The sequence below is a fragment of the Myodes glareolus genome, chromosome 10 (genome assembly GCF_982192425.1).
Source record: "Myodes glareolus chromosome 10, mMyoGla1.1, whole genome shotgun sequence".
Lineage (NCBI taxonomy): Eukaryota > Metazoa > Chordata > Mammalia > Rodentia > Cricetidae > Myodes > Myodes glareolus.
This window is the reverse complement of record NC_142035.1, coordinates 38,381,688-38,670,045: the sequence shown is the minus strand read 5'-3', so window position 1 is coordinate 38,670,045 and position 288,358 is coordinate 38,381,688. Positions and strand designations below refer to the sequence as shown.

General features: G+C 39.3%; 1 protein-coding gene and 2 pseudogenes across 5 annotated transcripts; 1 reads left to right on the top strand and 2 right to left on the bottom strand.

Moving 5' to 3' along the window:
- Positions 1 to 25,105: 25,105 nt before the first annotated feature.
- Positions 25,106 to 26,515, top strand: LOC125413870 (citrate synthase, mitochondrial pseudogene; annotated as a pseudogene).
- An 18,605-nt stretch (positions 26,516 to 45,120) lies between these two features.
- Tasp1 (taspase 1) lies at positions 45,121 to 279,700 on the bottom strand. Of its 5 annotated transcripts, XM_048455440.3 has the most exons (15): positions 279,644 to 279,700; positions 267,062 to 267,278; positions 260,556 to 260,623; positions 257,406 to 257,474; positions 233,120 to 233,240; positions 227,904 to 227,988; positions 209,541 to 209,620; positions 202,359 to 202,439; positions 201,653 to 201,759; positions 168,574 to 168,693; positions 161,794 to 161,872; positions 112,795 to 112,905; positions 81,900 to 82,010; positions 71,298 to 71,371; positions 45,121 to 46,080 (listed from the first exon to the last, which is right to left on the bottom strand). In XM_048455440.3, exons 2-15 carry the CDS (start codon positions 267,204 to 267,206, stop codon positions 45,988 to 45,990), a joined length of 1,344 nt encoding a protein of 447 aa, XP_048311397.3. In that variant the 5' UTR covers positions 267,207 to 267,278; positions 279,644 to 279,700; the 3' UTR covers positions 45,121 to 45,987. The 5 variants fall into 5 exon arrangements, 4 of the variants coding, with proteins under 4 accessions (XP_048311397.3, XP_048311398.3, XP_048311399.1 ...); XM_048455441.3 differs by lacking the exon at positions 202,359 to 202,439; XR_007236041.3 differs by lacking the exon at positions 45,121 to 46,080 and having other exon boundaries at positions 161,807 to 161,872.
- LOC148120613 (60S ribosome subunit biogenesis protein NIP7 homolog pseudogene) lies at positions 152,107 to 152,906 on the bottom strand (annotated as a pseudogene).
- Positions 279,701 to 288,358: the final 8,658 nt, after the last annotated feature.

The window sequence follows — 288,358 nt, the reverse complement described above, 5'->3', positions numbered from 1 at the left end:
TCCATGGGATCCATGGGATCTAGTGCCACCTTCTGGCCTCTGCAGGCATCTGTACACACATGGTGCACACACAGACAAGTAGACACTTACAAACAGGCATTAGAAAAATCTCATAAAGATAAAGACTAACAATCTAAAAACCCATCTGTACAGGATATTGCGGAAGTTCCTCTTGATTGACAAATTGATGGAGTTTAGAATCACCTAGGAGATTTGGACATGCCTACAGGTGTTTCAATAGAAGCTTAACCGAGGAGGGAAGATCATCATCCACAGGGGTCCTATGCTGAATAAAAAGGAGAAAGTGAGGGGCTGGAGAGATGGAGAGGTTAAGAGCATTGCCTGCTCTTCCAAAGGTACTGAGTTCAATTTCCAGCAACCACATGGTGGCTCACAACCATCTGTAATGGGGTCTAGTGCCCTCTTCTGGCCTGCAGGCATACAGACAAAATATTGTATACTAAATAAATAAATATCTTTTTTAAAAAAAGGAGAAAGTGAGATGAGCATTCATGTCTCTGTTTCCCGACTCAATGTGCAGGTACTACTGCATGGCAGTACTGGCATCACACTTTTGAATGCCATGACTCCCTCTCCCCCACAGGCTGCAAACCATGTGCCAAATTAAACTCTCCCCTCCTTCAGCTGCTTTTATCAATTATTATGTCATGGCATAAGAAAAATAATTTCTACAGGTATAACACAGAAAAAAAATCCATGGAGATATGGCCCTCGGTCCCTCTCCCCATAAAAAGATCACGGGCTGCAGTCTTCCATGGATGTTGACCATCAGACATCTTCTTGGTTTTGGGGGTGCAAGAAAAAGCTATAGGCAGCTATTGCACACTGTTGGTCGGTTCCCAGACCCTGCTCAACACCGAAGGAAGACTGGAATCCTTTACTTGACTCCTTTAAATGTTATAGCTCTTGGTGTCAGATTTCTTAATGGCAGCTCACCAAGGCCAGCTGGACTGGGACTGATGGAGCATGTGATCAAACCGGACTCTCTGAATGTGACTGTCAGTGAGGGCTGACTGGGAAGCCAAGGACAATGGCACTGGGTTTTGATTCTTCTGCACGGTCTGACTTTGTGGGAGCCTGGTTTGTTTGGATGCGCACCTTTCTAGACCTGGATAGAGGGGGGATGACCTTGGACTTTCCACGGGGCAAGGAACCCTGACTGCTTTTAGGAGTGGAAAGGGAGGGGAGGGGAAAATGGGAGGGAAATGGGAGGTGAGAAGGAGGTGGAAATTTTTAATAAATAAATAAATAAAAGAAAGAAACAAAAAAAAGTCTGTGACCAAAAAAATGTCAGGAACCATAAACAAGAGAAAAGAAAAAACTTAAAAGATTTAAAGTTTTTCTATAAAGAACTCTGTTGGTTCGGTCAACACAGTCCCAAATATTTTCTCATTTAGCTCTTTGTGCTAAGGAGTCAGTCTGCAAAAGGCTCATACTCTTATCAGTTAGGTGGTCAGGACACATTTCTAACCAACATAACCTAAACAAAGGAGGAAAAAATATCTGAGCATGTTCTAGGTTCTACCATTTCCCTTTCCTGGCAAGAACGACAACAATCTTGAGACCATGGGGCACTATGCAAGAGGACAAAAGCCAATACGATGAGAGTATAGGGTGGGAAGGAGTAGTTAGGTCTAGTGTGTTACCGCACAGCTAGACCCAGGCCAGCACCTGTTACTTCCAAGTGGAGGAAGAAATGCCAGGCTACATCACACAGGGCTAACTGGGTTTTTTCTGTCATGTTCGGTATTGTCAAGTAATAGCTCCAATAACCCACAAACATTTCTGTGACACTGGTAAGCCTTGTTCCAGAAGCTTTGGCTCTTGAACCAAGACAAACACACCTCCTTGTTTAATGCAACGCCTCCTCAAATTCAATAGTGGTTCTGCCCTTGCAATAATAACAACAACTGATATTCCTATGGTGGTTCAATTTTTATTATCTCATTAATCCCTATTCTGAAAATAAGAAAACAGAAGTACTCAGAGCTCAGGCGTTGCACAGCAGGACATTAAGACTGCAATTCAAATACTGTGATTATAACGACTTCTCTCATTCGGCCATTATGGAGCTGAGACTTCTCCCACAAGAGATACACATCTATGCAAGCCTACAGGTTGGTGAATGCAAAAAACAGCTCTCCAATCTCCAAGCCAAGGCTGTTGCTGAAGCAGATCAGCCTGAATCGGGCAGCCCCACTGCTCATAACTACTGTCAATAGTACTTACTTTCCATATTATCTCCACAGCAGAGAGTAAAGTCGCGAGCTATTCCTGGTCTTTCTACAAACAAGATGTGTTCATCTTTCTTTCTGCATTATCATTCAGTGAGCAGGCCTCAAACGTAGCCTTTAAATATATGAATCAAAGTTTTAAACGCCAATAATTAAAGATGTGGCCTTTAGCTTTCTGTAGAGGTAGCTATGCAATAATTAGTATGAATCCTGGTCAGATGACTCTTGGATTTCATACAGCCTCATACAGGAGTGGCATTCTCAGAACATTGAAAATGGGTTTTTCGAACTAAATGAGATAACGGGAGCTTAGGGAGTGAAGTTTTTGTCACATGACTTGCTCTTAAAGATCTCTGTGGTCTCTTCCAATTCCATAACTCTATGCAGGAACCATATAGCATTCTGTGCAGGTTTACAAGGTTGCACCATCTTAGATGAGCCTCAGAGAGCCTTAAGGGGCTGAGATATGATCCCTAAACTTAGTGGCTATAAACAACCACCATTCATTTCTCTTCACCATCCCGGCACGTGTTTAATGTAGCCACACTCCAGCAGCTAAAGCAAGTCACGGGACAGCCCAGGTCTATTGCGTGAGGAAACAGGTTTATCTCTTGACAAGAGGAGCTGCAAAGTCGCATTCTGGGAGAAGAAAGCCGTGTGGTCATTTTAGCAATAGATGGCAGCATGCAGACAATTTTCCAGAGCCACACACGTGGGCTGGCCTTTGCAAATAATCTTTGCCCCAAAACCAGACAAAGTTTATTTTTCTATCAAGGCAGACACTGCAGGTCTGCAAGGATGGTTTGTTTTGCTGTTTGTTTTTATTTTTGTCTATTTCCCATGTATGTCTTTCTTTCGGGGAGGGGAAAAAATAGCCCAGAGCTGTCTGCCATGCGTATGAAGACAAGCTGGGGAGAAGGGCCTTGTCAGAGACCTTGAAACCTGCTGGGGACAATCAGCAGAGACTGTGATGGGCATTTGAGGCACTGGAAGGTTATCTTTCCTTCTTAGGTGGGAACCCATCAACTGCCAAGATTGTACAAGGCGCAATGGTCCATATTGTCTACGTGGTTTGGGGTGACAAAATGATTTCACCTTACCAACTAGCAGCAGAGAATGCTGGGCTGGGAAAAGGGGAACTCCTGGCCCACAGATGACAAGATTTGGCTCACACTTACATGTTTGAAGGTTTGACACAAGTTGTGAAAGATAGTCAAGGGGCTTGGAATGTCTGGTGTTTCGAGCCATATGCTGTCCCCTCAGGCCGGCAATAAGGAGGAGCCACATGTCCCAATGGGGTGCTTCCTTAGGATGAGAGAGTTGGAAGCAGAGTACAGGAACAGGTTATTGTCAGTTCTAAGCACTACTGCCCTTTACAAGAAGTCGCATGGGATCAGGACAAAGAGAAACTAGGGGATACAGCTGCCAGGGATGCAAGAAGAAATGTCTCAAAAGGAACAAAACTGGCCCTCGCGTGCTTTGCTGGCAGAGCCTCTGGGAACAGAGCCTTCTCTTGAGGAGATATTGCAATATGACTGTGCTGCCAAAGGGTCAGGAAAGGGTCCTGGCCAGCTGTGGCAAGTGTTCCTTCACTGGCCCTTGCCTCAGACATAGCCCCAGCAGCAGCATTCCTGTGTGAGTGGGCAACTGAGCAAGTCCTTATCCAATAGTCCCGCCCACACAAAGGTATTAAATAAAGTCCGGCAGGAGGCCAGTATCTGATATGCCTAGAGGCCCCCATGGGGGTGCCAGATCCTTCTCCAAAACAAGCCATAGCCAGCTCGCCCACCATTCTCCAAGACAGCAGACTCAGCAAAGCCTCAGGGGAGCACAGTCTGGCTCATAGAAAAGGGTCCTACTGGGCCTCGTTCCCCAAATTCTTGTTTTTGGCTCTAGAGACAATGCTGAGTTGAGTTCCTTGTGAAGTTTCCAGATTTAAAAGCCAAGGAGACTCCCCAAACCATACCTGGACCAGAAAACAAGCAAAAGAAATGCACACACGTTCCAACTCTGCACTTTTCACTGAAGGCTCAGTTCTTAGGTCGGGAGCAACTGGATGGGACCGAGCACTGTGGCTCCCACTTCACTTGCAGGAAAGTTCTCCTCATTTAAAGGTGGCTCACACAGTTCCTGGGATGTGAGGCTCAGCCTCGGGTCTCTGAGAACTGCACTCTACCTCCTTATTGCTGTTGGCAAAGCATCTGCCCTGGGTATACCAGCAGATGAGTGTGTCCAGCCCTTTACAACCCCACCCAGCAGAGTTCGGTCCTGCAGAATCCAGTATCTGGCTACATTCCCAAGTCTAACCCGCAGTGCCATTTCCAAGCCCCGTATGTTAATTAATTACCTTTTCAGTCTCTATGGCACAACACCTGACAAAAACAACCAAAGGAAGTTTTATTTCAGTTCATGATTTGAGAAGATACAGAGTCCACCATGGTGGGAGAGCAAGGTAGCAGGCAGGTGAGCAGGATGGTCACATGATGTCCACACTCAGGAAGCTGAAAGAGTTGAACGCTGATGCTCAGTTCTCGTCACTGTGTTGATCTTAGGAGCCGGCTGTAGGATGATGCCACATACATTCAGGATGGGTCTTCCTTCCTTAAGCACACCGGACATGTGTGGACATACACTCCCAGAGGTATGTCTCCTAGGTGATCCTAAAATACTGTCCTGTTGACAATAAACATTAGCCCGCATACCCCTCCATGGGTCCTTCCTTCCTGTCTTACTCGGCAACTCCCATGCAGAGACTCCACCAAGAACTGTTCTCACTGGTAACACCATCACTTGTAGATACCAAAAGGTCTCTGCTTTTCTTGACAACTCCATCCTAAATGAAGTTCATATTTTTTTGCTTTTTATTGCAGCTGGATTTGGTTGTTTGATTGTTTTTAGAATATTCCTTTCTCTGGTGTTCAATTGGCTTTTCGGTGGCGCCACACCCACAGGACAGTCATCCTAGGCTGAGGAGAAGTGTGACTTACAGAAGCCAGGAGGACCCTAGGCTCTGGGAGTCAGATAGTCGGATGGTTTCAAGAATATGGGGTGTCTGTAATAATCAAAAGTGCACATACATACATACAGACAGACACACACACACACACACCTGCCCAGACTGAATTTTCCTGCCCCTGAATTTCTTCAACACACTATATAGGATAAAACTTCCAAGGTAAAACAGAGAAACTGCTTTAAGTAGATGGAGGTAAAGGGAACTGGTGAGTTTATTATGGGATGAGGAGTTGGGAGGGAAGAAACAGTGAAGTCTTTCTAGACCTAAAATTATTGATTCTTCAACTCTATCTGAGAGATCGGCCTGTAGAGGCAGCCATCTCTGGAGGAGTTTTTTTTTTTTTTTTTTTTTTTTGGAATGGTCTGAATATACTCCCAAAGATTTCCGCCTCCACTGAGTAAAATCCAACTTCTTGAAGAGAAAATATGACATTAGTCGATGGTGCTGGTGCCAAGTGAAAGAGAGACGGCTCCTGAGGTCACGTTCTCCAGCACGTGTTGCATCCTCCCGTTCCCCAGGGCCTCTATGCCCTACATAGCTCTGCGACCAGGCCTTTCTCCTAGCCCTTCTCTATCTGCGAACCCCATGTTTTCACTCTGCAGTGAGCTCACTCAGATGTGGCGAGTCGCTGTAGCGGACCCTGTAGGATTCAAGTTTTCTTTGTCTTTAGACAAAATAGAGGTCCTGCCCTCCAAGGTTCTTTTATACTAAACTTCATGTAAGTAAATAAGCTTCACACAGGTAAACTAGGCACCTATAGCCATTAACTGCCCTATCCCCTGTTTCACATCTGAGAATTGAGGAAATCTTCAGTTACTTCTTCTCCTAATTCTTTTTTTTTCCAGTAGTAGGGATCAAGCTCAAAACCCGACTTTTCTGATGGTAGGCAAGTGCTCTAGCACAGAGCTACATCCCCAGCCACACCTACTCCCACAAAGCCACGCCTCCTAATAGTGCCACTCCCTATTAGATTATGGGGGCCAATTACATTCAGACTATCACAGCCTGTCACACACACTTCTGAAGATGAGTGATATCACCCTGGCTTTCACGTTCACCAGTGTCTCTGGAAGACGGAACCCAGGTTAAGAGCATGTAGGCTAGAACACTGTGGGCTTGAGAGCTGAGCCTATCCCAGCTACCCAACCATTTCCTCGAGCCCAGTGCACTTTCCCCAACTCAGCCTTCGAGGGAAGAAATAGTTGAAGATGTTGAGAAGAACCCAGACACCGACCCCTGACACCCACGCTATTACAGTTTTTTCACATCTTGATCATTTCTCTACCCTAAGTCACCAAAAGCAAGTGAGCAACAGGATTGTTTGGCCAGCACAGTGGCCCAGAGATCTTGGAGGCAACTCAGGGCTACTGCCTTTCTGATGGAAGCTTTGCTCCAAACATAAATATTAGCCTTGGCAACCTGGCTGTCTCCTTCTTCACGACTTAAGCAGAGCTTTTAGGGGTCATGTTTAAGCTAAAGTAGTGGAAGAAAGAGATGAAGAAGAGAAAGATAAAATGTTCCCTGCAACGAAGTGAGGTTTAATTCTTTTTGGTCTTTAACTTTTACTGCTTCTTAAAGCCTGCTTTTCTATACGTGACTCAAATCCTAGCAGCTCCTGGATTCTCATTCTGGAAACATAAAATTAAAAATGTCAGTGTCTGGATTTCGGGTAAAGACAGAAAGACACCTGCGTGGACCACTAACCCCACAATCTCAAGATTGGAAGCTCTGAGGGTAAGGCACAAAGCTGGAAGACCTTTTGGCATCGTGGCCTCCTCCAAGGTGAAACCATAGCCAAGAAGCACAGACGGCCTGTGCACTACACCGCACCAAGAAGCACAGACGGTTGTGCACTACACCGCGGCCATGGCAGTGTACCTGTGTGGAGCCAGGAATGCGATGCTCTGAGGACGGAAGAACAAAGTCTTTTCAGAACCTCAGACTTGTCTGTCGCTGCAGGCAGCAATCTTACAGGAACAATGCAGCTTTTTGAAACTGGGAGCCGCTGACCTCAATCGCCACCTGAGCTTCAGTAAAGCCAGGAAAAGCACACACCACTGTTGTCGTGTCAGCCATGGTTAACTGAACTTCCTATGCTACAGAGTTTGCGGTGGGGCATTCCAGTAGGCATTTCACACATCATTTAACCCAATATTTCCACTGTTCTTGTCGGATCTACCATTTAGAAACAGGGTTTCAATATGTGGACCAGACTGGTCTTGAGCTTTCAATAGTTCTGCCTCAGTTTCTCACATGCTGTGATTACAAACATGAGATGCCATGCCCACTCTAGGATTACAGGAGCCTTCCACTATGCCTGTATTAGGATGATGGTCACCAAACTTGTCAACCACCTCAGTTCACTCTTGCCAGTAGGACTACCCTGCAGTCTGAACCACTGAAAAATGCACGTGTGCTTACAAACGTAGGAAATGAAATGGTATACACACACATGCACACACACAAGCAAAATGCAGCAAAGCAAAGTTAAGTCTTATAGATCTTTTTTGTATCAACTTAATATTTTTAAGTTCACGTAGGACTATCATAGACAATGTTTTTTTCCCTACTCACTCAGATGTGACTTTTTTGGCTCCTGAGACCTGGAAGGAGTGGAGTGCATGCCAAGAAATTCTAGGTCTGCTCTGTAGGTGCATTACGGCTGCTCAGTCCTAACTAAAAGACTCTCTTTGTGTCCTCAGAATTTCCTGACATGGCACCAGGGCTTTATTTTTGGCTCTGAGTATCTTTGTTGTTTCCTGTTTTCTAGCCAGTTTAATGGCACCTAGCACGTGAGTTAGGATAGCCCAGAGGAATTATAGCCTCGCCCACCTTCTTATTCTCTAGGACAACTCTGGAGCCAAGACAGATTAAGTGTATCATATGAGAGCCAGCAACTCTGGCGTGCAAAACACCCGAGCCCCACCACCTCCTGTATGTTGGTATTTTTGACAGTCCTCAATTAGAGAAACAGCGTTAACTTCAGCCTGTCATTTGTGTGGGCTCAGCTGTTTGAAAACCCCATGAGGGAGCAGTCAGTGGTGGAAGGGTGGTTTCCCATAAACAGATGATGGAACCTCAGTGTCTGGAAGATACCAGCTGTGGTTTGGTTCCTGAAGCCTCGAGGGGCACAGAATCAGCCCCCTTCTTCCTTGGCTCCACAGTTGTCTCTCTGCTGGGGCGGATGTTCTTGCTGCCATCAGGTGCCCTGCGGGGCCTCTGGTTCTAGGCCCATCTCATCATTACAACTGCTAAAGCAGCAATATTTGCCCCCAAGCACATGGAGTAAGTGATTCAAGGGCTTGCTGACTAGGACATTCTAACTTTCTATTTTGAAGATCTGGCACATTGCTTTTAATTTCAGTACAGTTATTATTTTACAAGGGGTTGTTAAGACCATCTTGTGAGGTGACATTTCATCAGGACATGACTTATGGACAGTGACATAGGACAGAAAGCATGAAGATGGAAATGAAAAAGGGAAAGATAACAGACGTCGTACCTTTGTTCCACATAACTGAACTCTAATATCTCAGTAGACTGTCACCAAAATTCAAACACTGGAAGGAAGACTCTGCACATACAATATGGTAGTCAATGTAAAATATGCTAGAAGTCTTCAAAATACCTCTAGAAATAACAGGTGTATATCAATTAGGTTACACATCACATGATTCCACTTCTACAGCATTTTTGGAAAATTTAAAAGGACCGTCTCTATTGAATTTGAGGGGAGAGCAAGAACTTATGGGATTGTGTTTGTGCCATGACTATCATGGCATCTATTTTCATCTATTTTTGTGTTACAATTCAATTATATATGCGTGAAAAAGTCAATTTTGGTGTACTTAAATGTTTAGGGTTTTTTTTTTTTCAATTCAAAGTAGGCTTTGTAACCAAAGCTGGCTTTATGTGCTGTTTTGTTACCAATGAAACTTTTGGTGATAATATGTCCTACATTTTTGTCTCTAGCACTGTAGCTAGTAGCAACATGTGATTCACAAGCACTTGAGATATAAACACAAAACCGAATATCTTGTTTAATTATAATGAATTTCATCTCAAATAGTCCTTATACATAGTAGCTCCTACAGTGGGCAGAGCAACCACAGGGTACCAGCCTGTCTATATTGTGTCTCAAAGCTTACCTGAAATGTGCTGACACACATGCTAGAGTACCTAAAATGAGAGGAAAATTAAAATCTATTATGTGTGTGCTCACTGAGAATGCAGTAATTTAAAAGTTATAGCAGATTTATAGACTCAATGAGGATTTTCTGAGATTTTTCCAGACTGGGAAGATGGTTCCACTGATAAAATTCCTACCACACAAGCATGAGGACCTAAGCTTGGATCACCAGCAACCAAGTAAAAGTCAAGAATCCAGTAAGTTTCTGTAACCCCAGTACTGGTGAGGAGGGTGGCAGGAACAGGTGAGTCCATGGAGCTCGGTGGTCAGCCCGTCTAGCTTGTTAGTGGACTCCCAATTCAGTAAGAGATCAAAAGTACCCACCAAAACAATTTAAAGGATGAAGAATTTATCTTGTCTTGTGATTTCATCCAGCTCTGTTGCCTACCAGCCTGTGTAGAGTGAGGCAGAACATCATGAGAAGAGCATTTGGTGAAGCAAAATGACCCACTTCCCTGTGAACAGGAGACAGAGTGTGGGAGGACAAATCGGAAGGAAACAAGATGTTTATCTTTCCAGCACACTACCAGTGACCTGCTTACCTTTTCCAGTTAGGTTTCACCTCCTACTTTCCTCCCCAAATAGCACCTCTTGCTAGAGACCAAACCTTTAGCACATGAACCTGTGAGAGATCCTTCATAATGAGACCCTCACACCTTAATGTGTTTTTACTTAACTCACCTCATTCGTGTAGCTTGTATTCAGCAATACTATCCATGACATTGTAGGTTTGATGTATTAGTTATATTTTGTTAACACATTAAATAAGTATTTCTATATAAATTACCAAAAAACAAATACAACAAAGAAAAAGTGAACAATGAAATACTATGAAAATACTAGCTTAGATGCAAGAACTTATATTCATTAAAATTTTGTATAGTTATCCATTTCAAATGTAGGAGTCACAACCAGATGCAAGCCTTGTGCCCTCTGAGGTTAGAAAATGGTTTCAGATCATCTAGAACAAGTGTCACATACGGCTGTAGCTACCGTGTAGGTGCTAGGAACTGAACCCAGATCCCCTGAAAGAACAAGTATTCTTAACTGTTGAGAAATCTCTCCAGCCCCTATACATTTTATTTTATTTATTTTTTTACTTTTAAAGATACAAAGAACTCAAGAAATTGGTCATCAAAAGAACAAATAATCTAATAAAAAATGGAGTACAGACCTAAACAGAGAACTCTCAACAGAGGAATCTAAAATGGCTGGAAGACACTTAAGGAAATGTTCAACATTTTTAGTCATCAGAGAAATGCAAATCAAAACAACTCTGAGATTCCATCTTACACCTGCAAGAATGGCCAAGAATCAAAACACTGATGACAACTTATGCTAGAGAGGATGTGGGGAAAAGGGAACACTTCTGCATTGCTGGTGGGAATGCAAGCTGGTACATCACCTTTGGATATCAGTGTGGCGAATTCTCAGAAAATTAGAAAGCAACGTTCTCAGAAAATTAGAAAGCAACGTTCCTCAAGACCCAGTAATACCACTTTTGGGTTTATATCCAAAGGATGCTCAACCGTGCCACAAGGACATATGCTCAACTATGTTCACAGCAGCATTGTTTGTCATAGCCAGAACCTGGAAACAACCTAAATGTCCTTCGGACGAAGAATAGATAAGGAAAATGTGGTACATTTACAGTATGGCATACTACACAGCAAAAAAAAAAAAAAATAATGACACCTTGAATTTTGTAAGCAAAAGGATGGAGCTAGAAAACATCATTTTGAGTGAGGTAACCCAGACCCAGAAAGACGATTATCACATGTACTCACTCATAGGTGGTTTTAAACATAAAGCAAAGAAAACCAGCCCACAAATCACAATCCCAGAGAACCTAGACAACAATGAGGACCCTAAGAGAGACTTACATAGATCTAATGTACATGGGAAGTAGAAAAAGACAAGATCTCCTGAGTAAATTGGGAGCATGGGGACCTTGGGAGAAGGTTGAAGGGGAGGGAGGAGGCAGGGAGAAGAGCAGAGAAAAATGTAAATAAAAATCAATTTAAAAAAAGAGACTTATTTATTTTACAAATGTTTTGCCTGTGTGTATGTATGTGTGCCACATGCATGCCTGGCGCCTACAGAGGACGGAAAGAAGCATTGAATTCCCCGGGACTGGAATTATGGGTGGTTGTAAAGTACCATGTGGGTGCTGAGGACTGGACCCAGCTCTTCTACAAGGGCAACAAGTGCTCTTAACCATGAGAGACCTCTACCCTCCCTTTCTACAATTTTAAAGGAAGGCCAATTTTAAAGCATCCGTAGTTTGGGGGAAAAAATAGATGAAATCTCAGAGTTTAAAAAAAAACTAATGGATAAAATATTCTCAAAAGAGAAATTAGGGCCTTAGATAGTAGCAGTAATTCAAGATCTAAATGATAGTTATTTCCAATAGTTACAGAAGAGAGAGGGAAAGAAGTCATCAAAGAAACAATAGAAGAACATTTCTGTAGTTGACAAGCATGCCAAGATCCAAAAGGTCTACCGAGTAACTAGCATTTTGATGCTCGCTGAAATAAAGAGGATACTATAAATCATCCAAAAGGAAAGAGGTAACGTGGTCAGAAAAAGTTAGACCAGTCACAACACAATATGCTGAGAGGTGAGCTGCTGAATGTCAGTCAGGAGTCTATACATGGCCAGAGTATAAATATGGAAACATGTTTATTCCTTAAATTGAAAGGTAATGCTTCCCATGTATTCTTTCTCATGGAAACTCTGAGTACATAATCCTTCAGCAGGTGAGAATAAAAGAAAAATAGAAGACAGCATTCAAAGAAAGGGAAATTCACAGGAGATGAGGGAGGGACAGTCACACAACAGTCTTCAAAACGACAAGAAAGCAGGAAGGTGGAGGGCCCTGGCAGGGAGGCCCACATCGAAGAGAGTGGAAAGATTAAATTACATGATATATTAGATGTTTTGGCAGATTTGGTGGGGAAAACTAAGGTAAGCACACAAAACTGCAACTGAAAAGCAAAGCGAGGCAATGCACAAGGAAGAAAACCAGCGTCCTTATGTGATTCTGTGGGTTGCAATTCAGATGAGAGCTGTGATGGATTTGTGGTACATATCAGAACAGGGAGAAAGGGAAACAGAAGGAGGCCTACAGAGGTGTGACATCCTTACATAAGATGGTGGAGGGTTGGCACACAGGATTTAAAATGGATACATCCAAGAAGAATGCAAGCAAATGAATGTAAAGACCAGAAGCAAAGGTTTGAAGAGATCAAAGTGGGCCATGCGCAGTAAGGGTTGAGGGGAGAAAGAGGTAAGTCCCCTGTGTTTGGGAGGTTTATTTAATTTAAGTATTATGGCCAAATATTTTATGAACAGAAAAGGAAACATTTTAGAGGGAAAAGAGAAACCATGCTTGCTGGGCTGTACGTCGTACGGCAAAGATTTAGTTGGTGCGGGAAGCCATAAATTGTGGCACAACCATCTTTCTCAAGGCTTCTTTCCACACATACTACCCCCAGATGATACGACGATATTATGCAAGGGAAGAGAAGAAAATCCTTGCCAAGCCCCACCCTCCCTTTTGGGAAATTCTTGGCTCTGTTCACAATACTCGGTCTTTGTTCCATGGTGTTCGCCGGAGTGTAGCCATTTGGAGGTGAGGTGTTTATTTTCCGTGATTAGAATGTTTCCTATGTCCCTACTCACCATACGAGTGCTGTCAGAAATTGCACAAGCCTCGGCACACTTCCTTCAACACTGGTGTGGCAAGTCTTGACTGCCAGTCATGCATAGCGTGCAGGCAATGAAGGCTTTGGAATGCTTTATGGACTGGTTCCGTGTTCTGTCAGCCAGGTGAATGTGACTAGGCATCCAGCAGGTGGGGAAACAAGTCTATTTTGTTACATAACTGTCTCTGTGTAACTCTTTCTACCTTTATTTGTCTCAAGACCCCAGTCCTGTTTAACTTAGAATATGATGTCCCCCAAGTCCAGGAAATCCTGTGAAGATCTCATCTGTCTTTACACTGGCAACAAAAGAGCTATGCTGACCCCTTGTACAACCTTAATTGCGATGAATCCACTGCATCTAACAGAATAAATTAGAGACTTCTGTTGTCATGGTTGCACACTATTCGTATGTCCTTACATTTCTGTTCCTAGCAGATTTTGGGGTAGAGAGGTAAAGTTTTGTCTTTAGTCGAAGATTTTTAAGAAGCTGAAGCCAAAGAAAGGGTAGAAACCCCCAATTGCACATCTTGCCAGATGAGGTGTCTGTCATGTGGCTGAAGTCTCCAAGCACTTGGGAGCAGGGAAGCAGAAGGAAGGTAAATTCCAGGAGACCTTATGCTGCATAGTAAGATATTTTCTTCAAAAGTCACTTTTTTTCTTCTCAATACAGGGTTTCTCTGTATAACACTGGTTGTTCTGAAACTCACTGTTTAGACCAGGCTGGCCTTGAACCCACAGAGATCCACCAAGCTCTGTGTTCCAACTGATGGGATTAATCACCATCATGCATGCAACACCACCGCTTGGCAAGATATTTTCTTAAAAACCAAAAATATCTACAAAGTATGGCGGTACATGCTTTTGATTCCAGCTTTTGGGAAGCATAGGCAGGTGGATCTTTGTGAATTTGAGGCTAAATTGGTTTATATAGTATGGTAGTTGAATAAATATGGTCCCCATAGACTCGTGTTTGAATGTTTTTCCTACAGAGAATGACACTATTAGGAGGTGTGGCCTTGTTGGAGGAAGTGCGTCACTATGGAGGTGGGCTTTGAGATCTCAGATGCTCAAGCTATGCCCAGTGTGGGACACAGTTCACTTTCTGTTGCTTGAGGATCAAGCAGTAGAACTCTCAGCTACCTCTCCAGCACCATGTCTGCACGCATGTTGCCATGCCTCCTGCCATGATGATAATGAGCCGCACCTCTAAATTGTAAGGCAGCCCTAATTAAACGTTCTCCTTTGTAAGAGTTACCATGGTGTCTCTTCCTAGCAATAGAAATCCTAATTTTGACATTTAGTGAGTTCTAGATCAACTGGGGGTAGTGTGAAAGCGTATCTCAAAAAAACAAGCAAAAACCCAACAAATTCGATATCTTGATTCTTGAATGCACCCCTGAGATGTTATTATTTTCCTTTATGAGAATATGGGGGTACAACAGTTGGTCGTGCCATTGTGTCTGCAGGCTTCTCCGATTTAAAAATGAATATCAGCAATTACGCAGTTTGGGGGAGCTGGGTTTGGATACTGATGAACTGTCTTAAGTCTGACAGCTAAAGAACTAAGTGTTTATCAATATGGCTTACAGTTTTAAGAAATTTTATTCAGAAAATAACTTGTGTATTTTCTTCAGAAACTCCTTGGACACTCAGTAGGGTGTTCTTTCCCCCAAATAATGGAGCATTAAACTAGCTCCCTTCCTCAGGTCAACAGATGGTTCTCTAAGACAGATTTTATCAAAATAGGACTTGGTCTAGAAGCCACTAGAGGTCTAGAGATGCAATGAGTGTGTCTCATCTAAGCCATTAGCTCATGAATTTTGCCATTTGACTCTCCACATTGAAAGGTCAGCTTTAAGCCCAAAACCAGATCTGAATCTCTAGTCCTATCCACCCTTGGCCCTTTCCTTCTAAGAGCCGAAGAGTCTTCCAAAGTGGTGCTTTCTTTACAATAATAAGTTAATGATCTCAGCTTTGTTGATTCAGTCAGCCTGCCTGCCCTGCTCCTTTGGAGGAGATGGCAAATGACAAACAGATGCAGGTTTTTTACTTCACTCTTAGAACCTCAACTGTTGGCTTGGCAATCCTGTTCTCCAGTTATTCATTTGCATATTCATGCAAATGTCTTCGAGTTCTACTGTGAGGCCCCGGATAAAAAAGTCTTGGTTCCTCGTGTGTAGAAAGGGAGATACTTACCAACTAATCATCAAAATATAGATGGCTATAAACAACCCAGTGCCAAAAGGAAAGGGGAGTGGAGGAAACAGAATAATTGTTGGCCCTACTTTGAGAAGTCGACAAAGGATTGGGCCATTAAGGCTGAGCTAGGATGAATCCAAATCTCTGAGTAAAGGAATAAACAGAAGGACTTCTTCAGTGGAAAAAACTCATCCATTAGCCTAGAAAGTCACTAACATATTCTTCTCTTCCTCTTGCTTCAGGATCAGATAACTATTTTGTTTCTCCCAGATATTCGTCTCTCTCAGAAAGGAAAAAGAAAGCCAAATGTGTTTCAAATAAGAAGAGCACCAAAGAGAAAAACAAAGTTAGGTCTCCCATTGTTAAGCCCTTTCTTTTTCTCTGAGCTCTTTTAAGCGCATGGCAAGAAACAGTTGTGCTGAAATGAAAGAGGCAAAAGCACTGCAGGACAGCTGCGCACATTCTTCTAGAGCTCTGAGACAGCAGCAGGCCCAAAATTTTCAGTCCTCAGTACTTATTCAAGAGAAAGGATATCCATAATAAGACAGTATATATACGAGTATCTACAGCAGCGCTGTCTCTCCTTGGTCAAGTAGAAATCAACATAGGGTTTATCAACAGTAGAATAGATAAATAAGTGTGATAAATTTAACCAATTGAAAACTCAACAACTAAGAAAATTAGTGGTCTATTACAATGGCTCTCAGGCGTCCCAGTGGTGTGACCCTTTAATACAATTCCTCCTGGTGTGGTGAGCCCCAACCATAAACTATAACTGTAATTTTGCTACTGTTATGAATCATGATGTAAATATCTGTGTTTTCTGGTGGTCTTAGGCGACCCCTGTGATAGGGTTGATCAACCCCCAAAGGTGTCTTGACCCACAGGTTGAGAACCACTGGTGTGTGTGTGTGTGTGTGTGTGTGTGTGTGTATGTGCACACACATGCATGTGTGTATTCACAGATCTTACAAACACAATAATCTAAACATAATAGATACATATTATATGATTCCATCCATATGAGATTCTAGAAAAAGACGAAATTAATCTGTCATGAAAATAAAAAGATCAGTGATTGCTAGAGTTTGAGTAGAACAGGGCTGACTGCAATGGGTGAAGTGAAAATGGTAAGAAATCTGTGTGTTAGTCTGTGCCTCTGGTTCCTGTCCCAGAGTTCCTAAAGCCCTTGCAACTTCCTGGAGACTGAGGCAGAACATCTTTCCCTCGAATTGTTGCCCTTTGACCTTGATTCCTAAGTTAAAACTTCTAAAACCTTAATAATTTCCTGAGAGATGGGAATGCTCAAATCCGTAGTTTTCTGTTTGGCAGGGACACATGTTTTCTAATGAGGTGACTCTAGGTGAGACTGGATGGAGCAGTTCCCCAGAAATGAGCTACAATCAAAAGCCTCGAGTCTTCACCCCTGTCCCCTACGCACAACACACACACACACAAACACACACACACACACACACACACACACACACACACACACACACACACACACCTTCCAGAAAGAGGAAAAGCTGTAACTTGAGTTAGTAATCAGTCATGCTGTGTCATGAAGTCTCTGTGGAAAAAACAAAACAAAACAAACAAACAAACAAAAAAAACCCCAAACATTCCTGATCCATGGATTCTGAATTGGGAAACATGTCCCCTGCCAGGAAAGTGGTGGGCACACCCCAAACTCTGTGGAGATAAAAACTCCTAGTCTCAGAAGCCCTTCAGCCCTGCCGTGTGGATCTCCTCATGTGGTTGCTCATCTGCATCCCATTGTGTCTCTTATTAAGAAGCCACTCTAGAAAATAATCCACCAGGAAGAGGAGGTCATGGAGACCCTGAACCACAGCCAGCCAGCCAGATGCATTGGTGACAACATATGACTTCCAATAAGATCTGAATGAAGAAAAGGGGTTGAACCTTCAACTCATGGGATCTGACACTGTCTCTAGGTAGACATGTCACAGTTAAGTTCAATTACAGAACACCCAGTTGGTTTGGTGTGTGTGGAGGGGGCGTCCCTATACATCCGGTATTAGAAGAATTGCAATGAACGGCATTTAAGAGTGGCATGTCGTGTCTTCATTACTCTTCTATTTCTGGTCTAAAACACCATGACCGAAGCAGCCTATAAAAGAAAACATTGAATTTGGGTTTTAGAGGGTTAGATTGAGGCCAGCCTGGGGTATACAAAAAGATTCTGCCTTAAAACATGACAAATATAAAATTCAGGGTGATGATTTGGTATGATTGAATGTGAAATGTTCTCCACAGGCTCATGAACACTTGGCACCTGCTAAAGGTGGCCCTTAAGGTGGTACTAGCTGGAAGAAGCTGGCTGCCAGGGGCAGGCCATGAGATTAGAGAGCAGAGGTCCGAGGACCGGGAGGGGATGGAAGCATTGGGAAGTGTGCACTAGGAGCCTTGGAGTGCTGTAAATTGAGTCTTATCATGGTGTGGAAACTGAGAGGAGAATAAAAATGCTAGCAGGAATGGGGCTGGAAACCACTTACGTCACGTTCTAGCAGAGAATCTAGCAGCGTTCTGTCCATGACCTGTGAATTTGAGGCTGGATTAAAAAGTGAACAGATCCGATTGTTGAGCAGTGAAATGTCAACAGCGGCGAGCACTGAGGCTGTTGTCATAGTTACTGCTTACTACTGCTCTTCCCCAAGTCCAGAGTGAGAGAGATTTACAAGTGTAACTGAGAGAAACAAGATTTTGCGGTGAAAGGAGGGAGCTTTACACTGCAGAGAAGGTGGCTACAAAGGAGTTGCACTTGTTAATGAGATTAGCATCGTTCATAGGGCTGAAAAGATGGCTCATTCAGTAAAGAACTAGGCATAGAAGCATGAGGATCTGAGTTTGTGCCCCCAGTACCCAGTCAAGTGTAGGGGCACACATCTACAAACACAGTGCTGTTGGGTAGAGGCAGATGAGTCCCGAAGGCTCACTGGCAAGGCAGTCTAGCTAAGTCAGTAAAAAAAATCCTTCCTTCAAAAACTAAGGTGGGGACCAATGAAATATGTCAGCAGAGAAAGGTGCTCACATGTAAAGTTCAGCGGTTCTGAGTTTAATACTCAGAACCTGTGTAAAAGTAAAAGGAAAGAACTATTTCACAAAGTTGTCCTCTGCCATCCACATGTGTTCTGTGGTATACATAATGCATATGCACACACACATACTTACACATACAGATAAAAAAGACACAGCACCAATAAAGAAAAACATTGTATTCAGCATTGGGCTAACAGGAAAAGTACGCTGAGGGCATGAAGCACACGTCAAGGAGTCCATATCAGAAAGACAAAAATTTATTTGAAAGAGAGAACAGAAGAAACTGAGAATGTCACAGCAGGGAACCTTTGTTTGAAAACAACCATGGAAATGGTGGTGGTGCACGCCTTTAATCCAGTGCTCAGGAGGCAGAGGCAGGCAGAGTTCAAGGCCAACTCACTACAAAGTGAGTTAAAGGACATTCAAGCAAAGAAACCCTGTCTCAAAAAACCAAAGGGTAAAAGAAAGAAGGAAAGAAAGAGAGAGAGAGAGAGAGAGAGAGAGAGAGAGAGAGAGAGAGGGAGGGAGGGAGGGAGGGAAGGAGGGAGGGAGGGAGGGAGGAAAGGAAGAAAGAAAGGAAGGAAGGAAGGAAGGAAGGAAGGAAGGAAGGAAGGAAGGAAGGAAGGAAAGAACCATCGAGGCAATCCAAGGGGCCTGGCCACATATCACTCTGGCAGCAGAACTTGCCAGCATCACCCACAAGTGAGAGTTTCTCTGCCGGTGTCAGACAGAAAAATGGACCACAAAGAGGACAGAATAAAAACTCGGTTGACTTCTTCAACCTGGATCAAACCTTCTAGAGAGTCTGGTGCCAGGCATCTATTCCCAGAACATTTAAAAACGTGTAATTTGGGGGAAAAAATTTCCTGATATAAAACAATCAATCCCAGGTGCACACAGAAGCATAATTACATTGAAGTTCAAGTCAAGGTGCATGTCACTTCTTCCAAGAAGATGGGTTCTAGAGATGTGCTGTGTGCATTAGCTTCATGGCCTAGGCAAGGACATAGCCTGCTCTCTGTCATATAGTGAAGAGGTCATTTGCTCTATTAGCCACCTCTGGTCCTGGTGTTGGAACTTGGAGGAGTCCCTGGCTATACAGGTCATTTAGATTACTGTCCACCTCGGTCTTGGTTGTAAGAGCTTGATACAGCCTGGCACAATAGATGACAGAGATCACCAAGTAATTAATCACCTCCAATTCCTAGATTTTAGGATAGAGGAACAGGTTTTATGTCAATTCCTTTGACAATCCTGTGTGCTAAATATTCCTGATACTTCTGGAGATCTGTGAACACAAGGGCCTTCATGCTGTGCTCCTAACACACAAGATCCTAGGATGTGGGATTTCCCTCTGTATGCTGTGATTACCAATGATTAACAAAGAAAACTGCTTTGGGCCTATAGCAGGGAAGAACTTAGTTAGGCATGGAAAGCTAGGCTGAATGCTGGGAGAAAGAAGGGCAGAGTCAGAGAGAAGCCCTGCCAGAGACAGATGCTGAAAGTTTACCTGGTAAACCACAGCCACGTGGTGATACACAGATCAAATAGAAATGGGGTAAATTAATATGTAAGAGTTAGCCAATAAGAAGCTAGAGCTAATGGGCCAAGCAGTGATTTAATTAACACAGTTTCTGTGTGATTATTTTGGGGGTCTGGGTGGCCGGGAAATGAACAAGCGGCCAAGCAGCCTCCTTCAACAGTCCTGGCTTTGCAAACACAAAAGAGGCAAGATCAAGACAGTCATTGAGTTTGTGCCACAGTTCCAGAGAGCCACTGAGACTAGGTAAAATATGGCAGTATTGGAGTTACTGAGAGGCTATTTTTGATGCAGTAAAGTCAACATTTCAGTGGAGACCAGAAGATGTTGGAGATGCAGAGATCATGGAATATCCACTAAGAAACACTGCTGTCACAGACTGGAGCCGGCCCCAAAGAGAGGCTATGTGTTCTGAAGGTTACAGAGCTGGAGACTGAGCTACCCATGCTCTTTGGAGCCCAGACTATTCCACCGTGAGCTCTTTATGCATGCATGGAGCTCCAAGACCTGGTACTTGTTCTGCTGAATTCTGGCATTGTTTTAAACCAATCTTTCCTGGCTAGGTCTCCATTCTTCCTGCTGGGAATGGATAGTTTGCCTAATGATATTGTGCTGACTAGTTTTTATGTCAACTTGACACAAGCAAGAATCATCTGGGAAAAAGAAATTTTAATTGAGAATTCTTCCATTGTACTGGCTTGTAGGCAAGTCTGTAGGGCATCCTTTTCATTGATGATTGATGTGAGAGGGCCCAGCTTCGGATGCCACCTCTAGGCAGGTGATCCTGGATGGTGTGAGGAAGCAGGCCCAGAAAACCATGAGCAGACTAGTAAGCAACACTCCTCAATGGCCTCTGCTCCTGTTCCTGCCTCCAGGTTCCTGCCCTGACTTTTGTTCAGTGATGGACTATTACTTAGACATGTAAGATGAAATAAACACTTTCCTCCCCAAGTTTCTTTTAGTCATGGCATTCATCACAGCAATAGAAAAATAACTAACAGAAAAGCTAACTTAACCATTATAAACTGGAATCTTGATTTCTGATTTTAAAGGGACTCATGACTAAAAGGTGGTCTTAAGTTTCAGAAGAAACTTCATACCTTGAAATGGTGTTGATGTTACTAAACATGATGGCAATTTTGAAGCTGAACTGAAAGCATGCCGCCTTATGAGACAGCCATGAGCCCAGGGGTGTCAGGGGCATAACGTTGGGGTTTAAACGTGAAATGTCTCCAATAGGCTCAAGTGATTGAATATTTGGTGCCAGCGTGAGATGGGTCTTGGTTTGATAGTCCATTTCTATTTTCTGTACCTTCCTGAATGTACTTGAAATGTCCCATAGTTCTGCCTCAATGTCTTCCCAATAAATTTTTCCCTAAGTTGTTCTCTGTCAGGGATTTGATATCAGTGATGTGAAACACAAAAAAACAACCACAACAACAACAATGAATGCTGGGACACTGCCCTCTGGGCATGCCCTGGCTCTTTCCCTTCTTGAAATCAGAGCAACTGTGATTACCACAGGAGATCCTCCCAAGATAGAGCCAGTTATAGTTTTTCATAGGAGGGGATGGAGAGGGTCATTAAATCTTCACCTGAGATTCCCACCACTCATTGGCTCAGCCTGTATGTGATTCTGATCCAGTCATGTGCAGTCTAAGGTGGTGCTGGATTACATGGGAAGTAGAAGGTTCACTGAGGGGAAAATCCAAGTTCACTCACTTTCTGGAAGCTGTCTATAATGCACTATGTATCTCTGCTGGGTGGGACTTTCGGTGATTCTGCTGTTTGAGGGTCACCCATAGTCTTCTAAGTAACCCTTCTCACCCAAACTTCTTTAAGTAGGACTAATTTTTTTTTAAACCAAACTAGGCTAGAATGAAATTATTTCTTTGTTCTCTCACCAATGCCTTCTCAGTATTCAAATAGACATTGCTCATGTCTCCCCAGGCAAAGTCATATAACAGTAATGTGATGCTGGTTTATAATACTGTTTTAAGTAGGTCATTAGTAAGGCCTCTAGTATAAGCCTATGATAAGGCAAAGAGTTGTGCAAGGCCAACTATCTGTTCTTAGACAGATCCGAGTTAAATTACACTCATGAAGAAATGGTTCAACTTCTTGCCCTCAGTTTAATGTTAGTAAATAATAACAACAACCAGTCTATGGTAGTTCCTAAGTATAATTAGGGCTCCTCATGTAGGCAAAGTGAGAAATAAAAATATTAATGAGAGCTGAGGAGATGGCTCCGTGGTTAAAGTGTTTTCTGTGCAAGCACGAGGACCAGAGTTCTAATCCCCAGAACCCACAATAAATTGCTAATCCTAACCCCAAGCTTAGTTGCACAACTTTTGTATTAGTGTTTATGATTCTTTGTGTTTGTCACTTGGTCCTTCTGTTTCATATAGAGATTGGCTGGGATAATTTGATAGCTGGAAGGTCCAGCACGAACTTATCAGCAGGGGTATCAGTTGGTGTTGGTTGCTGCCAAGTAGCCTGACTAAGGCTGCCTTCCCGTAGCTGCTCCTGTTTCTTCCCATCAGGCAAAGGGGTCTGGAGAAGGAATGTTCCAAGAGGAAAGAAACAAAAACTTCCAACGCTCTTCAGGCCTCGGTTCAGAAGTCCCAGGTGTGCAGCAACCTATGAGCTGCGAGAGATGAGCCAACCCTGCGGGTGTGAGAGCAGCAGAGCTGACCCTCCCCTCCATGTCGTGGCATGGGCAAGAGAAAAATGCCCTCCCCCTCTCATCCACTGTCACCTGCAGCAGTGTTACAGAAGTGGGAGAGCTAGCCCTGACCTTCAGTAGCTGCAGCACACAAAAGAACAGGCTGTGCACTCCGTATGGGCGGCACACAAGAGCTGACCCTGGGACGCAGGTGAGTTGGTCCTGAGGGCATGAGAGCAGTTACAACTTCCAGGACAAGATTATCTCTCTCATTCTCTCTCTCTCTCTCTCTCTCTCTCTCTCTCTCTCTCTCTCTCTGTGTGTGTGTGTGTGTGTGTGTGTGTGTTGTTTGTTTGTTTTTATTTTTGTTTGGCTTGGTTTTTGTTTTTACTTTTCAATTTGGTTTTGATATTGGGGATGGCAAGGGCAGAGGGCAATTTGAGGGGACAGAGAGATAAGTGGGATCGGAATGCATGATATAATCCACAAAGAATCAATAAAAATTTTTAAAAAGCTGAGAAGATCGATGTGATTTAAAACAGGGGAAATTGAAGTCATATGTGCTGACAGTCACAGTGGGGGATGGATTGAGTATGGCCATCTATATACACTACCTACTGCATAGGTACTCAGTGGACATGTGTAGCATGAAAGGATGGATGGCATATCTGGTGTTGACAGCCACTCAGAAAGAGAATGAAGACAGGACAAGAATGCAGATGTCTTGGCCTTCACCTGGGTTAGTGAGATGAGCCAGTCGAAGGTTCTGTACACATCACTCAACCAGCTTAGGCTCAAACTGTTGCTCTGCCGCCAACTATTTCATTTTAAGAAAGCCATGGAATCTTTAGGCACCTGTTCTTACAGTTGAAAAGCAAAGAGAGAGATAAGGCCTACATCGTCGGGTTGCTGTGAGATTAAACAGTCTGCGACATACTGAGAAGCATGTGTTAGGCTTCTCAGTCTGCCAATTTGGTTACCCTGCTTCTGCCAACGCAGTGACCGATCATAAGCTCCTATGTTGACTTCCCAGTGGACATTCAGATGTGTCTCTGGAATAAAATTACAATATAACCCCATGCTGGTTCTCAGGGAATGTAATTCCTTTATCAATCTCAGTAAACATTCCCCAAGCCTTCTCCAATTTAGTAGAGGCCTCTCCCATTCAAAGGGCATCTAGATTTCTAAGAAAAATAATTTAGAGCATACTTAGCATTAAAAATATCCTGAATATAAAAAGTATTGACTCATCTTTTTAACTTGAAAAAAAAAACCAACTTTTTTGGATAAAATTGTGAGCACATGTCAAATTTATGAGTTTTGATGTGGGGAAAGAGCTACAGCAGATCCACTCCAAGGATTTACATAGATGGATTTTGCTTTGGGCCACCAGACCACAAAAAAAAAAAAGACAGAGACTTTTAATTATGAAAGCCTATAGCTTAGGCTTATCCCACTAGCTCTTATAACTTAAATTAACCCATTTATATTAATCTTTGTTTTGTCTCATGGCTTTTTACCTGTCTTCCATCTTGCTTCTCCTGCTTCTTCTCCAAGGTCTTTGGTATATATATCCACCCCCAACATTCCACACCTAGATTCATCTCCCCTTATGTTCTCTGAGCTTGGAAGGCCCACCTAACTTCTTCCTGCCTTAGTGAAGACGTTTTGTGGAGAAAGTAAATGGTCACACAATATTCCCCCCCCCCCTTTTTTAATCAGGAGAAGAAAAGTCCAGCTACAGATCTGTACATTCTTTACTGACCCACATCTAGGGGATCAGTGACCAGTGGTCTCCATCTCATCTAGACCATCAGAAAATGGTTCATGCAACTTCTTAGAAATGATAACCTCTTCTTTGGAGGAATTCTGAGCATAACACAAAAATGTATCAATCACAAAAGATTTGGGCTATGTTTTTCACCACAAATGTATGCATTAAAAAGATATTTTCTTAAGTAAAAAAAATATTGGTACAAGGGTACATAATTATAATCTCAGCCCTTGAGAAGCTGAGACAAGAGAATCCCAAGGCCTAGGTCAACCTGGCCATACACTAGTATTCTGTCAAACAAACAAAAACTAAAAAACCAAAAGACAAATAAACACACTACAGAACAAAAGAAAAAGAGAGAGGGGAATGATTTAAATGTTATTTGCTGTGCTTATTTCTCAGTGATAAGGTTATGAAGAAATTTTATTTTCTTCTTGTTTAAATGTTCTTATATATCACTTTATCCTTTTTATAACTCCAGAAATAAAAAAATATTTTATATTTTTTATTTTCATTTAAGCAAAGAACTTTGTTTTGCAATTCAAAACTATTAATTATAAAAAAACAAAGAACTTTCAACCTTATCCATGACTGGTTGACACAGTCTTTATTATAGAGGGGAGCCTCTTCTTTTTGCTTTCTAGATGCAGCTCTCCCGCTCCGTTCTCTTCCTGCCAGGTCCGGGAGTTCACCCACCATGGCTCTATTCACTGAGGGAGCCTCACTTTTGGGCTCCAAGAATGAATGCATCCTGCCTTGTCCTTATTGCCTGGCACACCAGTGCTTCTTCAGTGCTGATGTTTAAGGAGCAGGCCAGAATGAAAGCCTCAGACAGCAACATTGAAGACAGTGGTGGGTCAGATCACCGAGGTCATGATGTAAGGTAATATGAGAGCCTTGGAAGGACTTGTATGGGAAACATCAGTTCTTGATCCCGAGGGCATCCGTTTCTGAGGCCTTAGTATCCCTTAACGCCAGAAACTGCTGCCCCAGGCTAAGGGTGGGGAAGAACCCCTACATGAGGGCTTATTTTGACTGCTGGTAACTAGATAGATGTGAAGAGTGGGAACAGATATCTTGGCTCTTACAAGAACGGGCAAAAATGGAAGCTCTGCCTGCTCCTTGGTCACCATGCTATACAACTATCCTACTAATCTGGACTCCACATCTCAGCTCAGTGCAGCCATCACAGCCCTCAACAGTGAAAGTGACTTTGCCTGGACATAGGCAGTGCGAATCAGCGGAACTAAGTTGGGAGTTGATTTATGAAGACTGTATAGACCTGCCTGCAAAGCTACCTTGTGTTGCAGCAAAGGCCAACTGGAATCTTTACCATGAAGGCAGCAGCACTGGGGCCAATGACTCTAAACCGGACTGGTTTTACATTCTTACCAGCATGTGAGGCTATACTGATGCTCAGTCCACTGAACTTAAGCGTTTCTTCCTCAGTGTGCACAGTGACCGTGAGGGTGTTAACGTAAGTGTAGCCAGTGCCCTCTCAGACCCTTACTTTCCTTTGCAGCATCCACGAATGGGCAGCCAGGGCCTCTGCATAGACTAGCAAATCAGGAAGTGCTTGTCTGGCTAACACAGCTACAGAAAGAAGTTGGCAAAGATGCGTCGAAGAGAAGTTATGATACTGCATCTGGCCTACATCAACTAAGGACAAGTTGTCCCAGGATATGATCATACAGTACTAAGGAAGACTGATCCATGATATTCCTGCCAGACAGAGGTTGCTCTGAAACATCTGCCTAATGACCCCATGCTAAAGCTGCTTGTTCAACTGTACAAGATTGTGCCCAATATCCTCTTAGAGCAAGGGGAGGCCAAGAATCCTTGGCCCAGCATAGATGTTCACAGTGGGGTGCTGCTCCTGTACTATGGCGTGATAGAGATGAATTATTACAGAGTCCTGTTCAGAGGGCCAAGGGTACTGGGTGTGCTGGTACAACGCAATCCAGAGCAGAGTCCTACGTTCCCTCTAGAAAGGCCCAAGTCCATGAGCACAGATGGTTTGATGAAGTCTGTGGACTCTAAAGTCGGGGTTAAATGGGAAGTTGAGAGAAACTATAAGAAAATGAGGACACTTAAAAATAAGGGATAATTCTGTTTCGGGAGCCTTTAAGATTTAACATTAAATTGTATCTGAGGCACTGAAAGTACATTTGAAATAAAATATAAATGAGGAGATAATAGATGAAAAGCGACCCCTTCTTCCGTCACCAGCTCACGTTCCCTAGCTGGTGTGAGTTGCCCACCAACCACAGGATGAGGACTAAAGCATGTGGTTAGGGTTAGACCTGGCCACCCACCATCGCTGGAGTGAGAGTCTGGCTCCTCTTCTTTAGGTCAAAGCGGGTTACAGGAAACCTGCCGCCAGTCCGTGAAGCTTCTGCTTCTACTCACTCCATCAGCATCTAAAACAGGTCAGGGCCAGGCCCCTTTTGCTCATGTTGGATGTCAGCTGTGTCAAAGGGCCTTTTCCAGTGTGCACAAGCACATCCTGGAAAGATCTAATGTTTAGCTGGGAACACCGTGGCAACTTTTGATGCTGTCGGCTGACCATAAGTGGCATGGTATTTATTGTGACCAGTACCCAGCATTTGGTTCTATTTCTCTGTTTAAATTATGCCGTTAAATGAAGGTCTGAGAGTGTCCGTTTCCTTGCAGACTTCCTATACCCGCTGTGCCTCAGCTGCAGAGGCTCTGGGTCTCCCTGCTCTAGCCTCTGCTGGGGTCCTCTTAGCAGGACTGTGGTCTGTGATCCTCCCAGCCATTTGGCTTTATCAGTACTTCATGTCAACCAGGCCCTTTACCTCCATGGAATGCAAACCGCTCTCTTCTGACCTTAGTTTCTCCTGTTTACACGCTCTGGCACACAGAACGAGGGCTCAGGAATGACCAGTCTCTTCATGATCTCTTCCCAGAGATTCTACCCGGCCTTTTTGAACAGAAAAATGATTTGTGATTGGACATAGTTCCCTTTGAGTATCAACTGGATCTAGGGCTGGAGGCATTCATAAAAGTAAGCCTTCTTCTCCCCACTGCACCAGGACATGTCCCTTTACTTACCCATGTCTTTCTGTTGCTCTTTCCTTAAGCAAGAGCTCACAGCATGGTGCTTATTTTAGCGGCCCCATTTGCACACATTCAGTGGCTCAGAATGTTCTACTGTCTTTTCTTTGACAAAGGGTTGAGAAATACTCCTGTTTTGCCTCCTCCTCACTGCCCCAAACTGCTGCCTGTCTTTGTGTGGAAGCCAAACCCCAGCACCACACTGTTGAAATGGACACCCTGTAACCCCCCAGGGAACTGTTAAGTCATGATGCAGACTTCAGAGATGTTCGGTATAAAATAACAAATAATAAATGTTGATGCTAACAACAACAGCAAAAACCAAAGCAGTGAAACAGATCTGGGAGCGAGTAAAGGGCAGGGCCATGCTGTAAGCCATACACTGAGGTAAGGCGCGAACAGGGTCCCTTGGGGGAGAAGCTGCGCTCAGGTACCACAGCCATTAGCAGAGGGCAGAGGCTGATGGGGTCTCATCAGAGTTCCCCACAGGATCGGTGCCTGCAGCAGCCCAAGACGGACAACACAGGTTCAGCCTCTGGGCTATATCAAGTTTACTCTTGCCAGTGAACCCAGGTTATCCTAGAACACAAGGACCCTAGATTTTAAAGCCTGTAACCGGTTTGAGAGGAGCCAACCAGAAACATTTGTGCCCATTGAAAGAAAGTTTGAAGTGCCCTACTTGGCTGTTCATTAATCCTTCACCTATGGCATTTCCCAAGACCAAATAAGAACAAGACAATTCCTTTTTTCCTGTAATTTTTTTTATTTGTTGACAATTTCTTATGTGTATATAATGTGTTTAGGCCATTTTTTCATTCCCCATTCTTCTCTTGCCCTCTTCGCCTGCTGAACCTCTTCTTTTTTCTTCTTCGTCTTTCTTTTCTTTTTCTTTATTTCTTCCTTCCCTCCTTCCTTCCTTCCTTCCTTTCTTTTTTCCTTTTTTGAGACAGGGTTTCTCTGTAGCTTAGAAGCCCATCTTGAAACACACTCTGTAGACCAGGCTGGCTTTGAACTCACAGATATCTGCCTGCCTCTGCCTTCCGAGTGCTGGGATTAAAGGCATGTGCCACCACCCCTTGGCAAATACCTTCTTCTTTTCAACAAGGTCCACTCCTATTTTTAATGTCCTCTTATTTGTATGTGTGAGAGAGAAGAAAGAGCAACTTGCCAGCGGCTACATTACTAAAGAAAAGAACACTCCTTTGCTGGCAGCCCCTAACTACAACAGCTCCTCTGGGAGGAAAGGGGACTAAGGAACCCTACCCATCACAGAATGTTGAGAGATTTTTGCCAGACTTGTGCAAGCAACCACAGTTACTGTGTGTGCAGAGCCATGTCATGTCCCAAAGAGCAGTTTACAGCACTCCTGGTCTATCGGCTCTTACGCTCTTTCCACCCTTCTCTTCTGCAACGCTGTGATGTCTTGTCTAGTGCTGAACACTCACTTCCACACGGCGACCAGCTATGAGCCTCTGCACTAACTAACTTCAGTGCAAACAGAAGCTTGTGGGCCCAAGGCTCAGCACACGAGTCCAGGTGTGTAGACACACACATGCCAAAGACAGTTTGACACGATGTCCATTTAGCAGAACAAGTAAGTTCTCTCTGAGGGCGTGTAGCCTTCCCAGCCATGGGCTTTTGACCAGGTTTAGAGTACGAGGAATCAGTTCCCTCCTGTGGAGCAGGCCTCACATGCATTAAGAAAGAACAAAATGGCTCTTTCTAAGTCAGCATGATCCTCATGTGTCTGCCACATAGCACCGTATTGTGCATGTGGACAGTAGTCCTGTTTTATCCGTAGGGGCATCTCAAAAATCCAGTGGATATCTCAAGGTCTAGATAACACTGAACATGACATAGTTTATTCCTATACATACATGCCCATGATGAAATTTAATTTATACATTACATACAATAAAATATTGACACAATAATTATTAAATAGAACAATTTCTAATGTACCATTCTAATATCTACTTTCATTGTCCCCTTGAGCTGGAGAGAGCCTTAGTAACAGGAAGGGGTGTTTCTGTCAGGAATCACGGAGCGACTGTTGCATACACAAAGCAGTACTCTCTTCTTTATTGTGTTGTTTGTTTTCTTTGCTAAACTAAATTAAAATCCCGAGTTTTAAAATCTTATCCAAGTGAGCAAGTAAAAAGATGTATGTTGACGGACACTTCTCTGACCCATCCGATCAATCTGATTTGATTAAACATAAGTAGTGGTAGAAAATGCAGCTTTATCAAATAAAAGCTTTACTCTTCCTCGCTTTTGTATTATTTTCTGCTACGGGCTTCTCCCTGGTCTAGCTCCATAAGCCTAGAGTCATCTCAATGCCAAATCTTCAGAATTTTTCCAGGTATTCTAGTGAGATCTTACACTTACCTATCTTTATTCAATAAATAAATATTTACCTCATCCCTATTCTGTGCCAAACATTCTAGACAGGATGAGAAACAAGGGTAGGCTCTAGCTTCATCAAATTTATAATGTAAAGGACAGAAAATGGGCAGGCTAATAACAAACATCAAAAAGCTGTAGGTGCAATGTTAAAAACAAATTAAACAGGGTAATGAAACAGAGGAAGCACATGTGTGGGACCCAGTTTAGGTCACTGCGTTCTGAAGGCTGTTCAGCGTGGGGACGGGTAAGCAAAGGCCTGAGTGGTTGAAAAGAGACGGGAACGTCAGTCTAAGCAGATGGAATGACCAGTGAAAACAGCCCTAAACCGTCCATAAGCGGAGTGTGTGGAGGGAACAGGCAAGGCCATGTACCAGAATAGACAAAATGAGAAGGGGGAGGGGGAGATGTCTTTCACAAGATGTGAGATACCAAGATATGGAGAACCCTGTAAGTCACAGTGAGAACATTTTTCATGGCAAGATGTTAATTAGGACAGAGATGTGATGATTTTCGTGTCTTACAAGATCTTTGTGCCTGGGGTTAGAGATGAGAAGGACATGGAGACCAGGTAGAGGGAACGTCTGGGTAGCATGGCGGGAGAGCACATTCTATTAAAATAGCGCGGGTGAATGCACTGATAAAGTATAAGATTTTGAAAGTAAGTTCATAAGGTGAAGGACTCAAAGACAACTTTTAGATAAGAAGTTAAATGAAAACATAAATTTAAATGGGAAATTCTGAATTAAGAGGAGCACAGGGATAGGAGATGAAGAGAAATTCAGTATTCTACTTTGGACACAGAGAAATTCATCTTATTCAAATTATTCTACTTTGGACACAGTGACTTGAGGAGGATTTATGGAGTGTCATGGTGACACATCGTGAAGTAACCTGGAGTTCAGGTGCACATTCCAGCCAGCCTGGAGATTTAGGAGGCATAAGATTTAACTATCAGGCTCAAAGAGATCATATCTAAGATGAAAGGGCTGAGAACCATGCCCAGAGACTCCCAAGGTTCGGAAGTAAGGAACAGAAAACACATTGTCAAAGGACACTGACCAGGAAGCCAAGGAGGTGTGAGGAAACCAGAAGCAGGAGGAGTCCAAGAATCGAAGTGAATTAAGTCAGAGGTTCCACGTCTTATCATTTACTATTAGCACACCTACTTCTCATCCATAAACAAGCATTTAAACACAGGGGCACCACCTTACCTCAACAAAGTTTCACTCCAAAAGACCTGAAAAGATATTTACTATATCTTTGGACTATCTTCCAGAAACCTGTGGAGTTGACACCCCCTCCCAAATTGTCCAGGGAAAGGTGGACAAAACCAAATCTTACTTATATAAAGGATTTATTTTTCTGACTTTTCCAAAATAAATGCTTTCACTGTCTCAATCACCCAGCACTGATTTCCCTGTACTAAGAACAGTGGATGTTTAATGGACATGTGCTCCCGGAAGGAAGGTGGACTACAGAGAGTGGGTTTCTAGGTGTGTACTGAACAGCATTCCCCGCTTTTCTTGCAAACGTTGCCTTGCTCTTAAAACCAAGAGGGGTTTGGCTTCTTGGCTACACACTCAAATGTAACTCAGATCAGCTATTGAAAACACTGAGCAACCAAAAAACTGACTGTAGAAATAGGAGCACTACATGTTACCACCTTCCAGCTCTTGCTAAGCCTTGAGAGTTGTAGCTAATCAGTTAGTAACACTGAAAGACTCCTTTTATGGAGGCTTCCCCACAATCAATGAACTCATTTTATGTAAATATTTAGCCAGGCAATAAACTGGACAGCCTATATTACTCAACAGCAGCCTCAAAAGGCCCTCCCGGTTTATATACACAGCATTTTGGTAGAGTAATACATTTTACATGCATGACATGGTCAGCAATAAATATACTAGGGTAGGTCAAACGCTATTTGGTTCTTTGCTTTTAACTGTCTTGGGCTTTGTGTGTTTCTTTAATCAGCTGGATGATTTAGATAAACAACATGTATTAGTCTCTGGAAGTATAACATGCCTTGAACTTTCTCCAGATATTCATTCCCATTCATCATCATAATAGTTGCTCTCCCTGGGCTATCATTAAGATTAGAAATGTCGCTGAACCATTTAATGATATTCCAAAAGACTGGACAGACTTTTCATGCCTTGATAAATTGAGATCATTCAGCTTAGACCAACGAAATTGGATATCCTTTAATGTGGCTGATGGCTGCAAGGAGTTTGGGAAAAACACTGCAGCCTCAAAATGGCTTCAGAGAAGATCCATTGGGGGAAGATGTGTGACTTAGGCAAAAATTGATTAATGAGTTGGTATCGAATCTGATAGCTAATTGCAAGGGGTATTATTTCTTCAACCATACTGCTAAATATGGCTCTGTCCAGTAATTAAGTAACTCATTAGAATCCTTATGAAATTATTTTTTTTTAGCTCAATTTAGATGTCAAAGAATGAGATTTCCCCCCAAGTTGACTTTGAGATGTCCACACCAGCTGATGGAGAGGAAACCATTTTAAAAGCCATGATTAGCTTGCATTCCAGCCACCTGAGAGTAAAGAAAAACCTATTGCTTCTCCCTGTATCTCAAGTGACTACAAAAAGAATGAAGACTCTCTCATGTCTGTAGCACAAATAAATGCCTATGACATTTGGTCTCACAAATATCTTGACTTCACAGACTGAAACTATTACCATTGCTCTGCTTTAGAGGTAACCGATGACATTAGCAGCACACTTAAATACTCTTTAGGGCAAGCATATAGCTCAGTAGTAGAGTACTTACATAGAATGGATGTAGTCCTGGGTTCACCTCAAAATCTTAAAAAAGTAAAATATACACGTCTTTTAAAATATATTTTAAATTGGTGCCTTTGTGTGTCTGCGCAGACAAATGCAGGTGCCTGTAAAGACTAAAAAAGGTCACTGGCTCTCCTGGAGCTGGAGATACAGGTGGTTTGTATGCAGGTCAAGCTGCTTGACCTGGGTGCCAGGAACTAAACTCAGACCTTCTGGAAGAGCAATAAATGTTCTTAAGTGCAGCCCTATAAATGGAATTTTTAAGCTCATCTACAAATAATACCGAGACAACAAGATCAGCAAAAGAAATTGGAGAGAGAGAGAGAGAGAGAGAGAGAGAGAGCACGCACACTCACGATGTTTACAGTCCAAGAACTACTTTAAATTTCTGACTATACCACTAGCAGTTTTAGCAAGTTTCTTTCAGAAATATCCATTTCTCCATTTATTTGTCAAATATTTATTTGGCATGTATAATGTGTCAAGTGATATTCTTGGGATATATGTGAAGGGGAAAAAAGCAGGTGCAGGGATTTATTTCATTGCGGGTCTTATTTAATATGACATCCCTCCTTCGAACCAGCTAGATGTGCCAACTGAGAGACAATTCCTGGGAGCCATGAATTGAGGGTCTCATAGAATATCACTCCTGGCCTGCCAGAGGCAGAGCAGTCCCCTGAGGAAGACCTGGGTAGACTCCTCAGGCAGAGATACAGATAAACATCCTTGGAAATATCGACTACAGGGCTCTGGAAGTAGTGAGGACCAAGGGCCCTGGAGGAATGCTAGTGAAACAGAGCAAAGGAAAAGCCCACAACTATCACCTCTACTCCACCAGCCTTTGCGACCCCACGTCGCCCAGTGTTTACCAGCAGTACACTGGTAACTCTTCTCATTAAGCGGCTTGAATATAACCCTGAGTTTTCTCAACTCCAATTCGTGCATATTCTTGAGTGTCTGTAGGTGTAGCTTCCACATCTCATAAATTAGGTGAAAATTACACACATCTGAAAAATAGTGAGTTCACAGTTCAAGTAGAACAAGTCCCTAGGCGTGAAGGAATCCTTCATTGGACTGCCTTCACACTCAACTCTCCTGAGTCTCAAGATCTTGACTAAGAAAGGTGTAACTTCTGCTATAGTTATGTATGTTGCCTAACTTTTGTTTTATATGTACACTTTGTTCTCTCTTCTTTACTGCTTTATTTCTTCATTTCCAACCTACAGTTTGTTGAGCTTGAATAGAGTCTTTTGCTGCAGCAAATCTGAGCAACTTTTAGTTGCTATTTGTTCTTTTCAGCTCCTTCTTGACAGCTCCTTCTTGCAATAACTTCCATTCTTCACGAGAGGACACTAAATGCTCCATGTTTCCATGAGGCTTTCTTCCTCATTTTGTTGCTCCCACTTCCTTGGCATGTATAAATATTAGCATGCCAATCTGTACAGTCCATGTGCTTCCCTTGATGCTCTTGGCATAAATTTCTCCTTCTCTTCTTGGAATCTGAGGTTAATACCAGCAGCCTGTCTCTACTGGTGAGACACAATAGGGGCGATATGGTATTTCTTGGCCATTTTTTTCTTCTTTTGAAAACTATCTGTTCAGATCCATAGCCCATTGTTTCAAGTGGGTCATTTGGTTTTTTTGATTCTGCTTTTTGTCGTCTTCTTTGTATATTCTGGATATTAATCCCCTGTCAAATGTATAGTTGGCAAATATTCTCTCCCATTCTGTGGGCTTCCACTACACGTGGGTGATAGTTTCTTTAGCTGTGCAGAAACTTCTGAGTTTTATGAAGTCCCACTTGCCAATTGTTGGCCTTAATTCTTGGGCAAATAGAGTCTATTCGGAAAGTCCTTTCCTACACCACTATCATTTATGGTACTGCATATGTCTTCTAGCAGTTTCATGGTTTCATATTTAGTTCTTTGATCCACTTAGAGTTAGGTTTTGTGCAAGGTAACAGATGCGGGTCTGATTTCATTCTTTTGCATGTGGACATCCAGTTTTCCCAGCACCAACTGTTGAAAGCACTTTCTTTTCTCTGGAGTATATTCTTCCCATCTTCATCAAACATTAAATGGCTGAAATTATGTATACATATGTGTGGCCTTTAATTTTGTTCCATTGGTTACATGTCTGTTTCTGTACCAGTGCCATATTGTTTTTATTTCTATGGCTCTGTAATATATCTTATGATCTGGAATGGCAATTCCTCCAGCATTATTATTTGTCCTCAAGATTGCTTTTGTCTTCCTAGGATCTTTCATGGTTCTGTATAAATTTTAGGACAGTTTATTTTCTTCTATTTCTGTGAAAAAAATGAGATAGAAATTCTGATTGGTATTGCAAGGTATCTGCAAATAGCTTAGGGTACAATGTTATTTCTACCATTTCTACTACTTTGAATAGTGGCATACTTCAGTGGTTTTAAAAGAAAAATGGCCGGCTCACAGTATTGGTAGTCTGGACTTTATAGACATTTGCACATCTATGAATTTGTTTGCTATCAAACAAATTCAAAATCAGAATGTTACCCTTTAGATCGTCATTCCTTCCTATCTTGAATTTTCAAATTTATGATGTTAAAATTAGCACAAAGGAAAATGTGATAATTTTTACATAATAATAAAATGGTATTAATTCTACCAACACATGAGTGTGAGAGATATTTCAATTTTCTAGTGTCTTTTCTCTCTCTTTCTTCAGGGGTTTAAAGTATTCATTTTAAAGGTCCTTCATCTCCTTGGTTAAGTTTATTCCTAAATATTTTATTTTCTTTGAGGCTATTATGAATTAAGTGTGCATTTATCTTCATGTATGCTTGTTATTGGTATATAGAACAGCTATTAATTTGTATAAGTTGATTCTGTATCCTTTCTCCTTGCTGCATTTTTTTATCATTTCCATAATTTTTCCAGTAGAACTTTGGGGATCTCTAGTGTATAGCATGTCATCTGCAAGGAGGAATAGTTCGAACTTCTTCTTTTCCTATTTGTATTATTTTACTCCTCTTCTCCTACCTCACTGTTCTAGCCAGTGCTTGGAGCATAATATTGAAAAAGAGTGGGGACAACTTTGTCTCCTTCCTGACTTCAATGGGATTGCTTCATTGTCCCTGGAAACTACATAAGTGCAAATCAAAATAACTGAAATTTCATGTTACCCCAGTCACAATGGCAAAGACAACAAATGCTGGAGGGAGTGTGGGAAAAGGGCAGCCCTCATTCACTGTTGGTGGGATTGCAGACTATTATCGTCATGATGGAAATCACAGTAGACTTCTCAAAATGCTAAAAGCACCATATGACCCGGCTGTACCATTCTTTGGAATAAGCCCAAAGTACTTAGCATCCTACTCCACAGATGCATGATCACCTGCTTTATTCACAATAGTTAGGAAACAGAAACAATCGGAATGTCCTTCAAGTGATGAATGGATAATGAAAATGTGGTACATATACACTGTGTAATTCAGCTGTAAAAAAAAAAAAAACAACACGAACTTTGCAGGTAAATGGATGGAGCTAGAAAAGATCATATTTAGTAAGGTTACCCAGACCCAGAAAGACAAATGTCACATGCTCTATCTCATCGGAGATTCTACTTCCAAATCTTCAGATGTGAGTCTATATCCTGGAGTAAATTTAGAAACCAGGGCATCAAAAAGGAATCATTGCCAAGGTAGAGGTGCCAGAAAGCACTAGAAGGGGATTAGCGGAGTATAAGTTACCTGATGGGGAAATAGGGGAACCTAGTTAGGGATGGGAGAGAGATGAACACAGAAGGAGAAAGGAGGGTAAGATAACAATATGGATGTCTGAAAAAAGTCATAAAGAACCATTCTATTAAAAAACAGCTAAATTACCTATAATGAGTATAAGTTGGTGTATAATATATGTACTTTAAACATCTAGACTGACAATGTTTCCTTCTAACAACCGCTCTCCACCAAATGCCTTATAGGATAACAAGGGAAGAGGTAGCCCTGTTTCCTCGGTGCCACAGATATCTGGATACAGAGTAAATCTTCTATCATGGAAATTGGTGAAGAGAGTGCCACAGACTCTCACTGTTCTGAGCCAGTTCTGGTAGATGTTCTTGAATACTGTTTCCTCATTTCCCATTACTTGTGTTCATAGTGTGAGGTATAGCTCACATGTTTCCCATTTGCACAGCTAATTGCCTCAGAAGCACTTACTACAAAGACCCTTCCTCCCTCTACTGCTTTGCTATGCTGTATTTGTTGAAAGTCAATTGATCATATACTTGCAGTTCTGTTTCTGGGCCCTGTGTTCTTTTCAATTGTTCCTTTTTCTTAATGTTTGTGTCAATACCAAGACACGGTCCTGATGAGTATGCTTTATATTAAGTGTTGACATCTTGTAGTGCCTCTCACAATTGTTCTGGTCATGGAGGTCTTGGCTACTACCAGTCTTTATATCTCCGTATACATTTCAGAATAATGTGTCAGCTTTCACAGACACTCACATCTGGTAAGGATTCTGTTTTGGCAACTATTCAGAGGATGAGAAAAAAAGACTATAGGAGCAAGAGGCCTTCCTGAGAAAAGAGCAGATAATCAACCCCATTGGTGAGTCTCTGTCCCTAGTCCTTCTTCACTCCCGTCCACATCCCCAAGAATCTGTAACATCTCTTAAATATATGTATTTCTTTTTCCAGTTCTAAAGATCAAACCAGGGGCCTTGAACACACTAAGCAGGTGCCTGTGAACACGCTAAGCAGGTGCCCTGCCCAGCCACTGAGCTACATCCTCCAGTTCCACCATTCTTCCTATGGCCTTCTGGATTATAAAAAGAATTTTCAAATGCAGTCTTCATACTGACTCTTACCTTGAAGACTGCATGATGTGCACACTAGTCTTTAATTTTTTTGCATTTAATACATTCTGAAGTTATTCCCATAAAAACATAAAGAGAAACACACCTTTCATTTTAACACCACATACTATTCTGATACAGATAAAGCAGTTAATAATTCCATAACCCTGTAGCATTGATTTCCTTCAGTAATCTATCATGGATATTCCACATCACTTTTGTACGTGGTGAACGCAGCTGGAAGATTCCTGTAGCTGTGTTGCCGAGTTACAGAGGAAACTGCTATCATCTGGGTAAATACTGACCTGCTCTGTCTTCACAGATAAGAGATAGCGAGTATGAGAGAAAAGGGAGGATGGGGTGAGGCACTCTGGGACTCTTACATTTTAGCAGAAACATTTGAGAGTTGATTTCAACACAGTGATCAGAATTTTTAGAAAATACAGGGCATCTAAGAGTAAGTTATATGAGGTATGAAGAAAGCCAGAATGATAGCATTCTTCTGGCAGCTTCTGTTGTACTGTGGCCTAGCACTTGCTGACACGCATGTGTAAAGGAAGTCTACCTTGGTCCTAAGAATCTCAATTTAACCCTGTGCCCTTAGTCTGACAAATGTGGAAGGTGTGGCCCCAAGAAAATAAGAGGTGTGTTTCAGTCCACACAGAGGCATGAGGCAGACCCAGGGCCAGCCCTTGATACATTATTCCCTTCAGTTCGTTGACCGACCACTTGATGTGGAAGGCAGTGGACCAAATTTGTTCATACAAGTGAAAGGCCTTTGCAGGTGTAGATGACAGATCTGGTGGGAGGGAAGTTCTCCTGGTTGATCTCTGTGGGCCCTTAGGACTGGAAAACACTTCCCAGCTGTCATTAGAAGAGATGCCTGGCAAAGATGAGACTAAGCATCCGAAGCACTAGAGGGGTTCCATCCAGTTGGGGACATTTTTGAAGATGGTCAGTACTTAGTGAATGTGGGTGAAGGCTGAAAGCAACCCTTAGCCAACAGACATCTTAGTTAGAATTCCATACATCAGAATTCTTCCACCGGTATGAATTCACTGGAAACGAACCATCGCTAGTTCTTCCTAAAAGGAGTGCAGGTCTGTCACTTTTGAACTTGGGAGTTGTAAGCAATGACACCATCTAGGGGGACCGAACTTCTTATTTGCTGAATTATAGGAAAAAAAAATGATGTTCTTAGCAGCTGGATCTGTAGCAACTTGTTATTGCTGCAAAAGGCAATTAATATACATCTCCACCCTGTTTCCTCCGTGTCACCGTGAGGAACCTTCATGCATACAAGCAATTACTGAGGATCTACTCAGTGTTGGGCACTTGGAACAAACAGGCATCACAGAAGCAGCATATTCGACAAAGAAATCTGTTTTCAGGGGAGGCACACAAACCGCCATGTGTGTTACTATGTGATGGTAGGTTAGAAAAAAGTGGTGCAGATTGCTGGATGGAGGGCAGTAAGCAAGATGATCAGGGATGACCTACGGTGAAGGCAATTGTGATAGTGAATCTTCACTGTCCATGTGATCAGATTTAGAATCACCATGGAAACAGATCTCTGGGTTTAACTGAGAAGAGCCATTCCAAATGTGGGGCCCTGGACTATGGAGAAAGCAATTCTGAGTTGTTAACTTCCAAAAATTTTTGGGGGGGATGGGGGGGGCAGGAGCCAGGGTTTTTCTGAGTAACAGCTCTGGCTGTCCTGAAACTCACTTTGTAGACCAGGCTGGGCTTCAACTCACAAAGATACTTCCCGAGTCCTAATGGGCTCCTTTCAGAACTTTCCAAGTCATAACAAATTTCCCTCCAATATGAAATATTTCAATTTAGAGGTAATTACTAAACAACACAGTGATAAAAATGCCTGGACAAACACAACTTAAGTGGCAAAGAGATTATTTTGGCTTACAGATGTCATGGTAGCAGAATCTCCAGGGTACTGGCCACACTGCCTTCAGTCAGGAAGTAGAAGCTGTTAATGGTTAATGCTCACCTCACTTTATCCTTTTTATTCAGTCCAGGACCCCTAGCCAAGGAATGGTGAGGCTCTTAGTTATGATGAATCTTCCTACCTCAGGTAGCCTAACCTAGGTAGATGCTCACAGATCTGCCCAGACAATAACCTAAGATGGATAACCTCAGAAGCATGGGTAGAGGCTTATGTCCTAGCTGATAACAGACCCTTCCAAGTTGACAATCAATATTAAGTATCATACCCTACTCCCTTAAGTTGCTTCTTCTCATGTATTTTGTCACAGCATAAGAAAAGTAACAAATACAGTGATAGTCAACAAAGAATTGAAGGAAATGGAGAATCAACCCATGCCGGAAGCAAAGACCTGTATTTTGAGATCTGCATTTTGTTTACAGCTGTCTTAAGTTCACAAGTAAGATATTCAGCTTTGCAGGCAAGTTCCAGACCTAGAATATTAGCCTAGTGAGACCTGCAGGCACCATGCTTTTAGAAAACAGCATTTTCCTTTGTTAGTCAACAATCACAGACCCTCAGTATTTACCTATCAGCTAGGGATGTGTCCAGACCTGAATTCCAGCAGACCTGACACCCCTTCCCTCCCCCTTGCCCGGTTGCTATATAACAGCTTCTGAGGAAATAATAAATGGGGCGGCTTGATCAGAAATCCTGTCTTGCCATCATTTCTCGTGTCTCTTGGCCTTTCATTCCTCTCCCCTAGGTTTATCAGGGACCCTCGTTCGTACCCCGCAGGCCGGGATAAGCCCACATGGATTCATCTGTCAACTCTGCATACTGGGAGCTAGGGCAAAGGATCACACCTTTGGGACCAGGCTGGGCAACTATAGAAAGACCCTGACTCAGAAATGTGTGATGCTTCTGACATGCTGCAAGAACAGCAAGAAGGCCAGGGTAGGTAGAGCAGTAACTAAAGGAACAGAAGGAAACAGGTTATAGAACACGAGAAAGCTAATCTCAGGATTCTGAAGGACTAAAAAGCAAAGTACAATGAAAATTCTGAATAACGGTATACTTACTATTTTGGGTTCCAGTGAACAACTGACTGTTGGAGAAAGAATGGAAGCAGAGAGGTCAGTGAGGATCCTATTGTAATTATGCAGGCAAACAGATGATCTGGATGGTATCAGTAGAGATGGTAGCTGGACTCAGCATGCACTTTAAAGCAGACAATGAGGCTCACTGCTAAACTGATTGTGGAATAGGAAAGAAGGGAAAAATTCAGGGATGTCAAGTGGCCCCCTGTGAACTTGGCTTCTGGTACTCATGCCCTTCTCTAGTTCCTTTCCTTTGAACATGGGCTGTCCCAGGCAACTTGATGCAAATCACAAAAGTGATGCTGGGCCAATCTGTACCCAAACCTTAGTCTTAAGTGATGTCTGCTTTTGTGCTCTTGAAACTCTTGAGATCTTTCAAGTAGGTGGCATGGACAGAGGAATCCTGAGCATGTAGGAAGAATGAAACATGGATGTGTTATATGCATCCTGCCTCTAGGTCACCCTCCAACTGAGCATGGCTCACCAGGGACTACCAGCAAGAATAGCAGGGAATTCATAGAGGGAAGCTAAGCCCAGGTCCAGAACTGAGAACAAATTCTTTAAAGCTACTAAAGTCTAGGGTGACTTATTCAGCCTTGGGACTATCAAATAGATGACCCAAGAGTTGCAGCCAGAGCACCCAGAGGATGAAGTCAGCATTAACTAGAGGGAAGGGCGTGGCTAACAAGTTTGGGAACAAAATTAAAATCTTATCACTTCTACATGAGGCAGGTGGACACCAAGTTTTAATACATCTGCTCTCTTAAATACTGATGGCTCTTCCAAGATTTCAAGAGGATCCTCTAAGAGTGCTACGGAACAGCAGAAGTTAGAAGAGGGGTTATTTCAGTTCTCCTTTTTCAGATTCTGAAGCTTCAGAATCTGAAAGGTCAGAGAAACCCTTCTAGTCACACATGGCAGGGTCTCTCGCCTGTCCCTGGTTTTGCCTGTTGTGGTTTTAGGGCTTTGGTAACAGCATCTTGCAAAGGAGAATCCACTGAGCTCACGTTCCCTCCACACTTGCCACAACTAGTCATGGTAAACCACCTAGGGCTTGGCTGATGGGCTTCTGGAGGCTGAGTGGGCTCCTTGGAGAGATGCCCTGGCCAATGTTAGATTTAATCCTTCCTTTGGACAGAAGCTTGTGGGAAAAGAAAAACTGCCCGGGCAGTCTGGTCAGTCTCTCTGATCATGGACATCTGGGCTAATACCTTGCAGAACCTGAACCCAAACTGTTGAGGAAAGGAATTCTTAATGTCCCAGAACAAATGTGAATGTAAAAGGAATAATTTTACACTGCCAATCCGCCATTCACTCTCACTAATAGCCCATGACATTCACCCAATCATACGTTTTTCCTCTTAAAAGGATCCTATAAAAGGCTTATAATATACACAAGGGTTTCCTTCTTCTGCACTGTCTTCTCTTGTGGCAGTGTTCCTAGGAATGAAGAGCAGCTATTATTTAGATTGCCTTTGAGGTCTTCTATCCAAGAATTAAACACAACAACTTCTTGAAAAAGCCCCTGGCCAGTTGTCTCCCTCTGCAGCTTTGGCTGAGCTTAAACTCATGATCCTCCTGCCTTCGCCTCTCACATGCTAAGCTATGAGAATGTGCTACCACACCAGCTTGAAAGACGCCGCCTTGAAAGGAGTTTCATGTGAGGTTGTTACTGCATGATCATCATGGAGATGTGCTCGTGGCACAGGACTCTGCAGCCGGCCTGGGCTCTAAGGTCCCTTAAAGAAATACATGCCTTTGTGTAACCTTTCCACCAACATCTGTCAATACAGGTCTAGATCTGTTCTAAGATGCACACCATGCCTCGTGGAAGTCCTGGATAAGTTGTTCTTCAGAGTCCATACATCCACCATCTCCTTAAAAATGTTCACATGTCAGCAGTACAGGGCCTGCCCACTGACTCAGATGCAGATTTTTCTCAACTTTGATGGCACATCTGGAGTTGTTTTGGAGAAGTGCTAATTTTCTGACAGCTATGGCAGGCTGTGTATAGAGACCGGGAAAGTTTCCATGCATCCCAGAGATGTATCCTCTGGCACAGAGGTGCAGATATTCACCTTTAGTTGTTTGAGGCACACTGAAAAAGTACAGTCTAAAGACAATGGTCTTCTGAGATGCCCCATTTAGGACTGAGAATACTGAGTCTCTTATAGGTTAGAGGCATCTAGGCCAGTTGTGGGTCTCTTTGATGATTACCATATCCTGCAAACAGAAGCGTCTCTGATGAGGGCTGGGTTGTACTAAACTGTGAGGATAAAACAGTGAGTCATCAGGAGTCTCTTTAATATTATGTCCATTTAGCTTTCATGCATTTTTAAAATATACATTTCTAGGATTAAAAAAAAGCTAGCAGAAAAATTCAAAAACACATCAAAAATTTTATCCACCGCGATGATGTCCAATTTATTCCAAAGATGCAGGGATGATTCAACATTTGCAGACTGAATACGGTATTCAGGTTAAACAAACCTGAAATTGTTTATTCAGGTTCAGGTACCGAATGAATAAACAGCCCACTGTATAATTAGACTAAAGAACAGAACACACAAGACCATCTCATCAGCTGCTGAAAAGGTCTTCAACAAAATTCGGCTTCATTCAATAACAAACATTCTGAGAAAACAGAAATACAGGGAACATATCTCAACATAATATAAGGAATATACAGGAAGCCCATAGCCAACATCATCCTAAATGGAGAAAAATTCAAATAATTTTCACTAAAATCAGGAACAAGACAGGATGTCCTTTTCCCTTCATCCACTGTGTCAAAAGAACAATTATGTTATGGGGATTGTAAACAGTTCAAGGAGATGACCTCATATCTGTAAATCAAAATTAATTACTTTTGCTCCTAAAAAAAAACACTGGAAATTAACATTTGGAACTTATTTATGCATATTGCAAATACAATTCCAACAGGCATATAAGCAGATATCCCAATTCATGTTGACATTTAGAAGAAGAGATCAAAATATAAGGGGACTGCTACAGACAGACCCATGACGGAGACAAGCAAGGATGACAAAGTCACATGGTCACCACTGTTCTGGAGAGCGCAGTGCACCACCTGTGTGAGGAGTGTTCACAGACTGGCTCTCACCAAGTCCTGGAAATGTTCCACTTTCAAACTCAGAGCAGGGTTACAGTGATGTGCTTAAGGAATCCAGACCAAGTTTTATTGTAGTAAAAGATTAAAGCATCTAATTCTTGGCTCCTAAAAAGATTGAATATAGGCATAACAGTCAAGGTCATCGACACTAAAAGCAGGCTTCTTGAAATACAGTTTGAGAGCCTGGGTAACGTCTATGAACTGGAGAATAAATTTATTTAATTATTTGCTTCTACCTTTTCTACTTTTGTGTGAAGCCGATTTTACATCTGTTGATAACTTTTCGGTTCAGTATCTGAAACTGAACATGACTGTCTAATGAAAGAATTTATAAACACACTTCATTTTTGCCCCCCCCCCCCACACTCCACAATATCTCTTACAAAGACGTATTTAGAATACTGGAGAAAAGTCTTGATAGACTGTTCTTAGAGGGGTAGTAGCCTATTGTGCTGACCAGTTTTTAAACTCTTCATAAAAGGGACCTTAAACAAACTCAGACTTTTAAATATGAATAGAGTTAAGTCAGAGGAGATGAAAGAACTGGCATTCCTAGTGAAATCGGTCAGAGGACTTTCAGACTCCACATGTCCTGATAGTTTTATGTGATCCAGTCCAGCTCCTTTAAAAAAAAAAATCCTGCCAACAGGTAACAGGTCTTTGAAAGCATTTGAAACCAAAGGCTCCCCACCAGCCAGTCCATCTCTTCCTAAATTCTTGGCCTCATTAAGAATGAGAAACAGATACTATGGCACCAACCTGTCTACGAGAACACAGCGAGACAAATGTAATTGCCCGTACAAGGAATATAAATCAGCAGCTTTCAAATCATTCATATTTACACCCTCTTCATTTTGGTTGTCTTTCCTTTATAATTTGGCCATACGTCCATGTCAAGTATATAATTTCATCTGAGGCTTTATCAGGTACCGCCCAGAGCCATGATTATATGTTGCAAGGAAACTTCCTCCCCCTGAGCAAGTCTATCTTTAGTATCTTCTTGATAACCACTTCTTACATAAAAAAAAGAAATAAATAAAAGGAAAGTCTGGGTTTTCTTATGTGGCTCCAGAGTCTCTAAATATAACATTTAGGAGCAATTTATCAACCGCCACCATTGAGCTTCCAGCTGCCGTTCCAACTGTTCAAAGCAAAGTGTTTCTGCTTATTCCCTTTGTTATTTTTATCAAGTTGCAATGGAAATTGTAGGTGTTTCTATACTGAGACTTCAATCACCTTAAGTTTGACTTCCTTCTTGCTAGGGTTGACTGCCGTTTTATGGAGCTTGGCCAGTAAGATGGGCAATAATATAATTCTGGAAGAAGTAATTTGTTTTTGCAAAGAAAATAAGACACAAGTCACCAGTCTAGGATTCAGAAGATGAGTCTGCAACAGTGGCCACACGCTGTCCCCAGTAATATGCTTTTATTTTTGTACCTTTATCTTAAAAATATATTTAAACAAGAAACAAAGATATTGAATTTTCCCATAAACTTTGCTTTCTTATTTACAGTGTTACATTGTAAATAACATTCCATTATACACAAATTAAGACTGTGCATTACTGAACATTCTCTTTACATATCCTTTCATAATACAGTACACACGGCGCAAAGCTATGCAATACTTAAGCTTCAAATAGCTCGGGAAAGAAGCACAAACTTTATCAATAAGACTATTACTTTAAAAGGTTCTGACCTTAATTCTCCACTAGACTGTTTCACTGAAACCATTCTTTGTTCAAGGAAAAATGCCCTGTATGAGGGATGAGAACACAGTTTAAGTTACCACACCAACCACTTAAACTGACACTGTATTATTGATTACTCTTATTAAATGGACCACAATGAAGGTCAAGTCATTTAAACAAGGAGATTCACTCTTCAGTTCAGACACATTGTATCAACCACAGTTGGTACCTTTTTATGAAATTAAAGTTTTCTACAACTTTAGGTTTTACTTGTAAACAGTTAAAGCACACATTTTGTAAAGATTTGATCATTCTCAGTCATAGGTTACACTTGGGGAGATCCTGTCCCATCAGGGAGAAGCAAGCACACAAACTGCACACAGATACACACCCACACATGCTCCCGTTCACCCATCAAAGACCCGAGTGTCAACCAGCACTAAGTATAGCAGCACTTGTGTCCCAAGCAGTGCCCGAGGTTGCAATAGGAATTACAAAACAAGGAAGATAAAACACCCAAGTTCAATTAAATAGTCCAAAGCTCAGGTTTTGAAATGCCTCTCAGACACTTCACATTCAGCCCGGAGTCAGTTCACTGGGCTCTCCAGGCGGCACACTCCACCTTCGATGGCAACCGACTGTCCGGCCACAGCACCAGGAGGGAGTCTTGAAATGTGAGTCTGCGGAGAAAGAGACAGGGAGCGTCAGCAGTGCCAGCACAAGCCCTGCAGCTGCCAAAGGTGATGCCAGCTCAGGAACATCGTGTCTTCACTTCGCCTCTTAGTGTCCACTGGAAGTATGGTGGGAACATTTAGGAGGGGCAAGCCCTCTTGGTTTAAACTGCTCAGGGATGTTCACTGGGCATCAGATACAGTCAAGCACAGCACCAGTTCATAGGGCTGCAGAGGTAATGGAGAGGCCAACACCTCAACAGCACAACACAGTCTGGATTCCCACGAGCGGTTCTGAAGGCAACTAAATAGAGTACATTCCAGCCATCTAAAAACAGGGCAACTGTGTACAATTTGTCCTCTAAATTCTGAGAGAGAAAGAATATAAAGCATGTTTTTCAGGTGTAATTCATTCTTTCACCAACTAAAGTAGCTTATAAAAAATCAACAGTAAATAAGAAATTAACATAACAGTAAAAATTTAGTGAGGGAAAAACACAAAATCGAGGCTAAGGAGGTCTGTCTCGGAGTCTGACTGAGGCTGTGCTGCACGGCTTCCTTGTGGTTTATGTGGTGGACGGGATCACAGCCTGTCAACTGCTCAGGTGAGAACATCTATTCTCGGCACTGTAGCTAGGTGGCATTTCTCCTGGGGACTGTCATAAACAGGTCACTGACTAAAGAGGCGAAGAGACAACATCTGTGTGCCACACAGTAAGGATTCGTATGGGCTGAGCATTGCAACACCACTTAAAGGAATCCGGTATGCAAGAAAGAAAGTAAATGCTGATTCGAAGCATTTTACACAATCTGGCTGAATCAAGAGGACAAACAAACGTCAGGATTTTTAACCAAGAAGGGGGAAGGGTGCATACTACTCTAATTCTTTCTCTCAATAAACTTTGCCTAAGGACTGAACCTAAGTGAGTTCAAGGCCATAGATGAAGTTGCTAGTTGAAGCTGGTAAATTGGCCAAGGGCAGGTCTGACATGCTTTCGTGAAACAAAAACAAAGTAAACGTGTTTTAGACTGAACAGTAAGCTTGTTGGTTCACAGTCTGAGGGTGGACATACTACTTTGACTAAGTCCAACAAGAAGAGTAGATATAAAATAACCTGGGAAGGTCTAGAGAATAGAAAATGTTCTTTGAGTACTTAGCTTTTGTGTGTTCAAGTCTGGAAGCAAGTCTGTTCAGGGGTGAGGCAGGTTGACTCTGGAGTGTGATGCTGTGTGAGGCAGGTCCCTTACACACAGTAATCCCAGACTAAGGCCCCTGGGAGCCATGTTGAAGAATCTGGTCTTATTATTATACCTGGGAGCCAAGTGTTGTCTTAATACATGAATATAACATTCCTGAGACAAGCTTTTTATGAAGCTTCTTCAGTCCCTAAAGAGTAGTTACTAGGAGAGGGAGAGTTTGTCCTTGCTACTCGTGACCTATATAACACTATGCACAAAAAGCTCAACTCTCACAGTTCCCAACATTCGGCATTGATAAGAACACTGATCATCAGGAGGTGGAAATGTTCCCCATTGGTGTCACCCATCATCTTAAGGTCTTCTTAAACAAAAAGGATCCCAAGATGGTAAAAGTCCAATGGGTTTCATTCCTACTCCATCTACCTGTCATCAACACAGGCATGCAGCCACAAGAGCTACGCAGAAAGCAGAAACACTGTGGAAGAATGTGGTAGGTTTCTAAAACCTTAAAGACAGAATGATATAACAGTCCCACTACCGGGATTGTTATAAACTCCCCTCACAAAATAAAGGTGGTAACTCAGACAGTGTGGATAAACCAATGTTCAGTCTTCATAGCAGCGCTGTCCACAACAGGCACAAGGTGGAGGAAGTAGGATAAACGGCTATCACCGGATGCACAGACAGAGTGTGGAATGTGCACAGGATAGAACATTATGAGTCCTTAAAAAGGCAGGGATGTGAGGAACATGAATGAACCTCGGAGACATTATCTTATGTAAAATAGGCCACATAACAGACATCAAAGAACTGAGATAGTAGGTTCTACTAATATGTGGCACCTAACAAATTCATAAACATTAAAAGTTAGAATAGCAGCTTCCTGAGGCTGAGAGAAGGGAATGGGGTGGGGTGGGGTGGTTGTAATGGGTATAGATTTGCAGATTGGGAAGAAAAAAAGTTCTGGAGATGGATGTGGTCACAGCTCCTAACAATGTGAATTATTCAGTGCTTGATAAGGGATTCACATGATAAATTCTATGTATGTATAAGCCGCAATAATCTCAATCTCTCTCTCTCTCTCTCTCTCTCTCTCTCTCTCACACACACACACACACACACACACACACAGAGAGAGAGAGAGAGAGAGAGAGAGAGAGAGAGAGAGAGAAAAGAATGATTCATCTGAAAGGAGGAACCTCAATTAAGAATGCCTCCACACAGCGCCACTGCCCACCCTTCCCGTTGCGGGACCAGGCTGTGCCAGGACACAGCATGGCTATGGTGACAGCAGAGGCCTCCAGAAACTATCCAATCACCTGAACCTCAGTTTCAGTCCTGCCTACCTCAGTCTTGCCTGCCTGGAGAGGACCAACCATCTGAACTTTGGGCCCATCTACACCTGGAGGAGTGATTGGAGGCTCAGCCCAGAGCTACACCAATTGAAGGAAGAGGGATCCACTGCAGCACGGGCTCTATCCATACCGACTGGAGGAAGAGATGGGCAGACAAAACGGTAAGAATGCAGTAAACAATGCAAAGAGCAACACAGCACCACCAGAAACAAACAGTTCTAGAGCAAGAAGACATGAATGTCCCAACACAGATAAATCATAAAATACCAACATTAAAAATAACTTCATGAGCATGATTGAAGCCCTTAAAGAGGAAATGAAAAAATCCCTTAAAGAAAAGAGGCAAACAAAAAAATTGTTGGAAGAGATCAATAAATCCCTTAAAGCAAAGCAAAAAGCCTTAATAAGATCCAGCTGTAAGGCATTTTCTTAATTAGTGATTGGTGGGAGAGGCCCCAGACCATTGCGGGTGGTGTCATCCCTGGGCTGGTGGTCTTGGGTTCTATAAGAAAGCAGGTTGAGCAAGCCATGATGAGCAAGCCAGTAAGCAGAACCTCAACCTGGGCTCCCCATTAGCTCCTGCTTTCAGGTTCCTGCTCTGCTTAAGTTCCTGCTCTAACTTCCTTTGATGATAAACTGTGATGCGGAAGTGTAAGCCAGATAAATCTTTCCCCTCTGAAACGTGCTTTTGGTCATGGTGTTTCAATGGAGCAACCCTAACTAAGACAGGGATTAACAAGGAATTAACCTATGATGGAGATCTTTATGTCTACTCATAAATAGATTGGAATGTTTTTCACAGGTTAGTTTAAAAAGAGAGAGGCTTACAGGAAAATCTGTCCTCAGACTTCCTAGAGAATTATACAAAATCCACTGGGACATCAGGCTTCACAGACTAAAAAGAATAAGTTAACTGATGTCATTAAAGAAAGACAATATAGCCAAACAGCCTACAAATTGAATTGGGGATGTTAAGTCTTAAAGGAACAGATTTCCTGTTGTCCAAGAGAAAGATCCTAAACTGGAAGGAGTAAAATCCTTTATTGTGGGCACTGTGGGACTTGATGTGCTTCAAACAGCATGCATGGCCAGTCTAGGGCCCTGGCAATGATACCACTCCAACACAAAGTTTATGACATCAGAACACATAAAAAAGCTGAGTCAGCCACTAAGTTTCAAGGAAAGTTAGGAAGGTTAGAAGGGGTAGGAGTAGAAAGCTCTGGAGTAACAGTACATGAGCACAATGCTACAAAGACACAACTAGGCTCCTCTAAGTTCAGCTACTTGTACACAAAAGAAATAGTCAACTAGATAAAGCACTTAAACTAAATAAGTTAGATTTAAAAAATTGTTAGCTCTTCACACTCCTTTCACCAAATCACCACTTAGTACAGGTGGATTTGCAATTCCAAGAATTATTTTCAGCCAGGTGGTGGCGGCACATGCCTTTAATCCCAGTACTTAGAAGGCAGAGACAGGTGGATCTCTGCGAGGACAACCAGGGCTGTTAAACAGAGACAACCTGTCAAAAAAAAAAAAAGCCAACCAACCAACCAAACTAAAACAACAAAAAAGAATTATTTTTGAGTGAGACTGATATTGTGGGTAGCAAAATAGCTAACTATATTAATGACAATACTTTGCCAGTTCCACCCATCAGCATGATCTCAGACAAAAAGTGATTTCATCCTGAGTTTGTCTATACACACTCAAAGCTTTAAATGTTTCCATGGATGTCAAATCCTAGAGACAGTAGCAGCTGCTACATGTGCTATCGGTTGTTACATGAGAGCTAATTTCCAAGTTTCTCCTACAGCAGTGTGTCTGAACCTCCAGGCTCTGAATAGTCCATTTTCTACAATGAACATGGCACCTCCCACCTTCACTGTAGTGGTACATAACTGTAATCCTAGGATTTGGAGGTTGAAGCAAGGAAAGTATGTTAAATGCCAGCCTTGGTTACAAAAAGACAAGCATACATATGTGTAAAACTTTAGGTTCGGTCTATAGCAACTAGAAATATAAAGACTAACCAAATATCAACAGGATCTGTGTGTGCATGTGTAGAGCCCACAGCACGACACCAAGTGTCCTCCAACTCTCAAGCACCTTATTTTTTTGAAGCACAGATATTCACTGAGCCTGGAACTAACAGACTGGGCAGACTACCTGGCCAACAGGCCCCAAGCATCCTCTTCCCCACCTCCCCAGAGCTGGGAGTAAGCTGTCACACCCAGATTTTCATAGTGCTGGGAATTCAAACTCAGTCTCTTGTTTGTGTGGCAAGCACTTGAACGATTAAACCATTTCCCAGCCCCCAACAGAAAATTTTAAATTGAGTATCTTTAGGGACTATGCAAACTTGTGTATTTTTACAAGCAAAGGCAATTTCGCAAGGTAGATTCCAGCTATTTAAATAATGCAATTTTACTGTACTTTAGAACTAGTGAGAATGGAGCAGGCATATTCATTGGGGTGGTTTCTCATTGTATAGTGATTGCTCTCTAGTACATCCTGACTCTGCCAAGGAAAAGCTTCCCCTCGTTACCACCTTAACCAAGCAGCTTCCCCACTTCTGTGCCAGCCATCTCAGCATTTCTCATCCAGTAACTCTTGATTTTGATTTATTTTCAGTCTTACGGCTGTCTAATTGAAAGTCAGTTGGAGACAGAAGTTGCCTTATGTGTACCTCAGCATTCCCTATGCCTGACAAAAAAACACGCTCCGAGACACTCACTGGGCAGCGACTTCAACACACCTTCCAGGGTTGTTAATGTACACAGAGGATCCTGGGGTGGGACTCACCGGGTTAGTTAAAAAGTCAATCAAGTTATTTCCCTGCAGTAACAATTCTTTTTAGATTTTCATTTTTAAAAGCACGGACTAAATTTTTCCTATTGGGGAAACAGAAAATTACTGAAATCTGACTAGAGACAGAACTTGGGCTTTCCCAAGCTGCTCCTTGGTAGTGGAGTCTCGCGCCTGGACAGCTGTGTGGTTCTTGCCAATATCTTGAGCAGCAGAGACAGCCTTGCTGTTAAGGAGTCTGAAGAACTACGACTTGTAGATAAGCTGACTGACTGCTCAAAGCCAATGTGGTCAGGGTGGAAGCTCCTTAAAATTCCAAATACATTCCGCATCAGAATTCTAAAGTGATATTTTAAAGAAAAACTTTAATTACTTGATCTAATCAAAAAATAACCTGATTACTTCCTATTGCTCATACATTTTAAAATCTTTTAAGAACACTTCAGTGCCTGCTCTTTTGAAGTTTCTAGGAAAACTACAAACAGGATTTAATTTTAAACACATAGTTTCATTTTAAAAGTAACAAAGCCTTTATTTAGTCACTATATTTTGATCCTCTGCCTTTTCACACACAACTGTGTTTCCACTTTTAGACTTGTAGATCCTCTGTGAAAGTCAAAGGATGATCATGAAGTCATTACCCTACTTTGGTGGAGTTAGGAAAACATATCTAGGCAGACACAATAAAAAATGAGCTCTCAGAAATATTTTGTTCACTGTTTTTGCAATTCTGGAGCTTAATCCTCCTTTTCTTTATAATGTAGAAAACTTGAGTTAGACACCACAGTCAAAGTGAGGCAGACATTTAGAAACAGAAAAAAGAACACATGGAACACACTTAGCAGTGGAGAAACTAGATTTTCAAAAGACAAAGTAGAATAGCTTGTCACTCACTAACAAATACACGAATTTCATAGAAATCTGCACAGATATCATAATGGCTATGTACAGACTAAGAATGCCTTGGCTTCCTGGATAGATCTTTTTCTTCTGGGTAAAACAGACTCCTCTGCAGTTGGGTATGGTTATGTGACAGAAAGGTCAGGAGACTGTAGTGAAATGCATCATCACAAGGCTAGCAAAGATTTTCATGTGCCCCAGCTTTGAATGATCGTGATGACTGTGAAGACAGGAGTCTGGGACTTCCACATCACCACTAGGAGAGGGGCTTGCTAAACAGAAACCTCAATTTTTCATCGTCTATAAATGAGAAATATACTTCCACTATGTTTAAGTAATTATGTACTTTCTAGATTTGCTTGTTACAGCAGCTTCTGTATCTCAACTAAGGCAAGCCAGGCATTTCCACCTACTATGTGAACTCTGTTGGTTACTTAACTTCTTGGACTTCCATATTCATGAATATGAATGTAACACTCATCATAAAGCTGGTAAGAACTATATGAGATAGTGAATGCAAAGAATCCTGTATCAATAAACGTTAAATATTACTGTTCAAACAAACACGCAGCCTAACACAAAATATGCAGGACAATTTAAAGACTATCAGCTAAACCATATTTTGGAAATTTCATTTGAAAACTGTGCTAAACAATCAACTCATCAGAGCTAGGGGCCACAGAGGAAACGTGGGAGAATGCTCACCGATCACCTTCTTACAGCATGGAACATTGTTGGAAAAACAGGATAGACTATTAAAGTGACCAACAAATACAAATTCTGGGGGGAGAGAATTCAGACCGTAATCTATAGAGACTTCTAAATGACAGGGTTAAAGCCAGCAATGCTTCATAGGCTTCAGTCTCCACCATCTTTCGGCTCAAATGCCCCCTGCACTCCCCTCTACCCATCCACCCGCCTTCTTGCTGGTCCTCAACCACACAGCACACATTTGCAGCAGGACCATGGGTTGCGGTCACTGCTAAGTTTTTCTTCTAGCATTGGTGTTATCTCTTGCTCATTTCTGCCAGGCAATTGCTCAAAAGCTACCTTCTCTAAAAAGTTCACCCAGGCCCCCATCTGGGCTTCACCCACCAGCCTTTCTGCGGCAGCAGTTTATGGAGTCTCACCATCACCCAGCCAATCTGGGACGGCTTACTCATTCATCACGTGTGTCTTCTGGAACCGAAGTTCCATGAGGACAGGCAGCTTTGCCTACCTGTGTACTCTTTTCTCATTGGCACCTGAAGTGGCCTGCACATGATGGGAACTTAATATCTATGTTAAGTGAAATGATGAATGTTTCTAAAATGCGGGGGCACGGGGCATGGAAGGCAAGATTGGCTGACAATTGATAACTGCAAATTTGACATTTAAAACTTACTAATTTCTTATATTTTAGTGTTTTTATTAGACTAATAAGGGTGCTTTATTTTGAATATGTTTATATAAGTCAAATAATCATGATATTGAAGTTGTGTACTCTGAATAAAAATGCAAGTCTATATATTTCCCCGATCCTGACATAAAATATAGAAATGGTATCATCTGACGTCACCCATTCATTTATTGTGCAGTTGTCTTCTCTTGGACCTGTGTGTTCCAGAGAGCACTAGAGACGTCAGCAACCAGAGTCATGGTCAAGTAGAGACTGTATGCCTTGCTTATTTGTTGAGTTGTTACTTTTGTGAAATTTTGATGAATTCAACAGCAGGAGAAATTTGGAAAGCACTAGGACAAACTTGTTTGCATGTGTCTCTTCCTTCTGGAAAGCAGGCCTCTGCTTTGATAAGATGTGGGCAGCTAACAAGCACACTCGTTCATTACCATACCCTTATGTAGAGAAGACAGCTCCTACCCGCTACCATTTTATCATGTCCTGTTAAATACGCTCTATTTTTACACTGTTAAGTCCCAGAACTTCTATTTTTTCATATAATGATAGTGCCACATGAACTTTCAAAATATAACCTGGAACAATATGCATGTTTATAGAGTAACAACTTATTTAAATCTAAGTTAAACTTGTCTTCTGCATTTTCCACTCTGCTACTTGGGCAACATGAATTTGGTTAATTGAGACTGCAATACAGGCTGAACACACTTTACATCCTTAACAAGTTTAGGTCAGCTTAAAACAAAAGTACTGTTGGTGGGGGAGGGCAAACCATAGCACACATATACAGGTCAGAGGGCAACTTCTGTACTCAGCCTCGCTTTCCACCTTCACATGGGCCCTGGGCACTGAATTTAGACCATCAGTCTTGTGTGTCAAGTGCCTTTACCTGCTGAATCGTGTCTCCAGGCCCGACATAGTCACTTCATACTTGACCCAATAACAGTCATTCTCAGTATTCTTTTGCTGGCATAAACATGATAAACATTTAAAAAAAACCACTGCAGAGAGAAGCTGTGTCTCGGTGAAGCTGTTCTGATTAGCTTTTGTTAGCATACTTCTATTGTGGGCTTTCTTTTCTCTTCTGTCTCTTAATGACTTGAATCAAGAGACACTATTACCTCCATCGGTTTCCCAGAAGTTTCTGCCCATCTCTTTCAAGAGCTGTCTTTCAGGGAGACATGACTTGTGAATAAGAATATTCTAAGCATTCTTTGTATGCAGCATTAAACCTCAGAATGTAGTTAACTAAAAATAGTTTGGACCTCAGATCTCATTATGAAAGCAGATGTACTCAAGTAGCTGACAACTGCATATGTCCTTTCTTAACACAGTCTAAGACGGTGTGTATACCTTATAGAATAAGAACTCATTACTATTCTTACATTTTTATTATCATTTTTTGCCTACATGTATGTCTATGTACTGCATGCATACCTGTTGCTGTGGAAGCAATAAGAGGGCATCAGATCCCCTAGCACTGGAGTTTTAGATGGTTGTGAACTGACTTGTGGGTGCTTGAAAGTGAACCCAGGTCCTCCAGAAGAACAACCGGTGTTCTTAACCGATGAGCCATCTCTCTAGACCCAGTGCCGAGGGTTTTAACACCTTAAGACACTAACTTCATCTAGCTTTTATTTATCCTGTTACTGAATAAAAAAAATTCCACCAATATCTTAAATTAAAACTGAAAAATAGGCCAGAGCAATCCCAAGACATTATTCTTACGCTTAGCCTAACAAATCAGAAATACCAACGAAATGAGGAATTAATGACATATGTTATTATTTTGCTCTAAGTCCTCCCCACCTCATTTTCTATGCAAAATATACATGACATAAAGAATGCACTGGCAAATGTAGACAAAACACAAAGACAGTATTATGGTAAATTTTATTGTTAATACTGAAAGCTACGGAACGGGTAATACATTCTATTGTTCTCACATATAAAAATCATGTCCACAGAATCTTAGAATAAGATGAAATGCTGCCTGATGAGAACAGCATGCCCCAGCCCCAGAGCTGCTCTGGGGTCTTCTCTTACTATGCCTGCTGACACCACACTTCCATTAGGGGCAACATCACACAAGAACTCCCTCCCAGTTTTCCCTTGAAAGCCCTGTGAGGCAGCCCACAAAATGTGGCAAACGCTATAGTAAACCACTACCCTGCTGCTCACATGGAGATTTATTCTGAATATTCCCTTTGTTAAAGGTGATAAAAAGCTCTCCAACATTTAGCAAACATTTACTCTGCACTCTTAACAGGGGACAGGGGGATAAAGCACACATGGATTTTGCTCTAGGACAATATATCTTTATAGGATGTAAAAACCAGTCCCTTGTGAAACCTGACTAGAAATACGAGATCCCTATAATTATGTAATGTTGCAGAGTCCATACTGCTTCTGAATCAATGAAATCTCAAAATACCACTACTGGTAGACAGACGTATGCTACACCTATTTTTTTTTTCAAGGAAAAAATAGAGAAATGAGCAGGATAGAATGGTACTGTGGTTTGCTTATGGTTAGAGAGGAAGTGGAAAAATTGAATCATGAATGAATGTGTCTGGACTCCAAATTTAGGGCTTTCTACTCCCACAGTGCCCTAGCCCAAAGGATTCTAAATCTAACTCGTTGGAGACACACCTTTACTGCAGTGGCATATGCCCAAAAGTTTTTCAGAGTAAAATATGGCTTTCTTAGAAAAGCTACTGCACTGCCACAAATTTTAATTGTTTAGAATGATTCTGCAACTCAGAGAACAGGTTATGAGCTACTGCTGACAGGTTAGATAATCTCTAGTCACTAGTTCTCTGGGATTCAACATTCTTATAAGTTAAAAGAATTGTGTTTAAACTGACTCAACAATATTGAGTTGAGTCTGATTCTGACATGCATTAAAATGTTCCTGTAAATGTAATTTAAAATAATTTTTAAATACCATATATCTAAAACTACATGTTTTCATCAAAGAAATTTCTTTGAATCCATGTTATAGATTTTCTCAGTAGCCCTTCTAGTGAGAATTAAAATCACAATCGGTTCTAGACATTCTTTCCTCCTTTCCTTGGGTAAAACCTCAGCTTTGGAAGTAATGCTCTTAGAATATTCTCAAGACCTATCAACATCCAAAGCAGGAGACTGGCCTTTTCAGTCTACACTGGGACATGGACTCATATGGCCACAAAGGACCCTGCCTCTGACACAGCAGACAGGAAATGGTCAGCAAGTATATACTCTACAGGCTATGAGCAGATACACACCTGATGTCACCTAAATGGTAAGTCCTGAGATCTTGAGACCTTTTATAATCTTTACTCTGACTAATATTTTTATTATAGAGTAGAAGGGGAGAGGGGAGGAAAAAAGGGGAGCAGAAAAACGTATAGTTCTGCTGTAGGAAGGCTTGCAGCTTGTGGTTACCCGCCTACTGGGGCGTGGCCTCTTATACTGTATACACAGGTGCAGAGCTGGTGTCTGCCCGTTTTTGCTTCTTCCTTTTCGCCAGCTGCTTGTTTGGATTGTTGAATTGCGGGATTCGATCTCTGTCCACCATCCAAGCAGAGAATTCTGATTTGTGAGTTTACCCCTAAATAAATAACTACCTATTTTTCATTTCTGAGCTAGTGTGGGATTTCTTTCAAGCATCTGTTTATCACTTGGTTCATTCATCATAGCTCAATAATAACAATTGAAAAATTCGTATTACATTTATTTAGTGTGTCTCTCTGTGTGTACGCATGTGGGTGAGTGCTCATGCATACATACACACATGCCGTGACATGAATGTGTAGGTCACGGGACAATGAGCTGGTGCTCTCACACCACCATGTGGGTCTTGGGAATCAAACTCAGGTGATAAAGCTGGGTGCCAAGTGCTGAGCCATCTCACTGGTCCTTTGTTCTGATTTTTAAAATACTTTTCATTCTTTTCTCTAAAAATCTGAAGAGGAACAGATTTTAAATGAAATATTAAATTTTAAAAATCAGTATATATTCCATACATTCTACACAATTACAACTAGGCAGAAATAAATCACAGTTCGATGTGCTAAGAATACTAAATGTTAAGTAGCAGAGTAGCTCTCTGAAATTACAAAACTCACTCAAGATCAGGACTGGACATCCTCTTGTTATTTTCTTAATTACGTAGCAAGGTGATTTAATGTTGAATATGGCAATAAAAATAATAATTAACTAGCAAAGTATAGGTCATCAAGGATGTGACAGAAATATCCCCGTAATACTGAGTAGAGTTGAATTCTCTTCTCTCTGAACCTGGCTGCATCTCAGAGTCCTTTGCTAGCCCTTCTTCATTCCCAATGTGTAAATGTGAAAGTTCGGGACTAGTGTCTTTTCCTTTCTGTTTGTAATCACTCTCTTGCTGATCTTACCCAATTTTTCTTCTCTATAAAGCATTTTAAAGCTGAAATTCACAAACACACACCTATAGTAACTGTTCTAGCTAGTCTTATGTCAACTTGACACACAAACTAGATTATTTGAAAGGAATGAACTTCAAATGAAAAAATGTCTCCATAAAATTCAGCTGTGAGGCATTTTCTTAATTGTCGATTACTGGGGTGAGGCTCAGCCCATTGTGGGGGATGCCATCCCTGGGCTGGTAGTCCTGGATTCTTTAAGAAAGAAGGCTGAGCAAGCCATGAGAGCAAGCCGGTAAGCAGCACCCCTCCGTGGCTGGTAGTGTAAGGGACTTGATATCTCAGACACATCTCCACTGGGGAACAGGAGGTACTATGCTAAGAGGAAAGCCCAGTGTGGTAGTTTGAATGTGTTGGCCCCCATAAGCTCAGAGAGAGTGGCACTATAAAGAGATGGAGTATATGTATAACTGTGGAGGTGGGCTTTGAGGTCTCATATATACACAAATATCAGTCCCCAGAGTTACAATCCTGTTGTCTTCTGATCAAGATGCAGTCAGCACCATGTTAGCCTGCACAGTGCTATGCCCACTGCCTTGATGGTAATGGACTGAATGTCTGAACTGTAAGCTGCCACCTTAATTAACTGGTTTCCTTTATAAGAGAAGCCATGGTCCTCATGTCTCTTCACAGTAATAGAAACTCTAACTAAGGTAACTACCCTACAGATTAAGGTACAATTAACCTCAACCCTTGCATAGATATTGCAAGTTCCTCTTGGGTTTATAAGGAGAAGACTCTGGCTCATCTTTTCCATAGTAAAGGCAGCAGTCAATCATCCTTTTTCAATAACTTTTGTGGGATGCCTTGATATCCTGGGCATTTCTAGTAGGTGAAAATCCAAAACATCAGTTATGGTCTCCTGTGTGGTAAAGCTGACTTTTGCTGGACCCCAACTCTGGAAAAGGGAGCATGGCAAATGTCAGGGAAATCCTTCTTGCTACTCTGCTTCTCTCTGTTCTTCTTAGCAGAAGTCTCAAAAGCAAAACAATTAAAGGTTCCTTGTAGTCTCTCAATGCTAAGGACTGCAATAAGTCCCTGATAGTCTATATTAGCTATCTGATTTGAAGGGGAAAATGCATTCTTGTCATCCTTGATGAAAATGTTGCACATGATACTTTGCCCCCAAACATGGAAACTTAGCTAAAGTGTGAGTTGTTAAATCTAGGAACTCACACATCAGGAGTCCTCACCACACAGAGGTATCACACTGCTAGACCACGAGCTTGTGTAAAGCTGTAGAAATCTGTCATGTGTCATTCAGAGTCTAGGGTTTACTCCAAATTGACTATAAAAAAATAGTCTTGCCAATGTCTTTCTTTTTGTATCACAAACATTTTATCAAAAATATTTTAAAGGAATAGTGTGGTGAGCATGGTCTAACTGTTCAAATTTAATATTCAAAAGAACTACCAGTGAAAGAAACTAGAGAACTACTATATTCTGTTTTTAAAAGACCGTTTAAAACATCACCTTCTAGCAATACTATGCTCAAGTTAAATAAAAGCTGTTTCAAAGTTCTCTGAGTATCTCCTAGCAGCAAAAAAATGAAATGCAATCTTCATTCTAAATTAAGTTTCTTTTACCGCTTCACCACTGCAGCAGACAGTACAGTGCAAACACACAGCATCGCGGTGACAGCTCGAGAACATAGAGTGAATCGTCAGTACCGACCACTACTGCAGCCAGTAATATTTGAAAGGAATGTAAATAGAGAGACAAGCTCAATCATGGCCACATGTATCAATTAATCAATACGAAATTGTTCACTCTTCACCGATTTATAGTATTGCCTTACAAGTGGCACATAAGAGTATTAAGGTGTCATAAAGGAATTTTAATCCCTAGAATTAAGCAGAAAAGACACTCTTAGTGAGATTTCTAAAGCAGAAAGAAACTATGTTCTCTTATAGCTCCACTAAAATTTTACATGATGCAGAGCTCCTTATATTAGGACATTGGCACGTGCACATGGCGACTCTACAAGCACAACAACTATTCACTGGCAGAGTGTGTCTCATATTCTTCATGCTATCAGTTGCTTCCTTTTTAGGAGTCCCTTTTTAATGGTATGCATTCATTGCTTGGTTTCTTAAAGACTCCTTCTTTCAAATATACCATGCACTCTGGCTGTACCCACTCCACTCCAGTTTCCTCCCCTTGGTCCCCTTTTAGTCGCCTTCCTTCATTCAGTCACAGACTGTATTTTCAAATGAGTACTAGAATTAAAATGTGTTCTCGTCCACTCCTCTGTCTATCAGTTACCCCATCCACCAGACAGCACCAGAACCATATGGAGCCCACCCAGAACCTAGAGCTGCTTGCCTATCAGACAACGCATCCTACACTTTGACCAGGAACAGTCTTTTGGAGTGTGACTGGAACTGCATCACCAGCTGCATGACTCAGAACCTAGGCCCTGCTACCCAAGGGCCAGCAACAGAGCCTGGAAAACCCTCTGCAGACTTCACATCAGCAGATAGAATCTTCTAAGCCTTCATAGCAGATTAATTTTTAGGCTCAAAAGTTGCACCTCTCCCTAGAAGAGCTGATACCACTGCTGGCACCCCATTCACATACCAACAGAGTAGTTTCAAGACTGAAAACCAAGCACCATTCAGCTAGGTTACAACCTGACAAGTTGGGATAAGAACAAATAAGTATCCAAACAATCACTCAACAGAACAAAACCAGATAACAAATCAAAAATTATTCTCAATCACCTAACTCCAGATACCAATGTCCTATCACAAAACCACAAACGACATGAATCATCAAGACAATATTAACTCCTATAGAAATTATCACCCCACCCCATTGTATTGTTACCTGAGAAATGCAACACAGCTACTGCAGAAGATAATGGTTCTAAAATATAATTATAACATGCTCAGGGAAGTCAAAGAGGATATAAACAAATCCCCAAATGAGGATTGTGAAAATAAAAACAGTTCAATGAATTAATGAAAACAATTCAAGATATGAAAGTAGAATTAAGTAATGAAATATAATCTCTGAAGAAAAGAAAAAATGAAACAAAACTAAAATAAAAAAAACTTAGGGAAAAGAAAAACAACTAAGAGTAAAGTCTCATGAATAATACATATAGAAGAAAAAAAAGAAAAAAAGTCAAGGCACAGAAAATATTTTCATTAACATCATAAAGAAAAATATCCAAAGCTAAGGAAAGTGGGACCTATTAAAGACCAAGAGGCATACAGAACACCAAGGAGACAAACCAAAAAGAAACTCCCCACATCACAGAATAACAAAAACACTAAATGTCCAGAAGAAAGAAAGAAGACTGAAAGAAGTGAAACAGAAAGAACAAGTCACATGTAAAGAGACACCCACCAAAACAATTAGCTGATTTCTCAAAGGAAATGCCGAAAGCCAGAGGGCCTGCACTGGTGTTCTACTGGTTGTAGAAGACTGCAGGTGCCAAGCTGCTATATTCACAAAACTAACAGCTATCCAAAGGAGAGAGAAGCACTTCCCGTGGTAAAAAAAAAAAAAAAAAAAAAAAAAACAGAAAAGTTGAAGTTAGGTGAGTAGAAGGCAAAGGGGGAGGATGGATATGGAAGAAGTAGGGGTGAATATAATAAAAATATATCACATAAAATTATCAAGGGATTAATGAAAATTGTGATTAAAATGTATTCTACCTATATTTAATTTGAGGCTCAAAATCTACAACCACTCTTAAATGTCTGTGAAACAGGCCTGGTATAAGACTAGCAAAATGTGATGGTTCTAAGTGATTTTCTACAACCGCTACTGTCTCTATCACTATCACCACTACAACCCACCACACGTGACGTCACATCTACCACATACATTACACTTACACTTTTACCTACTTCTCGGTATGCTATCAAAGCACCAGAAGTATCTATCCCTCTTTAAGATGAGGAATTGTGAAGCAGAGCCTGGTAGCTGTGATGTCCCTTATATTAGTGAAAACTGTCATGTCTGCTTACGACCACCGAGAAGTTGACTCTGAAAACAAGTTGTGTTCTCTCACTTCGTTCCCAAGCTTATTTATGTCACGAGTCTTCTCAAATCCCTGTCCTGAGTCCGGCTGGTCTCCTGCCTCTGAACCAGGGAGAAGGAAGACAACAAACAGCTAAGGATATAAAAACACTGTCCCCTTGAGAAGAGTCAGAAGGTGAACGAGTCCAACAGTGCTTACAACTGCTCATTCCACGATGCAAAATTGCACACAGTAGGAAGGGAAATGCAGAAGCTCATGCAGAAGTTTGTTTTGTCCTGACTGGATTCCACGTGGAAACGCCTCAGTTGATTTCGGCTATATATTTGTTAACTGTCTAATTTGATGATGCAGTCTACCTAATTTGATCTTTTATTTGGAGCCTTGCCAAAGGGATGTTGTGTTCCATATGGGACCTCCAGCTGACCAGCCTAACTGTGCTAGATGTTTGAATGACCTGGACCTGACAATGCTACCGTTTGACACTTTGTTCGCTCACTCAATCGGGCCACCTCTGTCACCCCTCTGGGTATTTAGAGTGTCTGATTTGATGCAGGCTTGCAATCTGTTTGTCACTTCTATCAGCTACTTGCTATTTATACTTTTATTTTGTTCACTCATTCAAAATCAAAACACGGCTCTCAATTCTACAGAATGTACAGAACAGTGGCAGACACCGACTAAGGAGACTGAGACAGGAGGATCATGAGATCTAGGCCAACCTCAGCTTCCCAAGGAAGCTCAGCCTAAACAAACAAACAAACAAACAAATAAATAAATAAATAAATAAATAAATAAATAGAAATTGGGAATCAGACTGGGAACCTGTCACAGGTTATAAACAGGGGCTCATATAGAAACTCAAGTCTAATTCTAGTGTCATTCTTCGCATAGTATTCCTATTTATTATGGTTTTCAAAACATAGCGGTATAATTTGCATTCCATAAAATGCATCTAAGTAAGTCCTTTACTTAGCATCATCATCTGGATGATTTCTAATAGTTTATTCACAAAACCAAAACATAAATAGAAAACTTTATGCATGGAATATTCCTACTATTACCCTCAAATTCCCTCAGGCCCTACTTTAAAAAAAAATTTTAGATTTCTAGAACTGTTTTAACTTTGTCAGTACTGCACATAAACGGAAAAATTCACCAAGTAACCTTTCTGCGCCGAGCTTGGTTATTCAGCATAATGCTCTCCCCATTTTTAAGATGTAGAAGAGAATTTATTTAGCTTTCTGAGGCTTTATCCTTGGCACAAGAAAGACCTTACTCAAGGTTTGTAACTATTTAGGACAATTTTATGAGGCCAGAGAAAATTAATGGCATCCAAGCTTTGTGAGACTGGGTACAGCTTGGTGGTAGCATGCTTGCCTAACATGTCTGAGGCTTTGGATCCCAGCCCATACAATATAGGGAAAAATATTTATAGATGTATTACTATCGATATTATGAATTAAGTAAAAAAAACAACAACAAAAAGCAAAAGACAAAGTACCACCAAAGAGAATAGATCCATTTTAACTTGGTTTCATATTCTATATTCTTTTTAATCTTTAAAGACATTTTCTGAGTGTAAGTTCTCTTTTTTTTTCTTATTTTGTCTCAATAGAAAGTCATTTACTGTATGTTTAGTCTTCAACAGGAGGAAACAGTCATTGAGTAAATTGTATACTAAATAATCTTATAAATGTTTTTAAAAGGTCAGAGAATTAAGAATAGATAAGATTATTATCTCATTGATTCTCATCCAATTTCAGAAAAATCATTTTCATAAATCAAAAATTTTGTCTGAGAAATTCTTCCCATTCCTAAACCATGAAAAAAAACCCATGAAAACAGGAAATCTGTTAGTTTACTACAAAATTGTTTTTAGTAGTTTACTAATAAGTGAACAATACCATTTCCAGAAAACAAATATTATTGAATAAAAAACACAGTGCAAGGCATCAGATACCGCCCTACAGCTATAAATCAGGAAGGCCCCAGAGGGCTCGGAGAGAGCACAGGCAACTGTCACCTACTGCTGTGCACCACAGCTATGGAGTAAGCTGCTGCTGAAGATATCACACACTCCGGGCAGAGGACAGAGAGGTCAGTATCAAGCTCTCTGACAAGTTCCTCCACACAGCCTAGCTTTCACAGTGCCCAAAGGTGCTGTGCAGACTGGCTGGGAGAGAAGAGCAACGGCCTTAAAAATGGACCCTGCATGCTGCAATACCAGATTGCCAGGCAAACGCTAACAGAGGCACTATTGTTATGGGGTAGTGCTTTCAGACTGGATGTGGGACCTGCTCCACAAGAGGGAACTTAGTGCAGGAACAGTAATCTCAGTCAAAAGCCCTTGGCGAGGAGATCTTAGGCCCTAGAGTAGAATCCACTATTGCCATTTTGCTCCATTGTCATGTCGTTAAATTATCTTCTAAATATTTGGTTTTAAAAGTATATACATGGGCTGCTCTCAACCTTGGCTAGACAGGCCTTTTTTTGCAGTGGGCAGCACTCAATGCAGAGATGCATAGACGTCCTGAATACGAAGAGTAAGAGACTGAGTGTTCAGCTTTAAACGGGAATTTTTTATCAACATGCTTCTCCCCCAACCACAGCTCAGAACACCATAGAAAAAGGAGGCAGAACCAACTTCAGGGGTGAAAGGAAATGCCATTTTCTAGACATGACATGGCCACTATACTCATAAACTCAAAAGAATTGTGGTTCCCGGCACAGACCTGCATAAGGTAAAGACAGCAGTATCCCAGCACAAGTGGGAGGTGCCCCCAGGCCTCACCCTTTACTGAGGAGCAACAGAGTTAAGAGCTGCTCAGGGAGAGAGAGCACCCTTTTTTTTTCAGATGACTACTGCTAATCCCCACAATCGAGTGGATGGCCCTATACACCTATGTATACTTACGGGCAGCACAAACTGAGTTTAATGGATTATCAGAAACAGAAAAGAAGCATGGCCTGTTGGCTCAGGTCTACAATCCAGCTACTAAGGAGATTCTGAGTTCAAGGAGATTCTGAGTTCAAGGACAATTCAAAACAGCACTCTCCAAACACAAGAGGGCAATTGTACATAAGGGTTCACAGCAACTGTGACTGCATGCACAAGGCCAAGCCAGACAAAATTCCAACATAGATGGGGAAGGAAGCTGTGAAGACATACATACACACACACACACACACACACACACACGCGCGCGCGCACCTGAGGGCCACTACCAGTTGCCAAAAAAAAAGTTTGGGCTTGTGGTTTACTGAAATGTTCATGTAAGAGCAAATGAAAATCCTAATAAAATTTACATAAAATTAAACTGATTTCTTTCTAATATAAAATTGCTGTTAATTCTTTGAGAATTTCATATATGCATAGAGTGTACTTTGATCACACTCACCCCTTCTTTTTCATATCTGGCTCCCAAATTCATATCACTTTTTTTTATTACCCACTGAGTCCAATGTGAGCATATTGGACACCACGGGGGTGGAGCTTCCAGACCAAATTTTAAACTACTTTATCAATTTCTTAATTAAAAAAAACAATGTTGGATTTTTGGTTTAGCTTGCAGATAAATTTGGGGAAAAATGGTTGGCAAGTACTTTATTTTCAATTCAAGAATAAGACATATTTCTCCATGCAGATTCATCTGAGCAAGGCTTTGTAGTTTTAAGAGGATAGTTCCAAAAAATTTCTTATTCATTCCTGACCACGTGAAAGTACAGGTTTTAAGAAGTCCTTCCCAGCCCGTGTCTCTGGCTTCGTTTTTCTGCTTCACTGCACTAGCTGAGATTTCTAGGAAATACCATGCAGGGTGATGAGAGTAACAAGAGCAGACCTGCTTTTTCTGCATCCCTAGAACCAAAAGTCCTCCAGGTTTCAATGACTACTATGATTTTTAGCTATAAATTTTTTTTGGTAGTTTTGTTGTTGGTGTTGTTGTTTTACTTTAAAAAATATAACTAAGGAAGTTCTTCCAATATCTGGTATTTTGAGGGGTTTATAATGAATAGAAGCTGAAAAGATAGTGTGGTATCAAAATAAATCAAAATAAGCATATATTTCTTCTACTTTATTTTGATAATGCAGTAATTACACTTGTTATTTTTACAGTTTTAAGGAAAAACACATCTATCATAAAATCCACCGTTTTAAATAAATGTCCAATCCAGTGGTTTGTCAAGTGTTTGTAAAGTTGGACAAATTTCTAATTTCAGAACATTTTCATATCCTTGAAAGCAAACTCGGTTTCCATACTCCCCTCTTCAGCACTCACAACCACTAATCTCTTACATTTGTTTCTATGAGTTTTTCAATTCTAGACACTTAATGCAATGAAATCATGAAATGTCTGGTCTTTTTCACCTGGCTTCTTGTACTTAGCATCATGTTTTCAAGAACTCTGGAACTATCCTGTTGTAGAACTTCATTTCTTTTTGTGATTACAAAAAAAAATTCACTGCATGAATACAACACATTTGTTTATTCATTCATCAACTGATGGACATTAAGTTGCTCCTACTTCTTAACAACTATGATCAACCCTGGTATAAACAAACATCTTAATTTTCTTTAGTATATACCAAGGAGCAGACCTGCTGGGTAATGTGGAAATTTTGTTAAAAACCTCTGAGAAACTATTATGCTGTTTTTCAGAAAGGGAAACACCTTTTCCATATTCTCACCAGCAGTCTATGAAGGTTCTATTTTTTTCCCTAATGAACTTATTCTTCTTTCCTATAGACATCATGTTGGATGAGAAGTAGAATCAAACTATGGTTTTGATTTGCAGTTCCCCAATGAATATTGACAGTAAGAGTATTTCCATATACTTACTTGCTGCTTGTATACCTAAACTAGAGAAATGTTTATTTGCATCTTCTTGTTGAGTTACAGGAATATTAAGTTTATTCTGAACTGATGGCAAATACCTCACCAATGGCATTATTAACAAACTCCTATTCTAGGAGCTGTCTTTCAGTTCCTAGACCTTTGCAGCAAAGGTTTTAATACTGATAATAATTTATTCTCCCTTTTGCTGCATATTTTTTACGTATCATATTTTTAAAAACCACTGCCTAATCCAAGGGAAATAATGACAAGGGCAACATCTGCAAAATATGAACACAGCTTGATACACAGACCAGAGGATATTACAAGTAAATATTTCCTAAGTAGCTAAAATATTTAAAGCCAAAGACTGGTTAATATTCCAGAAGACACCTTAATGTGAGGCATGTTGATAGTGACAAAGTCTCACCTCTCAGTTTTAGCCAGAGAACAAACCAGACAGTGGTTTAGAGGAGTGTAGTCACCCATTCAATTCAGAACAGGTTATAAAGCAAGACTAATACTTTTGAACTGTATAACTTAACTGCAAGGCTCACAAAATGATCAGATCTGACTTACATGCAAGTGATATATTTTGAAGCATTTTAACTTAAAATAACAAAAACATTATGAATAGTTTAAGTATCATGTAATACTTACCAACACTTTACCTGCTGTCAGCATTTTGCTCCACTTACTTGGTAATTTACTATCCACATTTTTATTTACATACTACTTTTTTGAAACATCAAGATTACAAGCACAAGTCCCCACTTGCTAGATACTTCAGGGCATGCTGCCTAAAATTATGGATATGTCCCAATAAATCATAACAGATATCAATTTTAGTGAATTTATAAACATTGCAACTCTTTTTGCTAGCCATATTTCAAATTTCAAAGTCTTATTTTGCAAATTGACCTAAAATGTAGTATTCAACCTGGAACACTTTCTCTGTCCTTATTTTTTCTGGCATTTAACAGTTTTTTTATACCATCGCCCCCTTTTATTTTCTTCCCGGCAAGCTCTTCATTCCTGACTTGTCTATCTGTCTGTCTGTCTGCCATCTCTAAGTTCATGTTATGCACTTCCAAGTGGTAAACGACACAAATGACACCGTCCTTCTCAGGCTGTCACACCCAGAGGCACGTACACTGTAAGCCGGTTCCTCAACAGTGACCCTAATTCTGAACACACAGTCTCAGTGTTGCTTATTTCTCCATTATGCAATTACTATTTTTCCCCAGAACTAATAATAAATCTCTAGAGAGATATTCAAAGTATAAAATAGCCCATTCCTCTTCAAGGATAAATTTTATAACAGTATTTATACTGTTGTTATAAAAAAGTAACCTCTATATATAAAAGAAACCTAATTCATTTAGGGTGAGAGTTATGTGCCTGAATCAATTCCATGCCAGTTTAAATATGTTTTATTGCACTAGACTATGTGCACTGAGTATTTATGAAAACTGCTCATTAACTGCCCAGTCACTATAGAAAATGGGCAGTACAATTTTTAGACCTAACTAGTGTCAATGCGCTCATGTTTGTTCCATAAAAATAAGTCTATTTATTTTATGCCAGAGAAGGGGGTTATAAATTAAATGACACAAATTTTTTTCGCTTTATCTTTTAGAAAATATTATTTTAAAAATGTACAGAGAAACCACCTTCATTCAGATTATCTACGATTCTGATCACAACCCCCAGTTACTCCTTACCTTTTCTGAGCTGTGTGACTTTGAGGAGAGTGTTAATTCAAGGCTTTAACATGAATTAATCATAGCTTTATGTAAAACGTTCAAGTGCTTTTAGGGTCCGTGTTTGGTAACAAGGAAAAAGAGGGTGATTTGGGGGAAATAGAACATTTTTTCTTGAAAGAAAGGTTTTAAATAAAAAGAACAGTCTCTAAAGCTGCTTCCTGTCAATCTTAATACTAACTCTCTGCACTGTGGAGAGAACATTTTCATGATAAACAACGAAGGCCCTATACAACAGTGAGGTAGGCAAAAGCCGCCGCTCTTTCTGGAACACATACTTTGCTAAAGTCCTTTTGTTTGTGAACCCATAGTCTCATCTATATTCTCTGTCACAGTTTCAACACCATAATATCCCCGCATTTCTGACAAAAGAACAAATTTGTTGGTTTTTGTGTGTGTTGCCGTTGTTTCAAACAATAGAATTGAGCAATGTCTTATTGCTTTATTTTATTTTCCTGGAAAGCGTTTACAGTTATAGTTCAAACAATAAAGAAAGAAAGAACGATTAACTCTCTGAAAAGAAAATGGTTAAAAACATAATTTACAAATAAGGCAAGTGGAGAAGCTGGCCCAATTCATACGACCTCCACATTCCCAGCCGGGGAACTTAACAGATGACACTAAAATCACACCTCTCATATGTCAAGCAGCACAACTGAAGGCCAGATCGCTCTAGATCCAACTTAAGTTTCTGGGCTTTCTTTACTATCTGTACTTTATGTTAAACGGCAAGTGTCTTCCAGAGATGACCAGCAGGGAAAGCAGACACTTCCACTCAAGGGACTTGGTTCACCTCCCTGTCTTTCCCAGCCCCTACCTCCGCAAACTGGCCTCAGAGTTGAAGCCTACCTTCTTCATCATGATCCTTTGTTTAAATAAGATCTTAGCTCAAGAACAATATTCAGAGTGGAAGAGAAAGTTTAAATGGCTACAAGAAACTCTTACGGCTTATTATGTTTGCTTCCTGTTTGGAAAGTGCTGTTGGACGTGTTTTGGAACTATCTGAATAACCACTTTCCACTCGTTCATTACGCTGCTTGATATAGTAGCTACTAGCCACACGTGACTAGTAAAAAATTAAGTGTAGTTTAAAATTCGGTTCTTTAGTTCTAGTAGCCACATTTCAAATGCTCAATAATTTCACCTCATGGCTCTGGCTGCTCTACTTGATGACGCAGACATCAATGCTTCAACTACTGTGACAAAGCTGGTAGGTTTTGCTCCAGGCATGCCAATCAGCTTTAAAGGACACAATTACAATTTTATTTCAGAAAGATTATGAAACAAAAAAATCTATAAATTATCTTATGCAATAGGTCTCCTGAAGCAAAATGCAAGGTTTATCAGGTGAAGCTGAGACAATGGGAGGGGAGAGAGAGCTCAGCAATATTTCACAAATATCAATCTCTTGCTGTGACAATGCTCCTATATGCTACATTCACAGACATTTGGTGACCCCACTGATTTACTAGGTAATATACTTGTGGAGGAGAAGTGTATAAAAAATGAACAATCAACTACAGTCATGTGTTATCTAACTGAAAATTTGTCAGTTAGCTATTTTATCACTGAGTGAGCATCATATGTATGACATCACTTGGCAACGTAATCTTTGGTGTCCACTGTCACACACATGGTTTATTGCTATTCAAAATATCAATATGCTGTATTACTATACTCTTTAGTTGACTTTCTCTATTTCTTTTTAAAAAATTACTCAATGTGTAATAGACGACATATATCAGAAGTTTCTTTATTTGCTATTTCCAAATATGTAAATATGCTATTTTTCAAAAAAGAGGCTGCCTAACTTCTGCAGCTGAGGTGCTTTAATGCCAAATAAATGTCATAAAGCACAGCTGTTCCTAAAACTTTCATGAACAGAAATGTGGGGCATATATAAAAATATAAAAATAAATCCACAAATTATGGGATTTTTTTTACTCCCAAGATCAAGAATTTTAAGTTCACGGAGAACCAGCGACTCAATAACTGCTGCTGGATGAGTATATGACTGCGGTGACTCATGGCAGGTCATGTGGCACAGAGAGGCAAAGTCTGGGTAGACACATAACAGGGCACAGCAGACAACAAGAGAGCGTAAGTGAGATCCACAAGTCCGCCAGCCATTTCTGTTACGAAAGATGAAGATACACCCCCGAGCTACTCTTACATGGCCTCAGTGTCCTTTATCCTTATCAACCTTCCTTGAGGAATCAGACATCTTGGTCAGTTTGTCAGCATTGCTCTCATTTTCTCTCACAAATCCTGAGTTTCCTCTTCGCAAGTATCCACAGTGGAGAAAAAGGAACAAAATGAAAGAAGAAAGAGGGTTTCTCACTCATCTTGTTCCATCATGAGAAGAACTTGTAAAATCTACTGATTTTTCTTTGGAACTGTGAACTGTGCTGTAGACGAAGCTCATTGGCTTCTACTCAAGAGGTGGAAAAGTCATCTGTTTCAACAAGCTGGTTTGAAGCACATGCACTGGCTACAAGGTTTTCAGATTATGGTCCAGTTTTCCCGCTTACCTTGGCTTTTCCATCCTGGGCTGACATATATCCTACGCACATGCTCTCTGTAGTGTGGCTCCACAGAAATTCCACTGTGTGAACAAGAACACAAATAGGCACATTCATGTTCACAGATGGAAAATAAATCTTCGCCTTTTTAATAGAACAGTTAAAGATAGCTTTATATTTAACACTCATTCCCTACTTTCCATTTGCTCCTTCATAAATGTCAAGATGATTTAGTGCTCAAAACTGTAATGCCATTTACTGTGAAATGAAAAATGTATTTCTTTCTTGTCAAAACTTATGATTATTACATGTAAAATAAATGCACTTGTGTTTGAACTTAGAACATTAAACACTTATACATTCATAATACTGTATCTAGTGATTTAGTAAATGCAATATTCCACAGTACAGCTTCTTTCAACATACACATGTGCACACGTGCACACAGCCTTAGTCTCTACCTAAGGCATAAAGCCGAGACCCATGACATAGCAATGGATCTGAACTAGCTTGGTACAGAGAGTAAGGAAATGCTACAAGAATGAGAAGGACTTATAGAAAAGCCTCAGGGGTTAGCCTGAAGGTCTCTTACTAGCCAAATCTCCCCACAAAGTGACAATGATGGATTATAACCACTGAGCAAATTGAGAACCAAAGAAGCAATGCTGATGGAAACGAGTGAAGAAATAAGAGAGGAGATAAGCTCTTCTTACTTTGTAGCACAGTCAATGAATAAATAGAGAAGATGCCTATTGAGTGCTTTTCACTCAAGCTGAAAGAAATGAGTTCAAAACCTGAAATTGAACAGTAGAAGGAGCAAAGTGATTCCCCCAAAATGGTCAACTTACCAGAATATGAGCTCTGTGACACTTGTATGTCCCCCACATTGTGTACACACAGAGTAACAATACATAATATTTTAAAATTGCATTCCTAAACAAGACATTGTAGCATCCTTCTGAGGCTCAGAGCATAGAGTGGAAGAAGAAGCAGAAAGAATGGAAGAGAGGGAGAAAAACTGCAAAGTGCCATCTGCAAACAAGATATAATAATTACAATCATGATTGGTGCCTTATTCAATCATCACCTGAAAGGCTTCCTCCTGCAGCAGACAGAAAAAATACAGAAACCCACAAGCAGACATTATACAAATAAAGATATGTTGGAACACACAGCTCCAAACAAGATTAATCCCTTACCGTGGGAATCAGGGAACCCTGTAGTAGAAGAGACTGAAGAAGTCAGGCAGACAGGAAGGGACAAAAGACACCAGGAAAATAAGGCTCTCTAAAACAGCTGAGCATACCTCATATGAACTCACAGAGACTGAAGCAGCAATCACAGGGCCTACCCAGATCTGCACTATATATATACACACACTATCCGCTGCATATATGCTATAGCTCTCAGTTTAGTACTTTCAGTTTAGTACTTTTACGGGACTCCTGAATCTGTAAACAAGTGAGACTGATTCCTGTATGTGAGCCATTGGCCAAACAGTGTTGTAATTAATATAGTTTTTGTGTGATTATTTGGGTCTGGGTGGCCAGAAAACAAAAGAGCAGTCTCCTTCAACAAAATGGTGCCCATATGTTTGGGGCTAACCTGTGTGACCAGTCACACATTTTGGATCTGGGTACTTGTATGTCCGCTTGGGGGTTAGGAGGAAAGTAGCTAAGAGCATGCCTGCCACTCAATACCCACACCTGGGCAAGCAGCTGGATAGAGCCTGCTAGGCATGCACAATCTGGAGAGCATGGTAGATTCCTGCTGACATACACGAAGACATTTCCAGGCTGCACAGCACGCTGCATGACAGATTTAGCTTTTACTCAGACAAAAAGGGTTCATGTGCTGCACGCTCCTTCCCAGAGTTGAGGTGGTGAGTGTGACTCCTAACCAGCCCATCCCAGAGCTGGCAGTAAAGGAACCTCTGACATACTAAAAGGTTGAAAGAGGCGGAGGCAGCATCCAGGACCACCGAGACCACACCTTTTACCACTTTAAAATGTTCCTTGTCAGAAAAGAATTTCAGATACACAATAGGACAGATTCAGACATAAAGACCTCTAAACGAGACACGGTGTGTTCAAAACATGTACACAGGCTTGGAAGAGAGTAGAAAAAGAGTATAGACAGTTATAGAAAGAAATAGTTTAAAAAATAAAACAAAGCCTTTAAAGAGACAGTAAAAGTAATATAAAAGAGTACAGACAGACATAGATTAAAGGAGTAAAAAAAGTCACGTAAAGATAGAAAATATACAGAGAGTCTAAATTATGAAAATTATTGTGTTTTCATTAAATTTTTTGACTGCAGAGAGACATTTGATTCTGGGGGCTGCTAAGCTAAACTAACATATATATTCTAAAGGTATCTTGACTTCAAAATTTGAATTTAAGGATATGTTGCTTTGGAAAAGAGGTTCTGCTTTTATTTCCATAGGAAATGAGAGTCTGTTGATTCTTCCAAGCTAATATGGTTTGATAGAACAAGACCCTCCGAAAGTTCTCTGTGAACTCTAAAAGTACTTTTCCCAACAGAAAGCAGAAAGCAGTTGGAGAAAATGATGCCCAAATTCTCAAAATGATTGCCTATAAATGTTTGTTTTCATTTAAAGGGGAATATGATATAGAAATGAATGTTTTGCACTGGTATAGATCTTGATCTATTGATACAAATTCAAGGTCAATTTTGTTACACTGTGTATATATATTTCTGCTCCTGTTTAAAGTATTATGCTTATATATTTCATTAAAAATGTATATTAAAAATTACAGATTAATAAGTAGTCATTTATAATAGTCAAACTTGTAGTCATGTTAGTTATGTTTTCTAAATGTACGGAGATAAATTTCAAATGGACAGGTATTCTTCAACCTTTTCAAAGACTTACAGAATATGGCATTTAAATGTTTTAACAACTTAGACTTTTATGACAATGAGACACATCTGCTCCTGGAAGCACCAATTACTTCTAGGGGATGATGGACATCAAAGAGGCTCCTTATGGAATTGGATAGCCATTTGGGCAAGAAATTGCTCTTGTCTGGACTGCTTCATGGTATGTTGTATAAACTGGAGGACCCACAGAAAAATGACTGCTAAACTTGCCTAAAGAATGCAAGACAGTCCTTCAGGGTTCCTGCTTCGTGAAAGTCTGCCAGACACAAAAGAAAGTGACTGACAAACTACAAATATGGGCAAAACAGTCTTTCAAATTTCTTGCTACATGGAAAAGTCTGCCAGATATTATGGACCTGTAGGCTGAAGGCAGGTGCCCCCAGTCTCACAGATGAACTTTGGGTGACTGTCCAGGCAGGCAGGGAGAGGTCTCTATCAACTTTGAGTTTTAAAAGCTGCTTACAATGCACTTCCTGTTTACTTAGGTAATATATCCTTCTGGGGGGTCTTTGATGGCATTGAAGGCTAAACAGTTATAGTTTTCCTTAGTTATGATAAAAGATAAATTAGATATAAAGCTTTAGACTCACAAAGATAGGATAGATGATAGAGTACTTTCCTTAATCTGCCAAATGTAAATGGACTAAATATTGTAACTATAATTCTTGTTTGATAACTGTTTTGTTATATATAATTTTACTGTGTTAAAATTAAAACATTTCTTTTTAATTAGACAGAAAAGAGGAGATGATACAGGAAGTCTTTAAGATGTTGCTCTTATTGGTTAACGAATAAAGCTATTTTGACCTATAGTAGGGCAGAATATAGCCAGGCTGTAAGAGATATATAGAGAGAGTAGGTGCAGTCAAAGAGACACCATGTAGCTGCCAAAAAAGACAGACACCACTGGAACCTTTTCAGTAAGTCATAGCCTCATGGCAATGCACAGATTAATAGAAATGGGTTAATTTCTATAATGGGTTAATTCTTATAAAGATATAAGAGTTAGCTTGAAATATGCCTGAATTATTGGTTGAACAGTTTGTAATTAATAGAGTTTCTGCGTGATTACTCAGGTCTAGGAGGCTGGGAAACAAAAGAGAAGTTTCTGACTATAGATTCACTCTTTAGTAGTGTGCTCAGGAAGGCTCTACTTCCGTCTTGGTGGTTTCTGCTATATGAACCAATCTGAAGGCGCACCGCAAAGTTTGGCTTTCCTGTGTCATTTAAGTCACCACCTTCCCTAGTTATTATTAGAGCCACAAGTTACCCATTGAGTGAGGTTTCTCCCAGGACACCTCGTTCTCCATCATCCATGTACCATTCCAATTAAAGTACATTTTATAAAACAAAGTGTTCTTACCAAGCTGTGAACAAGGTATTTTCATCCAAATGAATTTTCCTTCTAAACAGACGAAAAAGCACTTGGCCATCCCACTAAAAATACATACACATATACGCAAACACATGGACACAGGCACATACAGGCTCACATAAGTATACACACAGAGAAACATACACAGACTGACATACCCACACACCCACACACATACATTCTTCCCACTGTTGTTAACAATCCCCAGCTGCACTGGCTCCTGAAACCTTTAAGACCTCTCCACTTTGCTTTCCATCCCAGAGTTCCTTGGAGGAATACAGAACTCTAAAATCAGAAGAGTCTTGGCTGGGCAGTTGCCAAGTCAGCTGCTGCTCCTTAGCCTTCCTTGGGTGGAACAGCATAGTAGAAGATGTCTTGCACACCATATAAGTAACTACTTGATAAAAAAAGAAAAAATTCATTTTCAAATGGGAAAAGCGAGAAACTATAAATACAACAGCTTTCTCTTATCTGCTCCTGGCTGTTAAGAACTTAACCCAATAGGTGGCTCATGTTTGTAAAAAATAATATACAAAAATGCTTCTTGTTCTGACACAATCTGTATAAATCATACAAGGCATGTCTCATTATGCCCATGAGGTAGCTGAGTTGGCACGTTTCCTTGTCAAACTTTCACTGGTAAACTGTCTGAGAGCAATGGAGGCTGAGATGCATAGACTGACACTTACACACACTAAATTGAAGAGATAACCATTCCCTCTTTCCAGTGCTCATGCTTCTTTGGTAAGGACTAAAAAGAAAAATGCTACTTCACAAGAGAGCAAGGGAATTGTGTCAAACAGAAATACAAGCCCTAAAGACATTTCAATTCTCTTCCTATTTTATCCTCTTATTGCATGAGACACTGCTCAAAGTAGGGGCCACTGGCTGAGATCTGGGTGATCTAAACAGAAAACCATTCAGTAAAGCTACGTTAATTGCGACATTATTTTATTCATTCACAATTCCTTTTTCTTCCAGCATTTATCTCACGCTCCAGTGACACCTACTATCCTTTAAACACACCAAAGTTGTCTATAAAATCGGCCAAAATTGCTTCCTGAGTTTTAGAAGATCCACCACAAGAAATACATAGCTGCCAGAATTCAGCTCAGAAATCTTCATATTTTTAGATGAAAAACTAAACAAAACAATAAAAAATCTTCTGGCTAGATAATAGCAAGAACTATATTTCCTCACAAAAGAGAAGAAAATTATAGCCAAAAAAGGCCTATTCCTAGTTATAAAAGAATGTGTTAGTGGCATTTAAAAAATTTAAAAATATAAAGAAGTGTTCTGTTATAAACAGAGTAGATCAAAAATATTTTCAGAAATAAAAATCACAGAGCACCACCCCTATTTGCTAATGTTACTCTCAGCTGATAAAATGCTTAAATATTATAACTGCTTATTTCTTTAACAACAACTCTGGTACTTTATCAGCCTCTTGACCTTAAAGAAATACTAAAATGTCAATCCATCTTTCCAGACATCAGTGGAGATGGAAAACCTCCCCAGAACTTCTGAGGCACAAAAGAAATGAGCTTCCCACTGTGGGAGATCACAGAGATCCTCACGGAAAGAAAGCTTTAATTCCGCTTTGCAGGTCATTCAGCAACGTCAGACAAATATCCACATGGCCATTTTCTCTCCCCTGTCCTAGGAGGGAATTTGCTTTCTCTTTGCCGGTTAGCTTCATGACCATGGGGACCTCCCAGAGGGCCCTGTCATAGGTGCTCGCAGAAGCTAACGCCACGTGATGAAAAGAAGCAGCGCTGTTGGTGCCCCAGGGAGAAGCTCCTTTGAACACACACATTAATAGGCTTGCCAAATTTCTGATGCCAGTAAAACCAAAAGTCTGGAGGAATTTTTAAGTTACAGTAAGATGACTTTTTATGCTCTGAATTTTTCAGGAAGCATCAAATCAATGTAACATTAAAAACAAAACAAAAACTCTACAGCATGTTCTGGAAATAGGAAAAACAAGACTACAACAAAAAGTACTCCACAAAGAACTCTGTTCTGGTAGTGGAGTGGCAGAGCGAGGCATCACAGTGAAGTTTTAATTGGCAACTGCAGAACAGTTTGATTCGATAGAGTTAAGTAGAAAATGATAAAGGAACTCGTTATCCTTTCAGTTAGCTATGAAAAGGACCAAAGAAATTCTCATAAAAGTTCAAAATCAAGCACTACCCAACAACATACCTTTCAGATACATAGAAATATGAAAGGGGTTTAAGGAAAACTCAAAGGCAACCATGAAATAAAAGCTCAGGAAAAGAAGGCTGTAAGATCAGAGAGGCCCACATGGGGTTTCAAAGATACGGGTAATGGGTAATGTCTTGGGCTGGGCGTCAGGCCCACAGGTGTTCCTTTTATTATTACCCTTTATAACTCACAAATTTATTATGTCCTTCTTTAAAACATATATGAAACATTGCACAGTAAAAGATGAAAAACACAAGGGGTGGGTAAAGGGATAACTATAGAAATGGAAGCGTATCATACTCAAAATTTAATTAGCAGCAACATAAACACATTTCCAGATAGAAAGAATCAGAGTTATTCTCTAAGTAAAGTGGGATTAACTTAATGGCAAAGTAACAACCACCATGTGCGCTGATGAGATGATCAGACTCTAGGTAACTGTGAGTCTGAAATCCTGTCTAATATGAAAGACTGCAACAGAGCCCTGAACCAAAGGTGACTGCCAAATATACACATCTATTTTGTGCTTAAGATGGCTTAAGATTTTCCTCAAATACATGGAGCCGATTTCACACTGACCAGTCACACCTACTGACCAATTAAGGGAGAAAATCTATAACTTTATAGGCTCCAATCAAGACACGGGGTAGAGAATACGAAGAAGGAAATGTTCCCCGTAGCAGATTGGTTGCTTATGGAAAATATCTGCATATGTTCTAATTACCTCTCCATCACAAGCTTAAATTAGCAACACACTCACTGTTCTCACTGGAGGGCCTAATGAGACTTTGATTGCACATTTTAAAATATTATTTTATTTTAACATGTATGTGTATTTTGCCTACAAGTATCTATGCCACCATGTGCATGTCTGGTGCTCAGGGAGGCCAGAATACTGAATAACCATGTGGGTCCTGGCTATGAAACCCAAGATCTCTAGTAAACCAGTCAGTGCTTTTGACTGTTGAGCTATCTTGCTAGCCTGTTTGTACATTTTTAACCATACTATGTCCATCAGCCTCAGAAAACATGTCTATAAGGCCTGACAAACATGCAATTGTATTTTATTAGGTAAAAATACATTGTATTGGCTTTTTACCTCCCTCTAAAAGCATAGAAAAGTAATTCTTTTCAGCTGTCTCATCCAGAGACAAAATTTTCTGTGTGTTAAATGTACATTTTGTATGCTGGGGTTTGTCAGCATCTCTTGATCTGAGAAGTGGGACATGGCAGACAAGTGTTGCAAACAGTCTGTGGCCACACTGTCCCTATACAAGGCTGGATACAGAAGCTATCTTCTGGGAGTCATTTCAACTGTCTCTCTAAATCACATTACTGGACACTCATTAGCCAAATTTTAAACCTATGGCATTTGTTTTTTAGAACATATGAGGATATTTTATGTGACATTTCATTTTACTTGAAAGAGTAGTGAATTCACAAAAGTTGGTTCTGGGGCTAGAGAAATGGCTCAGTGGGCAAATGCTGGCTGCTGCGTTTCCATCCCCAGAATTCACATAACAGCTAGATAGAGTCATTCCCCAATGGGAGATGGAAAGACGACACACGAGAAATCATGAGCTGCTCATGGGCCAGCTAGCCTGGAGTATGAAGCAATATGATGAACAAGGCAAGCCCTGTCAGATGAGGAGGAGGAAGGCGAGAACACCAGACACTCTTTTCTAATCTTCACATATGCACACCTATAATCATATCCATGGTCACATGGGGGAACTGCTAAGATAATACAGGAACTATATTTGACATTTAAATTCACATATTTAAGAATTACTGGAAGCCTACTACAGAGATGAGCAGAAATTTCAGTGACACAGCACCTGGCCCCTACTTGCTTCCAGTGTGCGAGACGCTTGACAGAGGGAAGAATGCACTAATCCAGAGAAAGGTTACCAAATTCCTACCCCCTCTCTGATTCTCGGTGACCTGTGATTTCTCCAGTTATTTACATAACTGGAGGGAAAAGCACCCAGTCTAGTAAGAGAGGAAAGCACTTTAGGATCTGACTGGAGTTCCCTGATAAGTGTCGCAAAGACGTAAACCACATGGTACTAGCAGAGCATAAGGAAGGAGCAAACACGCAGGAGGAAACTCTTCCAGACGCCCACATTTGAACAAGGCCTTAAAAGTGGGTTACTAGGACAGTGCATTTCCAAGAAAAATGCAATAGTGAGGGCAAGTGACTGGGGCCGGGGTGGGTGGAGATAGCCCCTTGGAAATGCTATCCGAAAGACAAGGACTTGGGACATTGGTAATGAGTCTAGGTAATAAAGAATGAGTTGAAAATGATACTTGAGCATGCTGTTTAAGCTGTTAGAGGGGAAGTGGGAACTCTTCCAATTAGGTTAGGTAACTGGCATCCATCTTGCAGATCCGAAAGTAACCCAGAGGGGTTTGTGTGTGTGTATGTGTGTGTGTGTGTTTCCTCAATAAAAGTGTAAAAGTAGTGAGCATAACATATACAGAATCTGAAAAGGCTGATTCCATAGAAACTGAGAGTGGCTCAAATGCTTCCTAAGTCCGGGGAAAGAAGCAAGGTTGGCACTTAGGGACATGTACTGTACTGCAGGCAGATGGCAGGAATAAGAATAAGTTCTATTGCCCACCAAAGTGAATACAGCTACCCAGGATTTACTGTATATTTCAAAGTAGCTGCAAGGGAGTATTTTAGATATTCTATGGACAAAGAAATAATAAACTCAAGTGACAGATGTACTAATTGGTCAGATTTGATCTGTATACAATGCATAGATATGAAATGAAACACACATTGTACACTATTCATGTGTATAACTATATGTCAATCAAAAGTAAAAGTCAGACATAGTGGAATACACGTGTAATTCCAGCAATGGAGAGGCTGAGATGCAAGGATAGGTAATTTGAATCTAGCCTGAGCAAGAAAAAACTAATGATAAAATAGTAGAGAACATAAAAATAAAGTTAACAGATACATATTCTGGTCTTATTTCAGCACATTTTAGAAAGATACACACCTTTCAATTTAAATATGTACAAATTATTCACAAAAATTTACTCTTATTTAGGCTAGTCTGATCCTGGGGTTGGTGTTGTTCTTCTGGTCATATTTTCACCTTTGTCCTTTTTTGCTTTGGGCCAATGTCTTCTTTCCCAATTGCCCTTGGCTTAGGTCCATGGTTGGGTTATCAACCCAGCTGCAGGTGTGTTACAGAGAAAACTCTGCTAGTAGACAGCAGGTGTGAACTGTCTATGAGAGGACAGAAAAGGGAAGCCTGAGCTGGGAAGGCTGGGGGTGGGGTGGAAAAGGGGAAAACAGGTTAAAGCCCACAGGTCACAAAGCACACGTCTTTAATTCCAGCACTCAGAAGGCAGAGGTAGGTGGATCTCTGAGTTTGTGGTCAGCCTGGTGTACAGAGAGTTGAGTTCTAAGACAGCCTGAGCTACACAGAAAAACCCTGTCTTGAAAAATAGACAAACAAACAAAACCCTGAAAGGAAAAAAAGAAGACCACAATTCAAATACTGATGAGAATTGTCCTAGGGAGGAAGGATGGCTTCACCCTGCAGGTATGAAGCTAGACTTTCCTGACCAGACACAAGACTAGATCCAGATGCACATCTGCAGTCTACAGAAACACTCACTGGCCAACCCTTCCTGCAAACAGTTTCATGAGGAAAGTGTGACAAGCACCCTATTATTTCCAGATGAGGAAGTGGCAAAGGACAGTCAAGTGCTGCGTGACAGGAGCAAAGCTAATAAGCCAGGCACCAGGAATAAAGTCCAGGCCAGTAGTTCTGCACACAGTCCTTTACAGGAAGGGCAACAGGAAGAATCCTGTTTCCATGTTATTATATGTACTCTCAAGGGTCATCTCTAATGTTCCAAGGAATAAGATATGAGAGTGAGACAAGCTATAAGATTCCAATGAATCTCATTTAAAAATACACTTTAAGCACAGTCTTTAAAAAAGTGTTTTGTAAATTTATTTATAGAAAGACAACAGTGCAAGCAAAGGGATAATGACAGACATCAGAAGTATAAATTGCTGACTTAAGGACATAAGCTTTTCCATGTCTTAAAAAAAGAAAAAGAGTAACTTCACACTAGATGGGCATTCCCCTTACCTAGAAGCGTCTGCTTATTTGGGGAGGAGTCAGACTCTGAAGAGCATCTGCACGACCGGAGAACGATCACTCCACCAAGCACGCCATCCTCACTGGCAAGGAAGGGTGAACCTGGGCAGAAGAGACTTCAGTCACTTTCATTTTTTCATTTTCAATTCCCATTTGATCACTAGAACAAAAATGTGGCACGAATAAGAACTTGAAGGATACCCAGTTTCTGACAATCATTGTTCATACCTCATACACACTTGATGGTTAAGGCAGTTTTATGCCTGAACAGGAGCCATTTGGCAAGGGCAGTGCCAGATACTGCCAAGTTGACCTGAACTGGGGAGAGTAAGTGCAATTCTGTATTTGGAATAGAAGTGGAAAATATATCATTGGATTAAAGGATCAAAACAATCACACACACACACACACACACACACACACACACACACATTTCGGCATTACCCTTGGATCAACTCTTGGGAAACCTACACAAGGCTCTCCCCACTGCCAGAGGCACACCACCAAACGCTTTGATTTACTACCTTAAATTCAACTTTAAACAATAAGCCATAAAGTTTATTACAAACATTTAAAAATGCTCCTGATGGATTACACAAATAAGGGTGAAGCCGGATTTCTATGATGTGAATCTGGTGGTTAGAAAGAACCCAGCCTCCTTGAGATCTCACACACCGAACCACTGTGAACATTTTAAGAACACTGCATTTTAAAGCCCCTCATTTTTCCCCCAAGGACATCTTCTTGGACATCTGGCATAACAAGTGAGCACGTGGAGAACAAATGCAAAATTAACCCAACAACTATCAAAGAAAGTAGTAAAAATAAAACCAACGAAATTGGATTTGGGGGAAACTTCTGGTTAAATTTAGTAGATTAAATACATGCATTTATCTCCACTCCCTCCTCAAATCCCAGTGAATGTTGGATGGAAAAGGAAGGAGGGCATAAAAATGAGAGGGAAAAAAGATATTTGGGGAAGGAGAGATGGAGAAGCAGATATTTCACTTGCAGACCCAGTGTGCCAGTTACTTTTTATATGTCAAGTTAACACAAACTAGGGCCATCTAGGAAGAAGGAATCTTAATTAAAAAAATAAAAGTGCATCTACAGGATTGGCTTGGAGGCAGGTCTGTTGGGTATTTTCTTGATTGATGATTGATGTGGGAGGTAGCCCAGATCACCGTGGGTGGTGGTCCTGTGTAGTATAAGAAAGCAGGCTGAGCAAGCCATGAGGGGCAAGTCAAAAAGCAGCACCCCTCCATGACCTCACCTTCAGGCTCCTTCAGTGATGGGCTGTGATGTGGGACTATAGCTGGTAAAAGACCTTTTTTCCCCAAGTAGCTTTCAGTCCTGGTGCTTTACCACAGCAGTAGATAGATGACCTAAGACACCTATGAAAGCTAAATCTCAAGTTTTCAGGGAGTAGGGAATTTGAAGTGGAAGGAACCTTCAAAAAACCATCTAATTAAGGCTGCAAAACCGAAAAGGATCAATTATAGGAGGCTTCAATCTCCTCTGAATGCAAACGTACAGAGAAGAGATGAGATGGAAGTCGCTGGCTTAATATCTAAAAGAATCCTCCAGAACACTGGTCAGCAAACTATAACCCGCTAAGAATTGAAAATAAACAAACAAAAAATTTTAATGGCTGGTTTTTAAAAGTTAAGAAACATAGGAGAGGAGGAAAAAAGAAGGGGAGGGGCAGACAAGTAGGTAGCAGAAACCAATGAGGCTTGTGAAGCCAGTGACCTTTATTTTTGCAGAAAGCTTGCTGTCCTAGTCAGGATTACAGCTGTTGTGATGAAAAACATGACCAAACCTACGTGGGGAGGAAAATTATTATCTGGCTATGCTTCTACATTATGGTTCATCATCAAGAGAAGTCAAGACACAAACTCAAACAGAGCAGAAACCTGTAGGTACAAGCTGATGTAGAGGCCATGAAGGGGTACTGCTTAGTGGCTTGCTCTCCATGGCTTGCTCACCCTGCTTTCTTATAGAACCCATGAACAGTGGTACAGGGGTGGTCCCACCCACAGACTGGGCCTTCCCCCATGGACCATTAATTAAGAAAACACACTTTAGGCTACTCTGTTGACAGTATAATCTTCTACATGCATTTTCTTAATTGAGGTTCCTTTCTATCAGATGACTCCGGTTGTATCAAGTTGATATAGCCAGCACACTCGCCAATCCCTGATCTAGGACCGAATTCATACTAGAGATGAGATGTATCCCTAAACCTTCAGAGACTGGATAATAGCCTTTCTGCAAGCCAACAGGCACAAGAGGAGAAACTTATTTGAAGGAAGCTAAAAAAATAACTTGTCCTTGCTTTATGTCAAGGGAGAAGGTAAAGAGGGGCAGAGAGCCAATGAAGAGGGGGATATGGAAAATGACCCTCCCTCCTCATCTCTGCATTGACCACTTGTCTTCTAGCAGTGACAAGGTCAACGCTACTTAAGGAAGAGGGCTTACTTCAGCTGAGAGCTCAACCTTCTTGCCATATTTCTATCGGGGCAATAAAACATAATCTCAAGTAAAAATTTGCTTTTAGCCGACTCCTAGGTTTTTTTTTTCCTCCTAATTTTCTACACTCTATAACAAGCTAGTAGGTCTTTGACCAAGTGTGATGCAAATATCTTCCCTAATTTATTAACAACTCTGATTTTACTTCTGATTCTTCATTTTTGGCTTACTTGTTTCTGATGCTTGGGGAGCTGGTATGTCAGCCTTTTTCCTTTAAGGTTTCTGTGTTGCATGTTTTACAGGAAAAGCCTTCGCTAGTGGGAAATTATGAAAATATTTTGCCCATGCCCATGTTTTCTACTAGCACTTTTACAATTACAGACTTTAATTTTAAGACTTCAAACTTCTGGAATTAATTTTGGGATAAAGATTGCTGTGGAAAACTTGTGGTAGACTTATTCCCCCTGAATAGTCAGCCAAATGCATAATAACACTTTGGTGAAAAATTTATTCCTTGTCTACTGACTTAAAAATGTCCTTTTTCTACTGACTTACAATGTATTTTTATCATATATTAATTCTCAGATGTATTTAAACCCATACATTTTTAAATGGCAAAAGCTACTCTCATATAAATAGTGTTTGAATCTACTTACAGTCTTGCAGCATATTATTCTTCATTGGACCAGTTTCTCCTCATTATTTATTATATGAAATAATATTTTTTCTGCTTTCACATGTTTTTTAAAATAGCATTCCTTAACAGTTTTGCCTTATATTCTTATTAAAAAATTTGAGGACATACTTTAAATAAATTGTGATTTTTGCCTATGAGTCAAATATATTGATAAAATTTCCTTTGGTATATATTAAATACTTCTACTCCTAAGTTTAAATCAAATTGCAACTGTAGAATGTACTCTGGTATATAAACTTCCTACAATTTTTTTCTCAGTTCTTAGCCTTTCAATCTATCCTATCTCATTTACCACTGTTCATATTTCTAATGCAAACAAACAAAAATCATGCTACGTGATCTTCAGTTTGGTCTCACAAAACAGAACAAAACTCAAACACAACAAAATAAAAGTCTGCATGTTTCCAAGAGAGGCTGGATGTCACATGGTCTATGATTGAGGTTAAAACATTCTGAATTGGAAAAGGTTTAATTTAACTACTCAAAAGTACATGAAAGACTTCTCTGATTCAGTATTTCAAAAATATAAAGTGTTTTAAAACAATTCTGAAGGAACAGAGGCTTTGCTTATTACAGCCAAGATCCCATGTGTGTGCTGAACCTTGCACCCCTTTCTAAAATACAGTTCAGGATGTCTCTCAGAACTGCGTTTATGAGCAGTGTCTATTTCTACAGGACCCAGTTGATATGCTTTGTTTTATCATGGGCTTGGCAAATAAAGTTCAAATGTTCAAATAATGCAGATAAACACTGGAAAAAGTCTATACCAATCTCTGCACAAAGATATTAAATGGCATTAGGTTATCAAGACCACCGCACACCTTCCAATGCTGTTGCTGCATGTTTTCCCCAGAGTACAAACTCTTCTCACTTTCACTTTGTAAAACTACATAAAACACTATGTGTTTATTGCACATAAGCCCATAACACTGAATAATCATTACTACTGCTCATTCTGTTGGGAGTTGAAGAAGCCTTTAAAAAGTCACATGGAAGAGTACCCAGTGGTCAGAATATTATAGGTTCTCAATATCTGCTATAGGATTCCAAAGAATTATTGAAAGGTAGATCAACCACAGGCATGGAAGCACCATATGTCTGCCACAGCACTAAGAGGCAACTAGTTCAGGGCACAGACAAGAATACTGTCATATCAACAAGTTCAGAACTAGTCCACAAAAAAAGAAGAAAAGGGGGGGGGGGGAGGAAGAGAAGGAGGAGGAGTCAGGTATAGAGAACAAGGGAACAATGATGCTGAATGCACCCAGCACTATGAAGGAAGATGAACAGATGAACACACACACACACTCACACACACCCCAACTGACCAAACTGAAAAGGTCAAAGAGGAATAGTTAGGGACTGGTAGGGCAGAATACTTTGCTGAAATCTGATAGGTAATAAACAAACATAAATCTGTGTTATAAGAGAAGCTTTGAAAGACTGGCAGTTCAGAGGGCCAAGAGGATGATAACACTTGCCAAGAACTTTTGCTTGGCAAGCTGAGAACACAGTAAGCAAAAGGGGCATCCTTGTCTAATGGAATTTGAACCACATCTTTCATTGTTTCAAAAACACATCAAGTGCTGCTGGACACAGTTCCCACAATGAGGAGCTCTACACTATGAGTGTTCCCTTCCCACTGGAAGTATTGCATATGTTAACTGTTCTTTTGTCTTAATCCTATATGATAAAAGAGAAGGGATCACCGCAAAGAGTATATGGATAGCACTATTACTTCTCCTTCGTTTATTCTTAAGGCATTATTGAGTATTATTAGTTATTTACCCTACCTGGGCATGACTTACCCTACCCTGCGTTGTATAGATCATCAACAACAAAACACACACATACACACACACACACAAAATCCTGGGTGCCTGGTTACAAGCTTGTGCTCCAGACATCCAAGCAAGCAAAGGTAAACAACATGGAGCTACTTAAAACAGCTCCATGGAAAATCAAATCAGGGGCTAAGATGGAGACTGAAGCTGAAGAATCCACTGCTAATGGTAATTTCTGAAAGGTGTTTGAAATTTCAATAAAAGACAAAGAAGGAACAAGATAAAGGTTAGAAAGGAGGACACGACAAGCTAAAAAGGACATACCAAGGTCCTGAAGAGTCATAGACCTGGAAATTTAGAAAAACAAAACTAAGTTGGAAAGGGCAACATAACAAACAAGACGTGGAATGAGGCTGCGAGTCACGCAGTAATGGTATCTCATGGAGCACAGAGTACTTGCCTACATTTGCATCTTCTCATAGGGAAGGGCAAAGGGCTGGGACTATTTAGAGAGGAAACTCAAGCAGGTTGTTCTGAGGAGAACAGGCTTAGGAGAAGGGATAGGGAGACTGACAAACAGGCTTCTGTGGAGGTCTAGGTGAGTTTCTTAGGGAGTGTTAAGACACCTCCACGTTCCCTGGTCAGCCACCCTTCATTAGATCTAATACAACCCGGCAGGGTGGCCGAAGGCACACTGTTCCTCCCATAGGGCTAAATTTTGTGGCAGTGGATACAGCTTAAGGTAAAAGTGAGGCAAGATCTTCGAATGGGCTCAGCCAAGTGGACACTGAGAACAGCGAGTTCGGCTTCTCAGTAGGAGGCCCGTGTGTGACTTGGAATGAGGGCAGATGGTTACTGACTTCAGTCTCCCATTTAAATCAGGTCATTTATATGTACTCTTATCGTGACACAATGTCAAAGCAGTGCCTGAGGATGGATGTCAGAATTCTGGACATCATGAAGCTGAGTGCTGTGAAATTCCTTCTCTGATCTAAGGCTTTGAATTCCTTCCCTCCTCTTACCAGTCCCCCAGGCCCTGTTTATCTCTGGAATTCTCTCTATGTCCTAATTTAGCAAAGCTTGAATTTGTTAACCTTAGAACACTGGCTAGGATATATTTTTTGGCATCTCCTTTTTTTTTTTTTTAAACTAAATAAAGTCCTGAACTTTTTTCTCCACCTTGGTTATGGATTTTTTGTGGCTCTGCTTGATTTAAAGGCTTATTTTGGACATTTCGTACATGCCTAGAAGCCTTAGGCAGTGGGAAACCTTTTACTATGTCTAATAATATAAAGTCATATATAATAGGATAGCTTTATGAACTCCTAAACTAATAATCATTGAAAATTCTTTAAAAGCTGATGAAGAGTAGAACGGGACTAAAAGTTACCCAGTGACTACCACTTGAAACGTAGTTATTTTCTGTCTTCTGACAAAGACTGAACTCATATGCTAAACAAACAACAGCTATCTGCTTTTATTACATTTTGCTATATTTATATGGATTATTTGCATAGTCAAAAATGTAGGGAAAAACTCAATTCAAGGGGTTAGAATTAAAGGTACAGCAAGCAGGCTACTTGACACAAAGCAAATACAGGGGAATCAAGATCTTATTGTGATGCAAAACAAATGATCCTTTTCCTTCCTTAGATATCTAGCCATTCTGGGTCTGACCTAGTGTCAGATAGATGGCTGATTTCACAGTGAGAAGAACCCCTCAGTTAATTCAAATTCATGCAACCTAAGCAAAAAGAAATATGCTTGCTCTACAACATCTAGGAAAAGAGCCACAGGAAGAATGCTGGCTGGCTCCATGTGGGTAGCCCGCTCATTCCTGATCTAGTTGGCAAGGTAAGGCTGCTCTGCTGAGTGACTAAGTCAACCCTGCCCAAATGAGAATCTGCTCACCTCTTCTCAGTTAAAAGATTCGGAATAATGATTACATATTGCCTGAGGGTGTGAGACATACTCTGTCTCTCCCTCTCTCTCTTTGCATATTGTTGGAAGTAAAGATATTCATTATGGATACATCTTCCTTTACTAAACTAGAAAGGGGATACTACGCTGGCTGAGTATTCCTCCATTTGAGGATTAAAAAAATGAGTGGAAAGTGTAAATGTAAAAAGCTTTGAGAAATATGGGGTACTTTATAATAATTGTATAGCATTACTACAATATGTGAAAAACTTTTTCTCAGCGTATTATTTTTTATTACTTTATAAATAATACCAATCAAAATTTCCACTTCCTCCCCTCCTCTCACTTCCCTCCTGCTCCCCCACGCACACTCACCCTCCAGTCCTAAGAGAGGGCAAGGTACCCTGCCCTGTGGGAAGTCCAAGACCCTCCCCCCTCCATCCAGGCTTAGGAAGCTATGCAACCAAATAGAATAGGATCCCAAAAAGCCAGTACATGCAGTAGAGACAAATCCCAGTGCCGTTATCATTGGCTTCTCAGTCTGCCCCAATTGTCAGCCACATTCAGAGAGTCCAGTTTGATCCCAGGCTCGTTCAGTCCCAGTCCAGCTGGAGTTGGTGAGCTCCCATTAGATCAGGCACACTGTCTCACTGGGTGGACCAACCCCTCATGGTCCTGAATTCCTTGCTCATATTTTCCCTCCTTCTGCTCTTCAACTAGAACTTGGGAGTTCAGTTCAGTGCTCTGTTGTAGGTCTCTGTCTCTATCTCCATCCGCAGCTGGATGAAGGTTCTATGGTATTATTCAAGATAGTCATCAGTCTGACTACGAGACAAGACCAGTTCAGACATCCTCTCCTCCACTACCTAAGTTCCTAGCTGGGGACATCCTTGTAGACACCTGGGAACCCCTCTAGAGTCAAGCTTCTTGCCAACCCCAAAATGGCTCCCTTAATTTAGATATCTTCTTCCCTGCTCCCATATCCGTCCTTCCTACATATCAACCATCCCACTCCCCCAAGCTCTCCCCAACCCACCCCTTCTTCCTTCTCTCTCTCCCTCTCCCCACCCTACCCCTACCCCCATGCTCCCAACTTTTGCCTGGCAATTTTGTCTGCTTCCAATTTCCAGGAGGATCTCTATATGTTTTTCTTTGGGTTCATCTTATTAGTTAGCTTCTCTCGGATCACAAACTATAGGCTCAATGTCCTTTGTTTGCGGCAAGAATCCACTAAAGAGTGAGCACATACCATATTCATATTTTGGGGTCTGGGTTATCTCACTGAGGATTTGACATGTTTTACCTGGCTAGCAATACAGAAAACAATACTTTCTCAAGATGCTGGGTTCACCACAACTCAGTCAGACACATGATCATCACTGTAAACCATCAATACGCTACAGTATTCATAGTTGTGAATCTAGGATAGCTGCTAGCTTAAGTCTCTATAGTGCATTGTCAAGTGACGATATTTTCCACTGTGATGACTTTCTTGGGGACAACCGTATCACAAGTCAAGTAACATCTGTAGAAAGAGGTTAATGAGAGAACAGATATTCAATGTACCCTTCCATCCACACGAGGAACCATTTTATAATGCACTTAGCAACAACAGAAAATCAGGCCTACTGTGATTTAAATAAATTGTAATTTACTTTTTCCTTCAAACAAGTGCTCTGGTCCTAAGTTGCCTTTGTATTTACAGTAATAGGTTCAGTGTCAAGTCCATAATTATTGTGTCTGGCTTATCTACTCCATCATGATTGCACCTGGTTTCTGTTATTCCAGGAGTCACATTCACATTGCAAATGTGGAAATGGTGAAGGCCTTTTGATGAAAGCAAAGGCTTCCCAGAAATACTCAGGCAAACTCTATCTCAGTAGCCTGAACCACACTGAAGTGCTGCCACGTTTTAGGCGTGACTGTGGACTTTCCACAGCTGCTAGAATGGAGGAATACGGAAGAAGGAGAAAAGGTTGCAGGACATGAGCGTTTATCAGCTGGCCGCTTGTCTTGCATATTCGTACAAAAGGCCTAGGCTTAATTACAAGTATGCTTTCAAAACATTTTTAAGAACCAGAAAACAGAAAACTAAACAAGACAGCCCACAGTGTGTCACAAATACTGTGATAAGCTATTTTCTAAGTTGTCCTCAGAAACAACCATTAAGACATCATACTGCTGGCCAGGAGTGGCGGGACATGCCTGGAATGCCAGCACTAGGAGGCAGAAGCTACACAGCAATTTCAAGGTTAGCCTGGGCTGTGAAAGACGGTGTTAAAAAAAAAAACAACACAGCAAAATGGTACCCTACTACTATTGTGTGGACAATGATTATCTCATAAGGAATACAACTGACAGTTCACATATGTAGCAAGTTTTCTTATTTTCATATGTTTAATTTTACTTTCCCAGTGGTAGCTTCATAAAGTAAGTAAATCAGCTTAAAGGTGGAGCACTTGACTAGTATCCTAAAGGCTTGGGAAGCAGGGATAGACTCAATTCTTACCACTATTAAGTAATGATGATAGAACTAAACACCATCAAAGTGACTTCAGAGAAAGAAAAAAAAGAAGCTAAAATATACTCAAGAATCACTACTACGACCATTATGAATTTCCTTGGCTATGTAAAACTTTAAATAATCCTGAAAACTGAAATAATATATAAAGAAAATCTATATGCCTTTGCTAGGATTCTCATATTAACGGCTTACTGTGTTTGTTTTTGCTCGGTTAAAGAGATAGAAATGTACACACATTATTCTGAAATGTTTGAAAAGATTTTTTTAAACTTCATAGTCCTTGATCCTAAAAAACTGTAAATATACCACACATGAAGAAGGCTATTCCTCCACCTACACCACAATGCTATCATGCTGAGACTATGCCTAGAAATTCTCTAGAGTAAACAGACATTTGTGCACACCTCTGAAGAAATACAGCCACATTAACACTTGGTACAAACTTACTCTGGCAACTTGTGTTGATATATACACACACACAAATATATGCTATAAAACAGTGTTTCTAAAGGTCTCAATGAACACATGCATTTTGACCAGTAAGAATTCTCCCTCCCAATAAATGCAACCACAGAATTCTGTGTCACAAATTCAAATAATGAATCCTATTATTTCATTTAAGTGTTTTAAATAAATATACGACTTAGTATTCAAGACACACAGATATTTTGAACTTATCTAATTTGAAACTGGATAAATTATACTATGAGATGAGATAAAATACCAGATAATCAGCAGCATATTTAAGCCTCTGCAGCACTTGGTATGAGTTTCCCACTACTAGTTCTAACCATTAGTCAGGGCTTAATAGCATTTACAAAGGTTAAGAAAAATGTTTATATAAACTCTAGCTCACATAAAAGTGTGGTTTTCAAAGAGTCAAACAATTGTAGCTGTTTTCAAATATCTAATGTCCTTAAATTTTTGATTTATAATGAAGGAACAACATAAATATAAAAATAATTCTAACTCTGAGTTTGAAGAGGATCCATGAGGGAATGAATCAACATATAACTATTACAATAATGACCACAATGTATAATTCAGCTCTAAGTGTTACATGACTCAATTCTCCTTTCCTTCTTGCAGCATTATAATTATGTGATTTGTGCTTGTTGTAGCTAATATTAGTGAAATTTCCACCTGCTCACAAACTAAAGGAACAGGGTACAAAAGCTTTTTGGTTACCTAAAAAGTATCCCTAGCAGAAAAACTAACAGCTAAAACAGAAACAGAGTTGGGTTTTTTTGTTGTTGCTTTGGTTTAACTTTCCTACATGGGATGAAACAAATTCCTTACACGGTTTTTGATACAACCAAATATTTCATCTTTGAACAGAAAATCGTAATGCAATACTTATTGTGACTAGTTCATCAGCTTTCAAATTGTTGGACAGAATCAATTTTTTATAATCAAGTTCATGGTCCTCAAACACAGACATATTTGAAATAACACCTATCAGCAACAAAAACGAGTACTTTTAAAAAGTAACATGAGACTGTGTATACTTTTGTCTGCTCTAGATTGGTTTTTGTCAATGCTATGTTGTTACTTATCAAAAAAATAATATTACCAAATTATTTCCATTTACCAAAGTTCAGTCCTTATTATAAATGACTTCTTTGGTTATCAAATGTCTGGGAGAAGAACAGACAACAGAGATGCTATTGATACAGTCAGTCTCTTCTATGTAAAAACACGCAGTGTCCAAAAGAAATGGAACCCCAGGCTTTGGGAGGCTACAGTTGTAGTGCAAATAGCAACTCAACCACAGACAGTAAAGCAGCTTCTGTTTTGAAAGCACAGTGGCATTGTCCTCCTGCTGCTGGCTGCCTGTGTCTATTAACTGACGTAGTCTACACTGTCAGTCTGCTGCTGGTCAGCTCTGTTAGCAATTTAATGCATTAAAAACTGTTTTGTTTTGTTTGTTTTTCTTATTTGGAAGGGAGGGCAAGAAAAACCAGATTAACTGCTCAGAACATACTGACAGTTTTATCCTAAAATAAAAATATGTCAATCATATGAAGGAAATTTCTAGGCTCCTTGGAAAGTATAGCAATTGCTTCTATTCCAAAGGAACCGACATTTCAAATGCGGCAATTGCGAAGTAGATCCAATACAACTTTCACATGAAATCTGCTTGAGTGAACAAATTTCATTATTTACTTGAGTTTAAACTTTTATTTCATTTTCACTATGTGTACTTGTTGGTGTGGATGTGTACATATATGTCTGTGGGTACGGGTACACACACACTTGTCTGTGCATGTGTCTATAGGCCAGAGATGTACAATTGGGTGTCTTATCTCTCTAATTTTGACAGTCGTGAACCTGAAGATAGATGATTTGAGTAGACTGTCCTGAGAGTGACATTCAGGGACCTGCCTCACCCTGTGCCATGTTCATCCCAGTGCCGTGGTTACAGGCAGGTGTTTTTTATGCTGGCTTTTACATAGGTTCTGAGGACCTACATGTCATGCATGACGACATCAGCAGCGGCTACTTTCCATCTGCTCAGCCTAATAAATATGATTTTTCCCAGTCATTCAAGCCAAAGGGAAGAAGTTCTCAACTTTTATGGCATTCAACTATTTTACCAAGTAATATCTATCTAAAATCACTCTATTTTTTAACCTTCAGATTTTCCACAAAAGCTCCCGGTATTTCTTATGCCTCCCTTTAAAAATAACAATGAAACAGGTCACCCAAAGAAACACATCAGAGCCAAGTACTAGTGGCACATATCTTTAATCCAAGCACCCAGGAGGCAGATCTCTGGGTCAAAGGCCAGACTGGTCTACACAGTGAGTTCCAGGACAGCCAAAGCTACAGAGAAACCCCTGTCTGTAAAAACAAACAAAGAAACAAACAAGCAAAGCACATCAGAGCTCATCAAAATTCTACATAAAGGAACAAACAAAAGGGAGGGAAAAAACAAACAAAAAGGGAGATCAAGGGAACAGGAGGAAACAAGAGAAAGCAGTGGTAGGAATAAAAAACAAACAAACAAAAAAACAAGATAGAATGTGCATGTATGAGGATGTCATAAAAAACCCACTGTTGTGCACAATTAATATATACTAATAATCTCTTTAGAATAGGCATTCAATTCTGCAATGAGCTTCCTATAAAGTGTTCACTTCTAAAGTGACTGACTTGTAGAAACCTTGTAGAAAGTTTCCACCTAAGTTTTTCCCTTTTGTATCAATTCCTCACTTAAATTCATTCTGAGTTATAAAGCGTCTATATAACTGAAAAGATTCTGGAAGACCAGCAAGACCTCAAGGACAGCTCTTTGAGGAACTGAAATGAGATCTGAGCTCCCAGCTGGATCATTCCAAGGAGTATGCCAGAGACCTTGGTACCAACTCCCAAATCTAATCCACCACAAACTCTAGTCCCATATACACAATTATCTGTCACAAACACCTGTGCACTGATATATAACGCACCAATCTCAATCTCACTACATATTCAATGTGTTAAGCATGATACTGTCACTGTTTAATGGAACACGATTCCACACCCTTCTAGAAAACTCTATTTGATACTACTTTTCCATACACTTGTCCTATCCAATAGGGAATCAAGCCCCAGAGAGGATGTATTTGAGTCTTTACGACACAATTCTCCTTCCTCCTCAGTCTAGCTCTGCTCAGACCATCACACGCTGGGAAATACCTTCTCAGTCTCCAAAGGCGCTTTCCTCCACCACACCCCACACCCTAGCATACAAATTTACTGCCAAAACTTACAGAAAAGAAATGCATATAACAAAACATTTTAAAAGAATAGACATCAACTAATTCACAAAAGAAGTTGAAAGTTAAAAGCCAACCACACTAGAAAAGAATCCTAAGTCTTCTTTTCTACAGTTCACTACTCCAGACTTCTTCAAAACCACCTGCTTTCTTTTATAATTCTACTCTACCTGAATGTATATTTAAACACTCTTTGATTTTATAAGGTAATATTAATGAGTTTGCAAACTACACTTTAAAGATTTTTTTCACTTTATAAGCATTTATTGATTTTACAAAATAGAGTTTCATTATTCTATGATACACTATGACCATCTTCAGTCCCACCATCACATCCCGCTCTACCCTCCACGGTCTCACTTCTCCACCTCCAAGCTCCTCTGGTTTCATGCAGAATCACTACTGCTTTCTTTTTAATTACTATTCTTATATGTACACAAACATAAACATATAAACACAACCTGCTGAGTCCACTTAGTGTTGCTCTTATATGTTTGTTTTTAGGGCTGACTACTGACCACTTGGTACTGAAATCTCCACCTCTCAGCACTCATTAATTGCCTATAGCTCTTCATCTAGGGGTGGGGCCTTAAGAGATTTTCTTCATCAATAAAAAATGCCAACTGGGGCAAACTGCAGTATTTTAAATGCAATGTTATGATTTGAAGACACCCTCACATTAACGTGTGTAGCTGTAATGCCTTATTTTCAGTCTCACATCCTAGTCCTGTGGATCGATGTCACAGCCGTTCCAACTCTGTCAGGAGAAAGGAAGTGCTATGAACATTCTTGCACACACCACCTGATATACACAAGTATAGCTAGGGATAGAATTTCTAAGTACACATTCAACTTATGATATTTTCTACAAAACTGATTCTACCTATTAAAAAATATCAGTGTCTAAAACCTATGTATCATTTTTTTAACTAGCATCTATAATATGCAAAGTTATTCATAGTCTGGTTAAATTTCTGTTGACATATTTGTTGTCTCTTACAGTGACTTTTTTCTTTATTTTGGATTTGTATATGAGGGATTGTTTAAGGTTTGAGTTTACAGTAGAGGCTACTATGGATGATAATGCAAAGAATAAGTAACCTTGGGATGACTATCCTGAATTGGTGAATATACAACATAACACCTACACTTAAGTCTCAGGAAAAATCTAGGAGGAGGAAGCAGAAAGGTTTTAAGAGTCAGCAGATCAGGACACGTAGAGCAAAATCGTATCTATGAGATATAGTAGGAAGCTTCACCTATGAACACTCACTAATATGGTTGCCTAAACAAGATCTGCATAATAAAATATAGGAGACACGCCACTATGGAGAGGGGAAATTTTTCAAGGTCCTTCCAGGAGATGAAGGGCAACAGTTATCTTGAATAACTACCAAGAGAGGGAGAATCAGTTTTCTCTAGGGACAAGCTCCCTGGGAAGTTATCCAATCCCAAATAGTCAGCCCTAAATGCATGTACAAACGTGAATGATAATAATTAAAGGAAAGGTTCATAAATTTAAGGACAGGAATGAGAGAAACTGAGGAGGGGAAAGGGGGTAGAAATGATTATAAAACCTTCAAAAAAATAAAAATTTGAACAGATAGACCTTAACTAAATTTTAGTCAAGAGTCAGAGGCACCAAACCTTGACAGAGGATTTTTTTTTAAATACACTGATGCTCAGAACTGTGCCAAGAATCTTTCTTTTAAAGAAATTTTATTACTATCACAAGGTGCAGACCATTTCAAGGAAAATCATCAAATGCAACAAAAAAAATGTGGGCAGAAAGTATGAACAGATAATTCCAAGAAACATAAAAAAAGTAATAAGCTATACGTAAAAAGTTTCTCAAGCTGACTTATAAGAAAAAGATAACACTGCAATGCATAGCAGACACTCCTTTAATCCCAATGCTTGGGAGGCAGAAGCAGGCAGATCTGCAAATTCAAGGCCAGGCTAGTTTACACAGAACAACTACCCACAGCAATACAGTAAGACCCTTGTTCCAAAAATCCACATGGATGGGTGGATGGATAGACAGACAAATAAATAGATAGGTGATAGAAAAAAAATAAAAAGCCAAGAGTGGAGGGAATACAAATAAGAAGGGAAGACTCAAAATATCCTTATTTGCAGACAGTCAGATATTATTACACAAAGAGTCTAAAAACTCCACCGGGGAACTCCTACAGCTGGTTAACACTTTCAGCAAAATTGCAGGATACAAAATGAGCACATAAAAGGGAGAGCTTTCCTATATGTAAATGATAAACATGCTGAGGAAAAAAAAAAGGAAAAAACCATTCACAAAAGACTCAAAAAAAATCTTGGAATAACTCTAACAAAACAAGTAAAAGATTGGTATAATAAAAACCTGAAGAAGTCAAAGAAAGAAACTGAAGAAGACAACAGAAAATGGGAAGCACTACCATGCTCATAGACTGGTAAGATTAATACTGTGAAAACCGTCACCCTATCAAAAGCAATCTACAGATTTACTGCAATCCCTACCAAAATTCCAACACAATTCTTCACACAAATTGAAAAAATAACCCTAAACTTCAAACAGAAATACACACCTGAAGGTGTAAGTCACAAACAATCCCACACCAGTTTGGAATTATGATTAATAGAATGGTTATTTATTCAAAGGGGAAAATACTTACAGATTACCGTCCCAGACAACAGCCCCTCTGCGCGATCAGGAAAGGAGTCTAGGAGCAGGAAGCAGAGCCAGAAGCAAGAGAGAGAATGGAGGACAGCCGCTGCTTTTTTAAAGAGAGAGAGACCATGCCCCAATGGGCTAGTATCTCAGTGGCTATTGGCTGAAGGAGCGGAAGGAGCTCCCGCAGCATCTCCCCCTATGTTTAAATAAGAGAGTTCTAAGACTACTACAAAATTATATACAATAAATACAAACCTATGAAATTATATACAATAAGTACAAATATCCTATTCTAACTAGCTTAAGTTTTGTATAATAAATAAATTGGCCAAGGCATGAGAGGAAAGTAACTGTATTTATATAATCTTCAACCCCATCGAAGATCTGAGAAGGGAAATAAGTTTACCTGAGTAATTAGAAAGTGCAACCAAACAAGTTCCAGAACATGTAACAAATCACAGAGACAACTGGCTACCTGGGCAAACACCCAAAGTCACGTTTGCAGCGTTGAAGCAACCAGCTTTGGCTAAGGCTTAACGTAACTGACATACCATTTTCAAAGGCAAGAAACTTTTCAAAACTATCTTACCCTGTCTTGGCAGGATATGACAGTCCTGTTTTATCCATTTACGGATACTCTGTAACTCTGTCAGCAGTTGAGGTATGGGCATTTCTTTACCCAAAGACCAGTTCTGCCAAGAAGAAAGGCTCCAGGTGGAGTGTCTTTGGTGCTCAACATTCTCTCGGGAATAGATCAGTGTTGCCAGGAGCGATTGTGTCTCACTACCACAGAACTCTGAGTTAGATTAAAGGCCATTTTCTACAGCTCTTTGAAGAGGTTGAAGATTATCTATCTATACTGAATATAATCTCTATGTATCTAAAGAATCTGATTAGTCTAATTATAAATGACAAACTTAGATGACTATTGATCTGTATAACTCTCAATACCTATCTAACTTAAAGACTGAGACAATAAACAATTGTGCAATAAATGAGGACAATATGACCTCCAAATATAAAAAATGTATAAGTATACATTGCAATATGGTAAATATATATATCAGTACATAAACAATATATAAGTATCTTAATCAGAGGTAGAAATGTACAATGCAATATGGTAAATATACATATATTGATACACTATATATATCAATACATAAAAAATTTTTTAAACAGAGGTAGAAGCATGCATGCATACAATAGTCAGCATAATTTAACTTTGTATCAATATACAAGAATCGATACCAATATATTTGTCTAAAAACAATAACTCACAAGCACAAATCTATTATCCCACCATCCAATTATCCTGGTGGCTGGCTCCATGGCATCTGCCTCATTGCTCTCTTCCCAGCATTCTGTTCTGTCTACTCCGTATATCTAATTTTCTGTCCTATCAGAGGGCCAAGGCAGTCTCTTTATTAACCAATGAAAATAACACATAGACAGAAAGCTCACCTACATCAGGACCGGATGTCTGTTAGGTAGATTGGACAAAGCCTGTTCCTAATTATGCCCTATACCTGGATAAACAAAGAAGTCAACTCTGTGTCATCTGGTATGAATTCAGCGATTTCAATAGGCAAGATAACTCTTTCTGAATATTGTGAATCTGTAACTATATTAAGAGGTTCTTTAAAATCCCTTAGCACCATAAGAATGGCATATAATTCTGCCTTCTGGACAGAATTATAAGGGCTTTGTTCCACCTTACTCAATTCTTCCGATTTATAACCCGCTTTCCCTGATTTATTTGCATCGGTATAAAATGTCCGGGCTCCAGTTATTGGAGTATTACGTACAATTCTAGGAAGAATCCAAGAAGTTCTCTTTATGAGGTTAAGTCTATCACTTTTGGGATAGTTGCTGTTAATTTCTCCCAAAAAATTAGCACAAGCTCTTTGCCATGGTTCATTATCTTCCCATAACTTTCTTATTTCCTCAGTAGTAAAAGGCAGTATAATTTCTGCTGGGTCTATACTTGCTAGTTGACGAAGTCTCAGTTTTCCTTTTATAATTAATTTGGAGACTTTTTCCACATAAGTTTTTAATTTTTTACTTGGTTTATGAGGTATAAATATCCACTCTAAAATAATATCTTCCCTCTGCATTAAAATCCCTGTAGGAGAAATTCCGGAAGGCAGTATGACTAGGATGTAACTAAGAGTCCGGTTCACCCTGTCCACATGTGCCTCCTGTAATTTTTCCTCAATCATTGTCAGTTCCTTTTCTGCTTCAGCTGTCAATTTTCTGGGACTATTCAAATCTTTATCACCATCTAAGGTTTTGTTTAAATGAACTATTAGATCAGGTGTTATCCCAACAGCTGGTCGTAGACTGGAATTGTCTCCTAACAATCTTTGGAAGTCATTAAGAGTCCGTAACCAGTCTCTCCTAATTTGTGCCTTTTGTGTTCGAATTTTCTCTAACCCTATTCTGTAACCTAGGTAATTAATAGAATCTCCTCTTTGAATCTTTTCAGGGGCAATTTGTAATCCCCACCTAGGCAAGACTTTCTTTAGTTCTTTAAACATACTTTCCAAAGTATCTTTATTTGAATCAGATAATAAAATGTCATCCATGTAATGATAAATTATGGACTTGGGAAATTGCTTACGAATTATTTCCAATGGCTTATTAACAAAATATTGGCACAATGTGGGACTATTGAGCATCCCCTGTGGGAGAACAGTCCATTGATATCTCTTAGTAGGCTGAGAATTATTATAAGTAGGCACTGTGAAGGCAAATTTTTCTCTATCCTTTTCTTGCAAAGGTATAGTGAAAAAACAATCTTTCAAATCAATAACTATAAGAGGCCATCCTCTTGGTAATAGAGAAGGCAAAGGAATCCCAGATTGTAGCGGACCCATAGGTTGAATTACCTTGTTGACAGCTCTTAAATCTGTCATCATTCTCTATTTACCAGATTTCTTTTTTACAAACACAGGAGAATTCCAAGGGCTGGTTGATTCTTCAATATGGTTAGCATCTAGTTGCTCTTGGACCAGCTGTTCCAAAGCCTGTAATTAATCTTCAGCTAGAGGCCACTGCTTGATCCATATTGGCTTCTCAGTTAGCCATTTTAAAGGTAGGGCTCTTGGTACCTCTAAAGGTTTGCTATTTGCTGTATGTTCTTGTACAGCCTGAATGGCTGGTGACTTTTTTCCATAATACCTCATTATATCCTTCCCAGAATTGTGAGTTCCTGGAACTACAGGAATGTTAATCTGGGTATTCCATTGCTGTAGCAGGTCCCGGCCCCATAAATTTATTGCAATATTGGCTATATATGGCCTTCGTCTTCCTATCTGCCCTTCAGGCCCTATGCATTCCACCCATCTTGTGCTCTGTTTTACATGAGATAGGGTTCCAATTCCCAGGAACTGAACATCTACCTCTTGAAGAGGCTAATTCGGACGCCAAGATTCTGGAGTAATGATACTTACATCCTCACCTGTGTCTAATAAGCCTTCAATAAAAATGCCATTTATATAGACTCTTAGCTTTGGTCTTTAGTCGTTAATAGAAAGAAGTCTGCCGAAATATACATTTACTCTGTTCTACTGGATTTTTTGATTCATTCTCCACATGTAATTCATCATTTAGACCAGTATTACTTTTTACGGCAGACAATGGAGTTTTCAATTTTCTTGGTGAGACACATTTTAAACGGTAACTGGGAATGACTGGGCCACTTTTGGCTTGGGGGCTTGTGAGAAGCCCCTCAAGGGGTTTTCTGACAGTATCGGGTTGCCTTGTCTGTCTGTTGTTGACCTGAATTCGTTGGACCAACTTCGGCCTTTACCGCATCTCCTACATATACCTGAAGGCTGAGGTCTCCTACTTTTGTCATTCCCAGAGGAGACATTATTCCTAGAATTTCTTTGTCTGCAATCCCTTTTCAGATGTCCTAATTTACCACAATTAAAACATCTTGTAGTTTGATGTCTCCTCATAGCTTTGGAAATCGCTTCTCCTACCCAAGATTCATCATTATAGCTAAACATCCCAACATTCATCGTATGCTGAATCCATTCTTCCATAGGTGCTGATCTAGACCTTAAAGGCCCAATTATCTTTTTGCATTCTGTATTTGCATTTTCAAAAGCTAGAGATTCGAGAAGTATTCGTCTAGCTTCTGGGTCTGTTACCCCTATGTCCAGAACCTTAATTAATCTTTGCACAAAGTCAGTAAAGGGTTCTCTCTGTCCCTGCCTAACCCTGGTATATGATTAGACCCTTTTTGTTAGATCTTGTATTCTATTCAAAGCATTCAAGGCTGCTTTGTGACACAATGACAATACTTCTTCGTCATAAAGAGCTTGGACTTGTGGATCAGCATATGCTCCTACACCAAGAATTTGAGCTTGGGAAACCTCCACACCTTTTGTTCTTCCTTGCTGTTCCATATGTTTGGATTCTTCTCTGAAATAAATTCCAAACATCAAGGAAGGTCCATCATCTAAAACTGCAGACACTAACTGAGAGAAATCATGGGGGGTAGCTCTGACATTAGAAGCCCAAGTCCTTATCATTTCCTTAACAAATGCAGAGTGCAAGTCATAATTAATGACAGCATGCTTAATTTCTTTTAAATCATTCATTGCTATTGGCATCCATCTAGCTTCTTTAACTCCCTTTGAGCCTTTAGAAGTTGACGCTTTTTCAGAATAAATTACAGGATATGTCGTTAGAACCCTGGGTAAGTCAGTTCTAACAGCTGGTGGTGGCATTGTATCCTGTCCTTGTGCCTTCTTACTCTGTTCACCAGCTCCAATAATTTCTTCAATCCTTTCTAATCTTTTTATCATTGTCTCTCTTAAATTCTGAATCTCTTGACCTACATGTGTTTCTAGGGATTTCACTAAGGTATCAGGTTTTTTGGTTCCCATTCTGGAGGTACATTCTATCTGTTACCTTATCAAAACTTTGTGGTAATGTCTGAACGTCAAATACAACAGACTGAACCCTTTCAGGTAACTTCCTAGTACCCTTGGACATGGAGTCAATTTTGTCTATCACAGTATCCACTTGTTCAGATAACCCCTGATTTTCAATAATTTTAATCCTTTCAATTAGTTGTTCATTATTAGTCTGTAAAAATCGTATCTTCCTTAATGATAGAATATTGAAAAGAAAACTGAAACCTGGTAACAAGTAAATTAATGTATCCCCATAGTCATATAAACCTTTCATGACATAATTCATTGTATTAATAAGGAAAACAGTAAAATTGGCATTGGAAACAAAAACTGCCATATTACCTATTATCTAGTAGGCAGCGCTGTTGCCAAGTCGTGACTAGAACCACTGCAAAGGTGACGGAAACAGGGTCCTGTTTCAGTGTCCGCCTTAGTATGTGTTAAAAACTAGGAAATATAAGTTGCTCAACAAAGAAAATGTAATTAAATCAATTCCATACACGGAACCAGAAACCCAGATTCCAGGGGTAGAGAAGAACAACCCGGAAGCCGAGTATGCCTCCATGTGACCGAGTCATCCCGAAGGATTGCAGCTTTTGGCAACTGCTTGTGTTCAGATTCACGCCACTCAAGCACCGCACTTGCAAGAAAAATTTAAAAACAAATCATAAAAGAGCAAACCAGGCAGGCAGAAACTGTCCCGAGCCTGTGGAGCTCGAGAGGTGTGGAGTTTAAATCCACGTGGAAGCTTGAAGCCAATCTGAGGTGTGTAATCAGAAAATATAAAGAATTGCAGCAAGAAAAGCCACTGCGTGATAGTTTATGTTGAACTGCTGGATCTACACATAGGGCACAGGCCACAGCTGAGGGAGGGCTTATGCCTAGCCGAGCTGGTGGCAGGCAGCTGAGCTGGGGGGACAGGGCGGGGGGAGTGTTCTACAACCAAATGTTGGGCGCCAGATGAAGGTGTAAGTCACAAACAATCCCACACCAGTTTGGAATTATGATTAATAAAATGGTTATTTATTCAAAGGGGAAAAAACTTACAAATTACCGTCCCAGACAACAGCCTCTCTGCACGATCAAGAAAGAAGTCTAAGAGCCAGAAGCAGAGCCAGAAACCAGAGAGAGAATGGAGGACAGCTGCTGCTTTTTTAAAGAGAGAGAGAGACCACACCCCAAAGGGCTGGTATCTCAGCGGCTATTGGCTGAAGGAGCAGAAGGAGCTCCCGCAGCACACACCCACACACAGATCCACACCACACATATCCTCCCAGAAGAACATAGAACAGGACAGCTAGCACAATCCTGAACAATAAAGGAACTGCTGGAAATACCATCATTCTGATTGGCCATTATACTAAAGAGCTATAGTAATAAAAACAGATACTTTGATCAACAGAAAGGAGTTGAAGAGCAAAGCATTAAGTCCACACACTTACAGACACATGGATTTTTGACAATTCAAAAATAAAAATGGGGGGCTCCCTGGAGGGAGGGGGGAGGAACTTGAACTTCCCACAGGGCAGGAAACCCTGACTGCCCTTAGGGACAAAGAGGAAGGTGGAGAGGGAGGAGGGGGAGTGAGAGGGTGTTGGAAAGAGGGGCGTAAATGAAAACTTTTATAATTTAATAAAATTACTTTAAAAAAAAGAAAAAAAAGAAAAAAAATGGAGAAAAGATAGTGATATAGGACAATGGTCTGTATTCTGTCAATTATATTTTAAATAAACACTGGTTGGCCAGTAGCCAGGCAGGAAGTATAGGTGGGACAGCCAGACAGGAAGTAGAGGCAGGTCAAGGAGAACAGGAGAATTTTGAGAAGAAGGAAGCTCACTCCTCTGCAGTCCTGGCCCAGCCACAGAGAAAGCCAGATGTGACTGCCTTGCTGAAAAAGGTACTGAGCCATGTGGCTAGCATAGACAAGAATAATAGGCTAATATAAGTTATAAGAGTTAATAAGAAGCCTGAGCTAATGGGCCAATCAGTTTGTAACTAATGTAGACCTCTGTGTGATTACTTTGGGACTTAAAGATTGTGGGAACTGGGCAGGACAAAACCCCGACAACAAGATAGCATCTTCAATATATGATAAAACTGGATGGCTGCATGTAAAAGAATAAAAATAAATATTTTCAGCCTGATATCCTGAATCTGATAGCAGATAAAGTAGGAAATAGACTTAAATCAATGGAAAGGACCTTTTAAACAGGTCTCTAAGAGCGCAGACATTCAGATCAACTACTGATAAATGGGGTCCCATAAAACTAAAAGGTTTCTGTATAACAAATGGCAGCATAATCCAAGTGAAGAAGCAGTCTACAGATGGCAAAAAAAAAAACCTTAATTATACATCAGACAAAGTTAGTGTCTAGAATACACAAAGAACTAAAAACAGAAACAACAACAACAACAAAACCAATCCACTTTATAAATGGGGATAGAGTTAAAAAGAATTTTTTTTATTATTAATTTATAAAAATTTCCACTTCTTCCCCTCCTCCCAATACCCTCCTACTCCTCCCTCTCCAGTCCTAAGAGCAGTCAGGGTTTTCTGCCCTGTGGGAAGTTCAAGTTCCTCCCCCCTCCCTCCAGGTCTAGGAAGGTGAGCATCCAAACAGAATAGGATCCCAAAAAGCCAGTACATACAGAGGAAACAAGTCCCAGTGCCATTATCAATAACTTCTCAGTCAGCCCCCATGTCAGCCACATTCAGAGAATCCGGTTTGATCACAAGCTCGTTCAGTCCCAGTACAGCTGGCCTTGGTGAGCTCTCATTTTCTTAAATGATAAAATGTTTCATTCAGCATCCTTAGCCATCAGGGAAATGCAAAGATAAAGCTGCTTTGAGATTTCATCTTGTGAAATCTCAATCAGAATGGCCAAGATTAATAAGATAAATGCCTGACAAAACCCCAGTTTGGAGGAGGAAAATGAGCACTAAATCCTACCCCAAGCAAAGAAGTTATCCAGAACTGACATGTTCTGGAGAGTTTTCCACAGTGACATGACAATGAGTAAATTAACCACCAAGGCAGGCTCCACCCATGCTGAGAAGCAGTGGGCTACCATAACTTTACTCCATGTTTTTGGCTTTGGTTTGTAAGAGAATGGGGAATCAGAAATGGAGAAATATTTGGGAAGACTTTTGAGAAGGAAAATAAATTGTATAATATTCTCAAGTAAATAAAAGCATTAATCTTTAAAAAAACAAAACTACAGTGGTTATTTTAAGAAGTTGATCATTATTGAAATAAGAGTATGAAGACAGAAGTCTAGCACCGAAGGAGCGTGGAAGCTGCCACTGTGTCTTAACAACTAGGAAAAGTTGAATGTATTAGTTACTTCCACACTGTTGGGATGAGATACCCATCAAGAGCAACTTAAGGAAGCGCATGTTTGTTTTGTCTAACAGTGTGGAGATCCTGGGTAAGAAAGTCACAGAAACAGGAGTCTGAGGCAGTGGACTGCCGAGTGGACCCAGGCAGGAGCAGAGAAGAATGCTACTACTCAGCTAATTCACTCATTTCCATTCAGTCAGCTCAAGACTCCAGCTCATGGAATGGCGATGACACTCACAATTAAAGTGGGTCTCCCCACCTCAATTACCTAACGTAGATAATATCCCAAAGGCATGAGCAGAGTTTTGTGTCCTACATCGCTATGGATCCTGCCAGGAAAACAATCGATGTCAACAATCACACTGAACAAAATGAAAATATAAAAATTCATCCATGGGATTCATGAGAGAAATGATACCAAGAATTGCTTGTCTTAAACAGAGCAGAATCCACTAATGGAACCAGTGCCAGAGTAGGAAAACTTAAATGAGGGTGACCAGTGAATTCCAGTTGTTGGAGACTCAGTGTAAGACCAGTCTGATGAAAGTTAAACTCCAGTCACAGGAGGACACCTACATATCCATGGGCTCTAACCCCAGAAATCAGACCAGGCGCTCACATTGCTATCTCAGTAATAATAGACACTGTATTTAAAAAACAGTAATGGGGACTGAACCAACATTCTTGCAAATGCTGGCCAGGCACTCTACTAATGAGCAGCATCCACACCTTTTTGTTTAATTTGAGACAAGGTATCACTAATTCACTCAAGCTGTGTTTTAGCTGTGAACATCGTGCCTTGTTCTCCCAAGGAGCAGCAAACAATGACGCCTGCACCAGTGGGCCTCAAAGGATACCTGATTTTTAAAAAGAACAATAGACCTAAGATAAATTTCAAAATAAAGACACACACAGTCAAACAGTATGTGAAAATTTGATCAATATCAATGTCAGTCAAGTACCAGGCAAAATAAATTACAGTAAGAAAAAGCTATGTATTCACCTCAATAAAAGCAGCCTGCTTCTTAATCGGCCTCACCACTGGAGAAACTCTTTTACCAGAACCTAATTTTGTGGGGTTTTATCAAAGCTTAAACAACTGAGCGGAAGAAGAAAACCCAACCGTAGGTCTCATTAACTACCATATCTATCCTAAACAAGGGGCTATAAAACACATGTCCTAGTTTGAACTACTATATAATAAAGGCATATTTACATGGTTCCTTTTACACAGCATGTTGACCAACCATACTCCAGGTATGTCTCTTGTGGAGACAGTAACAGGTATGGCAGAAGTTGGGGAAGAAGATAAATATGATCAAAATACATTATAGGAAAGTCTCAAAGAATTATTAAAATATAGTTTAAAAATAATAACTATGTTACTTAGCAAATAGACAACTTAAAAGAATATAAAGAGGTAAAAATCCATCCATGATAAAATGATACAGATAATTTAAATCCCTGCCAGTAAAGGTATGAATACCTAGGATTTACCTAGGATTATGGAATAACTCACCTCTTAGTTTAACTATATACAGACATAAAAAGAGCATCAAGATTTGTTAAGTGGCCAGGTGTGGTGGCACACTATAATCTAGTAGTTGAAAAGTTAAGAAAGAGGATTAGAAATTCAAGGTCATGGTTGGCTATAGGAAACTCTATATTTAAAAAACAAAACAAAAAAACACAAGAGAAGAGACAGAAAGGAAGAAGGGCCATTATGAAAGTGAAAATTATGCTGCTATCTTGTCTACATACTTATTTAAAGTGCTCATAAAATAGATAGCTAACTGAGAGAAGACTATGAAAACATAACCCTTTTAGCAATGATTCTTTCTGACAAAAAAAAACAAGATTCAGATGAACATGGAGTTCTTTGATTTGATTATTATATAAAACTTTTCTATCAGTATTATGATGATAGTCTTTAAATTGGTTTTTACAAGTTTTGTAAAGAAATTGTAAAAAGTAAAAATGGAGGAATTTCATATTTCCACAAGATGATGAAAGTAGTCATTAACTTATTTCAATCACTTCCTGAGAAGATTTCAACAATGTTACTACACACAGGAATCACTAATTCAAAGTCTAAATACAGAATTTTAATAGATGTGTCATTTGGTGCATAACTCTTCAAGTAGTTTAGATGAACCCATGAACTAAATTCAAGGATTGAGTAAGGTGTTGGAACTTGGGGGAGTTTTTGGAACCATGGAGATTTGCCTCCTCATTCTACAATGAAGAAAGAGAACAAAGAGACCTGTCTTTTTTAGATAGACAGCTAACTATCAGTGCACTAAAAGAAAAAAGAACTTAGCCTTCTTGCTTTTAGTCCAGGTCTCCACTAAATTCAATTTATCTCATTCCAAGTACTTTGTAATGATCACATGTACTTCTTGAATTTTTTTTATTTCCTAATCCCATTTCCAAATCATCTGATTAAAAAGAATATCAGATTTATGGAGTGACTCCAACATAGAGCCAAGAAAATTTAGTATGGCCAAAGAATTTTTAAATTTCCTCTTACCTAATGTTCTTGATCTTAAAAGAGAGAAAGTCATTTAAGTAACTTGCTACAGCCAAGGGATGAGCCACAAAACTACAGAGGACCAGCTGTCCTGAGTCTTGGGACATTCTTCTATATTTTATACGAATTTACAGAATAAATCAGTACTCACTGGCTAACAAGATGGCTATGAGGGCAATTCCCTGGATTCTTCTAAACTAACTTAACTATTAAATAAGCAGGACCAATGAGCTGAGCTCCATAAAGTCCCCTGCTCCTTTCTAAAGCAAGGTGTTTGTAAGATGGGCCTCAACAGGCACTAAATAATAGGTTCCCAGAGGTAAAACTGCTCCATGTCACAACCAATTTTTGAAAGTTACAGAAAGGAAGAGCAAAGCACCAGAAAGAAGTAACATTTAGGGAGTCTCGAGACCCAAATTGGAGTTGAATTAACAGTGGCTCTGTCGTTTTGGATTCAGCAGTGTCCTTCAGGTCATTCTCAACAGACACGTGCACCTAATTATACACCTGCCACAGGATTTCCTCTTTTTGTAGAAGATAGGGGTGGCTGAAAGTAGGGTATCTCTATGCAACAATCCTGGCTATCCTGGAACTTGCTTTGTAGACCAGCTGGCCTCAAACTCACAGAGATCTACCTGCCTCTGCCTCCTGAGTGCTGGGATTAAAGGTGTGAACCACAACACCTGGCTTGCCAAAGGACTTCTAAGAAGTTAGATTTTATGAACCTCTATTTTTCAATTCTTAATATCTCCTCTCATTGTTGTCCTGAGACTACATCCACCATACGCACACAATGACAGCAAATCATATATAAATTATATGCTATTATGCCAATAATCACTTTTCTTTAAAAACAGCATTCAACACTATTAACAAAATAATAGTCTAACTGATAGATCTCAACAAGAGTGCAACCAGTCTTTCTGAAATTCATTATTGATAGACTTCAAGCCCTGTTCTTAGTTTATTCCTCAGTTTGTATGTCAACATCAAGTAGCACTTACCATACACACACACACACACACACACACACACACACACACACACACACACACACATTTGGCTCTCTTCACAGTCTTCATAACCTTAGTACAGGCAATGTAAGAAAGCAGGACCTTGGACTTCCCACAGGGCAGGGAACCCTGACTGCTCCTAGGACTAGAGAGGGAGCGGAAAGGAAAAGGGAGGCGGGAATTTCTAATAAAATAAATAAATAAATAAATAAATAAGAAATTGACTGTAACCATTAATCATTTATAATTAACCTCCTTTAAATGAAAATAAAGTTATAAACAAAACAAAAGAAAGCAAACTGAAAAGATGGCTCAGCATCTAAGAACACTTGATGCTCTTCCAAAAGACCTGGGCTCAATTTCTAGAACCCACACAGTAGCTTACCATCTGCAACTCCAGTTCTGAAGGATCCAAGGAATTCTCCTGGTCTTCGTATGCACTAGGCACACATGAGGTACACAGCCATATATACAGGCAACACACCCACAATAAAAACGTAAGAATATACCTGTTCAAAATTCTTTCCTTATGAAATAAATTTTCCTTTGGTCAGCCATTCTATTTTCCCATAAATAAATATAATTTTCTAAGATAATCTGTTATTTTCTCTGAGTGTGGCTGAAACCACCTTTCAAACAGAGCATGCTGCTTTTAAAAGATCAAGGTGACAATTTAGGATTTTGACGAGGTCATTCAGAGTTTAGTTCCTCAGTAGGATCCATTCATTTTCTCATCAGTGAATCTGATTGAATTTGATTTCACCCTTTGGGCTTCTTTGTGGGCTTTTCTAAATTGTGACAACTTCAGAGGGCAAAAAACTTGGAGTAGGTAAAGCCTAGATTATTGAAAACGCAGTAGTTTGGAGAAATACTTCCTTAGCCTGGTTCCCATAAGAATCTTTACAATAGAGCTAGGAATTGATGTGTGACTTATGGGAAAACTAAAGAAGGCTAGTCGCTAGTAAGACTCTGTTCCTCTTCCCGGGTCTACAGTAAAAAGAAGGAGAAAAAGGAGACAACAAAACTGTCCCAGCGATATTTGGAGAAATCAATAAGGAGAAGAGACCCGTGCCCTTTCCCAGCCAGATGTGAAAAGAAAGAAACTGGTCGTGAAGCTCCCCACTCCAGACACACACAGAATAACAAATTGCTCTACAGGTAAGGCAGGAGAGTCTGACCTGACCACCCCTTAAAGTATCCCAGAGGTTCTGGGATCCCTGTCTGAACTACCAGGGCTCACTGAAAAGGCTCAGAGTAAACATGTAGCTGAGAAGGTGAGCTGTCTGTCACTTGAGTGTCTGTGGTCAGTGGTTGCTGTGTGGGCTACAGAAGACAAAAGCTACAGCTACCACAATGAATTCAATGGTGACAAAGGCTTATTGCCTACAAACAAGTAGAGGGCAAGTCATACATTGGCAGAAGACAAGAGCTGAGGAAATGTATTGCAGAATCAGAGTGTCCCTCCACATAAGACCCCAGAACACAGATGCTCCCTGAATTCCAGGTACCACCAAAAACAACAATAAAATATAATAGTACAAAATAGTGTGTACGTATGCATATATATATATATGTATATATGTAATATAAAAATAATGAGTTTATTTAACTAGCAGAAAGGTAAGTAAACAGTTAAAGTTAGAGAAGATGAGCAGCTACAATATGGACCCCTCTTATAAATTCCAGCACAGACTGGAGAGAGTGGTGGGCTTGAGAGTTTGGGTACAAGGCCACCTAACAGGGTCTGCCTGAGCTAATGGTCCAAAAAGTGTTCATCTAAAGCCATGCAGCCGAGCCCAGTGATAACTCTTCTACAGTCCTCAACACAGAAGCTAGGCTCAATAGAGTGAACGCAATTGTCATCAATGACTCTCTCAACAAGCTCCTGCATCCCAGAGGGTCATCTGTGAAGCAGTCCCTTCTGTACGTTCTCTGTACCTACATGTTCTAAAAACCTCACCCTCCCTGACACAGGGCACCCACTGTACACAAGTTACCCAGAGCTCAGCATCTGTGGTCTTTCTGAATTCTGGAGCATGACCTGTTTCATTTAATTCCAGACCCATTTTATCTTAAACCAACCAGCAGAGTTCAGCTGTCTGATAGTCAATCTGGATCTCTGATGCGATGGGATTTAAAATCTCTCCAAGTGTGTTCTTCTGGGGAAACTTTCATCCCAGGGTACCTGTCTATTGTCCCCAGGGTTTCTGTTGCTATGATGAACACCATGACCAAAAGCAATTTGGGGAGAAAAGGTATGGTTGGTTAGTTTCTCAGCTTACAACTCTCCAGTCGTGCTCCGTTACTGAGGGGCGTCAAGGCAGGAACTCAAATAAGAACCTGGAGGCAGGAGCTAAGGCAGAGGCAATGAAGGGGCACTGCTGACTGGCTTGCTAAGCTTGCTTTCTGATACAACTTAGGAACTACCTACCCAAGGGTAACGTTGTCCACAGTGGGCTATCCTTTTCACATCAACTATCAAATGAGAAAATGAACCACAGAATTGCCTAGAGCCAGTCTAAGGGAAATATTTTCTCAGTTGAGGTTTCCTTTACTCAGGTGACCCTCAGATACAGTCAAATTCACATAAACACTACCCAGCACAGTAGCGAATACTCTCTAGTTGTTTTATAGCTACTGTTTAACTTAGTCAAAAAGTCTTCTTTTTAGACTTCACCAATTTAATCTATCATATGGCTTCTATCCTGGTTAGACAGGAGTGTCATATCTACTTTGTCTCAAAACCTAAATAGACCACTTTTTCCACTGATTCTTTCTTCAACTCAAAAAAGCAAACAAGGAAATTTCTGTCCTCCATCCTCAGATTATTCCCCAACACATCAACACATACATATATGAACATCTAGTAAGAGGACTGGGCAAATGTAGGATTCAATCTTGACCCTGTGCAGTGCACAGGCCAATAACATGAGAAGGATACAATGCTCCAACTGCATTTCAAACATGCTATAGCACATTGCCCCTTGAATTTCTTTTATAGATTTCCATTTTAGTACTTGTAACTTTAATGCTAGATAATGTCTCAGAATCTAGACACTAAATTAGTTAAATAGCTGATCTCATGCTGTAGCAGCTACTGTAATAGAGTTTTCTGAAGGTCTGACTTCATGTTAGGCAGTGGAGAAAAGTCCAGAGGTTTATGTGGGAAAACCGATTCCAAATGTATACAGCTCAAGGAAATTCTCTATAAGGAGACGGTGTCCTTTTCCCAAAATTCCACTTACTGATGAACTTGTTTTGCATAGTCTCCAACAGAGCTTGGTGAGCATCTTCAGCTTGTAAAGCGTGTGAACATTCTCTAGCCAGTATGGTGCGCACAAGATGCTCTCCACATCCTACAAGTCCAAGAAAAACAACAGATGAGGAAAACGATACTGACTGCGTTGCTTGTCTCAATAATATAAAACACCCTTGTACAAAACTTACAAGTAGCTATGTAACAGAACAGCCCAGGGAGGGAAAGAAATGACCTCTATGAACAGTTTGGTAATTTTAGTAACGATATTCGATAGAATATAAACAAACCTGAAGCTACTTAATCTCAAAAGAAAATAGTCAAAAATAAAAAAAAACCGTCTTTCAGATGGACAATTTATATAACGTGGGAATGTAGATTCTGCACCTAGGATTCTCTCTCAATCCCACTAGTGAGTAACTACAAACCATCCTGTTGGGTGGTCTCAGCCTCACATTTAATAAATGGTTCCACAGCTGTCAAACATTCATTTTCTTTTTGACATTGCACTTGCCTGGGTGGCTGGAGAGAAATGAGGACATCCAGGGGCAACCTAAATCTCTATCTTTGCTTGAGAAAGTCATACACCAGCAGTGTGAGGGGCAGGATAAAACAGCAGCTTTCTTACACTCCTCAATACTCACATACTTTTAGGAGCTTTAAAAAACTACTTTTCCATAGTATTAAAGAAAAAGTGTACTTTGGGGCTAAAGAGATGATTCACCAGCTTGTTCTTACAGAGGACCTAGGGTCAGTTCCCAGCACCCACAACTGTCTGAGATTCCAGACTGGACACATGCCGCACATATGTTCACACAGGCAAAATACTCATACACATAAAACAAAAAGAGGAAGGTAGTCATGAGGGAGAAAGGGGGGGGAAGAGAAAGGGAAGGAAAGGGAGGGAGGTAAGGATTTGAATATGAGAAAAACTTGAACCACTTGAACTAATTAAGAGTAATGAATAGAAGTTCTACAGTAGTGGCTACTGCAAAAACAGAGTCAAAGAAGCTTAATTTAAGGATTGGTGAGTTTTAATAGAACATTTCTTGGAAAGGAGCAGCTTCCTTTCTAAAAGAAAAATTTGTAAACTTTTAAACCTTGTATCATGATCTAAGCCTCTGGGAACCTAAAAGAAAAGCATATTTCAGCTCCCTGAAGAAGAAGCTCCACAAAAGAGTGTCTAGGATCCACTCAGGGTCCAAGCAGAACCAGGCACAACTCAATGCTTCTGCACTTTGCATACATGCACATGAACACCACGACACACACATATACATGGGGGAAGAAACAAGGAGACAAAAGGGCATCTCAACAATTATAATGAAGCTTGGACTAAAACAGCTAACTTAAGCAACTACTTCTAATTTTCTGCTTATTTAAAAGTTATTCACTTTTATTTTAAATACGTACATAAATGTCTGTGCGCCGTGTGCATGTGTGGTGCGAGAGGCCAGAAGAGGCTGTTAGATTCCTTGAAACTGGAGTTGCTGAACTGCCTGGGAGTACTGGGAATCAAACTCATGTCTTCTCGAACAGAAGTGCTCTTAGCAACTGAGCCAGCTCTCCAGTCAGAAACCACTTCTATAATGGCAACAACATTATATACAATAACCATTAAGCCATGTTGTTGCCTTTCATGTCAGAAATCTCCTCTTCATATATGCACATCTCCTCCTCTGTCACACCTCTCCAATTATAACTTTCCTTAAATGTATAGGCAGATAAGCACATATATACATGTTATATGTACAATGTTCACTCATGCCAAGATACGAAAAGTACATGTAAGAGTAAACACAACTTTCAAACTGCTTGATATCTTATGAAAATGTCAATTTACAAGATCTCTTTGGAAAAATCTAAACCTAGACAAAACTCGCTGTGGAATTTAATATAAAGGATTATTTTGCTCACTAATGTTTGTTTTATAAGCAGAAAGAAAACAAATAATTAAAAAACATGTTTGAAACTTACTGTGTAAGGGCATTGTGCTAAGGTCACAAAACCTCATAAATTTTAATTCCCTTTGTGCATATATCTGATGCTGAATAAAGAAATGTTATGCTTTGGGGTAATTGTGACAATTAGAAAATGAGCATATTATAAACTAAATGATGCTCAAAAAGTTATGTACATATGCCTCAAGTAAAACAGCTAAAACACATGAAGTTATGATATTACATCGAAAATTTAGATGTGTCAGAAAGGCATTTCCCTCTTATTAAATTTAGGAGACTAAAAAGGGTTTACCAGTGCTTGAGTTTTATTAAGAAACTATTAAAATTCTGATTTATATTCTGGCATATTATTACCTTTAACATAGGGATTAGGACATCAAAACTTTTTCTACCATGTATTCCAATGAAAGAAAATTGGAGTTTTTATCTACTAAATACCAAAGTTTCTAGAACATACTGCAATAGAATTGAAGCTTGACTCAAATGTTATTTAACTTTGAGATTCATTCTTTACTCATACACATGAGAAATACATTTTTCACTACATCTTCTTTTATTTATATTTATTTATGCTGTGGAATTAATCTTCTGTACGCTATGTAAATTTGGCTGTGATTGGTTTAATAAAGAAGCCGACCAGTCAATAGAAGGACAGGATAAGGTTAGGCAGGAAAACCAAACTGAGGACACTGGGAAGAAGAAGGGTGAAGTCAGAGGAGTCACCAGGCACATGCAGAGGAAGCAGGACATGTACAAAATGAGGTAACAAGCCATGAGCCACAGGGCAGCAAGAAAATGAATGGAAATGGGTTAATTTAAAAATGTAAGAGTTAGCTAAGGCCAGTGGTTTTGTGTGCTGTGGGGTGAGCGCTGCTCCAGAGAGCTGAGCTGAGAGCACAGGTGAGCTGGGAAACCAGGACGCACTTTCCTTTTAAAAAGCTTATTTGAGACAGATTGCAACTGCATAGAGTGGACCAGAGGTGAATGCCAGTCTCTCAGCTGGACAGCCCAGTCTCTAGGCCCTAGTCTCTGTTCCAAACCCCGTCCCCTCCCCCCACAAGCCTCAGGGACTAAGGCAAGCCTCCTGCAGGCAGGCAGCCCCAGCACCCTCCCCTCCATCCAGCCATGGAACCTGCAATCTACAAGACCCACTCTGCCCCCAAATGCACCTATTGTCCCTAGCCCCAGCAACCTCGGTGGCTACTGGAGACACAGACTGTAACTGGATACAGAGGACCAAGAGAAGAATAACCAGCATATCAGATGGACAGCCCTGTCTCTAGGCGCTAGGTCCCTAGGCAAAACCCCCTCCCCGCCCCTGCCCACCTCAGCTGCAAGGGCAAGCCTCCAGCACACACACACACACACACACACACACACACACACCCATATCGGAGCCTGCAATCTAAAAGTCCCACTCCCAAACCCACCCATCTCCCCAGACTTCAGTGGCTTCCTGAGAGATACACAGTGACTGCACAGAGTGCATCAAGAGCACCATGAGATAGACAGTGAATGCACCACTCAGTCCAAGAGAGGTTCCCTGAGACACAGACACCAACAGCAATGATGGGATGAAGAGGGAAAGACACTGCCTACACCAACTGGAGTAACAGATGGGTAGTTGCCAAAGCAAGGATACATTCACCAACCTAAAAGGCAATATGACACTACCAAAACCTCACAGTCCTACAACAAGAAGACCTGAACACTGTAACCCAGAAGCAGAAGAAAATGACCTTAAAAATAACTTCATGAAGATGACAGAGACCCTTAAAGAGGAAATGAAAAATTCCTTTAAAGAAATGGAGAAAAAGAAGAAAAAAATGGAAAGAAATCAATAAATCTCTGAAAGAAAGCCAAAAAAAAAAAAAAAAAGCAATCAAACAGGTAAAGGAACACTTGAAAACTGAAATAGAGCCAATAAAGAAAACATAAGCCAAGGAAATCCCGGAAATGGAAAACCTAGGTAAATGAACATGAACTACAGATACAAACATAACCAAAAGAATACAAGAGTTGGAAGAGAGAATCTTAGCTGTTGAAGACATGATAGAGGAAAAAGATACATCGGTCAAAAAAAAAAAACATTAAAGCCATAAAACATCTAGGAAATCTGGACACCATGAAAATATGAAACCTAAGAGTAATAGAGAGAGAAGGAGAATACCAGCTTAAAGGCACAGAAAATATATTCAACAAAATCATAGAAGAAAACTTTCCCAACCTAAAGAAGCAAATACCTATGAAGATACAAGTTACCTATGAAGATACAAGTAGCTTACAGAACACCAAACCCCCCTCACCAAATCCCTGTAGCATGAATAATAAAAACCCAGAGCCAGATATTGTAGTTCAACCTGAAGATCAGAAAAGCAAAGTAGCCAAGCCACTAGAGAGATCTTGCCTGTACCAAGGTTCAGACAAACAAAGGGATGATCCTGCAATGCTCTCCACCAACCTCAGACTTCACACTCCACTGAGCTCCTGTCTCTTCCCCTTTATATTCCTCTTTCAGCCCAGCCATATCATCACTCCTATGTCTACCTTCCTAGTGATGGGATTAAAGGTGTGGAAACCAAAGTGCTGGGATCACCTCTGTGTGAGCTCTCTTTCTCTTTTAGACATACTCAATCTTGTGTAGCCCCATGTGGCCTTGAACTCAGAGGTCCCTCTGCCTCCTTCTCCCAGTCCTGGATTAAAGGTGTATGCCACCACTCTCTGGTCTGTACGGCTGACTAGTATGGCTGCTTTGCCCTCTGATTTTCAGGCAAGCATTATTTATTAAAACATAAAAAATACAGCACTATAAGTCCCCTTACCACATAATAATTAAAATACAAAATATACAGAATAGAAAGAATATTAAGAGCTGCAAAGGAAAAAGGTCAAGTAACATATAAAGGTAGACCCGTTTGAATAACAACCAACTTCTAAATGGAGACACTAAAAGCTTAGAAGGCCCTGGACAGATATTATGCAGACACTAAGAAAGCATAGAGGCCAACCCAGACTACCATACCCAACAAAATTTTCAATTACCATACATGGAGAAAAAATATATTCCATGGATATACCATGACAAAACCAGATTTACAATACCTATCCGCAAATCTAGTCCTACAGAAAGCGCTAGGAGGAAAACTCCAATTCAAGGAAGTTAGTTGTACCTACAAAATCACAGGCAATAAATAATTCCAAAGCAGCAAATCCTAAAGAAGGGAAACACAAACACACTACCACCAAAAAGTAAAAGGAATTAACAATCACTGGTTACTAATATCCCTTAATGTTAATAAACTCAATTTATCTATTAAAAAAACTAACAGAATGAATACAAAAACAGGATTCATCCTTCTATATAGCAGAAACGGACCTCAACTTCAAAGAAAGACATTTTCTCAGAGTAAAGGGTTGGGAAAGGACTTTCCAATCAAATGGACCTAAGAAGCAAGTTGGTGTAGCTATCCTAATATCTAACAAAATAGACTTCAAACTAAAGGTAACAAAAAGAGATCAGGAAGGACATTTCATATTCATCACTTGAAGAATCCATCAAAATGAAATCTCAATTCTGAACATCTATGTCCCAAATACAAGGGCACGCTCATATGTGAAAGAAACACTACTGAAGTTTAAATCACACATCCAACCCCACACACTAACTAATGGACAGGTCTGCCAGACAGAAACGTAACAGAGAAATAAGGGAATTAACAGATATTATGACTCAAAGGAACTTAACAGACATCTATACATCATTCCAAACACAAAAGGGTAGACTTTCTTCTCAGCATCTCATGAAACCTTCTCTAAAAGTAACCACAAAACAAATCTCAACAGATAACAAATGCCCTGTATCTTATCAGATCACCATGGCTTACAGTTAGAATTCAACAACACTAATTGCAGAAAGCTCACAAACTCATGGAACCTGAATAATGCTCAACTACATCACCACTGCGTCAAGTAAGAAATAAAGACATTAAAAACTTCCTAGAATTCAAATAAGAGTACAACATACCCAAACTTATGTGACACCATGAAAGCAGTACTAAAAGGAAAATTCATAGCACTAAATTCTTACATAAAGAAGTTGGAGAAATCCCACACTGTTGAATTAACAGAACACCAGAAAGCTCTAGAACAAAAACAAGCAAACTCACCCAGGAGGAATGGATGCCAGGAAATTATCAAATTGAGGGTTAAAAATCAATAAAATAGAAACAAAGAGAACAATACAAAGAATCATTGAAACAAAGAATTAGTTTTTCAAGAAAATCAACAAGATATTGAGGGGCACCTAGGTTGTTTCCAGGTTCTGACTATAACAAATAGTGCTGCTATGAACATAGTTGAACAAATGCTTTTGTAGTATGATAGGGCATCTCTTGGGAATAATCCCAAGAGTGGAATTGCTGGGTCCTGAGGGAGGTTGACTCCCAGTTTCCCGAGAAACCGCCACACTGATTTCCACAGTGCCTGCACAAGTTTGCATTCCCACCAACAATGGATGAGTGCTCCCCTCACTCCACATCCTCTCCAGCATAGGCTATCATTGGTGTTTTTGAGTTTAGCTATTCTGACAGGTGTAAGATGGTATCTCAAAGTGGTTTTGATTTGCATTTCCCTGGTCGCTAAGGAGGTTGAGCATGACCTTAAGTGTCTTTTGGCCATTCGAAGTTCTTCTGTTGAGAATTCTCTGTTCAGTTCAGTACCCCATTTTTTTTAATTGGGTTAATTAGAGTTTTAGTGTCTAGTTTCTTGAGTTCTTTGTATATTTTGGAGATCAGACCTTTGTCTGATGAGGGGTTGTAGGAAGTCAGGACCGCGAGGGAAGCGTTAACCCACTGATACAAGGGGACTGATCTAAGGAGAGCTCACCAAGGCCAGCTGGACTTGTGATCAAACCGGATTCTATGAATGTGGTTGACATGGGGGCTGACTGAGAAGTTATTGATAATGGCACTGGGACTTGTTTCGTCTGCATGTACTGGCTTTTTGGGATCCTAGTCTGTTTGGATGCTCACCTTCCTAGACCTGGAGGGAGGGGGGAGGAACTTGAACTTCCCACAGGGCAGGAAACCGTGACTGCTCTTAGGACTGGAGAGGGAGGAGGAGAAGGAGTGGGTGGAGTGGGAGGGTATTGGGAGGAGGGGAAGAAGTGGAAATTTTTATAAAATAAAAGTGTGAGATTCATCTTGGTAGGATGCAAAAAAAAATATCAACAAGATAGACAAATCCTTATCCAAGCTAACCAACAGAAGAGAGAAGGGAACTACAGACCCTTTATGAACATTAATACAAAAATACTCAATAAAATATGGACAAAACGAATAAAGAACACATCAAAAAGTCACTTGCCATGATCAAGTAGCCTTCATCCCTCAGGAAACTTACAAAACTGGCAATGCGCCTCCCAGAATTATATAATCAGTATCAATTGCTGAGGAGAGAAGAATCTCTCTTACTCATGCAGCTGTCTGCAAGTCACTCAGCTCCAGGAACACAGCTTTTGTGAATGGGTACCCATGGTGAAACAGACATTTCAGTGATCCTGCTTATTCTGAGTCATTAACGTTCCTGTAAGTAACTTCCTCATCAGTGTTCATGTAAACAATCCCATTACAATCATACTGCACTTTGATCTGTCATTGGTTCCCTATCTGGTATGAATAGATATTTTTTCTTCATGTAGAAAAAGTCATACAGTGGCTGTTTCAACAACAGATGAGCTAGGAATAGGAAAGAGTGCCAACATGCGCCCTGCGATGAGAGTTGAAACACATTCAACACGCATGTCCAGCTGATCCATGTGAGGATAGTGCATTACAGGGTAATCCTTTTCACATGTGGGATGATGTAATTCTTTGCTCTGGTAGTGGTTGAACGCTTCCTGAGAAAGGTAATATCAAAGCTGAGTTGTCTCCTAGAGAGCCTGACTACCAAGGTTCAGCTACTAAAGTATTAAAGTCCAGCAATCAGCACAATGCCTTCAAAGCTCATCCATAGAGCATGTATCCATATTTCCTTCCATATGCTCTATATCTATTTGTCAGTAAGTGTCTTGGTTTGGGTTTCTATTGCTGTAAAAGAATACCATGATGACTGCAACTTTTATAAAGAAAACATTTAATTGTGGTTGATCTCTAACTGTTTTGGAGGGTCAGTCCCTTATCACCATGACGGGGAGAACGGTGCATGCAGACAGATGTGATGCTGGCTACATCCTAACTAGAAGGCAGCAAGAAGTTGACTGTCACACTAAGGAAAGCTTGAGCAAAAGATACCTCAAAACCTGCCCCACAGTAAAATACTTCCTCCAACAAGGCCATACCTCCTAATAGTGCCACTCCCGTTGAGAGTGATCTATAATTGTGGTCGGAGACTAGGCTTCAAAGCAAAGTAAACTGTCTCACAGACTATGAACGACCACTTGAATAAAATTCCCATTATCAAAATTTCCATTATTAAAATAAAACTAATAATATGATAAAGAATTTTCTTAGTCTGACATAAAACATTTCTGTAGTTGTTCAGGGAATATATATTATAATAGGTATTGTTTGATGTTTATTTGTGTTGCAATTTTCCTCAGCTTCTATGGAGACTGCTTATTCATTTCCCAGCTGCCCCAACACCCGAAATAATCACACAGAAATCCACATTAATTGCAATACTGTTTGGCCAATAGCTAACGCTTATATCTTAAATTAACCCATTTCTATTAATCTGTGTATTGCCATGTGGCTGTGGCTTACTGCCAAGGTTCTGGTGTGTCTGTCACCTGTGGGCGGCTACATGGCTTCTCTCTGACTCCGCCTACTCTATGTGTATATCTCTTTCATCCTGGCTTTACTCTGTTAAGCCATTGGCCAAAAGCAACTTCTTTATTAACCAATGGCAGTAAAACACACAGCATACATCACCTCCCACATCAACATTTATTTCCAGTGAGCTTACTAAACAACTTTAGTTACATTCTTCTTATAATATATTTTAATTAATATAAAGTATTAGATATTAGGGCATCTTAAAAAAAGTATATGTTAACAGATTCTCCTTCACACTCATCCCCCACCAGATAACCCATACAAACATGGTTCCTTATACTCTTTGATGTTCCATGTGTCTAGAATGAATCTGAAAAAATATAATATTAATCAAGAAGATCCAAACTCAGAAAGACAAAAGCTGTATGAGCTCTATTAAATGGTAAAGTGCTGATTGAACAATCATGAGGACCTGAGTTCAGATCCCCAGAATCCACATAAAATCTAATAAAGGCTATGTATATGATAAACCTATGACCAACATTAAATGCGGGAAAACTCAAAGCATTAAATAAAACATAAAAATCAGGGTCAAGAAAAAGGTGTAAAACTTTTTCTGTTCCCATTCATTAAAGTACTAGAAATCTTAGCCAGAACAATAAGACAAGAGAAGCAGGTAACAGGGTCATGAATAAGAAATGTCAATGTCAAGTTATCTATCTGCAGATGATATGATCATACAAATGATACCCTAAAAAACTGTCTCAGATAACTCTCAGAACTGAGAGTTTCTTCAAAGTAGTAGAATACAAATTTAACATTAAAAAAAACATCAGTAGCCCTCCTGTATACTAATGAAAATATCTTGAGAAATAAATTAGGGAAACAACCTCATTCACAATACCCTTAAACCAATCAAGCAAGCAAGCAAACAAGAAAAGACCACCTTAGAATAAACATAACAAAAGATGTAAAGATTTATACAATGAAAACTTTAAAAACACTAGAAGATGGAAGCACCTTCCATGCTCAAGGATCAAATAATTAAAAAGATTAAAATAGCTATCCTACCAAAACCAATCTACAGATTCAATGTAATCACAAAGTTCTAGTAAAATTCTAAATAACTAGTAAAATTATAAAAAGAGAAAGAACAATACTTAAGATTCATATGGAAACACACACACCACCACCACCACCACCACCAACAACAACAACAACAACAACAAAAACCCACCCAGATACCATAAACAATCTCCACTCTCCACTATAAGAGTACTTACTGGAGGTATCATCAAAACTGATTTCAAGTTATACTACAGAACCAAGGTACAAAAACCAGCATAGTACCACCACATAAACAAAAACAATATAGAAGCCATATAAATGGTCATTCACTGTGGCCACTTGATTTTTTACCAACGTGTCAAAAATAAACATTGGAGAAGACAATATCTTCAACAAATGGTGTTCAGCCCTAAATAGGGCATTTACATTAGGATCCCTCTAAGTTCAGGCACATCACAGAGAATGGGGAAGAAAGATTATATGAGCTGGAAGTCGAGGAGAAGGGCTGTGAGACGCTAGAGAAGGGCTGTGAGACGCTATTTTCTAGACAAGGCAAGTCAGGAATTCACAGCAGTTATGGCACCTGGAAAGTTCCTGCACAAGACCAAGACAATCAACATTCTAATAAGGGTGACAGAGGTCTCATAAGCTGCACCCCTACCTCAAAAGCTATTTGCAATTGATGTCTTCTGAGGAACCAAGAGCCACTTTTCTTTCTGGATAAGAGCCGGTATATAATATAACCCTTCCATAGAGCCAGCCTAAATGAGATTAGCATTTTTAAATACAGCTCATTATCTCACAATTTCGTCTAACCTCACTTCTGAAATCAAGAATCCCCGGAGGGGCAGAAATAAAAGATGCATACATAAGAGAGACAGTATTCTACATTCCTGGGCAGCCAAAACACAGGAACACAGGATCAGCTGTAACAAAAGCCCATATTCAGTAGGTAGCACTGGCATACCACACATGATTTTGAAGTACATATGTCATCATATAAATGCTGCCATTCACGCTCACTGAAAGTATTGGACATTTGAAAAGACCTTTCAACACAGGCCTGTGATAAGTCCACAGGGACAGATAAGTAATAAGCAAAGGCCTTTCCAAATTTAAAAGGAAACATTCGGTACTTCACTTTCCAGTCTTGCGACATCTCTTTTTCAACAAAGGAATTTATTACACAGTGCGTCACCTTTTCCCTGTCAGAGGATTTACTGCCAGTTTTGGAGTTGGGTTCCTTCTGCTTTTCAAGCCCATCTTGTGAAATTACAGAGTGGGCTGCCTTAAAAGTGAGAGAACACACATGAGTTCAGTCTTCACATGCTGCCTTGGCTATCAAACCTGGAATCTATTATATAAAAGAGGAAAACATAAGGAGTTTTATAGAGAGATGGAGTAAGTGGTGACTATGTCTAAAACAGTCAAGTTCAAAGGCTAGCTCACCAATACACACAGTGTTTCTCAACACAGTGTATTTAGTTCTATTACATAATTGTCATCATACTTTGGAATATTTATAGCAATAAGATTAAAAACAACTCAGGCTTTTTCATGTAATCTTTGCTTAACAGTAAGTAACCAAAGGGAAAAAAATTGTTATTATAATGCAAAAGTACTATCTTTTAAAAAGATTGGGGTGTGATTAATACATGCTTTAAATTCCATACTTATTCTAAAAAGAAAAATATATCCAATAGTTCTAATTCAACACGGGGAAACATCTGATCTTATATAGACATATAATACCTATCTAATGTTTATCACTAGTAGCAGTTTTACTGAAAAGATATAGCCACACTACAAAAGTTTTAACTGTCTAAATATTAGTTAGCTATATAAACAGGGAAATTTTTGGATTTGTGAATGTGATACTGCCATAAATTAGAACATACCTAAAGAGACTTAAACATAAGTAAAAGACTTTCCACTAAAGAAAGCAGTGTCACAGCAGAATGTCTATGGCTCACACACTGTCCTCCTCCCCAATCTCTATCAACTGCCCCTCTTTGTTCAAAAGGCATCTCAGTGTTCACTCTGTTAATTACTTAAAAATAGTTACTTAAATCACAACACTGAAATTAGAGAGTCATGGACAAATGGATAAGGAGAGATCATGTTTTCAAATGAGAAGCAACCACCTGCAGCAGAAGTATGGTTGTAATCGTTATTGTGCCTAAGCATAGACCAGTATTTTTGGTACTCAAGTGAGAAACACATTACTTGTAAAAGCATTAGGTTTATCTATACCTGAGAACTCTATTAGGGCAATGACCATTTAAAAAGTAACACCATGGTGCTCAGTTCATATTCTTTGCCAATCTAGATTTCTATTCTGTTTGAAAGAGAACCACAGACAGGGGCAGCTCCAGATGTCAAACTAAAGTGAATCACTTGTGATCTCCATGCCTTGGCTTCCTCATTTGAAAATTCCAAAGGCTTCATGTAAATGACATCCAAGTCCCAACAAGACAAAACTATTTATACCTGCAAATACTTTTAGAACTTGAATAAATCTATGCCTAAAATCTAGTTTTAAACAAGGTGTCAAAGCTCAAGTCTACAATCTCAACCGTAGGAAGGCTAAGGCATGAGGTTTATTAAGAGTAAGGCAGTCTGGACTAAATAGTGCATTCCAGACCAGACTGGGATGCAAAGTAAATCTTGTCTCAATAGTAATCATAAAAGTTAATTATTATTGTTATCATTATTTTTAATATTAATACTTCAGTTAATGTGCTTACAGTGGAGAGACCACTTATGATGAATAGTTGATTAACAATAAGCACATTTAGATTAACTTCAATTATAGAGAATCTTAACAATTGGAAGGGAAAAGGTCACTGACTCACTGATTTACCATTAAATGACCAATTATTGTCTATCTAGGCTTTGCAAACATTCCTTGGGTGTTTATAACTGACTTAGAGAAGGCGTATCATCACTGACAAAGAAGAAGGGAATTGATTTCACTAAAATGCTAAGACCTAAATCTTATCGTTACTGTTTCAACACATGAAAAAAAAGAAAGACAGAAAAAAAAATCCTCAAAGCCTTGAAAACCCTGAGACTTGAAGCTGCAGCAATAGCTCAGCAATTAAAAGCAATTGCTGCTCTTCTAAAGGACCCACGTTTGGATCCTTGTACCCTTACCTGTTGGCTCATAACCACCTATAACTCTAGTTTCAAGAAACCCAATGCCCTGGCCTCTGCAGGCACTTGCACACACATAGCATTTGCTCACACAGACATAAACACACATTCACATAAAATAAGAATAAATCTCTTAAAAACTAAAAATCTGAGTAACAGTCAAAATCAAAGAATAGTAATCTGAAAACAAGAAGCTTAACAGGCATTTCTGACATCGAGGCATAAGATGGCAGAGGGCAAGGCACTGGAAACCGTAAGTCCCTAAGGTGAATACCAAATAAAAAATGGAGACTTTATTTTGCCACAAAGCCATAGTATACATTTCATTAGCCAAAAAGGTCAAGAGACAGTAATAAACATCTAATGTGTAGATGTAATGTAAAATACATGTGTATGTTAGATGTGTGGAGTAAGGCCCACAATCAAACAAAAATGCAAGCAACATCCTTATGCAGTACCATAAATTTAAGTTGTAACTACCAATGTAACTTATATGTTACATACTTATAAAATAGAATCATCAATACCTGGATTAATGAAACCAAACTCAGATGTGATTTATAAGGTTTTTTTCGATTTCCAGGCCTCTTAAAAACTAAAAAGAGAAAGTTGCGCTGATATTATTTCCCAATAATTCCTCTTACAATAGAAAGACAACATAAATCATTCCATCAGCTTTTAAATTGCACTCAAAGCTTAAAACATTCAGTATTTAGAAGTAACATAAAGTAAAGTCAGGTTGTGGTAGTGCATGGGAGGCAGAGGCAGGCAGATCTCTGTAAATTCAAGACTATCCTGGTCTACAAGAGCTAGCTCCAAAGCTTCAGACAATCCCTATCTCAAAAAACAAACAAACAAACAAAAAAGTACAACAGAAAAGTCTTAAATCTGCTGGCAGCCACTGTCTACCACTTTCTCTATTCAGCACCCTCACTGGGGTGGTTTGAGAGCAGAGAAGGAAACAAATATGCTGATGAGTGGGAGACATGAGCATCACATTAAATTATCTGGATCCAACTTAAATTTGAGGAATACTAGAATAGAAATTACCCAAAAGTTATCTTATGTAGCTGCTGAAGAAGACAGATGCCCAGAATCTTACCAATAAGCCACAGTCTCCTGGCATTACACAGATTAATAAAAATGGGTTAATTTAAGATGTAAGAGTTAGTTAATGAGAAGCCTGAGCTAATAGGCCAAACAGTTTTACAATTAATATAGTTCCTGTGTGGTTATTCAGGTCTGGGAAGTTGGGAAACTAAAGTGCATCTTTAGTTACAAAAGATTCTGTAAGTTTCAGGAAATGCACAGAATACTCCATGAAAATCTGTTTATCAACTCCATGGTGCTCACAGACCTCAATTAAGAACTAACACAGCTACAATTTTATTAAAAAAATACATACAACTATATAGTTTTAAACCTATAAGTACTGTTCATTTTGATTTGCAGTAAAAATACTGGTGGGGTCATAAACTCTATGTGCCAAAGCAATAGTGCGATCATCATCAGCTACAGAGTGTAAATTCAATTAAATTATTATGTTAGAATCAGCTTTCCTGATGATGAAACAACCCCTAGGAAAGGCCATGTTTGGGGGGCGGGGCAGAAGAAAAATCACCTAAGAGGAATCTAAAACATTCTTGTTCTTCTTACAAATAAAGAAACAAAGACCACAAATGTCACTGACAAAAGAGAGATTCCAATCGCAGAACATGCAGTGCAGGTCTTCACAACTCATAGAGATTTCTGCTTGGCTATTTTGCTTGCTGTGTTAGGATAGGAGCAAAACAGGCCACAAAGCCAGTTTGAAGAGTTGTAAATGAAATGAAGAAGGATTTTCTCTCTATGAATACAATTCCCACAAGGGAAAAGATCCTGCTAACAAGAAAGTGGCCTCTGACTCCTTTTATTCCTGAGGAAACAGCAAGGAAAGAAAAATGCCATTGAAGAAGACAAGGAAAAACAAGTTGAACAATAACAACTTTGAGTGACAGAGCACATTTGAGCAGCATGAATTAGAATAAAGAGAAACCCCACATCCCGGGTAAAGCTGAACCCACCCACATTCTTTCCTGCATATTTTCAATGGCATGGAGTGCAGCGGAAGTCAAAGACCTGAACACTCTCAGGCATGTCAGAGCTAATCTAAGTGAAGAGCAGCAGTAGGATGGAGACTGGAAACAAAACCGGAACTGAAACAAAGAGTCCTAACAGTCAATGCTGAGGTGGACAGTCTTCACCTGGTACCAGGAAGCAGCCACCAAACAGCTGGGAGAGAGAGGCTGCGAGAAAAGCATCGAAGAACAGTGGGTATGTTGCCAGCTCTCCGTTAGGACTGATCTAACACCTGACAAGAGCAGTTTACAGAAGAATTAACTTTGGATCCTGGTAGCTGCACGTGGCTAGCACTCCCTACGTTTATATCAGTGGAGTGGAAGAACTGAAAACGGGGCTGGGCTATAAACTTCAAGGCCTGCCTCTAGTTACTCTCTTCTCCCAGTTAGGTCCAACTTCCCAAACATTTTACAACTTCTAAAACTTTATTGCTTATTGTGACTAATTATTCAGATATATGACTTGTGAGAAATATTTCACATTAAACTGTAAGACTAACTGGGTTTTCTCCAAGTACACTGCAATAGTACCTCACCCTTAGTGCATAGAAAGGCAAAAAACAAGGGCCAAAACCAGGAAGATTGCATAGTTTAAAAACCTCCCCCAGAGAAACCCAATTAGCTAGCAGCTAGGATGTAAAAGACAAAAAGAAACAAATAAGACAAGCCTCCACTGGTTGAAACAGGTGATGTCTCAGATCTCAATAAAAAGGATTCTTGTTGCCAGAGGTTTCTGTCCTTCCCAGTTTCGCAATAAACACACAGAAACTATATTATTTGCAATATTGTTTGGCCAATAGATTAAGAATATTACTAGCTTGTTCTTACATCCTTAACTAACCCATCTTCATTAATCTGTGCATCACCATGAAGTTGTGGCCTACCCACAAAGTTTTGGTGGGCTCCAGCAGAGGTGTCTGTCCCCGGCAGTGGCTACCTGGCTTCTCCCTTACGCTGCCTTCTTGCTCTGAGCATTCAGTTTAGTTTTCACATCTAGCTCCATTCTGCTAAACTACTGGCTGAAACAGCTTTATTCATTAACCAATAAAAGCAAAACATAGACAGAAGGAGCCACATCAAAGCCTAGTGTTTTGCTTGTGGTCAGACTCCAAACTGTTACATGGTTATGTGTTGTTATACAGTTGGATGTTGATATGTTGATAGCAGTTGCAGGTTGGGGTGGGGAGGTTGTGGACAGAGAGGCAGAATAAGAAGGAATGTACATACAGTGAGGTAAACTCAGGCTATCAAGCTGGGCAGTGAAGCAATTACTTATACTGTTCTATTATTAAATAAAATTTGAGAATGAGGGCCTGGAAAGACAGCTCAGTGGTTGAGAGCACTGGCTGCTCTTCCAGAAGACCCAGATTCAATTCCCAGCACCCACATGGCAGCTCACAACAGTCTGTAACTCCTGTTCCAGAGTATCTGACACCCTTACAGAGACACACACGCAGGCAAAACAGCAATACACATAAAATAATTTAAAATCTGATTGATCAGAAGAGCGGCCAGTGACCTTCTCTTTCTCCCCCCTCCCTCCCTCCCTCCCCTCTCTTGGAGAAACTATCTCCAAGCTCGAACCAAAAGAGCAGCAAATCTTTCAAAGTCCCTCCCTACTGCTTTCTCTGTCTCTCTATATGTCATGGGTCCTCCAAAACCTCTATGGCTAATTCTGGTTAGCTAGTAGCTAGCTCCATACTCCATTCAAGGCAAACTTTATTGGCAGTCTGAGGAGTGTCAGACAGAGTATGATCAAAATATCCCACAACAGAACAACAAGTGACTTTTTGGACTCAGCCATCTCATAAAACCAAAATGGTTAAGTACTGACATTATCGACAAAACAGCTGCACCCACTGTTGAAAGGATAGAGTAGCAACTCACCTACAGATGAGATTGACACAATGTTTCATTATTATATTTAAACATATAATCAATAATTGAAAAAAAGTCTTATGGAAAACTAAAAAGATAACCAGAAATTTAGGGAAGGAAAAGTCAGTAGAAGTGAACTAAGAGCCCAGAAGTTGGTATTATAAGATTTTAAAAATAAAAATAATGATCTATATAAATTACTCTTATTCATGAAGTCATAAAAATTTCAAAATAAAAAAAACTATAAATCAAATCAGATGGCTGGGAATACAAAAATAAAACATGACCAATAGACTTAATAGGAAGAAAGAGACAAGAAACAAAAGGACCCAAGAATCTGATAGAGGACGGGAAAATATCTAATGAAATGAGAGATAAAGTGGCAAGGGAGTCCCTGTCTCCCCACGATGTTCTCCCAGGCCCTAACAAAAGTCTCAGACAGAACAGTTAGAGAATTTGACAGTTTTCCAAAATTGACACCAATTGACAAAGAAGCTCAGCAAAACTTGAGAAGGAAAAATACAAACTATGATACCAAACTGCATTACTGACAAATGCTAGAAAGTCAAAAGGAAAATACTAAAAACAGAAAAAGAAAGACATACTACATAAAAAAAGACAACTCCAAAACTGCCTAACAGAAACAATGGACACAAAAAGCTAACAGAAAATATTTGATAAGACTGAGGGCAGGGAGACAAAGAGTGAGAGGAAGAAAATACCATTTAAAAGTAAAGGGGTTGAAAGACACTTCAGACAAACGAAATTTAGGAGATCCAGCAGCAGCAGATTTGGACACTAAGAACATTAGTGAGCATAAAGCCTGAACTTTCATTTTAGTTTTGCAAGAAAAAATAACTAGGGGTGTGTGTATGTGTGTGCACCTTTTAAAAAAACAACGGCTTAACACAAAAAATGATACACTGTAGAGTTTACAACACAATATAAATATTAGATAATGTTTATTTATATTCATTATAGTCACAAGTGTTCAAAAGAGCAGAAGGAAATAATGGATTATACTATCAAAAAGTTCTGTGTCTGGGAGCAAGCGTTTGATGGGCATCCTTTATCTCTGTCATGTCTTTATTTATGAGTTCATTAAAGCAATTTCATTTTCAAAATTTTTAAATACATAAGATAAACAAATAAACATCTGGTGGAATTTCCACTATTTTGAAAACTGATTTAAAAATTTAAATATCTGAACATATTTCCTATCTTTCCTATATGAACTATACATTAAAGGGAGCCAAACATATACTCAAAGTCTTTCTTTTCAGAGAAATCAGTAGACAATAAATGAAGGAGAAAGTAACGTTAGTGCATTATAGTGACAGACAACTATAAAAACAAATTCTACGGAAATATGTCTCATTTTAAAAAACCACCAACAATGGATGAGTGTTCCCCTCATTCCACATCCTCTCCAGCATAGGCTATTGTTGGTGTTTTTGAGTTTGGCTATTCTGACAGGTGTAAGATGATATCGCAAAGTTGTTTTGATTTGCATTTCCCTGATCGCTAAGGAGGTTGAGCATGACCTTAAGTGCCTTTTGGCCATTCGAAATTCATCTGTTGTGAATTCTCTGTTCAGATCAGTACCCCATTTTTTAATTGGGTTAATTAGGATTTTAGTGTCTAGTTTCTTGAGTTCTTTGTATATTTTGGAGATCAGACCTTTGTCTGATGAGGGGTTTGTGAAGATCTTCTCCCAGTCGGAAGGTAGCCTTTTTGTCTTACTGACAGTGTCCTTTGCTTTACAGAAGCTTCTCAGTTTCAGGAGGTCCCATTTATTCATTGTTTCTCTTATTGTCTGCACTCCTGGGGTTCTGCTTAGGAAGTGGTCTCCTGTGCCTATATCTTGTAGACTACTTCCCACTTTCTCTTCTATCAGGTTCAAAGTGGACGGATTAATGTTGATGTCTTTAATCCATTTGGACCTGAGTTTTGTGCATGGTGATAGATATGGATCTATTTTCATTTTTCTACAGGTTGACATCCAGTTATGCCAGCACCATTTGTTAAAGATGCTATCCTTCTTCCATTGTATACCTTTAGCTCCCTTGTCAAAAATCAGGTGTTCATAAGTTTGTGGGTTAATATCCGGGTCTTCTATTCGATTCCATAGGTCGACTTCTCTGTTGTTATGCCAATACCAAGCTGTTTTCAACACTGTTGCTCTGTAATAGAGTTTGAAGTCAGGGATGGTAATACCTCCAGAAGTTCCTTTATTGTATAAGATTGTTTTGGCTACCAGCAAGATACAGGCGACATACGCTATATGATACCACACTCCCAAAGGTCAATAGAAAAGAAAAAACAATGAATCAGCATATTGTTTGGAGATACATATTCAATTAAACTTTTTTTTTTAAATTGGGGTAATGGCGCACAATTTTCCGAAGAGCAAAGGGAAAAGAAAGTAGGGGTTTGTGAGGAAACGGAAGATACAACATCCTGGTCATCAGAGTGGTGTACGCACAGCAGGACTGGGAGTTTACTCATGTCATCTCCATACAGAGGCAACAGCTTTGACGGGTACTTATATTTAGTGACAACTGGGGATTCAGAAATCTGGTAGTTGAAGAGGGATGTTCACAAATACAGCATGAACCACAAAGTCCAATAAATGCCTTGAAGAGAGTAAGTAAAAACCATTTACTTTGCCCATCAAGTTCTGTGCCAAGAGAAATGTCCTACACCCTATGGCTCCCACGATACAGAGTGAAGTCAGAGTCAAGAAGCCGTGGGCTCCTCAGATGGGTGGGATGCAGTCCAAGACGCTGATTTATTCCATGGCCCTCTAATAGCATGAAGTACCTGGAGTGGTTAATATTCAGAAGAAGTTGATGAAGGTAAGAGGTTTTACAGAGGTTTCACAAACTACAATTTGACTATATCCTATCTCAAAGGGGGAGGAGGTGAAACAACACATGCTACTGACGATGAACTCTCATCTGATATTTAATCACTAGGAAAGCTGGAAACACTGGCTGTAAGGTGGGAAACAAGACAAAGTAGGAACAAGACAAGAATATCCATGCTCCTCACTCGAAATCCCAGCTGTGCAAAGAAGTGATTTTTCTCTGTTCACAGAAGAAAGTATTTTTCAGAGAGAAAAATCACAAAGATTTACCAAGAAAATGTTAGAACTAATAAACTCAAAAAGGTTATGGAGTATAAAAAATAGTTCCACAAACTAACGATAAACTGCTGGGAATAGAAATTCCAAAAACAAAAACACAAGTAAATTTAGCCACTGTGACCCAAATACTAAACACTAACACACATTGATTAAATAAAATACAGACAAAAGCACATGTAAAAATATTTATGTTCATAAACTGGAGAAAATAAATGTTGTAACAACATCCATAACTACCCAAATCAAACTACAGAGAATGTACTCCCTATTGAAATTCCAACGATGTTTTTCACAGAAATTTTCTAATCAAAATTACTTAATTAGCTAAACAGTCTCGAGCAAAAACAGAACTACTACCTAACTTCAAATAATATAAGATATAATAATTACAACAGTACAGAGCTGGCAGATATACAGAGGAGTAGAACACAAACCCACATACAAGTGGCCACTCATATTTATTTCTGCAACCCAGTCTTATTGTTTTCGGGCTGGTCTCTAAACATTCAGTTCCAGGGCTCTCTTGCCTCAGTCTCTCCAATAGCAGGGACTCCAGTAGGCACCATCAAAACTGCAGAATCACTAAAATGTTACAAGGAGAAGGAACAAAGTTGGGAAAACTAGACATGCTACTTTTTAAATGTAATTTGTTCTTGGTATCATTTCCCCAAATTCACTTCAAAGGCTTAGGTTGCAGGACTCCTAAAGGAAAATAGAGGGGTAAAGTTCTAAGTCACTGGTCTTAAAACTGTTTTTGTATGACAGTAAAATTGTAGATAACAACAGCAAAGTAAGGAAGACCATACTCCATTAAGACACTGCCGCATAAAAAGGGGAGAACAAACTACGTCACATATAAGGGTTACTATCCAAAACGAACACATATAAAACTCATACAACTCTATAGCAAAAAAAAAAAAAAAACTTCAGATTTTAAAATGACCCAAAAGGATTTGCATAAGGCATTCTCTCAAAGAGAACACCCAACAGACATACCAAAATGTACTCAATATCACTAAATATCAGAAAAATGTGAATTAAAACCATAATGAGATATCAGCTAATACATTTCAGGGTTGTAGTATTGAAAAATAATCAACAATAAATGTTTGGGAGGATGTCGGAAAGGGAAGCACTTTTACATTTTGATGAGAATGTAAACTGATTCAGTCATCATGCAAAATGTAGCAGTGATTCCCCCAGAAAATTAAAAACTGAATTACCACATGATTCAATATACTTTTGGCATACACACAAAGCTTGATATCTATATATTTATGTCCACTGTAGCATTACTCATAAGAGTTATAATATGGAAGTATCCTAAATATCAATAAATGAAGGAATAATCAAAATGCCATTATACATACAGAATGGAATATTATTAAACTTTAAAAACAAGGAAAGCCAACCATCTATGACAATATGGATGACCTGGAAGGACATTACGCTAAGTAGGATAACCAGACACAGAGAAGAAATAACACAAGAGCTCAGTTACCCGTGTGACCCTAACAAATCAGGCTTACAGAACAGAAGCATGCTTAGCAGGGCTAAAACAGAGAACTGGAAATGGTTTTTGTCGAATGGTATATATCTGTGATAAAAGATGAAAATGGACTGGGACATAGCTCAGTGGTGGAGCACTTGCTAAGCAGATGTGAGGTTCTATGGTTCAATCCCTAGTACTGCTAAAGAAAAAAGAAACATGGTAAAAAATAGTAAGTCCTGGAGATCCACTGTATACATGATGATCAATGATTATTACTAATAATGTATTACAGATCTGATATTTGCTAAAATAGTGTCTCTTAATATTATTCTCACTACAAAAAGGTGACCCTATGATGTATATGTTAATCTACATCATATGTATATCTAAAGTATAGGCAAGTTTTGTGAATTAAATCTTAATAAAGCCGGAAAATAGTATTAAAATTTCCATGTTACGCTGACAGTATTTGGAAAAAAAACCTGATTTTTTTATTCTTCACAACTTACATATATAATTTAATGTTTTTATATGAATCCACTGGTGCATTTTTAGAAACTGTCAAAAATGTTTCCTTGACTTGCTTTTCTGCAGTCACAAAACATAGGCACATCAACCAATATGTCTATGACATGACTAAACAATAGATCCTCAGAGGATAGCCACTACATACATAGTTATCATTGACAGAAACATCATTATAGAGTACAATAATGTGCACGATTCATATTCAAGAACAAAAGGGTAGTCAACCCCAAAGGCCCCCTACCCCTCAAAGAAATGTAAAACTTCTAGTAGAAAACATGGAGAAATTAGTTGACAGGAACCTAAACTCTTAAAAACATGAAGGGCCTTTTGACTTAAAGGGCACATTTCCATGTTTTAGATAAAAAAAAAAAAAAAGGTGTGTGTGTGTATGCATGCGTGTGTGCATGCATGTGTGTGCTTGTTACACAAGAGGCTCTGAATTCTGATACCTAGATCACATATCAAAAAACCTCAAATGGACAAATATGTCTATAGTCCTGTTACTGGCGAGGCGAAGACAGGAAGATCTTTAAGGCCTGTTTGACATCCAGTCTAGCCAAATTGGTGAGTTCCCAGTCCACTGAAAGGCTCAGCCTTTAAGGAGGAAAAAAAAAACGAGGTGGATGGTCCCACACCCATGTACATTATGAGCAGCATTAATTGGTCTTAATGGGGGTGGGGGACACAGCAGGAAGCAGAGGCCTTTACTCCCAGTACTTAGAAGGCAGAAACCAAGGATATTTTGCAAAGTTTGAGGCCAGCCTGCAATGCAAAGAGGGTCCCAGGCCAGTGAGAGCTACATAATAAAAACATCTCAAGAAAAATCCTGGCCTGGTGGCAAATCCCTTTAATCCCAGCACTAAGGAGGCAGAGACAGTTTGGATCTTTGTGAGTGCAAGACCAGTCTGGTCTTGCTATCAAGTTCTAGGCCAGCCAGGGGACCCTGCCTCAAACAAAATAAAACAAAAATCAAGAAGTTGGGAAGAACAGCGGAGACCTTGTAAGGGAATATGGTTAAGTGTTGGAGGAAGAAAGAAATAGCAGTAGATATGATCATATTTCAATGAATGCATGCATAAAATTGTGAAAATGAAAGAAATATAACTTTAAGAGAGCATGAAGATACTTCATGTCTATCTCTAGCATCTACACATACATGCATATCTACAAACACACACACACATAAGAACTAGTACAGATATGTACAACCCACAAAGGATGACAAATATCTAAAAAATAAAAATTATGCTATTGGAACAGCAAGCTATTAAGAACAGTAACAACAAAATGAAAACATAAAAATTATATTAAGGTATTTTATGGTGTTACAACATAGAATTTTATATAGCTGCACTGAAAATTTTCTTAAATCACCAACTATGGTAATTAGTTTGTTTGGGTTTGTTGTTAAGACGTGGTCACTTTACAAAGTCCTGGCTGTCCTAAGCTCACTGTGTAGACCAGGCTGGCCATAGCACACAGAGGTCACCTACTTCTGCCACCCAAGTGCTATAATGAAAGGCATGCACCACTATACCTGGCTATGTAAATATTTTTAACTGACTTGACGAGAAGGGTCTCCATAAGGAACTGTCTAGAACAGGGTGGCCTGTGGCGTGTCTGTGGGGGTTATCTCACCATGCTAATTGACCAGAGAGGACTCAGCCCACAGGAAGTGGCTGCAGTCTTTGGGCTTGGGGTCCTGGCCAGTACAAGAGTAAAGAAAGCAAACCAAGCACTAGAGCAGCTTTGTCTTTCTCCCCTTTCTTCATGAGGGTGAATACGATTAAAGGCTTCAAGTTCCTGCAGTCAACTTCCCTACAACAAACAAAATCTTTTCTCTCCGAAATTGCTTTCATTGAGATGTTTTATCCACAGAAACAGAAAATGACACTGCCTTGGGGTTTGCTTAATTTATGAATTAAACAAGGACTACCTCAGATAATCCCTAAAAATCCTACCCGAGTTGGGGACTGCTTGTGCAGGTACTCAAGGAAGTGTACGTGCATTCACATTCCTAGGAAAAGAACACAAAATTTCCAGAGTTTCAAAGAGGCTATGGTTACAAAACAAACAAACAAAAAACCTGTTAGTTACTGTCAATAGTGTTTATGTTCTGGTGTGATCCTCTTAATAAATGCAATGTTCAGTCTGAGGACTAAATTCCTCAGAGGCCTAATGGCTTTCACTTTTTACTGATGAAGAACCCTGAACTCCCACATTGGAACTCCAGCAAGTGTGCTACAGAGGCCACATCAAGGATAAATAATCCCTGAGGCTCCATGGGAAGAAGGCCAGGATAAGTTTCTCCTCATATCACCTGAATTCAGTCTCCTAAGAGTGAACTATCATACACCTGTAGCTAGACGGCACTGAACTTCAGTAACAGCAAAAAAACTGTCTACATGAAAACACACATCAGGAGAAATAAGAAAATGGCCACTGTGCAAGCCATAGACATCTGACAGCACTCAAGACACTGAGGCGAGATGATCACTACTTTAAGACCTGTCTAGGCAACATACTGAAATCCTATCTACAAAACCAAACAAAACCAAACCAAACTCAGTCACTTAGATTTTATGTATTTCATTTACATACACTGTTTGTATTACAAAGAGGTGAAATACAGATCAAACATATTATTTATGTCCTTATATTAACAGAAATGAAACAAGAGTCAGGCATTTAAATGACCCTTCATTTTAAATATTAGTGGTTAGTTATGGCTAATACCTTCTTCCTCCTCAGTCTTTTAAAAAAAGTAGACTGAAGCTAAGTTGATAAACACAGTTGAAAGATATTTACAGTGTTGATGAAATAACATCGCATTATATCATATTAGCACACTTATAACGCTTACTGAATAGGACTATTTTTATTGATTTTCAAAATAATCTTGCAAATGATACTTGAGTGGAATATAAAGCCTCACAGAACTGGGAACCCTGCCGCAGAACCAAGAAACCAAGCAGAACATAAACAATATGAGAAAAGCCAGACCTCATTTGATCCATTCAACTTAAGTGAAACAAAGATATAAACAAACTTTGTGGTGGCATTGTTTTCATCTACTGTATTTGATTTTTCAAAACAAAAACATCCATTTTCCACAGTCAATTCTCTGCTAAGCAAAAATAATGGTAAAAGAAATGGCTTTGTTAAGAATAAACTTGTATGAAAAGTATATTTTTAACTGTCTAAACATATAGCCTATAATATCTATAAATCTTTTTAAAAATTTAACTTAAACTTAGCAATTTTTTTCAACGTTCTCACATTTCTGTACCACCTTCAAGTAAAGAGTCCTTACATTCTTCAGGTAACTATGCAATACCTACCCTATCTGAACTTCAGGTTTTCTCACCTGGCAACGAGAAGGGCTTGGCAACTACAGCTCCACAACAGACGATGATTAGAGCACTTTCATTAGTGACCAGGAAAGGATGGCAAGCCTCAAGTGCAGGGTGCTCTGTTCTTTCCTAATACAATCCCAGTTTGCTTTGGCTTTCGACTCCCCTCGTGGATGACAATGTACACAAGCTACAAACAAGCCCCAAGACCACCATTTGTTCTTGGGTAATACTATGCCTTTTGGTCAGCGATTGGATCATAAAAAAACACGGGGATCGGGAATGAAAATGTTCACCATTTACTTGAATAAATTAAATAGTAATTATAAAAAAACCCTACAGGTGGGTAAGGTGGCACATACCTATAATCCCAACATTCAGGAGGCTGAGAAAGGTTCAGAATTAGAGGTCAGCCAGAAAAAAAAGAAAAAAAAACAGACCTATAAACAATTTTCTTTCTGGTAATTCAGAATTCTAATGTAATCCCAAGATAGAAACAAACAAGGAAGACAACAGAACAGGGAAGAAAAGGAAAAGTAGGCACTTGTGCTCACGGAGGAGATTCAGAGATACAGATTCAGTCAGTCACCTGCAGCCAGTTGACTTCTGAACTATTTCTTACATGACATCGTTTATATCTTTATCATTGAAACCAAGTTGTCAGTTTGCTACAAGGAACTCAAAGAATGTTGTTAGAGATGTTCTTCAAATTAATGGAGTTACAGCTAAATAAATTCATTCTACAGTGAAGACAACATGAGTCAAAAAAGATATGAACATTCCTAACCCCTGAGCAACAGAGCTCAGCAACACCGTCTACTGTGGAGCACCAACAGTTGGTTCCCATGAGCACACTGCTGAAAGGAGCTGGACCAGCATCCCAGCAGTCATACCACACCTCACTAACTCGGGCAATTATCAAAACATCAAGATTTGTACAACAATTTCTACTGAATTAGTTAACACACTCCAAATACTGTAAAATGAAAAACTCTATGTCACACCATCTTAACTCAGGAATCAGTGAGGGAAGAGTTTGAAGAGAATAGTATATTTTATGAAAATTAAACCAATTTTAAACAATTCTCTACATAAAAGGAAAGCCTGTGTGTAAATATCAAAATGCATGAAACAAATAGAGCGCTAACTCTGGTTTTTTAGTGTGAAGCAAGTCATTCATTTGTCAATCAGAATCTGTGTTTGACAGTTCTCCAAAATATACAAAGAATTACTGAATACAATTCAGCAAATATTTACTTAGAAGCATCTATACTTTCAACCCACCATCCCCTTCCTCAAGACTCTCTGAGGTCTTGTGGCAAAGAACAGGACAAAAATTGTGTATGTGCAACACCATGGCACCACCAACCTTAAGCAGAATAAATTATGGAACTGAGCAGAGTAAGACAGACTGGGCTGAAGAAAAGAGAGTGATAGAGGGGTGAAGAGAGGAAAACAGAAAAGGAGAAATAAAGAAGAAAACAGAAAAAGCTACATAAATTACCTATTTTCTAATCTCTTGACATTTTAACCAGACTTTAACAGTGGATAAAAGGTGGAGAGATTCTCAAATGGAGCAGGAAGAGAAGCTGTGCGCAGCTGAGCACTGTCTCAGGACGAGGGCAGATTTAAGTCTGGAAAGGTTGTACTGTGCCAAGCCCAGCACCTTATTCCTTATATTTACTCCAGATTGAAATTGATTATAATTCTGACACAAAAAAAGCTACAACAAAGAAACTGATCCTAAAATGTAAAATAAAGTCAAAGTAGATTTAAAAAAAAAAAAACTTAGGCAAGTAAAAATATGTAAAACAAAAAAGGGCTTTATGGAGAGGGGAGTCAGGTAATGGGGTTGAAAAATAACAATATATTATGTACATGGATGGGAAGGAGAAAAAGACAAGATCTCCTGAGTAAATTGGGAGTACAGGGACCATGGGGAAGGGAGAAGAAGTAAGGAGAGCAGAGAAAAATACATAGTTCAATAAAAACAATAAGCTTGCGGGTAGTGGCGCATGCCTTTAGTTCCAGCACTCGGGAGGCAGAGGCAGGCGGATCTCTGTGAGTTCGAGGCCAGGCTGGTCCACAAGAGCTAACTCCAGGTCAGGCTCCAAATTTACAGAGAAACCCTGTCTCGAAAAACCAAATAAATAAATAAATAAATAAATAAATCCACTCCTTACATTATGATTGAAACTCAAGTCTCACTGCGAATCTGCGGTGACTTAGCACAATATGCTCCCCAAACAGTCATACTCAAAGTAGAACACACAGAGCTAAAAACTGCCAGGGGTTTTGTAAGTAAATATTTACGCTTTCTACTAGCCAGCACTTACTGCAGACATTTTAATATATAGAAACCAGTACAAAGTGCGAATAAATGGACTTACCAGATATGAACAAATTCTGAAAGGACAAGGAAACTTTTGGTCATGGCTTGCTGTATAGTAGGCTAGATCACAATATTATTCACTAATGAAAACTAGGACACATATCAATATAAAGGTGATAAAAATGCCAGCTCTCCTGACATTTTACATTTACATGGACCCAATTTTTCTCCAGTTCACTAGTGAATCTTTTCATTCAGTTAACAGCCATCCTATAAAGAGGTGGTTTATTTAAAAGACATTTGAATTATCATTCTGTCTTTCTAACTCATCTCATAGGACCTCATAGAACCCAGTTTGTTTTATCCAGTTTCATTTACAAGGGCCTTGTTAATGTACAAGGCATAATGTGCAAGACTTGATAAACATAACCATATTACTACTTTAGCACAATCAGCCTCTTTCAGGAGTTTATGCTACTCTACATTAAATTGTAGGCTGTTAAAGTATTTATCTAATGCTGCCAGGAATACCCTACGATCACATCTTACTTTCACCACCATTAAACACAATGAGGAAACAGATGGAGTGGTAAGTTGTATATGATGGATACTGTAGAAAAGACACAGTTGGGAGGACCACTCTGCCACTGAAACGTCACTAGAGTCATCTGAAAGCTTAGGAAATGAGACAAATCCCAAAACTCATCCCAGACTTGTCAGATCATATTCTGTGTCTTAAATAAGACCTCCAGGTGACTCATACATATTTAAGTTTGAGAAGCCATAATGTTAAAGTTAAAAATAATGAAGAAACTGCTAGGAGAACATATAATTAAGACTATCATCCCTGAGATGGCTCAGCAGCTAAAAGAACTTGCATCACATGCCTAACAACACGAGTTTAATCCCTATAGTCCATGGCAGTAAGAAATAACTGACTCCAGAACACACCCACACTCACACACATCATATATGTGTGTCACATGACAATAATAAATAAGCCCAGAGAGATGGCTCAGTGAGGTAGAGGAAGCTGCCACCAATACTGACAAGATGAGTGTGTTCTCCAGGACCCACTAACTAGGAGAGAACCAGCTCCTACAGGTGTCCTCTGCCCTCCATACACATGCTGTAATGTGTGTCCCTCACAAAAGATAAATGAATAATATAACACATTTTCAACACTTTAATATTTTGTTCCAAGGCAGGCTATTATGGCACAATGCAATGCCAGCATTAGGAGAGTGAGGCAGGAGGACCCCAAGTTCAAAGCCAACATGTACTACATAGTGGAATTTGTCTCAAAAAATAAAATCAAAACAAAACAAAAAGATGGCTACCCCAAAGAACTTAAAAACAGGAAAATAAAATCTGAAGACCCATACACTAGGCATCTGAAAACTACAGACATTGACTTCTTATAACATATTGCCAACATCAGAAAGAGAGGTACCTTCAAAAACTGATGAGTTATACCATGTACAGATTTCATGGCAACAAATTATCAATTTACAAAACTCAAAGTCAACACATTGTGCCTCACAGTCATTTAAACTGGCAAGAGTACAAAGTACAGAGAAGTCTAAAGTAACATACTGGAAATATTTGACTTATGTTAAACACCACTATGGAATTCAAACATGCTCAGCCAAGCCCAAGTCCTGGCCAATCAGCTCACTGACTAGCTTACAAATACAGCAGTTCAACATATAGCGCTGGCTAAATTTAGTATTTAAAATTTTTGAAGATTTTTTGGGGAATTTTTTTTAAGTGCAACTTATTTTAAGCAAATTCCTGAACTAAAAAGATCTTGCACCACCACAAAAGAACAATACCAAAAATGGCCCTGTGCTATAAAAGGCACTGGTTGTACTGAATGAAATTCTGTCTCTAACAAGAACCTTGTAGAGACGAACCACGAAGGCTAAGCCACCACGTCCACCAGTCCAGTAAGGGCCACGAAGCAGCGTGTCAGAAAGAAATTGTTTTTCTGCTCCTTTTGATGGGCTGTGCTTTCAAGTCAGGAAATTAGAACCAGGTGTGCCAGAGGGCACACACAGCCTCGCTCCACACTGAAGAACACACGTTTTCAATTTTCAAACATGAAAGGGACTCCTGTTGAATGAAAGAAGAAATGAAAACCCAGTTCTGTTTCTGCTAACCATATGAAGGGAGCTTAGAAGGTCTTTGACAAGTTGCTCAACTTAGTCCCTCTCCAACTGACAGCAGGTAGTACTTGACAATAGGAAGGAAGAAGTATTCTTTCAAGTGAGTACAATCAAAGGGAGAATACATTAAGGATCACAGCCCCGGCATTTTAACCCATCACTTGATCTATTTCATTCCTCTGCTTTTACCATTTCTTCGCCTCACGTTTTAAAATTAGATGTCTGTTCGTTCACAAAATAACAACAAAGCAAAACAACAAAGCAGTGCAAACTAAGTATCAAGCTAGGAGGAAACAGGAGAAATTATAAACATCAAAAGAACATCTTGGAGCCCACTTGATCCACTGTAATCCAGGTCTACAATCTCAAAAACGACTTCCTCATGAAGTCCCGAGTTCTCGTGGAGCTCAAGGTAACACTGCAATAGTGTAAATGCAATGTGCAGCTCTGGGCTATGAGGCAGGGGTCTAGACGGGAATAGGGAAGGAACAGAACACACTAATGGCTGCAGCAACAGGTACAATCCACATTTCCACGTACACTAAAAATGCCCCCAAGTACTGCAATGTACATTCCCAGATAAACAAATACAGCAGAGTCTCGTTATTTTGGCATATTTCCAGACTGACAAGAAACTTTCTTTCATTACCAAGTAATGCCAGAGCTTTTATCCCCTGAAAGACACTGCTTCTCTATCTTACACAGACCAGAGCACGAGCTAAGTGCCTCTAAAACAACTATTGCCTAATTACATGAGAGAAATTACAAGTCTTCCTGCCAAAGAATAAGATACCTGAGCTCATACACACACACAAATTAGGTTTACGTTAAAAATTTTCTTTGGAAGAATATTTTAAATGTTCATTACCCAATAACAAATAACAAAGTACACTTTACACTAAACAATATTATCCCTTTTATTGCTTGCCAAAAATTATCCATCAAAAAATTCTATCACAAGATGGTAAAGTTATTTGTTTTATTTTTCAAATTATTTCTTATTAGCATACATTATTTCACAACTAGAAAAATATCAATTCATTCAATATCTTTATAATACATACAACAAAAGTTATCATGCCATGTTTGCTTGATATCCCTGGGAGACCTGCTCTTTTCTGGAGGGAAATGGAGGAGAGGGGAGACAGAGGAGAGGAAGGTGTAATCTGAAAGATGTAATATATGAGAGAATACATAGTAATAATAATAATTAATAATAATATAGCTGTCACTTTTAGCCAGTATCTTAGAAAATAATGCAGTATAATTAAGGATTCTACTTTATCTCAATCTATCAGTGACTTAGTTATTTAAACAGCAGAAAATAACATGTTAATAGTTCATCAGATACAAAGTGATCCAGTTAGAATACACAAGACTCTGAATAGAATTCCTAAGCCATATCATTGTTTTGGTGTCTGGAAGTGTGCTGGGGCTTTAAACACTCTGCTATATATCTGTGAATGAGAGGATTCCTCCAGCTCAATAACCAAACTGTCCAAATGTTTGGTCTTGTTTATTGTTTTGTTGTTGTTGTTTTTCAAGCAGGATTCCTCTGTAGGAATCCTGACTGTCCTGGAACTCCCTTTGTAGACCAGGCTGGCCTTGAACTCACAGAGATCCACCTGCCTCTGCCTCCTAAGTGCTGGGATTAAAGGTGTGCGCCCTCACACCTGTCTCAAATCAAGGGTTTTAAAACAGTGACATTTACAATCGTTAAGACTCTAGCTACATCTACAGCCAGAAGTCACAATTCATAAAATATTGTCATGTGGCATTAATCCCACATTCTACATCATTCCTCAAAGTATTTCAGCTTAAATGGTTGCTCTTTATATTGAGCAATCTAAAAATCTTACTAAGTATGACAATCTTATTAAATTGCTCCATTAGAACAAGACACTTCTGAGGATCCAGAGTCAGCCATGCAATGAGAAACAGTACTGGCTAATCAAGCAGGTTAAAGACCAGTGTGGGTGAGAACACTGGGCCCAGCAGCAGGATCAACAGCTATGCATGTCATTTTCTAAGTGTCTGCATCAATGCTCCCCTCCCCAGAAACAACATCAGAGATGAAAAAAAAAAAATCTGTCTTCATGCAACTTCCAAAAGTATGAGCATCTCCCTGCTCAAAAGGAACTCTTGCTTCATTGGAAAGAAAATGTACTTTCTCGCAGCTTTCTAGAGATCACAACGTAGCACTTCAAATTACGTTCAAGGTGCCTTACCTCACCCATCTTCCTCAGCCATCCTCTACTGTCAACAGAATAAATAACTCCTAATCAATATTTACCTTTGTCTTGGTCCTTACTGGGAGTGACCTCCATCATTCTGCCTACTGTCTTGATTTGCCATTCATATTCATTCATTCATTCATTCAACAATCATCAGAAGTTCTATGATGTATACCACCCGTATAGCAGTGAACTAACCTTTATAGTGCTTAGGGAAGCCAGAAAGAAAAAAAAAAGACATGATAATTAAGATAATAAAACATTAAATGATTCATATTGAACAAATAAAATATGAATTAGAATAGCAAGAATTTCCTAGTTGTATAGTTCAGTCAAGAGATCTTAGTGAGAAGGAACACCATATAAATAAGGTGATGGTGAGGGGCGGGGACTTGAATCCTAAAAGTGGAGAGCAAAAAGGCAACTCAAGAGCAGGCCCTCTGAGGATTCCTGGAGGATGGTGACAGTCAAGGTACCTGAGACTGGGCAGTCAAGGGGAGACAGGCAGGAGCTGTCTGGGAGAAAACTAGAAAGTTTTCATCTTTTTTTTTTTAAGATGAAAAGTAAACAAAAAGTCAAAGGTGGAGGGTAAGAAAGGAAAGGAGAGTAACGGAGAAAGAGGGGGTATTAAGTTAGCTTGAAATGACAGCTTCAGTGCTGAGAACTGACTAAAGGGAGAAAGAGCAAAACCAAGAGACAAGCTAGAAAGCTTTTCCCATAAACTGGATTAGAAGTGATGGCATCTGGGGTAGCCTGGCAGTACTAACGGGCTGGTAAAGGGTCGCATTTAAGTGCATTTACAGAAGAGAACAAAGATGAGATTTAGGCTGCACAGGAAAGGATGAAGGAGCGCGTGCCAATTTTGGCCTGAGCGCCTGGGAAGATGAACTTGCAATCTGCTATGTAGAAAAGGTTTCAAGAAAACATGGTGTGAGTTGGGGGCAAAATTGAGAGTCATATTTGGACATGCTAAGTTTGAGATGCCCATATAAATGTAAGCAGGGATGTTTAACAAGCCTGTGGGTTATACATGAGTTCTACAACGGACCTGACATTGAGACAGACGTGTACAAGACATCAGGATAAATGATGTTTTGCCATCAGACTAGACAGGACAGAAGGAATGGGTGTCCAAAGAAGGTGAGAAGAAGCTAAAGGCCTAGACCTTTGATGTTCATATGCTGAGAAGTGAGAAAGACAAGAGGTATCAATACAGCAAACAGAGAAGCTACAGTTCATGAGGTAAGAGGGACAACAGCAGAGTGAGCCCCTAAGTACCTGTCAAGAGCAGGAGTTCCAGAAGGAACAACCCCTTCAAACAGCTGTGTCAATGCAGCTCACAAGATTAATCACCTAGACTAAAGTTGCAAACCATATTAACAAGAGAGGATAGTGGAGCAGCAGAAAGGAAGGCTTGTGGGAAATATATTCAAGAGTAAATAGCCCTAGCAGCACTTAGGAGGCACAGACAGGAGGATGTCTTTGGTTTTGAGGCAAGCCTGGTCTATATAGTGAGCTCCAGGACTACAGAAAGAGACCATAACTGATAATTAAATAAAATAGAGCAACTAAGTGAAACAACTAAAAAAATGAACAACTCTCAACAATTCCTTGACATTTTGCTTTGCAGGACTGCTATGAATGGAAAAAGAACTAGAAAGATTAAATCCCAATTGACTTGCACAAAACATTTTGACGACAACTGGAGTTTTGTTGCCAAAAGTGCCTGAGACACAGAAGAGAAAAGATAAAGAATGATGGCTGCTAGAAAGGAAGATGAAGCATGGTTTCCTGCCAGCCTTCCCACACCCCTGAAAGAGCGGCTGTGGCACTGGAAGACACATCCGCATCAGTCCACCACTGGTCCTGATGTGGGTCCACTTGTCCACGCCTGACAATAATGCCATGAGTAGTTTCTGAGCACAGTCCCTCAAACATTCCTTGTGTGGGTAGGGGAGAGGGCAGGGATGGTTGAGAAATCTGGAAAAAGTAGTGAACTTTCCCTCTAAGTGCTTAAGGAAGAGACACCAGTCAGTGGCTCAAGTTAAAGCATACAATGTTTTCAGTGGATGCAGTTTTAAAATCCCATCTGCCTTTGTACTCCGGGCAAATCACAGTCACAACTCTCCCAGCCCTCAGTTCCTAGGACTGCAATAAAAGCAAAGAACCCAGACAATCAGAAAGCATTGGGCTTGAGAGCAGAAACCAGGCAGCAGTTTTTCTTCACCCCCAAAACTCCTTAGAAACGTGAAACGCTCCTCCAACCTCCCTTCCCACTCTTTCCATTACCCCACTCCCAGCTTCAGAAAGCAATCCCTAGAAACCTGACAGCCAACCCTGCCGGAAAAGCAAGCAAGCCAGGAAAGCAGTTAGGCTAGTGTCAGATCTCCACGTTCCCTCCTCTCCTCAAATTCAATCTCCAGTCTCATCCCCAACTCTGCAGCAGGTTACGGGTTGCCTCACTCTCTACCCCATTCCCAGGGGACTGAGCAGATCCTGGGGGAAGACCCTGCTTCTCTCCCTCCTGTGGTCCTTCTCAACCCTGCCTCCTATCCCATCCCCATTTCTAAATGTAAGTTGCCAATACCTAGAAGCACATTCTACACAGAAACCCCAGTGGCCACACCTATCAGAAACCCCAAAGCATTCTCTACCAGACAACACACAGCTACCCCTCTCAAAGAACCAAAGAAGGCAACAAAAACCAAGAAACAAAACACTTAACTAACAAGAACAAGATATCAGCACCTAGAATTACAATCACCACAAACCCAGATGCCTAGACACCAGCATAGAAACACAACCAATAGCACTCAGGACAGTATGTCTCTACAAGAGCCCAGAAACCTACCACAGAAAGTCCTAAGAAATGAACATGGCTGAAACAAGACAAAGACCTTAAAACAGTCTTTACAAAAATGGTAGAGATCCTTGTTCTAACTTGAAACAAACCGGAAACCCTGACTGAAAAACGCCTCCATATGATTGAGCTGTGGGCCAGCCTGTAGAGAATTTTCTTAATTAGTGATTAGTTGGGTGTGGGGGTGATGGCCTCAGACCATTGTGGGTGATGCCACTCCAGGGCTCATGGTCCTGTGTTCTATGAGAAAGCAAGCTGACCAAGCCATGTGAAGGTAGCCATAAGCAAAACCCCTTCAAAGTCTCTGCACCAGCCCCTGTCTCCAGATTGCTGCCCTGTTTGAGCCCTGACAACCTTCATGATGAACAGTGCTGTGTGGAGGTGTATGCCAATTAAACCCTATCCTCCCAAAATTGCTTTTTGGTTAGTAGTGTTTCATTGAAGCAATCGGAACTTTAAGACAGTCCTTAAAGAATATGTGAATAAATCCCTTAAATCTACGAAAACACAGAGGAAGGATAAATAACAAAGAAAGAAACAAAGGAAACAACACCTTTCACAATAACCTCAAATAATTAAAATATCTTGGGGTAATTATAACCAAGAAAGTAAAAAATTTGTATGGAAAAAACTTCAAGGTACTAGGAAAGAAACTGAAGAAGTTATCAGAAGATAGAGCTCCCTCACTCACAATCAGTAAGATGAATACAGTCTGTTCCAAGAGGCCGTTTGTTGGTTCCTGGCTGCTCAGCCCCGAAATAATCACACAGAAACTACTGATTAAATCACTGCTTGGCCCATTAGCTCTAGTTTCTTCTTGGCTAGCTCCTACATACTAATTTAACCCATTTCTATTAATCTGTGTATCGCCACATGGCTGTGGCTTATGGGGTAAAGTTCCAGCATCTGTCTCTAGAGAGGTTACATGGCTTCTTCTTGACTCCACCTCCTTTCTCCAGGCATTCAGTTTAGCTTTCCATGCCTATCTACCCTATCAGGCCAAACCAGTTTCCTTAAACCAATGGTACTCACAGCAATACAGAGGGGAATCCCACTTCAACAGTCAAAATGGCTCTCCTACCAAAACACAATCTACAGATTCAACGCAATCATCATCAAAATTCCAAACAATTTTTCACAAATCTTAGAAAGTACAATTTTCAGCTTCAAATGAAATCACACACACACACACACACACACACACACACACACACACACACACACACACACAAGGATAGCTAAAATAATCCTAAATAATTGATGGAGATATCACAATATTCAAACTCAAATTGTACTACAAAGCTATAATATTGGCATAAAAATAGTATTTTTTTCAATGGAATCAAATTGAAGACTGAGATATAAAGCCATGTACTCATTAACACCTGATTTTTTTGATAAAGAAGCCAAAAATACACAGTGGACTAAAGACAGTATCTTTACAAAATGGTGCTGGTCAAACTGAATGGCTGCATGTCAAAGAGTTCAAATAGGTCCATACTTATCACTCTACACACACACACACAAAACAACCTCAAATAGATCAGAGATCTCAACATAAAACCAGATACATTGAACCTGACAGAAGAGCAAGTTGAGCATAGTCTTGAACTCACTGGCACAGAAAAAGTTTTTGAACAGATACTGTTAGCACAGGCACTAAGAAGATCCACAATTAATAAATGGGACCTCATGAAACTGAGAAGCTTCTGCATTGCAAAGGACACCATCTTCGACAAAGCAGCAGCCTATAGAACAGGAAAAGCTTTTTACCAGCTACATATCTGATAGAGGGCTAATATATACAATGTGTACAGAACACACAAACACACACGATATAAAGGAAAAAAAGAACCCAAATACATGTTAAAAATTGGGTCTCCATAAAGATGTGTGGATTTACTTCTGGGTCTTAAGACTCAATTCCATTGATCAACCTGTCTGTTTTTATGCCAATACCATGCAGTTTTTATTACTATTGCTCTACAGTATAGTTTGAATTCAAGGATGGTGATACCTCCAGAAGTTCTTTTATGTATGAGATTATTTTAGCTGTCCTAGTTTTTTGTTTTTCCATTGAACTTGAGTATTGTTCTTTCAAGGTCTGTAAAGAATTGTGTTGGAATTTTGATGGGGAATGCATTGAATCTGCAGATTTCTTTTGGTAAGATGACCATTTTTATTATATTAATCCTGCCCATCCATGACAATGGGAGATCTATCTTCTGATATCTTCTCCAATTTCTTTCTTCAAAGACTTTAAGTTCTTGTCATATGGATCTTTCACTTGCTTGGTTAGAATTACAAGATATTTTACATTATTGGTGGCTATTGTGAAAGGTGTTTTTCCCCTAATTTCTTTTTCAGATAATTTATCATTTGTGTATATAAGGGCTACTGATTATTTTGGGTTAATTTTTTTATCCATCCACTTCACTGAAGGTGTTTATCAGGTGTAGGAGTACTCTGGTAGAATTTTTGGGGTCACTTATGTAATCAATCATCTACAAATAGTGATAGTCTGAGTTTTTCCTTTCCAATTTGTATCCCCTTGATCTCATTTGATTGTCTTACTGCTCTAGCTAGAACTTCAAGTACTATATTGAATAGATGTGGAGACAGTGGACAACCTTGTCTTCTTTCTAATTTTAATTGTTTTGAGTTCCTATCCATTTAATTTGATGTTAAATATAGGTTTCCTGTAAATTAACTTTACATATGTCCCTTATATCCCTGATCTCTCCAAGAATTTTAATTATGAAAGGGTGTTTGATTTTGTCAAAGGCTTTTTTACTGTCTAATAGGATGATCACATGACGTTTTTTTTTTCCTTTCAGTTTGTTTATATAGTGAATTACATGGACAGATTTTCACATGTTGAATCATACCTGCACATTGGAATTAAGCCTACTTGATCATGGTAGATGAACTTTTTGATGTGCTTTGGGGATACAGTTTGAACTTTATTAGGTATATTTGTTTCTGTGTTCATGAGTGAAATGGATCTGTAAGTCTTTGTTGAGTCTTTGTGTGGTTTGGGTATCAGAGTAACTATGGCCTCATAAAATGTATTTGGCAATGTTCCTTCTATTTCTATTTTGTAGAATAATGTGGCAAGTATTGACATTAGATCTTCTTTGAACATTTGGTAGAATTCTGCACTAAAATCATCTGGCCCTGGGCTCTTTTTGGTTGGGAGAATTCTATTTTTCTTTCAGAAGAGAAACACTCTATTTACTCACAAACACTTGATTTGGTTTGTTTGTTTTAGATTTTGAGACAGAGTCTTGCTGTGGGACAATGGTCTGTACCCTGTCACTTGTATTTTAAATAAATGCTGATTGGCCAATAGCCAGGCAAGAAGTAGAGGCAGAGCAATGAGAATTCTGGGAAGAGGGAAGTTTCAGTCTGCAGCCATCACCCAGATGCAGAGGAAGTAAGATGTGACTGCCTCGGTGAAAAAGGTACCAAGCCACGTGGCTAACACAGACAAGAATTATGGGCTAATTTAAGTTATAAGAGTTAATAAGAAGCCTGAGATACTAGGCCAATCAGTTTATAATTAAAGTAGACCTCTGTGTGATTTCTTTGGGACTTAACGACTGCAATAACCGAGCAGGACAAAAACCTCAGTCAGCTGAATCTCACTATGTAGCCCAGGCTAGCTTTGAACTTGCCAAGAAGCTCCAGCAGATCTTAAACATATGATCCACTTGCCTTTGCCTCTAGAGGGCCTGAAATCCTACTTGTGAGTCATTTCCACTGATTAAGAAACCAAGTTGCATATATCCATGTCATTAAAATTTAACACGATGTATTCTGCACATAATTATGGCCAATATGGGTATACCTGCACAAATAAAAACAGATAATGGTTCAGCTTATGTATCTAGGAAAATGAAACGGTTTTTTGCTTATTATAATATTAAGCATGTTACAGGTATACCATACAATCCTACAGGTCAAGCAGTCATAGAAAGATCAAATCAAACTATAAAGGATATGTTAAATAAACAGAAAGGGGTGGAAAATGCCCCCAGAAATAGATTACATAATGCCTTATTAACCTTGAATTTTCTTAACGCTAATGAGAAGGGAACAACAGCGGCAGAAAGACATTGGATAATGGAAAAGTCTGCTGAACTAAATCAACCGATTTATATCAAGGATGTGCTGACCTCTCAGTGGAAGCCAGGTCCTCTCACATAGCAAAAATGTCTTAGGACAAGTACCCTAAGTCAATGTTTCTTCATGCAGTACATACTCCCCAATGTCTACTTGGTGAAGCACCACAACTGTCATAGAGTCAACTTTATTGCAATTTTGAGTAGATAGAAACCCAAAGGAATGTCTGCATGGAATAAAGGATTGCTCCCTGGTACTGAGAGTATTTTCAGTGATTTGACCCAGACCAGACTTCAACACATGGTTCCCACACAAGAAGGGCTGCTTTACTCCAGGATTTGTCCACACTTTACACTTGGCAAGATATTTGAGAGCTCTAACATGCAACCAGAATTTGTGGGTCTTGGTAAACTTTTCAAAACACATTGCCAATGACAATAGCTTATCTGCAGAGATGTTGGCAGCCAATTCAGGATCATCTCACTCAGATAGTACACTCGGTCATTGTGCAGCTAGAAATAGGTGCCACTGGGCCTGTCCACCAGGAGCTATAGATTCTCCCTGATGTATTTTGAAATTTTCTCAAACATTACTCAGGTCTCTTCTTCAGTCAAGAGTGGCATTATCGAGCTAGCTTAGCTCCCAGACTCCTAATGACTTGTTGGGATACTTTTAATGAATGCTTCTATTTCCTTGGGGGTTATAGGCTTATTTAGACTATTTATCTGACTTGATTTAACTTTGATCAGTTGAATCTATTGAGAAAATAGTCCATTTCTTTTAGATTTCCCAATTTGGGGAAGTAGGGGTTTTTAATGTACGACCTAATGATTCTTTGAATTTCCTCAGATTCTGTTGTTAGAGCCCCTTTTCCCTTTCTGAGTTTGTTAATTTAGATATTCTCTCTCTTCCCCTCACTTAGTTTGGATAAGGGTTTGTCTACCATGTTGATTTCTCAACAAAAAAGACTCTGTTTCAATGATTATTTGTATTATTCTCTTTATTTCTACTTATTTTTTATTTCAGAACTCAGTTTGATTATTTCTGCCATCTACTCCTCTTGGGTGTATTTGCTTCCTTTTGTTCCAGAGCTTTCAGGTGTGCTGTCAGGTCAATAGTATGATAACACTAATTGCTTTATGAAAGTACACAGTGCTATGAACCTTCCTCTTAGCATCACGTTGATTATGTCCCAAAAGTTTGGATATGTTGTATATTCATTTTCATTGACTTCTAGGAAGTCTTTAATTTCTTTCTATATTTCTTCCTTGATCCAGTGGCAATCTCAGTAATACAACTGAGAAATGTTGTTTCTATGCGTTTATATAGGCTTTCCTTTGTTACTGTTGTCATTGAAATATAGCTTTAATGCATGGTGGTCTGATAAGACACGGGGGGTTATTCCAATTTTCTTGTATCTGTTGAGATTTGCTTTGTGCCTGAGCATATGGTCAATTTAGAGAAGGTTCTATGAAGTGCTGAAAAGAAGATATATTCTTTTGTGTTTGGGTGAAATATTCTGTAGATATGTGTTAGGTCCATTTACATCATAATGGCTGTTAGTACTATTATTTCTCTGTTTAGTTTCTGTCTGGTCAACCTGTTCAATGGTAAAAGTTGCATTTGATATGTGATTTTCGCCTTTCGTAATTGTTTCTTAACAAACATGGATGCCCTTGCATTTGGGGTATTGATGTACAGAACTAGGATGTCATCCTGGTACATTTTTCCCTTTAATGAGTATGAGATATCTCTCTCTATATATTTTGATTAATTTTGGTTTGCTAGGTACTAGAATAGCTACATCAGTTTGCTTCTTTGGTATGTTTGCTTGGAAAATCTTTTCCCAGCCCATTACTGTGAGGTAATGTCTATCTTTGGTATTGAGGTTTGTTTCTTCTTCGTAGCAGAAAGATGGATCATCTTTTTGTACCCATTCTGTTAATCTGTGTCTTTTTATTGGTATGTTGAATTCATTGACATTGAGAGATATTAATGACCATTGATTGCTAATTCCTGTTATTTTGTTGGTGGTGATAGCAGTGTGTATGTTTTGTGTGGGTGTATGTATTTCCTATCTTTGGATTTTGCTTGCTTGTTTGATATTATATTTTGCCTGCATTTTCCTGGGGACAGTTTAATTTCCTTGGGTTGGGGTTTTCTTTATAGTACCTTTTATAGAAATGGATTTGTGGATAGATACTGTCTAAATTTGATTCTGTCATGAAATACCTTAGTTCTTCACCTATGGTGACTAAAATTTTTGCAGGTTATAGTAGTCTGGACTGGCATTCGTGGTTTATCAGTGTGTGTAAGACATCTGTCCAGAATCTTCTGGTTTTTAGAGTCTCTGCTAAGAAGATAAGTATAATTCTTACAGAGTTGCTGTGGAATAATCCTTCTGTACACAGTGCTGCTATCATTGTTAATAAAAAGCTGATTGGCTGACAGCTAGTCAGGATTTTCGGGGCAGAGCGAATGCTAGGATGAAGAAGGGAGAATCAAAGGAGTCACCAGGCAGACAGGTACCAGGAAACGCAGAGGGAGCAACATATGCTGGAGAACAGGTAAAGCTTTGAGTCACATGGCAATACACAGATTAATAGAAATGGGTTAAGTTCTAAGAACTAGTCAGTAAAAAGCCTGAGTTATCGTCTGAGAATTTATAATTTATATTAAGTCTCTATGTCAGTTATTTGGGAACTGGCAGGTGGTAAAGAAAAATCTGCCTTCAACAGCTCTGCTTTATATGTTTCTTGACATTTTTCTCTTACAGCTTTTAATATTCTTTCCCTGTTCTGTTGTTTAGCATTTTGATTATTATGTGGCATGGGGACTTTCTTTTCTGATCAATGTATTTGGTAGTCTGTAAGCTTCTTGTACCTTTATTGGCATGTCCTTCTTTAGATTAGGAAATTTTCTTAAACATATTTTCTGGGTTTTTGAACTATGTGTTTTCTTCTTCTATTCCTATTATTCTTAGGTTTGGTTTTTTTCATAGTGTCCCAGATTTCCTGGATGTTTTGTGTTAGCAGTTTTTAGATTTAATGCTTTCTTTGACTAATGAATCTATTCCTTCTACATATCTTCAACGCCTAAGATTCTCTCTTCCATCTCTTGTATTCTGTTGGTGATGTTTGTGTCTGTAACTCATTTTCACAGACCCTGATTTTCAATTTCCATAATTCCCTCAGTTTGTTTGGTTTTTCAAGACAGGGTTTCTCTGAAGCTTTGGAACTAGCTTCTGTAGACCAGGCTGACCTTGAACTCACAGAGATCTGCCTGCCTCTGCCTCCTGAGTGCTGGGATTAAAGGCGTGTGCCACCACTGCCCAGCTAGTTCATGCTTTCATTATTGCTTCTGTTTCAGTTTTCATGTCTTGAATAATTTCCTTGACCTGTTTGTTCTTTTTTGGCTTTCTTGGCATTTTTTAAGAGATTCGTTGATTCCTTCCAATTTGTCTTTTCCTTGATTTCTTTGAGAACCTTTTTCATTTCCTCTTTGAGGACCTCTATGATCTTCATAAAGCTGTTTTTAAGGTCTTTTTCTGGTGCTTCAGCTGTGTTGGAATATTCAGGCCTGCCTGCTGTTGATTGTCTTTTCATACTGGCATTTAGGCATATGGGTTTGGGGTGATTAAGGTCTAGTCCTTATTTCTGGGTTCCTTTTTTGCTGGATGGTGTTTTTGTTCCTTGGTTTCTGTTTCCACTTCAGTTTTCTAGTCCTTGTGGCCTGGATTTCTGGAAGCTGTCATGTCCTCTGATCTAGGAGGGAAGGGAGTCTCTGTCCAAGTTGAGAGTGGCATTCTAGAAGTATGCTTGGACTTTGGTGCAGCAGAGGATCTGTTTTCCCGATTGGTGTAGTCTACACATGAGCAACTAAAGTCTGTTCTGATTGCTGTGGTCTGCACCCGGGTGGCAGAAGTCAACTGGGGTTGGGGTCAAAGCCAGGCAAAAGTTCAGAAATGAGCTGGGATGTTGGGTTATGGGATGGATCTTTGAGAACACAATCTAGGAAGTGAGGCAATTCAACTGGCAGGGGGGTCACTTACCTGACTGGTGTTGCCTGTCTTATTTCTTTTTTAATCTGTTTTTACCCTACAGGTTCTTTGTGTCTATATTATGGCTTCCAGTTTGGTGCTTTTATTGGGCTTCCTGAATATGTTAATGAGTCAGTCTCTGAATCTGTATCTGTTTCCTATACTCATTTCTTTCTGTTTTCTTGTTTTATTTTGTTCTATTCTGATAATATAAAGTCTTAATAGATAGGTACATAGATAGATAAATTAATGGACAGACAGATAGATATTATCCCTTAGAAGCCTGTTTATGTTATAATGAGATAAGAAACAGGAAGGGGGTAGATCTGCATAGACAGGGAGGTGGGGAGGAATTGGGAGTAGGGGGAAGGGAAATCATAATCAGAATATATCATGAGAAAAAATCCATTTTCAATAAAAGGGAAATAAAGAAGAGGAAGAAGAATGAGAGGAGGAGAAAGAGAAAGAGGAGGAGAGAAAGGAAGGAGAACTGACAAATAACCAAAGACATAAGGTGAACCAGAGCACAACTTCAATCTTCAGCTTTTTCTTCCTCTGATCTTCTAATTCTTCACGTGTTCTTCCTTTCTATGGCAAGAGACCAGTAAAGAAGTATGCTATAGTATATATGTCACCTGCTACTAAAAAATTATGTGCAGAGCCAAATTTGGCAAATAATTAAACCATATTTAAGAATGCTATTTATGAAAACTCCATGATGAACAATCTTTAGAAAAAGTAAGCATCCTTCTAAAAGGGGTTGGAGCCATATGCTCATTTCTTTCTTTATTGTTAGTTTCTCACCATGTATACAGCTGCATGGCAGGCAATCAAGAGATGTCAATATACCCTCAGCCTTCCTTTCCTCATAAGCCTGCCCTGCTACTTCAAAGTTACAAGTTGCTTATTTTCACTTTTAAAAATGACAATAATAAAAACTTTTAATAATTCACCAATTCTAAAATATTCCTTTTACATATTTAAAAAATTCTTACATGCATGCAAAGATTTCTATAAGCAAAATTGTCAAATCAACATGTATGAAGTGGCAGTACAGAGGGTTCACTGCATTATTATTGGAAATGAGACTCTGAAAATAAGTTGAATGTCCACAGGAAGGAACCATGCTATGAAACACTATGTACTATTAAAAAGGATAAAAGAGGTTCAAAGTTAAAAAAAAAAAGAATTTTGATTAGACACAAGAGCTCACATCTGTGATCTTTAGCACTCAAGAGTAGAGGCAGCAGATCAACATTTAAAACCAGCTTTGGGCACCAATACTTGGTCTCAAAAGAAGGGGGCAGCAGAAATGAGAGGAATGTTAGACAGTAGCTACCCTATCACACTGTCCTATAACCTATGGTAGTGAGAGAGCTCTCATTGGTTCTCAATGCAAGCTGTTCTCATTTGATGTCTGTGTGTTATGAGCCACATGAAACCTAGGTGTGTTCATTTTGCTTGCTGTTTACATTGTGTTCAAAGGATAAAGATATAAGAATGAAATTTAAAATGATTGTAAATGTTAGGCACAGCATGGCAAGTGGGTTTATTACCAATGAAGCAAACACATATGACTGAAGTAACATCCCCAGTTCCTTACTTTCTCATAAAGTAACAGTCATGTGTTAAGTGAAGTGAAAATGTTTTATCATTCTTCTATTGACAATATTTGTGTTTCCATTAATAGTATCAAATATTGTGCATTTTATAAAAGATGTGATATATAGTCATTGGAACATAAGTAGTGAAAGATGAAGACCTCCCTATGGCAACTGACTCCACACTTACAGCAATGGCCGGTTATCCCTGCTATGTTATCTACAACTACCAAGTTTGAACATAAGCAAGGTTACTGCTCTGTTCCTTCCCTAGTGCTGCAAGGTCCCATGGTTCCAGAACATGTGTCAGAGTTTGCAAGAGCAGTTCCTCTCACATACACACCCCTACTCATTCCGCCCCACCCAATGATGAGAACAAGAAGCTGAAGTTTAGTCCTCAGGCTAATGACCAAACTGCCTATCTGGCCTTGGGAGAGCGTATCCTGACCATAACTGTCTTTTCTCTCCTTTTCCAGTATCACCTTCCACATTATATACACCAAATCATGGCCAGGTCTCTGGATTTTCTACAACAGCCCAAGGCACAAGTCCTTTTTTTTTGTTACAAACAATTGCAAAATGCTGTGTTCCACCTTTCCTATGACTTGAACACCCCAACGCTACCATGTGTTTCCACCACCAACCTCACAACAACAGTCCCAGGAAAAACAAGAAGGAAGTAAACCCAATCCTACAGAAATGAGGAACAGAGGATCTGCTCTATCATTCTCCAGCTCTGGCATTTGACCTTTTCACTATACAACATGACATGCCTCATATCCACATTCAAATGCAATTCTGGGTACCATGAACTAGAAACAACTGGTACAGGAGAGACAAAGCAATGAATACAGAAGAAATGGGAGCTTGTAAAGACCTTAACAGTGCAATTCTAGCTTTACTTGCCATTACATTCTACTTAAAAAAGATCAAATTAATAAAGTATTTTCTTATTCTAATTTCCAAACCATCAGTTTTTTAAAAACTGAGTTTTGTTGGTGAATAGGCAATCCCAAAGGGATTGAATCTCTTTCACAAAGTGACACAGTTAGGCAGACTCTCAGGGGATAACACCAAACAATTAACTAACTCAATGAAGACATTTGCTAAAACCAAAGCAAACACAATATATGATATTGACAGTTATGTGGGAAAATACAAATGAAGCATTTTTTCATACTTTCATTGTTCACATAATTTTCTAAAGACTCAGGACTACACATATTAGCTATTTTTTAACACTGTACGGCAAAACTTTTATGTGTCATCAAGATTAAATTAAAAATGAATGCATTACTATTTTTGTTTATCCATTCAAAATTAAATACAAAAAGTATTTTTACAATTATATTGGGATGCTTTTGATTCATTATTGATTTGTATATCAAAATAGTCTCATGACTCACAATTATATTTTTCTTCTGATACAAAGAAAGGAGATAGGTCAGATGGAGGCCACATATGGCAGGTTAGAACACAAAAGTCTGAAAAAACAGACAGGTCAGTAAAACTGATAAGAAGCCACAAATATTAGAATAGTGCCAATATTTATTATCTAAAAGAAGAGGGTAGTGAAGGCAAGAAAACAGCTGACAGGGTCAGTGAGATGACTCAGCAGGTGAAGACACTGGTGGCTAAGCCTGTAAAACAGAGTGTGATCCCTAGGACCCTATAGTGGGATGAGAAAACTGACTTCTATAGGTTGCCCTGTGATCTCCACACATGTACTGTGGCACACAGATATAGTCCCAATCCACACAATAATATTAATGTAATTTTGAAACATTTTTAAGAAGAAAACCATTGGAGAAAGGTTGTCATAAGAAAAATTACGTACATAAAACTCACAGGGGACTACTCAACAGGAAAATAGAAAGAATGTATGTGAACTTTCAGAGAAAGCCCAGAGCTGGCTCAGGTATAAAAGTTAACTGGCAAAGAGAAAACAGTTAAAACCCGGAAGATAGCAAAGACAGGAGATCAGCAAGAAAAAGCATACAGAGAAATGAAGAGAACCCAACCCCATAACTATTTTCAAAAGGAAGAAAATCCTATGAAGGTAACTGAGATGAAGCACGTCAGAGAAGAGAAAAAAAAAAAAACACGAGGGAGCACCAGGCTCTATGCTACAATGGGCAGTGTCTGTATTATAAACAACGAGGGAGCACCAGGCTCTATGCTACAATGGGCAGTGTCTGTATTATAGACAACGAGGGAGCACCAGGCTCTACGCTACAATGGGCAGTGTCTGTATTATAGACAACGAGGGAGCACCAGGCTCTACGCTACAATGGGCAGTGTCTGTATTATAGACAACAAGGGAGCACCAGGCTCTACGCTACAATGGGCAGTGTCTGTATTACAGACGCTTTGCACAGAAAATGTTCATGTTTTCTGTTTTGAAGAACTGAGATTGTTAACTGTGCTGCAAACATGAAAGACAAAAACAAAACACAAAAACAAAACAAACAAACCGGAAGATGATGACAAGCAGCAGAAAGACGGTGGAGCACCTGACCAGGCAGCTGGGCATCCAGCAGAAACCGACTGGGGAAAGTGGGGGAAGCCGTAACAGTCAGTGGGCAGTGTTGCGGAATATTCTTTTACGCTGTGTGAAGATGTGTCTGTCACTGTGACCGTTTTAATAATGAGATGAATGGTCAACAGCTAGGCAGGAAGAGGCTGGGCAGGACTTCTCAGGACAGAGAGGACTAGAAGAGGAAGGAAGGCAGAGTCGCCAGCCAGGTGAAGAGGAAGCAGGATGTGGAGTTCAGAGCCAAGGCAACCAAGCCACATTAAAAAAAAAAAAATAGTTAAAAGATACAGGTTAATTTAAGTTATAAGAACTATTTAGGAACAAGCCTAAGCTAAGGCCAAGTTTTCACAATTAATAATAAGTCTCCATGTCGTTTTTTTGTGAGCTGGAGACCAAAGACAAATCGGTCTACATGGCAGGTGTCAGCTGGAGCATGTGTGGGTGAAGATCTCAGGCAGAGCACCTCCTGGGTCTTCAACAACATAGGCTAAGCTGGAGTTGATCTCTTATTTTGAGAATGTACTTGTTCAAGGACACGGGCTTTTATTTTTACTCTAACAATTTACTGTTTGTCTTCTCAGTATCTTACTTTCAGGCTGTTTTACCATTCTCACGGGTCTAGGAGACCAGCCTATTCCAGGTCAAGGGATCTTGGAGGACACTCTAAGGTAAACACACTTGCATCTGAAGTGGGGAAAAGCTCAGCCCAACCGACAGAAACAGCATGTCAGTGAGTTCAAACAGCATGTGACAATTAACTAATGCACTGTGCATTACAGTAGACACAGGATGAGGAAACAGAAGCATAGGAAAGCTACTGTACTAGACAACAAAAAACAACTGAAGAAGTGAAGAAAGGAAAGAAAAACATCTGTGCTGCACAGATGTGTAAATCCTGGGACTGTTTGGAAACAGAACAGAACTGTAGCTTGAGGGAAGGAGTGAACCAGCACTGACCTTGTCCACCAGTAGCATCACCACATAAAGAGAAAAGGCTTCAAGTATATGTGGTATCGATATTATAAAACTCTAGAAACAGAGTATTACTTCACCCATTAAATTCCCCCCCCCTTATTTCCCATCCCTACGGCACAAGGACACATTGACACACATACATGTGCATGCTCAAGCTCTTGCTCTCACACATACCACATTGCACATGTTCATTCAATTTCAATCATTACTAAATCATACACTTTCTTATTATACACACGAAAAAGGTTCTGTATTTTATTAAAAGGATAGTTTGAGGAAATGTAGGCTATACATTTTGAAGTACATTATGTGAGTTTCACGTCAATATTTTACTCAAGAGACTACATGATAATTTTTTAAATTCCTCACTGTTTTGATATCACTCGAGATGTTGTGACTGTAACTATCATGGGTCACTAGATAATAAAATAGAATTAAAATTATAGTTAATATAAGAGTTTTACAGTTAAAGTTTGCAAAGCTCTTATAATAGGAAACTAAACAATCTTTAAAACCACCCAAATATTAATGATGTATTTCATGCATCAACACTCTTATAAATGTTTTCCTTAAATATTGATTTTAGTTATTAAATGACTGACAGGATTGTAGCTATGAAAAATGGCCATAAAAGCAGCAAATACCTGAGGTACTCACAGCTGTGGAGTAGGGGTTATGAGCTCCAGTATTTTCAGCCCAGCAGCCACATCCATAAAGAGCAGCCTAGGAAAACAGAAAATAGACTCATATAATACTTACTGAATATTATACATAATTTTCAGTTTTCAACATGAAAGTCATATCTATCAAATAAAACTCATTAAAAATAAACAAAATAAACAAAGCAAATCAAGAATAAAGTATCATAATGAAATCTATTACTCTGTATGCTAATTAAAAATGAAGAGGTGGGGATACCTCAACAAAACAGGGTAGACTGAAAACAAGGGGAGGACTGAAGATCCCAACCAGGAGTTGTTTTCTTGAGCACAAACATGCACACAAAGATAAAACACTAAAAAATAGTTCATAACAGCATAAATTTATAAGATTTTGCATAAGAGCTATACAAACAATGGTTTTCAAACTCTCAAGGCTGTATCTATTTCTAGATATGCAATGTATTACTGTTACCTATACTCTCAGTCTGCTATGACAAGGACACCAGAACTTATTCTTCCTACCTAACTCTATCTTTTATTAATTTTTCCCTCTCCCCTTCATTATGCTTCCCCCAGTAGCTAATAACATTAATAAATCAGCATGTACATAAATCAGTATTTTGTCTCAAAAATATGTGTAGATATTATATGTCATTAAAAAAATCAGTAGGGCCTGAGACATGGCTCGATGTGTAAAGCTGTCATGTAACCAAAAGGACCAGAATATGGATCACCAAACCTACACAGAAAGTCAGGCAGGCATGACAGTCACCTGTAATACCAGAATTAGAGAGGCAGAAAAATGGGATCCCTGGGGCAAGCTGGCCAACTTGACCAGCCAGAATCAGGAAGCTCCAAGTTCAAGGAGAGACTATGCCTCAGTAAATAAAGTGGAGAACAGTTAAGGAAAGCATTCAACATCAATTTCCGTCTAGACCCACACGTGCATGCTTATACATATATCCGCAAATGTAGACTTGCATGTACACATGTAACACACATACAAATGCAGAATACTAGCAAATGTGCTCTACTGCTCTAACAATGTAGAAGTTCTTGGAGAACAGCACGAGAAAGTTGTATTAGTGCCCTCAGTAATGCTTCCTACTCCTAAAACCCTTTCCTTCCACAGTTTGCCGGCCAGTCGCTCTGTTGGCTCTTGAAACCAACATGGCACCTTAAAATAAGGATTGTCAACTCGGTTCTAAATCGGGTAGCCACATCACACCCCTTCCCCTTGAAGCTCAGGGAACCTTGCAGAAGAGAAGGCAGAAAACAGTGTAGGACTCAGAGGGGATGGAGGACACCAGGAGAACAAGGCCCTCTAAAACAGCATCATCAAGGCTCACACAAACTCGCAGAGACTAAAACAGCAGACACAGGGCCTGCACAGGTCTGCACCAGGTCCCCTGCATCTATAAAATAGCTTTTAGTTTAGTGTTTTATATGATTCCTAGATGTGTGAACACGTGTTTCTTTTACCTTCTCGTGGTCTCTCTTGCTTCTGTTTTGTTCAATTTCAGTGCATACGTTTTTGTTTTATTTTATTTTCCCTTAGAAGCCTATTTGTTTTCTAATGAGAGAGAGAAAGGGGAAGGAAGGTGAGGAGACACTGGAAGGAGTAGGGGGAGAACCACAATCAGGATATATTATGTGAGAAAAAAATCTATTTTCAATAAAATAGGGAAAAGTTTTAAAAATAAGTGTTCTTAAACTAGAGAAATGCTGAATTTCTGAGGAATTTATGGGCAAAAAACTCAGGTTTCTGGAGCACCTGACGCAGCATCTGATTAAGCCCTGGGGGTGGGCACCACTGCCCAGGCCTTAGAGCTGTTCCCAGCCTCTGGATGCTTCTGTTGCAGGCAATCTCACTGCCTCCCTCGGGGCTCAGCAGCAACTGCAAAGACCTTTGCACCAAAGGGACCAGCACACCTCTAGATGAAAGCAGGACACCGCTAGATGAAAGACATGTTAAGTTCGCCACTTCACTAGGGAGTGAAGCAGATTTCTATTTCCAAAACCAACAACAACGTGATAAACCACTGTGATCTTACAAAAGGTTATGACAATCATTCCTATCTTCTTTCCAATAATCCTATCCTGAATGTCTACATTTATCTGTCTTAGTTAAGGTTTCTATCGCTGAGAAGAGACATTAGGACCATGGCAACTCTTACAAAGGAAAACATTTCATTGTGGTGGCTCGCTTAGTTTCAGAGGTCCAATTCAGTATCATTTCATGCTGTGACATGGTGGCATGCAGGCAGACACGGTGCTGGCTACACCTTGATCAGAGTCAACAGGAAGTAGACTCCGTTTTATACTGAGGGAAGTTTGGGCAAAAAAGTCCTCAAAGTCTGCCCCTACAGTGACACTTTCTCCAAGACCTTACCTACTTCAACTAGGCCACATCTCCTAATAAATCCACTCCCTTTGTGTCGTTATGGGGCAATTAAATTCAAATTACCAAAGTTCCTAGCATCTATAATGACATTTCTGCCTTTGAGAGGAGAATCATAACTAATAACTTTTCTTGTCCTTTACAGAAGCAGAATTTAAAAACTCTTATTATTGTAGGGAAGTATGAGGCATGCTACTGAGTAAGTTCATTATAATAGCACCGCTGTGGGGGACTAGTTGGTGTTCTCCACCAATGGAGGTGGACCTTGGTTCAGAAGGCGGAGTTCAGCTGGCTAGAATGGACCATAGTGTTTTCTGGCCAACTCAGAGGAAGATAGAGAGACATGGAGAAGAGAAGAAGGGACTCGGAAAAGATTCTCGAGCTTTTGGATCTGGGAAACATTGATTGAGACTAGGGTCAGTCAATCTTTCCTTCACTGTTCTTTGAATTTATCAAGTGTTCATCTCAATTTCTGACTCCTGGGTGTTTATTAATATTAGGGCAAATAAGGTAAATGCTTTATACCACTATTAATAATGAAAAACTGGTACAGGTGATTGTCAGTTAGTAACCAATATAAGCTTTGGTAGAGTGATCCAAAGAAATCATACCAAAGGCTAACAATAAAAGGATTAAATTTTTAAAAAACGTAATACAACTAGGTGTGGAAGCTAATGCCTTTAAGCCCAGAACTCAAAAGGCAGAGGCAGGGAGAGCTCAGGTCCAACCCAGTCTCACACACAAAGTTCCAGAAAGGGATAAATAGCCCTGTCTCAAACAAACAAAAAAAAAATGAAAACAATACAAAAAGATTTAATAACCTTGTTGATTTCTAGAACTTATAACACATGGAGTACTCACCACTATTGACAAAGATACCCTCCCCCACACTGTACTGCGACTTCTAGAGGCTCACTCAGCTGACAGGCTAAGGTGGAGAACAGAGTACCCAGATAAAATTTCTGGTTTTTGCGACATTCCAGTCTTTTAAATATCCTTAGAACTCAATTGCTCCAATATTCTACCCAGCAGGAATCTCCACCAAGCAACCATCTGCTTCTGTTATAAGAGCTCACTGCCTTATAGGAACATGCTATCCTAGCAAGCTCTTCTAACTGCTACAAAGTTCTTCATTGTGTGGTCAAGGATGTTTATTAGAACTTCCACTTATAGTGCTGCTGGTTCTACTCTCTGGAAACAACCTAGTTCCTTTCTAAAGCGCCATGAAAGAGTTACAGCAGGTATTCGGTCCTCTTTTCATTAAAAACAAAGCTTTCCCCTAACCATCTTCTTTCAGAAGTAATCCGGGGACTATCAGAATGAAATCTTTATGCATGTGAACAACAGGTGCCATTTCCAACTACCCGCCTCTCAGTGTGAAGATGCACAGTTATCACAGCACTAATCGGTAAAGGCAACAAGATTAGCAATTCAGTTAGATTCAAATTAGGCTACATACTGAGTTTGGGGCCAGCCTGGGTTACAGGTATCTCATCTCCAGAAAAAAAAAAAAAAAAAAAAAAAAAAAACTTCCCAAACTAAAACCAACAACGCATAGGGCAAAAAATTTTTTCTCATTTTTGAAAACACTATGCAAAAAAAAAAAAAAGAACAATGTTTTTTTTTGTTTTGTTTTCCTCCAAGCACTTCTGGGTCAATGTGACAACAGGAAACCTTTGAGAATTGATTTCATAATAAAGTCACCAAGTGTGTATGATAAGCCATCCAACTAGCCCTCCTGTGGCATAGTCAAGTCAGGCAAAATAAAAGATACTGTAAAGACCTCAGGACCCACTATCCTTCACTGAGAACTCTGGGCATTTTCCCATGCCTATCCCCCACTATTATCCTGACCATATGTATACAAAACCCTGGGGGGGGGGACACCTCTCAGAAAGCCAGGGGAAGACACCTTCCTAAGAAAGGGTACACAGTATTGCTCACCCTTTTTTTTCTTCTCTTTAAGAAAATTTCTTGTATAATATCTACTCTTAATTGCACGGCCTCGAGCTGTCTTACTTTTCTTAACCTTCTGAAAACAGGATGAAAGAGTAACAAAAATACAATAACAATAAAGAATTTGAGCCTCTATTATTCATCTCTGTAAGTAAAATGCAAAACTTTAAAAAGTGTTTAGAAGCTTCCCATGTTGGAAGTAAAATTATATTAAAGGTGTTATATATAATAAAAATAGTTTATATAAATAATATATTACTTAACTGTGTCAGGACTATTGTTTTCTATAAAATGAGCATAATAATGTAGCAAGCGATTGTTGTGGAAGAGCTATAATCCCAGCAGTTTGGCAGTTCAGGCAGGAGGATCACAAGTGTAAGGCAAACCAGGGACACAGCAAGTTTAAGGTCAGCCTAGACAACTAAAGAAGAAAAAAGTTATTGCAAAGAGTATAGCTGAGTGCTTGCCTTGCAAGCACAGGACCTGAGTTCAATACCTCAGGCCACAAAACAGCAAAGAATAATAAAAGCACACACTTCCTATTGTTGTCAAGGAACCATGTGAATGAACGCATATGTTGAACACTGCCAGTGTTTAACTAATGACAGTGATAGTTCAAGGAAGTAGAGAGTGCAATTTAAATGTGTTGTGTCAACATTCTAGAACTTGTTCAGCACTATAGCATTTCATCTTCAGACCTTGGCAACTATTTTATAGTAAAGTTTATTAATTCCTTTCTCATATCCCTGCTATAAACTTTAATGGTTACACACTGAAACAAGTAAACTCTAGTTCAAATTAAATTTTACAATCTGTATTCCTATTAAATAGCTACAGCGAGTATGCCAGTTTTCAAAAATCATTCATTTGAGCATTTACAATATATTGAGATGTATCTCGTTTCTGTATGTTTTGACCTAGCCTTTGAAAGGACACGCTTTTGTGCTTCACAGTTTTCTTTACCTCTCATTTGATACTTCCTCTCTCCAGGTTCATGATGTCTCCTGGACCCAGTAACTTCATACAAGTAAGCAATGGAGTTTTCCTCTAAGCACACTGACTCCTCTCCTCCACATGTTCTGATGACTTTTTAGCTCTCACAATAGCATATTTTTAAACAAGCCAAGTGGAGCAAATCAAAGTATAAATTTCACAGAAGTCCCATTTGTGGTGGAAAATGAATCTCAGCCACTCGATGTTAACTGTCACACCAAGTTTTCACTTGCTTCCACCACTCCACTTACCATGGCCTGCAGATCACTTGGACTTTCATCAAGTAGTGCTGTATCATTGCCAAAATGCAAATTACTGATTCACACGCCACCTATCTCCTCATCCACCAGGGTTAATTCCAGGAATATACTAAAGAGCAGTGTTGAGAGAACGCATCCCTGCAGCACTCCTCTGATTGTCTTAAACTCATCACTTAGTTCTCCACAGACTGGCGGATGCAAAGGTATATTTATAGGCACTTTCTAGTGTTGTGATCTTCTCTGGGTACCTGTAGAACCTCATCATTTCTCAACGTTTTCCATCCCTTCAGGAAGGCATCTGACAGCATTTGGATGAAAGGAATTTGGCTCATATAACACAATGGCCTTCATTTCACATATAAGACAAGATCGAAATACTGAGTTTTAAATAAAATCCTCATAACCTCTTTAAAAAGTTACAGGAGAGTGCTTCATAAACATTTTGATTCATAAACATTTACTAAGATCATAAGAAATGTGCAAAGTCAGGTCATAATGCCCAGCACCCGTGGTATATCAAATTAACTCTTAGATTTCATTTTCAAAACAGAATGAAAGACTGGAGGTGGAAAAGGAAGGCTGAGAAAAAACCCTGCAATAGAACTCAGGCTAAGAATTAGAATTTCTTCATTTGCCAAATACTTGCCTGTGATACAGGGTGACCAAAAATCCTAGCTAGTCTGTAAAATGTCTAAAGTCAGAGGAGACACAGAGAATGTCAAAAGGTCACTGTGACTTGAATGAAGGGAGTAAAAACGCTTTACTTTAAAACCATGTTCTCATTTCAAAAGCAATGGCAATACAGTCAGGGAGTGCTGGCTCCTACAGTCATATTCACTAAGGAAGATACAAATCAATATACGATTATTAAATGTCTACTACAAACAAAGGCCAGTGCCTCCCAGGGTGCTGAGAGCAGGGAGGTCGGGGTCACTGGTCATAAAGGTCAACAAGAGCCCCGTCACCATGAGGTGGCTCTTTAAAAAAAAAAATAAAACTTAAAGAATTTTTTATTTTGATCTATAAAAAGTAAATGTTCAAGAACAAGGATTTTTATTTTTTCTAAGAAAAAAAAATCCCTGGTACTTGAATGTTTGTTCTTAGACAAGATTTCATTTTGAAAAGCAGAATTATTAACCCACAGATCCATACCTGCCCAACTCTCCCTGGATGTTTCAAGGCCAAGCCTCCACTGGAGACAGCAGCAGCAACATTCCCTTCATGATCGACTACCACAGCACCCACTGTGTCCAAGGTGCCTGAGTCATTTTCCTGTGGAACAAAAGAGACATGAGTGTCCGCTGGCGGAAGACACCTAGACATAACTGCACAGCGGGCACAGTGCACAGCAGGCCTGGTGAAATCATAACAGAAAAAAAATCTGAATTAATCCTGAAGTGCAACAGTTATAATCCATTTCTTTATTATTTTATCACTTTTTTCTTAATCTCAGAAATTAAATAAGTGACTGAGAATGTGGGTGAAAAGACCTGTGATCTAAAGGAACAATAAATGCTACCATTCAGGTTTTAAAGTATATTATGCGCAGACTTCCAGGAGTGGATAATGCATTCAGAAAGGGAAGAAAATTGCATTCGCCATCTTGGAGTTCAAGACACGATCGTTTTCCCATCAACCCCTTGCTTAAGAGAAACCTTACGACACAGTCCCTTCTTTGCTATTATTAATAAGCTTGGCAACTGGTGACAGAAAACTGTGTGTTATTAGAAGGCATCTTTGTGTCCTGGGCCTTCTCACTAGTCCCATGTTTAAGACATCTAAAATGTATTCGTTAACAGCAACTGTCTCCGGTCATCCATGACAAAGGACAAACTACTAGATAAGAACAGAATTAAAGGCGACAAGGAGAAAATTTCCTTACCACATATTAAAAAGGGAGGTTAGTGTACATCGTTAGGCCAAGAACAGTCATAGTAGTAGTATTCTTAGCCTAGGGCAAGGTTGTCAAACTGTATACAAAGCCCTGACATGAATGAAAGAACCAAGGACATCCCCAGGTTCACAAGAGTAGCTAGCTACCCAGACTTTATACTCAGACTACCTGCAATGCTTCATTTGTCCCGGCAGTGCACTGAGAGGTGAAGAGACACAAAGGCATCAGAAAAGGTCATGAGCGCCTGCAGTCATCTCAGCCAGGGAGTTGAAGGGAACTTTCAAATATCAGAAGCAGAGCTCAAACAAAAGCTTTCTTCTCTAAACTAAATTGAAGTGTAGAGGTAGAGCGTGTCACAAAATTTTTCTTTGAATGTAATAACAGGAAACAGTTACATGTTTCTACTTCTTATTCAGAGTCCTAACACCCTACAGTATAACGAAACAATGACCAAGAGTTCGGACATTGGAAGAAAAGGTTCATGGGGATGAAGTAAGTTTAACATTTTTAATCAAACATGTAGTTTGAAGGAAGGGTAGCAAGTGGAACTACATGGGCACATCCCAAAACACTATAGTTCTACTCACGGGCAGGATCACAATCTTCAAGAACAATTCCGGGTTGACTATCAACTCCCTGAGTAGGGCATCTAGTTCACTCGGCACCTACCATGTTTTAAGTCTATCTGGATTCCCTGTGTGCATAAAAGCCCAGTGGTGATGATACAGTCTGTGCACACCAGTGTCTGAGCAAGTCTTACTCCTTTTCTGAGGAGCTGATCTTATGTGATGCCAGACGCTGCCAGTAAGTAGATTTAACAGCAATAGTTTTGCTTCTTCACATCATTTATCTTTTTTGCTGGGTAAGATTAAGAATCAAAGTACAGAAATACAGCAAAATGCACTTGACAAACAAGGCCTGGTAGCATTCCATGGGGGCTATCATCAGCCAAACCAAAAAGGGAGCTTTTAAGGTGAAAGTATTTAATGTTCTTACTAATCATTTCTAAATTCTTTAACTTTGTAACAAAAGTATCCAAATTACAAGTCTTTTGTGTTCTATAGCAGGGCTTCTTCAGCTTTAATCCACATAGAAATCACTAAGAGAATCTGTTTAAGTGAAGATTCCTATGAAGTAACCCAGGAACTAGCCAAGACCAAGTCTGACAATCTTATAGGTAACACTGATGCTGGTCCACAGCCCCTTTGAAAAGCAAGGTCTGACAGCATCCCATAGGCTCTCAAATGCTGAACTAAAATATACAGGCACAAGATTGGTGAAGGGGAAACCTAAGCAGCTGAGACTAAGATGCTACTACAATACGATGTGTAATCTGTCCTGATTCCCCAGCTGGCAGCATATCACCACTTACATGCTACCACAGGCACACTACCAAGTGTACTCAAGTGCTAATCTGACATAAGTGCTTTTAGTTATTTTTTAAGATAAACAACTCTTACACAAAAGAATAGACTTAATCTTCTTTAACAGTTCAGTTGACATAAAATCAAGAAAGAATCCTCCTTTTGAGATTACCTTGGCAATACTATTTACTTTGTTTGTTTTGATTTTTTGAGACAGGGTTTCTCTGTAGCTTTGGAGCCTGGCCTGGAACCAGTTCTTGTAGACCAGGCTGGCCTCGAATTCAGGGATCTGTCAGCCTCTGCCTCCTGAGTACTGGGTTAAAGCATGTGCCACCACCGCCCGGCAGCAAAGCTATTTTTTGAGAGATATACAGCAGGACTTTGTGTCAGTTGGAAACCTATGCATACTTTCTTAATTCTCAACCAGGTACAGCATAAGGTATGGCTTTGTCAGCTTGCTAAAGACAACTTCCAATAAATAAGCTAGTTACTATTGCACTCTCAAAGATTTGAGTGCAGTCTCTTTTCATCTTTTTAAAGGTGACAAAAACATATTTATAGTATACAGCATGATATTTTAACACAAATATATGTTGTACCATGTATGGTAGAATCTAGATAATTAACATATGCATCATACCCACACTTAGCCTGTGTATCTGTTTGTGTGTGTATGTGTGCACATACGCATTCATGATCATGCATTCTGGAATGTGCACATATATATGCAGACTGGTAAGAGTTCTTAAAATTTCTCTTAATCCCCTAGGACAGAAGATTGCTGATTTTCTCATCATAAGGCAATATTCTACTACACAGCTAAACTCTCAAGTCTTAAAATCTATTTTATAAGAGTATTTTATTAGTTGTTTGCATTTTTGTTGTATTTTTTGTTTTGAATAAACTACAGTGCTGATCTTGCTTAAATATTTTACAGGATAATAATTTTACAGGGGAAGCATGACATGAATACAACAACCCAGAGTATTATCTGCAGTAGCTGTCCTTGCATGACTATTAGGATCATATACTATAAACTAAGAGAACTTCTCTGCCTAACCAAAACACCACAGAGAGATTTAAAAACCAATGTCAGTGTAGCTGGATCGCACAGATGGATTTGCTGTAATCTGATTTTTAAAATGAAAAATGCAGAAAAGAGGAGTCTGTTCTAAATTAAGCTCTATATTCCTAAGAGTCTACAACACCTGCAAAAGTCTGAGCTACTTCATAAATATCTAAGAGGAATTCCATAGACTTCATATACTGCAAAGCAAATTTTAAGATAATGAAGTAATATTTAAAGATTTTTATGAAGTGTAGATAAATTGAGTGAAAGACAAATATTGGTATTTTTGGCATAATAATCTCACAGAGCTCATTTATATGGGAATGAAATCTTGGGTTAAAACACACAGTAACTGTTACTATTCAGAGCTACCATTACATTCTTACACCCCATAAATACTTAAAAATGCATGTGCCACACAGATACACATGCACCTATTGTCCCTGACTGAGGCAGGCCATTCACATTACTTTTTCTGATAAAATGTGACAAGAAAACAAGTATATAAACTAGAGGGTTTTTTTTTCCCAGAATAAAGACACATATGTGAATTTGGCAGAAAGCATACCAGTACCATGGAAAAGACTAAAATCAACTCTCTGACAGTAATTTCAGTTTTCCCTGATCCAAGATGGAGACAGGTTTTACATAATTATCACAGGAAGTCATGGAAGTAACATATGTAAAGTACTTTAAAGGTAATAAATCTCAGGGGGGTGGGATTCTCACCAGAAATTATACCTCTAGTCTGGTTCTCTAATTCTAAAACACTTTAAAAGTCACCAGCTATCAATCACTTGTCTCATTAGCATGAATACTGTCTTATATTTGAAAAAAACTTAAATATCAACCAGCTTGATACAAGAATAAGTCTTATGTATGTGCATGTATCTGGAAGTTGGTAAAAAAAAATATATTAAACCCTCCCAATGATAATTATTAGATCTAGGAGCAGAAACAAAGCTAGTAAAAGCTTCCCCCTGTGGAAAGAAAAGTCTCTGTCCCTACAAGACAATACGACCATAAGCATATTTATTTTATTAGATTTAATTATGTGTATGAGATTTTTCTCCTGCATGAATGCATGTGTCACATGTGTGCTGGTTCCCACAGAGGTCAGAAGGCACTGGATTCCTTGGAACTGGAGTTACAGATGGGTATGAGCTGAGAGTACTGGGAACCAAACCTGGATCCTCTGAAAGCAACAAATGCCCTTAACTGCTTGTCATCCTAGCCATTAGCTTTATCACCTTGAGTATCTGGGAAAGAAGGGAAAGATGGGTCCTGGCTACAGGAGATCCAGTCCTCATTCACTGTTTGCCCCCGACGAACTAGCCTCTACCGGTGGCCACGGCGGAGTAGAGCACTATGAACAAAGTCTAAACTATCTACCATCACATATGAAGACTGACCAAAAACAAAAAAGAAGTATGGGCTAAGACGATTTGGTGATCGCTCCCTTCTCTCTGCAGGGGCCATCCTCTGCTGGATATAGCTCAGTGGAACAGCACATAATCAGCATGCTTGAGGCACTGGGTTTGATCCAAACATGAAAGGAAAGGAACAGAGAAGAAAACCATCTTCTGCTGCCAAAACTATAATGATTCTTATAAATTATAGACAAGAATTCTAGTGCTAATTAATCCCTCTTTCCTTTAACCGAGATGCATTACATGTCTCTGCAGTACCATATGAGTTCACATAAACATTCAGGACCCAAACAGAGTAATATAGCATTTAAACTCATATTTATTTCCTAAGTTAGTCAACAAAAGTTGGAAATTTTCAACTTAAAATACACTAGATAAAGTTTGTTTTTAGGGGATTTCATAATTCATGAATTATAATGTTAGTTATAAATTTATAACACAGGGAAGTGTCACAAAATTATCTTGAAAATCACAAATTCTCAAAAGTGCAAAGGACAACATTTTCCAGCAGGTAAGATCTCTGTATAATGCTCTGGGGTTAGAAAACCAGAACTAGGTAAGAAGCTACTAACTAACCAATGATGGCTGCTAGAAGTGAGGCGAAATCAGTTTTCTATAAGGATGTGGCCCCTGGGAGGTTAACCATGCGCTAAGGGATGGCTTTACGTACATACGTGTAAGGGCAGCACAAATTGGTCTCAGTGGGTTACAGACAGACAGAGACAGACATGAAGTCGGGAGAAGAAGTTATGTGCAAGATTAGGGGAGTGGTGAATATGATGAAATTATGCTGTAGTTTATAAAAATCTCAAAAAGTAAAAAATATTTTATTTAAAGATAAAAGTAACTCATTTAAACTCTTTTTATACATGTGTGTGTATATCTTAGGGAACTTAGTAGTAGATAGGTTACCTTGTGAGGTACTTAAAAGGGTTTCTACTTCTGGTAATACGTCTGTGAATTTCCTCCTATCCTCTACCTTCCATGACCTACCCCATTAGACCCTTCATGAACCACTATGCTCACTGGAACCCTTTATACCACTGAAGAGTCCTATCTTGAAAGTCCTCATCCCTAGACCCCCTTACTAACCCTTCCTGGTTTCCATGGAAATTCCAAATGGAACACACATATATTTGAAGATCCAAAGCTAACATCAACAAATGAGAAAACATGCAACATCTGTCTTTCTGGGTTTGGTACTCACTGAGAATAACTGTTTCCATATCCACCCATTTACCTGGGAATTTCATATTTTCATTTTTCTTAACAGCTGAATAATACTCAATTGTATAAATGTATGGCAGTTTTACTATCTATTCATCAACTGATGGACACCTATATTGTTACCATTCCCTGGCTATAGTGAATGAACAGTATGAACATGAATGAGTAGATGGGGGCAAGAAGACTTTACTAGACACGGCAGGCCAACAAATACTAAGCCTTTGATCAGGAATGGGTCAGCACTTTTGAAACTGTTAGCTGGAGAGGTACCACAGACCAGCAAACATTACAGGTGCTTGCCAATGCTATTGGCTATCTTCTTTTGCTGAAGACACTATATATTTGAGACATAAACTATGGAGAAATCAACCTGGTACTGAGCTGGAAACTTCATCACTATTGGCCAGCCTTCGTAGTGCTGAAAGTTGTTTGTTTACACATCCAGAGACGGAAAGCCATCATCAGTCTTACCCACTGTGAGTCCCACAAGCTGCAATAGGAACTGTCCTAGCAAGGTAAGACCAGCGGTGCAATAGTGGCATGAGTGGCATGAGAGTAACCAACCACTTTCTGATTGAATTTAAGGTCTGTTCCACAAGTTGAAACCTATACGCAGTACCATTATCAGAGCTGAGATATCAGGATGAAACAAGTCATAGGACCTAGAGTAGAACCGGCCACTATTATTCTCCTAAACAAACACAATATTAAACTGACTCCTAATTATTTATCTTTAGAAACATAGATCAGTGCATCTCTTAACCCTTATCAGAAGCTTCTGTTTGCAGTAAATGATGATCGACACAGAAACCCATGACTGGTAAAGATGTAGAAATTGAAAGACTATGAAATGCTCAGAACTAAATGAGACATATTTAACAAAACTTAATATACAAGCATAGTAAGCCACTAATTAAAGGCACTGACCTAAAATTCTGAAAGTTGAAAAAATATCTATGTATATGATAATTTTGAGAAGCTCTTGAGGACAATATAAATTAGATCATAAATTACACTTATAAAGCACACTTCAAGGACATCAAGTATTACTGTGCAGATCTGAAGGAGCTAGCACCTGTAATCCCAGCACTCAATAGGCTGAGTAAGGAAGACTGTAGTTTGAACCCTGCCTGGCTACACAGCAAGACTCTGTCCTACAAAACAAAGAAAGAAATCAGTTTAAACATTTAATAATGACCACATTCCAGTTGATTTCTTGTGTAGAATAAATTCTAATCATACTTCTAATTCTAAATCAAATTCTATATGAGGCATAAACCTAGCATGACACAGCAACTAAACTCGTAAGTATTTATCACAGAGAAATCAAAGGACTATCATCACAGGAAAACTTACCAATGCTATTCAAACTGTTTTTGTCTGCAAGAACCAAAAGCTGTAGATGACGCAAATGTCTACCAACAAAAGAATACGTGGACAAATTATGACGACAGCAACAGCACACGACAGCTCAGCAATCGGAATCAATAACACACATAACAATGTTTTAGACATAGGCAGAGAAAGAGATGGAAGATACAAAACAGAAATGATGTTTCCATTTATGTGAAGTTTTGGAACACATCAAGATATGAGGAAAGCGATTGAGACGTGACTTAGGTCAAAGGGACATTAACTAAGAAGCATGAGGAATTTTTATTACATTTTAAAGCAATTATAAGCAAAGGAGTAAAGATACGTTGCAAAATTTTAATACAGGAGGAGATACAGGTAAAAGAATGTCTACTCTATGCCTAACTCAGAACAATGGGTACAGTAAAGGGGTAAGATATTTAATAAGAAGGTAACTCAAATTTTCCAGAACTGATGATTGAACAAACAGTCCAGAAGTCTAGGAACTTATCAAAAATGGATAAAAATGGGGTTGGGGAGGAGGAAGTCACTGACAATGAAATGGTAGATTCCCAAAAGCCTATTTGTCAGAAGTTACTGGTTGGCATGGTGCCTTCCCCAAATAAGATACAAATCCAAATAGATAACGAATAAAACTATAATTTTAAAGAGCAAAATTAAATACATATACTTGTGAATATACACATAGGAGATCTCCCTTTAAAGAAACCCTGAGAGGTCATTCTCTATCAAACTGCAGTCTTGATTGCTCATGCGTCCTCCCAACCACACACTCATGCATACCTCTTTTTCGTTTTCTCTGTTCCACTTCATCTTTTTTCTATAATGTAATATTGTCTCAAATGCTAACTTTTATTTAAACTACATAATATTTTTCAAATTATTTAAACTATTCCTTTTGAATATTTTAATTACCTATTTTTAAATGTATATATGTTCTGACGGCAAGTATTCCTATATAATACCATGTACACACCTGGTGCCTTTGGGGGGCAGAAGAAAAAGTCAGGGTCCCCAAAAACTGAAGTTACAAGATGGTTGCAAGCCACCATGTGGGTACTGGGAATCAAATCCAGGTCATCTGGAAGGGCAGCCAGTGTTCTTAAAGTCTGTTGAGCCACCTCCCTAGCCCCTAAAATTGTCTATTTCTACCACAAGACTGTAAGTCTTACAAGGACAGGAATTTCTGTGTATTTCATTAATGTATGTCAACACTTTCAAAAGAGTAGATGATTTCTCTAAGGTTCTTCCTGAATGAACGGATGAATGGATAAGTAGAAGACAGACTTCAAAAGAAGTGGGAGAAGATGTGCCTAGCATGCATGAAGCCTTGGGTCCTAACTCCTAGTACAGCACCCTCTAAGAAAGAAAAAAAAGATGAAAAAATCCAAGAAGTGTCATCATGAACATAAAAACGGGGATGTAAATAAAATGGCAAATCTATATATTCAATAAAAGCAATATTGTGTTAAAAATGGTTTTGTCTAGAATGTATTTTGTAAAATCTTACTTTTTTCTCTTTTTTTGAGTTTTTTATTTTGGTTGTTTTTGTTTGCAATGATGAGCTTTGAATCAAGGGCTTCCCACAAGCTATGCGTGTGCTACACCAGTGTGCTCTGTCCCCAGCCCGGGGTATATGTTAGATATGAGCTATATATTTAAAGTAGTAAAGACACAGATAAGCTAAAAATAAAAAAACAGGTAGGGGATTTAGATACATTGAGCTAATATCAACCTAAACAGTGAAGGTATTTTAGTATCATGATTTTCATACAAAAAGCATTAATAAAGATAAAGAAAATATGATAAATGCTCAAAATTAAGTTCCATCAGGAAAATAAAATAATTCTAAATTCACGTGTAATTTAAAACTTATGTAAAGTTTCTTTAAACTTATAAAAAGTAAAAAAGAAATCACAAAGGAAAAAAATCAACAATAGTCCATGAGATATTTCAAGACATTTCTTCCAATCATAAGTAGGTCAAGTAAGGGGGGGGGGGAAGTCAGCAAAACACAGCCGTGAACAGCACATTAAAGCAGGACACGACAGGTGTTCCTAAGCTGTGCTCAGCAATCACACAGGCAACACAACCTTAAAGCAAACATGAACGTTACAAGTTATCATACATTAAACTATAAATCACAACAAATTTCAGAAGCAACATCAAAAAGAATACACACTAACTATAAAACAACACAAGAATCTATAAAATTTGAAAATTAAAAATAAAACACTTGTCAAGAATTTGTAGTTCAAATAAAACTCAGTGGAAACAAAGCACAATGAATGACAACAGTACAAACTTTCACAACTGTGGAACCCGAAACATAGCACCTGGAAGGGGATCTACATACAAATGTTGATTTTGGAAAACTAATATTAAGTGGCCAATTAAAGTAGTCAGAAGAGAGCAGGTTAAACATAATATCTAATGAAAAAAATCAATGAAGAAACTAACACTACATAGAGAGCAAAACAAGCAAAGCTGGTTCTGGGGGGGAAAACTGTTAAGTAAACTGAATGAACCATTTTCTCTACCGCTGAAATCTCAGCAAAGGCCCATCCCCCTGTCAGCTTCTCCAACACCAGCCTGGGTTCTCTCCAGTAAGAAATGCAAAGACCCCATCCCCACCCTTCTTAAAATCCTGCAGCGTCAAAACACTCCAAAAAAAGTTTCCCGAGTCACTTCCCAGAGACTTCTCCACCTTTAAACTCCCTAAACAGGCTCTCTTCCTACTCCAATGGCACTATGCAGGAGTCTGTTCTAGGGTAGTTTGGGGGTTACTGTGCCCTGCTGTCCCTATATGCAACAGGCAACAAATACTATAAAATGAATTATATTTAATGGCACCTCACCAATAACTCAAAATTTTCTATCCTCTAAAAGAGAATCTTGCTCGATTTCCACCACGATGCAAGTTCAGCGTACCTAAGCCGTTTTCTTCTTAGTGAGTTCTTTTCTGATTCAGTTACATTTAGATCTTCCCTGGGTGGAATGCTTCTGCACACCATCTACAGGAGGCCTGTCCCCAAAGCATCCTTACAAGGACTACTGTGACTCTTAAGCTGCCTCCATCCTCACCACACTCAAGACCAGATCCATTTCTCACAACATGGGAGAGATCTTCATTTCAGAAAGTTTTACATGCCCCTTGGTCTACTGTTCAAAATAAACTTCTAAAGATTTGCCCATCGAGCATTATACCTCTCACTCTATCTATAAAGAAATCTAGTCTTGATTCTGACCATACATTCCTACATTCAATGTTGTATTTGTCCTTGTTAATGCCCTGTCACCTGAGCTTATCTGACACCAAATCATACTCTTCTCATTTTTGACTTAGTTTTAACTCAAAAATTTCTAAGTTCCTAAAAGCTCTAAAGTAATATTCATACCAAAGTTTTGCTTCAACTGTGTTTTCTCCACTGGAAGGACAGCTATCCTTTGCTATAATCAATAATCAATATCTGAGAAATAAACCTAAAAGAGAAGGGGGCATTTCATAGAGGCACATGCACCATACCGCTTCACTGACAGTCACAGTACAACATACTAAAGGGATATGGATTCAGTACCTGGAAAGATTAAAAGTCATATAAATAAGCAAGCTAAAACTTTGTTAATTAAATAAATGGCAGCAAACTCTTTAGAAGAGTGGGAAACGTTTTTCAATATAGTTGTTCAATTTAGCTCTTTTAAGGAACACCTGGCCATAGCCTGGAATACAGGTCTTTTTTTCATTTTGGGCATACCCTCACTTTCTCTGGATAAAATTACACTTTTAAATGCCAGAACTCTGCTGGCCTTTGAACTGAGTCTTAAAGCAGTAGGGAATAACAGATAAAGGACTAGAAAGTAACACAGACAATCTGGATCTTATTCCTGCCAGAGAAACATTATAACAATTAGGATGGGTCACTTAATCTTGATTTAAATGGGACCCTCTCCATATTGAAGAATAATCATTATACTGACTTGTAAAACACTAATAAGTTGTTTTATATGATGTGAGATTTTAAAAGCATACCACTATCTGTTTGGCCAGTTATTTATGAGTATGTCCACATAAACAATAATTACTCAAACTCACAGAAATTTAACGACTAAAGGCAAGCATCTTAAAAGTAAAGAGAAAAATGTTCATATGCTCTTTCTCCTTTTGTTTTCCAATAGATTAAAATCTTATTAGAAAGCAGAGGTAAGTCAAAAGAACTAAAGGAAGGAGCAAAGAGCCAAGTACATTCTAGGACACAAATAATAATATGTTTTTCAACTTAGTCTCAATGATGTTAAGAGGCTTACAACACTCAAATGCCTACATTAATGCAATAATATAATGCAATAATTCCTAGAATAAGCTCCATTCATACTTCCATACATACTTCCAAACATCAGGTGCCGAGTACAGTTAGAATAAATAAAAGTAGAGAGGCACTGAGTACGGGGAAACACCTCATTTTCTCTAGGGCTGTGATAGTTTGATAAATTTTGCAGATAATTGAACTTGGTCAGCTAACATTCCCCACTGGAGACAAATGCAAGCTGCAGAGTTTGGCTGCACAGCACTTCAGAGTTTGGAGTAGCGCTGCTAATCAGTCCAACACCTCGCACCGGTGCAGATCCTGTGGCTGAACCAAGTTCCTCCACCTGCGGGATGCTGACCCTAGAACTTTTACTTCCTCAGTTGAACTTACATTCCTCTCTTTCCAAAAGCTGGCCAAGCGGAACTCAGCAGAATTCAGTAAGTTCTGCATCCAGTTCTATAGCTCTCGCTGGTATTTTTGATACTGGGCACATATCAAATGATATAATTTCCATGTATTGTTTAATAGCCCAGGGTCAGATACGTAAGAGGCGGAGCCTAAGCTCCAAATGCTTTCTTCGCTCACTAAAACCTGTCTTTAAAACTTCACAAGAAATCCAGCAATTATTCGCTGGCAATAACACTGAGCACAAGAGAAAAATAAAGGTACTGAACAAGAAAACCTAAAGATCACATGGGGCCATGTACTCAGGGCCTGTGCATTCTCAATGCAACCTCCTGCAAAAACCCTCCTACAGACAGATGAAGAGAAAATGAACACAGCAGCAGCACCTGTGTGTTAAAAGGGCTAATGATCCAATAAGGGCTTTATGACCCTTAACCCTTCCTCATGGGAAAGGTGATTGTGCTTACAAAACCAAAGGACATCAACAGACCTCAGAGACAAAAGCACTCACAAACCTGCCATGTGCAGTGACGTTCAGGCAATTATAAACTTGCCTATGTTTACAAGGTAGCTGATATTTTCATTCTATAAGACCTTTGTTCACTCTTGGAAAATCACACATCAAAACAAACAGGTTCCAGGAAATGAATGGGAATTCTTGCTGTGTAAAGTTTCATTCTTACCCAGGATGTGGGGGACATGGTGTGGAAGTACATATGTTTAAAAAAAAAAATTCCCCCCCCCCCCCCGCACTGTGTAACAGGAAAGGTTCTTGCTAAAATATCTCTGGATGAGCACGCCCCCTTGTGGGCACTTCCGTATGCACCTTTATAGAAGTCAGTCCTTGCTGATACTCATATTTCCCTAATCTGTTTATGTATTTTAATATCACCACTTAATAGTTATAATACTGAGGAAATAGCAATATTATTTAATATTTCAATTAACCTAACTTCTACTTTTTGTTGCTAATACCTATATACAAGTCTAATATAAATTAAATCAACTCTTTTATTATTACCTAAGCATGAATTTTGAACTACTGTGTATTTAACCATCTAACAAAATCAAACTTTTTTGTAAAACTACAAAACTAATAATGCACTTTTTCACTTTGAAATTAATATCAGAATCAGTTGTGTATTATTAGTGCTAACTGAATTAAATGGCACTTTCTATGGATTATAAAAAGGATAAAAGTAAGTTAAATGTCCATCCATTCATGAGCTAACACAAATATGCTCAAATAACAGTATACAGCAATCTCAAACTGACAGATGTAAACCATAAGTAATCCAATTTGACAAGCACTTCAGGTGTTATACACCAACTAAGTAGAAGGAAACAATGTATTCTGATCTCAGGGGAACTGGAGCTAGTTCTTAAAGTACAACTAGAATTAACATGTTAAGAGGTAGAGAAATAGCTGGTGTTTTATAACCAATTATTATTTTATAAGTATAGAAATGTGAGTAAATACAGGATTGAGACACTGAAACAAATTCATTAAAAAAAACTAAACAGAAAAGTAAATGCAGCATTTCAGGTGCTCCTGAGTTTTAAGGTTCTGCTGCGGGGAGCGATGGCCTCAAAGCCTTTATGTGCCATGCGGTATTGCGCTCTGACTTGTTAGCATTTTAACTTCTTTTTTGGTCTTGCCTGGTGTTTAAATGCCTCCTATAACTTATATAAATATTCCTTTTCCTAGGTTTAGGAAACTTTTGCTGTGATTTTATGGAAACTATTTTCTGTCTTAGGCATGGAATTCTTCTTCTACATCCATGATTCCTAAATTTGGTCTTTTCATAGTACCCTACAAATCCAGAATACTCTTTCCATGCCTTAATATTAATTTATATGGTAATTCTTTATTTGATAACTAAAATGACATTTATTTATGGGTGGGGTATCATACACGCTGGGGTCATGCACACCAGGGGTATTGAACTTGCAGGCTTCAGTTAGTTCTCTCCTTCCACCATGTGGATTCTGAGGATGGCACTCAGGTTATCAGATACCTGAGAAGTCAAGGTAGGAACCTGAGGCAGACCTACTTGCTATTCCTCACAACATTACCTCTGACCAAGGAAATCACTTCATAGCCGAAGAAGTGCAGCAAAAACTCATGAAAAACACTGCTTGGTGGCTGGCAGTGATATGTTCAGTTGACTTTGTTATATCCAGTTGGTGCCACCCACAACAGGATGGGTCATCTTACATGAAGTAGCAATCAAATAACCCACACACACACACATGCCAACAAGCCAATCTGATGCAGTCAAACCCTCAGCTGAGATTCTTTCCCAAATAATGTCAAACTGATGATGAAATCAAACCAGGATAGTTAGTATGGTTAGGAATACCGGCTCCATCACTGGGCAATTCACTTAATATCAGTGTACTGTTTACCAGAACCTACATCACCTTCCATATTCTAGCGTCAGCAAAGTTCCCGTCTTTCTAACCACTGCATAGTTCAGATCAAAGTCCCTTTCTGGCAGTCTAGACATATTCTGCTGGCCAGCTTTCAGTATGTAGTCTTGTGATACTTGTTTTTGAGTTTCCTAAGAGTGTAATTCATGGAGAATCTGGGGTTATCAAGCAAATAATTCAGCAAGGTTGGAGAGATTGGCATTGCTATTTGTAATGCCACATTAAGACATATTTAATTTTTCCAGTGGAGTTATGAGAATTGCTTGATGTCTCTTCTGCTGTGGTGTGCAAATTTTCTCTTTCTTCTTTTTCTTTAAAATGCCAATACTCTGAGGTTGTTATTAAGCGGGGCTCTCACCATTCCCTTTGGGACATAGGCTCCCTGAACCATTGCACTGCACTGAACAATCATTAGCAGTTCCTAAAACCCATACATTGTTGGCATACCAAGCAAATTGTCTGTACTGCTTTACAACTTATTTCAACACAGATAGAAAAACTGCTCTAATTTCGTTTTTGTCTAAAATAATCTCCATGGAATAAAATAAACAGCAAATAAGTCATTAGCAAAAGGATAATAAAGTGAGAAATGTGTGTTAAAGGGATATATAACAAAACCACATTTATTAAGAATACATTCCAATTTCACGGCAAATGTCAACAGTGTAAAACCTCCATTTACTTCTATACCAACCTAACAGATGAGAAAATAGTAAGCACGGATAAAAATTTACTAACAGAAGAAAAGTTAACCAAGGAAATTTAAGTTTTTAAGAAAAGAAACAAATTAAGGGTTAGAAATTTAAAACTCATGGGTGAAATTTTACAAAATTTTAAAATACACTGAAAACTATGACCAATAGACTCTATCAAACAGAAATGGAAAAAAATATTAGGGACAAATAACACAGCTCAGTAGGCTAAAGGTGCTTGCTATCAAACCAGACAACTTGAGCTGGAGCCCAAGACACATAAGGCAGAAGAAAACTGACCTCCACACAAGTCCCATGGCACCTGTACCACACAGGGGTGGGTGGGGTGTAAAAATGACCTGAGCAGAGCTGTACCACTTTTTATCAGGAAACTTTCCCCTACCCAAGCAGAGTTGTAACACTTTGCCAGTCCTGAGCAGAGCTATAACCCCTCTCCAGAGCAGAATGGAACAGTTGTAACTTCACTGAGGAGACCTTCCACAATGGGGAAGAATTGTTACATTGCACTGGGGAGCCGTTTCCCTGGAGCAGAGCTGGAAGCTGCTATGCTTACATTGACTTTGTGGTATTCCTTGGCTCCTGACTACCAAGAAACTTTTCCATCCAAGCTGCAACACTTACATTTGAATAAATAAATGTATTAAAAAGTTTTTAGCTGACTTTTTTTTAAAAGATGTAAGAAAAAAACCCAACTCACTTACAAAAGCTAACATGTCAAATTAAATCAGATCACTTCTATGATAAAAAGCCAAGAAAGTATTTAACAATACACTACTAGTCAAAATTGGTATATCCAACAAAACTTCTTTCTTTTTAATCACTAATGAAACAAGAGCATTTCAAGATGAGTCCACACTAAGACAGTTTGTGAAAACTAAACTAGCACTGCAGATGGTTCTTGAAGGAACTCTATAGCATAAGGAGGGCAGTCACTCTATAGCATAAGGAGGGCAGTCACTCTATAGCATAAGGAGGGCAGTCACTCTATAGCATAAGGAGGGCAGTCACTCTATAGCATAAGGAGGGCAGTCACTCTATAGCATAAGGAGGGCAGTCACTCTATAGCATAAGGAGGGCAGTCACTCTATAGCATAAGGAGGGCAGTCACTCTATAGCATAAGGAGGGCAGTCCTAAACAGGAAAGAGCTGCTCTTCCAGAGGCATAGACTCAGTTTCCCAGGACATGCCTGATGACTTAAAACCAGCTGTAACTCCAGTCCCAAGGGACTCAACTGGCCTCCTCAAGAGCCAGGCATACAAATGGTACACAAATAAGCATGTAGAAAAATACCCACACTCATAACTCCAAAAGCTACTAGTCAAATGAATTTCCACAACACAAGCCTTCGTTCCCAGCACTTGGGAGGCAGAGGCAGGTAACTCTATGATCTACATAGCAAGTTCCAGACCAATCAAGGTTACAGAGAGATTTCCAAAAATTCTCTCCACAAAAAAAAAGCACACAGGACTGGATGGATTCACTGCAGAACCCAACAACTACAATCCTCACAAAGCTTTCACATCTAGAAAGGAAAAGAAGGCTACAAAACACTCATCCTACTACACTAGCAAGTAGTAGACTGTGTCAAAACTAGATAACACACACACACACACACACAATAGGACAATCCCCTCATGTGTATAAACACATTAAATAAAATTTTTTCAAACTGCATTCTAAAAAATATATTGAAAAAGGTCATACACTGTGATTGTTAGTTTCATTATAAGGAAGTAAGGTTGGTATAGTATACCCAAATCCATAAATTTAATAGAAAACAAAATAAACTTGGGCAGAAAACACACAATCATCTCAATAGATACCAAAAAAGCATCTGACACCTACCTAAGGTGGCAACTGTACTCATGAACCCAGCACCTGTAGCTACCTGGATAAAACCTATTTGCCTTTGGTGAGGGGCTCCTAAGGCCCCCACTCTTCCCTATGAAGTTTATAGCAGCTAATGGTCACTGGAGGAAGGAGAATTTCTTCAATGGTGTAGCCACTGCTAAGTTGCCCATGTGCCACTAAATAGCCCCCACTCACATTCATATAAGCAAACTCTAATTAGAGTCATTAAAGTAACCCCATCTATACTCATAGGCAACATAATTAATGGGTCGTTTAAAAAGAAAAAGGAGGAGGAAGAAAAGAATAGGGAGATGGGGGAGAGAGAGAAGAGGTGAGAAAGGAAGAGGAAGGAGTGAGTGGGGAGAGGAGGGACGTGGCAGAAGCAGAATAGTCAAAGAAAGCAGGCCAGAAAATCCTATTTACAACAGCTTCAGAATAAAAAGACAAAATACCTGAAAATAAACCTTACCAGGGAAGTTAAAGACCTATAAAAGAAAAACTTTAAGAAACTAAAGAAAGAAACTGAAAAACAGTAAAGGGTGACATCATCAGACCATCCATGTTCGGATGGTAAAATCGGTTTTGTAAGAAACAATCTACAGACTCAACACTATCTATATTAAAATTCTAACTACATTCACAGAAATTTTAAAAATGTAAAATTCAAATATGAAAGTCCCCAAATAGCCAAATAATCCTAAAGTGGAAATCGAATGCTCAAATCATCAAACTACCTGATCTTGAGAGCTTGTTTGGAAACTTTGAAATTTTCAGGGAAGTACTGCTACTGGTATTCCATTGACCGAAAACCAGTCCTCCTATTGTAGAAAGTTGTCCTCTTCAGCTGAGCTTGCAGCTTCGGGAATAGGAACTATGCTTGATGAAATCTGAGGGACGTATTGAATTGGCAACAGTCTTCACTGGCCCTGTAATAGCTGGTGCTGCCCCTCACTGGCTACTGTAGCAGGAGAGCTGCACACTTTTGGGACAGATGGCATGTCATTGTCCCCCTCCCCTGCCATGTAATGGCATAGGTGAGGGAGAGATGCCCTGTAACCAACCCCCACTCCACTTGCTACCAATGGCTAGCAAGAGATCTGGCACCAGGACTACAAGAGTTGGAGAATTAGCCCTGTCCCTCACCACCTCACCAACTACAGTATATGGGCTATTGGGCACTGTATCCAATCTGGGGAGCACACTAGAGCTGACCCTGTTGCCCCATGCAGGTGAGCCAGCCCTTAGTGTATGAGAATAAGAGAGCTGAACACCCCCCACCCCCAGCGCCGCCCCCATTCCTCCTACAGCAATCAGGGGAGTGGACCCTGCACCTGGCCTGGGCAAGGCAGTGGAGCTGGCGCTGCTGTTGCAAATGTGGGTAAGCCAGACCTAAGGGCTGAGAAGAGGAGAACTGGTTCATGCTCCTTGCCGCAGGCTGCTAAGGGTGGGCTGGCTGAGGCAGTGCTGGAGAGGTCGTTCAGGTAGTGACTATGAGGGAAAGCTATGGGCTGACCAGTCCGCCTACGACCCAGGTCCAGAAGCAGGGCTACATCCACCTCATCTATGAACTGTTGGAGCAACAAACCTACAGACCCAAAACAGCAGGATCTCCACAACATAAGACAACAACATGACAGCCAAGAGAAACCCTATTATCGACAATGTAGCAGAGGCCAGAGGCCAATGGCTCACGGCAGTGAACACTTGCAAGTGAAGAAGAAAGGACTAAAGGGTGAGCTGTGAGACTCAATGGGCCACACTACAGCTTCCAAGGTAAGAGTCTCCCTTTTTTTTTTCTCTTTTTTGTTTTCATTTTGCTTTGCCGTTAGTTTTTCATTTTGTTTTGGTTCTTTTGGCAGGGGGAAAGATGTTGGGGGGGTGAGGGTACCAGTTGGATCAAGATGCATGATATGAAATCAGCAAAGTATCAATGTAAGTTTTTAAAAAGGCTCTCTGGTGACAATTAAGGTAGTCGCCAATATGATTAGAGTAGATGGCCAATTCAGGAACCCTCTCCACTATTGTTAGGGCTCTTAGATGAACTCATTCTTGTAGATTCCTGGGAGGTTCCCCGGCACCAGGTTTCTCCCTAACATAGAAATGCCCCCATCAAGGTGTTTCCTCCCAAGTTCTACCCCCAACCCACTTCTCAAATCCAGTCAATCCAACCTGTTCCCTCAATTTCCCATCCCCCATTTTCTTCCCACCCCACCCCCAGTTTACACAGGAGATCTCTTCTATTTCTCCTTCCAAGGGAAATCCACACATCCCTCTTTGGGCCCTCCTTGTTCTCTAGCCTCTCTGGGGCTGTGGACTGACCATAGGCTGCTTATCCTGTACTTTTCTCCTGATATCCACTTATGAGTGAATACATGTTACCTCACCCAACATGATTTTTTCTAGCCCCATCCATTTGCCTGGAAATTTCATGAAGTCATTGTTTTTTACAGCTGAGTAGTACTCCACTGTGCAAATGTACCACATTTTCCTTATCCATTCTTCGGCTGAGGGGCATCGAGGTTGTTTCCAGGTTATGGTTTATTAAAAATAATGATGCTATGAACATAGCTGAGCAAGTTTCCTTGTGGTATTGAAAAACATTCTTTGGGTATATGCTCAGCATATACGTCCTGAGGTAGAATGATTCCCAGTTTTCTGATAAGTTGCCATATTGATTTCCAAAGAGACTGTGCAAGTTTGCACCCCTATCAACAGTGGAGGAATGTTCCCCTACTCTATATCCTCTCCAACATAAGCTGTCCTCAGTGCTTTTTTTTTAATCTTAGCCACTCTAATAGATGTAAGGTAGATCTCAGCGTCATTTTGATTCACACATTCCTGATGACTAAGGATGTTGAACAATTCTTTAAGTGTACTTAGGCCATTTGAGATTCTTCTGTTGAGAATTAACTGTTTAGATCTATACCCCATTTTAATTGGATTATTTGGTATCTTGATGTCTAGTTTTTTTTTCTTTTTTTTTTTTGGAGACAGGATTTTTCTCTGTGGCTTTGGAGCCTGTCCTGGAACTAGCTCTTGTAGCCCAGGCTGGCCTCGAACTCACAGAGATCCGCCTGCCTCTGCCTCCCAAGTGCTGGGATTAAAGGCGTGTGCCACCACCGCCCAGCGTTTTCTAGTTTTTTGAGTTCTTTATATAGTTTGGAAGTCATCCCTCTGTCAGATATGAGGTGGCTCCTCTACTCTTGAAATTTGTCTATTGTGGGGAATGTGGGGAAAGTTGTTATTTTGATTCTTCATGGTTTTGGTGTTTCTAAACCAGGTGAGTTCTGCTCAGACCAACACTGTCTGTAGGCAGAAGCCTGTGGTAGTTAGGGGTCTATGGTAAACCTCGGAGATGCATTCACAAGATGTCTTTCTTTTTGTATCATGTACCACAGTTTACCTAAACAGCTTTGTGGCCAGTGGATTAAACAGACCCCCTTCCCCTTATTCCTGAATTCACCTCTCCCAAGACTTAGCACACAGAACCAAGTACTACCCCAGCTTACAGTTGTCTCCCCAGAACAATGGGAAATTGGATGCAAAGCTCAGCTATCTGCACTTGGCAGTAAATAACTGAGGGCACTCTGGATTCAGCCCTAGCGTCACATTTCAAGTAACTTCTATCAATTTCATTATGGCTTTCATCAAACATGTCAATTTTTAATAAAATTTAACATCTTATGTTTACTTTTAAAAAGTCAATACAATAAGATGAGTCATAAATATCCTTTAAAAAGAATGATACCTGATATTGAACTGGGCAGATGGCTCAGGGGGTAGGGACACTTGCCACCAAGACTGACAACCTGAATTTGGTCCCTAGAAACCACATGGTGAGGGAAATAATAAACTCCTAAAAGTTGTTCTCTGAGTTCTGAAAGTACACATAGCATATGTACCACTGCCACCATCCCAAGCACAAGTAAATAAGTACATGGACCACCCTCTTCCATGATAAAGACCGAACTGGGAATGTAGGTGAGTGTCAAAGGGCGTGTGAGAGACTCCAGATTCAGTTCTCAGGGGGAAAGAGCCAGATCTCAAACTACACAATAGAACCACAGTAACAAATACAGAACGGTACTGACACATAAAAGAAACAAAGCAAAATAGAAGATGCAGAAATTAGCATAAACAGTTACAACCACCAATGTTCAACAAAGGTGTCACAATCCATACTGGGCTCTTCACACACACTCTTCAACATGTGGCGCTTGCAAAACTAGATTAAGCCCTTAGAAAAATGAAACAAGATGTGTATTTCTAACTGGCATTAAAAAATTCAAAATGAACCAAAGACTCAAAGGTAAGACTTAAAAACTTAAAACTGTTGGAGGAAAACATTGAGGACATAGCCATATAAAAGTGTTTTCTGAAGAAGTCTCAAAGGAAATAATATTTTAAGTTTCTGCACAGCAAACAATCACCACAGTGAATAGAGCCTAGAAATATCTTTGCCAATCATATAACAGACAGGAGATTAATATCTAGAATCTATAAACACCCAGATCACCCAATCAATAAATGGTCTAATGAACTGGAGAATTCTCAAAAGAAGTTCAAATGTCCAATAAAAGTCTAGAAAAGTGTTCAACATTCTTGGCCAGCAGAGAAATGAGAATTATAGCTGTTTTAAGATTGCATCTCATCCTAATCAGAACCGTTACCAAGAAATGACGGACAGCAAACGCCAATGAGGATGATAGCAAAGGGGAACCTCTCTGTTCACTGAGGGAGAACGTGAGCTAATTCAGCCACTAAGGATGTAAGTACAGAATGTCCTAAAAAGCTGAAAAAGGAGCTACCCAATTAAGCCAGCTAACGCCTCCTGGATGTACATACAAAGGACACTACGTTAACGAGACAAATACATGTACATCCACATTTGCTGTTGTATTACTTAGAAAACATAAAAACAAACTGAAGCCAGGACTGAGCCTGGCAGATCACACCTGTAATAACATCATTTAGGAAACTGAGAAAGGATGACTCATGGATCATTGAATTTAAGGCTGAATGACATGGTAAAATTCAGGACAGCCTGGGCTACAGAGACCCTGTCAGTAGAAAGAAAGGAAGAAAAGAAGAAATGGAGGGAGGAAGGAAAAGGGGGAAGAAAGAAAGAGACAAGAGAAGAGAGAAAAAAGAAAGGAAGGAAAGAAGGACGAGAAAGAGAGAGAGGAACAGAGGGAGAGAGAAAAGAAAAATAAAGAAACCAAATGAAATGAAGTAAATGAACAAATGAATAGAGAAGTTATGATACATATTTACGGTGGAGTGTGTGTGCTTCCACAGGTGCAAATATGGGTGGAGGCCAGACGCTGATTTCACGTGCTGTGCTGTTTCAGGTTTTTTTGTTTTTAAGGCAGAGTCTCTCACTGGCTTAGAGCTTGCTGAGTAAGCTGATAAGAAAGTTTTAAAGACCTGCCTGTCTCTGCTTTCCAGCAGTGAGACTGCAAGAGCCAGACCACTACTTCCCCACATTTGATATGAGTGATGAGGAACAAACTTATGTCCTCAAACGTGCATGGCAAACATTTTACCACCTAAGCTACCACCTACAGCCCCACATAAAATTTTACTAAGCCCCAGTAGCACAGACACTGAGAAAAACAATTAATAAATGGGACCTCCTGAAACTGAGAAGCTTCTGTATAGCAAAAAACACAGTCAACAAGACAAAAACAACAGCCTACAGAATGGAAAAAAATCTTCACCAACCCCACATCAGACAGAGGACTGATCTCCAAAATATATAAAGAACTCAAGAAATTGGTCATCAAAAGAACAAATAATCTAATAAAAAATGGTGTATAGACCTAAACAGAGAACTCTCAACAGAGTAATCTAAAACGCCTGAAAGACGCTTAAGAAATGTTCAACATCCTTAGCTAACAGAGCAGTGCAAATCAAAACAACTCTGAGAGTCCATCTTACACCTCTAAGAATAGCCAAGATCAAAAACACTGATGACAAAATATGCTGAAGAGGTTGTAGGGTTAAGGAAACACTCTTGCGTTGCTGGTGGGAATGCAAGCTGGTACAGTCCCTTTGGATCTCAGAATGGCAATTTCCCAGCAATACCACTTTTGGGTATATATCCAAAGGATGCTCAATCATACCACAAGGACATGTGCTCAACTATGTTCATAGCAGCACTGTTTGTCATAGCCAGAACCAGGAAAAAACCTAAATGCCCCACGACCGAAGAACGGATAAGGAAAATGTAGTACATTTACGCAATGGTATACTACACAGCGGGGAAAAAAAAAAATAATGACATCTTGAAACTTGCGGGCAAATGGATGGATCTAGAAAACATCATATTGAGTGAGATAACCCAGATCCAGAAAGACAAATATCATACTCACTCAAAAGTGGATTTTAAACATAAAGCAAAGAAAATTAGCCTATAATTCACAATCCCAGAAAACCGAGACAATAATGAGGACCCTAAGAGAGACATACATGGATCTAATCTACACGGGAAGTAGAAAAAGACAAAATCTCCTGAGTAAATTGGGAGCATGGGGACCATGGAAGAGGGTTGAAGGGGAGGGAAGCAGAGAAAAATGTATAGCTTAATAAAATAAAAATAAAAATCAATTAAAAATTAATGAATAAATAGATAAATAAATTATTTTACTAAGCATAAAATAAATTTGTTGGAAAACGAATGCAAATGAAGATTATGTTCAGCCAGGTAGATCAGACTCAGTAAAACAAATATGGCATGTTTTCTTTCAGGTGTGGACTCTCGGTTTAAGTTTATATTGGGATGGTCATAAAAATAGAAAGGAAACCATGAGAACAGAGAAAAGATCTCAGTGGGGGTTTAAACAGAGAACAATAAGGTGCATGTGACATGAAAACAGGAGGGAAAGTGTGGGAGCAGCACTAGAAGAAGATGGGAGGAGCACTAGAAGTGGGGAATGACAAGAACTGAGTAAAGTGACACCATGGGGCTTTGATGATGACCAGTAGGTAGAGACTTATAACTAAGCTGACCATCCTAAAATCTGATCATGAGAATGCACATGCTAGAAGGAGAGAACCAACTCTCACAAGCTCTTCTTCAGCCTCCACATATAGACCACGGCATGTGTATCCCATCCCACACATACATAGAGAGAATCAATAAATAATTGTTTTAATGATTATATGCATATGAATATGCCATAACAAAACCCATTACTTTACATGCTAACTTAAACATTTTTTAAAAAAAGAGAGGCAATAATCTCAAGTGTTGGCCCATTAGCTTACTGAACTATAGTAGAGCGTCTAAGAATCTATAATGTTTAGATCCTCAGCTGGATCTTATGCCAGTAAGATTTAAGATCCACTGGAAAAAAAAAATCCCTTCATGGGAGAAACAGGGGAATCTGGACAAACTTTGTTACCTACAAAACCTCAACAGAATTATCTATACCACAGTAGCCATATGGTTCAACAAGCCAACTGCACCACAGAGGAAAGAATAGTTGGAAGGGGTTCAATGTTTAGCCAAAGTTTCTGGTTAATTAACAATACATACATTTTGTTATGAGGAAAGATTTACAAGACTGACAATATCTGATGTTAACTTTTAATAAATATTTAAAAATATCACTAGTTGCTCTCATTACAAAATAAAGGAACAGTTAAATTTATTAACATTGCCTCTTGCATCAGTTTTGCCTTATCTATCATTTTCAGTCTATATAAATTAATATTTAGACAATTACAGTTTTAAGACTTAGCTCTAGTTAGAAGCCCAATCTCCATAACAACTGAACAAATGTACTTAGAAGCTTTTCCTTAAACAAGTAAAAGCTATCCTACTAACTACAGTTAAAGGTATAGGATTTAAAATTGGATGACCTACCATATGATACCACAAACTACAGACTAAGGAATCACCATCAAGTCAGCAAGATGGCTCAGTGGGTAAAGGTGCTTGCAACTAAACCTGACTACCTGAGTTCTAGTCCCAGAGTCCAGGAGAGAATGGAATATTGCAAGCTGTGCTCTGACTTCCACAAGCGTGCCATGGTATACATATGCACGCGCGTAAAACACACACACACACACAAACACACACACAATAAATGCATACATGTAAAAAAAATAAAAGAATAAAAAATAAAATGAAAAATATTGATCATCAGGTCCAAACCCTATGTAAAAAAAAACAAAAACAAAAAACACATGATATAATAACAGATTTAATGACTGACCTATCTACCAATTAACATAGAAAACCTGCAGAGTAGGCTCATCAAATAATAAAGATGTTCTTATATGGGGTTGTTGCAATTTTTTTAATATATTACCTACCACTTAGGCAATGATTTTAAAAGGAAGATAATCACTTCAGTGAAGGAATTTTCCATTTGACAGAGCTAATGTGCAATGTAACACCTTTTTCCAAAAGGATAGAAGCACACACTCTGTTACCTCAGAATCCCACATATTAACCATCTTCTTGAAAAACAAAAATCATACAAAGTGAGTAAATTTCAAGAAAATAATATGACACTCTTCCTTGAACACAAAATGCACAGACATGTATAAAGGGAACAATCTGAAGAAAATATGTTGTTTTGGGGGCACTCGTTTTCTTTGATCTTAACCTACCTCTCACCCAAAAAAATACAGTGATTTAGTATGATGCAGTTAAGCACTTACATAATAACTTCAAGATGGAGGGGAAAGGGGGAAAACATTACCCACAATATACTTCAAAAGAATAAAATATATTTATATGAAGCGCACAAAGCAAGTCCCAACATTTCCTTTTTGAAACATGTGGCCAATTTAATGTCCCTGTGTGGTGGCTAAAGAACCAAAATTAAATGTTGTAGCATCTCTTTAGAGTGGTTTTGAACACACGACATGGTATGAAAGCACAAAAAGCAGTGCTTATTTTTCTAAATTTGTTTGTTAAAAACTGAACACTAAAACATGCTTGCACAATGGGCAAGGTCTGACGATCATTTGCTACACTGTCCTACATAAAAACTGCTTTACCTAAAAGGCAACAGAATAACCAAAAGCTTAGACTACTTTATGCATGTGGTGGGATGAGGCAAGGAATAGCTCTACACATTCAACTGCAAAATCTGTTATTAAAGAAAAGGAGATGGAAACTATTTAGGCAATATGCTTGTGAAAAAGGAAAAGGGGGATCTGAAACATCAAAAATGTTGAGATCAAACAGTATCCCCAACTTCTTTTAATACTCTAAGAATAAGAATCCCTTCCAATCACATCCAGGACTAGCTGTTTGAAATTGATATTTATGAAATCTAGACTATGGTGTGCACCATGTCTGTTTTCTAAATGCAAAGGTCTTGTCAGCCATGAATAACTTAGTCAGTTTCCCTGTGGCATGAGCCAAGTTCAGCAACAGACCAATAAGTTGATCATGTCATTACAAGAGAACTGGTCCTTCCCCCTGATGTGATAAAGATTAGTACTGACTCAATTACTTTTTGCTTTTTGTCTCAGAATATGGAAAACATGGAGTATCTATATACAATAAGAGACAGAAGAAAAACCAAGAGTGGGCCTACCTAGAGAGGGCAGGGTCAAGTGTTCACTACTATTTTTATATTAAGCTATTTTACAACAATTAAAAATAAAATATAAGTTAAATAGAAATCTTTCCTGTCTCTACCATGTAAGTAACAAAAAAATAAGTAAGCAATGATGAAAAAAACAGAAATACCAATCACTGAGAATAAATAATTCCTAAAAACCTATATTTCTCACTTTAAATACTACAGAGACTTTAAAATTTACAAAACCCTACAGCTAGAAACTAAACTCACAAAACTGAGTTGAGTCACAGAAATTAATGAGCATGGCAAAAACTCCTCCTCGATGGTCTCTCTAACCTCCGTGACAAAACTTCTCAAGAGTTACACTGACCCTTTTTCTTCCTGACCAACCCATGCCATGTTCATCTCTAACACACTGCATCACAAATACGGTCCATCCAGAACAGTCTCCAGAGGCCAAATCCAACAGCCACTCCTCAGGACCATATGACCCAGCATGGACTTTCTTGGAAAAAAATGTTCCTCCCTCAGTGCTCTCTCTTCTCCCTCCTTCTCCCTCTTTTATATGCATCCTGGTACCTTTGCCTCACCTGTGCCTTCTTCTTATTATTATTCAGGGGGTTCCTTGTTCTCCCAGTTTCTACATCTTCAATTGGCTTGAGATTCACATGTAAATCTCTCACATAGTCTCACTTTTCAGGGAGTACATTAATATGGATATATATACATACAAACACATACATATATTCCTTTTGATGTCAACAATTTCATCATAGGTATCACTCTCCCACCCACCCCATAAATAAAACTCCTGTCCATAAACATGTAGTTGCTCATATAACCAACTCACTGTTAATATTTCTACCTATCACAGCAAGTTTTCCAATAGTAACAATGACAGGCTGGTTTCAATTTTCAAATGTTGAAAATACTCTTAGGAAAAGTAGATGTGCATACTTTTAAATTTATTATTTGTTATAATGTCCTTTTGTGTCACATAGTTGGTTGCTAGCCCGGTGCTCTACTGGCAAAGTCAAAGAACCATTAAGAGATGGGAAGAAAACACTAAGAAGAAACAAAGTCTCTGCAGAGCACACTTGAAGAGCAGATGGAGACCTTAGCCCATTTTCTCTGTCTTTGCTTCTTGGCGGCCATAGAATGAGCAAGTTTCCTTTATCATACCCACAGTCATGATTTACTGCCTCATTAAAGGCATAACAGTAAAAGTCCAAATGGCCACATGAAACCTCTGAAACCCAAATGAAAGTCTCCCTGTAAGCAAATCTTTTTGGGCATTTTGCTGGTGATGAAAAATTCAACAATATGTTAATGTTTTAATCTATTTTTCATAGTATTGAGAATTGAACCCAGGGCCTTCTATATTTTAGGTAAACACTCTAGCACTCATATACATGCATAGCCGTGATCTTTTGAAAGAACCAAAGCCTTTTCTTTGAATGTAAGTCTGCAGACAATGTTCCATACTGTTTTTCTTGAATAACAGAATAAAATGCCCTATTATTTTGAGTTTTACCTTATGTAAAGTGAATAATAAATAAGGATAACTAACAAAACACTCTGAATAAAGTATGTATAAAATTTTATGGTTCCCAATCTTTCTAGCTCACACATGATTATAAAACAATGTCTTAGAAGTCAATTCTGCTTTTTCAATTAACTTTTCCAGTAGAGCACTCAATATTCAAACAATCCTTAGTTTCCAAGCAGACAACTGTCTTTTTAAATGCGTTATTCTTGTCCAACATAAAACAACAGGCTATGTAATTTTAATAGTAAAAAGCAATGAGCACAGTGAGGATACTGATACATTTGGCTGAAAGGAACACAGGAGCACAACACACTAAAAGGGAGCTCTTGAGATAAAGCTGAAACTTCCTTACACAAGCATTCCATTCTGAAGGATCTGGTCCACATCTGCCTCTTCAGCTTCATCCCACACCACCCTCCGCTGCTCGCACTGACTCTTTTCTTCATTCCTTCACTATGGCAACCCCCCACAATGGCCTCTGTATATACAGGTCATTCTGAGTATTACATGCTTCTGCTGTCTGGTAATAAAAGAAAATCACTTGTAAGTGAAGGCTGTACTTTTGTTTCTGATCACCAAGACCCGAATAATCACACAAAAACTATATTAATTATAATAATATTTGGCCTATTAGTTCAGGCTTCTTATTAACTAACTCTTACATCTTAAATTAACCCATTTCTACTATATTGTATTTTACCATGAGGCTCATGGGTTGTGATTTCTTGCTTCTTGGGAGGCTACGTGGTATCTGTCTGACTCTGCCTTCTTTTCTCCTCTATCTCTGCTTGGATTTCCCACCTGGCTATATTCTGCCCTGCCATAGGTCAAAGCAGCTTCTTTGTTAATCAATGGTAATAAAACATATTCACAGCATGCAGAGGATAATCCTCACTTTTAATTTTCACATGTCAGTGCAAGGGAATCTCTGTTGATCACCCTAATGAAGGGAATCTTATCTTCAGACTCTCACATTCAGGCTACTGTATCATACCATCTTGTTCTTTCTTTTCCTCCTTAACAATTATAAAATATAACCCACTTCTGGCAGATGATCTCCAAAATATATAAAGAACTCAAAAAAGTAGGCATCAAAAAAGCAAATAATGCAATTTAAAAATGAGGTACAGACCAAACAGAGAATTCTCAACAGAAGAATCTCAAATGGTACAGAAACACTTAAAGAAATGTTCATCATCCTTAGCCATCAGGGAAATGTAAATCAAAATGACTCTGAGATTCCCATCTTACACCTGTTAGAATGGCTAAGATCAAAAACACAAATGACAGCTTATGCTGGAGAGGATGTTGAGCAAGGGGAACACTTTTCCATTGCTAATAGGAGTGTAAACTTGTCCAGCCACTTTGGAAATTAATATGATAGTTTCACAGAAAACTGGGAATCAATTTACCTCAAGGCCCAGCTATATACCATTCTTGGGCATATACCGAAAAGATCCTCAATCACACTACAAAAAGACACTTGGTCAACTATGTTCATAACAGCTTTCTTTGTAATAGCCAGAACCCAGAAACAGCTGAGATGCCTCTCAAATGAAAAACAGATAAAGAAAATATGGTATATTTACAAAATAGAATATTACTCAGCTGTTAAAAACAATGACACCAGAAACTTTGAAGGCAAATTGATGGAACTAGAAAGAAAAAATCATTCTGAGTGAGGTAACCAAGACCAAGAAAGACAAACATGGTATGTACTCACTGATAAGTGGACAATAACCATAAAGTATAAAGGATAACCATGCTCCAATCCACAGACCCAGAGAGGCTAGGTAACAAGAGGGCCCAAGCAGGGGAAATGCATGAATCTCCCTGAGAATAGGAAATAAGAAAGCTCTCCTGGGTCGATTGGGGGAGGGTGAGCATGGGAACTTGAGGAATTGGGTTGAGAGATGTGTGAAGGACGAGAATACTTTAAGAGATGACTAGAAAGGGAGCACATTTCAGTGTCAGATAGAAACCTGGTGCAAGGAAACTTCCACGAATCTACAAGGATGACCCCCAGCTAAGACTCCTAGCAATGGTTGATACATAGCCTGAACTAGCCATTCCCTGTGATCAGATTGGTGATTATCCTGGTTACCAGCTGAGAGCCTCCATCCAGTGCCTGATGGAAGCAGATTTAGAGAACACTTGGGAGTTCTGCTGAGGAGAGGGAGGAGAGATTGTAGGAGCCAGAGGGGTCAGGAATACTGGAGGAAAACCCACAGAAACAACTAACCTGGCTCACAGGAACTCACAAAGTCTGAAGCAACACACCAGGAAGCCTGCATGGGACCAACCTAAGCCCTCTATATATATCCAACAGTTATGTAGCTTGATGTATTTGTGGAACTCCTTTGTAACAGTGGGAGTAGGGACTATCTGTCCCCAATGCTTTGGCAGGCCATTGGTAACCTATCCTCATAATGGATCACCTTGCCCAGTCTAAGAACAAGGAAGAGGTGCTTAGTCTAATGGCGACTTGATGCTCCATGCTTTGCTGATAACCATGGAGGTCTGCCCCTTTCTGAACAGAAACAGAGGAGGCGTAGGTTGTGGGGGGAATGAAAGCGGAGGAGCGAGGGGAAACTTCAGTCAGCATATAAAATAAATAAATTAGAATTAAAAATTACAGGGCTGGAGAGATGGCTCAGTGGTTAAGAGCATTGCCTGCTCTTCCAAAGGTCCTGAGTTCAATTCCCAGCAACCACATGGTGGCTCACAACCATCTGTAATGAGGTCTGGTGCCCTCTTCTGGCCTGTAGGCATACATGCAGACGGAATATTGTATAAATAATAAATAAATAAATTTTAAAAAAAGAATTAAAAATTACAGAACATAATAATAACATAATTATTTATGTGTTTTTATATCTCTGTTCACTAAAACATAAACTCTCACTAGAATATTTTGCTCACCACTGTTTTCTTTATTATTATTATTATTTATTTTATATCCTGACTGCAATTTCAGCTCTGTTTTATTTTTAGCTGGCACACAATTATTTTCTGAATTAAAAAAAAAGTGACCTGAATTGGTAATGACCAGCTAAAAACTGCCTCTGTAAAACACAATGACATTTCTATGCATAGAACCCTAAACTAATAACCACAGAAAGGAACTGGAAACATTTCACAGCTGCATTATTCCTAATAGTAAACATCCAGAAACAGCCAATCTGCAATAGGAGAAATGTATAAGCAAATTATAGTCTATGTACATTAGGAAATATTACTTAGTGCTGTTTTATTTTTACCTATTTGTTTTAAGGGACCAATAACAGGACATCTAAAAATATTCTGTGAAAGAGTAAACAAAAGAGAGCACATTCCACACGACAGCAGCACAAAACATCTATGGTGGGATAAAGTGGAGGAACGGCCACTAGGTTGGGGTTAACTACAGGACAACAAAACCTGAAATGTTCTGTGCCTTGATACGACTGGGGCTGCAAGAGTTCACACAGTTAGGAAAACAGATGAAACTGCCCACTATATGCATTTTGTTTTGGGGACAAGGTCATACTCTATGGCCTGTGATCTATCTACTCAACCTCCTGATACTCATATCTTTTTTCAAAATGCAAAAAGTCCTAAATCTGTTTACCCAGGTATCACAAAAGATGCAAAAACACAAATAGAGGACCCAGACTACACCTGCTTTCATCAAAATCTGCATATTAATTTATTCATTTGTTTCCTAAAATCCATTATTGTGACACATCCAAGCAGAACTGAACCAAATTAGTGGATGAATTATCCTGCGAGGAAACATACTGAGAAAATGCCTATTACTATGAAAGATGGATTGTTTTTTACTTAACTGCAAGCACACAAAACTTTGACAGGTAGCATGAACGAGTTTATGAGGCATGACAGAACGACTAGATAGAGATCAGGTGCACCAAAGAACGATGTGACGTGACACACCAACCAGGAGCTGTGTGCTAGCCCTAAAGACACAGGCTGAAGAATACTGAGGTTTTCAGCTTCGCTCTACTCTCAAAAGTAAGTAAGTACAGAAAAACAAACAAAACAATATTCATATGGCATTTTGGTAGCCACTGAGCTAGTGAAATAAAGAATGCGCAATGAAAAGCTAAATTTCTTATTTTATTCAATTTAAATTAAGTTTCACTTTGAAACATTTTCGGCCAGTACAAAGTATGATTCTAATAACTAAATATGTAAATTTATTTTTAAGCAGTTAATTTTATTACATGCATTCATTTATATATTTATGTGTTTATGTTTATGTGATTGGATACACATGCCACAGCATACATGTGGAGGTCAAAGGACAACTTTAAGAAGACTGCTCTACCCATCTACAATGTGGGCACTGGGGATCAAATTCAGGTCATCGGGCTGGAAAGCAAGTGCCTTTACATGCCAGACCATCTTGCCATTCTTCAACAAAACTTTACAATAGTTCGTTATTAATTTTCCACTGACTGTATTTCAAAAGCTATTTTCAAAAGATTTCAAAGATCTCTTAAAATACACTATTAAAATTAATTCTATTTGTTTTGTTTACATTTTTAAAATAATTTCACTTGTTTCTTTTCATAATCAAATTTTACTTTTTTTCTTTTTCTTTTCAAGACAGGGTTTCTCTGTGTAGCCCTAGTTGTCCTGGAACTTACTCTGTAGATCTGGTCTTAAACTAAGATAGCCACCTGCCTCTGCCTCCTGAATGCTGGGAAAAAGGCATGTGCCACCACACCCAACACAAATATTACTTTTTAAATTACATTTTTATACATGTATTATATATGCAGGCATGTCTGCACAATCTCAAGTGAATGCCACAACACACATGTGAAGATCAGAGGACAACTTATAGAAGTCAGTTCTCTCCTTCTACCATGAGTGTTCTGGGGAAGGAACTGGGGTTGTCAGGCTTGGTGGTAGGTACATTTACTTAATGAGCCCCACCAGCTCTACTCTGCTTTAAAATACATATATGGTATATGTTATGTTTCAAATGGACTGTACTGTTCTAAAGGCAGGTCAGCAGTATCACTACCACGCATGAGCAAATACTTCAGACATCTTCTGACCTTTGTACTTGATTGTCTTCTTTTCTTTAGCTGGATGAAGTCTGTTTCCACCCTTTCTGCCAGTTCTAATTTCCTCTTGTTCCTTTTAAAAGCAGCTAAGCTGAATCCTACAAAAGAGAAAAACAAAAATAATACTTGAGAATTATTAGAGTAAGAAGGCCAAAGAGATAATTTTGAAACATCTTCTTAGGAAAAAAAAAAAAGCACTTAAGACTGTTGAACTGCTGCTTTTACAAAGTCTTTCCAAGGTACCCTGACAAAACTGGAAAACAAAACAAACAGTACAAGTTTACAAAATTAAGGAAAAGATCAAATCAGAGAAACAACTGAGTTCTGAAGGGAGACAGGGCCCGGGGAACCTGGAGACCCTTGACCATCTCCATGCATGCCTAAGAGATGAACTTAGGGAACAGGGCACTAGAAAGTATATTAGAGAAGCGCTACAAGAAAAGGAGAGAATTCCGGAGGCTGACACACCCCACGAAAAAAAAGCTAGCTGCCACAAAGAACAAAATGAGGCTTCGAGTCTTAACCTTGTATCTAGATTGAAGGAGAGAAAGTTTTCACAGTATGAGTGCGAACTGGAGAATTCATGTTATCTGTATAACCCAAGGGAGGAAACAGTGACCTCGGTGTATATGATGCCTCATCTTTGCTGTCAACTGGACTGCATTTAGAGTCACCAAGGAAATACCCCTAGCTGTACCTCTGAGGGGACTCCCAGAGAGTTTCAACTGGAGAGAGGAATCACCCTGAATGTTGGTATACCACAGCATGGTCTGGGGTCCTGGACAGAACCAGAAGAAAAAAAATATATTTATATTTTTTATATTTATATTTTTTATATATATAAATATATATAAAAATAAATATATATTAAATTTAATATATATAAATTTATATTTATATATATTTTATTTATATATATATAAGCAAATCCATAGATTTCATGGCATCTACATGAAAACACCAAAAACATTCTTCACAAAAATAGAGAGAGCAATTATAAAATTCAGCTGTAACCATCACAGATCCAGCAATCATCAGCAAAGGCAAAGCTATAGGCATCACATGACCTCACTTGAAAAATACATTACAAAACCATATTAACCAAAATAGGATGCTAGTGACAAAAAATAGCAAACACACACAAAGACACACACAAAGAAGCAGTAAGAAAGCACAGAAACTGATCAGTATAATTACAATCAGGTTAATTTCAAAAAAAGTACCAAGAATACCTAATGGAATTCTCTAATGAATAACGCTGGGGAGAAAGTACAAAAAACACAGAGAATAAAAGAATTTGACACTATTTCTCTCAACACAAACAAAACACAATGCAAAATGCATCACAACATGAAATTTGCAGGTAAACAGATGGAACTAGAAAAATCATCCTGAGTGAGCTAACCCAAGCCCAGAAAGACAAATATGGTCCTTTACGTATATATTATGGCTTCTAGTATTGTATCTTTAGTGGAATTCCTAAGTATGGGAATGAACAGATCTCTGTGTCTATCTCTACCTGTTTCTTCTGCCTTTTCTTGTACTCTTTTCTGCTTGAAATAATCCTCTTGTACATGGAAAGACTTGTCACTCAAACTGGTTTAAAAAACCATTGATTGGCCAGTAGTCAGCCAGAAGTCCAGGCAGGATGGCCAGACTAAGAGTGATGGGAAGGAAAAGGGCGGAGTCAGCAGTGACAAGCCAGATTCAGAGGGAGCAGGAGATGATCATGCCATGCTATTAAAGGTACTGCCATGTGGCAGAGTGTAAATAAAGAATATGAGTTAAACCAGGCAGTGGTGGGACAGGCCGTTAATCCCAGCACTCGGGAGGCAAAGCCAGGTGAATTTCTGTGAGTCTGAGGCCAGCCTGGTCTACAAGAGCTAGTTTCAGGACAGCTAGGGCTGTTGTTACACAGAGAAACCCTGTCTCAAACCCCCCTCCCCCCGCAAAAAAAGTAATTTGGGTTAAACTTTAAAAGAGCTAAATAGTAATAAGCCTAAACTATTGGCTAAGCATTTATAGTTATTTAAGACTCTGTGTGTTTATTTGGGACTGGGCAGATGGGACAAGAAATGTCCATCTGCACTTTTCCTTCTGTTTTGTTTTTTTTTTCTATTTCAATATATTAGCTATTGTTTTACCTTATTATATTATTATATTTTATAATATAATATATTTATAATATTATTACATTTTATTTTATTATTACTAACCCTTACAAGATTGTTTGTTTTCTGATGAAAGACAGAAAGAGAACAGAACTGGATGGGAGGGAAGTTAGGGAGGAAATAGGGGGAGTAGAGGAAGGGAAAATCATCATCAGAATATATTATGTGAAAAAAAATCTATTTGCAATAAAAGGGAAAAATCACAACTCTACATGCAAGACCTGAAACTCAAGAAACTAGTATTTAATGCCCAGCAACTAACACATCTCTCTCTCTCTCTCTCTCTCTCTCTCTTCCTCTCTCTCTCTCTCTCTCTCTCTCTCACACACACACACACACACACACACACACACACACACACACACTGAAGCCAATGATATAGGTCAGTGTTTAGATAAGATCACAAAAGCACAGGCAACAAAGGAGAATAAAACTATTATATCAAAGTACAAACTTGTAAGCATCTACAGGGGAAGGGAACAATCAACAGGGTAGACAACACAGAGAATGTGAGAAGTCAATATCTAGAGCATATAACAAATTTAAAAGTCAAATAGCTGGGGCTGGAGAGATGGCTCAGAGGTTAAGAGCACTGACTATTCTTCCAGAGGTCCTGAGTTCAATTCCCAGCAACCACATGGTGGCTCACAGCCATCTATAATGAGATCTGGTGCCCTCTTGTGGCATGCAAGCATTCATGGAAGGAATGCTATATACATAATAAATAAATAAATAAATCTTTAAAAAAAAAATAAATAAAAGTCAAATAGCAAAAAAAAAAAAAACAAACAGGTAACTGGTTTTTAAAATGGGCAAATGATTTGGGACAAATAACTTAAATAGGTATTTCTCAAAGAAAAGATACAAAAGGCCCCAAAACATACAAAACAATGCATAGTATCACTAACCATCAGGATAAAGCAAATCAGAAGTAGAATGAGCTATCTGTCACCTCACCCAAGTATAATGGCTATTATCAAAGAAACAGAAATAACAAATGTCAATAGGAAAAGGAGAGAGGAACTCCAACATTTTTCAGTGAGAACATAAATTAACAGTCACTGTAGAAAATAATGCAAAGTTTCCTCTAAAAATATAACTACCACATAGCCTAGCAAACCTATTTATAATACAGTATATATCCAAAAGAAAGAAGTCATTATATCAAAGAAATAAATGCACTCCATTGTTTACTGTAGCATCAGCAATAGAGACAAAGACATGAAATCAAGCAAGGTAATCATCAAGAAATAAAAGTAGGTGTAAAAAAAGGTGGCACATATAAATAATGGAATATTATTGAGTCATGAAAAAGAAAGTTTGTCACTTGCACCATGGGAAGATATGGGAGGCTTCAGTTTAATAAAATAAGCAAGCAAAAAAAGACAAAATGAACATGCTTTCTTTCTTGCTCACTTGTGAAGTTAAACAAGTCATCAATAAAAGACAGTATTGGTCAGTACAGGCTAGAAAGTGTAAGAAGACTAAGACAGGTAAGAAGGAAGAGAATTTGGAAAAGGACCAGATATCACAAAGACAGGAAATAAGAACTAGATGTGGTGCTTCATGGAGCAATAAGGAACCTGCAGCTTAGAACTGAAACATGCAGAACAATAACGGGGAAGACTCTGACAAGTTTAAGGTCTTCAGAGGCCAGCATGCTGCTCAGCCTGGTTTCATCCTCAGGAAGTGCAAACATGCATGAAATACATACAAACATTATGCCCATTTCTGACATTTTGATTTTTCTTTTTAATGATCAAAGACGGAGACTTTAGAAGTTAATAGCCATAGACTAAGGATCAGCAAAGGATTATAAGCAGATTTCTCATCCAAATCTTTAAAGCCACAAGTTGTGGATTCACAGGTTCATAGCACTGAAAGAAGGGCGTGAACCATGAATCCCAAATCTGACAAGCTACATTTCAAAACTGAGGGCTAGATTAAGGTAGTTCCAAAGAATGGAAAACATACCCAGGTGATCACCACCAAACCTACCCTACAATAAAGACTAAAGAGAAACATCAGCAAAAATAACAAAGGATGCCAGGCAGCACATAAAAGACACGCCCAACAATAAAGCTCTGATTAAAAGATAAATGAACAATTATAAAATCTATTTCTATTCTAATTTTTGTATCTAGCTGTTTATAGAACTAAGGAATAAAATAGGCTACTCTATACTTGTATGCTTTTTACATCTAATCAAGTGCGTGTTTTTCTTTGTGCACATGCCATGACATGTGCAGAGGTCAAAAAACAACTCTCAGGAATCAGTTCTTTCCATGCAACATGTGTATCTGAGACTCAAGTTGGGACATTAGACTGTCAGTCTTGGTGACACCCACTGTATTTGCTAAACTATGATTGGCTATTATGAAATTTTGTGACATTAATAACTAAAAGGGAATGGTGACAGAGGTACACAACAATGAAACTTATTAATATGGTCCCATGAAGATAGCACAAATTCAATTAAATTATAATCTTAATGTATTAAATTTAACCTCCATAATAACCACAACCTCAAAGAAAATATCAAAAACTATATATATAGCTTACAAAATGAGATGAAAATCATTTCACTATCAAGCAAATAAAAGCTAAAGGAATAAATAAATAAAAGAAATGAGGAACAAACACTGGCAAACACATAAAAATTAATAGAAAAAGCTAATACAAAAAATAATGTATGTGCAGTAGCATGGACATGTTACGGCATATATATTGAGGTCAGAGGACAAATTCCAGGAGTTGGTTCTCTACTTTCCCCATGTGGTCCACGTAATCAACCTCAGGTCATCAGGCACGGCAGTAAGTGGCTTTATTTGGTGGCGTTATGTAATAATCTTAAAATGACAAAATTATACTGATGGGTAGTAAATTAGTGGCTGCTAGGGGTGAAGACAGGAAGAAGTGGATGATATCACAAAAAGTCTACATGAAAGACATTTGAAAATAAGAGTGTACTTGAAGCTCAGCTCTAACAGTGGCATCCTGAGACACTGCTAGAAAACCCACTGGAAGCACCACACACACGCACACACATGTATATACACACACACACACACACACACACACACACACACACACACGATAAGCTATTAGCCTGATCTCACCACCACAGAATGCATACAGAATCAAAGCATCAAAACGTACCTTATAAAATATATAAAGATATGTCATGTATGTCATGATTTTTTAATTTAAAAAATAAATAAGTGTTTAAATAATATGCTTTTATTTTATATATATATACATATATACACACACTGTATTTGCTAATATTTCCTATCATATTGATTACTACTACCATTTGTGATTAATCTTTACTGTCAACTTAATGGGACTCAGAATCACCATAAAAACACTTTGGGTATGTCTGTGAGGAGCAGTGTAGATTAAGTTACATGAAATAGAAAGATCCAGCCTAGATTTGGGTGGCACCATTCCATGGACTGTAATTTTGGACTGAAAAAAAAAAGGGAAAGCAATCTAAATGTAAGTATTCATTACTCTCTGCTTCCTAACCCGGGTGACAATATGACCAGATACTTCCTATTCCTGTCATCATACCTTCCATGTCATGATGCACTATGAACCAACTGTAAGCCAAAATAAACCTTTTCCTCCAAAATGTGCTTTGGTGGGTATTTTGTCACAGCAATGAAACAAATAACTGATGCATTATAATTATTATTATTATCAACATCATTATTACTCACTCAGTATTAATTAAGACCATATAGTTAGAAAGCACAGCTTTTATCTTCTGGTAATGAAGGAATCAATCACACCAAACCAACCTATGTCAGAACAGGTCCGGGAATGTACTCGAGTAAGGATTCCGAGTGCCTATGAGAACATCCAAGAAAGCAAGACCAGAGTCTTATGACCTCAGTTTCTTTATAACTCAGAACTGTTCTTAGAATGTGTTTTCGTGCCCCTCCCAGGTATAGCAGATAAGAGTGAGTTCACTTCAAACTACTCATCATTGCTTGCTGTTGCTACTGAATTAAATGCTTAAATTACCTTTATATGCCTCTATAGAAAACTTCGTTTTTCAGGCTGGGCGGTGGTGGTGGTACACGCCTTTAGTCCCAGCACTTGGGAGGCAGAGGCAGGCAGATCTCTGTGAGTTTGAGGCCAGCCTGGTCTACAGAGTGGGTTCCAGGACAGCCAGGGCTATTACACAAAGAAACCCTGTCTCGAAAAACCAAGTGTGGGGGGGGGGAGATAGAAAATATGTTAATATGCTGTGTTTCCGAATTTAACAAAACTACTTCACACTGAACTATGTGTCAGTTCACTGAATATTGTCTTACTTATAAGGTTTTTCAGTTTTAACTCGTGTATCTTTTTCATACAGGCCTAAAATTTTTGTTGTTGATTCCTCAGGGTCAGGGGCATTGTGCCCTATGCCTATAAACTAAGCAATTGGGCAGCAGAGGTAGAAGAATCAAGTTTAGGACCAGCACGAGCTACTCTAGTTACTGCTCAGTTGTAGCTAAGAGACACCACTGGCAAGGCAACTTAGAGAAGGAAGGCTTTTTTTTCCAGTTTTTTGAGATAGGATTTCTCTATATATCCCTGGCTGACCTAGAACTGGCTCTGTAGACCAGGATGGCCTTGAACTCACAGAGATCCACCTGCCTCTGATTCCCAAGTGCTGGGATCAAAGGTGAGCACCACTGTGCCCAACTCAGAAGAGCTTAACTGGGAGCTTGCCTACAGTTTCAGAATATTATTAGTCCATGACCATTATGGTGGGGAATACAGCAATACAAGCATGCATGGCACTAGAGCAGGAGCCAAGAGCTTACATCTGATCAGCAAGACGGTGACCAAGAGACAGCAAAACAGACCCTGGCATGGGATTTTGAAACCGCAAAACCCACTCCCAGTGACAGACCTCTTCCTAAGGTCACAACCCCTAAATTAAACAATCAAAGGTACTCACTGATGGGGCCCTTCTCATTTCAACCACAAGAGCTCATAGTAAGTTTCAGACCTTCTTCAGGCAAAAAGTGACTGAAATCCTGACTCTAAATACAAACAAGAGGCTGAAGACATAGCTCAGTAGTGGAGAGCCTTTGCTGCTCTTCCTGAGGATCCAGGTCCCATACCAGCAACCAAGTGGTAGCTTACAACCAGCCATAACTCCACTTCTAGGGGAACTGATGCCCTTTTCTGGCCAAATGTACACACATGGTGCACAGACTTAGATGCAAACAAAACACCCACACACACACAAATAAACTAATCTAAAACCAAAAGAAATCCTTCCTCAGCTCAAGAGCAGTTAGGAATCCTCCTGTCCTTCAAAGAGAGCACTGTTGCTTTGCTATTTACAATCATATACATCACCTAAGAATGAGGCTTCAGGAATACTTTCACAGACCTGGCATAGTGACTCACGCCTGCAACCCTGGCAATTAGGAGGACTTCCTTAAGTTCAGGGCCAGCCAGAGCTATATGGTAAATCCCACACCAACCTTGGTTACAGAGTAAGACTGACTAAAAATAAAAAGCAAAGAAGAAACCTCTAGAATAAAGAAATGATGGGGGGAAAAAAATCAGTAAATTTGCCCTATCTTTTACCTCTAAATATTTCAACATGAAACTGTTCTACCTGTGCATAAGAACAGAAGTAATGTAACACTTTAGGCTTGTTGTTCACACAGCTTACTCAGGAAGGTTTTACTCACTTGTGGTCATGATGCTAGGAGGGCAAGAGGGTATCCCATGATCCACTGCCCATCTGTAGGCTCCTTCTCCAACTAAAAAGCTAACAACAAAAAAGTTATTCTTTTAAAAATACATAGTGTCATCTTCTGCAGTCAATAAGTTATAGAAATATATCACATGGCAATTATATATTATTATATATAGTCTGAGAGATACAAATAATTCTAGAGTTGGCACAAAATAAGACAACTGCATGCTCAAAGTTTCTTTTAAATTTTTCCTCATTAGAAGTGACTAATGCAGAAATTGGAAAAATATTAACACAATAAAAAGTGAAAGTAACTTCCTATGGAAAATAAGATCTTCCTTTGATCCACATGCCCATACCGTTTATTTTATGCAATCTGTTCAATCAGCTTAAGGGTCTAAACAAATGTCTTCAGACTTGTTATTTTTGTCTAGAACTAGATACACACAAACCCACTGGCATGCTGACACCCTAAGTTCAATGCAGCAAGAAGGCACATAGCATGCTCACAGTCATTTCCACTCTAGTGAGGAAATACTGAAATACATCCCAAAAGAGATTTTTCAGTCTTATAGTACAATCTTTAATATAAAAAAGGGAACAGGACATTTCTGGTTTATGAAACACTAATTTCCAAAGACTTCAAAAAGCATGCCAACACAAGTAACAATCCTATTCTCTTAAGTAATTTCATGAGGCAAACAGTGATTGTAAGCAGCAAATTGCAACAATCACTTCATCTTCTTCCATAGCCTACTACTTAAAGATTCCAGCCAGCTAGTAATGGACCCCTTGAACATGTGCCTGGCTGTTAGCTTCTACTCTCTATTTTTCAGTTCTAATCATTCCCACATTAAAGTTCAAGAGCAGGGGCGGAGAAATCAGTGGAGAAGAATACCTCTGCTTTCGCAGAGGCCCACACTCATTTCCCAGAACCGACGCTCAGAGGCTCTCGATCACCTGTAACTCCAGTTCTAAGAGAACTGACTCTATCTACTGATGTTTGAAGAGACCTGGATTCATGTGCACTTCCACAAAAACAGACATATGTAAAAATAACTTTCAAAACTATATTAAAACAAACATCAAGAGTAATAACTATTAAAGTCTTTATATTCAGTTATCACTAACACTAGCAGGAATTCAGCATTTCAATGCAATGATAACTACCACAAAGCAATATTTGAGCTAGGCAGTGGTGGAGCCACCTCTAATGAGAGCACTCAGGAAGCAGAGTTAAGCACAACTCTGTGAGTTCGAGGTCACCATGGTCTACAAAATAGGTTCCAGAACATCCAGGACTACATACAGAGAAACCTTCTCAAAAAAAAAAAAAAGAAAGAAAGAAAGAAAGAAAGAAAGAAAGAAAGAAAGAAAGAAAGAGCAAATAATATCTGATAATACAAAAAGGTCACATGTTTAGAAATTATATGGCTTCCACAAAAGTGATTCAAATAATCACTTTTCTATGAATACTTTAAAATGCCTGAGATAGTTAAAAATCTGCAGAAATTAAATACTAAAAATCTCAGTAGGCACCCTGAAAGATAACAAATGTTATCAAAGGATAGTTAAAGAGATTAATTCCAGTAACCGTTTTCTTTACATTAAGACTACAATGGAGCAGGGTGGTGGTGGCACATGCCTTTAATCCCAGCACTTGGGAGGCAGAGACAGGCAGATCTCTGTGAGTTTGATGCCAGCCTGATCTACAAGAGCTAGTTCCGGAACAGGCTCCAAAGCTACAGAAAAACCCTGGCTCGAAAAATCAAAAGACTTGAATGGAGAGAACACTGAAAAAGAAAGAGGAAACAGCCAACAGAAATTTTCAAATTCATGTAACAGTGGTCACTACAAATAAAAGCTGTCACATGAAAATCAGAGAAACTAAAACAAAGCTTAAGTGTAAAATCTGAGCCATCATTATACCACCTTTAGTACTTCCTCCTCCAGGGTGGGGGGGAGAACTTGATTTAAGACTTTCAATTAATGCAAAAAAGTAAACTACATGGTGAATATTAAGCGATCATGGCAGAAATCTGGGATGAACCTGGAGTGTAACACTCCAGATAGTCATCTAGGATTCAACCTCAGTGTCTAGAATCTTTGTTATTTGATGTACAGTTCTTAATTTTTCATTCTTTCACCATTCATAATTTTGACATAAATAAAACCTATGTAGAGCATGAGAATGTGGCTCAGTAAAGTGCTTGCCTGCTGTGCTGTCATCTAAGGGGAGGGAACCACCATTGAGAAAAATGCCTCCATAAGATCAGGCTATAGGCAAACCTGGAGGGCATTTTCTTAATTAGTAATTGATGGGGAAGGGCCCAGCCCATCATGGGTGGTGCCATCCCTGGGCTAGCAGTCCTGGGCTCTACAAAAAAGCAGGCTGAGTACAGAGAGAGTAAGCCAGTAAGCAGCACTCCTGCACGGCCTCTGCAACTGCCTCCAGGTTACTGCCCTGTGTGAGTTCCTGTCGGACATCCTTTGATAATAGACTATGATGTAGAAGTTTAAACCCTTCTTCACCAAGTTACTCTTGGTCATGGTGTTTCATCATAGCTGTAGTAACCCTAACTAGCACACCCAGTATGCATGAAGTTCTGAGTTTGATCCCTTGATCCACATAGTTAGTGAGTTGAGGCCAGCCTGGAATAAATGAAAATTTGTCTCAAACTTTGATATCATCTACATAATTCTTAAACATTTTAGACATTTTAAAATATTAATATTTAGAAGTCACTTATAGATACTATAAAATATACTAATAGGTAGCCTTTGCTTACCATCGAATGTTGTCTAGGAATTTACCATCACATGAAATGCCATATAAATGTTTTTGATATCATTTCAATGTAAAATTTCTGCAAAGTATTTATATGTATGTAAAACAATACATACACATATATACTAATATGTATAAATTAAAAAAATCACTTTTAAGAACAGCAAGTACCAACCCTAACTTCCTTTGAGATTTGTTCTGCATCTCCTTTTTAAAGGAGGTTTGTGCAAACCCGTTAGAAAACATTAACTCTACTACAGTAAGACATGCCCACCACTGTCCTTCCTTCATCTAAACCTCAACTATCCAGTTACACTGACCTCCCTGATACTGTTTCTGTGCCGTGGATACACCCACCCCAGCCTACTCCAGTCAATTTTCAGTCAAACTAGTCATGAAAATCATTGCAAAACACAAGTCAGAACTCATGTCTAGTTAGCACTGTTACTGAAGCCACGAACCTGACATTAGGTAGGTCATGGGACCTAAGAGAGAACCTACTACGAATATTCTACTAGATGAACATAACACTAAACCAACACTCAAAGACTTGGCACCATACCCATGGGCAAGTGCACCGCTCAGCCCTCATCAGAAAAGCTTATTGTTGCAATAGATGGCAATTAACAGAATAACCCCACAACTGGTTGCCATGCAGACACTACAAGAAAGCAAGGTGTTCAACCCTAAATGTAACATCTACATTATACTCTTCTTTTAAGTTTCAGGGACCATCTCATATTCATCTGGAAGGAATATAAGGAGCCAGATGTACTGATGACTACAACTAAACAATGTCTTCTGGAGACAGCAGATAGTTGTACATATGAAAAGACAGCAACTGTGACAACATGCACATGATCTTCATGAAATAAAGCCAGACAAAATTCAAGAATAAAGTGGGGAGGTGATCAGAAAATTCCACTCTTAGCTGAGAAGCTATTGCCAACTGATAGCTTCTTGAAAGGGAAAGTCAGTTCTGTAAAGGGTTATAGTCCCTGACAGGCTATCCATGTTCTAGTAGATAACCCAGGCATTAAGTAGACACTGTGAATTTAAAGAAGAAAACACGTGAGATTGAAGGAAATGGGGAAAAGGGTTCAAGGGAAGGGAGAGAACGGTAGAATAGACCAAAACACATTATATTCATATACAAAATTCTCAATAATAAAATAATGGTACGAGAGAAAATACTAGGCACTGAATTTTAAAAAAAAAGTCTATCATTTCGTTGTGCATTATAAACACATATAGCTGAAGACAAATCAGGCTACTTAATACTTACTTAAAGCTCATGAATATAAAGTGCAAGAGCTCACGGCACAAGGAACATGCACAAAACTAACAAAATCTGAATTTGTGTAGGGGATGATGTGAATATATGTAATATGTATGATATATGCAATGTGTATGTAATTGTGTGATGTGTGTGGGGGTCTATGTAATGTATGTGATATGTGTATATGGTGTTTGTGTAATGTATATATAATGTGTGTGTAGCATTGTGTAGTATATGTAATGTGTGTGGTATGTATAATGTGTATGCAATGTGTGTGATTTGTAATGTGTGTGATATGTGTGTAATGGATGCAGTGTGTGTAATGTGTATGCAATATGTGTGTAATATATGTGATGTCTATGTGGTATTCAGTGTGTGAGATGTCTGTAGGAAGTGAAATGTTGTGATATATGTGTGATGTGTATAGTATGTGTTCATGCACCCATGCAAAGACATGAAGAAGCCAGAGGTCGATGCCAGGTGTCTCTCTATCTTTTTCTATCTTCTATTTTTGAGTTAAGGTCTCTCAGTGAACCTCCAGCTCACCATTTCAGGAAGACTGGCTAGTTAGCAAGCCAGGGATTCAGCTGTTTCTGTGCCACTCCCTGAGCAAAGGGATTACACACATGCACTACCATACAGGACTTTTACTTGGATGTAATGACTCATGCACTTTACCCAAGTGAGTTAACTGCTGAGGATTCTTAATTTCTAAAAAAAGGAAAATTTCAAAAATATATGACCAATTTGACATTTATGTCCTCCAATCTGACAAAATCCATATTCTGAAATCCAATTCTGAACATTTTAGGATGGTGTTAGGAGGTGTGGCTTATGAAGGGGTGACTGACTAGGTCCCGAGAGAGCTGCACTGAACAGGTGAGGGTCCCGTGGATTCCACTGTCTTCTCACCATATGACTCAGCTGGGAAAACTAAACCCTCACTGCACACTACAGCTGCTAACTTCTTTACCTTAATGCACCTTAGCTTTAGAACTGTCAGAAATGCATTATCGTTTTAAGCTATCTAGTCTATGACATTTGTTACAGCAATGAAATTAACAGAGTATTACTGTCTGCTTTAATAATTATAAACATCTTGTCAATTTTACTGATGTATAACACACAATTATTATAAAAGAAACCTAAAATATGATATAACTTCAACCTACTGTGTCTTAGTATGTATCCTTCAAAAAAATGTATGTAACACAGGATCTCTCCATGTACCCCATGCTGGGTTTAACTCACAACCTTCCTCACTTAGCCTCCCAAGTGATGGTATTCTAGGTAAGGCATGACATCAAGACAAATATTGATTTTTCTTAACAAAAAAACAAACAAACAAACAAACAAACAAAAACACATAACCGATGTTGGGCATGTTACCACACACCCATAATCCCAGTAATTCAAGAGCTGAAGTAGAAGGATTGTCATGAGAATGAAGTCGTCCTGGGCTACATAGTGAGTTCCAGGCCAGCATAGGCAACAGTGTGAGTCCCTGCCTCAAAAAAAAAAAAAAAAAAAAAAAAAAAAAAAAAAAAAAAAAAAAGGGAAATAAATCCTAGGCATAAACAAAAAAAAATCTTCCTTGTGTGAGTTTTAGAGATAAAATGAATATTTTATTTAAGACATTTTCCATTGTGTGTAATTGTTCTCTGGGCCTTAAAATTGTCTACTGCTTTAACATGTAATGCCTGGTTGTTAAGTTTTTCAGTTTTCACATGATAGTTTTTCTGACTCCATATGTGACAATCAGCAAACAAACAATACACACTTGTTGAATAAATATATGGACATGTGATGAATGATTAGATGAGTATAAACACAGTATAATACAGGTGAAATCCAGAAATTTCTAACATAACATGGACAACTATAGGATTCAAGTTCTGTTATCTCAAACTCTCTTAACCTAATAAACTATGTAACATTTTAAGACAATTCATGAAACCCATAAAAACCACAATGCACAAATGTAGTAATTAGCTAATTATCATTACACAGATTAGGTACTAAACATGGGCCCAGACTCTCTCAATAAAGAGCATAGTGCATGACTGGAAAGTGTCACATCAGTATATATAAGAAGAGATAAATATACTATAAAATATTATGAGGGACTAGCTGAAAGCAACTGGATTTCTATAGGTCAGATTAATAAAAAGTGCCTTTCTGGGCTTTTGCTGCTCGGGTGCAGGCCACATTAGGCAGAAGAACAGAGACCCACAGCTGCACAAAAGCCAAGCTAATCACCAGAAAGCCAGATCCCAACAAGGAGAGAGACTCCCTGATAGATTAGAGGTCATACAAACCACCATAAAGCCAGGCCATAAATACCAGAAGACAAAAGAGTGCTGTGGGACAATGGTCTTGTACCCTGTAAAGATTTGTCACTTGTGTTGGTTTAATAAAATGCTGACTGGCCAGCAGCCAGGCAGGAAGTATAGGCAGGGCAACCAGAATAGGAGAATCTGGAAAGAAAGGTTCAGCCTGCAGTCATCACCCAGACACAGAGGAAGCAAGATGAGAATGCCTCACTGAAAAAAGGTACCACGTCACGTGGCTAATACAAACAAGAATTATGGGTTAACGTAAGATATGAGTTAATAAGAAGCCTGAACTAATAGGTCAACCAGTTTATAATTAATGTAAGCCTCTATGTATTTCTTTGGGACTGAATGATTGTGGAACCAGGCAGGACAGAAACCTCCATCAACAAAAGAATAAACAGAATCCAAGGAACACAACATCCATCCAACAAAGACAAACTCAGAAATTAAAGACCTAGACCTACAATCATCACGAATCCAGATGCCTAAACGCCAGTGTAAAAATACAATCAACAATAGGCAAGGCAATATTGCAACACCAGAGCCTATCTATCCTATGAGAGCAAGGCCAGAATACTCCAACACAGTAGAAGAACAACAACAACAAAAAAAGACCTTAAAGTCAATTTTATGAAGATGATAAAAGACCTTAAAGAGTCAAGGAAAAGACAAAAAAAATAGAATAAATCAATAAATCCCTTAAAGAATGCCAATGAAAAACAAACAGGTGAAGGAAACTATTCGGGAAATGAAAAATCAAAATAGATGCAATAGAAAACACTAACTGAGAGAACTGTAGAAATAGAAAATCTGGGTAAGCCAACGTAATGTGGGAATATGTTTTATTATCACTGGTTAATAAAGAAGTTGCTTTGGCCTATGGCAAGGTATAACAGAGCTAGGCAGGAAAACTAAACTGAATATGGAGAGAAAGAAGGCAGAACAGGGAGACACCATGTAGCTGCCAAAGGCAACTGACACAGGAAACTTACCAGCCTCATGGTGATATACAGATTAATAGAAATGAGTTAATTTAACATGTAAGAGCTAGCTAGAAATACATCTGAATCATCAGACAAACAATGTTGTGATTAATATAGTTTCGTGTGGTTATTCGGGTCTGGCTGGCTGGGAAACCAATGCACAGTCTCTGTCTACACCAACAGGAACTACAGACTCAAGCATAACCAACAGAATACAAGAGATGGAAGAGAAAAATCTCAGGTATTGAAGATATGATAGAAGAAATAGATTCACCAGTCAAAGAAAACGTTAAATCTAAAAAACTTATAACAAACAAAACACTATGGAAAGACAAACCTAAGAATAACAGGGATAGAAGGAGAATCCCAATACAAAAACCCAGAAAATATATTTAACAAAATCATAGAATAAAATTTTTCCAACCTAAAGAAAGTCATGCCTATAAAGGTACAAGAAGCTTATAGCACACCAAATAGATTAGATCAGAAAAGAAAGACCCCATGCCACATAATAATCAAAATACTAAACATACAGAACAATGAAAGAATATTAAAAACTACAAGAGAAAGAAGTCAAGTAACACATCTAATTGCTTAATGGAGACTCTAAAGGCCAGAAGGGTCTGTACAGATGTCCTGCAGACTCTAAAAGACTACAGATACCAATCCAGACTACTACACCTTGCAAATTTTTCAATCACCATAGATAGAGAAAACAGGGTATTTAATGACAAAATCAAATTTAAATAATATCTATCCACAAACACAACCCTACAGAACATACTAGGAGAAAAACTCCAACTGAAGGAAGCTAACTACACACTTGAAAACACAAACAATAAAAGATCTCACACCAGCAGAACTAAAAGAAGGAAAACACATACACAACCAACAACAACAAAATATCAAAAATTAACAATCCTTGGTCATTAATGTCCCTCAACTTCAATGGTCTTAAATCGACAATAAAAAGACACAGGCTAACAGAATAGATACAAAAACAGGACCCATCCTTCTGTCACATACAAGAAACACACCTCAACATCAAAGACAGATATTACCTCAGAATAAAGATTTAGAACAGATTTTCCAAGAAAATGGACCTAAGAAGCGAGCTGTTGTAGCTAGTCTAATATCTAACAAAATAGACTTCAAACTAAAATTAATCAAAAGAGATAAAGAAGGAAATTTCATATCGAACAAAGGAAAAGATTCTTAAGATATATGCCCGAAATGAAAGGACACCCACATTTGTAAAGGAAACATTACTACAGCTTAAATCACACAACGAACCTCACACATTAATAGTAGGAGACTTCAATACCCCAATCTCACCAATGTCATTCAGACAAAAATGAAACACAGAAATAATAAAGTTCATAGACATTATAACTCAAATGGACCTAACAGATGTCTACAGAACATTTCACTCAAACAAAAGAATATACCTTCTTCTCAGCACCTCACCAGAACATTCTCCAAAATTGAGTGCATACTTGGTCACAAAGCAAGTCTCAAGAGATAGAAGGAAACTGAAATAACCCCCTGTATCCTATCAGTCAGGTTAAAGAAGAAAGTCAACAACAAAAATAACAGAAACACATGGAAAATGAACAACTCACTAGTGAATGGCTTCTATATCAAGGCAGAAATAAAGAAATTAAAGACTTCCTAGAATTCAATTAAAATAAATGCACAACATACCCAAACTTATAGGGCACAAAGACAGCGTACTAAGAGGAAAGTTCATAGCACTAAGTACCATTATAAAGAATTGCACTGATATCATATTAACAACTTAACAGCACACCTAAAAGCTCCTGAACAAAAGAAGCAAACAAACCCAAGAGGAGGAGACTGGAGAAAATAAAACAGAAATAAAGGGAACACTACAAAGAATCGATGAAACAATTGATTCTTTGAGAAAATCAATAAAGTAGACAACCCCTTATAGAAACAAACTAAAAGGCAAAAAGACAATATTCAAATCAACAAAATCAGAAAAAATATAACAAAGGACACAGCAGAAATCCAGAGAATCATTAAGTCATACCTCAAAAACCTAAACTCCATAAAACTGAAAAATCTAAAAGAAATAAAAAATTTTCCGAATAGATACCACTTACCAAAGTTAAATCAAAATCATATGAACAATTTAAATAGACCTATAACCCCAAAGGAAATAGAAGCAGTCATTAAAATTCTCCTAACAAACAAACAAACAAACAAACAAAACAAAAAGAAAAAGAAAAAGCCCAGGGTCAGATGTTTTCAGTGCAGAATTCTACTTAATGAGCTAATTCCAATATTTGTCAATTAGTCCACAAAATAGAAACAGAAGGAACATTGACAAAATCATTTTATAAGGCCACAGTCACCCTGATACGCAAACACACAAAGATTCAACGAAGAAAATTGGAAAATTCTCAGAAAATCAATATAACTTAAGAGCCAGTTATACCACTCCTGGGCATATAACCCTAAGGACACTCCATCCTATCATAAGGACACTTGCACAACTATGTTCACAGTAGCTTTATTCATAATAACCAGAAAATGAAAACAACCTAAATGTCCCTCAATAAAATCAATAAAGTATGATACATTTACAAAACGGAGTATCACTCAGCTGTTACAAACAATGATCTTATGAAATTTGCAGGCATGTGGATGGAACTTGGGGGAAAAATATCATCCTGAGTGAGTGAGGTAACCCAGACCCAGAAAGAAAAACATGATATGCACTCACTTTTAAGTGTTTATTAGCCACAAAGTAAAAGATAATCATGTTGTGGTACACAGACTCAGAAAAACTAAGTAACAAGGACGGCATAAGGAGGAACACAAGGACCTCCCTGAGAAGGGAAAACAGAATAGATTTTGTGGGTGGACTGGTGGGGCTGAAAACAGGAGGGATCAACTTGAGGAGGTGGATAGATACTGGGGAAAATGACTGGAATTGGGAGCATTTTGGAAGCAAAATAGAACCTGGTGTAATGGAATCTAACAAGTAGAGCAAAGACTCCTAGTAATAGGGGATTGTAGTGTGATTAATAATTGATCTTAATGATAAAAACCCAGAATAAGATATTAGGGGGTGAAAGCTGAAAGATCAGAGAAGCAGAACAGCCAGTCACATGCGTTCTTTATATCTCTAACGAATCCTCAGATTGAAGAGGGCAAAATCTTGTCTCCAAGAATTCTCAGACTGAATCTTTGAGCTCCTGTATTCTCCCATGATATATTCTCTCCTCTCTTTGCCCAGCCATATCCCTTCCTCTCTTCACCTCCTTAGTGATGGGACTAAAGACATGGGGCTCCCAAGCACTGGGATTAAAGGGGTGAACCACCACTGCCTGGTCTCTATAGATAACTGGCTAGCTCCATACTCTGATCTTCAGGTGAGCTTTATTTGTTAGATCACAAGTAAAATATCACCACAGGGGACTAAGCCTGAATTGATCATCTTCTATAATCAGGCAAAGCCTTAAGTACAGGGATTGGGGCACCAACTCAATCACAAAACCTTCAACCTATACTTTGTCCTGCCTGAAGAGTGTTCTGGGACCAGAGTCTAGCAGAATCCTCATCAAAGACACCAGAAAGACTTCATCCAGCAATCTATGGGAGCAGAGGCAGAGTCCCATAGCCAAACAATAGGCGGAGCTCAAGGAATCATGTAGAGGAAAGGCAGGAAGGATCAGAGGAACCTAAGGTGTCAGGGATATTCCAAGAACACAGCCCACAGAATCAACTGACTGGGCCTTAGGGGGCTGGGATAGTCCAAGAACACAGCCCACAGAATCAACTGATTGGGCCTCAGGGGGGCCTCGCAGAGATCAGGGAGCCTGTAGGGAGCTGACCTAGGTCCTCAGCATACACTTCAGAGCTGGGTAGCTCGGTGTTCTTGTGGGATTTCTAACACTGGGAGCAGGCAGTCACTGACTCTTTTGTCTACTTATGGGATCCTTTTCCTCCTACTGGGTCACCTTGTCCAGCCTTGATGTGATGGTATGTACCTGGGCTTACTTTAACATATCATGCCATGTTTGATTGATGAAGAGGCCCACTCTCCCGAGAGGAATTGAAGGACGCATGGATCTAGGGAGAGGGGAGATGGTCAGAGAGGATGGGGTGGGGGAAGGAAAGGGAAACTGTGGTAGGGATGTAATACATGGGAGAATAATAATCTTTAAAAAAAATAAAAGTATCTTCTCTTTAAAAAAATAAAAATACAAAATATCAAAATAAATGATAAATCTGGTTAAATTAATACAGGGGACTAAAAGAATCTACTTTTAAACTACTATAGTTACACAGTGAGTTTCCAAGTATGTAAAGATTTTTCTCTACTAGACAAGATGGAGTAGCAGAATAAACTTATCAACTTGTCTGAATCAATGAGGGAAAAAAATCAAAATATGAAAAATCAACAGTTTTAGACATTAGACACCAAGCAACAAAGGACTGTTAGCATATTAAAAAAAATAAAGAAAGAAAGAAAGAAAGAAAGAAAGAAAGAAAGAAAGAAAGAAAGGAAGGAAGAAAGAAAAAGAAAGAAAGAAAAAAAGAAAGAAAGAAAGAAAGAAAGAAAGAAGCCAAGCTCACTCAGAGAGCTCACTTGTATGACTTCCAGAGTTTCTAGGCCACAGTCCAGGAGCCCAGCAGTCTCTAAAGCAAAGAGATGGAACTGAGCCATCAGAAGCTGAAATGGCTAGAGTTCACAGGACGAATTACAGAGGAAACAACTACAGAGAGAGGGCTCCAGAGATCTGGAGAAAGCACCTCTTTAGTAGTTTGTTGAATGGAGACCAGAGTCTACAGAAGAGGAAAATGCCCAAAGCCCTGAAACATACAACCTGCCAATTGCTAAGGAAACAATCCCAAGTTCAGATAGGGCCAGGAAACCTTAACTCCACTAGCTGAGGGAGCCTCTTCACTCTCACATCATCTGCTACAGAATGACAATGAGGCTAAATGTATTCTCTAGACATGGGAAGCCTAAAGCGGGACCTGGAAAGACCAAACACTTTAATAAAATTTTATGTCTATTAAAAAATAAAAACATTCAATACACAAAAATGTAAAATTCATAATGCCTGCAATACAATAAAAAAAACTAACGAACAGAAAAATAAAACCTACAGGGAAAAGGGAAATTAATCAACTCAACATTATCTAAAAGTAATAAAAATTATAAAACCAGTAAACAAAAATATTTTTAAAATTGTTATAGCTCTATTCATATATATTCAGGAGGACAGAAGCCTTTTATAAAGATACTAATTTAATGTTCAGCAGTAACTACAAAGTCAGAAATGATAAACTAGACTGGATGTGACTTGCTGGTAACCAGATAACAAAGAAGGATAACTGAGATTGAAAACCACAAGCAATAGAGACTTCCAAATGAAACAAAGAAAAAGGCAAGAAGAATTAACAAGTCAGGGAGTTATAGAAGTATACATAAGCCACATACAGCTGCTCCTCAGCCTACTGAGAGGAGCATGCACATAGATGACGCGACTGTCATAGCAGCTTTAGCTTCACACGCCCAGGAGGAAGGGTACGCAATGGAGATAGCTCCTTCAGACTGGTTTGGACATGTCTGTAAGTCAAGGTTGGTGGGCCCAGCCTGTCGTGTGTGGCACTATCTCTGGGTGGGTGAGCCTAGGCTGTATAAGAAATACAGCTGATTAACGCAGAAAAAAAGCCAGTGCTCAGTATTTCTCCAGGTCTCCACTTCCTACCTCCAATTCCTACTAGAGCTCCTATTCTAACCAGCCTCAGTGATGGACTGCGACATGGAAGTGTTATCTAAACAAGTCATTCCCTCACAAAGCTGCTTTTGGTCACTGATCACAAACTAGAGCACCTACTCTAAAAGAAAGAAAACACCAAAACGTCCAAAGACAAATGAGAGCAGGGCAGAGTCACAGACACCTGTCATCCGCCACTCAGGTGACAGAAACGGGAGCGCAAGGCCACCCTAAGATCAACAGTTCTAAGACTGCCTGGCAACACAGCAAGACTCCACATCAGAACAACAAATGCATTTGATATACATAACCTACACAGCATCACTATTTAGCAACACAGTGTAACTATAATGTCAATGTTTCTACTCTTGCTCATGTGGCTAAGTAGGAACCCAGGGGGACAAAAAAAAAACGCACAACTACAGCTACATGTAATCATGGACATATCTTATACACACACACACACACACACACACACACACACACACAGAGGAGGGCAGAGCATTTTCAACAAACAGTGTGGAAAACCTGTATTTTCATTAAGTAGAACAACAAAATAAAATCTCACACAACAAAAATCAACTTAAAATCAATTCAAGACCTTAAGTAGGCCTTTAAACTTTAAAATCACTAGAATATACGAAGAAAAGTCTTCAAGATGTAGGAATAAACAAGGGCTTTCTAAAAAGGCCTCTATCAGCAGAAAAAGTAATTCCAACAAGTGACAAATGGGATTGGATGAAACTAAAACAGCGATGCTCAGCAAAGGAAGAATTGACATACTGAAGAGACAGCACACAGGATGGGAGAAAAATATATCTCATAAAAGATTACTACTTAAATTCAGTAGGAAACTCAAAAGACTAATCATTCAAAAACTATATCATCCAATAAACAAATGGAAAAATAAATTGAAAACATTTTTCAATAAAAGAGATTCAGGGGCTACAGAGATAATACATAGCTCAGCAGCTAAGATGACTTGCTTTTCTTCCAAAGGATTCAGAATCAATTCTAGTACCCACATGGCAGTTTACAAAACAATCCAATACCTTCTGGCTTCCTCAGGCTCCAGATAAGCATGTGGTACACAGACGTACATGCAAGCAAGTCAGAAGTACAAATGAACACAGCATATCAAAAATAAATATATGGCTGGGTGGTAGTGGCGCACTCTGGAGGCAGAGGCAGGCAGAACTCTGTGAGTTTGAGGCCAGCCTGGTCTATAGAGCAAGTTCCATGACAGCCAGGACTATAAAGAGAAACCCTGTCTTGATAAACCAAAGGGGGGGTGGGATAATTCAACACCCTTAGTCACCATAATAATGTAATTTAAAATTGCTTCTCAAATCTGTTTCGTCACAGTCAAATTGGCTATTATCAAGAAAACAAATGGCGGCAGGTACTGTTGAGATGGAGGGCAAAGGAATCCTTATACAGTTGCAGTGAGAATGAAAACTGGTGCAGCCACTGTGGAGATCAATATAGGTATTCCTCAAAAACAAAAGCAGGCCAGGCATGGGTGCAGTGATATTCGTTTTTATTTTAATAAGTAAAGCTTGCCTGAAGTTCAGAGACTAAAACAGCTACACTGATCAGCCTTACAGACCAAGCAGTGGTGACACACACCTTTAATCCCAGTAGCCACACTAGTTTGCCGTAGAAACCAGGAGGTAGTGGTGTATGCCTTTAATCCCAACACTAGAGAGGAATATAAAACAGGAGGAGACAGCTCTCAGATAGTCTCATTCTGAGATTCCTGGAGGCAGGATTGCCATTTCGGATTGAGGTAGAGGTAAGAGCCAGTGGCTGGCTGTTTTGCTTTTTTTGACCTTCAAGCTGAATGCCAATTTCTGTCTATTGGTTTTTATTAATTGTGCTACACATTTGTGGCTCACTCCTTTAATCCCAGCACTTGAAAAACAGAGTCAGGCAGATCTGACCCTGACACTGAGTTCAAAGTCTGTGTAGTCTACATACAGAATTCTAGGCCCCCAGAGCTACACAGTTAGAGGATATCACAATAAATACATAGAACTACCCTATGATTCAGTCAAACCATCCCTTGGCATATACATACCCAAAGGAATCTAAGCAAGCATTCCAAAGAAATATTTAGACAACCAGGCTTATTACAGTACTGTTCTCAATAGTCAAGATGTGTAAGTAACCCAGATATCCAACAATAGATAAACAAAGAAAATGTGGTGTATATACTCATAGGAGTTTTATTCAGCCTGGATAAATGAGATCATTTTAATAAAAAATTTTTCCTTGTAAAATATTAAGGTATTATACTCACTTTGGCAACTACTTTGCCTTGTTCTGTCTTTCTTCCTTTTCTTTATGAAGCAATCACAGTGGATTATATAACCATTCCAAAGTGTTTAATATACCCACACATGTGGTAGTTTGAATGAAAGGTTCCTCATAAATATCAAGCATTTGAATACTTGCCCAGTTGGTGGCTGTTACAGAGGATTAGGATGTGTACACTGGCCGGAGAAAGTATGTGCGGGGACCCACAGTTGTGAGCCTGTTTCACTTTGACTGGAGGTCAGAGAGTTAGAGCTCTCTCAAAGTTGTTCACAACAGGTGTACCCACAAACGAGCAATTCTGACCTGGGGTATGGTTACTCAGTATTTTGGGTGTCGAGGTGGATCAGGACCTGGGCCAAAGGCTAGAGAATTCAAGTCTGTTCCTTATATCATGTTAATGAAGTCTGTTGTCTTCTCTCTTTCCTTTTGAAGTATATAAGCAGGTGGAGAATAACTTCAGGTGGTTTCAGTATTCACTGAATGTACCTCCTGAGGCTGTTCTGTATTTCTGTCTTTTATTTGTCTTTTATCTCTGTTCCTTTTGCTTAATAATTCTAACCCTCACAGTCCTACACAGGAACGTACAGCTTTGTCAAAGCTAATCTTCAACAGTATGTCACTGGGGACGAGCTTTAAGGTCTCAAAAGGCTCAAGCCACTTCACTTAGCTCTCTCTGTTTTCCGGCTAGTAGCTGTGAGCTCTCAGCTGTTGCTGCCATGCTTTTGTTCTGTCAAGATAGACTCTAGTCCTCTGGAACAACAAGCTCAGTTAAACTTTCTTCCATGAATTGCTTGGTCATGGTGTCTCTAATACAATGGTGTAACTAATACAATGCACATTTTTATAGAGCCTTAGAAAATACAGCTATGTAAATGTGTATATATTTATGTATAAATAGAAAATACAAATAACATAAAAAGCATCTGAGAATGAGAAAGCCTTCAATTCAGGACAATTGTTACTAAGCATAGGAACTCCAAACTCAGCACAGGGCTATGGGACACTGTGTAAGGTGAGGATCCACTAGAAAGGCCTTAGCTGGCTGAGCATGAGGGATTGTTTATTACTGTACTCCCAGCAATCAACAGGACGAGGATCCCAAATTCAAGGCCAGTCTGGGCTTTATGACAAGATTCAAAAGAAGAAGGAAGAAGAAGAAAGAAAACTTCAGTCTAGATAGCCTCCAATTCTTTGGTGATATTTTATTCCCTAACTTAGGTGGTATCAACTAGTTCAGCATATTATTTTGCAGGCTTTTTGCTGTTGTTTTTTAAGAAACTATAGCTGGGCATGGTGATGCATACCTTTATCCTAGCAGACAGGGACCAAGAAATTTCTGTGTGTTCAAGGCCAGCTGGCCTATAAATCAATGTCCAGGCAAGTCAGAACTACAAGTGAGACCCTGTCTCAACAAATCAAAAAGAATGTAAATAGAAGTTAACTTTCATTTTATTTTTAATTCTACAATGTACAGATCTCTTGCTATAAACTGAGAGAGAGCACCCTGTGGGTACGGCTCCCGTGACAGGTATCACTGTACTAGTACAAGACATGGCATTCCCAAGACCCTCTCACTCATCCTCCCTGTCTCACTCTCTGACTTCTCTCTTCCTCTCCTCACCTTTTCCTCCCTCCTTCCCCCTTTCCCTCTCTCTATCTTCCTCTCTTTTAACCTCTCCTTCCCATCTGTTTCTCCACAGACTCCTCACCCTTTCCTTTTCCCATATAGTTTCAATGACAGGACAAACAAGAAGGCAACTACTTGCAAGGCAAAAAGAAAGTCCACACCAACCCAAACAGGCTAGAACTATGAACATGAACTTCTCAACCTCTACACTTATGAGAGTATAAACTTTGTGTAAACATTCCCTCAAAGATACTGTGTTGTAGAGTAAATTAGAATTAATGTCTCCCTCCTTTTTCTACTTAGTAATAGGACTAGAAAGCAAATTTTCTAACCACTGAAAACATTTAGGCTGTTTACAGCTTTATACTCTGCCAAGAAAATTTTATATTGTACATTTTTAAGACTGATTTTTATTTTATATGTATGAGTGTTTTCCCTGCATGTATGCATGCATACAATCTGAGTACCTGGTACACACAGAGGTCAGAAGAAGATGTCAGATCACCTGCAACTGGAATTATAGATGGGTGTAAAACACCACATGGGTGTTGGGAACTGAACTGAGGTCCTCTTTAAGCAAGTGCCCTTAACCTCTGTGTCATACATCTTTCCAACCCAGTCTTTTTAACCTTTAAATTTGCACTGTAATTTTCTGACTAATGTGATAAACTTATTGCTCTATAATGATACAGCCCACCTGCCCCAGCACTAGTTACGTAGTACATCTTTTCCCCATCGCAGCGGCCTAGACGACACTGTCATCAAAGACTGAATCCCCTTAATTTGCAAATCTGTCATACTGATCTTTTTATGTTTTTACCTCTTCCGAGTAAGATGAATAAGGTAAAAGACAAGACATTGCTAATTATTAGTATTACTGGATAACAGTTGCAACATGGCTATTCACAATATGCAACATATATTTTTCTATGAATGTCCCAAAACTAATTACTTTAGACACTGTGCTCCAGTATCTTTAGGTTTTGAGTTTCAGAACAAAATAACCCTAATTGATTACTTGGTGACACAAAATCCTCTGGAGAATCAACAGCATACAAATCCAGAAATTAATTAAAATCTACTTTGAGCCATGAGATTCTATTCCATCTGGAGCTTATCAGCTGTAGAGTATGCCACCATTACAGAACAAAGTGACTTAGATGTGTGATTGCTGGTACAGAACCAAGAGCATCATCCTCTGTGGATTAAAGCGGCCTTTAAACACTAACATCCCAAGACAGAAGTCAAGAGGAAGAGTGGTTACCAGGGAGGAATCCTGCCTGCAGAGAGCTTGCCCTTCTGCCCTTCACACAAGAGTCTGTTTGCAACTGAGACTGGATTCTTGATTCCTACAAAAGAAAATTGACATAAAAAGAAATCAGAAATGTCTTCACACTTCTCCACTTAGTTTTGTGCTGTTTCAATAACTTTAAAATATCTTGGAAATTCTTTACAGACACCAAATGTACTAACACAAACTTAACATGAACACAATAAAAACTTAAAATATAGTCTACGAAAGCAGTTCTCAACTTGCGGATCATGAACCCTTTGAGAACTAGACGATCCTTTCACAGGCGTAGTCTAAAACCATCTGCATATCAGATATTTACATTACAATTCATTAACAGTAGCAAATTTATAGTTATAAAGTAGCAACAAATATAATTCTGTGGTTAGGGTTCACCACAACAGGAAGAACAGTATTAAAGGGTTGCAGCTTTGGGAAGGTTGAGAAATACTGGTCTTGGGGAACTCTAACCTGAGACTAAGAAGTACACATTTTAAAACACAATTAATAAAAACTCAGAGAGAGATATTGGGGTTCAACCTGAAGACCAGGAAAGCAAAGCAGCCAGCCACTGGCTCTTACTTCTACCTCAGTCGGAAATGGCAATCCTGCCTCCAGGAATCTCAGAATGAGAATGAGACTGAGGCTAAGAGCTGTCTCCTCCCGTTTTAAAATCCTCTCTAGTTCTGGGATTAAGGGTGTGCACCACTACTGCCTGGTTTCTATGGCAAACTAGTGTGGCTACTGGGATTAAAGGTGTGTCATTGTGGTTACTGAGATTAAGGATCATTGCTGCCTGGTCTGCAAGGCTAGCCAATGTGGCTGGCTTACTTTTCAAATCTTCAGGCAAGTTTTATTTATTAAAATACAAATAAAATGCCACTACACTACAACATTTTAATTTTCAAACAGTGTTAATATGGTACTCATCTAATACCTATTCAGGCACACTATGGGAAGAAAAACAGCCGGAATCTTTTCCTGGTAGGAGGAGAGCCCACGCAGCAAAGGTAAATACAAGTGTGTCTGTGTCCCATCCACCAACACACCAATCCCAAAACATGGGACACTGAACAGTGTGTGGAAAAGGTGAGCATACCTGTAACCCCAGCACTTGGAATACAGAGACAGGAGGATTGCCACATGTATAAGTGTAGTCAAAGATACAAAGTAAGTATCAACCTCATCTATGGAGTAAGACTTTGCCTCACAAAACATGAAAGTCATGACAGAATTAGAACTGGAAAAACAATTAACTTTACATCATCTTTCATAACACATGTCCATTATCTGCATTCAACCTTCCCTTACCTCTTACACTTAGCCTTTCTTGTTATACTGTGCCCACATGTACATTTATTTACATATATACATCTATTATTGCCTAGAGTCCATGCATGAAAGACAGCATATATTTTTTTTGTTTCTGACATTGTGTGACCTCACTTAATATTATACATTCCATGTCCATCAATTTTTCTGCAGTTTTAAATTTTATTTTTCTTTAGAGGTGAGTAATATTTCATCAAATATATATATATATATATGCCAAATTGTTATATTGTTATCTGTTAAAAAAAAAACTAGGTTAATTCCAGTTCTTTGATATAAGTGAATTAAGCAGCAATAAAAACAGGAGTATTTCTGTGGTTGGGTGTGGATTTACCCCTCTGAGTATCTCCCACAAGAGAAACAGCTAGGTCATACAGCAGTTCTATGTTTAATTTTTGAGCACTCTCCATTTCCACAGTTGCATTAGTTTGTGTGCCCACCATGATGGCTAAGGGCTTCTTTCTCTCCACATGCTCTCCAACACTGGCTGCAATATCAATTGTGATGACTCTCAAAGTAGTTTAATTTTGCATTTCCCTGATGGCTAGGAATACTGAGCACTTAATTATTGGGCATGTGTATTTCTTTTTTGAAAATGGTATTTTTGGTTCATTTACTCATTTGTTGATTGTCAATTTTATTTCTTTGTTATTTAAGTTCTTCAATTCTTTGTATATTCTAGACAATAGCCCAATGTCAATATGCAGCTGGTAAAAACTTTTTTTTAAATATTTATTTATTTATTTATTTATTTATTATGTATACAATATTCTGTCTATGTGTATGTCTGCAGGCCAGAAGAGGGCATCAGACCTCATTACAGATGGTTGTGAGCCACCATGTGGTTGCCAGGAATTGAACTCAGGACCTTTGGAAGAGCAGGCAATGCTCTTAACCACTGAGCCATCTCTCCAGCCCCCTGGTAAAAACTTTTTAACCATTCTGCCAGTGGTAAATGCCTTTAATCAGGAGGTAGTGGCAGACAGATCTTCATGAGTTCTATGCCAGCCTGGTGAGTTCCAGGATAGATAAGGCTACACAGAGAAACCCTGTCTCAGAAAACCAAAAAAAAAAAAAAAAAAGAAAGAAAGAAAAGAAAAGAAAAAGAGAAAGGAGGAGGAAGAAGATAAAGAAGCATTATCATGCTTTGGGCTGTTTCAGAAAAGATGATGGGCACTGAAGAAACTCCACATAGAGTTTACTTTCTTTTGTCAAAAGTTAGTAACTGAGCAAGAAATGGCCCTTTTCTCAACTGCTGACAGTATGTTCTCCAGATTGGATAAGCAGGACACAAAAGAAAGTGACTGCCACACTTCACCAAAACAAGGCAGGACAGTTCTTCAAAATTACTGCTTCACAGAAAAGTCAGATATTCTAGGCCTGTTGGCCAAAGATGAATGTGCCAACATTACAGAGGAACCTTGGGTGACTGTCCAGATAGCCAACTGTTTCTATCATTTCTTACTTAGTTTTGGAAGCTGTCTGCTCTGCACTTCCTGTTTACTCAGGTAATACTATATCCTTCCTGGGTCACTGATGTAATTAAAGACTAGATAGTTATAGTTAATAGTTTTCCTTGTTATAAGGTTCAGAAAAGAAACTAACAGAAGAGATGTAAAGGGTGTAAAGTTGAAAGATATAAAAAGATTGTTTGGGGTTGGTAATACAAGTTAAAATAGAAAGTGAATTAGGTATAATGCTTTGGACTCACCAAGATAGGATAGATAATGGAGTATTTTCTCTAAATTTGCCAAATACAAATGGACTGGACATTGTGAATGTAATTATTACCAGAAAATTGTTCTTATTATATATAGTTTTACTATGTTAGAGTTAAAACTTTCCCATTTTATTTAGAGAAAAGGGGGGAAATGTGTGATATTTTGATTGCATTTAATAATTAGAGTTTGCTTTGAATCAGAGGGTAGTGCTAACAACTAGCTGACCAAAATTAACTATAGAGGTTTAGGAGGATTGAGGACAGAGACAAGTAGTAAGGACTGAGAGAGGGAGAAATGAAAGAGATAGAAGGTCACTGGTACCTTCTCCGCTACTTCTCTGATCATTTATTTTCTTACCCCAATATTTAACTGCCAAATTAATTGATAAAGAATAATTAGATCATCATCATATGGGTTTGAGGGTAAAGGTGTTCATGGAGAACAGAAGTATCAGTTCCCCTTACCCTGGATTTATAGGGGGTTTTAAGATGGTAAAGTTTTCTGGGAATTAGACTTGGGTCCTTTACAAGAACAGTATATGCTTTTAACTGCTGAGCCATCTCTCCAGTTCAATGTTCTAAGTCCTAACATGATAACATTTAAAGTCTTGATCAAGGTGTATATGGCTGGATACCTTAGAAACTTCATAAATCTACAGATAAGAATATGTACACTTAATATATCTTTAAATGAATCATAAACCACTAAATAAATCTTTTATGTACTGATATAAAAAGACTGCTACAGATTCTGATTTAAATTTTAAAAAAAGTTCCAGCAGTGGGCAGGGTGCTGCAAACCAAAATTTCTAATTGTCAAAGGGCTAGTGTAGGAGTATGAAGAAGTTAGAGCCTGCCTGGTTTGAAAAGCTCAAGGACAATTGGAGTTACATAATGAGACTCTGTAAGAGAAGAAAGAGGGGGAAGAAATGGAGGGAATCCTGTTTCTGTTCCATTAAAATCCATAAATGTGGGCTTGTGAGATGGCTCAGCAGGAAAACATGCTTGTCACACAAAGCTGAGGACCTGATTGAAGCCCCAGAACAAACATGAAAAGATGGACGGTGCAGCATGCAGCTGTGATCTCAGCTTTCCTATGGTAAGATGAATGGAAGAAATGGGAAAACTGGCCACGAGCTCCTGTGACAAGTGGCCTCTAATACGCAATGTAACAGAAACCACAAGAGGTCCTTTCTCATCCTTCGCTTTGTGTCTATTATACGGGATAGAAAGGGAGAGCAATGAAAGAGATATCACAATAGAGGAAGCCATTAGGGGAGTAGGAAGAAACCTGGTGCTAAGGAAATTCCCAGGAATCCACAAGTATGACCACAGTTAAGACTCCTACCAGTACTGGAAAGGGTGCCTGAACTGGCCTGCCCCTGTAGTCAGATTAGTGACTACCCTAACTGTCATCACAGAACCTACATGCAGTAACTGATGAAAACAGATGCAGTGATCCACAGCCAAGCACTGGGTTGAGCTCTTGGAGTTCAGTTAAGAGAGGGAGGAGGGATCATACCATCAAGGGGGGAACAAGATCATGATTGGGTAAACCACAGGGACAGCTGACCCGAGCTAGTGGTAGTTCACTAGTTGTCAGACTCTGAGCTGACAACTGGGGAGCCTGCATTGGATTGAATTAGGCCCTCTGAATATTGGTGATAGTCGTGGGGCTTGATTTGTTTGTGGGTCCCCGGAAGTGGGACTACGATTTATCCCCAGTGCATGAACTGGCTTTTTGGAGCCCATTCCCTACAGTAGGATAACTTGCCAAACCTTGATGCAGCGGGGCAGGGGCCTGGGCCTGCCTCAACTTGGTATGCCAGACTTTTGAGGCCTCAAGAGAGGCCTTGCCCCATCTAAAGAGTGGATGGGGGGGGGGAATTGGATGGGGGGTGGGAGAGAATGGAGGGAGATTGGGGTTGGTATGTAAAATGGAAAAAAATTAATGGGAAAAAACTGTTTATACCTAAGATCTTATGATCTTTATTTAGTAAAGGAGGAATAATAATTGTTTCAGCACTCCTCCAAACAAAAATTATTAAAAATATAGGACTAAGTCTTCAGAAGGCATGAAATGGTAACAGACTCAGTTTTTCAAATAATAGAGGACTATGTCATAATGCCCACATACCACTCAGTGCTCCAACTGCTCCAAAATTCAAGGATTTCCCATCCATTATGCTGGCGTCACACTCGATTTCTCCTAAGAGATTCAGATTAGATCCCATTCCTGCATTTGTAAACGGAGAATCCTGAAAAACAAAAATGAATTTAAATACTATTAGTCTTAAAAAAGAATTAATGTCAATCCTTCACAAACCCTCCAAAAACTAGAAGGTAAGGGAACACTTTCTAAGACTCAGGCAATGTCAGTACTTCTCTGATGACAAAGGACACAAACATTATGACCAAAATTAGAAGAAAAATTAGAGACCAATATACTTCATACTTTGTAGATGCTAACATCAAAATCATCAAAGAAATAAAAGCAAACCAAATCCAGCAGAATATAAACAAGTGTTTATATCATGAACAAAAAGGATTTCAAGAAAACAAGTCTGGTTTAATATCTGAAAAAAATCAATCAAAATACCACATGTTAATAAAATAATCATGTCAGGAGACATAGGGAAAAGACATTTAACAAACTACTAAACTCTTTAATAAAAACAATTAAAAAAACACTAAGTAACCTAGAAACAGAAATCAACATCCTTGCCATGATAAAGGAAACCTAAAAAAAGTCCAGCTAACATTGCAAAATGGGGAAAAGAGGAAATCCTGAATAATTTTCCCTGAAAATTATCAAAAATTATAAAAAATTATCAAAACACAAGAGAAATATCCATTCTCAGTACTTCTTATTCAACAAGATGCAAGATAATCACAGCAAGACAATTAGGCAAGGAAAAGAAATAAAGAGCAACTAAACTAGAAAGAATCAAGTATCATCTCTTTTTTTAAAAAAAAGAGAAAAGTAAACATAATCTTTTTTTTTAGCATGAGTTACCTGTACAAAATAATAGGTTCTGTTAGGCCATGTAGCTTCAGCTACATGAGACCCTGTCTCCAAAGGATGAGGAAAATGTTAAAATTGGGCCATAATTTTAAAAAGTTTATAGAATCTGGAATGGTGACTCGTGCTTAAGAGTACTTGTTGCTCTTGAAAAAGTACCACGTTAGATGCCTAGCACCAACATGGTGGTTCACAATGATTCCTAACTTCTGTCATTGGAAAGGCGGGAGTCTCAACTGAGAAAATGCCTCCATAAGATAGGGTGGTAGGCAAGTCTACACCTGTAGGCATTTTCGTAAATAGTAATTAATGGGGGAAAGCTCAGTCCATTCTGAGTGGTGTCATTCTTAGGCAGCTGGTCCTGGGAGAAAGCAGGTTAGTCAAGCCATAAGGACTAAGTCAGTTAGCTGTTCCTACCTCCAGGTTCCTGTCATGTTTGAGTTCCTGTCCTGATTTCCTTCAGTGATGAGCGGTTGTAAGAGAGCAGAAGCCAAATAAACCCTTTCCTTCCCACGTTGCTTTGGTCATGGTGCTTTATCACAGCAATATTAACCCTGAGACAACCCTAACTAACTAAGACAGTGTGCATCACCACAGTCATCCTACATCCTAATCTGTTTTTAATCTGCCCCACAGAGCATAAGCCCCTTTATCTTTTCAGGAGTTTTATTCCAGAGTTTAAACAATGTTTCATCCACACATGGTAAAAACTTGTAGAATGACTAAATGGAAGCTAATTATAACTAGGTAAAATAGAATAATTATTATTGTGAACTCTCACCCCTTGAGCCAGCTAGATAATAATTCTTGCAGGGCATTCTTACAGAGAAATTCCAGAAAAAAAAAATAAGACTTCAGATAGCAATATCCCTTTGAAATAAAGGACAGAAAAGCACCAAGCCAGGATCTACTCTACTAACATGATAAGGAAGCTTTTCCTACAGTAAATCTGGCAGTTTCCAGGCAAGGCAAGGAGCTACAACACATACTTTTTCACTAAGAACCACAAGCTGCATTACCCTCTTAGTATCCTTTGATAAAAGCAAAAAATAAAGACAGTTTGCACAGTTACGGGGTATACCATACCTTGGGAGATTCATTATGTAACCTCTATTAACACCTCTTACAAATGCAAACAATTAAGTTTTCAAATATACAAAAGCAAAACTAGAAAAATATAAAATCATTTTGTATAAAATGATGCTATCTGTCCAGTATCCAATATTCCTGTTAGACTATGTCAGATGTCTACTGACAGATCACTAATACATTAGTGTTCACACTCTGTCTCAAGTACAAACGCAACAAACACATCGTAAGGTGAATGAGACATGGGAGAATATACAATTTTTATCCATACATGATTAAGTATTCCATTGAAATTATCTAATTACTCCTCCAATGGCAAGCAAGTGATTGATCTTAAAGTAACAAGTGGGAAATAGTCTTAAACTTTCATGAATCTTTCTAAGTAAGAGTAATAGGGTGTGTAAATATAGCTCAGTGACATAAAACTTGCCTAGTGTGTACATGACCCTGGATTTGATCCCCAGTATAGAAAAAAAAGTAATAAAAATGGGTGCTTTTCCTTCGTAGCTTTTTTCAAATTAAAATGAGAAAAATGCAGCTCCAGCCTAGCCTGAGATACATAGTGAGATCCGATCCCAAGGGAGGAGGGCAGGGGGATGAACAAAAACTTTTAAAAATGTAGTATGCCTATCTTAGCCAAAACTATTCCAAGAATTACTATCTCTCTACAATTTCCTTATTGGTTCATAATATCTGCAGGGTGAAGAGAAGGGAACAAAACTAAGTTATGACAAAAACAACACACAATTCAAGTACATATTTAACAATCAATTAAGCTCAAATTTTCAAGAACTAAATGATTGAAGGTCTTCCCACTTAAATTCCTTTGTGTTAATATAAGTTAGCATTCATTCATTCAATAAACATTTATTGGCTGTCTATTGCCAGACAATTCTTTGGCTGTAAAAGGTCAGATATATTAAATGATTCAGACTTGTGGACCACACAATGCTTCAGCTACTCAACTGCCACGGAGGGACAGACACAGCCAGAAAAAATATACAAATGAGTGAGCATGGCTGCGTCCCAAAAAAGTTGCAGTTTGTACCCTGAAATTTGAATTTCATATAATTTTCTAATATCATGAAATATTAATTTCCTTTTGATTTTGTTTCAATCATCTTAAAAACTAAAAACCATTAAAAGTTTACAGACCATCAAAAATAGGCAGAGAGCCCATTTGGCTTTCTGACCCATTTGCTAAATAGTGAGTAAATCTTAGGGCTTATAGCAATACACAAAACAGAATACAGTCTTCCCTACAAGAAGCCTTAATTTCAGCTATAGGAGGCAGATGCCTTCAGTAGCAGAGCATATGCTTATCACTGTCAAGACCCTGGGTTCCACACCCAGTACCAAAAAAGGGGAGAAGTTGGCAGGACAGGAAGGGAATGAAATAGATATCCTTTGGTATCTGAAGTGGGTAAGTTTCAGAAAACCCCACCACCAGACTGGGTTACACCGTAAACTGTCTCAAAAAATCAAAAATAATGTGAAGCATAATGGCCCACACCTATAATCTTAGCACTCGTGAAGGTGAAGCAGAAAGAGCTCCATGAGTTCAAAGACAGCTTGGCTGCATAACTAATATAATATAGTTGTTACATTAAGGAATGACAAGAAAAACTACATGTTCAGTCCAGATGCAAATTTCAGTTGGAATGTTTTTGATGTGCACCTACAAAAATTGAGAAATCGTGACTATGTAGACTGATGATAAATTGGATGGCATAATATACAACAATAAATATAATAACGCAAATCTAAAATAGAAGATAGGTAACAGTCAGAAAGATAAACAGGGAAGTCAAGTAAACCACAAAGGTATCCATAGTTTAGTTTTTATTTTGTTTCTTCTGACATTATTTCAGACTTAAATCTACAGAGGAAACAAGATGATTCAATGGGTAAAGACACCTGCCATCACGTCTGACAACCTGAGTTCAATAAATAGATCCACAGGGTGGAAGGAGAGAACTGACCCCACAAGCAGCCTACTGAGATGCCATGGCACATGTGTGCTAACACACATAATAAAAAAAAAAAAGGTAGTTTAAATTTCAAGTAATCCAACAACCAGAATATATACAGCTCTTCTACAATCATGAAGGATCAGAAAATAAAAATTATAAATGGGCATAAAACATGAAAGTGACATCAACAAGTATTTTCCCAAAGACATACCAATGGCCTACAAACACATAAAAATACGTTGGATATCATTTCTATTAGGGAAATAAAGAAACAATGATGAAGTGCTGTAGTAGTAGTTTGAATATAATTGGTCCCCATAAACTCATAGGGAGTGGCATTATTAGGAGGTGTGGCTTTGTTGGAGTAGATGTAGCCTTATTGGAAGAAGTGCGTCACTGTGGAGGTGGGCTTTGAGGTTTCATATATGCTCAAACCATGGCCAGTGTCTCAGTTTACTTCCTGTTGCCTTTGGATCAAGATCTAAGAACTCTCAGCTCCTTCTCCAGCATCATGTCTACCTGCAAGCTTCCTTGCTAACCAACGTGACAATAATGAACTAAAACTCTGAATTGTGAGAGAGCCGCTCCAATTAACTGTTTTCCTTTATAAGAGTTTCCATGGTCAAGGTGTCTCTCCACAGCAAAAGAAACCCTAAGACTGGTACCAATTCTCATTCACAAGGATAGCTTTAGTGCCAAGGGCAGGGGAGGGTGGGACAGACCATAATAACATGGATGCAAAGCAATTCTCACACATTGTTACTACAATGAAAAATGGTTCATTCTGTAGTTACGGAAAACAGCTTAAGAGTTGCATAAAAAGTTCAATGCAGAATTAACACACGACCCAGAAAGTCTATGTACAGGTAAATATACAAAGAAACTAAAACGAAGTTTTCAGCATTTGTGCAGGTGCTATGCACATAGCAGGTGCTACTACAGCAATGGTATTCCCAATATTCATCAGTGAATGGGTGGATAAAAGTGCTGTGGCATGTACGACAATGCTGACTAGATCTGCAGAAAGAAGAATGGGGTACTGGCATATGCTACAGTGTAGAAGTCTCAAAAGCACTGTACTTAAATGGGAGGGTGGGCACAAAAGGTGTGATTTAAGTTGTATGAATTATCCAGAAAAGATATATTCATAGAGAGAAACAACAGACTATGAGTTGTCATCTAATACTGCCTAAGGGGTATGAGGATTCTTTAGAGAAAGTTGGAACAAGATAGAAAATGGTATCTACAAAGCACTGTCAACATACTGTTACTAGTTTTTCAAATTGTTATATGAACTTCACCTCAATTAAACATACAAAAGGAGACAAAGAAGTACATATATTCGATGATTCCACATATATCAAGCTTTGTAACTCACAAAATATTGTTACCCTTGTGTCATTGGGAGCTTCTAGAGGGGTAGAAATGTGTTTCCTGGTCCAGGTGCTATAGACACAGGGCTATATTCACTATGAAAAATTATCAGAGCTATTCATAAACAATAAACTTGATTATTTTCTAGTATATACATTATACTCAACAAACAACTTTAACACCACAATACAAATTTCTTAGAATAAAACTAAAGTTTTTAAAGACTGTTACAACTGTGAATCCAATCTGTCTTTCTGCTCGAAATAAAAGAATCATTAAGTGAAATTCTCCATTCTCCCACTCCAAAGAGCCTCATTTGGAACATATGCAGTAAATCTAAAATTCTTTTATTCTTAATAAGCTACTACACATGACTCTGTCATAGCTGGATCATGCTGTCACTCTGAGAAACTCATTTCAATGACTCCCTAAGCTGCTTAACTTAAGCCCATTTTGAGAAAGTTTGTAGTCTATCAACATTAACACATAGAAAATAAATAGCAAAAAGCTACACAACAACTATGAAACACTGCAAAGGTTATCACTGTGGTAGCAGGATTCACCCTACATTAGAGAAAGATGTGAATCAGAACAGAGTAAAATGGGAATGACTAGGGTAGGTAAACAAAGTTTCCTAGGCAACCATTAGTATATTGTATTAAGTACTAACATGTTTTCTTTTCTTCCTTTCTTCCCCTCTCCCCCGAGTCAGGGTTTCTCTGTAGCTTTGGAGCCTGTCCTGGAGCGATCTCTTGTAGAGCAGGCTGGTCTTGAACTCACAGAGATCCACCTGTTCTACCTCCCGTGTGCCACCATGCCTGGCTTTTGTTTAATTTTGTTTTGTTTTCTCTTCAGTAAAAGAATGAAGATATGATAAATGGTGGGGGAAGCTTCTTTGGAGGAGGCTAGCAAAAGAAAGATGAAAATGAAGGCAATGTATTTGGACTTACAGTACATTTTTCACCAAAAATATTCAGTGCAATACTTTACTCCAGGGACTCGAAGGGAATAAAGAATTTGGTACAAGCTTATCAAAGCACCAAGTACTTTGATCAGTTTTACCTGTAGCTCAAAACTCTACAGTGAGATACACTTGGTTAATGGTTCAAACTGCTGCAATTGGCATTTTTGAAAAGCTGTTAGTTTGATTTGGAATTCATTTAAAAAATAATACGCTACTTAAGTTTTGATAGAAATTCTATTTTTTTAATTTTTTCTTTAAATTTTTTTTTCATTTTACTTACCAACCACAGTTCACCCTTCCTCCCCTCCACCTGTTCCCCCTCCACCTTCCCCCACCTCACCTTCCTCCACCCAGTCCGCTTTTCACTCCTCAGAATGGTCTCCCATGGGAAGTCTACAAAGTCTGGCATATCAAGCTGAGCCAGGACCAAGCCCCACTTCCTTGTATGATGGATGAACAAGGTATTCCTCCATAGGGAATGGGCTCCAAACAGCCAGTTCATGCACTGGGGATAAATCCTGGTTCCACTGCCAGTGGTCCCACAGACTACCCAAACCACACAACTGGCACCCACATTCAGAGGGCCTAGTTCGGTTCTATGCAGGTTCCCCAGCTGTCAGTCCAAAGTCAGTGAGCTCCCCACTAGCTCAGGTCAGCTGTCTCTGTGGGTTCCCCCATCATGATCTTGACACTTTTGCTCATATAATCCCTCCTTCCTCTAAGCTGAACTCCAGAAGCTCTGCTCAGTGCTTAGCTGTGAATCTCTGCATCTGCTTCCATCAACTACTGGATGAAGGTTCTATGGTGACAATTAGGGTGGTCATCAATCTGATTAAAGGGGAAGGCCAGGTCAGGCAACCTCTCCACTATCACTAGTAGTCTTAGCTGTGGTCATCCTTATGGATTCCTGGGAGTTTCCCCCAGCACCAGATTTCTCCCTAACCCTACAATGGTTTCCTCTATCAAGATATCTCTTTCCTTGCTCTCCCTCTCTGACCCTATGACAACTCAACCATACCATTCCCTCATGTTCTCCTGCCACACCCGTCCCTTTCATCCGCCCATCCCATTCCCCTACCCCTGCTCCCACCACACTCCCAATTTACTCAGGAGATCTTATCTATTTCCCCTTCCAAGAGGCATCCATCTGATAATTAATATAGTGGTATCTCAGAAAATAAGGAATCAATTATAAGGAAAAATAAGGAACCTCAAGACCCAGTGATACTACTCTTGGATATATACCCAAAGGATGCATACTCACTCATATCACAAAGACATTGGTTCAAGTATGTTCATAGCAGTATTATAATAGCCAGAACACGGAAACAACCTAGATGCCCCTCAGCTGAAGAATGGATAAAGAAAATGTGGTACATTTACACAATGGAGTATTATTCAGTGGCAAAAAAAAAAAAAAACGACATCTTGAAATTTGCAGGCAAATGGATGGAACTAGAAAAAAAAATCATCCTAAGTGAGGTACCCCAGACCTAGAAAAACACAATATGCAGCCATTCATAAGTGGATCCTAGATGTAAAGAAAAGGATAACCAGGCTACAATACACAACCCCTAAGAAGCTAGGTAACAAGAAAGACAGTAAGACAAATTCTTTTCACAACAATTTTAGCCTCTAAGAGCATCAAACTACTGCCAAACTAACAATTCATTTTCTTTATAACAAGGTCAACTTGACATTTCAATCCAAGACTATTTCCAACTGTACCCTAAACTAAAATCATGTTAGTCACATTCAGAACCTCTGAACTAAAGGGCCAGCTGCCATTCAGCTCTGGCAGACTGTAACTCTGAAAAAGGCACACTCCATTTGGCAAGATCTCTATTTTCTTTTTTAAACAGAAATTATAAATCCATGTTTTATATGATTCTCTTAATATTTAAATGTTGACAACAAATTTCACACTTTTAAAGATTTATTTAATGTGTATGAATGCTTTGCCTGTATGTATGTAAGTGTGCCATGTACATACAGAGCCATGGAGGTCAGAAGGAGACAACAGATCCCCTTGATCTGTGCTTTGAGCTGTCATGATGGTGATTGGAACCCAACGTGGGTCTTCTGCAAGAGCAGTAAGTGATCTTAACCACTGAGCCACCTCTCTATCTCCCTCCAGTATACAAGTCCATCCATACACAGTTGTGTGTTTTCTTTTTTTTAACTTTCAACATTTTATAAAGGTTTAGGTCTCATGCTTCTGCAGAAGTAGTATCTTAAGCTTTAAATAACTGAGGTCATTCTCTCAGAAGGCAGATCTTACAGGATTCTCTGGAAGTTCTCTGAGAAAACTATTATAAACCTCTGAGTTTGGCCCCTCCCAGATTTCTGTTTCTTGGTTCAACACGCCTTCCTCCTATCTGCCATTCACCATGAAGTCTTGACAAGAACTCAGCCAATGAAGGTACCATACCACTGAACTTCCAAACACTTGAGTTCTATACTTCCTCTAAGAAATTCAGTTTCTGCTATTTCATTACAATGGGAAAAGGCTAATTCAATAATCAACTCAGATGTCTGTGCTGTGAGATGATCCTCTGGAAACTGTGAATACGTATTACTCTCATTGGTTAATAATAAAGCTGATTGGCCTATAGCAATGCAGGATAAAGTTAGGAAGGACAACCAAAACTAAGGACTTGGAAGATGAAGGACAGAGTTGAGGGAGATGCCAACTAGCTGCGCAAAAAACAAGATGCCAGAGGACTGGTAAAGCTACCAGCTGGGTAGCAATACATAGATTAATAAAAATAGGTTAATTTAAATATAAGAGTTAATTAGTAACAAGCCTGAGCTATCAGCCAAGCATTTTGTAATTAACATATATGCCTCTGTGTATTTATTTGCAACCAGGCAGTTAGAATGGGTAACCTCCATTTACATGTCTGCTCATATTCCTATACTGAACATCACAGTTAGTGGACCTGGGACTTGCCCTCCATCTTCTCTTCAGTTTGCCAATTTACCAATTCTCTACATATTCTTTATGATAGCCTTAATGAGTGTAAGTCTGCAAACTGTACTGTCCTTTGTTCAATTCTAAAGGAACATTAAGTGAAAAATACAACAAAACTTTTACTTTCAATAAGTTTTATTGAACTGTGTTAGTCTTCCTTTCCATAGTAAATAACTGAGAACGTAGGCAATGATAGAAATCTACATATGGAAGTCACAAGAAGAATATGAACTTCCCAAAAATGTTAATACAAACTGAACCCAAATGCAAGATTTTCAGAACTAAAACTAATTAAGGAGTGGGAATACAGTTCATACACTCACACACCTTGGGTTTAATCCCCAGTACCAAGACAAGCGAGGAAAGAACAAGCCAAAAACATTGAAAAACTAAAGAGTAATTAACTCCTATTATCACACATCAGAGAGCAAACTGCTTTACTGCGTGTGTTGAAAAGGCAGCTAAGATGTTCCTAAGATACCTGTTCTTAGTCATTTGGCCTAAGATATTCATGAATATTCAGTTATATGCCAACATTTCTATCAAAAATAAAACCTAGGCAATTAAAAATAATGAAGACATACTTCACTAAGGTAAATACAAAAATACAAAAAAATACAAAAATACAAAAAAGTGTGTTTGAAATGTTAGCAAACTATCACAATTTTAAAGAGTAGAAAGCTCAAATATTAATGGACTTTGATAAAGTACCAGACATAGCCAGAAAATATTTCATTAGGCACAACTGAAGCCTTTTCATTCATGAATACTAAACAACACGGCACACTTTAAAAGAAGAGAGTTGATTATGGGGAAGAGTTCCTAATGAAATCAGAAAACGTTCCGTCTTCGTTCCAGAACTCCTAACGACACAGCAGTCTTTCTTTCCTGACGCGCTCCCTCTCCTCTCTTCCTCAGGACAAACTTGCAGATGCACTGGCTGCTTTACAGACGTGCTAAGAGTTCTCACTGCGATTGATCAAAGCTGGAGTGCCTGAGGAAATTACTCAACTAGACAGCCCAGAATTGCATCCAGCCAAATAGCTAGAATGCTCTACTTAAACATGTGTTAAAGTAATATCTTAGACATACTGGATGTAAGTTGAGAGAACATTTGTCTGTATCACACTCCGTGAATGCTAAGGTTTAATATTAGTGACAGTTCATTTGCTAAAACTGTCTAACAGTACAAAAGACAACATACTTTGGCTGGGAACAACAGCATATGCACTAGAAAACTCTCACAACCCTATTCTATGTAAGATCCTTTGAAAATGCCAGAAAAATTGTGATAAATGTTGATATTTGTACACAAGAACATTTGCTAATCTGGCATAGTCTATTAAAAATACAATCATATTTTTGTTATTTAAAATAGTTTAGTAAAAACATTATACTTACCTCTTTATTATTAGTCTGCCTAATTTTCAAATAAACATAATATAATTATGCAGAAAAATGACATCATGGCAGTTTTTTCCACATTTTTAACTGAAAGCCACAGAGCTACAGTACAAGAGTTACTTGTCAAACACAACAGAAACCTTTAAATGAAAATGCTGGCTTTGAGACTTGCACATCTGAAAGAGTTTTAAAGTGTTTTAGTTGGACTCATTATTATGTCCAGGAGGAAGTTAGCACACACAGTACCTGAAACTGTTCTTTCCACATGATCTACAATAAAAAGACAAATGCAGCTATTTCCCCAACATTGCCAGACTTGGCGGTCACTTATACTTCCCTTCAACCTAAGTCATTATACCTTTTAAAAATGTTGACAATAATATGGAAAATATCACTCAAATAAAACTCACCAGATCATGGAATTACAGCATTTACACCATCCTTCTTTCATGACATAGTCAAAATGGAGGCGGGAGAGAGAGTTAGCTTTTAAATCCTCTACTAACTATATTTGCTTTTATTAAAAACATTTCTACCCTACTACAAAATGTTATTGACCACTACATCTATGCCAGAAGAAGGAAGTATAAATGAATTTCCCACCCTGAATTCTGTAAGAAGCTTCGTGCACTGTATAGTGTTGATGCCGTGTGCCAAGAAATAGGAGGGTACCAACTGTCAGGAAATGTACAGATCATGCAAAAGCCTAGATATGAAGTGAATATTATTGCCAATAAATACTCCTTAGCAGTAGAAAAGACCAAAGAACTTTTGACAAGCAGAATGTTCACAATTTAATGTTGTTTTCTACAGTGTCATAAGATCCTTCAATGAAGTTCTCACAGTAAAAATAAGACAAAAGACAGAAATAACTGGAAATTTTTGAACAATATTATAAACAATTTTGAAGCAAGATTTATATGATACTCTTAAGAGCCTTAAAAATTATGTGCCACATTTCTTCATTCTTTCCTGGATTCTGAATTAAGACTGAATTTAAGAAACAAATAAAAGCTTTGCTTTTTAAGATAGGGTCTCACTATGTAGCTCTGGTTGTCCTAGAACTCACTGTGTAGACCAGGCTGGCCCTGAGCTCAGCAAGTTCTGCTTCTCTCTGCCTCCCAAATGAAGGAATTAAATCAATGCACCACTGCACCCATTTTTGGTGTTGTTTGTTTGTTTGTTTGTTTGTTTTGGATACACAAAAACTTAAAATCAAAGGGCAATATTCTGGAATTGAGGAGATGATTTAAAAAACAGGTGTGGGGGCTGGAAAGATGGCACACACTAGTCTTTCAGAGGACCTGAGTTCAACTACAAGAAATCACATTGGGTGAATCACAGCCATGGACACCTGCACTCACAAGAACATGTAAACACGCATAATTAAAAGTAAATCTCTGAAGCAAAACGAAGTCATGTGTGGCATAACTTGACACGTGTGCCTGTAACCCTAGCATTGAAAGGTTGAGATCCTCTATCCTCAGTGAGTCAGAGTAAATGGCAGACCCTGCCTCAAAACACAGAGTGGAAAGCATTCTGACCTTCACATATATGTACAAGCAATTACTCGACACACACACACACAATTTAAAAAAAAAAAAAGTAAGGCCCCATGGTGAATTTTCTTGATTGATGATTGGTATGAGAGAGCCCAGCTCACTGTGGGCAAAGGCTACCCCTGCGCTGGTGGTCCTGGGTACTATAAGAAAGCGGGTTGTACCAGGCCTGGGAAGAAGACAGTAAGAAGCAGTCTTCTCCTCCATGGTCTTTGCCTCCAGTCTCCTGCTCAGTTTGAGCTCCTGCCCTGGCTTCCTTTGACAATGGACTGTGATGTGGAACTGTATACTGAAATAAACCCTTATTTTTGTTCACGGTGTTTTATCACAGTAATTAAGTAATTGGTAGCAGAAGTGGGGTGCTACTATGATAGACTTGGCCATGTTTAAGAGCAGATAGCAAAAGGACTTTGGACTGGGAAATCACTGAGTGCTCAGAGCTTAATGGGCTGTAGTGAGGAGCTGAAAGATAGGAATGCTATTGAAGCTTGGCTTATGACGTTTCAGAGGGAGTTTTGGAATCCCTTAAAGACTATATGGGGGCTGTTTGATATTTTGAATTTTAAGACTGTGTGGTTCTGGTCAGCTGGAGCTGAAATATCAGCTGTCATTCAGAGAGTTAAACCTCTAAAGTGAAACCTTTGCTTCACAGGGGCAACTGATACTGGTCAGCTAGGGCTGAAGAGTCAGCTGTACTTAAGAAGTGGTATAGATGGAGAGAAAAATACTTTCTGCAGAGTCAGCATGGAGAAGCTGTGGTCCAACAGGAGTCAAGGCTGTAGCTTGTGCTGGCAACTGAACTTGGTAATGTTAAAGTTCCTAAAGTCGTACTGCTTTTGAAGGCATGAAGCTTGGAACTGTGCAGCAGGGCTGGAATTTTTGATGAGAGGCCACTGGTGAAGATACAGAATCAAATAAAGTAGAAGACCCAGGACTGAAGGGGTTCTAGAAGGTTTGGTACTATGAGGCAAGGTCACAGTCCCGGAAGAGAGTCCAGGAGAAGGTACTGGAAGTGTAACCTTGTTGCAGATACCTCAGCATTTTGGAGATGCCAGGACTATGGAACATCACCAAGGACAGCAGCAGCTATGAGATGGAACCAGCTTTACTCAGCCTAGGAGACAAGTCTTGTGTGCTCCAGATGGCAGAGCTGGGAAATGAAGCCCTTTGGAGCACAGGTCCACTATATATATAGTGCTATATAGGTAAAGATACAGATATAGATATACAGTGATATATATATCTCCACTATAGGAGTTTGGTTTTAATTGATTTGATTGTACAAGTGCCTTGATTTTTCCCTTTTGGAGTAAGAAAGCATTAAACTTATTTTTTTATTTTACTTTGATTTGTTATTGTTTGTTTGAATTTTACTGAAGCCTATAGTTAAGAGACTTAGGAATTCTACAGAGACTTTGGATATTTTAGAAAAACTGTGAAATTTAAAAGAGATCTTGAATATTTTAAAAACACTGAATTGTAAAGTATTTCAATTTTAAAGACTGTGGGACTTTTTAAAGTTGAAATGTTTTATATTGTCATATTAGTATTAACATGACATCTTAGGGACAAAAAAAAGTTAAAACTTAATAAGTGATGTGCTTGGGGCTGGAGAGATGGCTCAGAGGTTAAGAGCACTGCCTGCTCTTCCAAAGGTCCTGAGTTCAATTCCCAGCAACCACATGGTGGCTCACAACCATCTGTAGTGGGGTCTGGTGCCCTCTTCTGGCCTGCAAACATACGCACAGACAGAATATTGTATACATAACAAATAAATAAATATTTTAAAAAAAAATAAGTGATGTGCTTGTGTGTCAAGTTGAAAAGAGATTGACTGTCCTAATTAGTTTTCTAGCAACTTGACACAAGAGAGAATCATTTGGGAAGAAGTAACCTCAATTGAGAAAATGGCCTGACAGACTGGTATGTGGGCAAGCCTCAGGGCATTTCCATTTCCTTAACTGTGGAGTGGTCTGGGAGGCCCAGGTTACTATGTGTCTCCCCTGGGCTGGCGGTCAGCATGCTATAAGAAAGCAGGCTGAGTAAACCATGGGGGGGGGGGGACAGCCAGTAAGCAGCACTCCTCCATGGCCTCTGCATCAGGTTCTACCTCCAGGTTCCTGTTTTGAGTTCCTGCCCCGACTTCCTTCAGTGACAGATTGTGCTATAGAACTGTAGGCTAACATAAACTCCTTCCGCCACAAGTTGCTTTTGGTCACAGTGTTTTATCATTGCAAAAGGAACCCTATAACTTAGGCCTATTTTTAATACCCAGCATACCCTTCCACCAAAGGAAGAAAAGAAAGGTAGTCTTTCAAATGCATAGTCTATGGTTACACAGAAATGAAACACGCAGAAAAGTTTCAGCTTCAATCCTTCACTAACAAAAGGGGAAAAGTTGTAAAAACATAAAATTCTATAAGATTGATGTCTGACATCTCAGATTTTACAGACAAACATCATTTTGAGTGAGGTAACCTAGACCCAGAAAGACAATTATCACATGTACACACTCATAAGTGGTTTTTAAACCTAAAGCAAAAAAAAAAAAAAAAACAAGCTCACAAATCACAATCCCAGAGAACCTAGACAACAATGAGGACCCTAGGAGACATACATAGATCAAATCTATATGGGTAGTAGAAAAAGATAAGATCTCCTGAATAAATTGGGAGCATGGGGGCCTTGGGAGAGGGTTGAAGGGGAGGGGAGAGGCAGGGAAGGGAGCAGAGAAAAATGTAGAGCTCAGTAAAAATCAATAAAAAAAACAGAAATATAATTGCAATGTGGCACAAAGTAAAATAAAAATTCAGATTTTCTTTTAACGAGAAAACAAAGATTAATGTCTGAAATTAAAAATCAAGTAACTACAAATATAGATGCAATGATTCAAAAACAATAAAACTGCATTTCTCATAACCAATGAATCTAATTATATCCATAAATACTGAACCACAGCATATATTAGTCAAGATCAAATAAATTATTTCTACATAGTAAAAACAAAGAAATATCACCAATCCTACAATCATACCATAGGTTGATGGAAACAGTTCAAAACTGAGTATCAAATGAAATATATTTTTAAGAGTAACAATGCCGAGAGAAAAATGAAAACTCATATGTAAAGCTACATGCTTCTCAGAAACTGCTAGGTCTAGTCTTAGAACACATTTCCTTGACAGTTTCGGCCAAGAGGAAGCATATGATAAGGCCCATAGAGCATTTCAAGAACGGCTAGAAAGATAAAGAAAGTCTTCCTGTTCCCATCAGTACAAAGTAAATCATGACATGATCTGTAGTTAAATATTTTCACATGGTTTTTGATACAGAGTAAAGTTAAAAGTAAAATCTAATAACTGTCTTGATTTTCTTCTTATTCTTTAAAAAAAAGTGTGAGGAAAAAAAAAACATTGCTTTTCCCATAAGCATGTACTTTGTGCTAGAAAGCAGACATGATTTCTAGAGTCTTGGGAAGAGAGCAGTTGTACCTACCTAACGTGTAAACACAGTAAGTTACAAGTTGATTCTCAGTACTAAAGGCAAGAAACAGCATTAGTACTCCAAAAAGTGTTTTAAAAGAACGTAACTTACTTTGACCGTCCCAGACTAAGTGGGCTCTGTCTGATGCTTCTTTGTTTGCACATGGCCACCCACAGCCTGTCTTCTAATTAAATCAATGCTCTAGCAGCACAGCAAGCAAACAAGGTGCCTCCCGTCTGTGTACAGCTCTTCAGGACACAGTTCCCTTGGCCAGAAGATGGAAATTCTTGGGAGAGGTGATTTTCTGCCTCTTCACAAGAAGAACACAGAGACTTGGCTGGATGCAACTCCATGAAGTGTAACGGTGTGTATACACCTCAAAAAATAAAACAAAAAATGCAGAGAAACATAAAGACTCCATAATAGCTGGAACACACAGAAATAATGAAGCACCACTGGAAAGACTGCTAGAGAGAGAGGCACAATCGGGGTTCTGAAATAACTGGCAACACCAACTATTTTAAAAAGAAAGGAAAGAACATCTCAAGTTAAAACTACAATTCCATGCAATGAATATACTGCAAGCACTAGGAGGAAAAAAGCAATCATTTGTTAAAGGCAAATCTTTTAATCCACATAAATAAAAAGCATGATTTCCCCCTCCCGCATTACAACGAATAAAAGACATCATCAATGAAAAAGAAAACTTGGACTTAGAAGGGCAGGAGGTATAAATGCATCACCAACCACAGTACAGTTAATGGGTGTGTGTGTGTGTGTGTGTGTGTGTGTGTGTGTGTGTGTGCACGCGCGAGCAAGCAAGAGAGAGGAGGGGGAGGGAGAGAGGGAGGGGGAAGGGAGGGAGGGAGGGAGAGAGGGGGGGGAAGAGGGAGAGAGGGAGGGAGGGAGGGAGGGAGGGAGGGAGGGAGGGAGGGAGGGAGAGAGAGAGAGAGAGCTAACTGCATCAGCAATGTGTCCAGCAGCTCTGAGGGGAAAGGGAAGGGAAGGGGACAGGGAAGTGCTACACCTGGAGACCAGGAGAACAGCAACACTCTGAAAAACGGAGGTACTAATTTATTTAGACAATAAACTAACCTCTCCAACTAATGGAAATGATCAGATACCTTCTGTTTGTTTTGTTTTGTCTTTTACTAAAAACAAAAACAACAACAACTGAGGGCTAAAGAGAGACTCAGCAGTTAAAAGCTAGCAGTTGAAAAGCTGGGTGTGGTGACACAAGCCTTTATTCCCAACAGTCAGGAGAGACAAAGGTAGAGCTCAAGGTCAGCCTGATCTACAAACCGAATTCTAGGACAGCCAAGGCTACACAGAGAAACACTGTATCAAAAGGAAAGGAAAAAAAAAAGCAAGCTGCTCTCCCAGAGGAAGGGTTCAGTTCCCAGCAACAACATCAGGTAGATCCTAACTGCCACAGCTCAGGGGATCTGATGCTTCTGGCCCCAGCCACCTGCACGCACACGCACGCACACGCTCACACACACACAATTTTAAAAAGTAAATTTAAAAAAAAATAAGAAACTGAAGTAATGCACAGAACAGGTGACAGGAAACAGCTGACATCTGGTCCCAGAGGAGCCCTTGAGCAAACACACTGATACATGTCAGTCCTCCTTACTGTGCTCTTCCATCCTGGTATGCCATACACTAACTACAAGCCACAGCATCTTCATGACCACTATACATTTCAAGCACCAGTAGGCTGCAGGTACTTTACTTCTCCAACGCCTGAGGCACATAGACAATTTTAGTCAGAAATGTACAATGCCTGAAGAATGGAGTGTGGCCAACTCCTACAGGCGAACAGACGCCTGGTATGGGATCTTTCAACAACAGACTACTCAGAGGTGAATGGCATTCTCAAGTTCCTAAAGATGCATGCAGGTGGTTCCTAGAACAAGAGAATATACAGACACACACACAAATGTATAAGGGTTTTAAATATAGTAATACAATATAGTGATGCAAATCTTTACTTTTTCTTTACCTCAAGATACCAGCTATCTTGATAGGAAATCATGTCATAAAGAACTTCATGTTTATAAGCAAGAAATCCACTGAACTGAACAAAGATTCAAAGGCAAGAAACTGTACCAAATGTATTCTCCATAAAGGACTTAATCCAATGATTCTCAATCTTTCTAATGCTGTAACTTTTTTAATACAGTCCCTCATATTGTAGTGAGCCCCCCAACCATACAATTATTTTTATTGCCACTTCATAACTGTTATTTTGCTATCGTGATGAATTGTAATGTAAATAACTGTGTTTTCTAGTGGTTTTATGTGACCCCAATGAAAGGATCACTTGACACCCCCCATAGGGATGTGTCCCACAGGCTGAGAACCATTGATTTAGACAAAAAAATCAGTTTCAGACATGAATTCTTTTTTAGACCTTTTCTTCCTATAGGAAGCTTTTACAGATAAATCAAGTTAATTAAAAAAACTATAGGGTCACATAACTTAAACAGAATATTTTGGCTATTTTCTTAAGTTGCTTGGCTTTCTTGCTTGGTCAGCTTAGTTTCTGGTTTTGCTGTGGTCCTGAGGATCAAATCAATATGTGCTCCAGCACTGACCACCATTCCCAGCCAAACAGAATGCCTTCAACAAAAGAGCCTGTGTAATGTATCTCTGTTATATAAAATTTAAGTTAGTCTTAGCACTACTTTTCGTTTAATTTTTATTTTTAATTAAGATATATTACATCATTTTCTCTTTCCCTTTCCTTCAACTCCTCAAGTCCACCCCCTTTTTCAAATTCAGTCTCTTTTTCATTAATTGTTATTGTTACACATATACAAACAAATAAAGGAAGAAACAGGAGTGGTTATAATTGAGGCAAGCAAGCACAGAATATAGTTTAGTATCCTGAGACCTCTATTTGATTTTGGGTTATGCACATACACACCTCTGTTCACCTACCTGCCAGTACTGTATACACACATCTCTCTCCAAACAATGCACCTAGCAACCTCTGGTAACCATCAAATTTAGACAATTTCTATTTAAATATACTGTCAACATACCCAGGCATAAAGAATAGAAGGGCCAGTGCAATCTGAATTGGTTTTGGATGCATGAGAAGTAAGGCAAAACTGTGTCTTCATTAACCCTATTTGTCATCTTATTCTTAAGGGTAAGCACAGGACTAAAATCAAATGCATTTCACAGAGGAGCCCACACAACAGAAAAATGATTATATAACCTAAGCTATCATGCAAAATAGAGAAACACCCAAACTATGCCTCCTTAGTAACTAGATACTCCCCTCTGACACCACAAATAGTGACCCAATGCTGTAGCCTAGAGCCCTTGAGTATCTTTATTCATGTGGTCCTTGTCAATCTTGATAGTGCACCTCTCTTTAATCCAAATAAAATTATCTTGCTTCTCTTACAAGTCTTTGTGAGCCCTTATTTTGAATTCTTTGTATAACAGTCCAAGAACCTAGAAACACCAGGTCCGGACCCAACCACTGAAATAAATATAGAAATGTCACAGTAAAACCTGCTTCTTTGTGTGCTAACCAAAACAATCAATTACAAAGGGGTTTAAAAGAAGAACCAAAGTACAATGCCACATGCTTGTAATCCCAGTACTGGGGAAGTAGAATCAAGACAATCACGAGTCCAAAAACCAGCTGTAATTATGCAACGTCTGAACCCAGCCCTTGTTAATTACGATCCAATCTAAAAAGAAGAAGAGGAGGAGGAGGAGGAGGAGGAGGAGGAGGAGGAGGAGGAGGAGGAGGGGAGGAGGAGGAGGAGGAGAAGAGGAGGAGGAGGAGGAGAAGGAGAGGAGGAGGAGGAGGAGGGAAGGTATGCGGTGTGTATAAAAAGTCCCTGTTGTGTCACCTGTTCCTTCCTCCTCTACTGTATGAAGTTGATACTGGTATTTAAACACTATTTGGGAAAAAACAAATGATCACACTTTCTTAAACTCAAGGCTTAAAAATACCCTTTTTAGCCAATAAGAATCATTAAACCATTTCATATCAGTTACTTCAGTCTGTGTTTAGGAGTGTGCTCAAGTAATTCATACCAATTCTAGTATCTGGCAAAGAAAAACCAACAGGTAATTTGTTTAAATTATATAATTTATTTAATCAAAAAGTATATGCCTACCCAGGTGTGGTAGTACAAGCCTTTAATCCCATCACTGGGAAGGGAAAAACAGGCCCAGAGAGAGGCATACCTCTGTGAGTTTGGGGTCAGCCTGATCTACATAGCAGGTACTAGAACAGCCAGGGCCAGACTGTGTCTCAAAAAAAAAAAACACAAAAATAAATTTTAAAAAAAAATAAAAGATAATACCAGCACTAAGGCTGTGGAATCCAAAGAATTATAAATTCAAGCCAGCTTGGACAACAATAAATCTAATCTGAAAAAAAAAAAATACTTTTTAAAAAACTTAACTTTACACTGACACAGAAAGATCTCTGAGTTTGAGGCCATCCTGCTCTACACAGTGAATTCAGAATAGCCAGAATTAAGCAGAGAGACCCTGTCTCAAATAAAAACACTAATACTAAAACTACTAATAATAAAAACCTTAATTTTTAAGAAGATAAATACAACCGGGTGTGGTGGGGCACACCTTTAATTCCAGCACTCAAGAGGCAGAGGCAGGCAGATCTCTGTAAGGCCAGCCTGGTCTACAAATCAAGTTCCAAGACAGACAAGGCAACACAGAGAAACCCTGTGTTGAAAAACCAAAACACTCACACACATTCACACACACAAACACACAAACACACAGATATACAAACCCTCCCACCCTCTGGAGTAAGTCAGGCTTGATGCTATATGTGTGTGTGTGTGTGTGTGTGTCTGTGTGTGTGTCTGTGTGTGTGAGAGATTCCAATTATTGGATGTCTGAAATAGGAGGATTACAAAGTCAAGGACAGCCTGAACTACTAGAGAGAGACCTTATCTCCTCTCATAACACCAAAAAACCATCTTCCTAAATCCAAAGGAAAAGGCACATCTAGGATGAGACCTAAGTGAAAAGAGGGTGACTAAACTTGATGGTGATGTTACTCTTGAATGTAAAACAATATAAATCAGACTTCCTGTGATTTTTCTCATTTCAAAATGCTCAAAAGACTTAGAATGACATATTCATCTAAGCAGAGAAAACATAATCCAATTTTTTATTCTTTCTATTGATCCAAACTATAACAATAATAGTTTCAATAGTTACAATAATATTTTCAATATTACAATAATAGCTTCAACTGAACTCTTTAAAGGAAAACCTATCCTGGGTTTAATGTAATATATTTCAAACACTTAAGGTAGACAGATTGCAGGGGACAGTAAAGGAAATGACCACATAATTCTTAAAATACAGGAAAATCCTCCCAGTTGACATTTAAACTATGAACATACATTTCAAGAAAAGATATAAGACACCTAATCCTAGCTAGCTTCCTTATTGATATGATAAACACCATGAAAAAATGTGAAAGTCAAAGTTACATTTTAAGTTTTAATCACTATGCCTTAGAGATCCATGAAGCAAAATGTCTCTGATCTGCAAGCCCCTTCCAAAAACCAGTTCCTCAAATGCTGGATGCTATTGTTTATGGGATATAAAACAAGCAACATGTTTCCACTCCACAAACAAGTTTGTTTGACCCATCTGCACCAAAAATGCTTAATCACACGTGGGCAAGAGGTTCACACTTGTCCCTGACTGGATATAGGCTGAAGGAATGTCCAGATGCATCCTTGTCCCTGACTGGATCTAAGGGAATTAGTTAAGATGCTACAAAACTTGATTCAGGGCCATCTTCTGGAAACCTGGAGATGGACCTGGTAAGAGCCCATCCACCTGGCCAGTATTTAATTAAAGCTTGCTATAAATTTAGCTTTAAATTGTGGCAGTGGTCTCCAACCAGTAGAATTAACAAAAAGAAATTTGGGAAGGAAAGGGTTTATTTTGTCTTACAACTTTCAGGTCACAGTCCATCACTGGGAAAACTAAGGTGGGAACTGAAGCAGAAACCATACAGGATACTAGCTGGCTCCCTCTGGCTGGCTCAGCCTGCTTTCTCCTTCAGCCCAAGCCCACCTGCTCAGAGCTGGCACCACACATAATGGGCTGGGTTTCCTACATCAATTAATAATTAAAATGCCTCAAAGACACACCCACAGCCCTTTTTGATGAAAGCAATCTGTCAGCTGAAGTCCTCTCTTGCCAGGTGTGTCAGGTTCAAAACCCGTATTAGCCATCTCATATCTACAATCCCAGTACTCACGAACCTGAGAAAGGAAGACTGCATGTAGGCAAAACACTCATAAAATAAAAATAATACACCTTAAAATTTTTTAAATACTATAAATTTCACCTATTTATGAATAACTCATTAGTTCAGAATGGGTTTTGTTGTGTATGAGTTTGTAGCTGTTAAGATATGGTCTCACTAAGTAGCCCAGGCTAGCCTCAAACATGCTCAGCCTCTGGAATGTTTAGATTACAGGCATGCATCACCATAATGAGGTCCCAAAAGGTATTTTTTTCAATATAAATAAGTAATTATTTATGAAAGCAGGGAGAAATAGAAACAAATATTCAATATGATATAGTTTTAACTTACAAAAATAAAGTTACTCTAAAGTGTTTTAAACTTAGTTTTATATAATTACCTGTCCATGACTGAGGTAATTGCATATTTCTGCATCGCTCATTAAGTTCCCCCAGACCTATACTGACTCCACAAAATGATAATTGTGACATCACCTTCTACAAAAGGGACCATACTAGACGTTTTAAATAAAGGAAGATTTAGCAGACAATACAATAACCTCCTTTCTCGTGTCACTTACTGTCTTTAATCCAGAACATCTAAAAACCTTTAATCCAGAACATCTAAAAACCTTTACAAAATAGCAATCATTGATGGTTGTAGAACACATCATAACAGCTTTTACTATAATCTATAGAGCATCTAAGTGATTAACATATAGTAATCTTCATAATTCTGTCAGCAGGAATTATTTTTATTCTATTACAGATAGAACTGAGTTATGGGCAGGCTCTAATACACCCAGTGTCATTCTACTATGAATGATACGCTAGGTCCCAATAGGCAAGCACCAACAAATCCCAACACTAGATGTTTCAGAGGCCAGACTTCAATAGAACTAATAACCATAATATGCACGCGCGCGCGCGCGCGCACACACACACACACACACACACACTTCCAACCTGCCCTGATTATGTTAGCATGATATGTTAAATGTTAGTCAATAGTGCAGGAGAATTGTCTGTATTCTGTCAATCATGTTTTAAATAAACGCTGATTGGCCAGGCAGGAAGTATAGGTGTGAAGAAAACCAGACAGGAAATAGAAATGATGCAATAAAAACAGGAGAATTCTAGGAAGGAGGAAGTTGATTCTTCCCACTCCTGCCCAGACCACGGAAGCAGCAGGATGTGATCTGCCCCAGTGAAAAAGGTAATGAGCCACATGGCTAACATAGATCAGAATAATGAGTTAATATAAGCTACAAGAGGTAATAAGAGGCTAGAGCTAATGGGCCAATCAGCTTATAACTTATAGAGATCTTTGTGTGATTTTCTTTGGGGCTTGCCGGTTGTGGGGTACCGGGCAGAACGAAAACACAAACAAGCAGGCCCCGTTCATGTTACAATTGGCGCCCAAGACCTCATGTTACAGGTTAAAATGTACAAAGTGCAGCTCTACAGTTAAAAGAGAGAGTGTGTACAGAAAACATGGCTAGGGCTTTCAGTAAACTCCTGAACTACTTTCCCTGATATCAAAGACTAAGCAAAAGCCCACAACTGTCAGCTTGGGCATGTCTACTTTACCTCACACCTCCTCCTTCACACTCATTGCTCCTCATCCCATGTCTAACTTCCCTCCCCAAGATGTCTTCATATCCAGTGAAACAGTCATCTCTATGATCTGGTCAGCTCACTAACGAATCCATCCTCTCCACATTGCAGTCTTCTCAAGCCTCAAACTCATCAATACTCAGAGTCAGAGAGACTGGGAGCCCCTCATTCCCAGTGATACCAAGATACCAAGAGCCTCCACAACTCAACTCAGTGCCCACTATAAACCTGGAACGGTCCTGAAAATCCCACAGGAACAAGGGTGCTCTCACAAAACACACAGCATATAGCTTCAGGATTACATTTGCTACATTTGTGATAAAACTTGTCTGTCCACTTTTGACACTGCTAGAGAGCTGACATCATGTGTTATTAAAGATATATCTCATTTTGGGGGATATGAACTTCAAAAACTGTCCTACTGAAAATAACTATCACCAATAACTTTTATAACCATGAATCCTACAAAAACAAGAAGAAGAAGTAATTAACCAATTTTTTTTTTTTTTTACTCAGGAAAAGTCACCAATGAAAATACTTTTTAAAAATCATCCTTTCATTGCTTTGGTAATATTGGTGGGAAAACACTGGTTACATGACACATAGCTAACTCAGCATCTTCATACCATTTAAAAATAAGGAACATAAATTCAAATATTTTAAACAAAACATGAAAAGAGAGAAGAAATACCTCAAGCTCCACCAGAGCTGCTGTCACTGCATCTGTCGCAAGAGCACCAGCCTGCAGCTTCTCAATTGCCTGCGGAACAAAGAGGAGAAATTATTTACTGTAAAACCAGCTCCGCAAACCTATCATAAGCTTTGCAAAGACTTAAAAGTATGAGACACTCAGAGTAAAAATCGGTCAGTATTTCCACTCCACACTTGAAGGCAGAGCAGGGTGTCTGACACTAAGACATGAAGTTGTAGCTACATCAGGTTTCATTCCTGGATTCATGGGACCTGTGACACTGGACAAGGCTGCTTTAAGGCATATGTTTCTCAGACTCAAGAAAAGTAGTGTTTATTACTCGGACTAATCATCATTCTTGATATTATCCAAATGAAAACAGTTACTAAAAATTAGCCACTAACTGCAAGGTACAAGGAGTTGTAAGGGAAAGAGCTGCGCTGTTCAAAGCAATTCATAAGAGTCTCAGAAATGACAGGAGCTAGTTCCACTAAGATACCCTGATAATTTATGTTCCATATGAAGAACTGCATCTCAAACCTAGCTACGTCTCCTACGATTTCTACTCTCCCCATCCATGCGAATCAAAAACAACTACTATTTCTAAGTCACAAAATCTTCTGATAGACCAGCTCTGATGGCTCACACCTTTAATCTCAGCTAGAAGGCTGAGACAGGAAGAGTACATGATTTATCTAGTCCAGCATAGACTTCAAAAATGGGTGGGAGGGTGTATATAAATTAAAAAAGGATCCACAGGTGGAAACATTCATTTTCAAAAACATTCCTGATACTATAATGTCTTCTTCTATGAAAATATTCTTTTGTAATATATTCTACTGAATAAAAAAAATCACCTAATTGGGGGGGTGAAGAAAAAACATAAACTGATCTTTATGATCTGAGTGGCCTGTGCTGGTACCTGGGGCCATGGTGACAGCCAGCCCCGGGCTGCTTCTGGGGACCATGTCTGGGTCCATGATCCTACAACAGCCAGGCTATCAGTTGATGTCCATGGCTCCTATTACCACTGAGGGCTGTGCAATGCCCAGGGTCTAGACAGCTACCTAGACCATGTTGGTATCCGAGAGCCTTGCTGCTGCCAATACCATACTGGTCTGAGTAACCTATGCTGCCACTAGGGCCATCCACGGTGATGTCCAGGTCATACTACCACAGTGCATTTCTGAGTCCATGGTCCTGCTACAGACAAGATCTTTGATGATGTTCATGGCCCATGTTGCCACAGGTCATAGGAACCATGAATGTTGCTATCTGAGGGCTATGCCGAGACACTCCCGTCCCTCACTGGCCTTGAGATAGCTGGCCCTGCCCTTGACTGGTCACTGCAGCAGAAGAACCCATGGGAAAGTTGGCTCCCCACACTCAGGAGAAATGACCCCACTCCTCGCCATGGGTGTGGAAGAGCTGGTTCTGATGGTATGGGCCTAGGAGAGCTGTCTCTGGGTCCCACATGAGGAGTATGGGCCAGTGACCCAGACTAACCAGCTCAGCTACCACCCAGACCTACATCCTGGCCTTTGGGTTGGCCCATCCAAACATCTACCCCATCTATAACCTGCTGGAGTGTGCAAAGGAACTGATCCTGCAGAACAATAACTGTAGGATCCCCAAGACTCAGAGCAGCAGCAGGATATCAGAAAGGAATTTTGGTGAAGGCCCAGTGAGAATGGTGTACCAGAGACCTTACTACAAGGAACATTTTGTGGGTACAGCTGACTGGACAAGAGGGTATACTGCATGGCACACCGAAGCACCCAATGCCACTAGGATGAATGAAGAGGGGTTGGAAAGATGGAGGAGCGAGGTGGGTTTTTGTTTGTTTTGATTTTAATTGATTGTGGGGGAAGGTTCTTTTGGAGGGGATGATGCAGGTGTGAGGGGAGGATAGGGAGGGACTGGGAGGTGAGTGGGATTGGGGTACACGATGTGAAATCCCCAAAGAACCAATAAGGAATTATGTTACTAAAAAAATTAACTTTTAAACGAATTACTAAAACTCTAATTTAATTAACAAAGACAAAGCCCAAAAACTAATCATTCATGTATTTCTAATTAAACTTTTTTATTATTTTATTTTATGTATGAGTGTTTTGTTTGCATGTCTGGATATGTAAGAGTGTGTGTGTGTGTGTGTGTGTGTGTGTGTGTGTGTGTGTGTTTACTATATAAAATCCCTGTAACAAAATACTCTCAATTTATGGTAATCCACTAATAAGAAAATGTTCGTTACTCCAATACAGTATCTTTCTTATAAATGGAATTTAAATATAAATAAAAGGAAAAATACCCATATTTACCTGATAGGCAGTATCTAATTAACATTCTATATGCATAAAAAGTATAGAAAGTTTGCCTACAAACTATACAGTACAGATCTAAATAAAAACAATATTTTTTTCTGAGCTCATTCCTGCCCCCAAATTAAGTATTCAAAAATTTAGAAAATCTCAAAAGTCAAGGTGCACAAAGTCCAAGTGAGGAGAACAGCAGACTCCACTAGGAAGACAGGCATCTGCTATGCCCATGCTGGAGAGCAAGCTAGGTAGGGCACAGGGTCAGCTAAGAAAAGCACTTGTTTTATTTATTTCTTTCTTTCTTTTTTCTTTCTCTCACTCTTTTTCTTTCTTTTTTATAACATCCCATCAAGAAAAGTATTTATTCACAGGAAGGCAAAGGCAAGTGAATTCCAGGCCAGCCAGAGCTACAAAATGGGATCCTGTCTCAAAAAAAAAAAATGAATACATATGTACATATATAAATTCTCAAAAAAAAATATTTTTTTAAAGAAAGGAAGAAAGAAAAAACAACAAACTACTTAAGAGGAAGTTTTCCCCACCTTTCCACAGAATTCAGTCATGTAGGAATATTTAAAAGGATATGGTTATATGTGCCCATAACTAAAAAAGCATAGACTTTAATCTGGGGAAGGAGAGGAGAAAGCTAAACACCATTCAAAGAATTAAAAACACAGATCAAACTAGAAACTGAGGACTAAGATCCTACAAATATGGGTAAAATAACTTTGGGATCTAGCAAACTTCACTGGAAATGAAAAGTTAAAACTCTGAATCTTAAGGTGACATTTCATATGCGGAACCATAGGCATTACACACACACTGCTCATACCTTCTGACAAGCTCGTTTGCATACATGTTTATATTCCTTGGCTTTGGATTCTGAATGATAACCTGCACCTACAGTAAAAAAACAAACAAACAAAAAAGGTGTTAGTAACTGCTAAACTACCAGTGGGCCCACCAGCTAGAAAAGCAGCCCACACGTGCAGTCCCAGGGCCTTGGCTGTATGGGATTCTAGACCCTACAGCTGATGATGTAAGTCACAAAACAATCCCATACCAGTTCAGAATTATGAACAATAAAAGGGTTATTTATTTAAGGGGAAAACTTACAGATTGTCCTAAATAACAGTTCTCTGCAAGAACAGGAACAACGTCTAGCAGCCAGAAGCCGGGACCAGAAGCAAGAGAGCAGAAACAAGTTTACAGCTGCTTTTACAGTTTAAGAAACCACGCCCAAGCGGGCTGGTATCTTAAAGGCTATTGGCTGGAGGAGCAGAATGTGCTCCCATAGCATACAGTTGCTATCCTTAATCAAAAAAGCTTCCTGTCAGAGCTCCTAAGAATAGCATGTGCCCTCAAAGATCCTCGACATGGTCACCCCCACCCCCTTTCAAGAACCTCTACCAAGATTAGAGATACCTGCAGCAAACCAGACAACCTAAGTTCTATTCCAGAGGCCTATAAGACAATAGTAGAAAGCCAACTCCCACAAGTTATTCTCTGACCTCCATAAATATCCTGTGGCACAGGCCTTCCCCACCACCACACACATTAGATGGACAAACAGACAGACAAGATTAGATAGATAGATAGATAGATAGACTGACAGACAGATAGACAGACAGACAAACAGACAGATGTGGTTTTTAATTTAAAAAAAACTAAACTCAGGAGTTCCTTTGGTATGCAGTTGATAATGCAGGTGGTGCCAGGAACAAAGAATCTTGAAGTCCCTCTCCAGTGATCTTTTAAATGCCCTACTATTTGGGAAATTACTATTTAGAATCTAAAATTCTCAAGAATTCTCAAAAAAAAAAACACAGACAGTTACTTAAAAGTTTGGCTCCAAATAAACTAATTTTCTTAAGGAAATTTATTCTTGGAACTAGAGAGACAGCTCAGTGGTTAAGACCACTTGCTGCTTTTCCAAAGAAACCCCGTTCAGTTCTCAGGACCCACATCAAGCAGCTCACAACCAACCACCCAACTCCAGCTCCACAAAATCCAGTGTCCTCTTTTGGTCTCCACAGGTGCACACATGTATCACACACACACACACACACACACACACACACACACACACACACACAATACATAAGTAAATTTTAAAAAATTATTTTTATTACTTTTGATTCTGTGTGTCTGTCTATATGTGCACATTCACACAAGTGTCCAAGGAAACCAGAAGAAAAGTGTTCCATCCTTTGGACCTAGAAGTACCTGTGCTTGTGAGCAGCCAACATCAGTGCTGAGATGTGAACTTGAGTCCTCTTCAAGAGCAAATGCTTTCTAATGCTTTTAAAGATTTACGTATTTTTATGTGTAAGTCTATGCACCATTTGCATGCAGTGTCCACAGAGGCCAGAAGAGGGCACTGGATCCCCTGAACTGAAGTTACAGGCAATTGTTGACCACTATGTATGTGCTAGGAATTGAACTACTGGCAGCAGTTTGTGCTCTTAAAGACTGAGCCATCTCTCCAGCCCCTTATTTTTAATTAAGAGGATCAAGCTACGGATGGGAGTAGAAGAAGAATGGGGAACAAAAGGAGGAGAGACAAGAACGTTAAACTCTTGATGGCTAATGTTCTTATTAGAGTTCTTTACTATGACCCTCCTCCTTCAGTAGATTCCATAGAGGCCAAAGCTAAGGAACGTTAAAGTTACACGTCTAAGTCTCCCAACTCTCCTGTGGATGTAGTGAAAACCTAACACAACTTTTCTCAAGACTGAGAGAAAACTGACCCACAAACAGTGTTACAAGAACCTGGGACAACAGAAACAATGGTTAAGCAACTAGAGTCCCTAAGGCTTAAAAAGTTTCTCTTTCGTCAGAGAAAGCTAAAAGCTCACAGAGTCTCTATCAGTCTTGGTCAAACCTATCTTCACAGCTCTCTGACGTCATGATCTACAGAGGAAAAATAATCAAGTATTTGAAAACAGAACCATATGACCCAGGTATACCACTCCTGGATACACATACCAAAAAGGACCACATATCTTACAGCAGAGACACTTGCATATTCATAGTCATTGACATTCTATTCACAACAGCTAGGAAATGGAATCAACTTAGATATTCAACAACTGGCAAATGAATAAGGAAAATGTGGTACATATATACAATGGAATATTACCCAGTTGTGAAGAAAAACCAAATTAAGAAATTTGCAGGCAAATGAATGGAACTGGAAAAATTATAATGAGTGAGGTCACCATGCCCAAAAAGACAAATGTTGCATGTTCTCTCTCATACATGGACCCTTCCTTCAAATCTTTTATTTCATGTGTTTAACCTGGAGAAGTCATTCAGGAGGAGGAAAGCTCAAAGGTGAGATGCTGAATGCAGAGAAGTTTCAAGCAGACAGTGGGGTAAAGAGGATTGAGAAACAAGGAGACATGAAAGGACTAACAAAAATGAAGTGTGCATAAAGAAGCCACATGATCTTGTAATCAAGTAAAAATAATAATAGGAGATAGCAGAACCACATATGATATGAAGAACATGGGAGGGGATAGTACAAGGAGCTAACGTTGAAGAAAAGAAGGGGCAGTGGTTGAGGGCAAGGAGTACAGGGGGGTAGGTCTAACCAAAACTAACAACCTATGAGGAAGCATTATTAAACCCCATCCTTTGGTAAGCTAAAATATATTTAGGGTTTTTTTTCCATTAAAAAAGAAGTTTCGATGGCAATACCCCACATGGATGAACAGACTGTTTCCAAAAGATGGGTTATTAAATATCTGTCTCATGCACAGGTTACATCCCTACGAATTATTGGCCAGGAAGTTCTCAAAAACAATACAGGCTATTGCCTTTGCTCCCAACTGTCCACCATAGGTATAGAGTAATACCTAAGTGATGAAGACACCTCATACTTCAGTTGCAGAACAAAAATCAATCAAACTGATCAGGAAACTCTTTCCCTGCTAGCTAGCTTTCATAATTCTAGAATGTACTAGAGGAGAGAAGACATCAATGGTGTTCTGAACCCTGAACACTACAATATAAACCCACGGGGCATGATGGACCCACGGGTGCAACAGCAGTAAGACTGCCCATAGTTATAACCAGCCACTCTCGTGATTAGATCTGAGGTCTGCTGCATGGGAGGGAATTCATGCCAGGCACTATTCTCAGTCAAAATCCATGGTCAGGGAGATTATAGGCTCTACAGGGGAACCTATCAATGTTGCTTTGCTAAATGGCCATTTTATCAAATTGCTCTCTAAATATTTATCCATAAATGTGTGCTGTTCTAAATCTTCATCAGACAATCTTCTTACTAAAGAAGGTAGTGGCTACTGCAGATGAAAATAAGTAGCTATGAGTGCTCAGATACAAATGCGACATGCACATCAACCACCACTCCTAGCCCCCTGCAAGGCTCAGAGAACATCAGAGAAAGAGCAGAAAGAATGAAAGGACCTGAAGATGGAAGAAATGCTGCTCTCATGTGGCTACTAAACAAAAACTCATAGCAGCTAGTTATAACTAGTTATACAAGACACACAAGATCAAACCATCTTTTAAAAAAAAATCCAGCATGGAAATGGACGGAGCTCCTGATGGCTGTTGAGGAATTGAGAGTCATTTTTCTTTAGGGTGATGGCCACTAGAAGGCTGCCCAAAGCCCAGCAGAGGATTCTACATCCTTGCATATGTTGGCAACAATAACTGAACTCAGTTGTTTAAAAAGAAAAAATAAAACAGGAAGTTGGAAGGGAGATGTGCTGGGGAGGGGCTGAGGAAAGCTGGAGGGAAAGACTGCAGGAAATATGATCAAGATGCATCACATACATATAAAATTTTCCAAGAATAAATGTTTAAAGTTTAGATCAAGCAGGCATTACCAATAGACTATCAGGGATGCTGCCTATAAGTAGTCCACACTAAAGGATGCAGGCCTATACATGAAGCATGTGATCCTAGGTCTGCTGTGTTCCATCTCAGGGATCCCAATCTTTCAGCAATATTTGGTAAGGCAGGGATATTACTGGCAAAAAGTTTAGTATGCAAATTCTTCTGAGTAGAATAAAGAAAAGGGCTCAATGTGGCCCAAATTAATCTTTAGAATCTGGTTAATACTTGCTCATTTCCCTGTTTGACAAAGGAAAGACAGGCTCAGCACTCAGAGCACTCCCAAGCAATAGTACACAGCAAAAACTATTGCACTATTATGTTTGCACTGTGCGAGCTACGGTTTCTCTACTGCAAATAACACTGGCATTCACTACATAGAAATAAGACTCTGCTTTTCAACTTTAAAGGCAGGGTCTGGAGAGACGGCTCAGTGGTTAAGAGCATGTACTGCTCTTGTAGAGAACCCCAGCTCAGTTCCCAGCTCCCACATTCGCTAGACAGATCACATCTGCCTGTAACTTTTGCTCCAAAGGATCTAACACCCTCTCCTGGGCCTCTGTGAGCGCCTATATTCACATGCACTTATTTAAAAAATAAATATTTCATCAAAAACTTAAAAAGGGCTATTTTGTTTTGGCTTTTTTTTCTGGTTAGTTGGTCAATCAGTTGGTTGGTTGATTAGTGGGTTAGTTAGTTAGTTGGTTTGAATTGGATTCTTCAGGGTAACTCAGGTGGTCAGGAATTCTTTATGTAACCCAGACTGATCTCAAATTCATGGTATTCCTCCCACCACAATGTCCCAAGTACTGGGATTGTTATGTGCCCCCATGGAGAGCTGACTCTTTTATTATTGTCAGTATCAGGTTAGCCAATAGCTAGGTAAAAACAAAACTGTACTAATCAAATGACTAAATGTTGGTAAGCCTAATGCTGAACAAAACAGTTGTATATTGTGTGAGAAATGTAATCTTTAATCCTTTAAAAAAGTAAAAATACAGACTTCTTTGTAATCAACAATCTGTTTGACTTTCCAACAATTTAGAAACAGAGGGTGTAGCTGGGCAATGGTGGCACACGCCTTTAATCCCAGCACTCGGGAGGCAGCGGCAGGTGGATCTCTGTGAGTTTGAGGTCAGTCTGGTCTACAAAGCGAGTTCCCAGATAGCCAGCACTGTTACACAGAGAAACCCTGTCTCAAAAAAACAAAAAGGAAAAAAAAAAGGATGTATCTGTGGCCATGTACCCTGAACTGACCCAATCTTAGCTGATCTCAGAAGCTAAGCAGGGTCAGGCCTGGTCAGTACTCAGAAAGGAGGAGCAGAGGTTGTCCATGACCAGCACTTTCTGCCAACACCCAAACTGATCCCTACTCGTTCTGATCTCTAGCATGCTTTAGCTAGGTGCCGTTACCATCAAGAGTGTGTCTGAAAGGAAGAAAAGAATCACAACAGTCAACAAAAGCAATGTTTTCCAAATCTAAAGCTGTCACTACTTGTCCAAGTTTCAGAAGTTTCTTGCACTGTTTACCAATAACTTTAAAGACAGTTACTTACTGGTACTATGGATGTAATAGGGGAATTCAGCCAATCACTTTCTGTTTGTGGGGCGTGTCGCCCTTAGGCTAAAGCTTGCCTATAAACCTGCAAGCTCATTGCAGCTAGCTCTCTCACCTGGCTCCTGCATCGTTTGGATTCTGGTGTAAGCAGGTGTAAGTCTTACTTCTGTTTATTAAAGTTGTATATTTTGTATTAAGATAGTCTGGGGACTTTTCATTACCAATCACCCTGCGGCTTCATGGATGCATTGCTAAAAAGGTGCAGTCAAGATGATAATGAACCAGAGATTCTGAAGCAGGAATTGAGAGTCCCAGGTCAACTTTTAACTGAGTAAAAGTATACACATTTCCATAAATTTGCCTCTTCTTTCTTTTTTTAAAGATCTTGATTTTATCTTTGTGGGTGTGTGAACATGTGTGCCTGCATACACACATGTTGATGTATGTCATGTGCGTGAAGGTGCCCATGAGTACCAAAGGCATCAGATGCTGTGGAGCTGCAGTTACAGGAGGTTCTAAGCTGCTGTGTGTGGCTGCTAGGAACTGACTCGGGTCCTCTGAGAGCAGCAATAGTTCTTAACCGCTGAGCAATTTCTCCAACCCCACTCAACTCTCATTGGAAAAGAGGGGAGTGTGGTGGGAAAAATAATAAAGATTTAAAAATTACTTTGGTTTTAACACAACTGATCCAAACATACGTACTATATAAGGTAAATAAGAGAGGGGAAATAAGGAAGACGTAGGAAGAAGTACCATTGTAAAATATTCCAACCAGAATACAGAATCACATCTAACAGATTCTTTGGTTCCAACCCTCTTTGTCAAATATGAAATGCAGTCTTTGGTGTTTTTCACAGCAAGAAATGGAAAACATCCTTTTTGGTTTTCACTTCAACTCACCCACAAAGTCTCACCTGCATGCACCAGCACAAAGCCCCCTCGTTTCTCCTCACAAGGCTGCCTTGTTTCTGATTCCTTGACTGTGACTTTAGCAGTAGATGCCTGAGGTGCTCTGGAAGGCAATCCTTCTCCAGAACTCATCCCCTTCTCCATGGTCATCCTCCAAGATTATCATCTTCTATCAGGAAAAGAGCATCCTTCCACACAACAGCAACTGTACAAGGAGTTACCCTAGGGAAAAAAAGGAAAAGATTACCTCTATTTCTTTCTACCAACATACACAATACTTACAAAAAGCCATACACATATTTTTCAAAATAAGTTATTTTTAAAATTATTAAACTGGATAACAGTAACAGAACGTAAGAAGTTTATAATTTACATCCCTGTCCAGTAACAGTACTTGTCTGAGGACATATAAACAAAAAAACTTATTATAAAAAGATCTCATCCTGGCTGAGTGTGGAAACACACGCCTTTACCAGAGCTCTGGAGAGTCAGAGGCAGGGGGATCATTGAGTTTGAGGCTAGCCTGTGTGTGTGTGTGTGTGTGTGTAGCCAGTTCTAACCTACCCAGGGCTACATAGTTAAATCCTTAAAAATGGGGGAGGGAAACTCCACCTAGTCCAAATGCTGTCTTTGTGCTGCCCAAACTGAAGTAACCTCAACATAGCGTGACTATCACTTTATTTTCCCTGCACATCCACAACTTCACCTGGTTGATATTACGTCATGATGCTGATAGTTTTACTATAAGACCTGTTTTGGGTACCAGCTACCCAAGATGGTTCCAACTTGGTTAGCTGAAATGGTACACTTTTTCACAACATTCTGGCCAGAACTCCAAATAGGAAGCTCAGAAAAACCTTGCCGAATACTGAGACTATTTGCAATTATACCAGACAGTAATCTTGGAACTTAACCATCATTTTACTTTCACAGGATCCCATAGAAAGAACATCGCCCCCATGACAGCTGGAAGTAACTCTAGAAGATGATGTCCCCTCTCCCAACAAAGTTTGTCCTCAGGGATAGGGACATCATTTAGGGGTTGATTACAATTGGCATAGGGTTGGGGGTTGGGAGGAATTTTGGAGGATCAGGGATCGTTTTAAAAAGGGGGGGGGGTTGGATGGGATAATAATAATAGTGAGTACCAAAGTAAATACTTGTGAGCTATTATTTATAGGCAATTTATGTTGGTATAGATTCTTGTATATTGATACAAGCTTAAATTATATGGAATATGTTCCTATTTTCATCTACAATATTTGTACCTAGGCAAAGTTATTTTGTCATATTATATGCATGCATGCTTCTAAAGCTGCTTAGGACATTTTGTATAATGATACAATTTTAGGATATATTTATCATATAGCAACATACATTTCTACCTCTGATCAAGATACTAATACATTGTTTACTTTTTGAAGTCATTGTCCTCATTTGTTGCACAGTTATTTTTGTATAATATTCTAATATGAAATCTTAGTCTTTAAGTTATATAGGTTCTAAGAATTATAGACCAATAGTCATCTATGTTTATCATACTTAAAAAAATTAGACTAATCAGGTTCTTTAGATACATAGAGATTGTATTTTCCATAGATAGGTAGTCTTCAATCACTTCAAAGAGCTATAGAATATGGCATATAAATAACTTAGGGTTCTGCTAAAGTGAGACACGATTGCTCCTGGCAGCACTGATCTATTCCCGAGAGAATGTTGAGCACCGAAGACATTCCACTTGGAGCTTGTTTTCTTCTTACCAAAAGTAGCCTTTGGGCAAGGAAATGCCCATGCATTGACCACTGACAAAATGCATGATGTTTGGACTGGACAAACAGGATACAAAAAAAACACTGTCAAATCTTGCCCAGACAAGGTAAATCGATTTTGAAAAATTTATGCCTCTGAAATTGGTCTGTCAGTTACTCTAGGCCTTAGCCAAAGTTGTTTGCTTCAAGGTTGCAAATAAGACTTTGGGTGACTGCCCAGATAGCCAGTTGTTTCTGTCATTTGTTGCAAATTTTGGAAGTTACTTGATTGCACTTCCTGCTTACTCAAGTAATATTATTTCCTTTCTCAGATCTTCAATGGGGTTGAAGACTACATAGTTGTAGTTACTTTCCTCACATGACTTGGCCAAGTTATTTATATACAAGATTTAAACTCCTTGAGATAGGGTAATTATTGAAACATTTGTCACATGTTTCTTGCTTGATACTGTTTATGCTGGTTGTAATTCTAATTTTTATACATATTTGTTCTTATTGTATATAACTTTGTATTAGGCTTATAACTTTCTTATTTAAACAAAAGGGGGAGGTACTGTAGAAATTCCTACCTGCAGTGCTTTTAAGTTACCCACCCACTTGGGCGTGGTCTCATATACTACATATGCCTATGTAAAGTGCGTGTCAGGCCTCGTTTCCAGCTGCGGGATTCAGTTGCTGTTCCCTGTTCCAGCAGAGAATTGTGATCTGTAAGTCTACCCCTAAATAAATAACCCTCTATTATACTCAATTCTGAGCTAGTGTGGGATTTCTTTTAAGCGTCCTTCTTCAAATGTTGTCTTTGTGCTGCCCAGACTGAAGTAACCTCAACATAGTGTGACTATCACTTTATTTTCCCTGCACATCAGCCCATCTCTGGGACAATTTGAAATTACAGGCACACTAAACTAATATAAAATCTAGCTTTCTACTTAAAGAAAGCAACAAATTCATACTTACATGTGAGGCATTTTTAACTTTTATTCAGTATTACTGTGCGTAGATATTGTGGAGGTAGAAGTCGGAGGACAACATTGCGGAGTCAGTTTTCTCCTTCTACCTTACATGGGCTCTGGGAATCAAGCTCTAGTTGCTGGCCTTACAGAGCAAGCACCATTACCAGCTGAGCCATCTCGCCAGCTTGAATGTTTGTTGCCTCAGGGCCTCACTATAAGGCTCAAGCTGGCCTGAACGCCCTGTCCCATGACTGTACTGCCACAGCCTTCTGAGTGAGTGCTGGGATTACAGAGTGTAACACCACTGTTCCCACTTACAAAGAAATTCTTATGATTCTCAAAATCATCACTTCAATGCTGCTCAGTGCAATTATAAGCATAAATGCTAACAAAGTTATGTTTAAACCAAGAAATTAAACAAGCACTCCTTCAAACAGCTGTGAGCATGAATAACAGAAAGTTCTCCAACGTAAGAAATGAGACATAAAATTTAGTAAAACAATTTTCAAGCTACTAATGTCATAAAGCTTTTAATTTTTCTCACTGTGCAGTAAACACTCAAAAACACTACACAATTAAAGTTTAATAACAACAAAGAGGTCAGAATTTACTCTAAATTAGGAACAAACATACCACTTTTAAAGCAACAAAGAAATTTATTTAAAGAAAACATGACAGTGGGGTGGTCAAAACTTTTTAAATGACGGTATTAAGTAAAAATATTCAATCATATTAAATTGAAAAAAGGAAGGGGTCAGACATAGTGGCATATGTCTATAATTCCAGCACTGGTAAGGCTGAAACAGAGGGTTGCAAAATAAAGGGCAACAGGGTTACACAGCTGGAACCTGGCTCAAAGATAAATCAATTCAATTCAATTAAAAGCAGCCACTGGAAGGAATGAAGACATTCTTGATTTATAGACACAGAATAAACATCAATTCAAAAAATTATTTTAGGGGCTGGAGAAATGGCTCAGTGGTTAAGAGCACTGACTGCTCTTCCAGAGGACCCGGGGTTCAATTCCCAGCACCCACTTGGCAACTCACAACTGTCTGAAAATCCAGTTCCAGAGAATCTGACACCTTCACATCAATGCACATAAAATAAAGATAAATAAATTATAAAAAAAATTTAAAAATTATTTTAAAGCACACAAATAATCAACTGAGAGGTTTGAGACCACCGTTGGGTATACAGTGAGTTCCAAAACAGCGTGATCGATATGAGAGACTCTTTTAAAAAATGTATAATTAGGGGCTGGAGAGATGGCCCAGTGGTTAAGATCACTGACTGCTTTTCGAGAGGACCTGGGTTCAATTCCCAACACCCACATGGCAGCTCACAACTGTCTGAAGATCTAGTTCCAGGGGATCTGACACCTTCACACCAATGCATATAAAATAAAGTTAAATAAACCATAAAAATATTTTTAAAATGTATAATTATATGCAGTATTATCTGAAAGGAAAGAGCTAATTATATATACAAAGTATGCATCTGGATACCCAAATTTACCCAAAGGATGTTTAGATGACCAATGGACAGGGTGGGATGGAAATTAGGAACTGTTCACACAGCTGGGCATGCCTTGATGGATTTTCTCAACTGGCTCATTTGAGGTGAGAACCCCCCCCCACCAACCCTGAGCCACACCTTCTGGTAGCTGCCCACATAAAAGGACATGGAAGAAGGAAGCTTTTCCTTTCGCCTGCTTGCTCTGACCCTTGCTGTTGTTAGTCATCTGTTCTGCTGAGGCATTCCTTCACTGATAGTAGGACACATTTCAGGGTTCCAACTTAGACTGGAGGGCAGCTGAGATATCCACCTCCTAAAGAATTACCGAATGTTTGCCTCTGAGAAACAGCCATTGTTGAACTAGGGGGACCACACTTTCTAAGGGTTTCTTGGTAGTTTTGGAGCCTGTCCTGGAACTAGCTCTTGTAGACCAGGCTGGCCTCGAACATACAGAGATCCCCTGCCTCTGCCTCCTGAGTGCTGGGATTAAAGGTGTGCACCACCAGCACCAGGCTCCACTTTTTAAATATATATAGATATATAGATGTAGATAGACAGACAGACAGATATAGATAGATGTATGTATACTCACACACAATATGGTGGTTTAAATAGGAAAGACCCCAACAGACTCACATGTTTGAGTGTTTGGCCCATAGGGAGTGGCACTATTAGGAGGTGTGGCCTCGTTGAAGGAAGTGTGTCATTGTGGGGGTTGATTTTTTTTATTATTTATTTATTTATTTATTATGTACACAATATTCTGTCTGCACATATGCCTGCAGGCCAGAAGAGGGCACCAGACGTAATTACAGATGGTTGTGAGCCACCATGTGGTTGCTGGGAATTGAACTCAGGACCTTTGGAAGAGCAGGCAATGCTCTTAACCACTGAGCCATCTCTCCAGCCCCCTGTGGGGGTTGATTTTGAGGTCAAATATTGGCAAGCTACACCCAGTATGGCACAGAGTCTCCTTCTGCTGCCTGAGGATCGAGATGTAGAACTTTCCGCACCTTCTCCAGCACCATGTCTGCCTGCACACTGCCATGCTTCTCACCATGATGATAATGGATTAAACCTCCAAAACTGTAAATCAGCCAATTAAATGTTTTCCTATATAAGAGTTGCCATGGTCACCATGCGTGGTGGCACATGTCTTTAATCCCAGCACTCAGGAAGCAGAGGCAGGTGGATCACTCTGAGTTTGACGTTAGTCTGGTTTACAGAGCAAGTTCCAGTACAGCTAAAACTGTTCCACAGAGAAACCCCATCTTAAAAAAAAAAGGAGTGCCACAGTCATGGTGTTGTCTCTTCACAGCAATAAAATCCTAACTAAGGCATACACATGTAATGAATATATTTATATAGTCTATCAGATATGTTCCTTTAGAGAAGCCAATATATATTATACTATGGAAACTATATATACTAATATATATGATATATATGAATGTATGCATGCATCTACATATTGAGTATATATATATATACACACACATACACACACACATATTACAGAAGCACTAGTTAATGAACTAAGTCTGAGATCCAATATAACAGAAACTATAAGATTTCACTTAAAAACTACTGTAACAAAGGAAATGCCATATTCTGAATTTATTTTGATTTCAAGTGACATCTTTATAATGCTACCTCAGAAAAAAATATAGAAAAAACATGCCCAAAGATTCCTAAAGGAGCTATTTTTGTTTCATTTTTCTGAATCTTGAATTTACAGGGACACATAAACTACAGGTAACTGGAAAAGGAAAGAAAAACATTGATTCCTGCCAATCAGACAGGGGGTGGGACATGACATTTGATTAACCTCTGTGAAATATTTATCATACTTGTCACTGTTATTACATTATTTGAAACATGTAGCACACTTATACCAAGCGTTAGCTCAAGAAAAACATCTATTGCTTCAGCTAAATTCTGAGGCAATACCCACAACGAAATGTTCTTAATGACCACAGATGTGCAGGTATTAGAAAGTTCTATGCAATAAGAACTAAGAACACTAGGCTGATTAAGCTCTAACCTTGAACATCTAAGGTCCTGGATTCGACATCCAAGTCCACAAAAATCATAAATTAATTTAAATACTTTAAACTTTAAAGAATTTGGGCTGGAGAGATGTCTCAGTGGCCTGCTCTTCTAAAGGTCCTAAGTTCAATTCCCAGCAACCACATGGTGGCTCACAACCATCTGTAATGAGATCTGGTGCCCTCTTCTGGCCTGAAGACATGTTTGCAGGCAGAATACTGTATACACAATAAATAAATCTTTAAAAAAAAAGTTAAAGAATTCTTTAGCTCATTTTCATATGCCAATAAAAAGAGCATTTTAAACATAAACTGGATAACCTGAGTTCAAAACTCAGAACCCGTGGTATAGGAGAGAACCAGCTCCCAAAATTTGCCTTCTGACCTCCAAACATGTGTCATGGCACACACACAATAATAATGTTTTTAAGACTATTTTTTAAAAAGGGATTATGGGTGTTATCATATGCCCAAAGATGGACATAATAGCACATGTTTATAATCCTAAAATTTGAGACTCTGGGGAAGGAGAATTTAGAATCTAAGGCAAAACCAGGCAGTGGTGGCGTACCCCTTTAATTCCAGCATTTGGGAAGCAGAGGTAAGTGAATCTCTGTGAGTTCAAGGCCAGTCTGGTCTACAAGAGCTGGTTCCAGGACAGGCTCCAAAGCTACAGAGAAACCCTGTCTCAAAAAAAAAAAAAAAAAAAAAAAACAACATTAATCTGAGGCAAGCATGGACTATATACACTCTATATACAGTGACCCTATCTCAAAAGTTATAGAATCTAGCAAATTACATACCCAGAAAACTAAGACCATATGTCCAAATAAAAACCTGGGTAAAAGCACATGCTGCCAAGCCTAACCACTGGATTTCAATACTTGGGGCCTACATAGTGGAAATAGAGAACCATACAAGATGTTTATGACCTCCACATACATCCCTGCAAGTGCATGCCCCACACACAGACACAGTAAGTAGTTCTCTTAAAAGTAAATAAAGTTAACTTCTTCACAAATGTCTAAATTTTATTCATAGGAGCCAAAATTAGGAAGCACTTTAAATGCCCATCAAGAGACAATGGATCAATTAAAAACAAAATGTGATATATTTCTAAAACAGAGCATCAGTGAGCCATTACAAGAGTAGAATATAAATAAGCATTAGAAACAGTGAATAGAAACTAAGGACAAAAGGAAGGCCACCAATCTATCATTTATAGAAAATTTAATTGGATAGAAAGTGGTTTAAAGATGGAGAAGCAAAGGCGAGCGACCACTAATGGAGGCAGGGTTCCTTCTGTGGTCATACCTGGAAAGGAAGTGTTCACTGTGGAGAAGCTGTGTCCTGCTCTAAGTTACTCAACAAGACAGAAAACAGTGGCTTCCAGGCCACGCCTTGGCCTGGGTGACTCCATTTTACAAGCCAAATTTGGTACATTTTGAATGTGTACACAGAGGCAAATTGACTCTGTTCCTCATTGTGCACACTGTGCACAGACACTTCTATTTGTCCAGCACCATGCATGGGTAGCACTCTTTAGAGTAAAAAAGCACCTCTATAAACGTATCGGACTAGAAGCATAAGACTATATTGGCATATTAAACCTTATCAGACAAAGACAAGCCAAAACTTTACCAAAGACATCAGTCTGAGGAAGAGTGTTACACCTTTATCTGGGCATCCTAACACTGAGCAACAGCTCAACAACCTGTCATCTCACCACCAGTGTGTGTATAAAGGGTCCCACAGGCAAAGAAATCATGACTGTCTCTGAGGATTAAGTCCCCACTGATGATATGGCCCACTCAAATTATCGGCTGCCCACCTGTCTGCCCAGATCTAGCCCCACACCTCACCTCAATTGCCTCCCTGGGTCCACACAGCACCTCTGCAGCTCAACACAACCCTGAGGCCTGGGATCAACTCTGACCCTGCAGCCCTGCTTTGTTTGGCTCCTGCAGTTCTCCATCTGCTTAAGCCTCCACCTCAGCCTGCAGGAAGGCCTCTGTGAACTGCCTGAACTCCCTCACCTTCTTTACATTTTTTTACATTTTGTAATGATATGTGTGTTAGTGTAAGTTCCAGAATCACTGCATACTATGCAGTGTGATTTGAGGGGATTGAGATTGAGATTGTGATTTGAGATTATGAACTAAGATTGGGATCAAAAAACCTGGGTTTGCAATAGCTAGCTCAAGACAAATATGACTTTACAAATTAGAGGCAACAAAACTTGTGAATCTATTTTTCTTTCTTCTTGATTTTCTGTTTGTTTGTTTGTTTTTGAGAGAAAGCGTCACCGTACCACCTGCAGGCTTTGAAGAGCTATCAACAATGGCCTTGAATTTCTGCTACTCCTGACTCCACCTCCAGAATTCCGGAATTACCACACCCAATTATGCAGTCCTGAAAGTCTAACCCAGAGTTTGTAGACTGTAGGCAAATAAACACTCTAACAACAAAGTAATATGCCAATGCACTCCCTAATAATAAATAAATAAATTCTAACAAACATTATATGTATGAGCATAACGTACTCATGACATCATTTATTAAGAGCCGGGCATGGTAACTCACGTCTTTAATCCCAGCACGTATAGATAAGAGGAAATATAAACTGAACATCCAAAGCCTGGCAGTGGTAGCACACACCTTTAATCCCAGCACTTGGAATCGAGGCCTGCCTGGTCTACAAAAGCTAGCTCCAGGACAGGCTCCAAAGCTACAGAGAAACCCTGTCTCAAAAAACAAACAAACAAACAAAAAATCCAATAATAAAGAATATTTATAGAAGAACAAAAAAATCGATTCTAACAAAACTGTACTGGTACCTTAAGCTGGATGTAACTGTTTTGAAAAGGAGTCTATAAGTATGAAAAGCCTGAAAATATGCAATACTGTTGGTATTGCTTCTCCAGAAACTACATATGACCTAGTCTACACAGGCAGTTAACAGTATCACAGATACACCTCTAAGGAGAACTGAGAAATCCAGTGTTCTCTAGGATCTTCCATATTTGAACTTAGTTATTAAATACTAGGCACTGAAAAGAGATTTTATTTGACCATTTCTGAGACCAAGATGAATGCTAATCCACTAGTCATCAAGACCAGAAGGGGATCTCAAAATAAAACATTATTATTTTTTTTTAACTTCAGGGACTTTCTAGGTATTAATTTATGGTATAAATCTTGACCTTGGATCTCTCGTATATATTTATTATATATTACATTATACATTATATTATATTTATATTATATGTAGTATGCACATGGATATATATAATATAATGTATATATACAATGCACATATATGTATATTATACACATTTTTAAATTTTCCTATGTCACTTGTGATGACATGCTTTTTAATTAAACAATTTAGAAAAGTATCATGTGTCTTGTTTAATCTTTCCAAAGCAGTGTAGGAGAAGAAATCATCTATCTGATAATAAAATATTTCTTAACAGAAGAAATTCAGTCTATAAGCTACTGCAATTGATAATAAAGAATCATGCTGTTAGCTGGCCATAGTGGCTCATGACTGTAATCCTAGCTCTTCAGAGAGGCATGGGCGGGAGGATCGCTGCAAGCTTAAGGCCAGCCTGGCCTACATAAAGGGTTGTAGGCCAACCAGGAACATAAGATGAGAAGCTCTCATTTTAAAAGATAAAACACAGTATTTTGTGTATTTAGTGTCATGACATTGAGATTGCAATGCTTCCTTGAATGAGTTCCAAACAAATTTAAATTCATCTCTGAACCAGTAATTCTACTTCCAAGCACACCTTCTGCCTAAATTTTAAACAGAAAAAGCTTAGTCTTTCTTAGGTCGGTTTATGTTGTTGATGATAATTTGTTTTGTTTTGTGAGACTGGGTGCAACCAAGGCTAACCTAAATGTCCTGCTCCTCCTCCCTCCACTCCCAAGCTCTAGGATTTCCAGCATGTGACACCACTCCTGGGTAGCTTTACATATTTCATGCTATGCTTAATATATGATAATATGAAATTTTAAAAACATATGTGCAACCTAAGAGTTCAACAGAAAAGAATGGTTATAACTAACATTATTTGTGGTAAGTTGATTTTCAAGATGGATTCCTAAACCAGTTAGTGGGAAAAAGAAAGTCACCAAAGGTGATGAAAAGTATACAGCCAGAAGGCAAAATGTAAAGTTGCACTCCCCTCTGCTACTATACACCAAAATTAAGTACATCAAAAACAAGAGTCAAAACTACAAGAACTTTTAGAGTTACCAGAAGTTGTGCAGGGGTAATTATTTATGACTCTAGAATCATCAACATTTTTTGTTGTGGTGGTGGGTTTTGTTTGTTTGGTTTTAAAGACAGGGTCTTTCTATCTGAAACACTGTTATATAGCTCTGGCCTGTTAATAACAAGCACACATGTGGTACATGCATAATAATGATAAATCTGGTCAAACATTAGACATTTCTCCAAAACTGTATAAGAATCAAAAAGTACATGGAAAGATGATTAAAATTATTAACCAAAAAATAAAAACAACGAGATATTATTTCACTAGTACCACTAAGATGCATATAAGCTAAACAACAGATTTTTGCCGGGCATTAGAGAAGCAGGCCTTCATAATCTGTGGGACTGAATATGCTGTAGCCACTTTAGAAAGCATCTGCTCGGTTCTCAAAACACATGACCACACCCTAAAAATAATATCCACACAAAAAGTCAGAGGATGTGTAGCATTATTCCAAACAGCCCAAAATACAAACAATACAACTGCATATCCATAAAAAGGAATGAGTGAGTTATGTGTAAGTCAGTGGTAGAATTCTTACCTAGCATGCATGTGTGAGGTCCATCCCCAGAATAACAGGGGAAAATAAATAAATAAAAAGGAATAAACGTATTGTTGCATTGACATGGACAAACAGTGAAAACATTACCCTAGCTGAAAGAGACTAGACACAAAAGGGCACCTGTTACATGATTCTATTTACTTAAAATATACGAAACAGGAAGATGTACACTGAACCACGGATCAGAAGTTGGGGGAGGGGGAACCGTTGGAGGAGGGTTAACTATATTGGGTACAAGATTTCTGGTGAAGCTGATAAAAACGTTCTGAACTTGACGGCTAACTATAAAACTTTTGAAAACCTTAAACACAAAGAGAGAGAGACTTAACAATGTAAAAGAATGGACTTTGTACTGCCTTGGTTACACCTCAATACGAAAAAGGCATAACCAGGGCTGGAAAGATGGTTCAGCAGTAAAGAGCACTTGCTTCTCTGGCAGAGGATTTGAGTTATTCCTAGCACCACATGCTGGCTTATAACCATTCATAATTCCAGCTCCAGGAAACTGAATGCCCTCTTCTGGCCTCCATGGATATGCACGTGGTGCACAGACAGACATGATGCATGCAGTCACACATTAAAAAAAAAAACTAAAGAGAAAGCATAACCAATCTATCCATACTCCATGCAGTGAGTACAACATACACAAACTGCATTTTTTTAGTTTGATCTGTAGGCTCACACACTTGCAGGTCATAGCTTAAAACACCTAAGAAATGAGAAAGAACAAAATTCTTAGCGGTTATGCTAATCTCTAACTATTTCTGCAATTCCCAAACGTTTTCTAATAAGCACTGCTTTCTGAAGTCGTGGGAGCAAAACGGTTTATTTACAACAAACAGAAAGGGAAATTATTAAACGCCCAAGTGTGTAAGCTAAATGTCCTTAGCTTATTTTTCAAGGATCTTAGTCCAATGCCCCCTCCCCCAGTGAAGCTTTCTTTCCTCTCCCCCGCAGAATTAGGTTGAACTCGGAATCTCCATGCCTCTACTTCAAAACACCTCCAGCTACTGTTTTCGCCCGCCTCTCCAGCTGCCTCATCTACTCCGTCCTAGCCTCCGATGTCTCTGCCCTGGATACTAACGTCCCTCGGGACTCTAACGGGCCTCTCAGACATTCCGGGAAGCTCTGGCCCCACCGCGACACCGGTATGTGGCACATCGCCGGTCCTGTGAGGACCCGGAGACCGCGAGTTCCCTGCAGCCTGTGACTGCACAGCGCGCGAAGCGCTACGAGAAAAGTCCGCAGCCAAGGAAACTGGAGGGCCCCACGCGTGACCGTGACTCGGGGCCTGGAACTCCGTGGGCCCCTGCCCCAGGACAGGCAGGTGGCGCCGTGGGCGCCGTCCCGTGCGGTCGGGAGAGGACGCCGCGCGGGCCTGCGGGGCCACACGGAGACCGAGGCTCGGCAGCGGCGGCGACGCGGACAGCGTGAGAACGAGGGACACTCACCCGCGTCAGCGCAGAGCACTCCTTACACCGGAAGTAATCGCTCGCCCGTTGCCAGGGTGAGGAAGCGGGAGTGGCCTGCAGCCTTTCCATTGGCTGAGGGTACACACGAGGCCGGAAGCAGACGCCCTGTGTCTCTAAGCCCGTGTCTCTGCCATCTATCCGGTAACGGGTTCGTTGGCTACAGAGCAGAGACACACAGGTCTGTCTGCGGCTTCTGATATGTTTTTTCTTCATTTATTTTTTGACATATTTGGGTTTGTTTATTGTCGTAGCTGTGCAGTCACCGTTACCCATCTCGCCTTCACTTTGCCCTGTAATTAACTTGCACGGTGTGTCTGCCGCTTACCCACGTGGTGAGCTGACTAGCGCAGTTGCACGAAATGGAAATAGTGGCCATCACTGATTAAGGCGTTGCTGAAGAACCCTTCTTCCCCCATCCTTGCAACGCGACTCCTGTGGAAAACAAGGATTCTATCTGGGAGTCAGCTTTACTCTAGGAAGAAGGAAAATGTAGTTGTCATGCCCAAATCCACGAAGTCCCCCAAAAAACCAACAAGGAGACCGAGTCCCATATATAAAGCAAAGAGCCTTTATTTTATGCAAGTTTGCAAACTCGGTCTCTGCTCATGTCCAATGTATTGGAATAAAGGGAGAGCCCCTAGCTCAGTTAGAGTTCAGTTTTTATAGTAGTAAAGGTGGGGGTGAGCAGTTTCTGAGGTTCAGGACCCCTGATTGGCTGACATTTGTCTAGAGGTGTCCTGGTGAGTGTGTGCTGACAGGTGATCCTGTCTATAGCGGTTGGAATTTGGAACGTTAGGCATTTCCTTTGGATGGGCTGTTCTTGGGTGTTGCTCAGGTAATCTTAGTTTATGGTCCTTCCTGCAACCAGGTATTGCTTCAGGGTAAACTACCGAAACTCGGGCCTCCATTAAACTTATCCATGACCCAGTCCTACTCTGGCAGGTGATAGTGGTTGAAAATAAAGAACTTCTTTTGGGTGGTCTATTTTTATTTAGCTTATCATGGCTGGCTCTTACAGTAGATAACCTTATTTTACTGTCCAAGATCAAAGATCAAAACCCAGTAGCAATTACATACAGTTTCCTTGTAGCTAGTATCACGTATCCTTTAACAGATAGCCTACTTGGAAAGAATAGAATAGTGCAAGTTAAGTATCTCTCATCTGAAATACTTGGGATGAAAAACATTTGGGATTTTTAAATGTTTTCCAAAGTTTGAGATACTTGCTTATACATAAGACGTCCTGGGTATGGGACCCTAGTTGCAAAAGTAAATACTCAGTTGTATTTCATACAGACCTTATACACAGAGCCTAAAGTTAATTTTGTAAAGCATTTTTAAATAACGTGCATAGTGTAGAAGCAGTTGAGGCTGTGGATTTTTAGATTAGAGATGCTTGGCATGTACTTTTTCCTATGTGAGGTCCCAAACCAGCAATTTAGGAGCAACAGAGCTCCTGCTAAGAATGCAAATCTTTAAAACCCACCTAAATCAATCTTTTAACAAGCCTTCTAGGTAATTCTAATGCCTAAAGCTTGAGAGTCACTTTGCTATGGGACTTCTTGACTGACTCTTAGAGGTGGAGAAGGGAGGTAAGACCATCACTCAGAAGAGGAGAGTAACCAATATGTGGGGTATTAGAGTGATCAGAACAAGATGCAGGCTGGGTACAGTAGTTCATTCCTTTAATCCCAGCACTCAACCAGCCTGATCTGCACAGGGAGGTCCAAGAGAGCCAGGGCTGCTACTCAGAGAAACCCTGTCAAAAAAACAAAAAAGGAAGGAAAAGAAAGAGAGATGCAGGAAGGCAGTCTGGGGCTAAGATGAGACCAAGTCTTGATTTCTACCCTGAGATTCCTAGATTAAAATATGTGAATTGTAAAGAAAAGATTTCTTTTCAGCTGCTGGTTACCCCAGATATATAATTAATAATTTTTATATGTCCAGGATATCTTTTATTTTTGGTTGTGAACCTAGCCTTTTAATGGCTGAGCCATCTCTCCAGCCCAGTCCAGGATATCTTTCTGTAATATTTTCTTCCATGGGAAGAAATTTAGAGACAGTTGTGAAATTTATGAGTTTAAGCAAAACCTTAGATTTGAAAGGGAATGTAGAGACCAGTATTAAAATGAGTGGGTTGGATAAGGGAGGAAAAGTGTTTAATAGTTAGGTCAGTGAATAGTAACAATACTGTATAAGTTAACAGCAAAGATTCTAGAAACAAAATTGGTGTTTATATCTTTGTTCTACTACTTAACTGTAACAATGAACAACTTGATTAATCCTTCCATTACTTAATTTCCACACTTGTAAAATGAGGACAAAAATAGTTGTGTGAAATAAATAAATATGTGAGAAGCGCTTTAAAAAGTGTCAGCCTCGTAGTCAGTAATCTATCAATGCTAATTGTTTATTTCTTCATTTTGGAGACAAAATCTTACAGTATAGTCCCCTTCCCAAGTGTTGGGATTACATGTGCCACCATGCCTGATTTAGTAGATGTGAAAATTTGTAAATAGTCTTTTTATTTTAACATTGTGTGTGTGTGTGTGTGTGTGTGTGTGTATTCACCCATGCCTACACAAGCACAGGCAGTGATGGGAGCATGCATGCCACAGCATGTTCATGTATTAATGAGATGGTAACTTGTGGAAATTCCATCTCTGTTTCTACTGTGTGGGTCCCAGGGGTCAAGCTTCTCAAGCCTGCAGCAACCACCTTTACCTACGAGCTATCTCACCAACCTCCGTAAACAGTAATTTTTAAAGAAAAAAAAAAGCTTTAGCTGGAAAGATGGCTCAGCAATTAAGAGCGCTGACTGCCTTGGACGCTCGGTGGCACATGCCTTTAGTCCCAGCACTCAGGAGGCAGAGGCGGGCGGATCTCTATGAGGCAGCAATTCACCAAGTTTGGTTCAGGGTTCATAGAAATCCCAGATCATTTCAATGGTGAGATGTTTACTAATTTTAAAGTGGTTATGATAGCATATATTTATTTACATTTCTCATTCAAGTGTAAAATGTTCCTAGAGGGGTCTGGCGTTAGCCTGTGTGGACATGATATACACATGCCATGGTCCTCGGTGGTAGTCAGAGTAACTTTGTAGGGCTGGTTTTATTTTTCCACAGTTATGTGGATTCCTGGGATTTAACTCACATCTTGGGGCTTGACCGCAAGCACTTTTAGCCATTTTGCAGCCTGTTTTTTTGGTTGGTTGGTTGGTTGTTTAGTTGGTTGGTTTGGGGTTTGTTTTGATACGTTTCACAACATAACCCAGGATGACCTCAACCTCCCAATCATATTTCCTCCCAAGTGCTGGGATTGCAACTATTCACCAGTCACCAAGAGATTATTTGAAATATTAAAAATGAACAGTTGTCCATGTTATGAACTTGCTCAAAATAGTAAATACAGAAGGTTCTTATTAGCAAATATTTTTCAGGAAAAAAATCCAATTACCTCTGTCTTAGTCTCTGTTCTATTGCTGCGACATCATGACAATGAAAACTATTACTTTAAAAACAGCATTTTTGTTTTGTTTTATTTTGCTTTGGTTTTTTTTGTTTGTTTGTTTGGTTTTTTGAGACAGTTTCTTTGTGTAGCCCTGGCTGTCCTGGAACTCACTCTGTAGACTAGGCTGGTCTCCAACTTACAAAGATCTGCCTACCCCTACTTCCCAAGAGTTGGGATTAAAGGCATGCACCACCACTACCCAGCTCAAAGAAAACATTTAATTGGGACTTGCTTTGCATTTTTCGAGTTTCAGTTCATTATCATCATTGCAGGAAGCTTGGAAGTACATAGGCAGACTTGGTGCGAAATAGCTGAGTTCTACAACTGGATCTGTAGGCAGTAGGAAAAGAAAGACACTAGGTCTGGCTTGAGTTTTGGAAACCCCAAGTCAGACTCCTATCAGTCAACACCCTCTCCAACAAGGTCACACCTCCTAATCCCTCTCAAGTGTCACCACTCCCTAATGATCAAGTATTCAAATATGTAAACCTATGGATGCCATTCCTTTTCAAACCATCACAGTTTCCCTCTTCTTGTTTGCACCTCTTCCAAACCCCAAGCAGGAGCCAGCTGAAGTTCTTGTGCTCATCTCCTCTCACCCTAGGTAGCTCCTCTGTTGGGTTTCTCTGGGAGCCTCCCTGCATTCATTATTCCTGAAAAGCACAATTTCATTTGTCATTCTTTATGGGCGAGGATTTGAAGAGTTTTATACAAATGCTACATCATTGTTTGTAACAGACCTAAGTGTTCTTAGATTGTGGTATGGGGGAGGCATCATCCTTAAGCAAGTGCCCACAGATGCCAAGGTGCTTCAGGAGTACCTTCTGCTCCTTCAGTCAATAGTCGCTGAAGTAGGAGCCCACAATGCTGAAGGAGCGCCTTCTGCTCCTTCAGCCAATAGCTGCTGAAAATACCAGCCCACTGGGGCGTGGTATATTTCTCTTTTAAAAAAAGAGCCGCAAGTCTCGGCTCGGCCTCTCTTGGTTCCGGCGCTTGTTTCCGGCTCCTGCTCCAGCGACTAGGCTCCTTTCCTGACGGTTTGTGTGTATGTAAGTTTTACCCCCCAAAATAAATACCCCTTTAAAACCTAACTGGTATGGGATTGATTCGCCAATACCAAGGGACTTCTCCTTTAACACTCACACATCAGTTCCTGATGGTACTATAGTGTATTTGTTTTTTGTTACTACATATTAAGTTACCACAAACTCAGTTGTGTGTTTCGTCTTTCACAGTCACGTGTCCAGGTCTCTGCTCAGGCCTCATTGGGCTTCAGTCAAGGTATCAGGCAGGGCTGCTGTCTCATCAAATGCTCAGTCTTGCTACAGGCATTTAGTAGACTGCTGTGGAATAATACTTTTCTACAGTCAGAATATGTATTGCTCTTATTGGTTTATACAAAACTGACAAGCCCATAGCTGGGCAGGAAGTTAGATGGGAAACCAAACTGAGAAAGATAGAAAGGAGGGCAGAGTCAGGAGAGATGCTAGCCACCCAGGAAGCAAGACATGCTAGAGGACAGGTAAAGTCACGAGCCATGTGGCAACACATAGATTAATAGAAATGTGTGTAAGAACTAGTTAGTAACAAACCTGAGCATCGGTCGAGCATTTATAATTAATATAAGCCTCTGTGCGGTAATTTGGGAAGCGTCTGCCGGGTATTTAGGAACTGGCAGTCAGGACAGGAAATATCTGTTTAGAGTAGATGTAAGATTCTTACTCTTGTCAAACGCCTGAGTGGAGGTCAGCAGGAGCAAGCCTCTCTGACTTTGCCACTTTCTAAACGACACAGCTAATTAAGTCCAGGGCAACTTTCATTTTAATGAACACAAAGTCAATGATTGGTAACTGAAGGGAGTAGGCAAAAGCACCTTGGCCTGAGTACTGCTACTTTACCGATAGGATGAAATAAAGTTCTGGTTTTGCCACTCTGCGGGAACTGAGAACTTTACAACGGCTGACCAACCTCCCCTTTAAACCACAGAAATGGTTGTTATGCATCTTTAGTTCTCTAGAAACGTTATGACTGTTCTGAACAGCAGAACGAACGAATGAATCTGATCGGTTGGACAGAAAGGCCTGCATTGTATGTCAGTTAACAATGATGAAACACTCAAGGAAAATCCCTAATCTTTGAATCCTCATTGGTGAAAATCATAACTGTAACTTGACAGCAAATATTTGTGATTTTTTTTTTTTTTTTTGCTTATTACCCCTGCTTCTACCCCTGCTCAGGACTGACAGGGATAAACAGGGCACCCAGAGCGCTTGTCCTGCAGCCCCGACTGATCAGTGAGCCCGTTTATGCTATGATATTAAAATCTCTCCTTCCTCCTGGCAAATCATAGACTGGGTGTAACATAACAAAGTTTCCAAAGTGATAAAACACCCTTTTCTATCTACATTAAAGGAGAGAGGATCAGGCAAGGTATGTATACCACCAGGAGTGGAAATCATTCTTTAAGTATTCTTCCTCCTATGAGTCAGAGAAAGTCTCAACCATGGGTGGACTACAGCTCTGCTTGCCAAACTAGCATCTTCGTGTAATTTTTTCTTTCCAGCATGAAGGCCTCTGATGGGAATGAAAAGGGGACATACAACCAGCTGCTTTCTAGATACCACTTGAGTAGAATCAACACTTATACCAGCTTCCTCTCGCAGAAATGACATCATCCACAGCCTATAGCATGCTAACATAGACAACAAATTTCTTGCATGTCAGAGAACCACTTTGATTCTGTTGAGAAACAGAAATAATAACATGGCGACATCTTTAGATACAAATTGCATAGTTGATGGTCAGTAACTGTAACATGAGGGCCTGGCTTGTTGGGGTATCTGTCCCGCCCAGTACCCCACAACCGGCAAGTCCCGAAGAATCAATCACACAGAGATCGCTATAAGTTATAAAGCTGATTGGCCCATTAGGTCAGGCTACTTATTAGTTCTTATGACTTATCTTAACCCATATTCTGATCTACGTTAGCCATATGGCTTGGTACCTTTTTCAGCTGTCAGCTCACATGTTGCCTCTTTGGTGATCTGGGCAGGAGTGGCGGAGGGAGCTTCCTGCATCCCAGAATACTCCCAGTCTCTTTGCTCCACCCCTACTTCCTGTCTGGCTTTCCCACCTATACTGCCTGCCTGGTCAATCAGCGTTTTATTAAAATATGATTGACAGAATACAGACAATTCTCCCACACCAAGTAACCTGTTTTTCAAGTTGTTTGGTCAATGGTTGGTATTGTGTTTGATACACACAGTAGGAACTTTCCTTGCCCAGACAAGACTGAAGATCTTCTGTAATGGAGGGTAGGGTGAGGTGGTATGTTGGAGGGAGGCCACTAGTTTGTTCCCTGACACTTAGCCCCAAAATAATCACACAGAAACTGTATTAATTAAATCACTGCTTAGCCCATTAGCTCTAGCTTCTTACTGGCTAACTCTTACATTAATTTAACCCTTTTCTATTAATCTGTATATTGCCATGTGGCTGTGCCTTACCAGGTAAAGTTCCCAGTGTCTGTCTGTGCTGGCTCCATGGCTTCTCTCTGACTCCGCCCTTCTTTCTCCCAGCATTCAGCCCAGCCTTCCCAGCCTACCAAAATTCTGCCTTGTTATAGGTCCAAAGTAGTTTCTTTATTCATCAGTAATCACAGCACACAGAGGGGACTCCCACATCAGTGGTGGACTCTTTATAACCCAAAGAAGAACAGCCTAGCACCAGAAGATAAAAATACATGTGAATGTATATGATATATGATATAACTGAAGGCATAAGGAAATGGAAGGAATAAGTATCCCTTAGCAAGATATGCAATTAAATGCCCACAAATTCCTCCCTCAGTGCCACTGTGCTTACAGACCCTCAAGACAAAGCCAGTTCATTTTCTTAGTTCAAACTCAGAAAATTTCTATTTCCTCCCTTTCTATCTCCCTTTTCTAAACATTGGACAAAATTGTGAAGTGAGCCTGCTCACCCTGGCACTCTGGGGTTTCTCATTATTTCTTTAAAGATTACCACCATCACCATCGTCTTTTCAAAAACCCATAGATTTTCTGGATCTGAGTCTGCCTGTTTTCTTTCTCTTTTTTTCTTTCCTTAAACAGGGTTTCTTTGTATAGCCTTGGCTGTCCTGGAACTAGCTTTGTAGACCAGGCTGACCTTGAACTCATAGAGATCCACATGCCTTTGCCTCCTGAGTGCTGGAATTAAAGACGTGCACCACCACTCCTTGCCCTGTCTCATTTCTCAGCCTCTGAGAAAGCATGACTTTATTTTTTCCCTCTCTTATCCCACTTCTCCTGACACCTGTCAAGAGATCTCAGCTTGCCTGCCCTGTTGTTTTCTCTTTCAAATGCCAATAAAATTGTCTTTGAGACAGACAGGACAGTATATGCCTCCAATCTAGATACTCTGGAGGTGGACAGAGGCAAGCAGATCTCTTGAGTTCAAACTTATTCAACACTACATAGTAAGATCCTATTGTTGCAAGAACCACAAAGATGTGTGTGTGTGTGTGTGTGTGTGTGTGTGTGTGTGTGTGTGTGTAAATTTATTAAGGAGTGTGGGGGGAAAACAGACTCAGAGTTTTGGATCAAGCGAGCTGGGAACCAACCGTCTCACTTAGTCTTCATGACCCAAGAGAGCATACGACCCTTGCTTTTAAGAGATTACATCCACAGACAAGAAACCACACCCTAAGGCCAGTAACCCATTCTGTTGGCAGAATAAATTCCCACAACACTTCCCCTTTATGTTTAAATAAGAAGATTCTAAATCTAATACAAACCTATATACAACAAGAACAATTATCAAGTATTGTCCAGGAGAAAGAAAGTACTGTCCAGGAGAAACATACACAAAATTGGAACTACAGCCTACAAGAACCACATCAAGCAAGAATATTCAAGACTGTCCTAATGTCTTGGCAAGGTTGCTTTACTTGTATCCTATAAAGCAGTCGAGGCAAGGGCAGTTCTTTGCCCGTTAGGCCAGTTTTGCGGAAGAGAAAAAGAAGCTCCATATGGAGTGTCTTTGATGACTATCATTCTCTTGGGAGTAGATTGGTGCTGCCAGAAGCAGTCACGTTTCATGTCAGGAAAATTCTAAATTATTAAAACATTTAAATATCATATTCTATAGATCTATGCGGAGTACATATCTGTGCATCTAGAG

Bases quoted from the DNA above. Each gene is read 5' to 3' on its own strand.
- Tasp1 (XM_048455440.3), bottom strand. From the start codon at position 267,206: ATGACCATGGAGAAGGGGATGAGTTCTGGAGAAGGATTGCCTTCCAGA. The intron at 227,989-233,119 runs GTATGTGGGCAT...TTTCTTTTGTAG, and splicing joins AGCAGTTGGAGCACTGAGTG to GAATCAAGAATCCAGTCTCA. The intron at 161,873-168,573 runs GTATGGATCTGT...CTGTTTTCCTAG, and splicing joins ATCCAGGGAGAGTTGGGCAG to GCTGCTCTTTATGGATGTGG.